This window comes from Mobula hypostoma, chromosome 17, assembly GCF_963921235.1.
Source record: "Mobula hypostoma chromosome 17, sMobHyp1.1, whole genome shotgun sequence".
NCBI classification, from domain to species: domain Eukaryota; kingdom Metazoa; phylum Chordata; class Chondrichthyes; order Myliobatiformes; family Myliobatidae; genus Mobula; species Mobula hypostoma.
In genome coordinates, this window is record NC_086113.1 from 4,424,953 (window position 1) to 4,713,310 (window position 288,358).

A 288,358-nucleotide genomic window follows, 5' to 3' on the forward strand; every position below is an offset into this window, starting at 1 on the left:
TTGTGGGGAAATAAGAATGTGGAGAAGCATAACTTTGGGCCGTGATGCAGACTATCCGCGGGCTGTGAGGGAAGTGGAGCTGCCGTGACCTGAGAGAGTTTTCCTCGCTAGCGGGAGCGCAGCTCGCCGTGAACTCCGTGTTGGGGAAGTGTGTCACTGGGGCAGAGGGAGGGAGGGAGGAGCCGGCATTAAACAACTGGGTCACATGCAAAACCCGAGCAGCCATCGCTTCCCCGAGAGAGAGAGGGAGCGGGAGCGGGCACGGCGGCGCCGGAGCTGCCCGTACGAGGGGGAGGCGTCTGCAAGGTGGGGGGAACCCCTTCCCGACGAGCGGCCGTCCTGCAATAATATCCTTCATGTGGAAGGAAGCGTTTCTGAAGGATTTCCCCTCGATGCTCACACACGCACAACAAAAGGATATCCTCTGCACTCGTGAGAATGGATTGCAGCAGGAACGTAGGTAATGTGATTTGTGTTTGTTTGCATTTATTTGTAAAACAAAAAAAAGGAGAAAGGTTCCATCTCCTGCGTTTGTCGACTCGATTCTGAATTTCCATTAGCATCTTTATTTTACAAAATCGCATCTAAAAACATTTGCTGCGGTGTAAAGGCAGACTGGAGGCGCACCGGAATCTCCTGATTTCTCAACCCTTTGAGCATTTCGTCGTCGTTGCTTCCTTTTACATTATTCTTTTATTTTGCAATTTATTGATTTTTAAAATATCTTTGTACTGTACTGGCTGCTGCAAAACATTTCACGATATGTAAATTAGCGATAGTAAACCCGGTCCTGATAAATTGTTAGCTGTTAATCTGGACCCTGTATGATTTAAAAAAAATATTTGCAATTATTTAAGGAGCCGGTTCGTGAAAAGAGTGTTTATTTCGCCGCGCAGTAGCGGGGGTGGGTTTGCATAGCGCTCCCGCCCCTCGCTCGGCTGCAGCGGCTCCTCACGCGGACCTGCCCCCGTAGCCCACGTGCGCCCTTGTGTTTACGCGGCGACGGCGCGAGCTGCCATTGGCCGAGCGGGGGGCGGTGGGGGCGGGGCGGGGCAGCTCGTGGCGCCGCGCCGGCGAGTGGGTGGTTGGGGAATGGAAGGTCCCCCGGAGCTCGCGGCTGCCGCACGTGACCGGCGAGGTTGGCGCGGAGGCCGGGTGACCCAGTTCTGGGCTCGGAGCGGGGAGGGGGAGGGGGAGGGTGAGGGTGAGGCTGCGGCTTGCAGTAGCAGCGCGCTCCGCCTTCAGTGCCAGCAGAGCCAAAACAAAAACAGAAAAAAAGGGCATCCGCACTGTGCGATGAATGCATTGCAGCAAAAATACAATGCATTGCAGACTTTAAACTATGCATTGTAGCTCTGACTTTGAAACATGCATTACTGCAAAACGCGGTGCAGACTTTGAAATATGCATTGCAGCAAAATATGCATTGCAGTTTGCAATATGCATTGCGGCAGAAATAAAACGCACGGGCGACTGAAATATGATGCATTCCTGCAAAATATGAGGCATCCCCGTAAAAAACACATATATTGCGGAAAAAATGTTGTCCCAGCCATCAAAGAATTGTCTGAAGTTACTTGTTGCCCGTTTCATGTACTGATGTGACCTCGAGCATTGAAGGTGCCGCAGTTTGCGGCAATGTGCAATGGTAAAATAATGTGGAGACACAAGGGAGACTGCGGATGCTGGAGAAGTGGGGCAACGCAAGGTGGTGGAGAAACTCGGCGGGAATGGGCAACCAATATTTGGAGACCCTTCATCAGAACTGTTGTCCGTTTCCCTTCACAGATGCCGAGTTCCTCCAGCATTTTTGTGTGCTGCTCTAGTTAAATAATATCAAACTTCTACGTATTTTGGTTGAACTCTGCTCGCCGGTTTAATCCAGCGGCCATTTACCACGGACTGGAACAGCAGCATTCTGAATAATTTCCACGCCCTACTTGTCTAAATTTCAGCAAAATCATATCAGAGAGTTTTTATTTTAATAGGGTAATATCATGAACTGAATTTTCAAGATGTCATTCCTGTATTTAACATAGAACATGGAAGAGTTCAGCACTGGACAGACCATTCCATCTACAATGTTGGCCAATCTTAATACCACTTTATGTGAAATTCCCCTGTCTTGTGTATCCATATCCCTCTATTTTGGTTTTCATGTGCCTGTCTTGAAAACCTTTTAAACTGCACCAAACTGCCTGCTTCCAAAATTACCCTGGTAACTCATTCCTGGTATCAGTCACCGTGTAAAAAAAGTCTTGGTGGCAGGGTAGAGTTAGAGGTTAGCACAATGCTTTACAGTACTGGCAACCTGGGTTCAGTTCCCATGCTGTCTGTAAGGAGTTTGTACTTTCTCCCTGTGACCATGTGTGTTTCCTCCGGGTGCTCCCGTTTCCTCCTGCAGTACGGGTTAGTAGGTTAATTGGTCATTGTAAGTTGTCCTGTGATTAAACGGGGTTTAAAATGGGGGGAATGGTGTTGCTGGAAGGGCCTATTCCACACTGTATCTCAATAAATAAACATTCTCTCTCTAACCTCAAAAACGTGTCCTCTGCTGTTTGACATCTGGAGCAAGATCTGACTGTCTGCCCTTGTGCCTTTAGTGATTTTGAAACCCCCAGCCTCTGATGCTGTAAGCCAGTGCTTTGTTCCCAACCATTTTGATGCCCTGGACCAGTAGCATTAAGCAAGGGGTCTGTGGACCCAGGTTGGGAACCCCTGAAATGGTAACAACCCGATTTTGTCCTATCCTTATAGCTGATGTGCTCTAATCCAAGCAGTGTCCTCTTCTACCCCGTAGTCTCCACACCCATCCTGTAGTGAGGGGACCAGAAGGCATTTCATGTACTTTTGCATATGACAATAAACTCAACTTAGACTTTGCCTATTCATCAATTAATCTGAAAGCCTTTTAAACTCTGCCAAACTGTTTCTACAACCATCACTAGTAGCCCATTCCTGGCACCTACCTCTGTTTTTTTTTAAAAAAAATCTTGCCCTCACTTTGCCTTCCAGCTCCCTGCCCCAACCTTAAAAGCATGTCCTCTGGGTGTTTGACATTTCTACTCTGGGGGAAAGATTCTGACTGTTTACACAAAGTGTTGGATGAATTCAGAAGGTCAGGCAACATCTATGGAATGATCAACCATTCTAGTTAGCTATACCACCCCGCGCTACTACCCTTGTCACTGCACATTAAACACTTTAAACCACTTTTTATAATGCTGTCTACATTGTATTTATGTAATTATGCACATTTTATTCTATTTCTATTTAAAAAAGCAATTATTAAATGTTTTTTGTTGCATGTTGCGCCAACACAGCACCGCAGATTCCTGAAAATGTAATTAAGTGGTGAATAAAGTTGATCCTTGATTATACTTTGTTTGAATGCAGGTGGTGTTATTACCTACATCAGTTCGAGCTCTAGCTGCAGCCCCGTCTCCTATCAGAGTGATGGTTCTGAGAACAGTTTGCAGCCAACCTCGGCTCCAGTTCCCTCACCACCTAGCAGCTTTGTTTCTGATAATCGTGTTCACCTCAGTGACGTGCTTTCTGAAAGCTGCCCGCTGAAACTAGGAAGCTCCAACAGTGCTCAGCTTCTGTGTTCCGCCAAAGGGGATGGATCAACCTCGGGTCCCATGAACAAAAGTACCAGTAACATCACCAGTAAGTTCATACAAGTTAGATCATAAGACATAGCAGAATTAGGCCATTCTGCCCATCATGTCTGCCCTGCTATTCCATCATAGCTGGTTTATTATCCCTCTCAACCCCATTCCCCTGCCTTGTGACTTCTGACACCCTGACTAATCAAGAACCTTTCGACCTCCACTTTAAATATTTTCAGTGACTTGCACTCCACATCCATCCATGGTAATGAGTTCCACAAGTAAGACACACAAAACGCTGGAGAAACTCAGCAGGTCAGGCAGCATCTATGGAAAAGAGTACAGTTGACATTTTGGGCCCAGACCCTTCATCAGTACTGGAGGGAAATAAAAGCGATGTCAGAGTAAGAAGGTGGGGGGATGGGAGGAAGAAACACAAGGTGATAGGTGAAACTGCCTATAGTTTCAATAAAAAGCCTCACTGACCACATTGAAAGCTCTCGAATGTTGAAAGGCCTGGATGGAGTGGATGTGGAGAGGATGTTTCCTATGGTGGGAGGGGACAGCTTCCGAGTAGAAGGACGTCCATTTAGAGCAGAGATGGAGAGTGGTGAATCTGTGGAATTTGTTGCCTCAGGCAGCTGTGGAGGTGGAATCTTTAGGTAAGTTTAAGGTGGAGGTCAATAGATTCTGGGTTAGTCAGGGCGTGAAGGGATATGGTGAGAAGGCAGGAGATCGGGGCTGAGAGGGAAAATGGATCAGCCATGGTGAAATGGCAGAGCAGACGCGATGGGCCAAATGGCCTAATTCTGTTCCTATATCTTATGGTCTTATGGAGTTTTACCAGAATACTGCGTGGATTGGAAAGTGTGTCTTCTGAGGAAAGACTGAGCAAGTTTGGGCTTTTCTGTTTGGAGCAAAGGAGGATGAGAGGCATAGATGGAGTAAAGAGCCAGCACCTTCATCCCAGGGCAGCAGTGCTATTAGGAGGGGGCATTGGAGGGATGTCAGAGGTCATTTTTATTTTACACTTAGGGTGGTAGTTGAGTGGAACACGCTGCCAGGGATGGTGGGGTAGAGGCACATACATTTGAGGTAGGCACATGGGGAAAGAAAAAATGGAGGGTTATGGGGGAGGGAATGGTTTGCTTGATCTTAAGAGTAGTTGAAAAGGTTGGCATACACTGTGGGCCGAAGGGCCTGTACTGTGCTTGAATGTTCTATGTATCTCTCGGAAACCAAGATTCCCTAAACCAGTTATCTTTTATTTGTGACAGGAACAGACCAGCTCTGTACTTGCAAAATTTCACTTTTTAAGGCCTCCCACTTACCAAGTACACCTTTGCCGTAAAACAGCCTGCCCCAATCCACACCTGCCAGATCCTTTTCGATACCATCAAAATTGGGCTTTCTCCAATTTAGAATCTCAACCCGAGGACCAGAACTATTCCTTTTCCATAATTACCTTGAAACAAATAGCATTATAAGACCATGAGATACAGGAGCAGAATTTGGCCCATGGAGTCTGCTCTGCCATTTCTTCTCAACCCAATCTCCTGCCTTCTCTCCGTATCCCTTCATGCCCTGACCAATCAAGAAACTTATCAACCTCTGCCTTAAATATACAGACTTAACCTCCACAGTTGCCTGTAGCAACGAATTCCATAAATTCACCACTCTATGGATAAAGAAATTCCTTCTTATCTCCATTCTAAAAGGACACCCCTCTATTCTGAGGCTGTGTCCCTTAGTCTTGGACTCCCCCACCATAGGGAACATCCTCTCGACATCCACTCTATCAAGGTCTTTCACCATTTAATAGGTTCCAATGAGGTCACTCCCCATTCTTCTGAATTCCAATGAATACAGGCCCAGAGCCATCAAACGCTCTTCATATAACAAGCTGTTCAAACCCCCGGAATCATTCTCGTGAGCCTCCTTTGAACCATCTCCAGTTTCAGTACATTCTTCCTAAGATAAGGGACCCAAAACCACTCTCAGTACTTTAAGGTGAGGTTCACCAGTGCTTTAGAAAGTTTCAACATTACATCCCTGCTCTTATACTCTAGTTCTTATGAAATGAATGCTAACATTGCATTTGCTTTTCTCACCATAGACTTAATCTGTAAATTAACCTTTAGGGAATCCTGCACAAGGACTCCCCAAGTCCCTTTGTACCTCAGTTTTTGTTTGTATTTTCTCTCCATTTAGAAAATACTCAACCCTTTCATCTACCAAAGTGCATGACCATACACCTAGCAACACTATATTCCATCTGCCACTTCTTTCCCTATTCTTCTAATCTAAGTCCTTCTGTAGCCTCTCTACTTCCTGAAAACTACCTGCTCCTCCAGCTATCTTTGTATTGTCTGCAAAGCCATTAATTCCATCATCCACATCACTTACATATAAATTAACCAATTGATCACTAGATGGAGTGTTCCCCCAGACAAACTTACGTCACCTGCCCTGTCTCATTCCCTAACAGGAGATCTGGTCTCACACTCTGTCTAGTTGGTACTTCTATGTACTGATTAAGGAAATTTTCCTGAACATGGATGACAAACTCTTGCTCATCCAGGCCTTTTAGAGTATGGGAGTCCCAGTCAATAAGTGGAAAGTTAAAATCACCTACAATCACAACCTTATGTTTCTTGGAACAATCTGCAACCTCTCTACAAGTTTGCTCCTCTAAATCCTGTGGATTGTTGGGAGGTCTGTAATATCCTTTTGATGTGGTCATACCTTCCTTATTCCTCAGTTCTACCCACAATGCCTCACTAGAGGAGTTCTCCATGTCTATCCTGACATTTTCCCTGACAAGTAATTCCACCCTTTTTTAATCCCTTCTACTCTGTTTTGTCTGAAACAATGGAATCCTGGAATATTGAGCTGCCAGTCCTGCCTCTCCTGCAACCAAGTTTCACTAATGGCTGCAATGTCATAATTCCAATTGCTGATCCATGCCCTAAACTGATCTGTCTTTCCTATAATATTCCTTGTATTGAAATGTGTGCAGCTCAGAACATTTAGTCCCACCATGTTTGACCTTTCGATTCCTGACTTTGTATGTAGGGTTAACGCCTTTCTCTACAACCAATCTATTATCTGTTCTGGCACTCTCGTTCCCGTTCCCCCTACAACTCTAGTTTAAATCTCACTGTGCAACACTAGCAAATCTCCAGTTCAGGTGCGAAATATGCCTTCTATACAGGTTCCACCTTCCCTGGAAGAAAGTCCAATGATCCAAAAATCTGAAGCCCTTCCTCCTGCAACAGCTCCTTAGCCAAGTGTTAAACTGTATGATCGTTCCATTTCTGGCCTGGCAAGATTTGTCAGGCAAAATTTCCCCTTATAGAAATCATGCTGACTTTGGCCAACTTTTATCATGTGCCTCCAGGTACCCCAAAATTTCATCCTTAAAAATGGACTCCCACTACTGAGGTCAGGCTAACTGGTTTATAATTTCCTTTTTTCTTCCTCCCTCCCTTCTTGAAGAGTAGAGTGGCATTTGTAATTTTCTAGTCTTCTAGAACTGTTCCAGAATCTAGTGATTCTTGGAAGATCATTACTAATGCCTCCACAGTCTCTTCAGCCATCTCTTTCAGAACCCTGGTGTGTATTTCATCTGGCCAAGGAGACTTACCTACCTTCAGATCTTTCAACTTCCCAAGCATCTTCTTAGTAATCCATCTATACTTACCACTCCACTGTAAAGACTGATTCAAAATGCTTATTTAAGTTTGTCTGCCATTTCGTCTCCCATTACTACCTCTCCAGTATCATTTTCCAGCAGTCTCGTATCCACACTCGCTCCTCTTTCATTCTCGGAAAAAATGTTGTATTTTTTTTAACGTTATTGGACAGCTTACCTTCATAATTCATCTTTTCTCTCCTTACGGCTTTTTTTGGTGGCCTTCTGTTGGTTTTTAAAATCTTCCTAATCGTCAAACTTTTCCCTATTTTTGCTAAATTATGCGGTCTCTCTTTTGCCTTTTCATTGTCCTTAACAGTGTTGTGGAGCAGAGAGATCTTGGGATCCAAGTTTATAAGTCCAGGAAGGTGGCTACACAGGTGGTTAAGAAAGCTTGGGGAATGCGTGCTTTTATTAGTCGAGGCATTAAGTTCAAAAATCAGGAGGTTATGTTGCAGCTTCTATAAAACTCTGGTTAGGCCCCGTCTGCAGTATTGTGTGCAGTTCTGGTCTCCCCACTACAGGGAGGATGTTGAGGCTTTGGAGAGGGCGCAGAAGAGGTTTACCAGGATGCTGTCTGGTTTAGAGGGCATGTGCTATCAGGAGAAGCTGGATAAACTTGGGTTGTTCGCTGTGCAGCGCCGGAGGCTGAGGGGAGATGTGATAGAGGTGTACAAGATTACGAGAGGCACAGACGGAGAATATCTGTTTCCTTGGGTTGAAGTGTCTAAAACCAGAGGGCATGCATTGAAGGTGAGAGGGGGTAGGTTCAAGGGGGATGTGAAGGGTAAGTTTCTTTTACTCAGTGGTGGATGCTTGGAATGCGCTGCCTGCTATGGTGACAAATAAATTGGAGACTTAAGAAACGCTTGGATAGTCAGATGGAGGGATACGGACATGGTGTAGGTAGGAGGGATTAGGGTTTGGGTTTTAGCTGGTTTGGCACAACATTGTGGGTGGAATGACTTGTTCCTGTCTTGTACTCTTCTATGTTCTAAAAATTGCTCACAATAATCTAAATGCTGTCTGATCAATTCCTTGAGCATTATATCCTTGCTTTTAAATTGCCTGCACTTTTGGTGTAGTCTTCCATTGATTCTATTATGGTTATTGAATTTATTGAATATGCCCACAAGAAAATGAATCTCAGGATTGTACATGTATGTACTTTGATAATAAATTTACTTTGAACTTTGAAATTCTGGTCCTCTTGAAATGAATGTTTTTGTTTTCCTTACTGTGAATTCAACATGCAAATTAACCTTCATGTTATTTGATTTGAGAGTTACTCTTTCCACCTTAATCGTTGTACAGTATGGAGGCAATCCACCATCATCTGGAGTGGTAGGTGGTAGAACACACACAAACACTGGCCCTGCCAGTGCAGCATGTCCTGTGGATGAATGGAAATTGGCCAAAGTAGTAGATTCATTTCAGATAAATAACTACAAACTTGGCTTAATTTTTGACAAGTTGCAACTCCTATTTTTGTTTGTAGTTTTTTGTGAGGGGGCGATACAGTAGAGTGACAGCTAGCACAATGCTTTAGAGTGCCACCTGTAAGATTGGGGTTTGATTCCTGCCACTGTCTGTACGGTGTTTGAACATTCTCACCGTGACCACCTGGGTTTTCTCTGGGTGCTCTGGTTTCCTCCTACGTTCCAAAGACGTACTGGTTGGGCTGACTGAGTTGTGAGCATGCTCTTGGCTCTGGAAACATGACGATACTTGTGGGTTGCCCTCCAGCGCATCCCCGGACTGTCTTGGTCATTGACACAAACAACACATCTCACTGTAAATTTTGAAGTATGTGACAAATAAAGCTGAACTTTATTCTTAATTAATCTTAATTTAGAAATTAATGGGATGGTCCTGCTGTGTCGAGTCTGTGGAGATATGGCATCGGGATTCCACTATGGTGTCCATGCGTGTGAAGGTTGCAAGGTAAGCCAAAGCCAATCGCTGTGAATTTGAGGTGTTCTGGGTAATATCCAGATCCTTACTGGGCCAGTAGTGAATCTGCAAAATTAAATAAAGTACTAATCTGAAGGTTTTGATCCCATGTTATTACATCTGTACCTAATAAAGTGGTCACTGAGTGAATGTTTGTGGTCTTGTGCTGGTGTAGCCCAACCACCTCAAGTTTCGACCTGCTGTGCATTCAGAGATGCTCTTCTGCACTCCATTGTAACGTGTGTTTATTCGAGTTACTGTTGCCTTCCTGCCAACCGGACCATTCTTTTCTGATCTCTTTTCATTAACAAGGTGTTTTTGTCCACAGAACTAACGCTCACTGGATGTTTTTTGTTTTCAACACCGTTCTCTGAAAACCCTAGACACTGTTGTTTATGAAAATCCCAGGAGATCAGCAGTTTCTGAGATGCTCAAACCACCCCATCTGGCACCAACAATCATTCCATAGTCACAGTCACTTAGATCACATTTCTTCCCCATTCTGATGTTTGGTCTGAACAAGAGCTGAACCTCTTGACCATGTCTGTATGCTTTGATGCATTGAACTGGCAGATTAGATACTTGCATTATGTAATGCTCGTTATTTATTTAAATGTGCATTTGCACTGTTTGTTTACAGTTAATAACTCAAAGTTACTGTTCTATAGATTTGCTAAGTGTGCCTGCAGAAAAAAGAATCTCAGGGTTGTATGTGGTGACATGCATGTTTCCTGATAATAAATTTTACTTTGAAGTTTGAGCTTTTTGTGTACAGCTATACTTAATAGTGTGGCCATTGAGTGTATAAAGGTAATGTGTTCATATTTCAACCTCCTGAGTGGCTATGACTTACTATGAAAAGCTTGTAAAATTACCTTAAGACGTAAGAGCAGATTTAGGCCATTTGAAGCACCAAGTCTGCACTGCTATTTCATCATGGCTGATTTACTGTCCCCCCCCCCACCAGTCCCATTCTCCTGCCTTCTCATAATCTTTTGACACCCTAATTAATCTAGAACCTGTCAAGCACTCCTTTAAACATACCCAAAGACTTGGTCTCTGCAGCTGTCTGCGGCAATGAATTCCAGGGACTTCTCTGCTCTCTAGATAAAGAAATTCTTTTCTGGAGAATCCAGGAAGAGGAGGTAATGACTTTAAAATTTGCTGATTAGCTATTTACAACTAAGACGGATGCAGTGTTTTCTGAGCGAAGAGTCTTGGAACTATCTTCCTGAAGGTGGTGGAATTAGAGTTTACCATTCCACTATACTTAGCTTTAGGGGGGGGGAATGTTGTATTGCGTCCATTACAATGCTTTATTAACACAAATTATGCAGCTAGTCTTGTGTAGTTTCAGGTAACTGTCCCTCCATGTTGTGACACAAGCAACAGTTTTAAAGAAACCTGTTGATTGGAAGTCTGAAATAGAATGTTTGGACCCATGTAGCACAGACTGCACAATGTAAATACATTCCATGATTTATCAGATTGACATCACAAATGTCACTTTATGTACGTACAGTACCACCAGTCTGTGCATATAAACTCGTCTTTGTATATACGGCCAAACTCAGTTACTTGTAGATTGTGTTTTTCATTGGTGTAGTCTTCTGTTGATTCTGTACAGCTGTTGGATTAATTGAGTATGCCTGCAGGAAAATAAATCTCAAGGTTGTATATGGTGATATATATGCACTTTGATAATTTAACTTTGAACTTTGAATAATGCTGTTTTGTATCCAGAGTAACAATAATTTTGTTCTCCTTTTCACTGGTGTACTGAAGTATTTAATAACATTGTTTACTAAAGGATGACAATAAACAATCTTGAATCTTTGCCTTTATCATTGCAGGGGTTCTTCAGGAGGAGCATCCAACAGAATATTCAGTACAAGAAATGCTTGAAAAATGAGAACTGTGCCATCATGAGGATGAACAGGAACCGGTGTCAACAGTGTCGCTTCAAGAAGTGTCTGGCTGTAGGCATGTCCCGAGATGGTATTGTTACAGTTCAGAAGAACCTTATATAATCAGATCTTATCATATTCCTATCTTGTTGAAAAATGTAACGATTGAGGCCAAAGCATTGTAGTCTCACTTTGAAAGCCATTGTGTACTGTTTTACAGCTGTTCGGTTTGGGCGCATTCCGAAGCGCGAGAAGCAGCGAATGTTGATTGAAATGCAAAGTGCGATGAAGAACGCAGCAAATGACCGTCTGAGTGGCTGCGTGCAGACTGATGCATTGTGTGAGGACATGTCCTCTCCAGCTCAGACTGGGCTGCCTCAGAACACAGAGGCTGAAGTGATCGGTTCAGTGTCAAGAGCCCTCGAGGAGACTTTTTCGAATACCCAGGAGAAACCGGACATAATGCTGGAAGTTCGGAACACGGAAAACCCTCGCAGAACTGGAAATGACGAGTGGCTGGTTGGACATGCAATAAGTGGGGTTGATGAAATGCATTGTTTCACGAATGGAAATCATGGTACAGTCTGCATCGCAAATAAGATGAATAAGCATGTGGTTTGTCCAAATGGAGGTGCAGAGAGAGTGAGTAGGCAGTGTCATTCTGTCTCCAGCGGGTTTACGCAAAAAGTAGTTACAGAAGATGGGTTTGCTCGAACCACTGATCTAAAGAAACACTCGTGGACTGCAGGGAGGAGAACCCATCTGGTAAATGCCCTTTTGTTACTGAACAAATGGTTGTACGTTCAGTGTAGATTGATTGTTAAATATCAACTTATTTCAGAGCTCTGTACATTACTGTGCAAAAGTCTTGGGCACAAATAGATAACTAGGGTGCCTAAGACTTCTTCACAGTACAGAAGTAATTTGATGGTGCAAAAAACCCCCAAATTTCATGACATATGTGAGTGATTTTCCCCGATTCTGATATGGGTCTCTATTGTGGACTGAGAGTGGGAATGGGGTAGGGAGAGGGGAATCATGTTTGGGAAAAGGGGAAGCAAGAGGGGAGGGAGCAGGAAGCACCAGAGAGACATTCTGTAATAATCAATAAACCAATTGCTTGGAATCAAATAACCTTGCCTGCTGTCTTAGGGGCTGGGTGTATCTGCACCCGTGCCACTCCCCACCCCCAACCCTGACATCTACTTGTTCTCTGCCACCTGTCCCACGCTCCTCCCGTGGCGCTGCACTCCCGCCATTCCCAACATCCTTTGCTCTCGCCAGATTTACAAACTCGCTTTCTGCTTCAAATTGACAAATACAGTACTGTACAAAAGTGTTGGGCACCCCAGATATATGTATATGTGTATATATAATTGTTGTACAGTTCTGTATAGGGCACCTTGTAGTGTAGTGGTTAATGCAATGCTATTGGAGTTCGGAGTTCACTTAAAAAAACTACCAAGGATGTGCAGTGCAGGTTGACAATGAAATGCTGCCTTTCGTCCGTTCCTCCCGTGTCTGTGTGGGTTTCCTTTTGGTGCTCCCGTGTCCTCCCACAGTCCAAAGATGTATGTAGGGCTTAGTGGGTTAATTGGGCATTGTAAGTTAACAGGTGGTTCACTGGATGACATGGCTTATTGGGCTGGAGGGGCCTGTTCAGAACTGTATCTCTCTCTAAATAAAAATAAAGCTGTCAATACTGTTACATTTCATAATTAAAGCTTAAATGCACCATTACTGTCGACGTGGAATGGATCTGTTATCTAATTCAGAGACAGGGCATGGTAACAGATCTTACTGGCCCAGTGCCCAATTTCACCCGTGTGACCAATTAACCTACTAACCCGTACATGTTTGGTCTGTGGGAAGAAACCGGAGCACCTGGAGAATGGACAGCACTTTTTACTGAGAGCGGCGGAACTGAACCAGGGTCGCTGGCTCTGTAAGAGTATTACGTTAACTGCTACACTACCATGTTGTCCAATTAAAATAAGTTTAAGCGTCCTAATTTAAGTTAAAATTCATTTCTGACCTCACAATCTATCTCATAATGATTTGCACTTCATTGTCTATTGCACTGCATGTTCTTGGTAGTTTTTACACTCTATTCTACATTGTTACTGTTTTACTTCAATACTCTGTAATGATCTGATCTGTATGACCAGTGTGTGTGTAAGACAAGGTTTTTACTGTATCAGAATCAGGTTTATTACCACTGACATACATTGTAAAATGTGTTGTTTGTGACAGCAGTACAGTGCAATACATAAAATATACAATAAATTGCAAGAAATATTTATGAGAAGAATTTAAAAAGTAGCAAAAAGGGAGCTAGCATTCTTGGTACGTGTGTAAATAATACACCAGTACCAGACAATCAGGTTAATTCTTGGTGTGATTGTTTGAACAGGTGTGCCCAATGAGCATGTCACCTTATGTGGATCCTGATAAATCGGAACAGGAGATTTGGGAAGAATTTTCCAGGAGCTTTACACCTGCAGTCAGGGAGGTGGTAGAATTTGCAAAACGTATTCCAGGATTCCAAGATCTGTCACAGCATGACCAAGTTAGTTTGCTGAAGGCTGGAACATTTGAGGTATGTACACCAGATTGCACTCTCTTTAAATATTGTGGGTCAGCATTTCCGAGTAGGATTGAGAATTACAGTGATCCAAGTATCATAATCATAGTGATACGAGAATGAAAGGGTTAATGTATGAGGAGTATTTGATGGCTTTGTGCCTGTACTTGCTGGAGTTTAGTAGAATGAGGGGGCAATCCATTAAAACTTAACAAATATTGAAAGGCTTGCTTAGAGTGGTCGTAAAGAGGATGTATCCTATGGTGGGGGGGTCTAGGACCAGAGGGCACAGCCTCAGAATAGAAGGATGTCCCTTTAGAACAGATGACAAAGAATTTCTTTAACCGGATGGGGATGAATCTATGAAATTCATTGCCAAGGCAGCTGTGGAGGCCAAGTGATTTGGTATATTTAAAGTGAAGTTTGATAGGTTCTTGATTAATAAAGGGCATCAAAGATTATAGAAACATAGAAACATAGAAAATAGGTGCAGGAGTAGGCCATTCGGCCCTTCGAGCCTGCACCGCCATTTATTATGATCATGACTGATCATCCAACTCAGAACCCAGCCTTCCCTCCATACCCCCTGACCCCTGTAGCCACAAGGGCCATATCTAACTTCCTTTTAAACATAGCTAATGAACTGGCCTCAACAGTTTGCTGTGGCAGAGAATTCCACAGATTCACCACTCTCTGTGTGAAGAAGTTTTTCCTAACCTCGGTCCTAAAAGGCTTCCCCTCTATCCTCAAACTGTGACCCCTCGTTCTAGACCTCCCCAACATCGGGAACAATCTTCCTGCATCTAGCCTGTCCAATCCCTTTAGGATCTTATACGTTTCAATCAGATCCCCCCTCAATCTTCTAAATTCCAACGAGTACAAGCCCAGTTCATCCAGTCTTTCTTCATATGAAAGACCTGCCATCCCAGGAATCAATCTGGTGAACCTTCTTTGTACTCCCTCTATGAAGTATGGGGAGAATGCAGGAAAATGGGATTGAGAGGGATAATAAATCAGCTGTGATAGAATGGCAGAGGAGACTTGATGGGCCAAATGGTCTAATTCTCCCATGTTTTATGGTCTTATGTGTTTGTCTGCCTGTGTGTAGTATTTGTCTTTTGCACATTGGTTGTTAGTCTTTCTGTATGTTTTTCATAAATTCCATTGTATTTATTTTCCTGTAAATGCCTGCAAGACACTGTATCTCAAGGTAGTATCTCGTGACATTTACATATTTTGGTAATGTATTACAACTTTGGGTGCATTAGTGCTTCTGATACTCAAGAAATGGTGCCAAACTTGGGAAAATCTAGTTTTTCTTGGTTTTCTCTTGATACGAATGATTTATTTATCCTGATGTTGCACTGCTTTTGGCTGGCGGAAGATGACCTCAATGTAACTGGCTGTAAGTTCTATCCAGAATCATTCGGAACAATGTTCTGACGAATGCCTATGGCTATCATTGGCAGGTGTTAATGGTGCGCTTTGCAGCTCTGTTTGATGTACATGACCGGACAGTCACATTTCTGAGTGGGAAGAGTTACGGGATGGAGGAGCTACAGTTAATGGGGGCAGGCGATCTGCTGTTGTCCATGTTTGAGTTCAGTGAAAAACTGAGTGCCCTGCATCTTGGTGAGGAGGAGATGAGCTTGTTCACAGCAGTTGTCCTGGTGTCTGCTGGTAAGAAGAGTTTTTAAATTCTGTTTATCAACAGTCACTATTACCACCTTCATTTGATTGTGTAAATTAAAATATCATAATATGCATCCAGTTCAAGGAGTGCAGTGAATTAGACCATAAGACATAGGAGCAGAATTAGGCCATTCAACCCATCAAATTTGCTGTGCTTTTCCATCATGGCTGATTTATTTTCCTTCTCAATCCCTTACTTCTGCTTTCTCTCTATTACCTCTAACACCCTGACTAATCAAGAACTTATCCTCTGCTTTAAATATACCCAGTGACCTGACCTCCACAGCCATTTGTGGCAATGAATTCCACAGATCTGCCACACTCTGGCTAAAGAAATACCTCCTTATTCTCTGTTTTAAATAGATGCCCCTCTATTCTTAGGCTGTGCTCACTGATCCTAGACTCTCATTTCCTCTCCACATCCCCTCTTTCTAGGCCTTTCAATATTTGGTAGGTTTCAATAAAATTCCACCTCATCTTTCTGAACTCCAGTGAGTACAGTCCCAGGGCCAACTAGTGCTCCTCATATGTTAACTCTTTTGTTTCTGGGATCATTCTCATTTTCATTCTCCGGACACCCTCCAATGTCAGCACATCTTTTAGATAAGCGGTCCAAAACTGCTCCCAATACTCCATGTGCGGTCTGATCAGTGCTGTAGAAATCCTCACAGCACGACATCATTGCTTTTGTATTCTAGTGCTGTTGAACTGAAATTGGTGAATGGTTTACTGTTGTTACAGTGAGAAACTTGCCATGCATACTGATCATACCAAACAATTGATTACAACAGTGCATTGAGGTAAAGCAATAACAGTGCAGAATTAAGTGTTACAGAAAAAGTGCAGTGCAGGTAGACAAGGTGCAAGGTCACAGTGAGGTCAGGAGCCCATTTGATCATGCTGGGGATCCATACAAAAGTTATCGAAGCTGTCCTTGACCCTGGTGGTACATGCTTTCAGGTTTTTGTATCTCCTGCGCAGTGGGACAGGAGAGAAGAGAAAATGTCTGTGTAGGTGAGGCTCTTGATTATGCTGGCTGTTTTACTGAGGTAGTGAGAAGTGTAGACAGCCCATGTAGGGGAGGCTGATTTCCTCTGCAACACCCACAAAATGCTGGTGGGGCAGGTCAGGCAGCATCTATGGAGGGAAATGGTCGCTGCTGCAGGTTGAGACCCTTCGTCAGGACTGGAATGGAGGGGGAAGTAGTCAGGATAAGCAGGTGTGGGAGGGGAAGGTGTACGAGTTAGAAGGTGATATAGGTGAAGCCAGGTGAGTGGGGGGGTGGAGGAATGAAGTGAAAAGCTGGGAGATGATGGATGGAACAGGTCTTAACCTGTTGGCTGAAGAAGTAATCTGATAGGAAAGGAAAGTGGACTATGGGGGGAAAAAGGGAAGGAGGAAGGGAACCAGAGGGAGGTAATGGGCAGATGAGAAACGAAGGGAAAGGAGGGCAACCAGCACAGATAATGGATAGAGAGAGAGCGAGAGAGGAGGGGGCAGAAATTACCGGAAGTTGGAGAAATGGATGCTCGTGCCATCAGGGTGGAGACTACCCAGATGCAGTATGAGGTGTTGCTCTTCGAGTCTGAGTGTGGACTGACTTGTCCACCACTGCAGACTTCCCTAAATTGGTTCCTGTGATATGCTGAACTGTGTCCACAACTCTCTGCAGTTTCTTGCAAGCAGAAGCAGAGGGGATGATGTTTAGATGGCTTCTTGCATGGTGTGGTAATTCATTCTGCATTAAGGCCGTTTTTAGTATCTTGTTTTAGTCATTTACAAACTAAAGTGTACTCAAACTAACCTTTATGTAGGGAATAGCTGTGAATTTAGCATTACTTATTTGTTTCAAAGATAAAATAACTTTATTGGCCATATACAGTACATCAAATGTCTCAAATAAATGGCTGCCTCGATTAACTGATGGCTCAAGTAGTTGGAATCCAGAGGTTAAAGTAAGGATGTGGAATGAAATGTGCATACATACATCAATGCCAGCATGTATTTACAGTGTAAACAGCATTATAAAAAGTGGTTTAAAGTGTTTGCAATGCAGTTAAGGGGGTAATAGAGGGGGTGGGAGGGAGCCTATGTCTAGAATAGTTGATTAGATTAACTGCCTAAGAGAGGAAACTTTGAGATTTACTTTTTGTAATTTTAATTTCTCTCCAGATCGATCAGGAATTAAAAATGCTAACTCAGTGGAGCAGTTGCAGGAAACTCTAATTCGTGCGCTCCGAACTTTAATTATGAAAAATCACCCTACTGAATGTTCAGTCTTTACCAAGCTCCTGCTGAAATTATCTGATCTGCGTTCTCTAAACAATATGCATTCGGAGGAATTGTTGGCCTTCAAGATCCACCCTTGAATTTATGAATTGTTTTCTGCATTTGTTTCATATATTTTGTGGATGAGTATACAGTACATTATTTATGTATATAGAAATTTGCATTTTCTCCTGCATTATTTTTCAGCTACTGAAGGAGTAATATAATGAAATAATAAAAGATAGTTATACAAATATTAAAGTATATTTTAAGATTTTAACATGGATGCAATGTGAAAGCATTGAAAATGTATAGATATAATTCTGTGCTTTAAAATTTACTGATCATGATCACCTAGTTTTTTTTGCCTCCTTTGTAAATTGATGCTTGGTAATAATGCAAAAATATTTTTTTTCTTCTCTAAATTTTAAAGCTTTACAAGTTCCTCGGTGCGGTGCGGTGCCTTTATCGGTAGTGTCACAGCTAGGTACACCTGTACGACTTCCTTAATCTAACATTGATTTTTAAATCAATCTTTTTTTTTAAAACAGCCTGTAAGTAACTTGTGGAGTTAGATTAGCTATTTATTAGATTAGCTTTATTTGGCACATGTACATTGAAGCATACAGTAAAAGGCAATGTTCTGTGTCAAATCAAATCAGCAAGGATTGTCCTGGGCAGCCTGCAAGTGTCGCCACGCTTCCAGCACCAGCATAGCATGCCAACAACTTATTAACCCTAACCGGTACCCCTCTGGAACCTGGGAGGAAACTGGAGCACCCAGAGGAAACCCAGGCCGTCACGGGGAGAACGTACAAACTTCTTGAGGACGGCAGTGGGAATCGAACTCCCTCCTTTTACTGCTGGCGCTGTTGAGCGTTGCGCTAACCGAACCACGCGGGGTTTGTGGTCAGTATCCACCTTCCGTACCGATGTTTAATTTTCTTTAAAAGTCGACTTGAAACATGAGGAAAATATTGCAACCAGCATGTTTGTGTGTCCTGTCCTTGATTGATGCATCTCTGTTAGCTAATGTCGTTAGAATGCAATTGTTACTGTACCTGAGTAATGTTTTAATATTGTCCTCCGACTCCTGTGAAATGTGCATTTTGTCAAATGATTTCTGAATGTGAATCAGTGCAATAAAGTCAATGCTTGAAAGGTGTTGGTTTTTAAATTCATTTAGAGTGCAGAAGCAAGCCCTTTGGTCCATCCAGGCCTTGCCAAACTGTTAATTTCCTAGACCCATCAACCTGTACCCAGGCCATATTCCTCCATTCCCCTTCTGTCCATGTCATTATCCAAACTTCTCATAAACGTTGAAATCGAACCCAAATCACCACTTCGGCTGCCAGCTCGTTCCACGCTCACCTCCCTCGAGTGAAGAAGTTCCCCTTAAACATCTCACCTTTAGACTATGACCTCTAGTTCTAGTGGAAAAAGTCTGCTTGAGTTGACCGTATGTATTTGTTTGCAGGATTTGGGGAGTGCTGGCTGGTCTGAAGTTTAGTGACCACTCTATTGTCTTTGGAAGTGGCGGTGAGTTGCCTGCCTGAAGATGTTGGGATCTTCCTTTTGAGGGTATGTCCACAGCAGAACATAGAGTAGTGCAGCACAGTACAGGCCCTTCAGCCCACAATGTTGTGCCGACCCTCAAACCCTGCCTCCCATATAACCCCCCACCTTAAATTTCTTCCATATACCTGTCTAGTAGTCTCTTAAACTTCACTAGTGTATCTGACTATGGAAAGGCTACGCCAGGATTTGGGTCAAGTCATATACCCAGGTCAGAATGGTGTTTGACTTCGAAGTTCAAAGTAAATTTATTTTTCAAAGTACTTGTATGTCACCGTATACTACCTTGAGATTCATTTTCTTGCAGGGTTTCACAGTAGAACAAAGACAATAGAATCAATGTAAACCTACACAGAAGCGAGCACTGGCAAGCAGGCAATGTGTAAATGAAGGCATTCTGTGCAAATGCAAAAGAAAAATAATACTGTTCCAAGGAGAAAAATCCGAATTGCTCAACCTCTCCTCATCGGATATGCTGTAGTTTGTGGTTGTATGTGTTGAGGACACATGTCTGGATGGGACAGGAGGAGTAATGCAATAAACCTAACTCATAAAGGCCTAGATGATAGTGTAATTGCATTTTACACTTGAATGGGGCTTTGGCCAGTAACTTTTAATTAAAAACTTATTTAGAAAACTTCACAGACTGCTTTCTCTGGTGTACTGCAAGTCTGGGCCAGGGACTGGAGGTTGGAAGTCTGATGTATGAGCATCCGGGGCCAAGGCCTGGAGGTGCTTCTCCTGGGGTTGGAGTCCTGTGTGTATGTGTTTGTGTCCCTCTTTGTAACAAATATTGAAGGATCCCTGGGCAGAGTGTGTGTTCTGTGAGTGGCAGATAGGGTAGGCTGATTGCAATGGTGACTAAAATAGTTAGCAGGTACACGAACTGCTGGTCTGGCAGCTTTGCCCTGGCTGGTACTAAGTTTGAGAGCTGCTGAAGGTGCAGTTATAGAAGCGAATGTTGGATTATTTCACCAAGCCCCTGTGCTGTTGGAAAGGCTTTCAGATGGCAGGAGATGAGATGCTCCCTGAAAGATGCTGGCCACCTCCTTGTATCAGACTCTTCATTAGGCCTCATGTACGGTAAGATGCATTCTTGGTCTCACAATCTACTTACATGTACTCTAGAATATAGAATAGTACAGCAGAGCATAGGTCATTTGGACCACAATGTGCTGATCTTTTAACACATCTAACACCACTCTAACCCTTCCCTCCCATATAGCCCTATATTTTTCTATTGTCCACATGCCTAGCTAAGAACATCTTGGATGTCCCAAATGTATCTTCCTCTCCCATCACCTGGGTGGGGTGTTCCATGCACCCACCACTCTTTGTGTGGGGGGGGGGAATACCTCTGACATTCTCCCACCAAACTTTCCTCAATCACCTTAAAATCAAGCCCCCAGTCCGTGATCTTGCACTTTATTGTTTTCCTGTACACTGTACTTTCTTGGTAGCCTTTTCACTTTATTCTGCACTTTTTTTTTACCTTGTTCTACCTCAGTGCACTGTGTAATGATGTAACGATCTGATCTGCATGAACAGTATGCAAGGCAAGCTTCTCACTCTATCTCAGTACATGTAACAATAATAAAATTAACCATGTGGGCTTTTGCACACATCCAATGAGGTGAGTGGAAGTGACTGTGCATTGCAAATAGTATACAGGTGAGTGATAAAATTTGCTGGAGGACTGGCTGGGAATTTGGAAGAGATGTAGGATTGATGTAAAAATGAGTCTTTAGCCAGATATATCTGACAAAATTAAAAATGAATGGGAAAGGGATCTTCAACTTTCCCTACCTACAGAGAAATGGGATAAAATTTTTCAATTAGTTAGTACTTCTTCTATATGTGCTAAACATACTTTAATACAATTTAAAGTAGTACACAGAGCTCATATGTCCAAAGATAAACTAGTTCATTTTTATTCCCATATAAACCCTACTTGTGATAGATGTCACTCTGAAGTGGCTTCTTTAACTCATATGTTTTGGTCCTGTCCTCTTTTGGAAAAATATTGGAAAGACATTTTTGATATTATTTCAACAGTTCTATGCTTCGATTTAAAACCCCATCCTATTACGGCAATCTTTGGATTGCCAATGGTAGAACATAGATCTTTGTCTTCTTCAGCCTGTCGAATGATAGCTTTTGTTACTTTAATGGTGAGAAGATCTATTTTGTTGAACTGGAAGGAAACTAATCCTCCAACTACATTCCAATGGTTTTCTCAAACCATATTAAGTTTAAATTTGGAAAAAATGAGAAGTGATATTTTTGACCCTTCGGTTAAATTTGAAGAAACTTGGAAACCTTTTATGCAATATTTTCATATGATGTAATCTGACCTTTCCGAATCTTTTTTCTAAACTTAAATTATATGAGGAGAGGAGCAGAGTTAACGACATTATTGAACATGTCTGATATAAGCTGTTGGTCTAGCCCTGTTTTGTTTTTTTTCCTTGGGTTTTTTTTTTCTTTTGGGGTTTTTTTTTGTTTATATATTTTTTTCTTTTTATTTCTTTTTTAATGTTTAATCTCATTATGAGTTTGGAAGTCTTTTATATCTATGTTACTTACAATTCATTTTATATATGTTGATGAACATTTTTCCAATCTCTGTGTACCAACTTTGTTATTGAGTTTGTAATTTTGAAAAATTAATAAAAAGATTTAAAAAGAAATGAGTCTTTAACAGTGCAGGCTAATGGGGCCAGTTCCTATGCTGCATCAAATCAGGGGAACAACACGACACAGTACTGTAGGTTTAATCTTACCTTGAGTAATTATTGCCAAGGCATTCCTGCTCCTTGTAATGAAGACCCAGTCCTTTTAGATTATGTCTAATTTATATTTGACCACAGTTACTGCTTGTAAAAATTCACTTTATTTGTCACATGTTCATTGAAATGCATCATTTGCATCAACAACCAATACAGTCCAAGGGTGTGCTGGTAACAGCCTGCTAGTGTCGCCCTGCTTCTGGCACCAACCTAGCAATCGACAACTTACTTAAATAGCCAGGGGTGGTGGTAGTGGTACAAACATTTAAAAGAACTCAAATAGGATAAGATTAATATTAGCTTCATTTGTCACATGTACATTGCAACATACAGTAGAGTGAGGCATTTGCACACATCAAATCAATCTACTCAGCTTTTTTCTTCAGTCCTGCCGAGGTGTTCCAGCCCGAAACGTTGACTGTGATTTTTTTTCATAGATGTGGCCTGGCCTACTGAGTTCCTCCAGCATTTTGTGAGTGTTGCTTGGAATTCCAGTAACTGAAGATTTCCTCTTGTTTACAATGAGGATTGTGCTGGGGGCAGCCTGCGAGTGTCACCGTGCTTCCTACACTAACAGAGCATGTCTACAACTTGCACAAACCCTACGACTTTGGAATGTGGAGGGAAACCTGAACACCTGGAGGTCAGAGGGTGCACGGACTCCTTACTGACAGAGGTGGGAATTAAAGCACAGTAAATGGTTATGCTGACCGCTATGCTACCATGCCACGCTATAGACTTTTACTGGTACCTCTTTACAAGTGCCTGAAGATTAAAGTATACACTCAGGAGCTATTTTTTGAATAACTCGTGTACCTAATAGAGTGCCACTGGATGTACTGTATGCCCATGATCTGCCGTAGCTCGGCCACTTCACGGTTCACTGTGTTGTGCTCTCTCTTCTGCACACCACCGTTGGTGTGGATATCTGAGTTACTGTCGCCTTCCTGTCAGCCTGGCCATTCCCCTCTGACCTCTCATTAACAAGGTGTTTTTACCCACAAACTGCTGCACACTGTTTTTTTTTTGTTTTTTCGCACCATGCGCTGTAAATTCTAGAAATTGTTATGAATGAAAATCCCAAGAGATGAGCAGTTTCTGAGATACTCAAACCACTCCATCTGGCACCAGCAATCATTCCATGATCAGTCACTTAGAGTGGATATTTGGTATGAACAACAACTGGACCCTTTGTCCGTGCCTGCATGTTTTTATGCATTGGGTTGCTGCCTTATGATTAGTTAATTTGATACTTGCATTAACAAGCAGGTGTATCTAATAAAGTGGCCCCAGACTGTATAGAACGTCAACAAAGATTGGGAGACTAATTTATTATACAGACAATGATTATTTTCCCCAAGTTTGTTTTATTACATAAAATATCTATGCTAAAATACAGCATCACAGTTACATAAAATATTTTCTGCACCATTTCTAAAACATTTCATACTCATTACATGATATGATTGTCAACAGTAACTACCCCGACAATATGTTAGAGCATATAACTGTTTTGTATACCTCTTTCTTCACAGTGTGCATTTATATATCCCTATCATTCACAAAACACTTCTGCACCCATTTCTGTCTAGCTTAGTTATTGACATTTTAGCTTTTTTGGGGTTCTGTATTTACACTTAAGAAAAAATACCTTAGATTATCAGCATTTACATAAAGAATTACTAAGCAGAAGCATTAATGTGCCAGTTAATAGCAAAATAACAAAAAAACACAATTGCATCAGTTATACAGTTACTTTTTAAAAAAGGATGTTAACTCCAGAGGTTAAAAGCAGTAAGTAAGATAATATTTGGATTCTAACAATTTTTTTCCTGAATAACAGCAAGTATTAGATTGTCAGTTCATACAAGATTTCTATTGATCACACAGGCTGGTGAAGGTGGGTTTTGGGTTTCTGTTATCAAAGTCGATCAGATTTATGGAACAGCTCTAGAGCAATTACATAAAGGGTTAACAGTAGGAAAACACAAACATCACAGACTTAAATATCCAAAGGCAGATGCTTGAAAATTGAAATTCAAACACAATGTTTGAAATACATTCTTCCCCCTTCCTTTCCAGTCCCGATGAAGGGTCTCGGCCCCAAACGGCAACTGTTTGATTCCCCTCCAGTAAATGCTACCTGGCCTGCTGAGTTCCTCCAGCATTTTGTGTGTGTTGCTCCATGTTTGAAATACTCAGCAGGTCAGACAGCCTCAATGGAGAGACGGTTGATGAAAGACAACACAGTTCTGATGAAAGAATGTTACCATGACGCGTTAATTCTGTTTCCCTCTCTGCAACACTGTTCGATGCCTTGAGTCTTTCCGTTCTTATAAGGAGTTGTCTAAATCCCCCTTAAACTTGCTCCACCGTTCAACTAGCTCATGTCTAAGCATCATTCTCCCACACTATCTTCATTCCCAGTGATCTTCCAGAAATCTATAACTCTGAGTCTCCACGAGGGAAAGAATTTCAAAGCCTCCACTCTGAACTAAAGAACTTCATCCTGATTTCTGTCTGAAGTAATCTGCCCCGTACTGTGAATTGGTGAGCCCCAGTACTCGAGATATCTTTTTACATGCATCTCTTCAGTTGAACTTTGCAAGAATTCTGTAACTCTCAGTGAGATGAAACTTGCTTTTACAAACTCTTGAGGATAGAGGCTTAATCTACTCATTCCCTCCTTATAGAGCAGGAGTTCCCAGCCTTTTTATGCCATTGACCTATGTAAGCAAGGGGTCCCATGGTTGGGAACCTGTTATTGAGCAAACCCACCACCCAGGGAACCTGTTAACCCCAGGCTGGGAACCCCCTGTTATAGACCAAACCCACTACCCAGGGAACCAGTTAACCCCAGGCTGGGAACCCCCTGTTACAGACCAAACCCACCAGACTGGTGAATCTTCATTGCACTTAAATTTTTAAAACATAAGGTGACCGAACTACATGTAATACTTTAGATACATTATTATTAATGCCCTGTATAATTGCGTTACACCTTCTGTACCTGAATCCTCCTCAGTGTACCACTGGCCTTCAAGAGTGCTTGCTGCATTTCACATTAGCTGTCAGGACTCTTTTCACATGAACAGTTCTCAATATGTCACTTAAAAAAATAACAGCTTGTCAGTTTTAAGGATGGAAGTGGATTCCATTTTGCACATTATAATTCCATTTTACCTGTTCATATTCTGTCCTTAAGACCCCAATGCAACATTTCATTCCCCTAAGCCAAATCGTTGGCATGGATTATGTATAACAAGATGTGCAGAGCTGCAGCGTCCCACTTCTCACCACCAGGCAACCTGAGAAAGATCTACTATTGCCACTCATAAGCATAAGAGATTCTGCAGATGCTGGAGGAACTCGGCAGGTCAGGCAGCATCTATGAACAGGAATAATCAGCCCATGTTTCGGGCTGAGCCCTTCTTCACGACTGGAATGGAGGGGGAAGAAGCTAGAACCTGTCCCCATTTCTCATGATCTTTGAGGGAAGATCAAGCTGGCTTCTTCTCTCTTCCTTCCCAATCCTGATGAAGGGTCTCATCCTGAAATGCTGCTGTTTATTCCCCTCCACTGAGGCTGCCTGACCCGCTGATTTCCTATAGCATTTTGTGTGAATTATTATTGCTACCCATTGCTTCCTTTGTTAACTAGCTCTCAGCTCGTGCCAGTATATAACCACCATTACGTTGCTGAACATTTCCCTTTGTAGGATCCTATCAAAGGATTTCCAAAAATATACTGCACATTCTCCCACCCGCCCACCTTATCCATTCCTGCAGTGACAATCTCAAAAAGATCTGATAGACCAGTTGAACATAAATAGGATATAACTCAAAAGCACATAATAATGAAATTATATGTTAAATATTCCCTCTGGCAATACAGCAGTGTGGAACAAAGGCTGAGTGATATTCTCTAAGCAGTCTAATCTGAATTGTGACAAAAACAGCCAGCATATGGTTATAAATATGCAGTTGTGCAGTACATTCTTAACTCTAACGTGGTGAGATACTGGTAGTTACAAGTCTGTTCTGTATGGTTGCAGCAGTACCTCATAGCTTGGTGCTGGTTGTAAGTGAAGACCTCACTGTATCCGACTGAAAAGTATCCCTATTGATATGATGGAGTGTTCCATCTATGATTCCAAAAACCACAAAGATTTCGAGGGTGAATCCATAGTTGTGCCGTCTTACACATTTACAAGTGGCTGTAATGGCTGTAATGTTAAAGTTTGAACACGATTTCTCACTATTTGAATGCCGCCTGATTAGCTGAGTGTTTCTAACACGTGTGGTTCTATTTACAAATTGTGAACAATTAGGCTCATTACAATTACCCTGAACTACAAGAGGGAAAATCTATTATTATCCAGTTAAGTAAGCACATTTTTGACCAAGGAATGTAATGTAGCAGCACTAAATTTGATTACGATAGCCAAAACGATCAGACATTCTGCTGACAAAGAGGGTCAAACCCCACACAGGAATAATGGGCACTTCGGTATTAAAAACTTTCCCAGGCATAAAAATGTTGACAACTTGAGTTAGAACAAATAGTAAAATGAACGCACATAGTAGCAATAAATTAAACGAGTTTGATTTTTCTGGACTAAAATTATTTGCATCTGTAAGTTATTATAATACTGAGCATTCTTGTTTTATCAAGAGTAACGTAGAATGATCTTTTAGACAGACTTTTCCTGCAGTTGTAGCTCATTCAAAATACCTTAATAGGAAAATGAACCCCAGAATCTCCCCCGGGAAATTCCTTGTTGTCAAGGATAGAAAAGGATTACTTAAGCGAAACAAAGCTTAAAACACACACACACCAAATGCTGGAGGAGAACACGCCTGTTTACCTCAAAACTGTTCTCCTTTCCTGCAAAAGAAAAGCGAATCACTGATAAGACCCTGAGGCACAGGAGCAGAAATAGGCCACTAGGCCTCTCGAGTCTGCCCCACAATTCCATCATGGTGGTTTATTGTTCATCTCAACCCCATTCTCCTGTCTTCTCCCCATAACCTTTGATGCCCTGACTAATCAAGAACCTCTGCTTTAAATGTACCCAATGACTTGCCCTCCACAGCTGCCTATGGCAATGAATTCCCCAGTCTCACTATCCTCTGGCTAAAGAAATTTTTCCTCATCTCTGTTCCAAATGGGCGTCCCTCTATTCTGAGGCCGTGCCCTCTGGACTTTAAAGTTCGTAGTTGGAGGGTCAAGCGTTTTAACTCCACTTTTTACAAAATAATTTACACATTACTTGGTAATTATTCTTGAATACAACTGATTTCAAATTTAAAATCTGTATGTTATTTTATTATTTTTGATCCCTTGTTTCCATAACCATCTGATAAAACTAATAAATGTGGCTTTTAACAATGGTAACTTTCTCTCTTTACAACTAAGACCAAGCTCAGGAAGAGATTTATAAACACAAGAGATTCTGCGGATGCTGGAAATCGAGAGCAACACATTCAAAACACTGGAGGAACTCAGCAGGTCAGGCAGCGTCTACGGAAATCAATAAACAGTTGATGCTTCAGGCTAAGACCCTTCATCGGGAAGGATCCTGATTGCATTCCTGATGAGGGGTCTCTTTCTGAAACCTCGACTGTTTATTCCCCTCCATGAATGCTGCCTGACTTGCTGAGTTCCTCCAGCATTTTGTGCATCTATGGAAGGCTCCTGACGAAGGGTCTCAGCCCAAAACGTCAACTGTTTATTCATTTCCATAGATGCTGCCTGACCTGCTGAGTTCCTCCAGCATTTTGTGTGTGTTGCCCGGGCAGAAGTTTGCTTTGTATCATATTCTGAGCTGATGTGGATCTGACATGTTTTAAGATCGGGTCCTATTTTACTCAGGTTGGTTTCCTTGCTTCAGTTTCATCGTATGCGAGAGCAGTGGAGGGGAGTTGTATATCCTGATGCAGTTTGATGGCTGATGGAGAATGTCCGCACTTTACATTTCTACTCCTGACTCCATATTTAACCTAGTGTTAATCTAAAGTTCAGTGTTCTCTGGCAGTCCACGTTAGCCTCCCAAAGGACTGCAGATCAGACAAAGGTACAAACAGGCATCCATGCTGAGCAACTTTGCTAAATTTTGGGACTTATCAACATACTTGCAGTTCCACCAACTTGCTTCATACAGGTTCCCTGGCTTGAAGTCTTCGGGTGGCTAAGAGGCAGTCATTGGACACTGGCAGCCCAGACGAACGTTCTCAGCCCAATTCCTCTCCATGGAAGCTGCCTGACCTGCTGAATTCTTCCAGTATTATAGACCATACGATTGTAAGACATTGCAGTGAAATTAAGCCATTCAGCCCATCAAGTCCGCTCTGCCATTCCATCATGGCCAATTTATTATCCCTCTTTTTGTGTGTTTTATATGTAAGCTTGTTTCTTTTTGTTTAGCAGAATGATAACTGTTTAAACAAACCTAAGAACCAACCTGAGTAATTTCAAACCGAAAACAACATTTAATGTTTTACACAAATAAACCAGGAATAACACTCTAAGAAAGGCTTGAAGCTGGTTGTCAGTATCCAAAACTGAGAACAGTTTGTTCACTGGCTCCAATGCTCAAATTTCACCAAGGTTTTTTTTTGTTAACATTCATCAGTGCATTTCATTATTTAATACAGTTCTACAGCTAGTTCTCGATTCACTTTTATTTGGAGAGGATTTTCTTTTAAATCTCAGCTTTCAAAGGCATCACACACACAAAGTGTGTGAATTTGGGTGGTCCAAAGGAGGTGCAAGGTGCTTCTTCCCTCCGCTAGCTAGCCTGCAGGTCACCCTTGGGCAAGGTGTAGCACTTGTTTAGCCCCCCAATCAGGGCCATGTGAGGCCATGGGAGCAGGTGGTGGATGGTCGTACGAGCAGCTGGTGCACATCACAAGTCCCGGTAATGTGACCACTGACCCCAGGCAGACAATCTCTGAAGAGTATTGATAATGGCTGGGGGAGCCTGTCTGGTAAAGACCTGGCCCAAAAGAAGACAATGGCAAATCACTTCAGTAGAAAAATTTGCCAAGAACAACCATGGTCATGGAAAGGCCATGATCACTTGCATCTTACGACACGGCATATAACGGTGGTGACTGTATGAACGTTCATGGTCTGCTGCTGTAGCCAATCCACTTTAAGGTTCGACATCTTGTGCATTCAGAGATGCTCTTCTGCACACCACTGTCAGTTCACTTTCAGCTTGAACCAGTCTGGCCATTTTCCCCTGATCTCTTTTGTTTTTTTACGCTATTCTTTGAAAACAGTTTGACATTATCTGTCTGTAGCTCTAAATTAGATTAATAGCCTAAGGAATATTTTCAAAATTCTTCGAATAGACACAATTATATAGGCCCTAATGTAGCAAAGTGCACCAACAACAGTATCATTGCACAAAATTTGACACAGAATCACATTAAGAGATTTTAGAAATGATACTTAATAGCCGTGTAGCTAGAGCACCTTCTCAAAGTGAAGTATGCCCAGACACTTTTGCCCGATCAGTTGTGTAAACAGGTCTTTGTACTCATATTACTGAAACGTAAAGTGCCACTGAAATTTATTCCACCAATTTCATTGCAGAGATCAAGGTGCTGATGTAACCATGCAGCGTCTGTAGTGTTGGAAACAGGAGATGAACTCCTCAGCTGTAGAGAAGGGGGAAGGCTTTGCTATGGAGTTATAGGGCTGAGATTTTTTAAAGACAAAGGCACAGCTGCCAGATGTGGAGTGATATAATTCAGGGATGCTCAGCAGGTCAGAGCTTCAGCAGTGCAGGTAGTTCAGGATTTTAGGTCTGAAGCCGAGTTTGGAGGTAGAGAAAGAGAAGGCCAGTGGGGTATTTGAAGTGAGCTAGCACTGGCCAATGTGCACTAGGGTGTACAGTGACTTGGATTTTCTGTAGGTTAGTACAAGGCACTGACCCCACATTTATGCTGGCCAAGAGTTAACAATTTGGTGTGTGTGTGAGTTATGTATTGCTCCAGAGGTAGGAACAGGCTGTCATAGCACCAGTACAGAAATGTGGCTTATAACTTAACTTGGGGTCAAATATCACACCAAGGGTGTGAACAGTCTGATCCAACCCTGGGCATGCGCTAGGGTTATGGACAGATGTGAAGGATTCTAAAGTGCTGGTAAGACCATCAGACATAGGAGAAGAATGAGGCCATTCGGCCCATCAGGTCTTCACTATTTCATCATGGCTAACTTCTTATTCCTCTCAACCCCTTTCTCCTGACTCCTTCCTGTACCGTTTGACACCATGACTAATCAAGAACCCATCAATCTCCACTTTAAATATACCCAACGACTTGGGCTCTACAAGCCGTCTGTAACAAAGAATTCCACAGATTTACCACCCTCTGAATAGAGAAATTGCTGCTCAACTCTGTCCAAAGGGGGATCCTTCTACTCTGAGGCTGTGCCCTCTGGTCGTAGGCAAGCCAAACTTCAGCATCTTGCCCTGATCAGTTTAGAAGTAATTCTGGCACGTAGTCAATTAAATGCTAACATGCAGCACTCCCTTTCCTGTTCCCTATGATATATATATATCATATGTTCATTTATTGTCACTATGTGCATTCACTAACACCCCAACAAGTACAGTTTCAACATGAAGTCATGGAAAATCACAAACATTCAAACTGGACATATGAGTCACTTTGGGATCACATGACATTGTAATATTCATATGACAAGAAAGCAAATTATTAATCAGCACATACATTACAGGCAGCATACGCAAGATGAGTTTGTTTTCACTCCTATATGAATGCTTGCTCTCCAAGCAGCAGAGACTCTTATAGGAATACACTTAGAAATACTAATTTTAAATCTATAAAGATTGAAGTTAAATTTACTCAATGGAATATTTCTGTACAAATTTAACAGCTGCTTAAGCAGAACACAAAACAACTTACATTTTCTTACAGTGCAAACTCGAAGCTTACTTGCCATATTTTGTCATCGGTATCTTCCTCACACAATGGACATTACAGCACAAACAGACCATCATATTTACATACCAATTAAATATTTCAACAAGATTGGAAAGGTGACTTTTGCTTCATTTGTTTAAATTCTAGTTTCTTCAAGTGGTCGTTCTTATTAAAAATATCAAGGAAATATCATAAATTTAATTAAGTGTGCAAACATCTGATAAGATTCTATAAAAGTGGCTTATTTTCCTTAGCTATATCATTCAATATTAATTAATGTACTTCAAATATAAAAATTAGAATTCTGGCTCGCTACACAGTTCATTTTATCCTGATTGTCTGTGCATTCGATTTTCTTAGCTCATGAATTCGGCTACGTCTTGACTAATGGGTATTAGTATGTATTAGATTACAAAATCATTGAAATTAACAACAAAGAACTGACAATGTCTGTGCAATATTCCAATCAAGCTCTGTTAGAAGGGCAAGCCTTTCTTAAACTCTTGGAGAAAATTGTTTTTCTTAAAAGTGATGCTCAATTACTTAATATCCTTTGCATTTTGCCCCTTAGAATCATCTGTCATGCATCTTTTCTTTCATCTCATTTAGACACAATTAAACTCAGTGGCCTCTTTATTACATTCAGGAGTGGAATCCGGTGTGATCTTCTGCACCTGTAGCCCATCCAGTTTAAGGTTTGGCAATTGGCGGTGCAGGCTCGAAGGGCCGAATGGCCCACTCCTGCACCTGTTTTCTATGTTGTACATTCATAGAAGCTCTTCTGCACACCACTGTTGTAACACATAGTTACTTGAGTTACTGTCGCTTTCCTGTCAGCTTGAACCAGTCTGACCTCTCTCATTGACAAGGCATTTTCACCCACAAAACTGCTGCTCGCTCACTGGATGATTTTCTTTGTTTTTTTTCACCATTCTCTGTAAATTCTAGAGACTGTTGTGAGCGGAAATCAGGAGATTAGCAGTTTCCGAGATACTCAAACCACCCTGTCTGACACCAGCAATTATTCCTCGGTCAGTCACTTAGTTCTGATGTTTGGTATGAACAACAACTGAATCTCTTGACCACGTCTGCATGCTTTTATGCATTGAGTTGCTGCCAGATGACTGGCTGATTAGATACTTGCATTAATGAGCAGGTGTACCTAATAAAGTGGCCACTAAGTGTAGATTTGTTGTATTTTTTTTGTTGTACTGTAAGATTTGTTTTGGGTAAAAGCAGTACTTCAGCATGGGAAAAAAAATCAGGAGCACAACAGGGGCGCCACGGTAGGGTAGCGGTTAGCACAACGCTATTACAGCTGGGATGCCGGAGTTTGGGGTTCAATTCGGGCGCCCTCTATGATAAAGGTTGTACGTCCTTCCCATGTGTGGGTGGGTCCTCCCACAGTGCAAAGATGTACCAGTTAGTCGGTTCACTGGTCATGGTATAACGTCCTGTGATTAAGCTAGAGTTAAATAAGTTGGTCACTGGGCAGCGTGACTTGGTGAGCTAGAGGGGCCTGTTCTGCCTGTATCTCTGTTTAAAAATAGCTTTTACTCAGTGCTGGAAACAACCTTACATTCCGTAAGTCTGGCTGTGTTTCTGTTTTGAAATTTCTGCACTGAACTTCAATTTCCCATTGATATGATACAGTCAGATAAAACAGAAAGTTAGCTGCAGTCAGCACATCGTTACTGGTAGAACACAGGAAAAAGGCCTAGAAAAAAAGACAAGGCTTTGGGGCGGTTGGTGAGATGCTGTTACAGCACGGGGCAGCGGAGTTCAGAGTTGAATTCCTGCTTCATCTGTAAGGAGCTTGTGTGTTCTCCCCATGACTGCGTGGGCTTTTTTTTTTCCGGTTGCTCCGGCTTCCTCCCACAGTCCAACGGCGTACCGGTTAGTGGGTTCACTGGTCATGGCAAAATGTCCTGTGATTAGGTGAGGGGTAAATAGGCAGGTTGCTGGGCGGACAGCGCGGCTCGTTGGGCCGCAGGGGCCTGTTCCGCGTTGTATCTCTAAACCAGGGGCCCCCAACCTATTTCATGTCTCGGACTCCTACCATTAACTGACCATTACCATTAACTGAGTGGTCCATGAACCCCCAGGTTGGAAACCCCTGCTCTAGATTAAAATAAAAATAAAATAACACGGAAAGATGGTCTAACAAAAAGTCATTCTTTCATCCTAAGCTCTCATCAGCAAGGTTAATCTAGAACTATTGTGTTTTCAAAGAGAATGCATTCCTGGTACTTTTGAACAAGGTACATGGCACAATAAGGATGTGAGTATCAAGGCATAAATATTGATATTGTAGACCCTAGTATTCATTCCCACAGTTTGCAGAGAATAAACTGCAGAAGTTAAAGCTCCATTCATGGGAGGCATTGAGAGCACCACTTGCAAACTGATTAGCACCGTAAAAATAACCTCTCTCAAGCTGTGGAAAGTGTTTATGACATCTTGAGGTGAATAATAGCTCAATAAAAAGGATTAATCTGGATGATCTATTTGGTAAGAAGTGGATCTTGCACAGGCACGTTCCCAGTAAAAAAAAGAGTTCCTGAAAGACAGCAGCTGCATTTAGTAAATACAGAGAAAATCTTCTCCACTCTTGACATCAGTGGAATACTGAGGGCAAATTAACGATGTCAGTATGAGGAGAGCTGTTTCTCCCCTGCTGATGCTCACGGCTAGGGTCCTAGAAGACGCAGCATATCTAAGGCTAGGTTTCAGCCCTTTTTTCCCCTTCCACCCGTATCTCAATTGCAACTTTGGAAAAGCAATCCTAATGACACAAAACGTGGGCACTTTCCACTTGAAAACTCTGGCTGCCTCTTCAGTTGGTCTGATGGGAACTGTCTACTTGTGGAACAGTCCGTGCAATGTCAGCTGCTGCAAACGGTAACCTGCTTTAGAAGGCAGTTGGATAACTCGGTTAGTTATTGTGTTGTTTAGACTCTATTCTTACTGAAGTGTACTGAGGTTTTGTAGATGCTAGTTTATACATGTTTGTTCATTTGCACAACACGGTATAACAGCATCTATTTTTGCTCCTTAATTTACAGTCTTGGGTATTCACATAAACAGTGAATAAGTAACACAAGTGATTCTGCAGATTCCGGAAATCTTAATTGGGGAGGGATAGGCGGAAGAATTAAGGGGCTGAAGAAGGAGGAATCTGATGAGAGGTGGCAATGGACTATGGAAGAAAGGAAAGGAGGAACACACACAAAATGCTGGAGGAACTCAGGGAGCATCTATGAAGGAGAATTGGGTCTCAGCCCAAAACATTGACTGTATATTCCCCTTCACAGACGCTGTCCGACCTGCTGAGCTCCTCCAGCATTTTGTGTGTTTCTCAATGAATAAATAACAATCGGAATATAGTATAGATGTTGGTAGAGGAGAGGCACCCTAGTAGTTATCTTCTTTATATTTGAATTTTAGCCCCAGTGAAAGAAAATGACTTAATTTTTCACCTCAGAACCATTCTAAAATTGCCCTAAAAATGTCAAATTAGTTAAGCCTTTGGCAATGGTGACTTGCCTGCAAATAGAGCATTTAGTCGATTTAATTCCATTGAAATCCACTCAGGAGAAAACTCATACTTGATTATCGTGTTGGGAGTTCCTTACCACAAACAATATTATACCATATCATCTCATCCGAAAACAAACATGTACAACATCAGTCCACACAAGTGAAAATGTGTACAAAAAAGAACGCTACGTCCTCAAAATCACTAGTACCCGCATTAATGGAATGTTTCTCCATCACTTCTGGAAAAAGGTACTCTGTGAAGTGCAATTAAACATCGCTCAGTAGTGCTAATACAGTTTATGATATTAAGTAGTGCAGCTGTTCCAAACTAAGTTCTTAATCTTCAAAGACCTCCAGGAATAATGGTGGAAAGAGCTCTGTTGGACATTCCACCTTCATGTGAAGAAAGCGACTTGCATGGCAAGCTCCAATCATTCGTAGGTCAGTCACTTTCATCAGTAGTTTAGGCCAGAAGTGGGCAACATTGTGTTTGCGATAGTTAATGTAGTGTTCGAATGCAAGGAGGAAGGACTCCTGGATTTTTTCTATCTTGTTTATGCTGGTGAGGCCGGGTCGATCTACACAAAAAAAGTGAGGAGCTACCATTAGGAACACCGATAGAAAATTCGTTAATCGCCCAGTACAGCTTGCCCCATGAATATGATGTCAACACACTTCCATCCTAGTCTGCTAGGCTCTGCAGAAAGCAGCCAGAGAAAGAAAGTGCCCCTAACCCAGTAGACTTGAGGAGCTGAGTTGAGTAGGTTAGGACTTTATTCCTTGGGGTCTAGGAGAATGAGGGGAGATTCAATAGAGGTCTACACAATTATAAGGGATATAGATAGGGTAAATGTAAGCAGACTTTTTCCACTTAGGTTGAGAGAGACTCGGATTAGAGGTCATGGGTTAAGGGTGAAAGGTGAGGAGGAACTCCTTCACTCAGAGGGTGATGAGAGTGTGGGACGAGCTACGAGTGGAAGTGGTGGATGTTGGTTTCATTGCAACATGTAAGAGAAGTTTGGATAGGGACATCGACGGTAGGGGTATGGAGGGCGATGGTCCCGGTGCGGGTCAATGGGATGAGACAGAATAACAATCTATCATGGATAAGATGGACAGAAGGGCCTGTTTCTGTGCTGAAGTGCTCTATGACTCTCTGCTTGCCTCTAACGTTGGGTGTGGTGGCACAGCTCTAGCAAACAGGGTTCAATTCTGCCGCTGACAGTAAGGAGTTTGTATGTACTCTCCGTGATCATGTTCGTTTCCTCTGGGTGCTCTGGTTTCTTCCCATGTTCCATGTTAGTAGCTGAATTGGTCAGGTGGGTGTCACTGGGTGGTACGGGCTCGTTGGTTAGTAGGGGAATTGGTCAGGTGGGTGTCACTGGGTGGTACGGGCTCGTTGGGCTGGAAGTAGGTGAATTGGTCAGGTGGGTGTCACTGGGTGGTACGGGCTCGTTGGGCTGGAAGGGCCTGGTACCGTGCTGTATCTCTAAAACAATAGAAAATACAATGTACTTTGTGTGAATGGCTTCACTGGAATACCATACCGGCTATGCTGTGGAATGTGTGCCGACATCTGTGGGCAGCCCCCCAGCACATCCTGTTAACTCAAACAACACATTTCATTGTTTCAAGATCTTGGCCTCAATATCTCCTTGTGCAATTCAATCTTCGACTTCCTCATTTGCAGACCCCAGTCAGTTCAGATCGTCAACACCTCTTCCACCATCTCCATCAGCACACGTGCACCACAGGGCTGTGTGCTCACCCCTTGCTCTACTCACTTTACACTCATGACCGTGAGGCTGAAACTCCAATGCCATATTTAAGTTTGCTGATGGCACCACTGTCATTGGCCAAATCAAAAGTGGTGACACAACAATAACCTATTAATATCAGCGACACCAAGGAGCTGATTATTGACTTCAAGATGAGGAAACTGGAGGTCCAAAAACCAGTCCTCATTGGGGTTCGGAGGTGGAGAGGGTCTGTGATGTTAAATTCCTTGGAGTTACCATTTCAGAGAACGTGTCCAGGGCCCAATATAAAAGTGCAATTATGAAACAAGTGCAGTTCCTAAGAGTTTGTGAAGATTTAGCAAGGCATCTAAAACTTCGACAAATTTCTACGGATGCATGGTGGAGATTATATTGATTGGCTGCATCACAGCCTGCCCTGGAAACACCAATACCCTTGAATGGAAAATCCTACAAAGAGTAGCAGATTTGGCCCAGTCCCTCACGGGTAAAGCCCACCCCACCACTGGGCACATCTACACCAAGCACTGTTGCAGGAAAGCAGCATCCATCATCGGGTACCCACACCACCCAGGTCATGCTCTCTTCTCACTGCTGCCATCAAGAAAAAGGTACAAGAGTCTCAGGACTCACACCACCAGGTTCAGGAACAGATACCAACAGGCTCCTGAATCAGAGGGGATAACTTCACTCGCCCCATCATTGAATAGTTCCCACAACCTATGGACACACCTTCAAGGTCTCTTCATCTCCTGATCTCGATATTTATTGCTTATTTATTTATTATTATTATTTTTCTCTGTTTTGTATTTGCACAGTTTGTTGTCTTGTGCACACTGGGTGTCTCCGCTGCTGGTGTAGTCCTTCAGTGATTCTATTATGGTTATTGGATTTATTGAGTACGCCCATAAGAAAATGAATCTCAGGGTTTGTATATGGTGACATATGTGTACCTTGAGAAGAAAATTTACTTTGAACTTTGAACCACCTCTTGTACCTAATAAAGTGGTCGCTGAGTGAATGTTCGTGATCTTCTGCTGCTGTACCCTATCCACTTCAAGGTTCGATGTGCTGTGCATTCAGAAATGCTCTTCTGCACACCATTATTGTAATGCGTGGTACAGTATTTGAATTACTGTCGCTTTCCTGTCATCTTGAACCAGTCTGACCATTCTCCTCTGAGCGCTCTCATTAACAAGCCATTTTCACCCATAGAACCACCATTCACTGGATTTTTTTTTGTTTTTCACACCATTCTCTGTAAACTCTAGAGACTGTTGTATGTGAAAATCCCAAAAGATCAGCAGTTTCTGAGATACTCAAACCACCCTATCTGGGACCAACAATCCTTCCACGGTCAAAGTCACTTAGATCATATTTCTTCCTCATTCTCATGTTTGGTCTGAACAACAACTGAACCTCTTGACCATGTCTGCACGTTTTGATGCATTGAGTTGCTGCCACATGATTGGCTGATTAGATATTTGCATTAACGAGCAGGTATACATATGTACCTAATAAAGTGGCCACTGAGTATAAGTTTCTACTGGAAATTTGACAGCAGAGACTATCAAACTATGACAGATATAATTGAGCTAAACCAGGAAAATTTTCAGAAATAAATCCCTCAAAGTTGCAGTGCAAGTTGATAGGGTGGTTAAGGAGCTGTATGGTGTGTTGGCGTTCATCGGTTGTATGGTGTGTTGGCGTTCATTAGTCGTACGGTGTGTTGGCGTTCACCGGTTGTATGGTGTGTTGGCGTTCATTGGTCGGGGGGGGGGGGTTGAGTTCCAAATCATGAGGTAAAACTCTGGTCAGACCACACTTGCAGTATAGTGTTCAATTCTGGCCATCTCATTATAAGGCGTGGAAGCTTTAGAGGGGGTGCAGAGAAGATTTACCAAGACGATGCCTGTCTTATGGGAATAGGTTGAGTGAGCTAGGGCTTTTAGGATGATGAGAGGTGATGGAGCAATAGAAGATGATAAGAGGCATAGATAGAGTGGACAACCAGAGACTTCTTCCCAGGGCTAATACAATGGGGAATAATCTTTAGACAATAAGCCTGTCTAAAGGTCTCTTAAATGTTCCTAATGTCTCTGCCTCTAACATAACTGTGTGTAAAAACCTACCTCTGACATCCCCCAATACAGGGTTCTGAGTTGGATGATCAGCCATGATCATTCTGAATGGCGGTGCAGGCTGGAAGGGCCGAATGGCCTACTCCTGAACCTATTTTCTATGTCCATGTCTATACTCTCCACCAATCACCTTAAAATTATGCTCCATCATCTTAAAAGATCTTTGATCAATAACAGAACCCTTGAAACAATATGCAGCCTATCTGGTTATTGCGACATGGGACATTACTTTATGTACCTTGTGGTCTCTAAGCCACTTATGAAAACATTAGCAGCAGGAAAACATTAGCAAACCATGAATTTTGATGGACCAAAAATCCAATGACAGCTGCACTGTCAAGTTTGAAAGCACTTTATTATTGCTAATCATTATAGCTTTAATTAGATTCCAGTACCATTCTAACTTTACATTTCATCTGGGAGCTGCCACATAATTATTCACAAACGTATAAACATTACTCTGTTGAATCATGTGCATCAACAGTGCTCTATATCATTTTGTCTTCACTGACCTCCCAACAGAGAACATTGCCTTGGGTCACAGCTGGACTCAAGTATTTGTGAGGGCTGTCTGAACACTCTGCTCCTTGCACATATCACAAGCCGTGGTGCCGAGATACTTTTAAATGGGATTGCTGTTTACTCCTTTCATTTGCTTCTTGAGGGCTTTACATAGATCACAGAGTCATAGAACACTACAGTAAAAACCAGGCCCTTCAGCCTATCTAGCCTGTGCTAGCCTGGTCTTCTAACTAATCCTGGAGCCTGAAGACACACAATGATTGTTATAGGAACAGCTCCTTCCCCTCTGCCATCAGGTTTCATGAACTCATGAACTACCTCACTATTTTTGCTCTCCTTTTGTATTACCTGTATATTTTTATACACATTTATTTATTTATTTGGCACTACAGCGCAGAGTAGGGCCTTCCAGCCCTTTCAGTCACTCCGCACAGCAACCCCCAGCAACTCCCAGCAACCCCAATTAACCCCAACCTGATCAAGGGACACTCCACCCAACAACCCCAATTAACCCGAAGAAGTGGCAGATGGAGTTCAACCCGGAGAAGTGTGAGGTGGTACACTTTGGAAGGACAAACTCCAAGGCAGAGTACAAAGTAAATGGCAGGTTACTTGGTAGTGTGGAGGAGCAGAGGGATCTGGGGGTACATGTCCACAGATCCCTGAAAGTTGCCTCACAGGTGGATAGGGTAGTTAAGAAAGCTTATGGGGTGATAGCTTTCATAAGTTGAGAGATAGTGTTTAAGAGTCACGAGGTAATGATGCAGCTCTATAAAACTCTGGTTAGGCCACACTTGGAGTACTGTGTCCAGTTCTGGTCGCCTCACTATAGGAAGGATGTGGAAGCATTGGAAAGGGTACAGAGGAGATTTACCAGGATGCTGCCTGGTTTAGGGAGTATGGATTATAATCAGAGATTAAGGGAGCTAGGGCTTTACTCTTTGGAGAAAAGGAGGATGAGAGGAGACATGATAGAGGTGTACAAAATAATAGGAATAGATAGAGTGGATAGCCAGCACCTCTTCCCCAGGGCACCACTGCTCAATACAAGAGGACATGGCTTTAAGGTAAGGGGTGGGAAGTTCAAGGGGGATATTAGAGGAAGGTTTTTTCACTCAGAGAGTGCTTGGTGTGTGGAATGCACTGCCTGAGTCAGTGGTGGAGGCAGATACACTCGTGAAGCTTAAGAGACTACTAGACAGGTATATGGAGGAATTTAAGGTGGGGGCTTATATGGGAGGCAGGGTTTGAAGGTCGGCACAACATTGTGGGCCGAAGGGCCTGTACTGTGCTGCACTTTTCTATGTTCTATGTTCTAACCTGATCATGGGACACTCCACCCAACAACCCCAATTAACCCTAAACTGATCATGGGCCAGTTAACCTACCCTACCCAATTGGTCTTTGGACTGTGGGAGGGAACCCGAGCACCTGGGGAAAAGCCACACATTCACAGGGAGGACGTACAGATTCTCACTGACATTTCCAAACCTCATTTCAAGGCTCAGTACGCTAATTTCCGGTCACTGAGCCGTCCACAATCTGGCACCACAGGCTCAGAATAAGGGGGAATGAGCAGCAACATCTTGCAACATACTACTCTACAGAAGAGTACAGGGCCTTTGGCCAAGATAAATGTACTCTAAGACCAGTCTAACCCTTCTGTCTGTATGGCCTATAACCCTCCATTTGTCTACCATCCATGTGCCTATCTGAGAGACTCCTAAATGTCCCCCTTGTGTCCTCCTCTACCCCCACCCCTGGCAGGGCGTACCATGTACCCACCACACACTGTGTAAAAAAAACCTACATTACTGTGCAGGTCTTCAGCACACATCTATAGAGCTTTGGTGCCTCAAACCTCTGCACAATACTGTATGTATTGCACTGTACTACTGCCGCAAAAAAAAAGCAAATTTCATGACATGTGTGAGTGATGATAAACCTGATTCTGATCTGGGTCTCTACTGTGGACTGAGAGTGGGAAAGGGGCAGGAAGACGGGAATCACGGCTGGGAAAAGGGGAGGGTCTGTGAAGCACCAGAGACATTCTGTAATAATCAATAAACCAATTGTTTGGAATTGAATGCCCTTGCCTGGTGTCTCAGGGCCTGGTGTGTCTGCACCTGCGTCACCCACATCCCCCCACCCCTGGCACTCCTCCTCTGCCACCTGTCCCCACACCCCTCCCGCGGTGCTCCACCCTTGTCATTCCCAACATCCTTTGTTCCCGCCAGATTTACAAACTCGCTCTCCATGCCATGTTGACAAATACAGTACTGGGCAAAAGTCTTAGGCAGCCTAACTATATACGTATATGTCCCCAAGACTTTTACACAGCACTGAAGGTTCTATGTTCTATTCAATTCTGAGGATTTACCACCTTTCAGTCCCTTTAGTGTCTCCAATATTTTTAACTTACTGATCTTAATTTACTTAAGCATCTCATTATCTCTGGAGTTTTTATATCTCTGCTTTTCCATACACCTCACTATAATTCAGTAATGATTCGTCATACAAATACAGTACTGTGCAAAAGTCTTAGGCACCATTGCTATATATATATGTGCCTAAGATGTTTACACAGTACTGTACCTCTGACATCCCCCCTATATTTTCCACCAATCACTTTAAATATATGGCATGCTCTCTATTATTAGCCATTTCCACCCCAGGGAAAAAGTGTTGGACGTCCACTCGATCTACTCCGCACATATCTTATATATCTCTATCATATCACCTCTCATCTTCCTTTGTTCCAAAAACAAAAGCTCGAGCTCACTCAAACTCCCCTCACAAGACATGCTCTCTAATCCAGGCAGCATCCTGGTAAACCTCCTCTGCACCCTCTCTAAAGCTTCCACACCTTTCCTATAATAAGTGACCAGAACTGAACACAATACATCTTGGACTGTGTTGGTCATTATCGCAAAACAAGGCTCTATTTAAAGATTAGCTTTGTCACGTGTAGATCAAAGCATACAGTGAAATGCCAAGCTTGCATTAAACCAAGTGAGCGAGGATTGTGTTGGGCGGTTCTCAAGTGTTGCCTCACTTTAGGCATAAAATAGCTTGTTCACAACTTCTAACCTGAACTCGTAAGTCTTTGGACAATGGGAGAAAACCGGGGCACCTGCAGGAAACCCATGTGGTCACAGGGAGAACATTCAAAAACTCCTTACAGCTGCTGGTGTAAACTGCTGCTCCAATCACTGTGCTACCGTGCTGTCAAATCTGTCTTTCCCTGCACACAGACTCTCTCCCTGATCTGGTGTGTGCACTTCCCAGGACTTCTCCACTTTCATACAAAGTTGAATTTGTCACAATATAACTCTCTCCAATTATATCAAATTACTTTCATTGCCAAACAACTGCAATTTACCTGGAAAATGGAACAAGTAAATTAAAACCAGGTTGATTAAAGGTCTTGTTTAACAATGAAGGTGAGATTACAGACTGCAGCAGATGGATAGCTTTATGAATAAAATGCTGAAATATTAGATGGCAATGCTTGTGAAGTTAACAACAATCTTGGACCCAATGCCAGAGAGACCAAGGAACAGATTGTGGACTTCAGCAAGGGGCAATCGTGAGAACACACGCCAGTCCAGTCCTCATTGGAGTGGAAAGGGTGAGCAGCTTCGAGTTCCTGGGTGCCAACATCTTACAGGATCTATCTGGGGCCCAACGTATCGATGCAGTTACAAAGAAGGGACATCTGCGGCTATATTTCATTAGGAGTTTGAGGAGATTAGTTATGTCACTAAAGGCTCCAGCAAATTCTTACAGACGTATTATGGAGAGTATTCTGACTGATTACATCACTGTCTGGTATGGAGGCTCCAAAACAGAGGGTTGAAAGTTTCACACTCAACATTTTAGGAATAGTTTCTTCCTCTCTGCCATCTGATTTCGCAATGGTTCATGAACACGACTTCATTATTGCTTTTCTTTAATGTTATTGTAATTTATAGAAATCTCTTATGACTTGCACTGTACTGCTGTCACAGGACAAAAAATTTCACATAGGATTTTAATTATTTAGAGATACAGCATGGAATTGGCCCTCAAGCTGCACTACCCAGCAACCCCGGCTTAAACCCTAGTCGAATGTGGTACAATTTACAATGATCAATTAACCCGCTAACCGGTGTGCTGTTGGATTGTGGGAGGAAACCGGAGCACCCGGAGGAAACCCGCGTGCTCATGGGAAAGAGTGCACCAATTGTTTACAGAGGATGCCAGAAAGGAACTCTGAATGAGCTGTAATAGTGTCGTGCTAACCACTACCGCTCCTCAGGGGATGTCAGTGAAAACAAATTTGGTTCTAATTCCTGTCATGATAGAAACTATGAAGTGCCTCGGGTCCGGGGGATGTGGTTTCGGGTGGGAGGGGAAAGGCTTAATAGCGACTTCAGGGCAAACTTTTTCTCACTGAAGGTGGCGACTATATGGAACGAGCTGCCTGAGGAAGTGGTTCAGGCAGGTATAATTGTCAAATTATATTCAGATTCATTAGTCACATGTACATCAGAGCATAGAGTGAAATGTGTTGTTTGCGTTAACAACACACACACCTGAGGATATGCTGGCCACAGATTCGGGCACCAACGTAGCATGCCCACAGGTACCATGTGATTAGGGGGTGGCACGGTAGCGTAGCGGTTAGCACAACGCTTTACAGCGCCCGCGATCCGGGCTCAGTTCCTGCCGCTGTCTGGAGGGAGCTTCTGCATTCTCCCCGTGACTGCGTGGGTCACCTCTGGGGGCTCCGGTTTCCCCCCCACAGTCCAAAGGTTATAGGAGGTTAATTGGTCACATGGATGGCACTGGGTGGCATGGACTTGTTGAGCCAGAAGGGCTGTCACTGAGCCGTGTCTCTAAATAAATAAATAATAAATCTAAGCAGCATTTGGATAGGAACATGGAGGGGGCGGAGCGCAGCAAATTGGCACTAGCTGCGTGGGCACTGTGGTTGGCATGGGCTGGTTGGGCCATAGGGCCTCGATCAGTGCTATATTGCTGTCTAACTCTACGACACATTGCCGCGTGTGTTCAATTTAGTGTTCACTCAGTGAGGAAAAGACTGAAGTGACTACGTAACAGAATCTGAATTCGGTTTATTACTAATGACGTATGTTGTGAAATCAGCAGTCCAGTGCAATACATAAATAACTATAAATTATAATCTATATATTTGGTACATATGGTAGTGTAACAGCATAGCGCTATTACAGCTCGGGGCATCAGAGCTCGGAGTGCAACTCTGACACCCTCTGTGGCGAAGTTTGTACATCCTTCCTGTGGATTTCCTCTGGGTGCTGCAGTGTTCTCCCACAGCCCAAAGATGTACCATCTAGTAGGTTAACTGGTCATTGTAAATTGTCCTGTGATTAGGCTAGGGTTAAATCAGTGCTGTGCTGGGCGGTGGGGCTCGATGGGTATTCCATGATGTGTCTCAACAAATCAGTAAAGCAATCTGACTGCCACCTAAACAACAGATGCATGAGAAATATGCAAGGCAGCTATTTGATATTATAGTCAAGGATAAAGATAATATACCTGACGACATCAAAAGGACAGCCTGGAGAAGTGCCACCTCACTGTCGTCCAAGTTGAATGCAGACAGAGATATTCCCAGATCGAAGATTGCATCCGACACAACGCCAAGGCCTCCATTTTTTAACTGTTCCCTTTTGACAGCTACCTCGCCGTTCAAAGTTAAAGTCTCACTCTCGTTGTCGTAGCGGACTGCTGCCCTCAGAGACATGATTTCCATGCAGCACCCTTTCAGAAGGATTATCTGGTCTTCACATGGCAACTGGAAGATAAAGAAGACATCTGTTTCTGCCTTTATCAATATAATAACGTATGCTAACTTCCACTCTATGTTTAGTTCACCATATAGTGTTGCTGAAACTCCAAAGCAATTGAAAGAGAATCACTTAAGCTTAAACAATTACTCAGCACAGTATAACGAAATTCATTTCAACGATTAATATGGCACGTGAGGAAGATTTATTTATATTAACGATCAGCATTACAAGATGATGCTGGTGACATACAGTGATGTTTTGCAAGCAGTTCACAGAACTGCTAGATATTCTACTAGATGTATATCTTCTGAACGATGATCATTGCTATCCACAGCCTGCAATTTCCCTTTAAGAAATTTACTTTTGAACTATCTAAATGAACCAGTGATTTTATGATCGCATTAAGGATTTGGTGAACTTGACCCCCGGGAATACTGGTGCAGCCATTGCTGGGGCCAGACTTTGCGTTGAGGCCTGAGGGCAAACAACGAATTGTATTCGGCCCCATTACACTGTGCTGTTTATAGTGTTGAGACAGACAGGTGTTCAGCACTCTCTGCCTGTGTTTATAGTGTCGAGACAGACAGTGTTCAGTGCTGTCTGCCTGTGTTTATAGTGTCGAGATAGACAGGTGTTCAGCACTCTCTGCCTGTGTTTATAGTGTCGAGACAGACAGTGTTCAGTACTGTCTGCCTGCGTTTATAGTGTTGAGACAGACAGTGTTCAGTGCTGTCTGCCTGCGTTTATAGTGTTGAGACAGACAGTGTTCAGTGCTGTCTGCCTGTGTTTATAGTGTCGAGATAGACAGTGTTCAGTACTGTCTGCCTGCGTTTATAGTGTTGAGACAGACAGTGTTCAGTGCTGTCTGCCTGCGTTTATAGTGTCGAGACAGACAGTGTTCAGTACTGTCTGCTTGTGTTTATAGTGTCGAGACAGACAGTGTTCAGTACTGTCTGCTTGTGTTTATAGTGTCGAGACAGACAGTGTTCAGTACTGTCTGCCTGCGTTTATAGTGTTGAGCCAGACAGTGTTCAGTACTGTCTGCTTGTGTTTATAGTGTCGAGACAGACAGTGTTCAGTGCTGTCTGCCTGCGTTTATAGTGTTGAGCCAGACAGGTGTTCAGCACTCTCTGCCTGTGTTTATAGTGTCGAGACAGACAGTGTTCAGTGCTGTCTGCCTGCGTTTATACTGTCGAGATAGACAGGTGTTCAGTACTGTCTGCCTGTGTTTATAGTGTTGAGACAGACAGTGTTCAGTACTGTCTGCCTGTGTTTATAGTGTCGAGACAGACAGTGTTCAGTGCTGTCTGCCTGTGTTTATAGTGTTGAGCCAGACAGGTGTTCAGCACTCTCTGCCTGTGTTTATAGTGTCGAGACAGACAGTGTTCAGTGCTGTCTGCCTGCGTTTATACTGTCGAGATAGACAGGTGTTCAGTACTGTCTGCCTGTGTTTATAGTGTTGAGACAGACAGTGTTCAGTGCTGTCTGCCTGTGTTTATAGTGTTGAGACAGACAGTGTTCAGTACTGTCTGCCTGTGTTTATAGTGTTGAGCCAGACAGGTGTTCAGCACTCTCTGCCTGTGTTTATAGTGTCGAGACAGACAGTGTTCAGTGCTGTCTGCCTGCGTTTATACTGTCGAGATAGACAGGTGTTCAGTACTGTCTGCCTGTGTTTATAGTGTCGAGACAGACAGTGTTCAGTACTGTCTGCCTGCGTTTATAGTGTCGAGACAGACAGTGTTCAGCACTGTCTGCCTGCGTTTATAGTGTCGAGACAGACAGTGTTCAGTACTGTCTGCCTGCGTTTATACTGTCGAGATAGACAGGTGTTCAGTACTGTCTGCCTGTGTTTATAGTGTCGAGACAGACAGTGTTCAGTACTGTCTGCCTGCGTTTATAGTGTCGAGACAGACAGTGTTCAGTACTGTCTGCCTGCGTTTATAGTGTTGAGACAGACAGTGTTCAGTACTGTCTGCCTGCGTTTATAGTGTCGAGACAGACAGTGTTCAGTACTGTCTGCCTGTGTTTATAGTGTCGAGATAGACAGGTGTTCAGTGCTGTCTGCCTGTGTTTATAGTGTCGAGATAGACAGGTGTTCAGCACTCTCTGCCTGTGTTTATAGTGTCGAGACAGACAGTGTTCAGTGCTGTCTGCCTGCGTTTATACTGTCGAGATAGACAGGTGTTCAGTACTGTCTGCCTGTGTTTATAGTGTCGAGACAGACAGTGTTCAGTACTGTCTGCCTGTGTTTATAGTGTTGAGACAGACAGTGTTCAGTACTGTCTGCCTGCGTTTATAGTGTTGAGACAGACAGTGTTCAGTACTGTCTGCCTGCGTTTATAGTGTCGAGACAGACAGTGTTCAGTACTGTCTGCCTGTGTTTATAGTGTCGAGACAGACAGTGTTCAGTGCTGTCTACCTGTGTTTATAGTGTCGAGATAGACAGTGTTCAGTACTGTCTGCCTGCGTTTATAGTGTCGACAGACAGTGTTCAGTACTGTCTGCCTGCGTTTATAGTGTTGAGACAGACAGTGTTCAGTGCTGTCTGCCTGTGTTTATAGTGTCGAGATAGACAGGTGTTCAGCACTCTCTGCCTGTGTTTATAGTGTCGAGACAGACAGTGTTCAGTACTGTCTGCCTGCGTTTATAGTGTTGAGACAGACAGTGTTCAGTGCTGTCTGCCTGCGTTTATAGTGTTGAGACAGACAGTGTTCAGTGCTGTCTGCCTGTGTTTATAGTGTCGAGATAGACAGTGTTCAGTACTGTCTGCCTGCGTTTATAGTGTTGAGACAGACAGTGTTCAGTGCTGTCTGCCTGCGTTTATAGTGTCGAGACAGACAGTGTTCAGTACTGTCTGCTTGTGTTTATAGTGTCGAGACAGACAGTGTTCAGTACTGTCTGCTTGTGTTTATAGTGTCGAGACAGACAGTGTTCAGTACTGTCTGCCTGCGTTTATAGTGTTGAGCCAGACAGTGTTCAGTACTGTCTGCTTGTGTTTATAGTGTCGAGACAGACAGTGTTCAGTGCTGTCTGCCTGCGTTTATAGTGTTGAGCCAGACAGGTGTTCAGCACTCTCTGCCTGTGTTTATAGTGTCGAGACAGACAGTGTTCAGTGCTGTCTGCCTGCGTTTATACTGTCGAGATAGACAGGTGTTCAGTACTGTCTGCCTGTGTTTATAGTGTTGAGACAGACAGTGTTCAGTACTGTCTGCTTGTGTTTATAGTGTTGAGACAGACAGTGTTCAGTGCTGTCTGCCTGTGTTTATAGTGTTGAGCCAGACAGGTGTTCAGCACTCTCTGCCTGTGTTTATAGTGTCGAGACAGACAGTGTTCAGTGCTGTCTGCCTGCGTTTATACTGTCGAGATAGACAGGTGTTCAGTACTGTCTGCCTGTGTTTATAGTGTTGAGACAGACAGTGTTCAGTGCTGTCTGCCTGTGTTTATAGTGTTGAGACAGACAGTGTTCAGTACTGTCTGCCTGTGTTTATAGTGTTGAGCCAGACAGGTGTTCAGCACTCTCTGCCTGTGTTTATAGTGTCGAGACAGACAGTGTTCAGTGCTGTCTGCCTGCGTTTATACTGTCGAGATAGACAGGTGTTCAGTACTGTCTGCCTGTGTTTATAGTGTCGAGACAGACAGTGTTCAGTACTGTCTGCCTGCGTTTATAGTGTCGAGACAGACAGTGTTCAGCACTGTCTGCCTGCGTTTATAGTGTCGAGACAGACAGTGTTCAGTACTGTCTGCCTGCGTTTATACTGTCGAGATAGACAGGTGTTCAGTACTGTCTGCCTGTGTTTATAGTGTCGAGACAGACAGTGTTCAGTACTGTCTGCCTGCGTTTATAGTGTCGAGACAGACAGTGTTCAGTACTGTCTGCCTGCGTTTATAGTGTTGAGACAGACAGTGTTCAGTACTGTCTGCCTGCGTTTATAGTGTCGAGACAGACAGTGTTCAGTACTGTCTGCCTGTGTTTATAGTGTCGAGATAGACAGGTGTTCAGTGCTGTCTGCCTGTGTTTATAGTGTCGAGATAGACAGGTGTTCAGCACTCTCTGCCTGTGTTTATAGTGTCGAGACAGACAGTGTTCAGTGCTGTCTGCCTGCGTTTATACTGTCGAGATAGACAGGTGTTCAGTACTGTCTGCCTGTGTTTATAGTGTCGAGACAGACAGTGTTCAGTACTGTCTGCCTGTGTTTATAGTGTTGAGACAGACAGTGTTCAGTACTGTCTGCCTGCGTTTATAGTGTTGAGACAGACAGTGTTCAGTACTGTCTGCCTGCGTTTATAGTGTCGAGACAGACAGTGTTCAGTACTGTCTGCCTGTGTTTATAGTGTCGAGACAGACAGTGTTCAGTGCTGTCTACCTGTGTTTATAGTGTCGAGATAGACAGTGTTCAGTACTGTCTGCCTGCGTTTATAGTGTCGAGACAGACAGTGTTCAGTACTGTCTGCCTGCGTTTATAGTGTTGAGACAGACAGTGTTCAGTGCTGTCTGCCTGTGTTTATAGTGTCGAGATAGACAGGTGTTCAGCACTCTCTGCCTGTGTTTATAGTGTCGAGACAGACAGTGTTCAGTACTGTCTGCCTGCGTTTATAGTGTTGAGACAGACAGTGTTCAGTGCTGTCTGCCTGCGTTTATAGTGTTGAGACAGACAGTGTTCAGTGCTGTCTGCCTGTGTTTATAGTGTCGGATAGACAGTGTTCAGTACTGTCTGCCTGCGTTTATAGTGTTGAGACAGACAGTGTTCAGTGCTGTCTGCCTGCGTTTATAGTGTCGAGACAGACAGTGTTCAGTACTGTCTGCTTGTGTTTATAGTGTCGAGACAGACAGTGTTCAGTACTGTCTGCTTGTGTTTATAGTGTCGAGACAGACAGTGTTCAGTACTGTCTGCCTGCGTTTATAGTGTTGAGCCAGACAGTGTTCAGTACTGTCTGCTTGTGTTTATAGTGTCGAGACAGACAGTGTTCAGTGCTGTCTGCCTGCGTTTATAGTGTTGAGCCAGACAGGTGTTCAGCACTCTCTGCCTGTGTTTATAGTGTCGAGACAGACAGTGTTCAGTGCTGTCTGCCTGCGTTTATACTGTCGAGATAGACAGGTGTTCAGTACTGTCTGCCTGTGTTTATAGTGTTGAGACAGACAGTGTTCAGTACTGTCTGCCTGTGTTTATAGTGTCGAGACAGACAGTGTTCAGTGCTGTCTGCCTGTGTTTATAGTGTTGAGACAGACAGGTGTTCAGCACTGTCTGCCTGTGTTTATAGTGTCGAGACAGACAGTGTTCAGTGCTGTCTGCCTGCGTTTATACTGTCGAGATAGACAGGTGTTCAGTACTGTCTGCCTGTGTTTATAGTGTTGAGACAGACAGTGTTCAGTGCTGTCTGCCTGTGTTTATAGTGTTGAGACAGACAGTGTTCAGTACTGTCTGCCTGTGTTTATAGTGTTGAGCCAGACAGGTGTTCAGCACTCTCTGCCTGTGTTTATAGTGTCGAGACAGACAGTGTTCAGTGCTGTCTGCCTGCGTTTATACTGTCGAGATAGACAGGTGTTCAGTACTGTCTGCCTGTGTTTATAGTGTCGAGACAGACAGTGTTCAGTACTGTCTGCCTGCGTTTATAGTGTCGAGACAGACAGTGTTCAGCACTGTCTGCCTGCGTTTATAGTGTCGAGACAGACAGTGTTCAGTACTGTCTGCCTGCGTTTATACTGTCGAGATAGACAGGTGTTCAGTACTGTCTGCCTGTGTTTATAGTGTCGAGACAGACAGTGTTCAGTACTGTCTGCCTGCGTTTATAGTGTCGAGACAGACAGTGTTCAGTACTGTCTGCCTGCGTTTATAGTGTTGAGACAGACAGTGTTCAGTACTGTCTGCCTGCGTTTATAGTGTCGAGACAGACAGTGTTCAGTACTGTCTGCCTGTGTTTATAGTGTCGAGATAGACAGGTGTTCAGTGCTGTCTGCCTGTGTTTATAGTGTCGAGATAGACAGGTGTTCAGCACTCTCTGCCTGTGTTTATAGTGTCGAGACAGACAGTGTTCAGTGCTGTCTGCCTGCGTTTATACTGTCGAGATAGACAGGTGTTCAGTACTGTCTGCCTGTGTTTATAGTGTCGAGACAGACAGTGTTCAGTACTGTCTGCCTGTGTTTATAGTGTTGAGACAGACAGTGTTCAGTACTGTCTGCCTGCGTTTATAGTGTCGAGACAGACAGTGTTCAGTACTGTCTGCCTGTGTTTATAGTGTCGAGACAGACAGTGTTCAGTACTGTCTGCCTGTGTTTATAGTGTTGAGATAGACAGTGTTCAGTGCTGTCTGCCTGCGTTTATAGTGTTGAGACAGACAGTGTTCAGTGCTGTCTGCCTGTGTTTATAGTGTCGAGATAGACAGTGTTCAGTACTGTCTGCCTGCGTTTATAGTGTTGAGACAGACAGTGTTCAGTACTGTCTGCCTGTGTTTATAGTGTTGAGATAGACAGTGTTCAGTGCTGTCTGCCTGCGTTTATAGTGTTGAGACAGACAGTGTTCAGTGCTGTCTGCCTGTGTTTATAGTGTCGAGATAGACAGTGTTCAGTGCTGTCTGCCTGTGTTTATAGTGTCGAGACAGACAGTGTTCAGTACTGTCTGCCTGTGTTTATAGTGTCGAGACAGACAGTGTTCAGTACTGTCTGCTGGTTTATAGTGTCGAGACAGACAGTGTTCAGTACTGTCTGCTTGTGTTTATTGTGTTTATAGTGTCGAGACAGACAGTGTTCAGTGCTGTCTGCCTGTGTTTATAGTGTCGAGACAGACAGTGTTCAGTACTGTCTGCCTGTGTTTATAGTGTCGAGACAGACAGTGTTCAGTACTGTCTGCCTGTGTTTATAGTGTTGAGACAGACAGTGTTCAGTACTGTCTGCCTGTGTTTATAGTGTCGAGACAGACAGTGTTCAGTGCTGTCTGCCTGCGTTTATACTGTCGAGATAGACAGGTGTTCAGTACTGTCTGCCTGTGTTTATAGTGTCGAGACAGACAGTGTTCAGTGCTGTCTGCCTGTGTTTATAGTGTCGAGACAGACAGTGTTCAGTACTGTCTGCCTGTGTTTATAGTGTTGAGACAGACAGTGTTCAGTACTGTCTGCCTGTGTTTATAGTGTCGAGACAGACAGTGTTCAGTGCTGTCTGCCTGCGTTTATAGTGTTGAGACAGACAGTGTTCAGTACTGTCTGCCTGTGTTTATAGTGTCGAGACAGACAGTGTTCAGTGCTGTCTGCCTGTGTTTATAGTGTCGAGACAGACAGTGTTCAGTACTGTCTGCTTGTGTTTATAGTGTCGAGACAGACAGTGTTCAGTACTGTCTGCCTGTGTTTATAGTGTCGAGACAGACAGTGTTCAGTACTGTCTGCCTGCGTTTATAGTGTTGAGACAGACAGTGTTCAGTACTGTCTGCCTGTGTTTATAGTGTCGAGACAGACAGTGTTCAGTGCTGTCTGCCTGTGTTTATAGTGTCGAGACAGACAGTGTTCAGTACTGTCTGCTTGTGTTTATAGTGTCGAGACAGACAGTGTTCAGTACTGTCTGCCTGTGTTTATAGTGTCGAGACAGACAGTGTTCAGTACTGTCTGCTTGTGTTTATAGTGTCGAGACAGACAGTGTTCAGTACTGTCTGCTTGTGTTTATAGTGTCGAGACAGACAGTGTTCAGTACTGTCTGCCTGCGTTTATAGTGTCGAGACAGACAGTGTTCAGTGCTGTCTGCTTGTGTTTATAGTGTCGAGACAGACAGTGTTCAGTACTGTCTGCTTGTGTTTATAGTGTCGAGACAGACAGTGTTCAGTACTGTCTGCCTGTGTTTATAGTGTCGAGATAGACAGTGTTCAGTGCTGTCTGCCTGTGTTTATAGTGTCGAGACAGACAGTGTTCAGTACTGTCTGCCTGTGTTTATAGTGTCGAGGCAGACAGTGTTCAGTACTGTCTGCCTGTGTTTATAGTGTCGAGACAGACAGTGTTCAGTACTGTCTGCCTGTGTTTATAGTGTTGAGACAGACAGTGTTCAGTACTGTCTGCCTGTGTTTATAGTGTCGAGACAGACAGTGTTCAGTGCTGTCTGCCTGCGTTTATACTGTCGAGATAGACAGGTGTTCAGTACTGTCTGCCTGTGTTTATAGTGTTGAGACAGACAGTGTTCAGTACTGTCTGCCTGTGTTTATAGTGTTGAGACAGACAGTGTTCAGTACTGTCTGCCTGCGTTTATAGTGTCGAGACAGACAGTGTTCAGTACTGTCTGCCTGTGTTTATAGTGTCGAGACAGACAGTGTTCAGTGCTGTCTGCCTGTGTTTATAGTGTCGAGATAGACAGTGTTCAGTACTGTCTGCCTGCGTTTATAGTGTCGAGACAGACAGTGTTCAGTACTGTCTGCCTGTGTTTATAGTGTTGAGACAGACAGTGTTCAGTACTGTCTGCCTGTGTTTATAGTGTTGAGATAGACAGTGTTCAGTGCTGTCTGCCTGCGTTTATAGTGTTGAGACAGACAGTGTTCAGTGCTGTCTGCCTGTGTTTATAGTGTCGAGATAGACAGTGTTCAGTACTGTCTGCCTGCGTTTATAGTGTTGAGACAGACAGTGTTCAGTGCTGTCTGCCTGCGTTTATAGTGTCGAGATAGACAGTGTTCAGTGCTGTCTGCCTGTGTTTATAGTGTCGAGACAGACAGTGTTCAGTACTGTCTGCTTGTGTTTATAGTGTCGAGACAGACAGTGTTCAGTACTGTCTGCCTGTGTTTATAGTGTCGAGACAGACAGTGTTCAGTACTGTCTGCTTGTGTTTATAGTGTCGAGACAGACAGTGTTCAGTACTGTCTGCTTGTGTTTATAGTGTCGAGACAGACAGTGTTCAGTACTGTCTGCCTGCGTTTATAGTGTCGAGACAGACAGTGTTCAGTGCTGTCTGCTTGTGTTTATAGTGTCGAGACAGACAGTGTTCAGTACTGTCTGCTTGTGTTTATAGTGTCGAGACAGACAGTGTTCAGTACTGTCTGCCTGTGTTTATAGTGTCGAGATAGACAGTGTTCAGTGCTGTCTGCCTGTGTTTATAGTGTCGAGACAGACAGTGTTCAGTACTGTCTGCCTGTGTTTATAGTGTCGAGGCAGACAGTGTTCAGTACTGTCTGCCTGTGTTTATAGTGTTGAGACAGACAGTGTTCAGTACTGTCTGCCTGTGTTTATAGTGTCGAGACAGACAGTGTTCAGTACTGTCTGCCTGTGTTTATAGTGTCGAGACAGACAGTGTTCAGTACTGTCTGCCTGTGTTTATAGTGTCGAGACAGACAGTGTTCAGTGCTGTCTGCCTGTGTTTATAGTGTCGAGATAGACAGTGTTCAGTGCTGTCTGCCTGCGTTTATAGTGTCGAGATAGACAGTGTTCAGTACTGTCTGCCTGCGTTTATAGTGTCGAGGCAGACAGTGTTCAGTACTGTCTGCTTGTGTTGATAGTGTCGAGATAGACAGTGTTCAGTACTGTCTGCCTGTGTTTATAGTGTCGAGACAGACAGTGTTCAGTACTGTCTGCTTGTGTTTATAGTGTCGAGACAGACAGTGTTCAGTACTGTCTGCCTGTGTTTATAGTGTCGAGACAGACAGTGTTCAGTACTGTCTGCTTGTGTTTATAGTGTCGAGATAGACAGTGTTCAGTACTGTCTGCCTGTGTTTATAGTGTTGAGACAGACAGTGTTCAGTGCTGTCTGCCTGCGTTTATAGTGTCGAGATAGACAGTGTTCAGTACTGTCTGCCTGCGTTTATAGTGTCGAGACAGACAGTGTTCAGTACTGTCTGCTTGTGTTTATAGTGTCGAGACAGACAGTGTTCAGTACTGTCTGCCTGTGTTTATAGTGTCGAGATAGACAGTGTTCAGTACTGTCTGCCTGCGTTTATAGTGTCGAGACAGACAGTGTTCAGTACTGTCTGCTTGTGTTTATAGTGTCGAGACAGACAGTGTTCAGTACTGTCTGCCTGTGTTTATAGTGTTGAGACAGACAGTGTTCAGTGCTGTCTGCCTGTGTTTATAGTGTCGAGATAGACAGTGTTCAGTACTGTCTGCCTGTGTTTATAGTGTCGAGACAGACAGTGTTCAGTGCTGTCTGCCTGCGTTTATAGTGTTGAGATAGACAGTGTTCAGTACTGTCTGCCTGCGTTTATAGTGTCGAGACAGACAGTGTTCAGTACTGTCTGCTTGTGTTTATAGTGTCGAGACAGACAGTGTTCAGTACTGTCTGCCTGTGTTTATAGTGTTGAGCCAGACAGTGTTCAGTGCTGTCTGCCTGTGTTTATAGTGTCGAGATAGACAGTGTTCAGTGCTGTCTGCTTGTGTTTATAGTGTCGAGACAGACAGTGTTCAGTACTGTCTGCCTGTGTTTATAGTGTCGAGACAGTGTTCAGTACTGTCTGCTTGTGTTTATAGTGTTGAGACAGACAGTGTTCAGTACTGTCTGCTTGTGTTTATAGTGTCGAGACAGACAGTGTTCAGTGCTGTCTGCCTGTGTTTATAGTGTCGAGACAGACAGTGTTCAGTACTGTCTGCCTGTGTTTATAGTGTCGAGATAGACAGTGTTCAGTACTGTCTGCTTGTGTTTATAGTGTCGAGACAGACAGTGTTCAGTACTGTCTGCCTGTGTTTATAGTGTTGAGACAGACAGTGTTCAGTACTGTCTGCCTGTGTTTATAGTGTCGAGACAGACAGTGTTCAGTGCTGTCTGCCTGTGTTTATAGTGTTGAGACAGACAGTGTTCAGTACTGTCTGCCTGTGTTTATAGTGTCGAGACAGACAGTGTTCAGTGCTGTCTGCTTGTGTTTATAGTGTCGAGACAGACAGTGTTCAGTACTGTCTGCTTGTGTTTATAGTGTCGAGATAGACAGTGTTCAGTACTGTCTGCCTGTGTTTATAGTGTCGAGACAGACAGTGTTCAGTACTGTCTGCTTGTGTTTATAGTGTTGAGACAGACAGTGTTCAGTAGTCTGCCTGTGTTTATAGTGTCGAGACAGACAGTGTTCAGTACTGTCTGCCTGTGTTTATAGTGTCGAGACAGACAGTGTTCAGTACTGTCTGCCTGTGTTTATAGTGTCGAGACAGACAGTGTTCAGTGCTGTCTGCCTGCGTTTATAGTGTTGAGACAGACAGTGTTCAGTACTGTCTGCTTGTGTTTATAGTGTCGAGATAGACAGTGTTCAGTACTGTCTGCCTGTGTTTATAGTGTCGAGACAGACAGTGTTCAGTACTGTCTGCCTGTGTTTATAGTGTCGAGACAGACAGTGTTCAGTGCTGTCTGCCTGCGTTTATAGTGTCGAGACAGACAGTGTTCAGTACTGTCTGCTTGTGTTTATAGTGTCGAGACAGACAGTGTTCAGTACTGTCTGCTTGTGTTTATAGTGTCGAGACAGACAGTGTTCAGTGCTGTCTGCCTGTGTTTATAGTGTCGAGACAGACAGTGTTCAGTGCTGTCTGCCTGTGTTTATAGTGTCGAGACAGACAGTGTTCAGTACTGTCTGCTTGTGTTTATAGTGTTGAGACAGACAGTGTTCAGTACTGTCTGCCTGTGTTTATAGTGTTGAGACAGACAGTGTTCAGTACTGTCTGCCTGTGTTTATAGTGTCGAGACAGACAGTGTTCAGTACTGTCTGCCTGTGTTTATAGTGTTGAGACAGACAGTGTTCAGTGCTGTCTGCCTGCGTTTATAGTGTCGAGACAGACAGTGTTCAGTGCTGTCTGCCTGCGTTTATAGTGTTGAGACAGACAGTGTTCAGTACTGTCTGCTTGTGTTTATAGTGTCGAGACAGACAGTGTTCAGTACTGTCTGCCTGTGTTTATAGTGTCGAGATAGACAGTGTTCAGTACTGTCTGCCTGCGTTTATAGTGTCGAGACAGACAGTGTTCAGTGCTGTCTGCTTGTGTTTATAGTGTCGAGATAGACAGTGTTCAGTACTGTCTGCCTGTGTTTATAGTGTCGAGACAGACAGTGTTCAGTACTGTCTGCCTGTGTTTATAGTGTCGAGACAGACAGTGTTCAGTGCTGTCTGCCTGCGTTTATAGTGTCGAGACAGACAGTGTTCAGTACTGTCTGCCTGTGTTTATAGTGTTGAGCCAGACAGTGTTCAGTGCTGTCTGCCTGTGTTTATAGTGTCGAGATAGACTGTGTTCAGTACTGTCTGCCTGTGTTTATAGTGTCGAGACAGACAGTGTTCAGTACTGTCTGCCTGTGTTTATAGTGTTGAGACAGACAGTGTTCAGTACTGTCTGCCTGTGTTTATAGTGTCGAGACAGACAGTGTTCAGTACTGTCTGCTTGTGTTTATAGTGTCGAGACAGACAGTGTTCAGTACTGTCTGCCTGTGTTTATAGTGTCGAGACAGACAGTGTTCAGTGCTGTCTGCTTGTGTTTATAGTGTCGAGACAGACAGTGTTCAGTACTGTCTGCTTGTGTTTATAGTGTCGAGACAGACAGTGTTCAGTGCTGTCTGCCTGTGTTTATAGTGTCGAGACAGACAGTGTTCAGTGCTGTCTGCCTGTGTTTATAGTGTCGAGACAGACAGTGTTCAGTGCTGTCTGCCTGCGTTTATAGTGTCGAGACAGACAGTGTTCAGTGCTGTCTGCCTGCGTTCATAGTGTCGAGACAGACAGTGTTCAGTACTGTCTGCTTGTGTTTATAGTGTCGAGACAGACAGTGTTCAGCGCTGTCTGCCTGCCTGCGCCTGACCCATCTTTCTCTCTTCTTGCTACCCTGTGACCTCACTTTCCGGGACTCTGCAGTTTATGTTCTGTGTGTTATTTGTTTGTATTTTTTATTGTTTGCATGAATTGCTCTTTTTCACACATTGGATATTCGTCGGTCTTTGTGGCGTGGGGTTTTTCATGGATTCTATTGTGTTTCTTTGTTTTGTGGCTGCCTGCAAGAAGTGGAATCTCAAGGTTGTACAGTTTGATTATCTCACATCCAACTATCAATAATCCAGTTCCACTGCTGGTTCGGACTTAATTTTCATCAGCCTAATGTCAAATTCCGTGTCGCTGCGCCAACCCATCAGCACTGTTTTGGACGCGCCATTAGCAGAATCAGCTGTTGGCACGGTCTTTAAACGAAGCAAGTCGTTCCTCTGCATTATTCTGCATTTACTTCTATAACCTGTGTTCATCGAGCCCCAAGCATGCCTCCATTGAATAAGGGATGTGCTTTTTGTGGTGTAAAGTGCAAATACCATACGTTATCTGTACAAGGCAAGGTGGAATTTCTGAAATAGCTCGAGAATGGTGTGCCTGTGAAAAGCATATGTGACTTGTATAATAAAATACATGAAACAGGTTAGCTTGCAGGCCACATTCAGAAATATAGCTAAGAAAAGTGCAAGACAGGAGGCAACACTGGAAAATTCACTGCTGTCAGCTTTGGCTCAGCCAGATGTCCTGGCACCAGCATCACCAATTCTTGAGGACGCTGCATCAATCTCAACATCGCCATCATGTCACGATGATTTAATCGTCTTTCAAGATGAAACACAGGACACTCCTGACGACCCCCACTTTGAGACATGCAACCCTGCTTAGTTGTACAATCCAACTCATTACTTTCAGAGTGGCAATAACCCAACTTCTGATGTGAGTAAGTGTGGATACCTTGTGAGGTATTTTGTCTGCAAAGTACTTCGATAAATTTCACTTGCTTTTCACTTGTTTCTTTTTCCTTCTTTATCCAAGGTGAGGTGATCATCAGGTGTTTATTTATTTAATCCTGACCTACCCACCGGTGATTCGGCAAAATCACTAATCCGGCACTGCACAGGTCCCAGTTATTCCAGTTTTGTGGTGGTCAATCTGTATAAGGTATACATACAGTATTTTGATAATAAATTTACTTTGAACTTTAAACTTCTATCCTCTTCTGAGTGTGCTCAGTTTACTGAAGGGTTACAAACAGCTTCAGACACAAGGGGTTCTGCAGATGCTGGAGATCTTGAACAACACGCATAAAGTGCTGCAGGAACTCGGCACGTCAGGCAGCGTATATGGAGGGGCAGAAACTGTCAACGTTTCAGCCCAAGATCCTTCATTGGGACATCTCAGAAAATCTTAGACTGGCACGTGGATGATAGAAAATGGAGGGCTATGTAGAAGGGAGTGGTTAGATTGTTCTTGGAGAAAGGTTAAAAATCATGGGCCAAAGGGAACTGAGCTGTAGTTTTCTATGTTTAATAAGACCATAAGACATCGGTGCAGAATTAGGCTATTTGGCCCATCAATTTTGCTCTGATATTCCATCATGTCTTATTTATTATCCCTCTCAACCCCATTTTCCTGCCTTCCCTCCATCACCTCTGACACCCTGACTAATCAAGAACCTCTGCTTTAAATATACTCAATGTCATGCCTCCGCAGCTGCCTGTGGCAATGAATTCTACGTTCTATGTCAGCCCAAAAGATCAAATTTTTCTTCCCCTCCATAGAAGCTCTCTGTATTCACCAGCCGATGAAGGCTAAAGTGGTCAGCCTCCAAGCTGAATTCCTCCAGCAGGTACTAGAGAAATCCTCACCCAAAAACAGGAGCTGTCAATCTAAACCGGAAATAGAAAAAACCTGGAAACATTCTGGAAGTCAGGTCACATCTGCAGAAAGAGAAACAAGAGCCAAGATTCAAGATTCAAGTTTATTTATCATGTACACTTTGATAACAGCACCAAAGAACAATGCCACCAAGGGTGACATCTTTCAGGCAGTTCACAAAACTGCTTCTTCTTTTTCTTTCAAATATGGTTCTGTTACTATTGGAGCCTGTGATCTACATTTTGGTGGTGTGTTTTCTGTCCAATGGAGCAATCTGGCACTTCACTGTCTCTGAGAGGGTTCGGCAAGGCTTCAAACGAAGTGTTCGGCCTCAAGGCCAAGAAGCCTGGAAGCCTGGAGATGGGGTGCGAGTCCATGATCGACTCCATTTCTTGTCGGTCCCGCTGATTAAAGCGTCGAGGAAGATTGAAATCAACGAGGGTGAGAGCAGAATGCGAGTAGGTGTTCAGCGCTGTCTGCGGATAACCACTTCCGCTGCTTCCAGAGGAAGGTGCCTATGTTCGATTGGTTTCTCTCCCTCCCTAGACTGTTTTGATGACTTGTGGTTTGATGTTTTATATTCTGTGATTTTTGCTCGTTTTCACACGATTTGATCTTTGCGCATTGTTTTCTTTGTTTCATGGCTGTCTGTGGGAAGATGAATCTCAGGGTTGTATACTGCATACATACTTTGATAATAAATGTACTTTGAATCTTGAAGCAAACAGTGTAATGCATCCATTGTGTTAAGAACCAGCTCACACTTATGGTGAAAATCCTCTGCCCAACCTCCAGAATGTAATTATTACCTTAAATTTCCATGAGTTATATGAAAGGAGACCTGGGACCCCTGAACAGCGACTAAAACTCGGCAGTAAATTGGGCAAGAAACATAAAAACAGATGGTTAAAACTGCAATACAAACACGAAAAATGAGATTAAGGTTAATGGTGGCCCCTGATTTTCTGAGAAGCAGAGAAATAAAATCTCCAGACGTGAATGAGGAGCTTAAATAAATTAAGATTAGTAAAAAAAAAAGTAGCATTGGAGACACTAAAGGGACTGAAAGATGACAAATATTGAGAATTGAAAGGAACTCAGGACATAGCGTACAGTACAAAAGCCTCAGACACACACTCACACTATTCGGGTGTCCAAGACGTTGCACAGTACTGTATTTGCCAATATGGGGTGGAGAGTAAATCTGCTGAGAGCAAAGGGTGTTGGGAATGGCGAGGGTGGAGCACCACGGGAGGGGTGTGGGACAGGTGGCAGAGGAGGCGTGCCAGGGATGGGGAAGGGTTGGTGTGGATGCAGACACACCCAGCCCTGAGACACCAGGCAAGGTGACTTGATGTCAAACAATTGGTTTATTGATCATTACAGATTGTGCCTCTGGTGCTTCCCACTCCCTCCTCTCTCCCTTCTCCTTTCCCCATCCATGATCCCCCTCTCCCTGCCCCCTTCCCACTCTCAGTTCACAATACAGACACATATCAGAATCAGGTTTATCATCATTGACATACATCATGAAATTTGCTTTTTTTTGCAGCAGCAGTACAGTGTAATACATAACATTACAACAGTACTGTGCAAAACTCTTAGGCAGCATATACTTATGTACCTAAGACTTTCGCACAGTACTGTAGAACAGCAGCGCACAGTACAGGCTCTTTGACCCATGATGTTGTGCTGGACTATCTAAGAGGCCCTTAAGTGTCCCTAATGTATCCAATTCCAGCATCATCGCAGATTGGGTGTTCTAGGTACCCACCATTCTCTGTGTAAAAAAACACTTCAACATCCCCCCCTATACTTTCCTCCAATCACCTTGAAATATTTTCCCTCATAAGGACATTAGAAATAGGAGCAGGAGTCGGCCATCTGGCCTGTGAGCCTGCTCCGCCATTCAGTAAGATCATGGCTGATCTGTCCATGGACTCATCTCCACCCACCTGCCTTTTCCCCATAACCCTTAATTCCCCTGCTATGATAAGAACATAAGGTCTCCCACACTTTCCACATCCCACACACAGTAGAAACACAGCCCTGGAACCATTCTCACTACACTGTGCCCTGATGGATGAGGAATGAACAAATATGAAGAATCCCTCTTGCTCAACACAGAGAAACTGCTGCAAAACTTTGCATTTAAAATCTTGATTGCTGTCCTCATATTAGCCATTTCTGCCCTGGGAAAAGAGACTGGCTGTCTACTCAATCTATTGCTCTTATCATCTTGTATACCTCTATCAATTAACGTGTCATTCTCTATCTCTCCAAAGAGAAACACCCTTGCTTGCACATTCTTTCCTCATAGGACATGTTCTCTAATCCAGGCAGCATCCTGGTAAACCTCTGGACCCTCTCTAAATATTCATATCCTTCTTGTAACTGGACACAATACTCCAAGTGTGACCTAACCAGAGATTTACTGAGCTGCAACATTATCTTGTGGCTCTTGAATCCGATCCTTGACTAACGAGGGGAAACACACCATTCTTAACCGCTCTACCAACTTGCATGGCAACTTTGAGGGATCTGGGGATTTGGACCCCAAGATCACTTTGTTCCTCCACACTGTTAAGAATCCTGCCAGTAAGACCATCCATAAGACACAGGAACAGAGTTAGGTTATTCAACCCATCGAGTCTGTGCCATTTCATCAAGGCTGATTTATCTCTCTCAACCCCATTCTCCTGCCTTCTCCCTGTAACCTTTGATGCCCTGACTAGCCAAAAACCTCTCAACCTCTGCTTTAAATACACTCAATGACTTGGCCTCCACAGCCTTCTGTGATAATGAATTCCACAGATTTGTCACACTCTGGCTAAGGAAGTTCCTCCTCTTCTCCATTCTAAATGGATGTCTCTATTCCGAGAATCAGCGCCCTCTGGTCCTAGACTCACCCAGTATAGGAAACATTCTCTCCACATCCACTCTGTCTAGTGCTTTCAATGGGATCCCTCCTCATTCTTCTAAACTCCAGCGAGGACAGACCCAGAGCCATCAAACGCTCCTCATATGTTAACTCTTTCTTTCCAAAAATCATTCTTGTGCATCTCCTCTGGACCTTCTCCAATGCCAGCATATTTTTTCTTAGTTAAGGGACCCAAACTGCTCACAATACTCCAAGTGTGGTCTGACCAATGCTTTATCAAGCCTCAGCATTTCATTCTTGTTTTTATATTCTTGTCCACTTGAAATGAATGCAAACACTGCATTTGCCCTCCTCACACTGACTCAACCTGCAAATTAACTTTAGGGAATACTGCCCATGAACTCCCAAGTCCCTTTGCACCTCTCATTTCTGAATTTTCCCCTCATTTAGGAAACAGTTGACAGCTTTATTCTTTCTATCTAAGTGCATGACCATACACTGCCCTACACTATATTCCATCTGCCACTTCTTGTCCATTCTCCTTCTGCAGACTCCCCACATCCTCAACACTATCTGCCCTTCCATCTATCTTTGCATCATCTGCAAACTTGACCAGAAAGTCATCAATTCTTTCATCCAAATCATTGGTATATAATTTTAAAAGAAGCGGTTCCAACACAGACCCCTGTGGAACAGCACTCCACGTTAGAAGCCAAATAGAATAGGCCACTTTTATTTCCACTCTTTACATCTTGCTAGTTAGCCAATCTTCTATCCATGCTGGTATCTTTTCAGTTATACCATCTTGTTAAGCAGCTTCAAGTGTGGCACCTTGTCAAAGATCTTCTGAAAATTCAAGTAAACAACATCCACCGACTCTCCTTCATCTTTTCTCCCTGTTATTTCCTCAAAGAATTCCAAAAGATTTGTCAGGCAAGATTTCCCCTTAAGGAAACCATGCTGACTTTGGCCTATTTTATCATGTGCCTCTGAATTTTCATCCTTAGTAATGGATTCAAACATCTTCCCAACCAATTAAGTCAAGCTAACTGACCTATAATTTCCTTTCCTCTGCCTCCTTCTCTTTTTAAAGTGTAAAGTGACATTTGCAATTTTTCTGTCCTCCAGAATCATTCCAGAATCTAGTGATTCTTGAAACTTCATTACTAATGCCTCCACAATCTCTTCAGCTACCTCTTTCAAACCCTGAGGTGTAGTCCATCTGATCGGTGACTTATCTATCCTTGTATCTTTGAGCTTCACAAGTATCTTCTCCTCAGTAATAATAACTATACTCTCTTCTGCCCTCTGACACTCACGAATTTCCGGCATACTGGTTGGGTCTTCCACAGTGAAGAATGACGCAAAATACTTGTTAAGTTCATCCGCCATTTCTTTTTTAGTCCATTACAGCGTCTCCAGCATCATTTTCCAATATCCACTCTCGCCTCTCTTTTATTCGTTTGATATCTGAAAATACTTTTGGTATCCTCTTTTATATTATTGGCTAGCTTACCTTCATATTTCATCTTATCTCTCCTTATTGATTTTTTAGTTGCCTTCCGTTGTTTTTTAAAAGCTTCATAATCCTCTAACTTCCCACTAGTTCTTGCTATATTTTTGCCCTCTCTTTGTTTTTATGCTGCCCTTGACTTCCTTTGCCAGTGATTGGCTTATGGGGGGGGGTAGAATACTTCTTTGTCTTTGGGATGTATCTATCCTGCACCTTTCAGCTTGTTCCCAGAAACTCCAGCCATTGCTGCTCTGCCATCATCCCTGCTAGTGTTCCCTTCCAATCAACTTTGGCCAGCTCCTTTCTCATATCTCTGTAATTCCATTTCCTCCACTGCAATATTGATACAGGCAACTTTATCTTCTCCCTCTCAAACTGCAGAATGAATTCTATCATATAATAATCACTGTCTTTTAAGGGATCCTTTACCTTAAGATCCCTAATCAAATCTCGTTCAAAGTTCAAAGTAGATGTATTATCAAAGTATATATGTATTATGATATACTCCCTTGAGATTATTTTTTTGCAAGTATTTACAGGAAAAAACAAGTACAATAGAGTTTATGAAAAACTATACATAAACAAAGACTGAAAAACAACATGCAAAAGAGGATTTCTGTCAAGAAGGAAGATTCCAATATTCCACCAAAAAGAGTATAAAATTAATGAAATGAGAATCCTACCTCACAGAATATTGGTAGCTTTTTGGCAAAATCAACAACCCTTGTTATTGCAGGTGTGATAATTCTTGTAAACTCACTGAAGGCTTCGAGATCCACCTTGCTCCCTTCGGTAGCATTAATTATCGGTGCATGCCCAATTTCATCCGGCTGGAAAATGAACACCATGACACAAATAAGTTTCCACAATATCATTGGTCTGTTACGAGTGTAACATCCCGATGTCATACAATAACCGAGAAAAATAATAGATCTATGCTTTATTTTAAGGTATTCCATTTACTGAGGATCCCTACCCCTCATCCCACAATCTCTTTGACCCACTACTGTCAGGAAGGAGGGACAGGAGCATCTGGACCAGGACTGTCAGACTGGGTAACAGCTTCTTCCCTCAGGCTGTGAGACTAACGAATACCCTGCCATCACCGAGACCTCGTCACGAGGAGTTGTTGGCAATATACCTGTGCTGTGCACCACATACATTTTATTAACTTGGTTTGTGGTAATATTTATTTGTGGGTGCTTTGTGGTCTGGAGGAACATTGTTTTGTTTGGCTGTATAAATGTACAGTTAGATGGTAATAAACCTGAATTTGAACTTACTGATATTGGTTTATCATTGTCACATGTACTGAGATACAGTGAGAAGCTTGTTTTACATACAGATCAAATCTTTACACAGTGCATTGAGCTAGAATAATGTAACATGATAAAAATGCAGAATAAAATCATAAAAAATAGGAGCAGAATTAGGCCATTCAGCCTACCGAGTCTGCTCTGCTAATTGATCACGGCTGATTCATTATCCCTCTCAACTGAAAAAGTGCAGTGCTGGTATATGATAAAGGGAAAGATCACAACAAGGTAGACTGTGAGGCCAAGAGTCTTATTGTGCAAGAGGTCCGTTCGTGAGTGTGATAACAGTGGGTAGAAGCTGTCTTTGAAGCTGGTGGTATGTGCTTTTGGGCTTTTGTATCTTCTGCCCGATGGAACGGGGGAGAAGAGAGAATATCCGTGGTGGGTGGGGTCTTTGACTATGCTGGCTGATTTGCCAAGGCCATGAGAAGTGTAGACAGAGTCTACGGAGGGGAGGCTGGTTTCTGTGATGTGCTGAGCTGTGTTCACAACTCTCCGCAGTTTCTTGCAGTCACGTGAAGAGCAGCTACCGTACCAAGCCATTGTGCATCCGGACAAATGCCTTCTAGTGCAATGTCAGTGCACCTTGCACACTAATTCCTCTGAACATGCTGGCCATCTTTTGCTTAAAGCTGAAAAGAGTGAGAAAGGAAAAAGCCTGGCTATCTTTCAAAGACAGACCTTGCACATCTGCATAATTCATGAATTGCTGGCCAGCAAACCAGCGCTCAGACAATTAACAGAATAGCTGTGGATCATTGAGTGACGACTTCCGACACCACTGCACTTACAGGTGAATATGCTGCTTTATTTCAAGGCTAGATTTAGTGTGGTAAACACAAATAAAACCATAAGACCCAAGAGCAGAGTTAGCTCATCGTGGCTCATTTAATATCCCTTCTACCCCATTCTCGCGCCTTCTCCCTGACTAATCAAAAACCTATCAATCTTTGATTTAAGTATACCCAATGACTTGGCCATCACAGTCACATGTTGGATGTACATGTGACAAATAATGCTAATCTTTAAATCTTTCAAGAACATAGAACAGTGTAGCACAGAAACAGGCCCTTCGGCCCACAGGTCCTCTGCTTACCATTAAACTAATCCCATCTGCCTACACATGGTCTCCTTAAAATTATGCCCCATCATATTAGACATTTCCGCTCTGGGAAAAAGTTTCTGTCTATCCACTCGATCAATGCCTCTTATAATCTTGTACATCCCTATCAAATAGCCTGTTATCCTCTTTCACTCCAAAGAAAAAAGCTTTCAACCTTTCCTGATAAGACATGCTCTCTAATCCAGGCACCGTACTGGTAAATGTCCACTGCAGCCTCTTTAAAGCTTCCACATCCTCCCTATAATTAGGTGACTAGAACTGAACACAATATTCCAAGTGTGGTCTCACCAGGATTTTATAGAGCTGCAACATTATTTTGTGGCTTTTGAGGTCAATCCCCCGACTAATGAAGGATAACACACCATACACCTTCTAAAAAACCCTATCAATGTGTGTGGCAACTTTGAGGGATCTATGGATGTGGACCCCCAAGATCCCTGTGTTCCTCCACAACGCCAAAACACCTGCTATTAATTTTCTTCATTCTTTTCCAGTTTCAACTCCATTTGTCACTTCTCAGCCCAGTTCTGCATCCTGTCAATGTCCTCTTGTAACCTTCTACCCTATCCAAAACACCACCCACCTCTGTGCCATCTGCAAACTAACCAACCAATCCTTCCACTTCATAATACGGTCACTTATGAAGAGCACAAAGAGCAGGGGCCCCAGAACAATCCCTGTGGAACACAACCTCCAGGCAGAATACACTCCATCCACTAACTCCTGTTACGTACCCCGTAACTGGGTTGCCAAACCAGCAGAAATGGAACGCTCGTTGGAGTCTGTGATTACTAGGAACTAATAAAGTTTTATTAAAGAAATAAGTAATACAGTACACTAATTGCAAGGATATAAATGTAACAGGTTAGCAATGATAATACACACATATACACAGAAATAGGGTAATAGGAATCAATCAAGCTCTGTCGCAGTCTAGGGGTAAAATGATCAGTCTTAAGTGAAGCTGAGTTCAGTTCAGTTTAGTGCAGTTCGAAGTAATCGCTGTTGTTGTACTGTTGGAGGGAGGGAGGGAGAGAGAGAGAGAGGGGGGGGGAGAGAGAGAGAGAGAGAGAGAGAGATAGAGAGAGAGAGGGAGAGAGAGAGAGAGAGAGAGAGATATGCAGTTGGTTTCAGGCAGACCTTTTGATGTCTTCGCAGTTGGTTTCGGGGAGACCTTCTGATGTCTTCTAATCCCGCTGTGGTCACTAACTGTGACCCCTCCGTTTCGGATACGATTGTTTTTCCGCAGTGAACCCAGCACCCAGGCAAGGACGGACACACACCCCAGGTTCCCACCGATCGTACCTTTACACCCTGTGAGCCTCTGATCGGTTCCCGCGAACGGGTCCTCGACACTCCCACCAACTTGTGGGGGCACACTGCTCTTTCCAGGGTCTCGTGGTGTGTCGTGCCTTAGCAAACCTGTTCTTTTTATCCTCCTGCTGGGGTATCACCTGTCCATCAAACTTCAAACAGTTCAGGTTCAAAGCAACCGGTCTGTCAATATCTGAATTGTGTTTCTTTCTCATTAATCTCTCTCTTCTCTCTTACTAGCATTTTGAATGTTTCTCCATTGTATTCCGTTATCTCTCTCATTAGCATCATCCGTCCGGTAGCTCTGCTTGGCATCACACATGACACTCCTTATATGGGCAAACTAATTCTGAATCTACACAAGTCAGATTTCCCTAAATCTTATGCTTCCTGACTGAGCCTATGATGGGGAATCTGGCCAAACACCTTACCAAAATCCCTATACACCACATCCACTGCTCTACCTTCATCAGCTTGTTTTGTCACTTCCTCGAAGAATTTAATCAGGCTCGTGAGGCATGACCTGTCCCTCACAAAGCCATGTTGACTATCCCTAATCAGCCTGTGCTTCGGCAAATGCTTGTAAATCCTGTAATTTTCTCCAATAGCTTGCCTACCACTGAAGTAACACTCATTGGTCTATAATTCCCAGGATTATCCCTACTTCCTTTCTTGAACAAAGGGATAACATTTGCAGACATCCCACCCTGCAAAAACTAATTTCAGGGAGATAGCACCACCATTTCAGGGAGGTAGCACTCCCACCACCCGCCCCACCCCCCCCGTCGACCTCCAAGGGCGCATGTATACGGGACATTTGATTATGAAAGAACACAATTTATTTGACACATATTGAAACTATTTACACACACACACACACACACACACACACACAAATATATATATATATTCCTTGTTGAGTATTTTGTTGGCAATCTCGATGCTAATGCAAATAGCTTTTCTATTTCTTTTGTAAACTTTCCTTGTACTGTGATGTGGCTCTGCTCAAAGAACTGTGAAATACTTGAGTAGCCTTCCCTGCAATTAGCCTCCCTAATATGTTGTGGTCCCTAAAAGAAATAAAAGCATAAGGTGTATCCTTATTATATTGTCTTATGTAATACTTCGTTTAGTGATTTTGTCTAATCTGTAAACCAATCTGTAATCTGTAAACTGGGTATATGCAGAAAATGTGACATTAAAATATGTACTTATATATTATCCTGGAGTTGTCTTTTAATTCTATTACAACTTTAAGCAAGTCTACAGGGAGCTTGGCCTCATCACGTAAGACATGAATAGAGTAGCTCCTTAGCAGCTGGCCAGCTAGTTTAAATAACGTTAGCTATGCTAATGAACGAATGACACCTGTTAAACTCACCTCAACACGTCTTTTACAGTCTTAACCCACCATGGGCAATAGAAAAGTCACTGTTGCAAACAGTGCAGCGAGCAGCACTGTCATTATTTTGACCCCTATTAGGCAGGGCTACACTTTAGTGTAGTCTGGGGTGAATTCTGTTTTATATTTTCTTTTTTTGAAACACTTTGCCATGGCAGTGCAGGACATGAAACTGAACTGATGGAGAGACAGAGGTCGACTGTAAAGCCCACTCACAGAGAAAACTGATAGGTCTACTTAGCACAAACAGAGATCAATCAGGATGCTCGCTCTTGCTCCCGCTCTCGATCTTGCTCCTGCTCCCGCTCTCGATCTCACTCCTGCTCCCGCTCTCGATCTTGCTCCCGCTCTCGATCTTGCTTCTGCTCCCGCTCTCGCTCCCGCTCCCGCTCTCCCTCTTCTTCTTATTTCCAACATAGTGCATATAATTTGCAGGCATCAGGGAGCTGCTATTAATATGCGGGAGACTCCCGGAACTTCCGGGAGAGGTGGGATGTCTGCATTTGCCATCTCCAAACTTCTGGTACTGCTCCTATAGCCAGTGAGGACACAAGTATTTTCTCCAAGAGTTTTCCAACCACTGCCCTACAATTTTCTGGTTTGTTTCTGTTGCCCTACTTAAACAGAACAGCAACGTAGCCATATTCTCCAATCCTCTGGGGCATCAGTAATATCATGATCAAAGCAATTGGGAGAGCCTAACACCAAGTTATCGTCTTAGTCGCTTTTCTTATGAGTGTAAGAACCTGTTTGACATTGTTAATGTGGAATGCTGCAAGTCCAATCCACTGACTATATTGGCGGATGGCAGGGGAGCTGCGTGGCCTCATTTGTAGTCAGGACTAGGCCTCAAGCCACGATGTTGCCTGTTTACAGCCACCCAGGAGAGAGGGCGCCGAAGTCCTTGTGCTCCACCGGAGCTGGTGTGCTGCACTGTCCAAGCCGGAGTTGGTGCTGCCCCCCAGTGTTCGCTCAGCAGAAAACAAGCTGTACTTGGTTCGACTACAGACCGCTACAACATTCACGGACTCAGGGTCTTGGGCTATGTATTTTTTTGTGTAACTGTATTTTACTGCTATCTTGTATGTACTATACGTGCTTGAATTGTGTGTAACTGTTAGTACTGTGTTTTACAGCTTGGCGCAGAGGAATACTATTTTGTTAGGCGACACTCATGGGTGTTTGTGTATGGTTGAATGACAATGAAACTTGAACTTGACTCTGTTTAAAGGGATGTGGACAGGATGTTTCCAATAGTGAAATGGGGGAGATCTTAAATGGGTTTTTTGCGTCTGTATTTACTAAGGAAACTGGCATGAAGTCTATGGAATGAAGGGAAACAAGTAGTGAGATCATGGAAACTGTACAGATTGAAAAGGAGGAGGCGCTTGCTGTCTTGAGGAAAATTAAAGCGGATAAATCCCCGGGACCTGACAGGGTGTTCCCTCGGACCTTGAAGGAGACTAGTGTTGAAATTGCAGGGGCCCTGGCAGAAATATTTAAAATGTCGCTGACTACAGGTGAGGTGCCGGAGGATTGGAGAGTGGCTCATGTTGTTCCGTTGTTTAAAAAAGGATCAAAAAGTAATCCGGGAAATTATAGGCCAGTAAGTTTAATGTCGGTAGTAGTTAAGTTATTGGAGGGAGTACTAAGAGACAGAATCTACAAGCATTTGGATAGACAGGGACTTATTAGGGAGAGTCAACATGGCTTTGTGTGTGGTAGGTCATGTTTGACCAATCTATTGGAGTTTTTCGAGGAGGTTACCAGGAAAGTGGATGAAGGGAAGGCAGTGGATATTGTCTACATGGACTTCAGTAAGGCCTTTGACAAGGTCCCGCATGGGAGGTTAGTTAGGAAAATTCAGTCACTAGGTATACATGGAGAGGTGGTAAATTGGATTAGACATTGGCTCAATGGAAGAAGCCAAAGAGTGGTAGTAGAGAATTGCTTCTCCGAGTGGAGGCCTGTGACTAGTGGTGTGCCACAGGGATCAGTGCTGGGTCCATTGTTATTTGTCATCTATATCAATGATCTGGATGATAATGCGGTAAATTGGATCAGCAAACTTGCTGATGATACAAAGATTGGAAGTGTAGTAGACAGTGAGGAAGGTTTTCAGAGCCTGCAGAGGGACTTGGACCAGCTGGAAAAATGGGCTGAAAAATGGCAGATGGAGTTTAATACAGACAAGTGTGAGGTATTGCATGTTGGAAGGACAAACCAAGGTAGAACGTACAGGGTTAATGGTAAGGCACTGAGGAGTGCAGTGGAACAGAGGGATCTGGGAATACAGATACAAAATTCCCTAAAAGTAGCATCACAGGTAGATAGGGTCGTAAAGAGAGCTTTTGGTACATTGGCCTTTATTAATCAAAGTATTGAGTATAAGACCTCATTATGATGAGGTTGTATAAGGCATTGGTGAGGCCGAATCTGGAGTATTGTGTTCAGTTTTGGTCACCAAATTACAGGAAGGATATAAATAAGGTTGAAAGAGTGCAGAGAAGGTTTACAAGGATGTTGCTGGGACTTGAGAAACTCAGTTACAGAGAAAGGTTGAATAGGTTAAGACTTTATTCCCTGGAGCGTAGAAGATTGAGGGGAGATTTGATAGAGGTATATAAAATCATGATGGGTATAGATAGAGTGAATGCAAGCAGGCTTTTTCCACTGAGGCAAGGGGAGAAAAAAACCAGAGGACATGGGTTAAGGGTGAGGGGGGAAAAGTTTAAAGGGAACATTAGGGGGGGCTTCTTCACACAGAGAGTGGTGGGAGTATGGAATGAGCTGCCAGACGAGGTGGTAAATGCGGGTTCTTTTTTAACATTTAAGAATAAATTGGACAGATACATGGATGGGAGGTGTATGGAGGGATATAGTCCGTGTGCAGGTCAGTGGGACTAGGCAGAAAATGGTTCGGCACAGCCAAGAAGGGCCAAAAGGCCTGTTTCTGCGCTGTAGTTTCTATGGTAATAGTGTGAGAGTCCAGGACCAGAGGGTACAACCTCAGAAGAGAAGGGCGTCCTTTTAGACAGAGAGCTGGAAGAGTCTTTTGGATCATGAGGGGAAGTTTGCTCTGGTAACTGGAGGGAGGAATCAGTAGCAGGCTAGGTGGAGATTGAAATGTCCCTGAGTTTAGCGAATAGATGTACAGAAATATGCATTGCCAAGGCTTTATAAGGCATTGATCAGACCACATTTGGAGTGTCGTGAGCGGCTTCGGGCATCTTATCAACCCCATTCTCCGGCCTTCTCCCCGTAATGATTACCGCACTCACTAACCAAGGACCCATCAACCTCCACTTTACTATACCCAATGACTTGGGTATATTAAATAGCCCAGGGTATCTGGCCACACAGTGAGTGCCATTTTGGGTAGTAACGAGGGCATTTTTTAGCATGCTGGCCTTGGTCATTCAGGGCATTGAGTTTGGGAGTTCGGACAATATATTGTAGTTATTTAAGTTGCTGGTGAGGACACACTTGGAGTATTGTGAACAGTTTTGGTCACTCTGTTATAGGCTGGTGGTGTAGTGGCATCTGCACCGTAGTTTGAGGAGAGCTGTCCCTTGATCTGTACTTATAAGCTCTTGGTAGCAAAGAATATTTGTGAATTCTCACATCATTATTATTCCATTTGGGGAGATAGTCTTTCCTCAGACCCTTGTTCTCAAAACATAGACAAAACACAGAACATCGCTTAATTCTGCAAGGAAATGCTCAAAGCCTAATTTTTCACCTACTGCCAAGGAACTTGCCAGAAATTTTCTCCTCTGCTTCCAGCGGTCTCCCTGGGCGTTGGTGGCCATGTGCGCCTCAGTTACTGTTCGTATAAGTTCCCATTCCTCGTCTGTGGGTTCCGGTTTATTAGCGAGTGTTTTTGTCAGCTCCTCTCGTCGCCTCTTCTCTCTGTTCTCTTCAATTAGTTTACGTTTTGCTAGCCGTTTGCCGTCATCCAACACCACTAATTACGCAAGAAAGGAAATAGCAAAGTTAACACCTTTTCTATGATTGCTACTACGTTAACCTGACAGCAGTAATGTTATTAATACAGTATAGTCCAAAAGTCTCAGGAACTTATATATAGCTTATATACAGTATCATCATAATTTTATTGCTGCCACAAAAAAAAACAAATTTCTTGACATATGTGAGTGATGATAAACATGATTCTGATATGGGTCTCTACTGAGGACTGAGAGAGGGAAAAGGGCAGGGAGAGGGGAATCATGGTTGGGAAAAGAGGAAGGGAGGGGGAGGGAGCGGGAAGCACCAGAGAGACATATAGATGCGTCTAAAACACAGTACTCTAGGTTCTCCCTACTAAACAGCTAGTTCACTGGGACTACACACATCTCTTCAGGATAATATCTTTCAGGCACTGCCAGGCTTTTACGGATACGTCACCGAGTCCTGGAAACTTGAAGTAGAAACCAAAAGTGCTAAATAAAGAGTTTGAGTCTCCTAATTTCCTGAAATACGCTTTATTCCTACAGGAACATCTTTCAGTTATAAACTTTATAAACACATAATATCACCTGATTTTAAGATCGGTGGGGGGGGGGGGTTATAAGGTGATGTGAGGGGCAGGCATTTCTACACAGAGTGAAAGTTGTATGGGATGGGTTACCGGGGTAGTTGTGGAAACAGGCAGTTTGGTTCAGTTTAAGAGGTCTTTAGACAGACACATGAAAATGAAGACAAAGGAGAGTTGTGGGTGATGCACAAGGGGACATTTAGTTTCAACTGGCATCAAAATTGGCCAAAATTGTGGGTCGACTGCGCAGTGATTAACCATTTTAGTCAGAGCCCCTCTATCGATCAACCTCATCACTGCCCTACACTGTAAACATTTTAAATCATTTTTCATAATGTTGTTTAGAATATAAACCCTCCAAGAGAACCACAGCCTTTGGAGGCTTGTGTGCCTCAATGACCCGGAGAGTATGCTGGCTGGTCCCGGCTTTATGCTTTGGCACTTGGGAGAGCCACAGGTCAAAGGGTAGGGGCCAGACTAAGAGTGGTCCACCGACCCTCCAGGTTCAGGGGTTCAGCTCAGGGGTAACAACCCTGACTGGTCAAACAACAGTAATGAAGTATTCTTCAACATCTGAGTGTGACGATATTCCGGAGTCTCCACCCGGGAGAATCTGGCCAAGGGCAGACAGGGATGGAGGATCTTCACTGCTCCCTAAACACCAGTAGTGTAATGGGCAGTGGGTAAGTACATGCTGGTATTTATGTATTAACACATATTTTATTCCGTATCTGTACTTTAAACACTAATTTTAATTTTTATATAATTCTTCATAATTGCTGAATATTGATTTTTTTGCATGTCACACCCTGACCAACGCACCATAGCAAATTCCCAATACATGTAAATGTACTGTTTATTCATTATGTGCTGTGTTGTACGATGTGGGCACTCATGGTCCTTCCATGACTATGATTGTTCTTGGCAAATTATTCTGTAGAAGTGGTTTGCTATTGCCTTCTTCTGGGCAGTGTCTTTACAAGACGGGTGAGCCCAGCCATTATCAATACTCTTCAGAGATTGTCTGCCTGGCATCAGCAGTCGCAAAACTAGGACTTGTGATGTGCTCCAGCTGCTCATATGACCATCACCACCTGCTCCCATAGTTTCACGTGGCCCTGATCCGGGGGGGGGGGTGCTAAGAAGGGGCTACACCTTGCCCAAGGGTGACCTGCAGGCCAGCGGAGTGAAGAAGCACCTTACACCTCCTTCGGTAGAGATGTATCTCCAACGCAACACCTCATGTCTGTACTTTAAGTTCTAACTCTATGTTTTGTATATTTCTTTATTCTTTATAATTGTTGAATGTTGCTTTTTGGTTGCACTGTCTCACTCTGACCAACACACCTAATACATGTACATAGTGAATAAAGTTGGTCCTTGATCCTTATTGACTAACTGTAAATTTGTCAGGAAAAATTCTAGAGGGAAGGCTAATTTAAAAAATAAAAAAATTGATAGAGTTGACAAGTGATATGAAGCTTGCTTACAGTCAGTTGCCATGCCGACAGCAATACACTTTTTGAACCGGCATTCTTGACACTGGTTCCTTGTAATTTTATCAATGATGCATTTTCCATTGTGCTTACAGCTGTACGTCGGATGAAGATTCTTCTGTATGGTTCTCCTAAAGAAACCCTAAAATCAGAAGACTAGAATTTATAAGAAGATATTCCTTTACTTCGTCTTAATACAAAGTGACATTACACACAGACAAAATGGAGCTCAGTAAAATCCCACAACCTTCAGTGTGTGCACTAATTTTGTAGTAGGAGATTACTTCATTCGTTGGGAGTTCGGCCTTTCTTGTGTCCTGTCGTATCCTGATACTGTGGGCATTTGGGCATGCCATGTTTGGAGCATTGTGGGCATGCTATGTTGGCGCTGGAAGTGTGGCGACACTCTCAGTTGGTGGTAAAGATAGATACATTAGGGCAGGGGTTGCCAACCTTGTTGATGCCATGGACCACATCAATTAACCAAGGGGTCCGAGGACCCCAGGTTGGGAATCCTTGCACTAGGGACATTTAAGAAACTCTTACAGTAGTGCTAGAAAGTTTGTCACCCCTGTAGAATTTTCTCTGTTTCTGCATAAATATTACCTAAAATGTGATCAGATCTTCATGTGTCCTTAAACTAGATAAAGAGAACCCAATTAAATAAATAACACCAAAAACATTATACTTGTTCATTTATTTATTGAGAAAAATGATCCAATATTACATGTAACTGTTGGAAAAGGTATGTGAACTTCTAGGGTTATACCTTCTACAAAAGCTATTTGGAGTCAGGCGTTCCAATCAATGAAATGAGATTGGGGGTGCGGGCTGTAGAGGTGTCCTGCCCTATAAAAAAGACACACAAAGTCAGGCTACTGACAGAGCCTGCTCTTCTCAAGAAAGATCTTTTTTTGAGCACCGTGCTTCGATCAAAACAACTTTCTGAGGACCTTAGGAGAAGAATTGCAGAGAGGCATGAAGCTGGAAAAGGCAACAAAAGCATTTCTAAAGACCTGAGTGTTCATCAGTCCACAGTTAGAGAAATTATCTACAAGTGGATGAAATTCAGTACTGTTACTACTCTTCCTAGGAGTGGGTCTCCTGCAAAGATCACAATGTGCAATGCTGAAGGAGCTGAAAAAGAACCCAGGTTAACAGCAAAAAACCTGCAGAAATCTCTAGAACTTGCTAAAGTCTTTGTTCACGTGTCCACTATAAGAAAAGCACTGAACAGGAATGGTGTTCTTGGGTGGATACCATGGAGGAAACCACTGCTCTCCAAAAAAACATTGCTGCATGTCTCAGGTTTGCAAAAGACCACCTGGATGTTCTACAAGGCCTCTGGGACAATGTTCTCTGGACAGATGAGACAGAAGTTGAACTTTTTGGCAGAAGTGTGGATTGCATGTTTGAAGGAAAAAGGGCACTGCACACCAACACGAAAACCTCATCCCAACCATGAAGCATGGTGGAAGGAGCATCATGGTTTCGCTGCCTCAGGGCCCGGACAGCTCGCAATCATTGAGGGAGCAATGAATTCCAAGTTGTATTAAGGCATTTTACAGGAGAATGTCAGGGCAGTAGTCCGTCACCTGAAACTTAATAGAAGTTGGATAATGCAACAATACCATGATCTGAAAGACAAGTAAATCAACAACAGAATGGTTTAAAAAGAAGAGAATTAATGTTTGGGAATGGCCGAGTCAAAGTCCTGACCTTAATCCTATAGAAATGTTGTGGAAGGACCTGAAGCAATCAGTTCATGAAAGGAAGCCCACCAGAGCTGAAGCAGTGTTGTAAGGAGGAATGGCCTGAACTTCCCCAAGCCGACATGCAGGACTGATCAACGGTTAGCAGAAACGTTTGGTTGAAATTATTGCTGTACAAGGGTGGTCACACCAGTTACTGAAAGCCAAGGTTCACATACTTTTTCCAACAAATATATGTAATATTAGAACATTTTTCTCAATAAATCATTTATTTTAGTATGTTTTCTGTGTTATTTATTTAATTGGGTTCTCTTTATTTAGTTTTAGGGCACATGAAGATCTGATCACATTTTAGGTCATACTTATGCAGAAATAGAGAAAATTCTACAGGGTTCACAAACTTTTTAGCCCTGCTGGTCATTGTAAATTGTTTTGTGATTAGGCTGGGGTTAAATCAGCGGGGTGCTGGGCAGAGTGGCTGGTTGGACTGGAAAGGCCTGTTCCATGCTGTATTTCTAAATAAAATATTACAGCATGTGGGTGAAAGAAAAATGGAGGGCTACATGGGAAAGACTGATCTTAGACTAGGTTTAAAGGTCAACACAACACTGTGGGCCAAAGGGCCTATACTGTCCTGTTTTATATTCAGTCTGCACAGCCAGCTATTTTATTGGCTGTCTTACTAACCAGTTTCACTCCAGAGTGTAGTCATATTGCTATTTAAATCTCAAAGTAAATTTGTTATCAAAATACATATATATTACCATAAACAGCCCTGAGATTCAATTTCTTGCAGGTATTTACAGGGAAAAAAATGCAATGAAATTTGTGAAAAACTCTAAGTCAATACGTCCATGATAGGAGAAAAAATTAAGCCATTTGCCCATTCAAATCTGCTCCGCCATTTCATCTTGGGTGACCCAATTTTCCTCTCAGCCCCAATCTCCTGCCCTCTCCCCATAACCTTTCATCTGCTGACTCATCAAGGATCAATCAGCCTCTGTCTTAAATATACCCAGTGGATGTGGCAATGAATTGGAGGACAATTCACCGGGTACACTTATAGCAGAAAAAGAAATACAATAGAATTTATGAAAAACTACCCATAAACTAAAACCGACAATCAATCAATATGCAAAAGCAGACAAATGGTGCAAATAAAAAATAATAGCGAGAGCACGAGCTGTGGGAGGTAGGATGATATACGTTATGACCTGCAGAACAACGTGTATGATTAGCCTTCGATTCATTCAGTGCTCCCTTCTGATGCCCAGTAACTCTCTCCCTCGATGGGCGGAACTGTGATGTTGCTCCTATAGGTTGTTTGATCAAGCTTAGTGGCTGCCAAATGTAGCTTGATTTTTGGAATTCTTTTCCAGAACTGTGTCCAACAGCAATGTGTACATTATGATGATGTAAGTCATACTGGAAGAGGCGTTAATAAGGATAATGGTAAATGGGGTTTTGGATGGATTTATGCAAGACAGGATTAAGACGACATTAGTAAGCGTATAGCACAGATTCAGCACCACCTTTTATACTGAGCAGTCATCGAATACCTTTCAGACAAAATATGAAAATGCTGCATCCATCAGGGTGGGCAGCATCTATGGGTAAAGTGTGGTGTTAGCCACTACGCTATCGTGACATGGAAGTAAAAGTTCAAAGTTGATTTATTATCAAAGTATGTACCTGTCACTATATACTACCCTGAGTTTCATTTTCTTGCGAGCATTCACAGTAGAACAAGGAAATGCAATAGAATTAATAAAAAACTTCACACAAATAAAGACAAACAACATGTGTAATAGAAGACAAACTCTGCAAATACAAAAAAACCCAAATAATAGCAGTAGTTGTTAAAAATAAAAGTAATGGATATGTTCTCCCCTCTCCCCCACCCCAAGTCCAACATGTATAAAGCCCTCCCCACCGTTGAGCACGCCTACACAGAGCACTGTCACAGGAAAGCAGCATCTGTCATCAGAGACCCCACCACCCAGGACATGCTCTCTTCTCACAGTTTATCAGGAAGAAGGTACAGGAGCCTCAGGACTCACACCACCAGGTTCAGGAACAGTTATTACCCCTCAACCATAAGGATCTTGAACCAGAGGGCATAACTTCACTCAACTTCACTTGCCCTGTCATTGAAATGCTCCCACAACCAAAGGACTCACTCTCAAGGACTTTTTATCTCATATTCTTGATATTTATTGCTTGGTTATTTTTTTTATTATTATTATTATTTCTTTCTTTTTGCATTTGCAGAGTTTGTTGTCTTCTTCACTCTGGTTGAGCGTCCAGGTTGGGTAGTCTTTCAATGATTCTGTTATGGTCATTATTCTACAGATTTGTCAAGTATGCCTACAAGAAAATGAACCTCAGGGTCGTATGTGGTGACATACATCAATAGATTTGCACACACTGTGATAATAACATTTACTTTGAACTTTAATAATAATAATAATAAGTAACTACTAAATAACATTGAGAACATGAGTGGTAGAGTCAACACTTGCACCTTATCACAATATTTTGATTTTTGGATGTTTTTAGTATTTACAGCTTTACTTAAAAGATTTACTACTTTTGGAAGCATTTGTAACTAAAATGTGGAATAATAACTACTTGTAAGTGAGAATTTCTTCTTAAAACTCCAAATAAACGATTCTGTGCCACAATAAAATTAGACCCGGGAAGGAAATATTACAAGTAACAATCAAACACTTAGTCAAAGAGGAGATGGGGATTAGAGCAGAGATTTTTGGGAGGTACAGTGGAAGATGGGGAGGCGGGGGCAGTTGATATGATGGAGATATGTCCACAAGTTCAGGTAGTGAACAACAGGGAATAAGGTAGAGAATTATCCCAGGACTGAAAGAGTTAATATATGAGGAGCGTTTGAATGAGGGGGGAACCCCATTGGAAACATCCTCTTCACATCCCACTCTGTCTCGGCCCTTCAATATTCGATAAGTTTCAATGACAACCTCCAACCTCATTCTTCTCAACTCCAGTGGGTGCAGGCCCAAAGCCATCAAATGCTCCTCATAGTCATACTTTATTGATCCCGAGGGAAATTGGTTTTTGTTACAGTTGCACCATAAATAATAAATAGTAATAAACCATAAATAATTAAATAGTAATAAAACCATAAATAGTTAAATAGTAATACGTAAATTATGCCAGGAAATAAGTCCAGGACCAGCCTATTGGCTCAGGGTGTCTGACCCTCCAAGGGAGGAGTTGTAAAGTTTGATGGCCACAGGCAGGAATGACTTCCTATGATGCTCTGTGCTGCATCTCGGTGGAATGAGTCTCTGGCTGAATGTACTCCTGTGCCCAACCAGTACATTATGTAATGGATGGGAGACATTGTCCAAGATGGCATGCAACTTAGACAGCATCCTCCTTTCAGACACCACCATGAGAGAGTCCAGTTCCATCCCCACAACATCACTGGCCTTACGAATGAGTTTCTTGATTCTGTTGGTGTCTGCTTCCCTCAGCCTGCTGCCCCAGCACACAACAGCAAACATGATCGCACTGGCCACCACAGACTCGTAGAACATCCTCAGCATCGTCCGGCAGATGGTAAAGGACCTCAGTCTCCTCAGGAAATAGAGATGTTATATTAACCCTTTCATTCCCAGGATCATTCTCGTGAATATCCTCTGGACCCTCTGCAATGCCAGAATACGCTGAGGGTTTATGCTTGAGCAGCTGGGAAGAAGAGCAGGTGGTAAGCAAGGATGCCGTCACCAAAGGTGACATCTGGGTAGCTAAGAGTGGGGTTCAGTCCTTGAAGCAGCAAGATAGCGAGTCAGGCGGTTAGCGTAATGCTACTCCAGCTTGGGGTGTCGGAGTATGGAGTTCCATCCCAGTGTCCTCTTCAAAGAATTGATATGTCCTCCCAGTGGAATGCATGTGTTTTCTCCGGGTGCTCCAGTTCCCTCCCACAGTCCAAAGACATACCGTGAAGGATAACTGGCCATTGGAAATTGTCCCATGATTAAATCGGGGTAATGGGGGTTGTTGGGCAGTGCACCTCAACGAGCCAGAAGGGCCCACTCGGCGTTGTGCCTCTCAATAAATAAATAAAAGATGTTGCATCCAAAGGCTGCAGGAGGTAGAAACAGAATGCACAAAGCCAGGTCAGAAATGATGTCTGTTTGCTAATGAAGAGTCTCGGTCTGAAACCCTGACTGCTTATTCATTTTAATAGAAGCTGTCTGACCTGCTGAGTTCCTCCAGCAATTTGTATGTGGTACAATTAGTCCTCTGATCAGGGTCGCTTTAATTTGGTGGAAGGAACAGATTTAAACTGTTCCTGTTACATCTTATTCTGCATTGCTATTGTTTTAATTTATTCTATCTCAGTGCACTGTGTAATGATTTTGATCTGTATGAGCAGTACGCAAGACAAGCTTTACAGTCGATCTTGGTACATATAACACTAATAAACCAATTCCAAAACCGAATAGCGGCAGCACTCTCTGACCATGTCCTCCGGCAATTTACACCAAGAATAAATGAATACGCTTTATTATTTTAAACACAGAGATTCTGCAGATGTTGGAAATCCAGAGTAACACACACAAAATGCTCGAGGAACTCAGCAGGTCAGGCAGCATCTATGGAGGGGAATAAACTGTCGACGTTTCAGGTTGAGACCCTTCATCAGGGCTGGAAAGGAAGGAGCAAGAAGCCAGTTCATTAGTTTAAATTTGTTTCTGCAGTCAGATCTCTAAAACTGCGGCAAAAGCAAGACATAGATCTGGGAAATGATGACGTGATTGAGGACTTCAGAGTAAAGGATGGTTGGAGTGTTACCATGGAAGAGGATTATCCATCGGTTTTAAAGCTGGGGAGAAGGATCTAAGCAGAGGGAAGTATTGACAAGGAAAGATTTGCAGCACTCATGACTGCTGGAGGGCTCACTCACCTTACACCCCTCACAGGTAATGCAACGATAATGGTAGCCTGTGGCTTTGTCCCCGCACACAACACAGAGCTCATCTTTGTCCAGATAACTCGGTATGTAACCTTCAAAGTGACACAAAAGAGAAATAATGAGGGTTACAGAAGTTTCTACAACAGTTGCAATGACTAAATGAGGTCACTCAGGAGGGCAGCATGGTAGGGCTGCGGTTAGCACAAAGCTTTACAGCACCAGTAACCTGGGTTCAATTCCCACCACTGTCTGCACCGTCCGACGCAGATAATGCATTTCACTGTTCACTCCAATGTTTCAATCCTCATGATAAATGAAACTAATCTTTTTAAATCTACCTTTTTCTTTTCAGTGACGATGGAACTGCTAAACTAGAAGGTTATTGGTGGGGGTGGCACCGAACACAAAGCATTATGGCAGGTATCAGTCGGAGATGAGGAAGGCACGGCATGTGAACACCACAAGGTTGCAGGTTCCTCCAAGGATTGAGATAAGTGTCCAGAGATGTCCATGGAATCATAGTGTCATAAGACAAGGAAACAAACAGGTCCCGTGGCCCACCAAGACTGCAAAAATGACTGATTTATACTCATCCAACACATTTATTGTCCTTCCTCTCCCATCAATTCAGAATCAGGATTATTATCACTGTATTTCATGAAATTTGTTCACAACACGCTGGAGGAACTCAGCAGGTCGGGCAGCATCCGTGGAAACGATCAGTCAACGTTTCGGGACAGAACCCTTTGTCTGGGTTCCGGCCCGAAACGTTGACTGATCATTTCCACGGATGCTGCCCGACTTGCTGAGTTCCTCCAGCGTGTTGTGAGTGTTGCTTTGACCCCAGCATCTGCAGAGTATTTTGTGTTCATGAAATTTGTTGTTTTGCGGCAGCAGTACAGTGCAATACTTAAAAAGTTACAATAAGAAAGATCAAAAAATAAATAAATAATGCAAAAACGAGCTAAATAGTGAGGTTTCATGAACCATTCGGAAACCCGATGGCAGAGGGGAATAAGCTGTTCCTAAAGCATTGAGTGTGGGTCTCCAGGCTCTTGTACCTTCTCTCTGACGGCAGCAATGAAAAGAGGACGTGTCCTGGGTGATGGATGCTGACATCCTGAAGATGCCCTCAATGCTGGGGAGGCCAGTGTTCATGGCGCTGCCTGAGTCTACCACCTTCTGCAGCCTTTTTTGACCTGCTACAGTGGTCAGATGGTGATGCCACCAGACAGAATGCTCTCCACGGTACAGCTGGAGAAATTTGTGAGTGCCTTTGATTTCCCCTGGATTCTCCTCCTCAAAGCACACTTACAATGGTCAATGAACATACAAGATGCCGGTCTTGGAGGCACGAGACATGAGGCAGTTGCCGGAAACCCATCTGGTCAAGGGTTCATGCTAACTTCATAGAGAAGGCACTGAGGACCAGGATTAAACCTGGATTGCTGGAACTCCCTCAGAGCGCAACTGTGTCAAATTAAATTTTGGTAACTACTCCATGCTGATATGTTTTGTCATTATTTTAGCTTTATGTTCTTAGAACATAGGACACTACAGCACAGTACAGGCCTTTTGGACAATGATGTTTGGCCAACCTTTTAAATACTCCAAGATCAATGTAACCCTTCCTTCCTACATCCCCCTCCATGTTTTTATCATCTACATGCCTACCAAAGTGAGGTGGCAGGATGGAGGTGTAAGGCACTCCTTCCCTCTGCTAGTCTGCAGGTCACCCTTGGGCAAGGTGATGCACCTGCTTAGCCCCCCATCAGGGTCACGTGATGCCACGGGAGCAGGTGGTGGATGGTCTTATGAGCAGCTGGTGCACATCACAAGTCCTGGTTATGCCACCACTGAAGCCAAGCAGGCCAGTCTCTGAAGAGTATTGATAGTGGCAGGGGTCACCCGTCTTGTAAAGACACTGACCAGAAGAAAGAAAAAGCAAACCACTCCTGTACCAACAACAATCATGGTCAAAGACGATGACTGCCTATGTAATACGACAGGGCACATAATTAATCAGCTAATCTGACTCTTAAATATCCCTAAGGTATGTACCTCCACCCCTGGCACGGCATTCCACACACTTTCAGCTAATTTTAAAAATAGGATACGTTCTTCCTCCATGATTCAAGATAAACATAAGCATAAACAGATAATGGAAATGCCATCATATTGTGGGTTAGAGTTGGAGACATCTTCAAAAGGCATCCATCATGAAGTGTCCTCACCATCCAGGACATCAATTTAAAAAAACAGTGATGCAAAGGAGCCACATAGAACATGACAGCACAGTTACAGGCCCTTTGGTCCAGAGTTTTGAGCCGACTCTGTATCGTCTCCAAGACCAATCTAATCCTTCACTTCCACACAGTCCTGCATTCTTCTATCATCCATGTCCCTAATGTATCTGTCTCTGCCACCAGCCCTGGCAGTGTGTTCCATGGACCCTCCGCTCTTTGTCGGACATCCCTCCAATCACCTTCAAATTATGTTCTGTCATATTACTGATTTCTGCCTTGGGAAAAAGTCTCTTATCAAAATGTACATCTCTATCAAGTCAGTTCTCATCCTCCTTCACTCCAAAGAGAAAATAATAACAATAACTGATTTATGGAGCAAGTTTCATACTGAGGATGTAGTTCAAGCTGATTTACAATAGGATAAAGTGCAAACATATGAATAAAAGAAAATAAATATGTTAGTTGTAATCCCATATTTTCTGCTAATTTTACCTTCCAGAAGCTTGTGCCCCCTTTGCATTAAATACTTCTTCTCCCCATCATGTCTCTTATTTTTCTAGACAGGCAAATCCACCCAAGACAAAATAGTCCTTGTAAATCTCAGAATGCTCTCACAGCTCCCTTATACTACTGCACAAGTCACAAAAACACGAAAATGACACTTGATATTGTAGCTGATTTCTTATTAATTCCAGATTTCAGACCATCTCTTGCTAGTACAACTTGCCTTTCATTTGACGCTATTATTGTCACTGCACATTTGATGTTTCTTCTCGGTTATGAATGGCTTTGGATTAGCTCTCCCGGAGAACAATTCATATTTTAGCATAGGCAAATCAGTCCCTTTTTGATTTACTTTCTTATATAATCTCTTTCGATATTGCGTTTCATTGTGTTTCGATGTACATGTGAAAAATAAATTTAAACCTGAATCTGAATCTTTCCAACATCACACTTGAAGTCAGATTTTTCAATTTTACAAACAATTTAAAAAGATGGGCACTGACATGTATCGAGCTAAAATCTATTTACAGTAAATTGATAAGGAATAATGTTTAATTGCCGCGGTGCAGAGTAAGATTTTCAGCTATTTTCTGCCAAATATATTGACAGGGCCATTTATTTACAGAAATAAATTTTTAGAAATATACATCTTTGCCCAGAGAGTTACACTATAATACAAAGCTCCTAATAAATTTATCGGTAATACAGTGTGGTGCAACTGAATTAAAACTATGCTCTGGCAAAATTTTGCAAAATTTTCAACCTGGAGATAAAAATTGTGAATGAAATTTTGACCTTATAGCATGTTACGGAATGGCAGGCAATTTTATAGCACACTGATACATTAAGCCTTTACATTATTTCATAACTTGAGACCACACTTTCATACTTGCATTGGAATATAAGAAAATAATTGATTCAGAATTTCACATCAAAATAGTTCACAAATCCAAGCACGAACTTGGGTATTTGTGCAACTGATAAATCCTCACGAACAGCAAAACACTCAACCAGACACTTCTATTCAGGGTTTCTGGGAATCAGACAGGACAAATCAGAAAACGAAAATTAGGTTTGAGAATGTACGGTACCTTTTCTCGGAGAGAATGATGGTGATTCTTCTTGACAAAAAACACCTTTGCCATCACTAAAATATTCAGGCTGGCCGAAGCGATTCATACTTGTATTCATGTTACAATACTCGTTCTTGAACTCGTTTCCAGGGAAACTGGAAGGCTGATTCACAATCCAGGTCTGGTCCATGCAAATGTTGCTCCCGTGAGGAGCCAGAACATTATAGCAACCATAAACCTGGTTGTCCTCTCGATATCCACAAAATTCTGGTGGCTGCACGTAGCAATCATTGTTGATTGGCAATGCTGCCTCGTATATATCTTGCACATAGTAGTTCATTTTACGTCTATATGGTGCTTCCAAAATAAACTTACAGGACTGATAATCTTGTGAAAAATATTACCATAGAATGATGCATCTCAACATCGAAGTTAGGCATTTCTTGTGCATGCGTACCACTCGAAGTGCTGAAATCCAATTTATACACAGGTGCTTGCAACACTCCCTACCGATTGCTACACAACAAAGGAAGCAGAAGGAAGACAGCCAAAGCCAAGGGCCTTAATCTGTGATGGGGTCCAATTCGGGTGACAGACAGATGCATAGTCAAGTAGACTACCGTCAGACAGCAAGCTCAATACTGAATCAATTCCATCCAATCCATAATCTTTTCTTAAAATTACTCTAATCCACCAAACCAGGGTGTATGTCTAAAGGAAATATGATTTTAAAATTTTCATGTTAATTTTGTAATGTTAATAAGGTAATAAGTAAATAAATCCATGAAATTCTACTAAATTGTGTTTATAACTATGCTATCATAACTTTAACACTATTATTAAGTCCATTGGTTGTTTTTTAAGAGTATTAAGTTGTTCTGCAATTAAGCACATTAGCAATTTGTTTTAAGGATCTGTTTGGAGTCTCAGAGTTCACCCCATCAAACAGATAATCAATCTACTGGCTAAAAACAATTAATTTATTTTTAATACAAGAAATAATGGATAAGTAGATTTAACGGCTAGGAATGAAGTAAAAAAAAAATCAATAACAGCGTGTACCACTGATTACAAACTAAGACTCGCAAAAATTCATTAGCCATATTGATCAGAGTATTAGCCTTATGCCAAGTTAGCTTGACAATGATGATTATATTAAGCAGCTCCCAGCAGGCCTTTAGCAGATAAAGATATGTGCATTTTAACAAATTAAAAACAATTAAAATATTACTGATTTCAAATAACAACCAAATTCAGTTTTAATGTTTAATCAGTTGTAAAATCCTCAGTGTGAGTGACACATTAATCAATGTGCAAAAGTGTGACATTGAATTATGTCGGAAATTTAGATTGGGTGGGTGGCAGGAATTGGAACTGGGTGCTGTGAAGGATTTATACTGAACAGGATCCAGAGAAAAGCTGAAACACTTGATAGGTAAACACTACAAGAAGTGCCAGGGCTACACTTTAAGTTATAATAATGCACATGAAAAAGTTTTACACAGATCTGATGAAAACATTTTTTCTAAAGTTAATGACTATATAACGAGAGTCAGGCAATAAGACTTTAATGCGATCAAATCTGACATCTGTTGGTTTTGAGGTACTCCAAGGTAAAGAGTGGCTAAATCTGCAGGAATCAGGCGATTATACCAGTTTAACTTTTTCATGAGGTGAAACACTTTAATCTTTCCTACGTCCGGCAAGTCTAAATCAACTTTAATTGAACGTTTGTTTGTTAGATCATTTCGAAAGAAATGAAGTTGAGTGCATTTTTAAATATTCCTTGGATCCCAAGATCAAAATTCAAAGAAAATTTATTATCAAAATACATATATGTCTTCATATACAATCCTGAGATTAATTTCTTGCAAGCATTCACAGTAAATACAAAGAAACACAATAGAATCAATGAAAGACTGCACAGCAAAACCTTCGCTACCAATCAGCTGTAGCCAGATGGTCAGAATCCAACAAGGATCAATTTTATTCACCATTTACATTTACATTAGGGATTTGCTATGCAACAAAAAACAACAACATTCAACAGTTAGGAGTGTGGTCACTCGAGCTGAGTATGATGTTCTCCTAAGGGGTTGTCTATCGGTGGGTCCTCCGCTGCCTGTAGAGGCTGATATTCTGGTGCCGTGTGGACAAGAGAAAGTGGAGGCTGTGGTTAGTGGCTGGGTCTTTCGGTTATTCAAATTCAACAATTATGAAGAATAAAGAAGTATATGAAAATAAACTTATGATTTAACGTACGGGCATTGAATAAAATCTGCATCAATACATAAATGCCAGCAAGCATTTACAATATAAACAGCATTGTAAAAATGCTTTCATGTGTGGAGTGATGGGGGTAATAGATAGAGGGGGTGGGTGGGGGTAACTAGACTGGTTGATCAGATTAATCTGCCTTTTAAGATGATGTGAAAATTTCTGATTTAATAGCCCTACAGCGCTTTCCAGAGCGAGTGTTTGGAAAAGGCACTTTGCAGGGTGTGTAGTGTCTGCTGTGACTTTTATCTGCTTGTTTCTTTGTCCTGGACACATGTAAGTCCTGTAAGTGATGGTATATTTCAACCTATTGAGAACTTGCAACCTGTTAATCTAAAAACAATTCACATTGAACACCAAAGAATGAACTAATGAGAAACTTCCTATATTAAATATTAACCTAGATTTTGATACCACTATTCTCACCATTTATCTTTGGTGGAGATATGTCTCTACCAAAGGGGGTGTAAGACGCTCCTTCCCTCCACTAGTCTACAGGACACCCTTGGGCAAGGTGTAGCATCTGCTAATCCCCACCCTTGATCAGGGTCACATGAAGCCATGGATCAGGTGGAGCAGACGTGAAGGCAGTAGCAGCTTGGTCGTACGAGCAGCTGATGCATATCATAAGTCCTGGTTATGCAACCACTGACGTCTGGTAGACAATGTCTGAAGAGTATTGATAATGACTGGGGTCACTTGTTTTGTAAAGACGCTACCCAGAAGAAGGCAATGGCAAACCACTTCTACAGAAAAATTTGCCGAGAATACTCAGACCATGATTGCCCACATCTTACGACACAGCACATAACAAACAATTCTCACCACATAAAAATGTCTATAACCTCTTAATATCGACAAAGCAACTTTTCTCCTCAACATCTTCACCTTTAAAGAACACTGCTGGTAAGGACAAGACGATTTCATTGCTATCATTTTAAAAGCCCATGCAAGAATTGTAGGAGCTGGAAACTGGAGTCAGATTGGTTTGCTTCTTTCCAAGTGTACCTTCATCCAGTTTGAAGAATTGTAGTGTAGCAGTTTGCACAACACTTCATAGTACCAGCAACCCAGGTTCAATTCCTGCTGCTGTCTTTGTGGGTTTCCTCTGGGTGCCCTGGTTTCCTTCCACATTCCAAAGACATACTGGAGGGTAGCTGAATTGGTCATTGTAAATTGTTCCATGATTAGGTTAGGATTAAATCGCGCGATTGCTGGGCGGTGCCATTTGAAGGGCCAGAAGGGCCTATTCCACTCTGTATCTCAATAAAATATATAAAAATAAAAATAAAACTGTGTTTCCCATACAATGAAGTAGAAGCAGCATTTAGAGTTACCTTATATAGAAGTGTACATGAACGAGACATCGTGTTGGGCATCGTTGCTTGCAGAGAACCATGTTCTGTGTTGCTGCTGCAAATTTTCTTACGTTTTACAATAGCAGTCATGTTTCACTTCGCAGTGATGCTCTGTCTCTGGGGGGAAGAAGTCGTTAATGCCTTCACGTTGTTCAGACACTTCTCCGCACCTCCTGCAAACAATGAATATCCAGAACTGCGACTGCTGAATTTATTGCACAGCTAAGTGATCATCTGAGGGCCTTGGGTTCAAAGCTGGCCATGAATTTTCAGGATACAAGAAAAGTGGCCTCAACCTGAACTGACATCATTCTTATCGCCTGCTGTCCTAAGGCACACCCCGCTGGCCCAACTTGACATCTTCTGGAGTCCTTTATAGAGTCCTCTGCATTCTCACCTGATCCTTAACTGTAAATAACATCCAATGTAATGATTAAATAGTTGAAGAAGAGCTGTATTATATACAAAATAATCGCGGTATTAAAATAACACAAAGTAAAAAAGACCATTGCAAATGCTGAAATTAGACCATTTCCAAAACAAAAACTGAATTCAAGGTAGATGTAAGCTGACTCTCTGCTCCACTTTCGCACTCTGTCTCCCTGTTGCTCAGTCTCTCTCTCGCCCTCAAGCTCTCTCTGCCCCACTTTCTCTCTCTACTCTCTCCCAGATAGTCTCTCTCTCTGATACTCTCTCTCTCTCCCTCATATTCACGCTCTCTCTTCACTCACTTTCTCTCCCTCATGTTCTCTCTCTATCCCACTTCCCCTCTCTCTCCCTGACACTCACACACACACACTCTCTCTCTCCTATGCTCACTCACTCTTTCTTTCCCTCTCTCCGTCTCTCACCGACAACTGCGAGTTCCCAACAGAGAGCTCACATTATCATTTACTCATACCGCTCAAGGACAAATCAGAGTTAAAATACCTTCACTACCGTAAACAAAATGGCAAAGGCTTTGTTTCGGCCCACTTCGGAGGTCAGACAGTTCTCTTCTCTGGTATAATGAAGGAGAAGCCAAGTCCCATTGGCCACTGACAAATATGAACAACAAGTGAATCTTGATTAAATGGACCCAGATCTAGACTCAGAGTCATGGTTGTTATCACTGATGCATATCACATGAAATTTATTGTTTTGCTTTGGCATTTCAGTGTGAATACATAAGACTGTAAGATATAGGAGCAGAATTAGGCTATTCAGCCCATCGAGTCTGCTGCACCATTTAATCTTGGTTGATCATTTCCCTCTCAACCTTACTCTCCTGCCTTCTCCCCATTACCTTTCCCCATGTCCTGACTAATCAAGAACCTATCAACCTCTGCCTTAAATGCACCCAGTGACATGGCCTCCAAAGCTGCCTGTGGCAAGGAATTCCACAGATGCACCAGCCTCTGGCTACAGCAATTCCTCCTCCTCTCTGTTCTAAATGGACATCTCTTTACTTTGAGGTTGTGTCCTCTGGTCTTTGACTTCCCCACCAAAGGAAACATTCTTTCCACATGCACTCTGTCAAGGCCTTTCAACATTTAATAGTTTCTATGAGTAATAAAAACTACTACAAATTACAAAATAAACTTTGCACAAAAGAGGAATAATGAGGCAGGACTATGGACTTTTCAGAAGTCTGATGGCTCGGGGAAGAAGCTGTTCCTGAATTGTTGAGGCTCCTGGACCTCCTCCTTGATGAGAAGAGGGCATGTCCTGGATGGTGAGGGTCAGTAACGATGCTGCCTGGCACAACCTCTGGAAGGAGGTGAGGGTTGTGCTTGTGATGGAGCTGGCTCAGTCTACAACCCTGGGCAACCTCTTCCAATCCTGCAGACTGGAGCCTCCACAGCAAGCGGTGATGCAACCAGTCAGAATGCTCTCCAGCGTACATTTACGGTAATTTGCGAGCGTCTTTAGTGCTATATCACACTTCCTTAATCTCCTAATGAAATGTAACTGCTGTCACGCCTTCTTCGTGATTGCATCGATATGCTGGGCCCAGGATAGACCCGCAGAGATGTTAATCCCAGGGACGAAGCTGCTCACACTTTCCCCTGCCTCAGTTCACGAGCTGTTGAAACTCATTCCCATTTCGGTGTTAGTTATGGACAATTCTAACTGGTTTCTGCCAACCTCCCAGCTTTCATCCTTGGCAGACCGGAGATCATTCAAAACTCTACAGTGCATACATGATCAATAGCAAGGCCTAACACTGTAGAGCCATATTGACTTCAGATTTAAAATTATACATAGCTACACATCCTTATTTCAGAAACCCTTCAAATCCTTACCCCTTATTAAAGTATCCCTTCTGCTTTCAGTAATCCCTTGAGTCATTCTGTCCAATTCTGTGTTTATAATACCATAAGACCATAAGACATAGGAGCAGAATCAGGCCATTCAGCCATTCAAGTCTGCTCCACCATTCCATCATGGCTGATTTATTATCCCTCTCAACCCCATTCTCCTGCCTTCTGTCTGTAACTTTTGACACCCTGACTAATCAAGAACCTATCAACCTCCGCTTTAAATACACCCATTGACTTGGCCTCCACAGTCATCCGTGGCAATGAATTTCACAGATCCACTACCTTCTGGCTAAAGAAATTTACCCTCATCTCAGTTTTAAATAGACATCCCTCTATTCTGAAGCTGTGCCTTCTGATCCTAGACTCTCCCACCATAGGAAACACCCTCTTCGCATCCACTCTGTCGAGGCCTTTCAACACTTGATAGGTTTCAATGAAATCCCCCCCCCCAATTCTTCTAAACTCCAGTGAGTACAGGCCCAAAGTCATCAAACACTCCTCATACATTAACCCTCTCATTCCCAGGATAATTCTCACAAACCTCTGGATCATCTCCAATGCCAGCTCATCTTTTTTTAGATAAGATGCCCCAAACTGCTCACAATACTCCAAATATGGTCTGATCAACCCCTTACAAAGCCTCAGTATTACATCCTTGCTTTTATATTTTAATCCTCTCAGAATGAAGGCTAATGTTGCATTTGTCCAATTTCACCTTCTCAACATGCCTGAATCTAATTGCTACATCGTTAATGGTAATTCAGCTTTAAGGAAACCTGGTTGTTCCAGGTTATCAGCACTTAAGTGTCATAACAAAGAGGGCACGACAGCGCCTCTTTTTTCTTAGAAGCTACGTAGATTCAGCGTGACACAAGCTTCTATAGATGCACAGTGAGGAGTATCCTAACTGGTTGTGTCATGGTCTGGTATGGAAACACCAATGCCCAGGAATGAAAAAGTCTACAGAAAGTTGTGGATACAGCCCAGTCCATCACAGGCAAATCCCTCCTCACCATTAAGCACATCTAGAGGGAGCACTGCCACAAGAAAGCAGCATCCATTATCAAGGACCCTCACCATCCAGGCCATGTTCTCTTCTCGTTACTAGCATCAACCAGGAGGTAGAGAGGCCTTAGGTTCCACACCACCAGGTTCAGGAACAGTTATTACCCTACAACTAACAGGCTCCTAAACCAGCACAGATAACTTCATTCACCACATGAACTGATTCTACGATCGACTGAGTCCCTTCCAAGGACTCTTTATGGCTCATGTTCTCAGTATTATCTTTATTTGCACTGTGAGTCTTCTTTTGCCCATTGACTGTTTGTCAGTCTTGGTTTATATATAGTTTTTCATAAATCTATCGTATTTCAATACTTTCCTATAAATGCCTGCTAGGAAAACGAATCTCTGGGTAGTATATGGTGACATATACAGTGAATTCTGGTTAATTGGGACACATCGGGACCAGTACATTTTGGCTCAGATAAGTGGCTGCGTCAATTAGCCAAATTTTCATGGAAATAGATGAAAACATATAAAAAAGACAGACTACCATTTAACATAGAAACATAGAAACATAGAAAATAGGTGCAGGAGTAGGCCATTCGGCCCTTCGAGCCTGCACCGCCATTTATTATGATCATGGCTGATCATCCAACTCAGAACCCAGCCTTCCCTCCATACCCCCTGACCCCTGTAGCCACAAGGGCCATATCTAACTTCCTTTTAAACATAGCTAATGAACTGGCCTCAACAGTTTGCTGTGGCAGAGAATTCCACAGATTCACCACTCTCTGTGTGAAGAAGTTTTTCCTAATCTCGGTCCTAAAAGGCTTCCCCTCTATCCTCAAACTGTGACCCCTCGTTAACTGAGTAACAAATTATGTATTTAAATGAAATACAGAACAAGTACACAAACTATATTATGATAGTACTATAAAACTGTAGTTTCTAACAGTTATCCACAGTGTACACTGCCATGTTCTTTTGATTGTCTGATGAAGGGGCTTGTCGTGTTCATTCTGGGGCAGGTCACTCACCTGTGGGCCCCACTGGACAATCAGCTCCCATCTTTACCTCCAAGTAGCTGCTTGCATGTGACAGAGGTCGCAACCCGGTACACCGCTTCGACAGGTGGGCTAAACCAGGTAAGGGTAGCCCCCGGTGAGGTAGGGACGTGCTTGTCCTAGGATGTAAAGTCTGCACTGGCAGACTGGGTGCACAAGACCAAAGTGAGATCCAACAGCCGTAGAGAGCGAAGGGAAAGACAAGAAAGGGAAAGAAGTACTTATGGTCATCTACTAAAACCAAGGAAGTCCTGAGTTTGTGACGACTACTTGTACCACTGGGCCCAGACTTCCAAGGCCAAGAGAGTGGAACTGCCCCAGTTCAGAGGTCTCGTGTCAATGGACATCCAACATCCAGTACAAAAAACAATGAGTCAAATGGAGGCTTGCTTGAGATGCTGATGCATTTTGGTTAGAGTTTATTTAAAACCACTAATCAGTAGACCACTTTCATGACTTTGTAAATGACATTTTATTTCTAAAATCCGGTCAATAATTTACACTTTGGTGAGGAACAATTACAACAAATTCAAAAACTCTACCTGCTTAATGAATATCAAATTATTTTATTTTTTGCTTTGTAGCTTGTCACATCAAAGCACTTCTCTTCTGAAGCACACCGACTATTTCCCTAACGAGGATAATTTTTATTTGATTTTAGTAAACAGCTTGTTTTTCTCAAGCATTTCTTTCCTGGAGTATTCAGCAACTACGGTTATACTTCACAAAGTCATTAAAATGTTCTCGAACATTAGTGATTTCCATAAGCTGTTCACACAGAGAGTGGTGTGTAGTGTTCGATGACATAGAGCGACGCAGACTAGATGGGCCAAGGGGGCTGTTCAGTGCTTTATGACTCCAGGGTTGAGTGGACCAATTTTGTTCCTATGTCTTATGGTCTTTCGTAGAATGTTAATATTACACAGACTATCTTTTTGGTAGTGCCTGTCATGTGACCAAAATTAAAACTACTGTATTCTAACAGTGAGTTGCTCAGAACTGGAGAGGATTAATATTTAGTGGCCACTATATTTGATACACCTGCACACCTGCTCATGTATGCAAATATCTAATCAGACAATCATATGGCAGCAATTCAATGCATAAAGGCATGCGGATTTGGCCAAGAGGTTGTTGTTCAGACCAAACATCAGAGTGTGTAAGAAATGTGATCTAAGTGACTTTAACCATGGAATGATTGTTGATGTCAGATGGGTGGTTTTCACCCGCTGAACTGCCACACATTGGATTTTTTTTTTGTTTTTTGCACCATTCTCTATAATCTTTAGAGACTGTAGAGTGTGAAAATCCCAGGAGATCAGCAGTTTCTGAGGTATTTAAACCATCCCATCTGGCACCAACAACCATAACATTCTGTGTGATTTCCAGAGTCTGTTGTGTGGGCACGTGGCCAAGTGGTTAAGGCATTGGACTAGTGACCTGAAGGTTGTGAGTTCGTTCCCCAGCCGAGGGAATGTGTTGCGTCCTTGAGCAAGGCACTTAATCACACATTGCTATGCGACGACACCGGTGCCAAGTTGTATGGGTCCTAATGCCCTTCCCTTGGACAACATTGGTGGCGTGGAGAGAGGAGACTTGCAGCATGGGCAACTGCTGGTCTTCCATACAACCTTGCCCAGGCCTGTGCCCAGAATGGTTCAAGTTGACAGGAAGGCGACAATAACTCAAATAACCATGCGTTAAAACAGTGGTGGGCAGAAGAGCATCTCTGAAAACACAATGCGCTGAACCTTGAAGTGGACGGCCTACAGCAGCAGAAGACCATGAACATACACTCAGTGCGCTTCATTAGGTACAGGAGATATGCAATGAACTAGCCACTGAGTGTAACTCATTACAACAGTGTGACTATCTTTAAAATTACAATAAATATACTAAAGGATTTAGAACAATTTTCTGCCAACTTAACAGATAACTAATTCTTCTTATGCTAAGAACTATATTCTCCTAATTTTAAGTGAACTACAATCTATGAAAACTGAAACCTTTTAATCATCACAGGAATAAATAAACTCAAAAAAGGATTAAATATGGCAATCATGGTCAATCAATAGGTGTCAAAAACACTTTTTATCCTGTGATTAAAGCTTATACATCTGCCTAAGTCTGATCGACCTACTAAACACCTGATTTTGTACTTAAAGTAGCTTTGACAACTAAGAGAGGGAATCAGCTTATCAGTCAAGTATTTTTAACATCTAAGCAGAAGCTAGTGTCCAAGTCTTTTCTGAAACACAAGAAGTTCTCCAGATGCTGGAAATCTAGTAGTGTTAAAGAAGGGTCTCGGTCCGAAACATGGGCTGTTTATTCATTTCCATAGAGGCTATCTGAACTGCTGAGTTCCTCCAGCATTTTGTGTGTGATGCTTCATTCTTTTTTTTTTGTTTATTTTTCCTCTAAGTTTGACACTGTATGCGTGGGCTTAATTTCCATCTCAGTGGATAACACTTTGACATTCACTTTGCAATAAGCATAGGTGTCTAAACAATATCAGATAAATGCAAACTGACTGCATTAAAGATTCAAAGTACATTTATTAGCCTGTAAGGAGTTTGTACCTTCTTCCCGTGACCACATGGGTTTCCTCTGGGTGCTCTGGTTTCCTCCCACTGTCCGAAGACCTGCTGGTTGGTAGGTTAATTGACCATCAAACACCCAAAGTGGAAAAAAAAAAGATCCAATTGCGCAAACAGCAAAAGGCGAGCGGACAACGCACAGAGTGTCAAACCTCAAACCAGGAGTCCAGTAGTGATTACTTCAGTTCAGTTCAGTGCCACACCACTAGTCCACTGCAGGCTAAAGCACCCCAGTCCGCTTCGATCGTCCCAATCAACAGCTCAAAAACAGCAAAAAAAAATTTAACCAGAATCCAGGATCACATGCAACATGAACCTCAAAGTGGCCCAAAATGAGTTCACAGCCTCGCTGATCAATCCTTGCAACATGGATCCTAAGACTCCTAAGCTTTCCTTTGACAGCAGCAAGCAAGAAGGTGAGGAAGACCAATCAGACACATTAGAGGCTGAAATCAAAATATTTAAGACATGTGCCTCCTAATGTGAGAATCAGAATTAATCTTAAACACACAAGGTTCCGCAGATGCTGGAAATCCAGAGCAACACACACAAAATGCTGGGGGAACTCAGCAAGCCAGGCAGCATCATGGAAATGAATAAACAGTCGACGTTTCGGGCTGAGACCCTTCATCAGGAAATCCACATCCTTTCTGACCTTGCATTGTGCACTCTGTTTTTACCCGCCCTCTGAGGCTTTGGATACAACATCCCCCAGTGTCGCTGCTGGGACTCGACTAGCCTCACTCTTAGCTGGCCAGATGTCACCTTCAGCGATGACGTGCTTTCACACTGCATACCTTCTTCCCACCTTCCCAACCCCTCAGAAATAAATTCCCTCCGCAACCCTGCTCACTAGCAAACGTACGATTTAGGCAGGAGTAAGTCAGAAGCCCCTTGAGCTTACCCTGTCACTCAGTATGACCGTAGCCAATAGAGATATAATTAGAAATAAAACCAGTCAGGAAATGTAGAACAGCGGTCCCCAACCACTGGGCCGTGGACCAGTACTGGTCCGCAAAGCATGTGCTACCGGGCTGCGTGGAAACGATATGAGTCAGCTGCACCTTTCCTCATTCCCTGTCACGCACTGTTGAACTTGAACACAGGGTTGCCAACTGTCCCGTATTTGCCAGGACATCCCATATATTGGGCTAAATTGGTTTGTCCCAAACGGGACCGCCCTTGGCCCGTATTTCCCCCGCTAAGGTACAGCGTTCCTATGAAAGCTTTCATGCCAAAATGGCGTAAAGCGAAGAAGCAATTACCATTAATTTATAAGGGAAAAATTTTCGAGCGTTCCCAGACCCCAAAAAAATCTACCAAATCATACCAAATAACACATAAAACCGAAAATAACACTGACATATAGTAAAAGCAGGAATGATATGATAAATACACAGCCTATATAAAGTAGAAATAATGTATGTACATTATAGTTGGGAAGGTTAAGCCAAAACCAATTTGTGGAAAAAAAAAATTGGCACGTACGCGCATGTCACGCACGCGCACGCAGGTGCCCGTGCAAGGCTTCATGGTCATGGTAGTCTTTCCTGGCATAAACACAAGTGTCCCGGGATTTGACTGCTAATTTTGTCCCTTATTTGGGAGAGAGAAAGTTAGTAACCCTAACTGTAAAAGACATGTTGAGGTGAGTTTAACCCTACGTGAACACCCCCCCACCCCCAGTCGGCCGGTCCACAAGAATATTGTCGATATTAAACCGGTCCGCGGTGCAAAAAGGTTGGGGACCCCTGATGTAGAGGAGGCATGACCCAGAAGCAGGGCAGTGGAGACAATTCAGCGGTGAACCATAAGTTTAATAATTGACCACAAAATAACAAATCATGAGGGGCCGCAAAACAAGAGAGAACAGAAACCACAAATAACAGGCCACAAGGTAAACTTCAGACAAGGAGAGTGAAACTGGCTGGTTTGAGGAGTGGACAAGGACTGTGACTGAGAACTGGCGTTAAATAGGCTGCAGGTGATGAGTCTGGAACGAGAGACAGGTAAGCTGGCTGGAGACAGGGAGCTGCCTGTATGCGAAGGCTAGGAAGCATCAGAGGGAGCAGGCCTGAAAATATCAAATATAAAACTATCTGTCCACATTCACCTTATTGAACCCCAGTGCACTGATATTCCTAAATTAATGTTCTGGCTAGCTCTTCATTCAGTCTGATTGGAACTGTCTACTCTTAGAACAATCTGTACAATGTGAGCTGCTCTAATTGGTAATTTGGTTTAGAAGGCTGTTGGCTAACTCAATTAGTTAGTTTTGTTCAGACACTATTCTTACTGAAGTGTTGTAGATGCTAGTTTATACACATTTGCTCGATTTGCATAGCGTGTTTTAACAGTATCTGTTTTTGCCCCTTGGCTATTTACATGAACAGTGGATAAATAACACAAGAGATTCTGAAGACACTGGAAATCGATATCAACACAGACACAAAATTAAACTTAATATATTTTGAAAACCCTTTTACCTTTTTATCATTTTGCCACTTGCAGTTGGCGTGTTGAACAAAGGTTGTGTCAACCGACAAATAAAATTTACAAATTTGACGGCGCAATTAACTAAACAAAAATTCTTTCTAAAACACCTAAAACTATATAAGAATTAGCACAAGTTAGTAATCTTGCAATCAGTAGAGATCTCTGTCCCTCAAGAGTATGTCAGCATCTATTTGAGAATACCACTGTAGTGTAGTGGTTAGCTCAACGCTTTACAGTACCCGTGAGCCGGGTTCAATTCTCTCCGCTGTCTGCAAGTAGTTTGTACGTTCTCCCTGTGACTGTGTGTGCTTTCTCCCACAGTCCAAACATGTACCGTTTAGCAGGTTAATTGGTCGTTGTAAATTGTCCTGTGATCAGGCTAGGATTAAATTGGGGGATTGCTGGGCAGCACAGCTCAAAGGGATGGAAATGCCTTTTCCACCCTATACACAAATTAATTAATTAATTAATAAAAAATCCAGGTCACATCAGAACTTTTTGCTTGTTCTGTTCTGCTGAGCATTGTGGGCGTGTTATGTTGGTGACAGAATGTGTGACGACACTTTCAGGTGTCTATTTAAACACCTCTCGAACATCTCTATTGTTTAAAGGCCAACTGCACAGAGTACAGGACAGGTATGTTCCAGTCAGAAGGAAGGACAAGGATGGCAAGGTAAGAGAACCTTGGATGCCAAGAGAGGTGATGAAGTTAGTCAAGAAGGAAAAAAACATCTAAAGCTTTGGAAGCCAGAATCAAACAGAGCCCTTAAAGAGTATAAAGAAGCCAAAAAAGAACTCAAGAAGGGAATTGGGAAAGCCTGGAGGGGCCATGAAAAGTCCTTGGCAAGTAGGATTAAGGTGAATCCCAAGGCATTCTATACATATGTAACCGGGTGACCATCGGATCTTATTCAGTATTGTTAAAAGTGTACTTAGGCATCCATCCGGGTAATGCTAGAATAGTTGTCTGTGCCTTTAAGGCAGATGGTAATGTCATTACGCACGCGCGGGATAATGGGGAAACTATTTTGCTTTCTGCTGAAGACGTGGTGGGGCGTTGGAATTGAGTTCCGCCTGAGGCTGGGCATGGTGAGGAAAGGTGAGCATTAATTGACAATATCCATATGAACTCATTTATGCTTGTTGGCGGATCGAGAATATAGGTAATTTGATGTTTTACATGTGGATGCTTTGGATTTCCACGAGTGAAGAAATCAATGCTGGGTAGCGTGGCTTATACAAGTTCCTCACCATCCAAGTAGGTCAGTCTTCCTGTAATTTAACTACCAGGCAGTACCTTGTAAAAGTTGTGCCAAAGTGTACCTTTTGTCTAACTTTATTGTATCGGGACTGATTGTGCATGTAACCGTGTAGTGTGAATGTTTAGTCTCTGTTCGGAAGTTCAGCACGTGTGTACGTCTTAGATGAGACGTATTCGCTTACATTTTTCGCTGTTATGTATAAGATGCAGGGTGGGTGGGATTCTAATGTTGTTTGTATTGTGTTCCTTCAGGATTGCCACTACCGTATTAGTACCGTATTAGTTCTGGTATTTTTATGCTGCATACGCAATTCTGTCCATACACAAAGGTGTGGATCGAAAGTTAAACTGAGATTGTAACGGCAAGAACTGGTTGTAAATTCGTTCATTTTGTTTTGCGACCCTCTTCTGGCACTTAAACATCGAAACCAGATAAAGGAATTAAACCCTGAAAAAGTCTTTGTTGTCCTGAGCATGTACTTTCTCCCCATGCTGCACATACATTAAGAGCCGTGGATAACTAGGGAGAGGGTAGGAGCACTCAATATAAAGGGAAGAACATTTGCTTGGATGCAGAAGATGTGGGTGAGGTCCTTAATAAGTACATTAGTATTCACCAAGGAGAAAGATGTGGAGGCTAGTACGATCTAGATGAGTGTATTGATATGCCAGAGCATTTCGAGGTAAAGAAGGCGGTAGCGTTGGGTCTCTTAAAGAGTGTTAAAATGGTTAAGTCCTGAGGGAAGGGGAGAGGGGAGAGGGGAGAGGGGAGAGGGGAGAGGGGAGAGGGGAGAGGGGAGAGGGGAGAGGGGAGAGGGGAGAGGGGAGAGGGGAGAGGGGAGGGATTAGATTAGATTAGATTTCTGGGGCCTTGACCAATATCTTTGTGTCCTCTTTAGCACAAGGCAAGGTCCCAGAGGACTGGAGAGTAGCTGATGTTGTTCCATTATTCAGGAAAGGAACCAGAGATAATCCTGGGACCTATAGACCAGTGAGTCTCTTTCTTTCTTTCTTTTTAAATCTTTTTATTGAATAAGTATACAAAAGGTAAGCCATATAGGCACTAATACACTGTTAGAATATAATAAAATTACAGGAGATATTAAAACAGAAAAGAAATGATACAAACAATGTAATTTAAACATAAACTAATAAGGTAAAATAATAGTATACTAATTTTTATATATATATATATATATCAATAGAAAACGGAAAGAAAACCCCCCCAAAAAAACCCACCGTGCAACTAAACTAAAAGCAAAGCAAAGCAATGGGCTAACTTGGAACCAAGTAGAGTTAAAAGACTTAAAATCACGTCCTCAAACCCGACCTCCATTAAAAACAGTAGAAAAAAAACAAGAAGGGAATATAAATATGGAGCAAAAAGGGGAAGAAAAAAAATTACATTAAATGAAAATATTGAATAAAAGATCTCCAGGTCTGTTCAAATTTAAGTGAAGAATCATAAAGATTGCTTCTAATTTTCTCCAAACTCAAGCATAATATCGTCTGAGAAAACCAAAAAAAGGTAGATGGAGCATTAAGCTCTTTCCAATGTTGTAAAATACATCTTTTCGCCATTAAAGTAAGAAATGCAATCATTCTACGGGCTGAAGGAGAAAGATTACTGGAAATTTTAGGTAATCCAAAGATAGCAGTAATAGGGTGAGGAGAGATATCTATATTCAATACCTTTGAGAAAATATTAAAAATGTCTCTCCAAAAAGTTTCCAGAGTAGGACAAGACCAAAACATATGAGTTAAAGAGGCTATCTGCCCCGGACATCTATCACAAAAAGGATTAATATGAGAATAAAAACGAGCTAATTTATCTTTGGACATATGTGCTCTATGAACAACTTTAAATTAAATTAGGGAATGTTTAGCACAGATAGAAGAAGTATTGACTAATTGTAAAATCTGCCCCCAGTCATCCACGGAAATGATAGTGCCCAATTCCTGTTCCCAATCTACCCTAATCTTATCAAATGGAGCTTTCCTAAGTTTCATAATAATATTATAAATCATAGCCGATGCACCTTTCTGACATGGATTAAGGTTAATTATAGTATCTAAAATGTATGTAGGAGGAAGCATTGGAAAGGAAGATAGTACTTAGGAAATTTCTAACTTGTAAATATCTAAAAAAATGTATTCTTGATGAATTATATTTATTAGATAATTGTTCAAAAGACATAAGGGAACCATCTAAAAATAAATCCAAAAACCGTAAAATACCCTTAGTCTTCCAAATTTGAAAAGCACGATCCATGAAAGAGGGAGGAAAAAATATGTTACCTAAAATAGGAATCGCTAGCCCAAATTGGTTAAGATCAAAAAATTTTCTGAATTGAAACCAAATACGTAAGGTATATTTAACTATCGGGTTAGAGACCTGTTTGAGGCGTTTCAAATCAAAAGGAAGAGAGGAACCTAAAATAGAGCCAAGTGTATAGCCCTGAGCAGATTGTAATTCCAATGCTACCCATTTAGGAATGGGTAGTATATCCTGATCAAGTAACCAAAATTTCATATGTCGAATATTAATTCCCCAGTAATAGAATCTAAAGTTAGGTAATGCTAAACCTCCATCTCTCTTAGCTTTCTGTAAATGTATTTTACCCAGTCTCGGGTTTTTATTTTGCCAAATAAATGAAGAAATTTTTGAGTCAACTTTATCAAAAAAAGATTTTGGAACAAAAATCGGTAATGCATGAAATATATATAAAAATTTTGGCAAAAAAACATCTTAACTGCATTAACACGACCAATCAAAGTTAAATATAATGGAAACCATTTAGATGAAAGTTGAGTAATATGGTCAATTAAGGGTAAAAAATTAATCTTAAATAAATCTTTGTGTTTACAAGTAATTTTAATCCCAAGATATGAAAAATAATTATTAATTAATTTAAACGGAAAGTTGTGATATAAGGGAAGTTGTTTATTAATCGGGAAAAGTTCACTCTTACTAAGATTTAATTTATAACCTGAAAAAAGACTAAATTGTGCTAATAAATCTAAAACAGCAGGGATGCATTTTTGAGGATTAGAAATATATAAAAGTAAGTCATCAGCATAGAGTGATATTTTATGGGACTTTAAGCCCCGAGTTATCCCAGTAATACTTGGAGATTCTCGAATGGCAATTGCAAGAGGTTCTAATGCAATATCAAATAATAAAGGACTAAGAGGACAGCCTTGTCGAGTACCTCGAAAAAGAGGGAAAAAAGGTAAGCTTAAAGAGTTAGTACGGACCGAGGCTGCAGGAGAATGATATAACAGTTTAATCCAGGATATAAATTTCGAGCTAAAATTAAACATTTCAAGCACCTTAAATAAGTAAGGCCATTCTACTCTATCAAAAGCTTTCTCAGCATCTAAAGAGATAACACATTCAGGAACATTTTGTGAGGGGGTATAAACAATATTTAACAGTGTACGTATGTTATAGCAAGAGTAACGACCTTTAATAAAACCCATTTGGTCTTCCGAAATAATAGAAGGAAGTACTTTTTCTAATCTGTTTGCTAATAATTTAGAAAAAAGTTTAGAATCAACATTTAATAAAGATATTGGTCTATAAGATGCACATTGAGCAGGATCTTTATCCTTCTTTAATATTAGAGAGATTGACGCTCTATTGAAAGATTCGGGAAGTTTACCCAGTTTTAATGAAGCCTCGAAAACCCTACAGGACCACGGGATTAATGAAGATGCAAAACATTTATAAAATTCTGCCAGGAGCTTTCCCCAGGTTCATAGAGGAAATAACATTCTTAATCTCATCAGTGGTAATGGGAGTATCTAGCATAGAAGACATATCCCGTGAAATCTCAGGGAATTCTAGGTTATCTAAAAAATCATTCATATATTTAGAGTCTCGAGAGGACTCTGATTGATAAAAGGAAGAATAACAATCAAAAAAGGTTTGATTAATCCCCGCATGATCAAGTATCAGTCGATCATTTTGATTATAAATCTGATTAATTTGAGACTTAGTATAATTAGATTTCAATTGGTTAGCCAACAGTTTGCCAATTTTATCACTGTGTACATAAAATTCACTTCTTGTTTTCTTTAATTGGTTTACAATCGAGGATGAAAGTAATAAACTGTGTTCCATTTGAAGTTCAGTTCTTTGTTTATATAACTCCTCAGAGGGAGCTGTAACATATTTCTTATCAATTTCCTTAATCTTGTCCACAATTACCAACTCCTCCTGCTTCAGCTTCTTCCTCAAAGCAGCAGAATACGAGATAATCTGACTACGAATATAAGCTTTATAAGTATCCCAAAGAATGTTCACAGAAATATCCTCTGTATAGTTGATTGTAAAAAAAAAGGTCGATCTGTTCATTCATAAAGTTAACAAAGTCCGAGTCCTGAAGCAACAGCGAATTAAAACGCCATTGTCTATTATTTTGTGTATTGGCCTGAATCTTAATAGAAAGCTTAAGTGGAGCATGATCCGAAATGGTTATAGAGTCATAATCACATTTAATAACTGAAGAAATAAGACGAGAGTCAATAAAGAAATAATCAATTCTTGAATAAGAATGGTGAACATGTGAAAAAAAAGAAAAATCTTTTTCCTGAGGATGCAAAAAACGCCAAATGTCCGTCAACCCAGAATCAGAAAGGAATGAATTAATCAAAGTTGCAGATTTATTAGGTAAGGTCCGTAGAGGAGCCGAACGGTCCAAAGCTGGAGACAAACAGGTATTAAGATCTCTGCCCCAGATCAATGAAAACTCATTCAAATTCGGGAACTGATTGAATAATGATTTATAAGATTCCAGACAGTCCATATTGGGAGCATAAACATTAACCAAAACTACCTTTTTATTAAATAGTAAACCACTAACCGGTAGAAATCTACCATTCGGATCAGAGATAATATCATGTTGTATAAAAGTAACTGAGGAGTCTATAAAAATAGAGATGCCTCGAATCTTAGCGTTAGAGTTCGAATGAAACTGTTGTCCTCTTCCAGAATTTAAAAAAACGTAGTCTGTTCCCCTCCGCACATGGGTCTCTTGTAAAAATTGAATTTGTGCTTTAAGTCTCCGGAACTCTTTAAAAACTTTTTTCCTTTTAATAGGATGGTTAAGACCATTAGTATTCCAGGAGACAAAATTAATAATAGACTCCATAAACCCTAAAGTCAACCCGCAAAAAGGAGGATTGACGATAGGCTCGACTCACGAACCCGGAAAGGGAACAGAACAAATAAGAGATACCGGGAAGGAGAACGCAACCAATACTTCAATAGTGTACATAGCCCAAGAAGAAAAAAACTAAAACGTGAAGCCCCTCCCACCACCCCCCACCCCATGACCCCAAGGCTAAATCTAAAACAGACCAGCCAGAAAGAAGCAAGCACTAAAACTACCCCCATGACTTCCGATAGACGCTCCCTAAAAAAAAGTGTAAATATAAAAAAGATTAGCAAATTATAAAACAGTAAAAGAATAAAAAAAGTAAATCAATTAAAACAAACACTTAATATAACAGAGAAAAAGCCAGAAAATATACAAAAAACGCAACAAACCCCAGACCCTATGAATAAACAAAAAAAAGAAATGAAATTATTAACATAAACTAGTTATAAAAACCTACAAAAAAAGTAGATTTAAAAACTACAAAATTTAAGGCCTCAAAGGAGATACGTAGAATGACGCTGAGGAAATAACCACCCAAAATCCCCTGGGAAAAAGAAAGGAATGATGCAGATAGAAAGAAAGTTTAGCAACCATATTAATTAATCAAAAATAAACTTTTCTGCCCATATAAGGCAAAAAAAAATTAAGGGCGACAGATTCACAACCTCCGATCAAGCGGAGATAATTAAAAATTACGATTAAGATGTTGAAGGTGAAAATTGATCCAGATAACTCTGGGCATCCAATGGAGATTCAAAAAAACGGAGGGCTCCATCCAACGCACGGATCCTTAGACGTGCTGGGTAAAGCAGCGCTGGTTTTAAATCCATCTTGTAGAGTTCCGACATCACAGATCTGTAACGAGCCCGTTGATCCCGAATTGGTTTACTGAAATCCTCCACGAAACGGAAATTAAGATCCGAAAAATCAATGTAACCTTTAGATCGAACGAATCGAAACAGTTTCTCCTTGCCTTGAAAGTAATGAAAACGTAAGATGACATGTCGAGGTTTATCTGACTTAGACGAGTATGATGGAACTCTGTGAACACGATCCAATAACGGTGGTTGGTCAGGAAATACAGTAGGAAATGCATCTTTTAAAAGTTGAGAAAAAAACTTCATAGGGTTGTCAGATTCAACAGCTTCACGCACACCAATCATTCGAAGATTCTGCCGTCGCATTCTGGATTCTAAGCCAGAGTTTTTAAAGGTCAGAAAGTCAAGTTTTTTCTTCATTATAGTAATTGTTTCTTCAATTTTCCCCATCTTGAGTTCATTTTGTTGAGTGGATTTTTGAAGATTAGATATAGCCGACTGATGTTCCGTAATAGATAATTGTATTTTATCGATTGAATCGGCAATTTTCTGGAAATTAATTGAAATTTCCGAATGAATCAGTTCCGTAATAGAGGTTGAAATTTCCCTTTGAATTAGATCCGATATAGCTTTCGAAGTCACCGGTGGTTCAGTCGGAGGAAGATCGGTACCTTTCAGTCTAACCGGAGGTTTGCCGTCTTTCCCATTTTTTCCATTCTTAGACATAGCAGACCTTAAAAACATCCGATTATCGAAGAGCCCAATTTGTTTCAAAGTATTGTAAAAGTCGATGCCTTAATGATTAGTTAAAATATAGCTGATCATAAGAAAAAAAACTCAAGAGGTAATGGAGCGAGTCAAGAACACGACTTCACTCCATGAGCTCTACCGGAAGTCCCCCAGTGAGTCTCATCTCAGTGGTACAAAAGTTACTGTACAAGAGTTCTTAGGGAAACAATTTATGAGCATTTGGAAAAACATGGTGTAATTAGGGAGAATCAGCATGGCATTTGTGGGTCAAGTTGTATCTTACTAACTTGATTGAGCTTTTTGACGAAGTGACGAGGGTGATTGATGAAGATAGAACTGTGAATGTTGTCTATATGGATTTTAGGAAGACATTTGACAAGGTCTTTCATGGGAGGCTCATCCAGAAGATTAAGATGGAACCTCTGCTCTTTGTGATGCATATAAATGACCTGGATGAAATTGTAGATGGTTGGGTTAGTAACGTTGCTGATGATACTGAGGTTGGTGGTGTTGTGGATAGCATAGAAGATGAGATATAGATCAGTTACAGATATGGGTGGGAGAAATGGCAGATGGAGTTTATGGAGAGATTGGAGAGAGGTTTATAATACTATGAGAGGCTTAAGAGAAGTAGACAGACAGTCTCTTTTTTCCAGGATTGAAATATCTAATACCAGAGAACACGCAATTCAGGTGAGAGGGGTAAGTGTAAAACAGATGTGAGGGGCATGTTTTTTTTTACAGAGAGTGGTGGCTGCCTGCAAAGTGTTGCCTGGGGTGGTGGGACAACACAAGAAATGCTGGGGAAACTCATCAGGTCACACAGCGTCTATGGAAATGAATAAACAGTCGACGTTTTGGGCTGAGACCCTTCTTCTTAAGAGACGTTTAGATAGGCACACGGATGTTAGGGAAATGGAAGCATATGGGCATTGTACAGGCAGAAGAAATTAGTTGGCCATTTGATCACTAATTTAATTGGTCCAGCACAGCATTGTGGGCCAAACGGCCTGTTCTTGTGCTGTACTATTCTACGTTCTGTCTATTTGCCTCCACCAGCACTCCAGGTAGACATGCCAGGCACCCACCCCTCTTCGTTTTAAAAAAATCTTGCCTCTCACATGTCCTTTTAACTTACCCCCTCTCATCTTAAAAACTTTAAAGTGAAGTTTGAAAGGTTCTTGATTAGTAAGGGAATCAAAGTTTACGGGACAAGACAGGAGAATCAGCTTGAGAGGGATAATAAATCAGTCATGATGGAATGTCAAGCAGACTCGATAGGCCAAATGGCCTAATTGTGTTCCATGTCTTATGGTCTATCTAATGGGCTGTGTGCCAAACACTGTGGATTTAACTGCATCTGTGGTATTTATCTCATCTATTCCATGTGACTATGATCTCACATGTCTATGACTCTCGCAGTCACGAATTGGTATAGAATTTATTAGTGACCTACTACAGAATAATCTGGAATTAGGACATCAAACTCCTGGCTCTGTGGCATCCCAGGGAGCCTGGCCTGTTAGATCCGTGCACAGGGATTCAGCATTCAAAAAGCTTTAAAGATTAAAAAAAGATTAGCTTTATTTGCCACACGGACATCCAAACATTGATACACACAGTGAAATGCGTGAGGATTGTGCTGGGCAGCCCCCCCAAGTGTCACCATGTTTCTAGCGCCAACGTCACGTGCTCACAACTTACCAACCCGTATGGAATGTGGGAGGGAATCGGAACACCCAGCGAAAGCCCAACCAGTCACAAGGAGAGTGTACACACTCCTTACCGACGGTGACAGGAATTGAACTCCTATCTTCCAATGACTGGCACTGTACACTATCTGTTGTGTTTCTGTACCACCCTGCCATGCTACCTTGCCACTCTCTGTGTCAGGAACATGGCATAGATATAAAGCTGAGTTAATTATCTGGCACTCCATAGCCGGGATTAATATTAAAGAAAACTACTGCTGATCAGACGATGGCCGCAGCTTTACAGTCCTTTCCAACGCAGCAACCTCTCAGCTTTTTGAATCAATCTACCTCTGTCTTAATAAAGATTGGAACCTCCTAAAGATGAGCTTTCCCCTCAAAACGTACAATGAAATGTACCATTTGCTTCAAATCAAATCAGTGAGGAAGGTGCTGGGCAGCCCGCAAGTGTCACTATACTTCTGGCGCCAACATAGCAAGCCCACAACTCAGTGACCCTTTGGAATAGAACATAGAATAGTACAGCACAGTACAGGCCCTTCTGCCCACAATATTGTGCCGACCCTCAAACCCTGCCTCCCATATAAGCCCCCAACTTAGATTCCTCCATATACCTGCCTAGTAGTCTCTTAAACTTCACGAGTGTATCTGCCTCCACCACTGACTCAGGCAGTGTATTCCACGCACCAACCATTCTCTGATTAAAAAACCTTCCTCTAATATCCCCCTTGAACTTCCCACCCCTTACCTTAAAGCCATGTCCTCTTGTATTGAGCAGTGGTGCCCTGGGGAAGAGGTGCTGGCTATCCACTCTATCTATTCCTGTTATTATCTTGTACACCTCTATCATGTCTCCTCTCATCCTCCTTCTCTCCAAAGAGTAAAGCCCTAGCTCCCTTAATCTCTGATCATAATGCATACTTTCTAAACCAGGCAGCATCCTGGTAAATCTCCTCTGTACCCTTTCCAATGCTTCCACATCCTTCCTATAGTGAGGTGACCAGAACTGGACACAGTACTCCAAGTGTGGCCTAACCAGAGTTTTATAGAGCCGCATCATTACATGAATGAGGGAGGAAACCAGAGCACCCAGAGGAATCCTGTGTGGTTGTGGAGAGAACGTACAAACTCTTCATAGAGGTTGGCGGATTCGAATCCTGATCTTACTGCTGCTGTTGTAAAGAGATTGTGCTGGCCGCTACACTGCAGTGCTGCTTTGATTGTCATAACCCCAAACTGCATAGGTTGATGTCACCAGCGTTCCACATATAAAATGGCAGAATTGTTCATGGCAGATTTCTGCCAACCAAAGTAAGTTAATCCTTCAATAAACACTGTGTTCTGCTCAATATTAATAGACAAAAGATAAATATTTGAAGTGGAGAAAGATCACAGGGTTATTGGGAAAGCATAGTATGGTTACCTATCAAAACAGATTGCTGGCACAATTCAAGCTTACTGTCGTCTGACTCTATATACAACAAAATGTTCCTCAGGACCACGGTGCACCCATGATACATATATCACACACAGTGCAAAAAAAAAATCAAAATACTGTATTACTGCAAATAAGTTAATAAATACAATCCAAAATGAATGTGGAGTGTGCATCACAGGTAAACAGTGAACAGTAAACACCTTGCTGTCCTAGTGACGAGACCTCGTGTATTCATCAGTTTCACAGCCTGACAGAAGAAGCTGTTACCCAGTCTGACAGTCCTGGTCCTGATGCTCCTGTACCTCCTTCCTGATGGTAATGGGCCAAAGAGATTGTGGGATGGGTGGTAGGGATCCTCAACAATGCTCTGGAGTAGGGCTGCGAGTCAATCAGTGGCAAAACTGAATTTGAATGTGGCGGATAGTTTGAATGAAATTGCCAAATGTAACAGGGTGGCAGCAAGTGGAAGCAAACAAACATGACAATTTGGATTAAGGATCAACTTTACATATGTTAGGAATTTGCTGTGGTGTGTTGGTCAGGGTGAGACATGCAACAAATAAATAACATTCAACAATGATAAAGAATAAAAATAACGTTAGAGTTTAAAGTACAGATATAGAATAAAATGAGCATAAATACATAAATCCAACCTTGTATTTACAATGTAAACAGCATTATAAAAAGTGGTTTAAAGTGTTACAGTGCAGTGCAGTGTTGGGCTACCTAAAATGGTTGATCAGATTAACTGGCTGGGGGGAAGAAGCTTTTTAGATGGGGTGAAGTTTTTGTTTTAATAGCCCTGTAGTGCCTTCCAGAAGGGAGCTTTTGGAAAATGCAGTTTGCAGGGTGGGTAGTTAGAGTCTGCTGTGATTTTTCCTGCCAGCTTCTTCATCCTGGACACACACAAGTCCTGCAGCGATGGTAGACCGCAGACAATGAACTTTTCTGTTGACCGAACAATTGACATGTCACTGAATGGAATTAAACTGAACACGACTGGACCCCTGGTTTGAGGTTTGATATTCTATGTGTTGTTCACTCGCTTTTGGTCATTTGTGCAATTTGTTCTTTTTTCGTGGCTTGATGTGTAATGTTATCTTGAACGGGTTCCAAGGCATCTCTCTGTTTCGTGGCTGCCTGCCAGAGGACGAATCTCAGAGACCTATAATAAATGTTCTTTGCATCTTTGCTGTAACTTTTGTATATAGTGTGACAATGAGCAAGGGTTGATGAGAGGAGACTCACTATGATGGTGGTGCAGGATTACACCAGTATGTTCTGGGGGAGGTGGAATTTCTCCAACTCCTGCAGAAAGTACATCCTTTGCCAAGACTTCTTTGTTAATGCAGGTGAGAATGGGGGCCAGCCAAAATCTTGGGAATCAGGTAAGTTGATTCGGAAAGTTGGGCTTTTGGAAATGGAAAGAAACGGAATGTCTAAGCTGGTATTAAACCTGAGTCTTGTTTATTTTTTGGTTCATCGGGATGGTTTTGGAGACAGAGAGGAGAATGTATGCCCCCAGCACATCTTTAGGCTGCGTTGATTGTTAAGGCAAACGATACATTTCACAGAATGTTTCAATTATATGTGATTAACAGACAACGGTAGCCTAGTGGTTAGCGCAATGTTATTAGAGCTCCAGGTGTTGGGAGTTTGGAGTTCTTTTCCAGCATCCTCAGTAAGGAGTTTATTTGTCCCCTTCGTGAACCATGTGGATTTCCTCCGGGTGCTCCGGTTTCCTCCCACAGTCCAAAGATGTACGGTTAACTGGTCATTGTAAGTTGCCCTGTGATTAGGTTAGGGTTAAGTAGGTGAATTGAAGGCCTGTTCCACCCTGTATCTCTCAATAAAATAAATAAATCAATCTCAATCTGCACCCTAGAGTAATGAAAGAAGTGGCCTTGAAAATCAGGGATGCATTCATGGTCATTTTGCAATGCACTTCACAATCTCCAGTAGTTCCCCTGGATTGTAAACCCATGGATTAAAGAAGCAGGGAGAGCTATCAGAGTTTTGGATTGTTTTGTCTGGCATCAGTAATAGAGGTATGCTTGAGTCCGTTATTAAAGAGATAACAGCGGAACAAACGGTGAAAGATCCTTCAAAGTTTGCATGGGTTTACAAAGGAGAGATCATCCTCAACAGATTTACGAAACTTTTGATGGAACAGTTAGAGTGGATGGTGGGGGAGACTGACGTAAGTTTTCAGAAAGCCTTTCAGCAAAATCCCATCTAGAGATTAGAATGGAAAACTGAAACACAGAGGGTTGGGGGTACTGTACTGCTTTTGATAGCAATCTGGTTGATGGACAAGAAGTGAAGAGTGGGAATAAATAGGTCCTTCTCTGAATGGAGCTACACACTATCTAAAAACCCTTACCATCTCCCCCTGGCCCAAAGAGCCAGGCCAACCAGCAATCCTCGATTTAATCCAGCCTAATCACAGGACAATTTACAATGACCAATTAACCTACTAACCGGTACGTCTTTGGAATGTGGGAGGAAACCAGAGCACCCGGAGGAAACATACACGCACACCGGAAAGACATACAAGCTTTTTACAGAGGACATGGAATTGAACTCTGAACTCCGAATCTGCGAGCTGTAAAACATCGTGCTAACTGCTACCCCCATTTCACTTGCATTATTTACTTATTTTGTAATTTAAAGCAATTTTATGTCTTTGCACTGTACCATTGCCGCAAAACAACAAATTCCATGCAATATCAGTCAGTGATGACAATGCTGGTTCCGGTGGGTGGAGAGCCATAGGGTACAGAAGGGTCCACTGCATGGATCCCAGCTTTTCATAATCTCTGGTATTGACTTACAAATAAATATAGAATTAGGTTTGCAGACAACACCTGCTGCATGGGAGTGTGAGATGTGAGGATGAAGAATGCCACTAAAGAAATTCAGTCTTTATTCTGTGGAGTTTACTATGCTAGTAGAAATGTCAAGATATTTCTATGTGTGGGAGTTCTTGGAAAAAGAGGGGAAGTTAGAAGATTAGAGGGTGACCATTTGAAACCGATATAGGATCATAAGGCACAGGAGTAGAACTAGGCCGCCGAGTCGGCTCTGCCATTCCATTATGGCTGATTTATTATCCCTCTCAAACACACTCTCTTGCCTTCTCCCCGTAACCTTTGTTGCCCTTACTAATAGGCATTGGAAATTCTTCCTCACACGGTGGTGAAATTTCGGTATTCTATACTCTAGGAGGAGTTGTGGTGGAGAGATGATTAGGTTTAGTTAAAGAGGGAACTGGAAAACCTTTGAAGGATCAGGAAATGGGAAGGCCTTGGGGAACTGGCTGGCATTGTAGGACTGGTACTTGTAGGGCATGAATAGCCTAAACACGAGGAATTCTGCAGATGCTGGAAATTCAAGCAACACACATCGAAGTTGCTGGTGAACGCAGCAGGCCAGGCAGCATCTATAGGAAGAGGTAAAGTCGACGTTTCGGGCTGAGACCCTTCGTCAGGACTAACTGAAGGAAGAGTGAGTAAGAGATTTGAAAGTGGGAGGGGGAGGGGGAGATCTGAAATGATAGGAGAAGACAGGAGGGGGAGGGATGGAGCCAAGAGCTGGACAGTTGATCGGCAAAAGGGATACGAGAGGATCATGGGACAGGAGGCCCAGGGAGAAAGACAAAGGGGGGGGAACCCAGAGGATGGGCAAGGGGTATAGTCAGAGGGACAGAGGGAGAAAAAGGAGAGTGAGAGAAAGAATGTGTGTATAAAAGTTAATAACAGATGGGGTACGAGGAGGAGGTGGGGCATTAGCGGAAGTTAGAGAAGTCGATGTTCATGCCATCAGGTTGGAGGCTACCCAGACAGAATATAAGGTGTTGTTCCTCCAACCTGAGTGTGGCTTCATCTTTACAGTAGAGGAGGCCGTGGATAGACATGTCAGAATGGGAATGGGATGTGGAATTAAAATGTGTGGCCACTGGGAGATCCTGCTTTCTCTGGCGGACAGAGCGTAGGTGTTCAGCAAAGCGGTCTCCCAGTCTGCGTCGGGTCTCGCCAATATATAGAAGGCCACATCGGGAGCACCGGACACAGTATATCACCCCAGCCGATCCACAGGTGAAGTGTTGCCTCACCTGGAAGGACTGTCTGGGGCCCTGAATGGTGGTAAGGGAGGAAATGTAAGGGCATGTGTAGCACTTGTTCTGCTTACACGGTTAAGTGCCAGGAGGGAGATCAGTGGGGAGGTATGGGGGGGACGAATGGACAAGGGAGTCACGTAAGGAGCAATCCCTGCGGAAAGCGGGGGGGGGAGGGAAAGATGTGCTTAGTGGTGGGATCCCGTTGGAGGTGGCGGAAGTTACGGAGAATAATATGTTGGACCCGGAGGCTGGTGGGGTAGTAGGTGAGGACCAGGGGAACCCTATTCCTAGTGGGGTGGCGGGAGGATGGAGTGAGAGCAGATGTACGTCAAATGGGGGATAAATCTTTCCCTCCCTCCCCCCTGCTTTCCGCAAGGATCGCTCCTTACACGACTCCCTTGTCCATTCATCCCCCCCATCCCTCCCCACTGATCTCCCTCCTGGCACTTATCCGTGTAAGCGGAACAAGTGCTACACATGCCCTTACACTTCCTCCCTTACCAACATTCAGGGGCCCAGACAGTCCTTCCAGGTGAGGCAACACTTCACCTGTGAGTCGGCCGGGGTGATATACTCCGTCTGGTGCTCTCGATGTGGCCTTCTATATATTGGCGAGACCTGACGCAGACTGGGAGATCGTTTTGCTGAACACCTATGCTTTGTCCGCCAGAGAAAGCAGGATCTCCCAGTGGCCACACATTTTAATTCCATGTCCCATTCCCATTCTGACATGTCTATCCACGGCCTCCTCTACTGTAAAGATGAAGCCACACTCAGGTTGGAGGAACAACACTTTATATTCCGTCTGGGTAGCCTCCAACCTGATGGCATGAACATCGACTTCTCTAACTTCCGCTAATGCCCCACCTCCCCCTCGTACCCCATCCGTTATTTATTTTTATTCACACATTCTTTCTCTTACTCTCCTTTTTCTCCCTCTGTCCCTCTGAATATACCTCTTGCCCATCCTCTGGGTCCCCCCCCTCCTTGTCTTTCTTCCCGGACCTCCTGTCCCATGATCCTCTCGTATCCCCTTTTGCCATTCACCTGTCCAGCTCTCGGCTCTATCCCTCCCCCTCCTGTCTTCTCCTATCATTTTGGATCTCCCCCTCCAGCTTTCAAATCCCTTACTCGCTCTTCCTTCAGTTAGTCCTGACGAAGGGTCTCGGCCTGAAACGTCGACTGCGCCTCTTCCTAGAGACGCTGCCTGGCCTGCTGCGTTCACCAGCAACTTTGATGTGTGTTGCTTGAATTTCCAGCATCAGCAGAATTCCTGTTGTCTAGGAGATGTCAGAGGTAAGTTTTTTACACAGGGAGTGGTGACGGTATGCAACACCCTGCCAGGGGTGGTGGTAGAGACAGATACATTAGAGACATTTAAGAAACTCTTAGATTGCCACATGGATGATTGAAAAATGGAGGGTTATGTAGAAGAGAAGGGTTATATTGATCTTACAGTAGGTTAAAAGTCAGCACAACATCGTAGGCTGAAGGGACTGTACTGTACTGTAATATTCCAAGTTCTTTGTTTTATTTTCTCAAAACCAACACCTAAAGCATTTCAGCATTGACATAACTTAACTAAAACTGCTCAATACTTTGCACTCTTCAGCATTATTTTCAAATCCATCCAAAGATCCATCTTGAATTCCCCGAGCTTTATGCTTAATTAATTAGCTCTATGTGGATTGGTGCCAAGCGCCTTCTGGAGGGACCAGATGCGATGTGCTTTAAGACTTATCACAATCTAATTAGGAAATCCGTTACTCAAAGATATTATGGAGGTTTAATTTAATGAAACCTAATTCAGATTGGTGTATAGGGTTTCCAGGGAGGGGCAGCACCTCTGGTGAAGGGGTTTGCCGTCTCTATTCTGTCCTTATGTTATTCAAATCCACCCCCCCCCCCCCACCGTATTCCCTGTGTATTTATCTGACTGTCTAAAAGCCTCTTGAACAGACCCTCTCGGGTGTGCTGGCCAGCTGACCGACACTAAGCAGGGTAGACACTTCATCGTTTTTCTCCATTTGCCTCACCCATTCCCTTCCTCTGCGGTTCCCGCTGATAGTGGGGAGGGACGGACTGTATCAGATCAATTGCAAGAATGTGGAAGTGTGCATGTGGCCGATCGATCACACGGTGAATCGACTGGGCCTTCTAACTGCGGGAGACGCTCTCCTTTAGGCAGCTGGCCAGCTTCGTCACTCCCACACTGTGAGATGCCGGCATGTACCATGTCTAACACGACTCAGTAAAACATTTTCTCCTACTGACTGCTGTTGTTGCCACGCTGCGGAAATGTAGCATTTATCTGCCTATCTGGAAACCTCTGGAACACCTCTATCGTACTGCTTCCACCCACACGCCTGGCAGTGCAGGTCAGGTACCCACCACTGTTTAAACAAACTTGCTCCGCGTATGGTTCACTAATACAATAAGACTCTTAGCCTCACAATCTACCTTGTTATGGTCTTGCACCTTATTGTCAACGGGGACTGTACTTTCTCAGTAACTGTGATGTTGGTATTCTGCATTGTTATTGTTGTGTACGTAGCTCAAACTCTCCTCCATGGACTCTGTGTACACCTCGGCAAAGTCGCCAGCACAAAGACCCCTCTCCTCCATGGACCCTGTCTACACCTCGGCAAAGTCGCCAGCACAAAGACCCCTCTCCTCCATGGACCCTGTCTACACCTCAGCAAAGTCGCCAGCACAAAGACCCCTCTCCTCCATGGACCCTGTCTACACCTCAGCAAAGTCGCCAGCACAAAGACCCCTCTCCTCCATGGACTCTGTGTACACCTCGGCAAAGTCGCCAGCACAAAGACCCCTCTCCTCCATGGACTCTGTGTACACCTCGGCAAAGTCGCCAGCACAAAGACCCCTCTCCTCCATGGACCCTGTCTACACCTCAGCAAAGTCGCCAGCACAAAGACCCCCGCCCACATCGGACTTCCTCTCTTCTTCCCTCTCCCATTGGGTAGACGATACAAAAGCCCGGAAGCATGCATCTCCAGCCAGGCTCCAGGACAGCTTCTATCTTGCTGTTACAGACCCATGGATGATGAGATGGACTCCCGGCCTCACAACCTACCTCGATATGATCTTGCACTTTATTGTTTACCTACACTGCACTTTCTCTGCAGCTGTTGCACTTTATTCTGTATTGTTATTGTTTTATCTTGACCTATCTCAATGTACAGTGTGATTATCTGATCATTCGCAAGACAAGCTTTTCAATGTATCTTGGTACGTGACAAAAATAAACCAATAACAATCCCTCTCACCTTAAACTTCGGTCAGAGGAATTAAAAGAAAGATTGTCACCTAAATGGAAAAAATGTGCAAATGAGTTATATACAGAGGAATGTAGTTTATACACATGAATCATGTTTATACATGTTTGTAAGGTAATGCAAATTGTGAGGTAACATTGCAGATCTATAAAACTCTGACTAGACCACACTGGGAATATTGTGTTCAGTTCTGGTTGCCTCATCGTAGGAAGAATACGGAGAGGGCACTGTACTGTACTGGTCAAGCTAACACTATTACAGCGCAGCGCCCGGGTTCAATCCCCCCTGTGACCACATGGGTTTCCTCCGGGTGTTTCGGTTTCCTCCCCTGTTCCGGATTAGTAGGTTAATTTGCCACATGGGAGTAACCGGATGGATTGAGCTGAGTGGGCCAGAAGGACTGTTACCGAGCAGATTCTCTAAACAAACAAACAAACAAATAAATAAATAAAGGGAGCAGAGGAAATTTACCAGAAGCACTACCTGGATTAAAGAGCATGGCCTATGAAGATATGCTGAGTGAGCTCAGAGTTTTCTATCTGGTGTGAAGGGAGATACCAGGTGATGATGGAGGTGTACAAGATGATAAGAGGCATAGATCGAGTGGTCAGATAGAGACTTTCTCCCAGAACTTAGATACCTAGCATGAGGGGCAAATTTTAAGGTGATTGTGTGTGTGTGTGTGTGTGTGTGTGTGTGTGTGTATGTGTGTGTGTGTGTGTGTGTGTGTGTGTGTGTGTGTGTGTGTGTGTGTGAGAGAGAGAGAGAATGAGTGAGTGAGAGAGAGAGAGAGAGAGAGAGAGATAGATACACAGAGAGCGCTGGGCGTGTGGAACACGCTGTCAGGGGTGGCGGTAGAGACATACATGAGAGACGTAATAAACTCTTAGATGAGTGTTGTGTATATTTCAGTAATCATGTATATATATTGGTTGATTAAACATTTTTATTTGTTTAAATGATTCATTGCAGGCTATATGTATAAATACGTGAATTGTATGCGTCATCACACTACCACGTGATGTGTGCACGCCTCATTTAAAGTGAACACAAAGTCAGATTCACATTTCGGACTCCTATGTCTTCCTTTTAACGCACTTAATGTTTTGAAGTTACAAAACATAACCATAGATACATGGATGATAGAAGAACAGAGGTTTATGTGGGAAGGAAAGGTTCGACTGATCTTAGAGGAGGTTAAAAGGTCAGCAAAACAATGTGGGCCGAAGGGCCTGTACTGTGCTGTACTGTTCTATGTTCTATGCAGTTCCTCTGCATCACTGTTTGTTTAAGACTGAGTAGCCAGTACAACAGGAAAGACCCACCGTGCGGGATACCACTGAAATGGTGTGTGACAAAAGACAAAATCAGGAGGGAGGAGAAGATGGCGGCGCGACGCAGTGCATGCGGCCGTTCCGAATGATATCATATCTGTGAAGTAGGATGCCGTGCACAATCCTGATTTGATGGAGACAGACGTGAAGAAGCATGGAGGAACATCTGGAGTAACTTCTGAAATGCCCGCTTCGCTGCCGCTGCTACTGTGCGATCGAGAATCTCCGGAGAGGAAGGTCCCAAATCCTCGGCTTTGCTTATTGCCCGTTGCCGGGGCCGGGGTCGAAGTGCTCAGCAGAGATGGTGCTCGGTGCTCGGTGCCGGAGAGGTGGTCGGAGGCTCGGAGTTTTCAGACAGACTCGGAGTCGGACTATGGTCGGATGCTTCCAGGATGCTGCATCGGCAAGTTGGCGGCGCTGGAGGTTCACTGTCTGTGTGAGATGATGGGACTTTCGAGAGACTTTGAGACTTTTACTGTGCCATTGTCTGTTCTTTATCAAATTACGGTATTGCTTTGCACTGTTCTAACTATATGTTATAATTATGTGGTTTTTGTCAGTTTTTCATTCTTGGTTTGTCATGTGTTTCTGTGATATCATTCTGGATAAACACTGTATCATTTCTTAATGCATGCATTACTAAATGACAATAAAAGAGGACTGTGTGTCCTCCTAATCCAATCTAATAATCTAATCTAAAAATCATTTAAGGAAATCTACAATGCTAATAGTGCTTTGGTCCAATGAACTGTAGTCACAGTATAACAACACATAGACATGGGCACATTGAAGCAGCGAAGGACTTCTAAAGTTTGACCCCTCCAGGAAGAATGAATTGGATTGGAAGTGTGTACCTGACATATTGCTCAGAGTTACTGCTCAGCGGTCATCCTGTTACTCGTCTTCACCACACCACCTGTAAAACAGAGTCGGAATAGTTCATTTTCACTGACTTGTGACCTATCACCCGAAAAGCAGAATCAGAGCCAGATTTATCATCACGGACTTGTATGCCAGAGAAACTTGTTTCATGTTGCAACACAGTGCAAAGACAGACAAAAAAAGCAATAAATATTTATTTATTTTTATTGAGCTACAGCGTGGAACACGCTCCTCTGGCCCTTTGAGTTGCGCCGCCCAGCAATCCCCCGATTTCATCCTGCCTGATCACAGGACAATTTACAATGACCAATGAACCTACCAACTGGTACGTCTTTGGAGGAATGTACGTGGAGGGGCATCGGGAGCCCTCAGAGGAAACCCATGCAGTCACGGGGAGAATGTACAAACTCCTTACAGACAGTGGTGGGAACTGAACCCACGCCTAAAGCATTGTGCTAACCACTGCACTATTGTGTCGCCATATAATAATGGTCTATGTTACTATATCTAATATTGACCATAAAACAGGAACAGAATCAGGCCATTCGGCCTATCGAGTCTGCTCTGCCACTCCAACATGGCTGATTTATTATCTCTCTCAACCCCATTTCTCCTGCCTTCTCCCCGTAACTTTAGATGCCAGGACTAATAAAGGACTGATCAACCTCTGTTTTAAATATACCCAATGACATGACCTCCACAGCTGTCTGTAGCAATGAATTCCATAGATTCATCACCCTATGACTAAAGAAATTCCTCCTCATTTCTGTTCTAAAGGGGCGTCCCACTAGTCCTAGGCTCCCCCACTATTGGAAACATCCTCTCCATGTTCACTCTACCTAGGCCCATTCAATATTTGATAGGTTTCAATGAGACCCCCCCACCCTTCCATTCTTCTAACTCCAGTGAGTACAGGCCCAGAGCCATCACTCTTCATATGTTAACCCTTTCATTCCCAGGATTACTCCACTGGACCTTTACCAATGCCAGCACATCCATTCCCAGATATGGGGCCCAAAATTCCTCACAATACTCCAAATGTAGTCTGACCAATGGCTTATAGTCTCAGCATTACTTTTCTATTCTAGTTCTCTGGAAATGAATGCCAAGATTGCATTTACCTTCCTTACTACCAGCTCAACTTGCAAATTAACTGCTATGGAATCCTGCACGAGGACTCCCAAGTCCTTTCGCATCTCCGATTTAGAAACATAGAAAACCTACAGCACAATACAGGCCCTTTGGCCCACAAAGCTCTGCTGAACATGCTCCTACCTTAGAACTACCTAGGCTTTACCCATAGCCCTCTATTTTTCTAAGCTCCATGTAGCCATCCAGGAGTCTCTTAAAAGACCCTATTGTTTCCACCTCCACCACCGCTGCCAGCAGCTCATTCCACGCACTCACCACTCTTTGCGTAAAAAACTTACCCCTGACATCTCCTCTGTACCTACTTGCAAGCACCTTAAAACAATGCCCTCTCACGCTAGGCATTTCAGCCCTGGGAAAAAGCCTCTGACTATCCAGACGATCAATGCCTCTCATTACTTTGAACACCTCTTTCAAGTCACCTCTCATCCTCCGTCGCTCCAAGGAGAAAAGGCCGAGTTCACTCAACCTATTCTCAGAAGGCATGCTCCCCAATCCAGGCAGCATCCTTGTAAGTCTCCTCTGCACCCTTTCTATGGTTTCCACGTCCTTCCTGTAGTGAGGCGACCAGAACTGAGCACAGTACTGTATTCCAAGTGGGGTCTGATCAGGGTCCTATATAGCTGCAACATTACCTCTCCACTCCTAAACTCAATCCCACAATTGATGAAGGCCAATGCATTGTATGCCTTCTTTACCACAGAGTCAACTTGCATAGCAGCTTTGAGTGTCCTATGGACTTGGACCCCAAGATCCCTCTGATCCTCCACACTACCAAGAGTCTTATCATTAATGCAATATTCTGCCATCATATTTGACCTACCAAAATGAACCACATCACACTTATCTGGGTTAAACTCCATCTGCCACTTCTCAGCCCATTTTTGCATCCTATCAATATCCTGTTGTAACCTCTGACAGCCCTCCACACTATCCACAACACCTGCAACCTTTGTGACATCAGCAAATATACTAACCCATCCCTCCACTTCTTCATCCAGGTCATTTATAAAAATCACGAAGAGTTGGGGTCCCAGAACAGATCCCTGAGGCACACAAACTGATTATGAGCTTAGGGGAATCAATGGTGCATAACAGCCACTCCTTCGCTTGCTTGCATCTTTGGAAACAGTTCTACTTCTCTCTTTAATATCTCTATTTTTCCCTTTCAGGGTTCTTGTGAAATCCCTGACCTGGAGTTACATGCTAACTACGGTTCTTTGTGGGAATGAGACCCGCTTTCAGGGTTTCATGACACACCGTTATGCGGCACGCCAAGGGCACAGCCTAAGAGTTTTGCTCGCTTTTGGAGGTCCGAGATTTCACGGCTCTGGAGACGGGGGATCGGAGGTCAGTGTCCAGGCAGGAGATCAGTGTATTGTGGGAGTCGGAAGATCTAAGGCTGTGTGCCCAGAGACCCGAGATCTTTGGGCACAGAGCTTGGAAAAAGCAACGCAATGGACTTTTAACATCGTAAACCAGCGAATTGTTTGTTATGTCTCCCCTCTTACTGTGAAAATGGAGACACCTCTTTCTCCCTTATTAGGGAAAGAGAGAGAGCCTGTGGTATGTCGAATACCAGGTGAATGAGTAGTCTTTGGGGTACTGCAAGTCTGCGTCTTTGCTGTTGCTTTGCTGCACGCTTGAGTGCTCAGTGGTGGGTGCCAATGCTTTTTTTTGTGTGTGGAGGGAGGGGGTTCGTTGCTTGCAGCCGCTTACATGCGGGAGGGAGGGGAGCTGGGGGGGGAATTTGGGGTTCTAACACTTAACTGTCATTCATTCTTTGGGGGAACTCCTCTGTTTTTCGTGGATGGTTGCGAAGGAAAAGCATTTCAGGATGTATATTGTATACATTTCTCTGACATTAAATGTACTTTTGAAACCTTGAAATCTTTGAAACCCTACCAGTGTCTGACACAAATTTCTCTCCGTCCAGCTTTCCACAGAACCTTCTCCTAACTCTACCCTCCTGATTGGCTGACACAACATTCCTAAGTTCAACATCACAATCCCTTATCCTTACCTGAAACTGAAGCATGCCATCATCAGGCCATATTGCTTCTACAGAAAGCTGCTCAATGAAATACCCTACAGCATTAGCAGTAACAATCTTAACCAGTAATTTATCATCATTTTTGATTTTTGGACTGTACTGCTGCTGGAGAACAGCAGATTTCATGCAATCTCATAGAAGTCAGTGAAAGCACACTTTATTCTGATTCTATGGGCTTTAAAAGGGAGCACACACACCAGAGATCAGCAGTGGAATCGGTGAGCAGTTTCAAGTTCTTGGGTGTCAACATCTCTGAGGAACTAACCTGGACCCACCACACGAAGGAAGCACGACAGTAGCTATGCTCGATTTGGAGCTTGAGGAGACTTGGTACGTCACCAAAGACTCTCACAGGTTTATACAGATGTATTGTGGAGAGCTGTATCACATTCTGGTATGGAGCAGCCACTACACAAGACTGGAAATCGTTGCAGGAAGTTGCAAACACAGCCAGCCCTATCATGGGCACTAGCCTCTCCAGCATGGAGGACACCTTCAAAAAGCGGTAACTCAAAAAGATGGCATCCATCACTAAGGACGCCCACTACCCAGGACATGTCCTCTTCTCATTGCTACCAGCAAAGAGGAGGTACAGGAGCCTGAAGAAACACACTCAACATTTCAGGAACAGTTTCTTGCTGTCTGCCATCAGATCTCCTGATAGACAATGAACCCATGTATACTACCTTACTATTTCTCTTCCTTTTAAGCTCTCTTTTTGCACAACTAATTAAAATTACTATATATATAGAGAAATAGGAGAAAGTCTGCAGATGACGGAAATCCAGAGCCACTCACACAAAATGCTGAAGGAACTCAGCAGGTTGGGTATCATCTATGGGACGCTTCGGGCTGAGACCCTGCATCAGGACTACAAAGGAAGGGTGAAGATGCCAGAATAAAAAGGTGGGAGGAGGGGAAGGGGGATAGCTAGAAGGTGTCAAGTGCTGCAAAGTGATGGTAAGGGCTGGAGACGTATATATATATATATTTTTTTCTTTTTGTAATTTGCAGTTTTTTATATTATATATTGCACTGTCCTACACAGTATCTGTCAGTGATAATAAACCTGATTCTGAATCACAAATGAAAGATTGATCAAATGATGGATGCACAGGGACACCTTGTGGTAACATTAAAAGAAGTAATTGTGAAAATCTAATCTGATTGTAAACGTCAAAATAGAAAGTGGATTGATTCATCTGGATGTCAACAATGGTGAAATAGAAATTAATATGACCATCGGTCTTGTGTCAATCAATAGTAACAGTATAAAGCCACAGACCTATGGATGGGCGATTAGTTCAATCGCTTTTCAGCACCAGTGATCACCAGCTGGGTTCGATTCCTGCTGCTGTCTACATAGAGTTTCCATGTCCTTCCTGTGACTGCTTGGCTTTCCTCCCACATTCTAATGTCTTGCGAGTTAGTGTTCAAAGGATGGCGACACTCACAGGCTGCCACTAGCTAATTTGATTTCATGCAAAAGACACATTTTGCTGCGTGTTTCAACATATATGAGACAGGTCTCTCAGTGGGAGAGCATTTTGAAGATAGGGATCACAACTCTATCTCCTTTACCATAGCACTGGAGAGGGACAGGAGCAGACAAGTTAGCAAAGCATTTAATTGGAGTAAGGGGAAATATGAGGCTATCAGGCAGGAACTTGGAAACATCTGTTCTGGGACCCCTACTCTTTGTGATTTTTATAAATGACCTGGATGAAGAAGTGGAGGGATGGGTTAGTAAATTTGCTGATGACACAAAGGTTGGGGGTGTTGTGGATAGTGTGGAGGGCAGTCGGAGGTTACAACGGGACATTGATAGGATGCAAAAATGGGCTGAGAAGTGGCAGATGGAGTTTAACCTAGCTAAGTGTGAGGTAGTTCATTTTGGTAGGTCAAATATGATGGCAGAATATTGCATTAATGGTAATACTCTTGGCAGTGTGGAGGATCAGAGGGATCTTGGGGTCTGAGTCCACAGGACATTCAAAGCTGCTGTGCAGGTTGACTCTGTGGTTAAGAAGGCATACGGTGCATTGGCCTTCATCAATCGTGGGATTGAGTTTAAGAGCCGAGAGGTAATGTTGCAGCTATATAGGACCCTGGTCAGACCCCATTTGGAATACTGTGCTCAGTTCTGGTTGCCTCACTACAGGAAGGACATGGAAACCATAGAAAGGCTGCTGAGGAGATTTACAAGGATGTTCCCTGGATTGGGGAGCATGCCTTATGAGAATAGGTTGAGTGAACTCGTGTTCACATGTTTGGCGCAGTTTTATGGGCCGAAGGGCCTGTATTGTGCTGTAGGTTTTCAATGTTTCTAAATAAAGCTATTCTTTACCTTTACAGAGTCATACAGAAGTACACCTTTACATAGAGAATTTATCTTTTGTTATAGAGTCATAGCACTGAAACAGGCCTTTCTGCCCACCTAGTCTGTGCTGAACCACTACTCTGCCTAGTCCCATCAACGTACACCCAGACCATAGCTATCCATGTACTTAGCCAAAGTGCTCTAAAATGTTGAAATTGAACCTGCGTCCACCACTTGTGCTGGCAGACGTTCCACACTCTCACCACACTCTGAGTGAAGAACTTCACCTTAAACATTTCACCTTTTGCCTTTAACCTCTGGTTTTAGTCTCACCCCAACCTCAGTAGAAAAAACCTGCCTACATTCACCTTGTCTATACCCCTTATTATTTTGTATACTTCTATCAAATTTCCCCTCATCCTCCTACACTCCAGGTAATAAAATCCTAACAATTCAACCTTTCCCTATAACTCAGGTCTTCAAATCCCAACCAAATCCTTCTAGATTTTCTCTGTACTCTTTCAAAGGAAACTTGGTTTCTTTTCGTTATTCTGAAAAAGCAGCATTCACAGATCATCTCACTTATAAAACACTGAAAGGTATTTCAGAATCAGAATGAGATTCAAGCTTATATGAGGTGAAATTTGTTATTCTGTGGTAGCAGTAAAGTGTAATGATGTAAAAATGACTATAAATTACAAAATAATTGGACAGTGAGGAAGATTATCAGTGCTGGAGAAATGGGTTGAAAAATGGCAGATGGAATTTAATGGAGACGAGTGTGAGATGTTTCACTTCAGTGGGACCAACCAGGGTAGGTCTTACACAGTGAACGGTAGGGCACTGAGGAGTGCGGAAGAACAAAGGGATCTCGGAATACAGGACCATACTTCATTGAAAATGATGTCACAGGTTGATAGGGTTATAAAGAATGCTTTTGGCACATTGGCCTTCATAAATCAAAGTACTGAGTACAGGAGATAGGATGTTATGTTGAAGTTGTATAAGACGTTGATGAGGCCTAATTTGGAGTATAGTGTGCAGTTTTGGTCACGTACCTACAGGAAAGATGTAAACAAGGTTGAAAGAGTGCAGAGAAAATTTACTAGGATGTTGTCAGGACTGGAGGACCTGAGTTACAGAGAAAGGTTGAATAGGTTAGGACTTTATTTCCTGGAGTGTAGGAGTATGAGGGGAGATTTGACAGAGGTATATAAAATTATGAGGGGTATATGAAAGCAGGCTTTGTCCACTGAGGTTATGTGAAACTAGAACTTCAAAATATTTTGTCCTGACAGCGTTGTAGGCAATGAGTAGGATACAGAATTTGCATGCCCGTTCTGGTATCGGACTAGAATGAACTGCATAAAAATACAATTACTCTCCACGGGATGAATGATACACTCAGTGGCCACTTTATTAGGTACAACTGAACACCTGCTCATTAATGCAAATATCTAATCAGCCAATCATGTGGCAGCAACTCAAACCATGAAAGCATACAGACATGGTCAAGAGGTTCAGTTGTTGTTCAGACCAAACATCAGAGTGGGGAAGAAACGTGATCTAAGTGACTTTGACCGTGGAATGATTGTTGGTGCCAGCTGGGGTGGTTTGAGTATCTCAGAAAGGGCTGACCTCCTGGGATTTTGATACACAACAGTCTCTATAGAGTTTTCAGAGATCGGTGTGAAAAGCTAAAAGCTAAGAGTGGCAGTTCTGTGGGGGAAAATGCCTTGTTGCTGAGGGAGGTCAGAGGAGAAGGGGCAGACTGGTTCGAGCTGACAGGAAGGTGACAGTGCAACAGAGCATCTCTGAATGCACAACACATTGAAATTGAAGTGGATGGCTAAGAACACACGGCCACTGGCCACTTTATTAGGTATGGGAGGTATCGAATAAAGTGTAGCTATGTAAGAAATTAAAAATTAATACTCTGGATCTGATTTCTCCAGTTAAACAACTCTAGATTCAGATGGAACTCTTGAACTTTTAAAAATTGTTTCCCAGTGTTCCAAGCAAATTAATAAGGGATTAAAAACATTGTGCTTGACCCTTGGTCAGAATCAGCAACTTCAAACTTTACACTGATTCCACATCACTAGTTGACACTATGAGGTTCAGCAGTCCACGTGCTAAATCTCCACGGGCACCGCTCCTCAACTCCATCCCTGCAGAGCAACTGCAGATGGCTGTCGGATCAGCCAGCTTCTTCATGGGCACTAGCCTCCCCAGCCTTGAGGACACCCTCGAAGGCGATGACTCAAGACACTGGCTTCCATCATTAAGGACCCTCACTATCCTTAATGATGGATGTCACCTTCTTGACCCTCTTCTCATTACTACCATCAGAGAGGAGGCACAGGAAGCTGAAGACATGCACTCGATGTTTTTGGAACTGCTTCATCCCCTCTGCCATCAGATTTCAGAAGCCATGAACAACTCCCCACTATTTTTGCACCACTATATATATATATATATATTTATTTCTCATTGTAGTTGGGTAATTTGGAATGAACACTCCCTCACTAATTTTTCTCTCTTTGTGCACTACTTAAGTAATTTAATTATTTACTACCGTAATTTATAGTTTTTTAAATTGTTATGTATTGCAATGTACTGAGGCTGCAAAGTCACAAATTTCACGACAAAATCCAGTGTTATTAAACTGATTCTGGTTAGTTTTGGTGGTAGGAACAGACACTGTGCTGAAGAGGCTGTTCCTGTTGTATACTGTTCTATGTCCTGCTGCCCTCTCCTTATCCTAATGTCGTTAGCCAAATAAGTTTCAGTGATGGGGAATATTTATGTGGAACATTTTCTGACCTTGGACAAGACAACTGGAATGTGTTGGTTGCTTCAGTGCCCTGTTTATGCATGTCAGATCAGAAAAAAATAGCCTCACCATTACTGTACTCCATCCAATATAATCCAGTCCTAAAACTCACCACAAACTGTCTACAATTAATCCAATATAATCCAGTCCAAAAACTCAACACAAACTGTTTACAATTAGTCCAATATAATCCAGTCCAAAAACTCACCACAAACTGTCTACAATTAGTCCAATATAATCCAGTCCAAAAACTCACCACAAACTGTCTACAATTAATCCAATATAATCCAGTCCAAAAACTCACCACAAACTGTCTACAATTAGTCCAATATAATCCAGTCCAAAAACTCACCACAAACTGTCTACAATTAGTCCAATATAATCCAGTCCAAAAACTCACCACAAACTGTCTACAATTAGTCCAATATAATCCAGTCCAAAAACTCACCACAAACTGTTTACAATTAGTCCAATATAATCCAGTCCAAAAACTCACCACAAACTGTCTACAATTAATCCAATATAATCCAGTCCAAAAACTCACCACAAACTGTTTACAATTAGTCCAATATAATCCAGTCCAAAAACTCACCACAAACTGTCTACAATTAATCCAATATAATCCAGTCCAAAAACTCACCACAAACTGTTTACAATTAGTCCAATATAATCCAGTCCAAAAACTCACCACAAACTGTCTACAATTAGCCCAATATAATCCAGTCCAAAAACTCACCACAAACTGTCTACAATTAGTCCAATATAATCCCGTCCAAAAACTCACCAGAAACTGTCTACAATTAGTCCAATATAATCCCGTCCAAAAACTCACCAGAAACTGTCTACGACTCGTGCCAGCATCAGGAAGAGAACAAAGAATGGTTAGAACAGAATGCAAGATGTGTCAACACAAGAGATTCTGCAGATGCTGAAGCATCAATACCCAAGAATGGAAAAGCCTATGAAAAGTGGTGGATAAAGTCCCAGTCCTTCACAGGAAAAGTCCTCCCCACCACAAAGTACATTTACAAGGAGTGCTGCCACAAGAAAGCAGCATCCATCATCAAGGACCACCCACCATCTAAGCAACACAAAAAAAATGCTGGAGAAACTCAGCAGTCCAGGCAGCATCTGTCTCAACTTTTCAGGTCAAGACCCTTCTTCAGCACAGAGAAGGAAGGGGGAAGATGCCAGAATAAAAGGTGGGGGGGAGGGTAAAGAGGCTAGCTGGAAGGTGATAGGTGAAGGCAGGTGGGTGGGAAAGATCAAGGGCATGAGAAGAAGGAATCCGATAGGAGAGGAGAGTGGAGCACAGGAGAAAGGGAAGGAGGAGGGGACCCAGTGGGAAGTGATAGGCAGGTGAGAATAGGTAAAAGGTCAAACTGGGGAAGAGAGGAAGGGGTTGCTGAGGAATTTTTTCAGCAGAAAGAGAAATTGATATTCATACCATCAGGTTGGAGGTTACCCAAACGGAATATGAGGTGTTGCTCCTCCACCCTGGGGGTGGCCTCATCTTGGCACAAGAGGTGGCCATGGACCGATATGTAGGAACGGGAATGGGAATTAAAATGTTTGACCACCTGTGGTGGATGGTGTAGGGGTACTCAACGAAGCGGTCCCCCAATTTGCGACGGGTTTCACCAACGTAGAGGAGGCCACTTTGGGAGCACCGGATGCAACAGATGACCCCAGCAGATTCACAGGTTGTTTCACCTGGAAGAGCTGTTTGGGGCCCTGAATGGAGGTGAGGGAGGAGGTGTATGGGCAGGTGTAGCACTTAGGTCACTTGCAGGGATAAGTGCCTGGAGGGAGATTAGTGGGGAGGTAGGAATAGGTGAGGGATTTTCAGCATCTGCAGACGTTCTTGTGTTTGTGATTGGCCTCCCACCATCCAGGTCATGTTCTCTTCTCGCTGCTGCCATTGGGCAGGAGGGACAGAAGCCTCAGGTCCCACATTACTGGGTTCAGAAATAAATATTACCCTTCAACCATCAGACTCCTGAACCGGTGTGGTAACTTCACTCACCTCAACACTGAACTGATTCCACAACCTACAGACTCATTTTTTAATGACTCTACAACTGTGACATTATATAATTTAGTGCTCTACGACTTTATTTATTTTTGTACTTGCACAGTTTGTTACCTTTTGCATATTGATTGTTTGTTCATCTTTGTGTGTAGGTTTTCTTTGATTCAGGTCATGCGCTCTTCTTACTATTATCATCAGAAAGGAGGTACAGGAGTCTGGGGTCCCACACCACCAGGTTCAGGAACAATTATTACCCCTCAACCATTAAGTTCCTAAACTAGTGTGGATAACTTAACTGACCACAGCTTCTGTGATGGACACTGAAGGACTCTTTACAACTCAGGTCCTCAGTATTATTTATTTTATTTGCACAGTTTGTTCTCTTGGCTGTTTGTCAGTCTTTATGTACATATACAGTAATTTTAAAAATAAATTATACTGTATTTCTTTATTTTCCTGTGAATGCCTGCAAGAAAGTTAATCTCAAGATACCTACTTCGATAATAAATTTATTTTGAACTTTGAACTTTTTAGCACATATATTTGCTTTGGTCATGTTAATTAATCTGCATAGCAAATAGAACATAGAAATAACATTACAGCACAGTACAGGCCCTTCGCTGACCTTTTAACCTATTCCAATCCCAGCCTAACTCTTCCCTTCGACACAGCCCTCCATTTCTCTTTCATCCAGGTGCCTGTCTAGAGTTTACTAAATGTCCCTGATGTATCTGCCTCTACTATCGGCTCTAGCAGGGAGCTCCATGCACCCTTCACTCTCCTTGTAAAAATCTTACCTCTGATTTCCCTCCCTATACTTTCCGCTAATCACCTTAAAATTATGCCCCCCCCCCCATAAGCCTTTTCTGCCCTAGGGTAAAGTCTCTGGCTGTTTTTATTTGGAGTTGTAGAATCATAGAACACTACAGCACAGAAACAGGCCCCTCAGCCCACCTAATCTGTGCCGAACGACTAATCTGCCCAGTTCCATCAATCTGCACCCAGACCATACCCCCCATACCCTCCCATCCATCCACCCACCTTCCAGTAGCTTTCCAACTGCTGATGTCAGGCTCACCAGTCTATAATTGCCTAGATTATTCTTAGATACTTTCTTAAAAAAACGGAACAACATCAGTTATCCTCCAATCCTCTGGCACTTCACCCATGGCCAGGATGTTTCAAGTATCTCTGCCAGGGCCCCTGCAATATCTGCATCTGCATCCCACGAGGTCGGAGGGAACACCTCATCAGACCCTGGGGATTTATCCACTCTAATTTGCCTTAAGAGAGCAAACAGCTCCTCCTCTGTAATCTATGTAGGGTCTATGAAGTTGATGCCACTTTGCCTCACTTCTATAGCCTCTGTGTCCATCTCCTGAGTAAATGCAGATGCAAAGAAATCCATTTTAAATCTCCCCCATCTCTCTTGGCTCCACACACAGATTACCATTCTGGTCTTGCAGAGGAGCAATTTTGTCCCGTGCAATCCTTTTGCTCTTAACATATCTGTAGTATCCCTTAGGATTCTCCTCCACCTTGTCTGTAAGGGCAACCTCATGACTTCTTTCAGCCCTCCTGACTTCCTTCTTAAGTGTTCTCTTGCATTTCATGTACTCCAAAAGTACTGTACCTTAATTGTTCCTACCTGCCTATACCCGCAACGCACCTTCGTTTTCTTCTTAACCAGGGCCTCAATATCTCTTGAAAACTAAGGTTCCCTAAACCTGTTCTGTTTAGCTTTCACTCTGACAGGCGCAGACAAGCCTTATCTCATATTTTCACTTTTAAAGGCCTCCCACTTACCAAGTACACCTTTGCCAGAAAACAGTGTGTCCCAATTCACATTTGCCAGACGCTTTCTGATACCGTCAGAAGTGGTCTTTCTCCAATTTAGAATCTCAACCCGAGGACCAGACCTATCCTTTTCCATAATTACCTTGAAACAAATGGCATCATGATCAATGGATGCAAAGTGTCCCCCAACACAAACTTCTGCCTTGTCTCACTCCCGAATAGGAGATCTAGTACAGTATCGCTCTTCTATGTTCTGATGGAGGAAACTTTCCTGAACACATTTGACAAACCCTTTCCCATTTCTGCCCTTTTATAGTACGGGAGTCTCAGTCAGTATGTGGAAAGTTGAAGTTACCTACTACAACAACCTTGTGCATCTTGCAACAGTCTGCGATCTCTCTATAAATTTGCTCCTCTAAATCCCATGAACTGTTGGGTGGTCTATAATTTACATGGTCATACTTTTCTTATTCCTCAGTTCTACCTGTAATGCCTCATTAGATGAACTTGAACACTGCTTAACTAGTACTATCCCTCCGCAATGATCCAAAAATCTGAAGCCTCTCCTCCTACACCAACTCCTTAGGCATCTGTTAAACTGTATAGTCTTGCTATTTCTGGCTTCACTAGCACGTGGCAGGGGTAGTAATCTTGAGATCAGAACCCTGGCATCCTGCCCTTTAACTCAGTACCTAACTCCCTGAATTCACTTTGTAGGAGCTCGTCATTCCTCCTACCCAAGCCATTGGTATCAACGTGGACCATGGCCTCTGGCTGTTAACCCTCCCATTTAGGAATGCTGTGGGCTTGAACTGAGATATCCTGGATTCTGGTACCCAGGAGGTAACAAACCATCCAGAAATCTCATTCTCGTCCACAGAATCTCCTTTCTGTTCCACTAAGTAACAAGTCCCCTGTCACTGCAACTCGTCTCTTCTTCCCCCTTCTCTTTTTGGCCACAGAGCAAAACTAAGTGGCAGAGACCTGACTGCTGTGGCTTTCCTCTGCTAAGTCATCCCCCCTCACTGCTGGTGTCCAAAGTGGTGTACCTGTAGTTGAGGGGAACAATCAGAAGGGTACTCTGCTCTGGCTGTCTATTCCTTTCATCCCCACCATGCCCCGACAGTCACCCTGTGTCCTGCACCCTGGGTGTAATTATCTCTCTGTATATCCTGTCTATGAACCCCTCAGCTACCCAAACGATCTGGAGTTCATCCACCTTCAGCTTCAACTCCTTGGCACAGAGCTGCAGCAGGATGCATTTCCTGGAGGTGTCGTCCGGAACACTGGAGGTCTCCCTGCCTTCCCTCATCCCGTAAGAGGAGCATTCCAGTACTCTGTCTGACATCCCCACTGCTCTAAATGTACAATAAGAAAGAACAAAAGACTAGATAACAAAAGGAAAATCTCCCTGTGGCCTACGACTCTCCTCGCCAAAGCATTACTGAGCCAAAGCCTCAGCTGCCCATTTTAACACGAGCCCACTCACACAATGGCTGTTCCCACAATAGCAAATCCGCTTAAAACTAACTTCTTTTTATTGTACTTTGCCAAGTGCTTAACTATGCACAATCCAATGTCTCCTCAGGAATTGTAGCACACGAAGGGACAGTGGTGTGCAAAATGTGCGACTGTCCCCGCTTGCTTCTTTTAATTCCCTCTTCCTCTATGCAATCCAGTATCTCCTCAGCACCACGGTGGACAGAATATGCTGACTGTCCTCAATCGGTTCTTTTAAACTCTCTCTCCCACTACACAACCTGGTGTCTCCTCAAGACTGGATTTACTTACTTATATTTAATTAAAAATAAACACGGGGAACATTATAGGACATCACAAACTATATATAATCAGAAGCATTCACCTCTAAATAGAAATATACATCTCATTATATAGATACGTTATAGATATTAGTGTGCATGCGCCAGTCGTGCATGCAGCCTGTTACAGCCGTTCCGATCAGTGTTCTTACTTTTTAACTTGCGTTATTTTTTGTATTTTTTTCTCACGGTAACACGTCGAAGCTGCACCCTCTCTAACATGCTGGTAGAGAGAGTTTTATTTGGGTTTTTAGCGCTGGAAATAGGTACATTCCGACACGTCTCATTAGCGGGGCAGCAGTATGGTCGCATTGTTTATTCCAGGGACCAGCTGTTTGCGCTAATGCCGGCCGGTTTAGCGAGCAGAGCAGCGGACACCCCTACTGAAATCTGGAGGAAAACACACAGAGGATGCAGAGGGGATCACAAAGTCGAGGAAAGAGGACTGGGTCAAGACAACAGAGACTTATGGAGAAGAGGAGTTCGGTGGGTAATAAAATGGACGAGTTCACAGTGCTAGCCAGGCGTCAGAGAACATTTCGGGAGTGCAGTGTGAAGTGTTTCACTGGAACGGGGCTGCACGAGGACATATCCGATCAAAACTTTTCCATGGACGGCTTCCAGACCGTTCCGGCTGACCGGAAGTGCACTGAGAGCGGTAAGCGTAAAGGAGTTGGGTGCTTACTGTTCTGGTTAACAACAGATGGTGCAATCCGGGTCATATTACGATCGAGGAACGTGTTTGTAGACTGGATATTGAACTTTTTACTGTTGGACTTCGGCCATATTCCACCGAGATACAACACTGGGCGGCACGGGAGGTCGTTCCTGCCTGTGGCCATCGAACGTGCAGCTCCTCCCGTGGAGGGTCAGACACCCTGAGCCAATAGACTGGTCCTGGACTTATTTTCCATCTGGCATAGTTTGCATTTGTTGTTTGATTGTTTGTGGTTTTTGTATTGCTAAATTTATGCTCTATTCTTGGTTGGTGCGGCTGTAACGAAACCCAATTTCCCTAGGGATCAATAAAGTATATCTATCTATCTACATTAATACACAGATGGAAAAAATGCTGGAAGTTAAAAGAGCTGGTTTGGCAGAGATTGAGGCATTCACAAAAAGGAGCATTTTGTGATGATACTGAACAGTTGAAGCTGCAGTTATGGATGAGTTTCAATTCTGTACACCATAGGTTAGATATGGTTGAAAGGACAGGAAAGTTTAAGGCAAGTTGCCAACAATGCAGCTCATGTCAAAGATGAAAGCGGACCTTGGCAGTGACGTGTACAGGACAAAACCGTCACGGCTGAGACAGGATGGGATTTCAAATAACACTTCACCAACCTAATTCAATAATCACAGGCCCCAGCCTAAGTCCAAGTCCGAGTCTGTGCACACTGGAGTCTGGAAGCCTGTCATGCAGTTAAAGGACTGTGTATGTGGGGGGGGGGGGGAGGGAGGAATGGGGCTTGTTTTGCTGTTGTTTTATTGTTTGTTGTGTTCTATGTTGTTCTGCAGAGCATTGGCACTGGAATGTGCGGCGACATATGTGGGCTGCTCCAGCTTACCCATAGGTTGTGTTGGTTCACTGTATGTTTCAATGTACATATGACAAATAAACCTGAATCTTAAATAAAGCAGAAGCAGGGAAAGATTAAATCAAATGATGTAATCAGTCTGGATCGTATTTACATACATAGTTTAATTAAAAATATTTCATTCACAGCTAACAAAATAGTTTTGGAATAGAATCATTGTCGTACCTCCTGTACCTAATGACATGGCCACTGAGAGTAGATTCGTGTCTTCTGCTGCTGTAGCCCGTCCACTTCAAATTTCAACATGTTGTGAATTCAGAGAAGTTCTTCTGCACACTACTGTTGTAAAACATGGTTACTTGAGTTACTGTCGTTTTCCTGTCAGCTTGACTCAGTCAGGCCATCCTCTTTCATTTACGAGCATTTTCACCAACAGAACTGACGCTCACTGGATTTTTTTGTTTTTGTTTTTTGCACCATTCTAGAGACTGGTGTGGGTGTGAAAATCTCAGGAGCTCAGCAGTTTCTGAGATACTCAAACCACCCCATCTGACAGCAAAAATCATTCCATGTTCCAAGTCACTTAGGTCGCATTTCTTCCCCATTCTGATGTTTGATCTGAACAACTGAACCTCTTGACCGGGACACTTTTCTGCATTGAGTTGCTGCCACATGATTGGCTGATTTGGTAACGAGGCATACAGGTACACTTAATAAAGTGGTCGTTGAGTGTAGGAAGTGTACAGATGGCTTTCTCATGTCAAGCTTTCATAAACAGCAATACGATGAACTCCAGATCTTCCTATAATGCTGAGTGAGGGGTAAATATTGGCCAGGGCGCTGGCATGGATCATTTATGTACATCAGGTACTCAGAGGCATTCAAAAGCGACTAGAAATCAAACTATTAGCAAAGGTTATCACTAATTATTTTGAAAATAATTAATAAAATTATTGAGCATCAAAGCTTTCGGGGAGAAGGCAGGAGAATGGGGTTGAGAGGGATAATAAATCACATCCTTTCTCAGATAAGGGACCGAAACCTGCTCACACCGCTCAAAGTGATGTCAGACCTATGCCTTATAAATCCTCAGCATTACACCCTTGCTTCTAATAAAGTGGCCACTGTGTGTAGTCCTCTTGAAGTGAATGCTAACATCGCATTCCTTACCATCGACTAAGCCTGCAATTTCAAATTCAAATAGAGAATTTGGCAAGTTTATAAAAAATCTTGAATGAAATAGTTTACAACAGCATTCGAACAGCTTTAATTAAATCTACAGAGCTGGTAACCCCTCTGTGAATTTCATTCTGAAACCGTTCATGTTGATATAAAGCCCAATAATTCTTTTTTAAATGTTATGTAATCAGTTCCTGTCACTGGCATATTTAATTTGGGATTTACCAAGCTGCTATCAAGAGTGGTTCCTTAAGATTGTCAGAGCCGGCTGGGGGGGGGGGTGGTAATGGGGATACCCATTAAATGCTACCAACGGCGTCTGTCTCAAATCACCTCTGACAACCAAGTTCAGCTCCTGGCCTTCACGTGTGGCTTAGCTCTAAGCCCTTCAGAACCATTCCTACTGACAGGAGCAGGGGAAAGGGAAGTTACTGGTGCCTTAAAACCAGTCGCTTTAGGCAGATGAGGCTCATCAGCCGAGGTTTGCAGCTCGTCTAGGAGAAGGAAAACTCTGATCTCAGACCTCTGCTGCCTTCTGGCTATACCCACTCATGGGGAAGGCTTTGAGAGTGAACCCCGAGGAAAAATCCTGAAATGGGGACCCTAAGATGGTCCCATGTTGAGTTCAATGCTGACTGACAACTCTTGCAATGCTGCTGGTGCCAGACTGTACCAGTCTCTGCTGTTCCTTTGGATTCATCAGCTGTGAGGAGAGGGGCAGCCCGCTCTCTGGTAACAACTCGCTCTCCATGTCGTACAGCCCGGCTTGCGTATCATGTAGACAGCTGGGAGGCAACATCCATGGTCAACTTTGACTAACGGAGGTCTCAATCAAGAGTAGAATTTTTAATCCGGCAGGTAATAATTTTCTTAGGATACATTTTAACAAAACAGAATAAAGCTTGATAATAAAACAAATTCCTTTTTCATGCGGATAGAAAACTCCTGGTGAGTTAATTAGCGACATTTATATCAGCATGTGGAGTGGTCCAACAATTATTCCAGGGGCAGCATGTTAGTGTAGTGGTTAGCACAACGCTTTACAGTACAGGAGACCCGGGTTCGATTCCCATCGCACGGTAGTGTAGTGGTTAGCACAACGCTTTACAGTACCAGTGACCCGGGTTCGATTCCCATCGCACGGTAGTGTAGTGGTTAGCACAACGCTTTACAGTACCAGTGACCCGGGTTCGATTGCCATCGCACGGTAGTGTAGTGGTTAGCACAACGTTTTACAGTACCAGTGACCCGGGTTTGATTCCCATCGCACGGTAGTGTAGTGGTTAGCACAACGCTTTACAGTACCAGTGACCCGGGTTCGATTGCCATCGCACGGTAGTGTAGTGGTTAGCACAACGTTTTACAGTACCAGTGACCCGGGTTCGATTCCCATCGCACGGTAGTGTAGTGGTTAGCACAACGCTTTACAGTACCAGTGACCCGGGTTCGATTCCCATCGCACGGTAGTGTAGTGGTTAGCACAACGCTTTACAGTACCAGTGACCCGGGTTCGATTGCCATCGCACGGTAGTGTAGTGGTTAGCACAACGTTTTACAGTACCAGTGACCCGGGTTCGATTCCCATCGCACGGTAGTGTAGTGGTTAGCACAACGTTTTACAGTACCAGCGACCCAGGTTTGATTCCCATCGCACGGTAGTGTAGTGGTTAGCACAACGCTTTACAGTACAGGTGACCTGGGTTCAATTCACATCACACAGCAGTGTAGTGGTTAGCACAATGCTTTACGGTACAGGTTTAGTTCCCACCACTGCATCTAAGGAATTTGTACGTTTTCCTCGTGACTGCGTGGGTTTCCTTTGGTGCTCCAGTTTCCTCCCACAGACTTTACTGGTTGGTAGTTCAATTGGTTATTATAAATTGTCTTGTGATTAGGCTAGGATAAAATTGTTGGGTTGCTGGGCAGCTCCAAGGCCCAGAAAGGCCTGTTCTGCATTGTATCTCAATACAATATAAAAATAATGAGATAAGAAGAATCTTAATGAAAATGTCTTGTAGTTCTTTAACAAAGCATACATATAATCCAAGTTTTGATTTAATTCAAAGTAAATTTATTCTCAAAGTATGCATATGTCTCCATATACCATAGATAGATAGATAGAGTGTAGAACAGGCCCTTTTGGGCCGATGAGCCTCACTGCCCAGCAACTCATGAACTTTTGAACCCTAGCCTAATCACAGGACAATTTACTATGACGAATGAACGTACTAACTGGTACGTCTTTGGAATGTGGGAGGAAACCCATTTGGGAGGAAACCTTAGCGGTTCTGGCTGGTGGCTAACGAAACAAGGAAAACTAAATACTTTGTTAATCACACTTTTTCTGGCAAATGATTATCACAAGAAATAGTCTGTAGCTTCCATTTGAACTTGGAGGCCATTCAATGTGGCAGTACTGAGGCAAGGTGAGGCGATGGGCTCGTTGCCAAGACCGAGGAGCTTCAATCATTTTAAGTACCATGCCAAATCCCAGAAGTCGGGTACAGCCCGAATCGAGGTGGTGCCGCCCAGGGACCCTGAGCGTATCAAGGTGACTGAACTTAAAGTTGGACGGACTCGTAGGCGCCTTGCTGAATCGGAGAGGTCAGTTACAGGCTGAGTCGAGGCAGTGGGGTCCTGGACCCAGAGCACATTCAGGCAAGTGTACTCAGTGTTTGGCTGGAAGTTCAAATCGCCGCCCCCCAGCTCGGCTCCGTGCTGAACTATGTTGAAATATGGGACTCTCTGAACTTCAGTTCAGAACGCTATTTGCTTGCGGTTACTGTTTGCGTGATGTTTTATTTTTCTCTGCCCGTTGGGTGTTCGACAGTCTTGTTTTTTAATATGGGTTATTTTGGGTTTCTTTGTTCTGTGGCTGACTGTTCAGAGTCCAATCTCAAGCTTGTATAATGTACTGTATAGATACATTGATAATATGTGCACTTTGAACTTTGAAACCCACACGGTCACAGGGAGAATGCATGAACTCCGTACAGACAATGCTGGAATTGAACTCTCAGCTCTGATGTCCCGAGCTGTAATTGCATCATGCTAACCGTACGCTACTGCAGTGTACCGAGTTGTATAGTTCTTGAAAGTAAGTCCGTAGGTTGTGGAATGAGTTCAGCGTTGAGGCCAGTGAAGTTATCCACACTGGTTGAAGAGTCATAACTGTTCCTGAACCTGGTGCTGTGTGACTTAAGGCTCCTGTACCTCCTTCCCGATAGTAGCAGTGAGAAGAGGGAAAGACATAGACGGTGGTGGTCCTTGAAAATCATTCCTTCCCCTTGTACAGATTAAAATTGTTAAATTGTGGAAGATTTTACGACAAAGTGTAGAACTTGAATACTTCTATCTCAAGAAAAAAATGAGTATCATTTCAAAAGCATCACTATTTTTAAACACATTGGAGCTATTGAAACAGCAATAACCGATCAGGCCACAGTGTTCCGGGCTTGTAGCCATCTAGGAAGCATTGGAGTCAGTGTCGGCGGCGGTGTGGTGCGGCATTTAGGCTGGCGTCGTTGCTGCCCTCCAGTGTTTGCTCGGCAGAAGACAAGCCATATTGTGCTTGACTGCAGAGTGCTGCAACATTCATGGACTTGGGGACTATATTTTTTTGTGTGTGCGACTGTATTTTACTGCTATCGTATGTGTGCTCTACGTGCCTTGTGCTGTTGGTACTGTGTTTGCACCTTGGCCCCTGTTTCATTTGGCTGTATACATGCATGGTTGAATGACAATTTAATTTAAACTTGTTTACTTTGAACAATATGTTGGAGGAATTCAGCAGGTCAGGCAGCATCTATGGAGAGGAATAAACAGTTAACATTTTGGACCAAGATCCTTCATGTTTATTGAAGCTACAATCCTCAGTTGTAAAGTGGTTATATCTGTGGGGCGGGGTTTGCAGGGAGGGTTGTAATGGGGAGGGCCTCAATCCTTCCCAGTTAAACTAATCTCAACAGGATACAGCTAATATTGAGTTTAGTATTTCCCAGAGATTTTCTTACATTGAAGTCATTAACAGCTTCCATCTCAGATCTGAATTTACATTCAAATCCTTCCAAAACAACTTTGCTTCAATTAAGATGATGGTAAACACATTAAGCGCAAGCCCTTCCGCCCAATCTCTCACCGATATGCCCATACAAGTGCATATGAGCATGGTGCATGTGGCAAGGTGTTAATTCCATAACCAATTAGAAGGCCACCCTGCGCGCCAATGACAGCAACACCTCCCTTCCGATCAGGCTAAGTGCCTTTTCTGCACAATTTGACGCATTAAACGATGTGACGTCGAGGAAGGCTTCTGGCTGCAACGAGGTGAGCTGGACCCCAGCCAGGGTTAAACCCATGCAAAGGTCGGGACTGAACAACACACCTGATCAGGTGCTGAGGCCCAGCTAACAGAGGTCTTAACAGACCTCCTTCGTATCTCTCTGAAACAGCCCACTGCTCCTGCAGGCTTCAAGACAGCCACCGCCATTCCAGTGCCCAACACAGTGACAGTAACTGCCCTAAACAATTACTGCCCAGTGGCACTGACTTCAACAATCATGAAGTGCTTTGAGCGGCTGATAATGGATCATATAAAACCCCACCTTCCTGCTACATTGGGCCCTTTCCAGTTTGCCTACTGCTCATATTGGCCCATTGATGATGCCTTAGCCTCAGCCCTCCACTCTGTCCTGTCCCACCTAGAAAATGATGCCTCGTATGCCAGGACACTGTTCATTGACTTCAGCTCAGTGTTTAACACCATCATCCCTCAGGGGCTGGCGGGTAATCTGCCCTCATTGGGACTCAACACCCCTCTCTGTAACTGGATCTTGGACTTCTTGACGGAAAGACCCTAGTCATCCGAGTTGGCAGCGACATCTCAAGCTCCATCAGTGAGCACGGGTGCCCCCCAGGACTGTGTGCTCAGCCCGCTGCTGACTCACGACTGCACTGCCAGATTCAGCTCAATCCACATCCACACGTTCACTGATGATACCACAGTGGCTGCCCTCATCAGCAACAATGATGAGTTGGTATACAGAGAACATGGGGGACAAAGAGACGATTGTGGACTTCAGGAAGGCACAGCACAACCACTCTCCATTGCACATCAATGGCTCTGCCCTGGAGACAGTGAAGAGCACAACATTCCTTGGTATGCACATAACCCACGAGACCTCCTCACTAGTCAAGAAGGCCTTTTTGAGGAGAGTGAGGCTCCCTGAGTTCACTCTAGCAACTTTCCCCAGGAGCACAACGAGAGTGTCCCGTCCAGCTGCATCATTGTGTGGGACGGAAGCTTCCGTGCATCAGACTGCAAGAGCCAACAGAGGCCAGTGAAAACCGCAAGAGGACCAGCAGGGCGTCCCTTCCTATCTCTGACGTTTACTGGAAGTGTTACAGAGAAAAGGATCCCTACCACCCATCCCTCAATCTCTCTGGCCCACTACCATCACGGGGGAGGTACAGGAGCATCAGGACCAGGACTGTCAGACTGGGTAACAGCTTCTTCCCTCAGACTGTGAGACTAATGAATACCCTGTCACCACCGAGGTCTCGTCACGAGGAGGGCAAACTGCTTACTGTTTACCTGTGCTGCACAATACATGCACTTTGAATTATATTTTATAAACATATTTATGCTAATAGAGGAGTGCTAATAGATTCAAGAAGGCAGTATCCATCATGAAGGACCCTCACCATTCAAGACAAGCTCCCTTCTCATTACTACATCAACGAGGAGGTACAGGAGCCTGAAGACCCACACTCAATGTTTCAGGAACAGCTTCTCCCTCTCTGCCATCAGATTACTCAATGGATGATGATTTTCAGTTTACAGCTGTTAAAAGGGGATTCATCTCAGCCACAGATTATGATAGTTTTCTACTTCCAATGTGATCATTTCTGCTTCCTACTGTGATGGTATTGGGTTCACTGTCTGCAAAGCCTTAAACTGAAGAGAAGCCTTTAAGTCCAATCTGATATTGACATTGGAGGAGAACTGGTATGTCACAAAAGACACTTGGAAATTTCTACAGAGGGACCATGGAGAGCATTCTAACTGGCTGCATCACCGTCTGTCTGGTATGGGGGGAGGGGGGGAGGGAGGGGCCACTGCACAATAAGCTGCAGAAAGTTGTGAACTCAGCTCCATCATGGGCATTAGCCACCCCACCACTCCCCCAGGACATCCTCAAAGAGTGATGCCTCAAAAAGGCAGCATCTATTATCAAGGATCCCCACCCTCTTCTCATTGCTATCATCAGGGTGGAGGTACAGGAGCCTGAAGGAACACATTCAGCGATTCAGGAACAGCTTCTTCCCCTCTGCTATCAGATTCCTGAATGGACATTGAGCCTGTGAACATTAGGTCACTACTTTTTTTCTCTTTTTGCATTACTTATTTAATTAAATGTTATATATACACACACACACACACACACACACACACACACACACACACCCCTATACACTTCTTATTGTAATTCACAGGTTTATTACTATGAATTGCAATATACTGCTGCCACATAACAACAAATTTCACAACATATGTCAGTGATATTAAACTTGATTCTGCTCTATGGGTATCCTCAAGATAGATTAGTTATACTGTATCCGCTGACTCTTTAAGGATTAGCTAATTTCCTTGTCTAGAAGTTTAGCTGCCAACACCCGTTGCTTGTGTGGTGGGTCACCCCTCCCCATTAACGAGGAGATACTTCCAGCTAATGAAGTAGTGTAAATGCAGTTCATTTTATTTTTAATGAAACACATTTAAGTTTAGACAAATAGTTCTTAACACACATTTAACACACACACACATGATTTCTTATTTATAAAAGATTTCCAAATTACAAAAGATTTACAAACTACAAAGGATTTCCAAACACAGTACAATTCTGATGAACTAAAAGAACACACCAAGGAGTACAGACAGATGAGTCACCTGTTTGAGAAAACAATTCAGGTTCTTCTTTCTGTAACCCTATCGTTCTGTCATTCTCCTTGTCATTCCGAACAATCCGCAAGGCTTGTGATATTTGCATGTGATGTTTTCCAGATACCTTTACTGGGACAAAGTAACTCATACAGATGGGCTGAAAAACTCCTGGTGACAGAGATCCCAAACATCCTCAGTCAATGCTGTGAGGGCTGGCCCTCTGAGTACATAAACATCCCAACTTGTAACTGTGTTTGGTGCGCTCAGTGACATCACCCCAGTGTCGTTTGGCTAATGGAGACAAGGTCTCCTGGTCACATCACGTTGCAAAGTAGACCTCTTAGCAGTCAGCCTCACACCCCTCTCCCCACCACTGTGGATCAGCAGACCGCACTTTGTAAAACCGTTACTCAAAGTTCTCTCTGATTTTTTTCACAGCTGTGCAGACCAACCATTGCTCTTTAGCAGGAAACTTTTACATGGCCTGAAAACTGCACGGCACTTCAGTAAATCATTATGTAAAAGAAAACTCCAGCTGCGTTGCAACAAAGGCTACATGCAGCTCGGAGGAAACAGTGGCACTGTTTGCTAAACGGTGCTTCCAACTTCCATCTGGTTACTGCTTGCAATTTACTTTAAGAACTGGAGACTGGTTTTATTTTCCAAAAAAAAACTGAACAAAGAAGTTTAACTTTATCAACAACTCTGACCCTCTAGAAAGGTCATGCTGCTGCACTAGAAAGCGGAGGTTAGCAATAAGCTTCTTGGGCCTTGGAAAGTGAATATCCATCACATTACTTTCATACAACAGTAGATTCTTATCTTCAATCCAAAGAAATCTTGCAGAATCCAGTGAATATTTGAAGTTTAGAGATAAATCTAATTAGCTATTTTGCTCTGTAATCTTGGGTGGTGAAGTGGAGATACGTCTCTACCCAAGGAAGTTTAAGCTGCTCCTTCCCTCCGCTAGCCTGCAGGTCTGCCTTGGACAAGGTGTAGCACCTGCTTAGCCCTCACCCCTCCCCACCAACACCCCCACCCCCCCCGATTCACATGAAGCCACGGATGGTCGTATGAGCAGCTGGTACACATCATAAGTCCTGGTTATGTGACCACTGACTCCAGGCTGACAACTTCTGAAGAGTATTGATAAATACTCTTGTAAAAGGCTTCTGAAGAAAAATTTTCCAAGAACAATCATGGTCATGGAAAGACCAAGATCGTCTACAACATACGAGACAGTACATAGCGAGCAGATGCTCTGTAATCAGAAACACAGGAAAAGTGTTGTGAATCTAGAAAGATTATAAACAAACACCAGGATGTCACCTGGACTTGAGGGGTTGAATTACAAGGATGGGTTGCATGGACTAGGATTGTATTCTCTGGAACATAGATTTTGGTCTGATTTCATAAAGTCATAGTCATAGTCATACTTCATTGATCCTGGGGGAAATCGGTTTTCGTTACAGTTGCACCATAAATAATAAATAGTAATAGAACCATAAATAGTTAAATAATAGTATGTAAATTATGCCAGTAAATTATGAAATAAGTCCAGGACCAGCCTATTGGCTCAGGGTGTCTGACCCTCCAAGGGAAGAGTTGTAAAGTTTGATGGCCACAGGCAGGAATGACTTCCTATGACGCTCTGTGCTGCATCTCGGTGGAATGAGTCTCTGGCTGAATGTACTCCTGTGCCCACCCAGTACATTATGTAGTGGATGGGAGACATTGTCCAAGATGGCATGCAACTTAGACGGCATCCTCTTTTCAGACACCACCGTGAGAGAGTCCAGTTCCATCCCCAAAACATCACTGGCCTTATGAATGAGTTGTTGATTCTGTTGGTGTCTGCTACCCTCAGCCTGTTTTCCCAGCACACAACAGCAAACATGATAGCACTGGCCACCACAGACTCGCAGAACATCCTCAGCATCGTCCAGCAGATGTTAAAGGACCTCAGTCTCCTCAGGAAATAGAGACGGCTCTGACCCTTCTAGTAGGCAGCCTCAGTGTTCTTTGACCAGTCCAGGTACCTAAGATCGATCATCAGGGTCACTGGTATGGTGAAAGCGCACATTCCTTTTCCCAGAGAGGGGTGACAAAATCAAGAGGTCATCAATTTAAGATCAGAGCTTTAAAAGAGACATCAGTGCAGCTTCTTCACACAAAGGGTGGTGCGTATTTGTAATGAACTGTTAGAAGTAGTGGTTGTAACAGGCATATCAGCAATATTTAAAAGACATTGAATTACATACATGGATAGGAGAGGTTTCGAGGGCTATGGGCCAAACGCGGCCAAACTGGACCAGCTCGCTGAGAAACAAGGGTAGCATTCACCAGTTGGACCAAATGGCCTGTTTCCAGGCACCATCACTCGAAGCTGTAATATTTATTGATGGTGTTCCTCACTGTAAAATTAGTCAGCTCTATCGCGGGTTTCAGCCCCCACAATATCCAATATATCTTCAAGAAGTGGTGCCTTAGGAAGGCGGGGTCCATCATTAAGGACCCCCACCACCCAGGGCATGCCCTTTTCTCACTGTTATCACCAGGAAGGAGATACAGAAGCCTGAAGGCACACACTCAGCGATTCAGGAACAGCTTCTTCCCCTCTGCCATCTGATTCCTAAATGGACATTGAACCCGTGAACACTACCTCACTACTTTTTTATTTCTGTTATTTTGACTACTTATTTTAATTTAACTATTTAATAGACATACATACTTAATGTAACTCAGTTTTTTCCCTATATTTATCGTGCATTTCATTATACTGCTACCATAAAGTTAACACATTTCACGACATATGCTGATTATATTAAACCTGATTCTGATACTGACTGTAGTTTCCTATCAAGAAAACTATATTAATCCCCTTAATACCCAGGTTTTATTTAGAGATACAGTATGACAACAGGCCCTTCTACCCCAACAAGACCACACCCTGCAATTACACCCATGTGACTAATTAACCTACTAACCGGTGTGCCTTTGGACTGTGGGAGGAAACTGGAGCACCCAGAGGAAACCCATGTGGTCACAGGCAGGGGTGCAGCGGTAGCCGGAGCGCATCTGGCACCTCTAAGAGAAAAGCCGAAATAAACATAGAAACATAGAAAATAAGTGCATGAGTAGGCCATTCGGCCCTTCGAGCCTGCACTGCCATTCAGTACGATCATGGCTGATCATCCAACTCAGAACCCTGTAACTGCCTTCTCGCCATTCCCCCTGATCCCTTTAGCCACGAGGGCCATATCTAACTCCCTCTTAAATATAGCCAGTGAACTGGCCTCAACTGTTTCCTGTGGCAGAGAATTCCACAGATTCACCACTCTCTGTGTGAAGAAGTTTTCCCTCATCTCGGTCCTGAAAGGCTTCCCCTTTATCCTCAAACTGTGACCCCTCGTTCTGGACTTCCCCAACATCGGGAACAATCTTCCTGCATCTAGCCTGTCCAATCCCTTTAGAATTTTATACGTTTCAATCAGATCCCCCCTCAATCTTCTAAATTCCAGAGAGTACAAGCCTAGTTGATCCAGTCTTTCATCATATGAAAGTCCTGCCATCCCAGGAATCAATCTGGTGAACCTTCTTTGTACTCCCTCTATGGCAAGAATGTCTTTCCTCAGATTAGGGGACCAAAACTGCACACAATACTCCAGGTATGGTCTCACCAAGGCCTTGTACAACTGCCGTAGTACCTCCCTGCTCCTGTACTCGAATCCTCTTGCTATGAATGCCAGCATACCATTCGCCTTTTTCACCGCCTGCTGTACCTGCATGCCCACTTTCAATGACTGGTGTATAATGACACCCAGGTCTCGTTGCACCTCCCCTTTTCCTAATCCGGTACCATTCAGATAATAATCTGTTTTCCTGTTCTTGCCACCAAAGTGGGTAACCTCACATTTATCCACATTAAATTGCATCTGCCATGAATTTGCCCACTCACCTATCCAAATCACCCTGCATCCTCTTAGCATCCTCCTCACAGCTAACACTGCCGCCCAGCTTCGTGTCATCTGCAAACTTGGAGATGCTGTATTTAATTCCCTCGTCTAAGTCATTAATATATATTGTAAACAACTGGAGTCCCAGCACTGAGACTTACGGTACCCCACTAGTCACTGCCTGCCATTCTGAAAAGGTCCCGTTTATTCCCACTCTTTGCTTCCTGTCTGCCAACCAATTCTCTATCCACATCAATACCATACCCCCAATACCGTGTGCTTTAAGTTTGCACACTAATCTCCTGTGTGGGACCTTGTCAAAAGCCTTTTGAAAATCCAAATATACCACATCCACTGGTTCTCCCCTATCCACTCTACTAGTTACATCCTCAAGAAATTCTATGAGATTCATCAGACAGGATTTTCCTTTCACAAATCCATGCTGACTTTGTCCGATGATTTCACCACTTTCCAAATGTGCTGTTATCACATCTTTGATAACTGACTCTAGCATTTTCCCCACCACCGATGTCAGGCTAACCGGTCTATAATTCCCTGGTTTCTCTCTCCCTCCTTTTTTAAAAAGTGGGGTTACATTAGCCACCCTCCAATCCTCAGGAACTAATCCAGAATCTAAAGAGTTTTGAAAAATTATCACTTATGCGTCCACTATTTCTTGGGCCACTTCCTTAAGCACTCTGGGATGCAGACCATCTGGCCCTGGGGATTTATCTGCCCTTAATCACTTCAATTTACCTAACACCACTTCCCTACTAACATGTATTTCCCTCAGTTCTTCCATCTCACTAGACCCTCAGTCCCCTACTATTTCCGAAAGACTATTTATGTCCTAATTAATTTGGTGCTGCCCAGGGTGATTTGAGTATCTCAGAAACTGCTGATCTCCTGGGATTTTTATGTACAACAGACTCTGGAGTTTACAAAGAATGGTGCCAAAAACAAAAACAAAACATCCAGCGAGTGGATTTAACAAGAAGTTTTTGCTCACAGAACAGCCACTCACTGAATGTTTTTTTTTTGTTTTTGGCACCATTCTTTGTAAACTCCAGAGTCTGCTGTGTGTAAAAATCCCAGGAGATCAGCAGTTTCTGAGATACTCAAATCACCCTGGGTGGCACCTAATTAATTAGCTTGTTTATTTCGGCTTTTTTCTTAAAGATGTACCGGATGCGCTCCGGCTAGCACTGCACCCCTGATCACAGGGAGAAAGTACAAACTCCTTACAGACAATGGTAGGAATTGAACCTGGGTCTCGAGTGCTGTAAAGCATTGTGCTAATTGCTTGTGTTCCACAGCACTTGGAGAATGATAGAGTCCCAAACTGTTTGCTTCGAGGATATTGGTAATTTTGTGGTGGAAACGTTGAAAGAAATAGGGAGAGCTGACAATAGTCACAGTTTACCACTCATCTGATCACTCTTGTTATCTGTAGGTGTGAGAGCTTGCTGACTGCAAACCCGTGACTGACTCTGTAACTAAAACCTTTAGAGCTATTCAGTGCAGAAGAATAAACAGTCAACATTTCAGGCCAGGACCCTTCATCAGGACTGGAACGGAAGGGAAAAGAAGCCAGAATAAGGTGGTGAGGAGAACTGCCCGGTTATAGGTGAGACCAGGTAAGGGAGAAGGTAGCTGGGTGGGGGAGGGGGGATGGGGGATGATGTAAGAAGCAGGGTGGTGATAAGTGGAAAAGGTAAAGGGCTGAAGAAGAAATAATCTGATAGGACAGGAGAGTGGACCAAGGCAGAAACGGAAGGAGGAGGGTCACGAGAGGACGTTGCTGGCCAGGTGAGAAGAGAGTAGGAGGTAGGGGGGAGAAATTACTGGAAGTTAAAAAACTCAATGCTTATGCCACCAGGTTGGAGACTACCAAGACGGAATATGAGGCGTTACGACTCCAACCTGTGTGGCCTCATCGTGGCAGTAGAGGAGGCCACAGACTGACATGTTGGAATGGGAATTGGAAGTAGAATTACAATGAGTGGCCACTGTTCCGGCTTCTCCCTGCTTCCTTTCCGGTCCCGATGAAGGGTTTCAGCCTGAAACATCAACTGCTTATTCATTTCCATAGATGCTGCCTGGCCTGCTGAGCTCCTTCAGCATTTTGTGTGCATTGCTTTGGATTTCCAGCATCGGCAGAATCTCTCCTGTTTACAGCAATTCAATAATTCGATAAAAGAGAAAAATGCTATGAATGCAGGAAATGAAAAAAAAAGCACCAGAGAAATGCTTCAAACGCCACAGGTCAGTCTGTACTGGTGTCAAAATCAAATTTAAGATCATGAATTTACTTTCTCTTTCAGTGACTTGGAAAAGGAATCTTACAGAACAAGTGTGTCTAAGTGGCTCAGTCACTATCACTAAAATCCAATGTTCAAGTAATTCACAAGTACTGCAAAACAATTTATAAACCTCACTTGCAAAAATATTGTAAAGCTAAAATGACCTATTTTCAAAGTCAAAGTAAATTTATTATCAAAATATATACATGTCACCATATACAACCCTGAGATTCACCTTCTTGCCGGCATTCACAGGAAAATAAAGAAATACAATAGAATTTACAAAAAAATGACACACAAATGAGAACTATAAATAAATAAATAACCAATGCAGAAAAGAAAACACTTACGCAAATGATAAAAAAATAAACCTATGGTACTGAATTTCAGAGTCCTTGAAGATGAGTCCGTAGTTTGTAGAATCGCCTCAGAGTTGGGATAGAACTTAGATAAGAAGTCTAATGGCAAGAATGTGCCCAAGTGAGGTCTGTGATTGATAGGTTTACCTTGCATTTTCTAGGAAGGTGGAGACTTTCTATTTAACAGTGGGAAGATAAACTGGGATCTGCAGGCTGTAACCTTCTTGACTCTAAGCTCCAGATCCCTGAGAACAGACAGGAATCCAGTCTTCCCCTCAGTCACAGTAGCCCTGGATACATGTTCTGGGACTCTAGGGTGGTTATTATTTTTATTTAAGGATACGGCTCTTCCGGCCCAAAAGAGTCCGCACTGCCCAATTACACCCATGTGACCAATTAACCCCCCCCCCGATGCGCCAAGTTCAAAGTTAAAGTCAGAAATAAATGTATTAACAAAGTACGTATACAGTATGTCAGAGGCATTTACAGAAATACAATAGAATTTATGAAAAACTATACATAGAGACCGACAAACAACCAATGTGCAAAAGAAGACAAACTGTGCAAATAAAATAACGAATAAATAATTAAATAAATAATATCAAGAGCGTGATTTGTAGAGTCCTTGAAAGCCAGTCTGTAAGTTGTGGAATCAGTTCAGCGTTGTGGTGAGTGAAGTTATGCACACTGGTGATGGCTATAAAGGTATTAACTGTTCCTGAACCAGATGGTGTGGGGAGTAAGGCTCCTCGAAGGTCGTAGTGAGAAGAGAGCATGGACTGGGGAGGTGAGGCTCCAGTACCTCTCTCCCAAAGATAGTAGCGAGAAGAGAGCATGGTGTGGCTATGAATGCGGTTTCCTTCCACATTCCAAAAGCATATGGATGAGGGTTAGTAAGATGTGGGCATGCTACACTGACTCCAGAACCATCGGGACACTTACGGGCTGCCCCCACTACATCCTCGGACTGTGTTGGTCGCTGACACAAATGACTCATTTCACTGCATGTTTTGATGTACATGTTTGACAAATGTGAATCTTATTTCATCCCCCTCCCCCAAGTGTGATGGATCTGGCACACAAAGAGGAAATCTAGAACCAAAAACATAAAGAACGAAAAGAGGGAGGAGGAGGAATAATAAACATAGGTTAACATTTCAACAGCAGTTAATCATGACGGAAAAACTCTGCGTTCTTTAAATCGGATTAAGACTAGAAATAGTTATGGCGCAACCAACGAGGCCAAACTACTGCGATCAAAAAAACAGCCTGCAATTGATAATCAGTTCTGCATGTTCTCTATCGCATGTGCAGAAAATCAACATATTTTAAAAATGACTCACTTCATTCAGCCATAAAGGATTAAAATGTTATAAATTTATCTTGTCCTTGCATTACACTTCGCAGACATCCAAACACATTAGTATTAGCATCTTGCCAGCTAGTGTTTCCTGAGAGAATTCACCTTTTACTGAAAATCTGTGTTGGCAGGTTAGAGAGACCAGAAGCAAACAAAGGTGACACAAGTCAGCATTCACAGTAGGTCAGGTTTAACACAGCAAGCTCCAGAGCATGTCCTCGATCACAAGCCAAGTGTTTATGACGAAGTATTTGAGCATGCACAACAGGCAACTTATGAAATTAATAGGCTCAGTAAATTTGTAAATATCAATTAAACTAAAGCTACAACTAAACTACAATTTTCTGAAACACAAATTATGCAGTACGTCAAATATCACGGTTCAACACCACAATATACATAGACGTTGCATGCTCATTGAATTGATTTGAAAAGGCGCAAATGAAAACTCAGAATGACATCCGATGAGGTAAATGGAATAAGAAAAGACAAAATAAATACCAATACTACTGTCACGTATTTACGTAATAAATATCAAATGATGCATTTGACCGGGTAGAAGAAGCAGTGCGAATTGACAGCATGTAGGAAAGCTCTAAACCGGTACTGTAGTCAAAATTGCCCAACGCATCACCAGCACCACCTTCAAGGACAGAAGTACAGAAAGGTGCCAGAAACGTCATAAAGGATTCCACACACCCTGCTCACGGACTGGTCCGTCCCTCTCCTGCCAGGGCTCAGGGACTGGTCCGTACCGCTCCCAACAGGGCTCACGGACTGGTCCGTACCACTCCCATCAGGGCTCACGGACTGGTCCGTCCCTCTCCTGCCAGGGCTCAGGGACTAGTCCGTCCCTCTCCCGCCAGGGCTCACGGACTGGTCTGTACTGCTCCCAAAAGGGCTCAGGGACTGGTCCGTCCCTCTCCCGCCAGTGCTCACGGACTGGTCCGTCCCACTCCCATCAGGGCTCACGGACTGGTCCGTCCCTCTCCCGCCAGGGCTCAGGGACTGGTCCGTCCCTCTCCCGTCAGGGCTCACGGACTGGTCCGTACCGCTCCCAACAGGGCTCACGGACTGGTCCGCCCTCTCCCGCCAGTGCTCACGGACTGGTCCGTCCCACTCCCATCAGGGCTCACGGACTGGTCCGTCCCTCTCCCGCCAGGGCTCAGGGACTGGTCCGTCCCTCTCCCGTCAGGGCTCACGGACTGGTCTGTCCCACTCCCGTCAGGGCTCACGGACTGGTCCGTCCCTCTACCGTCAGTGCTCACGGACTGGTCCGTCCCTCTCCCGCCGGGGCTCAGGGACTGGTCCGTCCCTCTCCCGTCAGGGCTCATGGACTGGTCCGTCCGTCTCCCGTCAGTGCTCACGGACTGGTCCGTCCCTCTCCCACCAGGGCTCACGGACTGGTCCGTCCCTCTCCCGCCAGGGCTCACGGACTGGTCCGTCCCTCTCCAGTCAGGGCTCGTGGACTGGTCCATCCCACTCCCAGCAGGGCTCATGGACAGGTCCGTCCCTCTCCCGTCAGGGCTCACGGACAGGTCCGTCCCTCTCCCAACAGGGCTCACGGACTGGTCCGTCCCTCTCCCGTCAGGGCTCACGGACTGGTCCGTCCCTCTCCCGTCAGGGCTCACGGACTGGTCCGTCCCTCTCCCGTCAGGGCTCACGGACTGGTCCGTCCCACTCCCACCAGGGCTCACGGACTGGTCCGTCCCACTCCCAGCAAGGCTCACGGACTGGTCCGTCCCACTCCCGTCAGGGCTCACGGACTGGTCCGTCCCTCTCCCGTCAGGGCTCACGGACAGGTCCGTCCCTCTCCCGTCAGGGCTCACGGACTGGTCTGTCCCACTCCCGTCAGGGCTCACGGACTGGTCTGTCCCTCTCCCGTCAGGGCTCACGGACTGGTCCGTCCCACTCCCGTCAGGGCTCACTGACTGGTCCGTCCCACTCCCAACAGGGCTCACGGACTGGTCCGTCCCTCTCCCGTCAGGGCTCACGGACTGGTCCGTCCCACTCCCAACAGGGCTCACGGACTGGTCCGTCCCTCTGCCGTCACGGCTCACGGACTGGTCCGTCCCTCTCCCGTCAGGGCTCACGGACTGGTCCGTCCCTCTCCCGTCAGGGCTCACGGACTGGTCCGTCCCACTCCCGTCAGGGCTCACGGACTGGTCCGTCCCACTCCCGTCAGGGCTCACGGACTGGTCCGTCCCTCTGCCGCCAGGGCTCACGGACTGGTCCGTCCCTCTTCCGCCAGGGCTCACGGACTGGTCCGTCCCATTCCCGTCAGGGCTCACGGACTGGTCCGTCCCTCTCCCGTCAGGGCTCACGGACTGGTCCGTCCCACTCCCAACAGGGCTCACGGACTGGTCCGTCCCTCTGCCGTCAGGGCTCACGGACTGGTCCGTCCCTCTCCCGCCAGGGCTCACGGACTGGTCCGTCCCACTCCCGTCAGGGCTCATGGACTGGTCCGTCCCTCTGCCGTCAGGGCTCACGGACTGGTCCGTCCCTCTGCCGTCAGGGCTCACGGACTGGTCCGTCCCACTCCCGTCAGGGCTCACGGACTGGTCCGTCCCACTCCCGTTAGGGCTCACGGACTGGTCTGTCCCTCTCCCGTCAGGGCTCACTGACTGGTCCGTCCCTCTGCCGTCAGGGCTCACGGACTGGTCCGTCCCTCTCCCGTCAGGGCTCACGGACTGGTCCATCCCACTCCCAACAGGGCTCACGGTCAGGTCCGTCCCACTCCCGCCGGGGCTCACGGACTGGTCCGTCCCACTCCCGTCAGGGCTCACGGACTGGTCCGTCCCACTCCCAAAAGGGCTCACGGACTGGTCCGTCCCTCTCCCGCCAGGGCTCACGGACTGGTCCGTCCCTCTCCTGTGAGGGCTCACGGACTGGTCCGTCCCACTCCCAACAGGGCTCACGGACTGGTCCGTCCCACTCCCAACAGGGCTCACGGACTGGTCCGTCCCACCCCCACCAGGGCTCACGGACTGGTCCGTCCCACTCCCAAAAGGGGTCAAGGACTGGTCCGTTCCTCTCCCGCCAGGGCTCACGGACTGGTCCGTCCCTCTTTCATCAGGGAGGAGGTGACATCAGACTCAAAAATAGTGACTTTTCCCAAGGTGGAATGCTGATCAAAACCTTCACCCACCAACCCACACAACCAGCACTACTTTATCATTTCCTGTGAGATACCCTTATGCCTATGTCACTTCATGGACATAATCAATCTATAAAAATATAAGTATTTATACTTATCGTATTTTATTATTATTGTGTTTTTTTATGGACAAGATATTGGATATGTTTAAAGTAAAGGTTGACAGGGTCTTGATTAGTAAGAGTATCAAAGGTTACGTGGAGAAGGCAGGAGAGTGGGGTTGAGAGGGATAATAAATCAATCAGCCATGATGGGCAGAGCAGACTCAATGGGCCAAATGGCCTAATTCTGCTCCTAACAAACAAGAGAAACTCTGCAGGTGCTGGAAATCCAAGCAACACACACAAAATGCTGGAGGAACTCGGCAAGCCAGGTATCATCTATGGAAAAAAATACAGTGGACTTTTCGGGCTGAAACCCTTCGGCAGGACGGTTTCGGCCCAAAATGTTGACTGTACCTTTTCCCCCCATTGGTGCTGCCCGGACTGCTGAGCTCCTCCAGCATTTTGTGTACAATTCTGCTCCTATGTCTTATGGTCTAAAAGATTCCCATGAGTTTTGATGGAAATGCATCTTCCTTGACACTGATAAAACATTTTTAGCATGAACCTCAACTGTTTATTTCTCTCCATCGGATATGGAGCAACAATTATTTTTCTCCTTTAAACTTGTGTACAGGAAATGACATTAAACAACCTTGAATCTTGAATCAGTGACATTTGGAAAATAAAGATGTTGACGTGTTTGAGGCCTTAGAAAGGGACAATGGAAAAACTTTCCTAAAGGGCTGTAGAGAACAACATTTTTTGAAGTCCCAATCTGAGTAAATAATAATAGGGAAAAAAATCAAACATTTCTCACAAAGATATACCCATGAACTGAAATGTGATGAGTGGGTATCCTGAGTAGTTTCCAGGAAATCATAAACTCAAGTGATTCTGCAGATGCTGGAAATCCAGAGCAACACACACAAAATGCTGAAGGAACTCAGCAGGTCAGGCAGCACCTATGGAGAGAAATAAATAGTCCTTGTGCACGATTCCCTGAAGGTTAAGTCGGTAGTAAGGAAAGCAAATACAATGTGAGCATTCATTTCAAGAAAACTAGAAAATAAGTGCAAGGATGGATTAATAAAATAATAGTAAAGGCATTCGTCAGTCTTGTGAGACCATGGATCTGCGCCTGGAAAGTCTTCACTCTCCAGGGCGCAGGCCAGGGCAAGGTTGTATGGAAGACCGGCAGTTGCCCATGCTGCAAGTCTCCCCTCTCCATGACACCAATGTTGTCCAAGGGAAGGGCATTAGGACCCATACAACTTGGCACCAGTGTGGTCGCAGAGCACTGTGTGATTAAGTGCCTTGCTCAAGGACACAACACGTTGCCTCGGCTGGGGCTTGAACTCACGACCTTCAGGTCGCTAGTCCAATGCCTTAACCACTTGGCCACGGATGGAATGCTTAGGCTTTAATAGGTATTGGTCAGACAGCACCAAGGGGATATTATGAGCGAGTTTGGGCCCCTTATCTAAGAAAAGATGGGCTGGGATTGGGAGAGGTCCGTGAGAATGATTCCAGGAATGAAAGGGTTCACCTATGAGGAGCGTTTGACAGCTGTGGGCCTGTACTTGCTGAAGTTTACATGAACTGGGGCAGGGGGGGGGTGGTGGATCTAATTGAAACATCATATATTAAAAGCCTAGGCAGAGTGGATGTGGAGAGCATGTTTCCAATAGTGGGGGCGTCAAGGATCGAAGGGTACAGCCTCAGGATAACAGACATCCATTTACAACAGAGATGAGGAGGAACTTATTTAGCCAAAGGATGGCGAATCTGCAGAATTCATTGTCACAGACAGCTGTGGAGGCCAAGTAATTGAATGTATTTAAAATGGAGTTTGATAGGTTCCTTGTTAGTCATAACTTCAAAGGTTATGGGGAGAAGGCAGAATAGGGTTCAGAGCAATCATAAACCAACTATGATGGAATGACAGAGCAGACTGGATGGGCCTAATTCTGCTTCTATGTCTTATGATCTTAAGGCTGACAAAGCTCAGGGGCTTTTCTTCTCCAGAGCGGAGCAAGATGAGAGGTGACTTGATAGAGGTATACAAGATGATAAGAGGCACTGATGTTTGATAAAATCTGGAACTTCCTATGACTAGAGCAAAAATATATTTTTTTGTTGTTAGACATTTTGAAATTAAATATTCTGATTTTAACACCTATTTAGTTGATAGTGTTGGAGCAACAGAAGGTGGATTGCTGGCTCTGGTCTCCTACAAAATGAGGAGTTGGCAGGTTCTGCAGATTTAGCAGACGCAGACAAAGGACACATTATGCAATCAGTTACTATAAGGACTTTTCATTGGTTACCTAATGCATAGCTGTGGCAGAGAACTGAAATCAGGAGCCATTCAGCGTGGAGAATGGAGAAGAAGAGTTAATAAGAAATGATTGCCAAGATAGCTGCTGTAATCTTGTGTTTCTCCGAAAAAAAGCCTTGATAGGTAAATAAAAAGATATCCTTGAGTGAGCACTTACCAGCAGTGACAGTGTCCATTATACACTGTGTTCCAGTTTCTCTCGCTCTGGGGCTTCCCAGTAGCTGTCTCAGCGTTGTACGTTTCTAGTTCCATTGTGGCAATCTACTCACTGGCCAATTGTACAAAACTAACTGCACTTTCTTGAATGAGCTATACAATGAGCTATTTTAAGTTGCTTTTGAAAAAGGTAACTATGTTCTGTCTAAAACACAAGATGCTGGAAATCCAGAGTAACACACACAAAATGCTGAAGGAACTCAGCAGGTCAGGCAGCATCTATGGAAATGAATGAACAGTCGATGTCTCGGGACGAGACCCTTCATTAGGACTGGAAAGGAAGGGAGCAGAATCTATATAAGGAGAGGGTAAAAATGACAAGCGGGCGATAGGTGAGATTAGGTGAGGGGGAAGGTTGGTAGGTGGGGAGGGGGATGAAGTGAGAAGCTGGAAGATGATAGGTGGAAAAGGTAAAGGGCTGAAGAAGAAGGACTGAGGTGTAATCAATAAACGGGAGCCTGACATACATAGGTATTGCTGTTCTCCAGGTGATCCAAGGCCGAGTGGAGAGCCAGTGAGATTGTGGTGATGGGCAAATCGCAGTGGGTCCAGGTCCTTGCTGAGGCAGGAGTTGATTCTAACCATGACCAGCCTCTCAAAGCACTTCATCACCGTAGATGTGAGTGAAATGGGCGATTGTTGTTCAGGCAGATCATCCTGCTCTTCTTGGGCCTTGGTCTGATTGTCGTCCTTTTGAAGCAGGTGGGAACCTCGAAGTGCAGCAGTGATTTATTTTAAGTTGAGTGCTCCATCTGCAGTATATGGGAAGTCAGGGCGAGCACAATCGTCCCTGATGACTACAACTGTAAAAGGTGCATCCAGCTGCAGCTCCTGACAAACCGAGTTAGTGAACTGGAGCTGGAGCTGGATGAACTTTGGATCATTCGGGAGGCAGAGGCAGAAATAGACAGGAGTTACAGGGAGATAGACACCCCTAAGAGTCAGGAGACAGGTATCTGAGTGACTGTCAGGAAAGGGAAGGGGAATAGACAGAAAGAGCAGAGCACCTCTGTGGCCGTTCCCATCAATAATAAGTATACCGTTTTGGATACTGTTAGTGGGGATGACTTACCAGGGACAAGTTGCAGTGGTTGCGTCTCTGGCACTGAGACTGGACTCTCAGCTCAGAAGGGAAGGAGGGAAAAGAGGAGAGCAGTAGTGATAGGGGATTCGATAGTTAGGGGGACAGATAAGAGGTTCTGTGGGAGAAATCGAGAATCCCGGATGGTCTGTTGCCTCCCACGTGCCAGGGTCCGCGATATCTCGGATCGATTTCTCAGTATTCTCAAGAGGGAGGGTGAGCAGCCAGATGTCGAGGTCCATGTAGGGACCAATGACATGGATAGGAAGAAGGAGGAGGTCCTGCAAAGAGAGTTTAGGGAGTTAGATGCAAAGTTGAGGGACAGGACCTCCAGGGTTGCAATCTCAGGATTGCTACCCGTGCCACGTGCTAGTGAGGCTAGAAATAGGAAGATAATGCAGCTAAATACGTGGCTAAGGAGTTGATGTAGGAGGGAGGGCTTCATGTTTCTGGACAATTGGGCCTTGTTCCAGGGAAGGTGGGACCTGTTCCGATGGGACAGATTGCACCTGAACTGGAGGGGACTAACATCCTTGCGGGCAGGTTTGCTATTGCTGCTTCGGGGGTGGGGAGGGGGAACTAGATTGGCAAGGAGAGGGGAACCAGAGTGTTACAGCAGATAGTGATGTGGAGGAGGATGAAGGTCATGCGAGAACTGCAAGTATAGTGCATGGAGTAAAGCCAGATCCAGCATATAAAGAGGCTCTCAGGAAAGAGAAGCAGAATAAACGGTGTAAAGGCAGTAAGGTAGAAGGGCTGAAATGTGTGTACCTCAATGCAAGAAGCATCAGGAACAAAGGTGATGAACTGAGAGCCTGGATACATACATGGAATTATGATGTAGTGGCCACTACAGAGACTTGGCTGGCACCAGGGCAGGAATGGATTCTCAATATTCCTGGATTTCAGTGCTTTAAAAGGGATGGGGGTGGGGGGAAGGGGAGGAGGGGTGACATTACTGGTCAGGGATACTATTACAGCTACAGCAAGGGTGGGTAATGTAGCAGGATCCTCTTTTGAGTCAGTATGGGTGGAAGTCAGGAACAGGAAGGGAGCAGTTACTCTATTGGGAGTATTCTATAGGCCCCCTGGTAGCAGCAGAGATACCGAAGAGCAGGTTGGGAGGCAGATTTTGGAAAGGTGCAAAAATAACAGGGTTGTTATCATGGGTGACTTTAACTTCCCTAATATTGATTGGTACCTGATTAGTTCCAAGGGTTTAGATGGGGCAGAGTTTGTTAAATGTGTCCAGGACGGACGCCTGTCACAGTATGTTGACAGGCTGACTAGGGGGAATGCCATACCAGATCTAGTATTAGGTAATGAACCGGGTCAGGTCACAGATCTCTCAGTGGGTGAGCATCTGGGGGACAGTGACCACTGCTCCCTGGCCTTTAGCATTATCATGGAAAAAGATAGAATCAGAGAGGACAGGAACATTTTTAATTGGGGAAGGGCAAATTATGAGGCTGTAAGGCTAGAACTTGCGGGTGTCAATTGGGATGATGTTTATGCAGGGAAATGTACTATGGATGTGTGGTCGATGTTTAGGGATCTCTTGCAGGATGTTAGGGATAAATTTGTCCCGGTGAGGAAGATAAAGAATGGTAGGGTGAAGGAACCATGGGTGACAAGTGAGGTGGAAAATCCAGTCAGGTTGAAGAAGGCAGCATACATGAGGTTTCGGAAGCAAGGATCAGATGGGTCTATTGAGGAATATAGGGTAGCAAGAAAGGAGCTTAAGAAGGGGCTGAGGAGAGCAAGAAGGGGGCATGAGAAGGCCTTGGCGAGTAAGGTAAAGAAAAACCCCAAGGCATTCTTCAATTATGTGAAGAACAAAAGGATGACAGGAGTGACTATAGGACCGATTAGAGATGAAGGTGGGAAGATGTGCCTGGAGGCTGAGGAAGTGAGCAAGGTCCTCAATGAATACTTCTCTTCGGTATTCACCAATGAGAGGGAACTTGATGATGGTGAGGACAATATGAGTGAGGTTGATGTTCTGGAGCATGTTGATATTAAAGGAGAGGAGGTGTTGGAGTTGTTAAAATACATTAGGATGGATAAGTCCCTGGGGCCTGATGGAATATTCCCCAGGCTGTTCCACGAGGCGAGGGAAGAGATTGCTGAGCCTCTGGCTAGGACCTTTATGTCCTCGTTGTCCGTGGGAATGGTACTGGAGGATTGGAGGGAGACGAATGTTGTCCCCTTGTTCAAAAAAGGTAGTTGGGATAGTCCGGGTAATTATAGACCAGTGAGCCTTACGTCTGTGGTGGGAAAGCTGTTGGAAAAGATTCTTAGAGATAGGATCTATGGGCATTTAGAGAATCATGGTCTGATCAGGAACAGTCAGCATGGCTTTGTGAAGAGCAGATCATGTCCAACAAGCCTGATAGAGTTCTTTGAGGAGGTGACCAGACATATAGATGAGGGTAGTGCGGTGGATATGCTCTACATGGATTTTAGTAAGACATTTGACAAGGTTCCACATGGTAGGCTTATTCAGAAAGTCAGAAGACATGGGATCCAGGGAAGTTTGGCCAGGTGGATTCAGAATTGGCTTGCCTGCAGAAAGCAGAGGATCGTGGCGGAGGGAGTACATTTGGATTGGAGGGTTGTGACTAGTGGTGTTCCACAAGGATTGGTTCTGGAACCTCTACTTTCGTAAGATCACAAGACAAAGGAGTAGAAGTAGGGCATTCAGCCCATCGAGTCTGCTCCGCAGCTCCACCATGAGCTAAACTATTCTTCCATCTAGTTCCAATTTCTGGCTTTTTCCCCGTACCCCTTGATACCCTGACTAATTAGATACCTATCAATCTCCTCCTTAAACACCCTCAATGATCGGGCCTCCACAGCTGTATGTGGCAATGAATTCCATAGATCCATAGCTAAAAAAATTTCTCCTCATCTCTGTTTTAAATAGTTACCCTCTAATTCTAAGACTGTGGCCTCTTGTCCTGGACTCACCCACCAAGGGAAACAGCCTTTCCACATCTACTCTGTCCAAACCTTTCAACATTCAAAATATTTCTATGAGATCCCCTCTCATTCTTCTATATTCTAATGAATACAGTCCAAGAGCCAACAAACGTTCCTCATATGTTAGCCCCTGCATTCCAGGAATCATCCTCGTAAATCTTCTCTGAACTCTCTCCAACATCAGTACATCCCTTCTAAGATAGGGGGCCCAAAACTGCCACAGTATTCCAAATGAGGTCTCACCAGTGCCCCAGAGAGCCTTATCAACACCTCCTTACTCTTATACACTATTCCTCTTGAAATGAATGCCAACATAGCATTCGCTTTCCTTACTGCCGATCCAACCTGGTGGTTAACCTTTAGGGTATCCTGATATACTCTTCGTGATTTTTATTAACGACCTGGATGTGGGGTAGAAGGGTGGGTTGACAAGTTTGCAGATGACACAAAGGTTGGTGGTGCTGTGGATAGTGTAGAGGATTGTTGAAGATTGCAGGGAGTCATTGATAGGATGCAGAAAGTGGGCTGAGAAGTGGCAGATGGAGTTCAACCCGGTGAAGTGTGAGGTGGTACACTTTGGAAGGAGAAACTCCAAGGCAGAGTACAAAGTAAATAAAAGTAAATGGCAGGATACTTGGTAGTGTGGAGGAGCAGAGGGATCTGGGGGTACAGATCCCTGAAAGTTGCCTCACAGGTAGATAGGGTAGTTAAGAAAGCTTATGGGGTGTTAGCTTTCATAAGTTGAGGGATAGAGTTTAAGAGTCGCGATGTAATGATGCAGCTCTATAAAACTCTGGTTAGGCCACACTTGGAGTACTGTGTCCAGTTCTGGCTGCCTCACTATAGGAAGGATGTGGGAGTACTGGAAAGGGTACAGAGGAGATTTACCAGGATGCTGCCTGGTTTAAGAGTATGCATTATGATCAGAGATTAAGGGAGCTAGGGATTTACTCTTTGGAAAGAAGGCGGATGAGAGGAGACATGATAGAGGTATACAAGATATTAAGAGGAATAGATCGAGTGGACAGCCAGCACCTCTTCCCCAGGGCACCACTGCTCAATACAAGAGGACATGGCTTTAAGGTAAGGGGTGGGAAGTTCAAGAGGGATATTAGAGGAAGGTTTTTTACTCAGAGAGTGGTTGGTGTGTGGAATGCACTGCCTGATTCAGTGGTGGAGGCAGATACACTAGTGAAGTTTAAGAGACTACTAGACAGGTATATGGAAGAATTTAAGGTGGGGGGTTATATGGGAGTCAGGGTTTGAAGGTCAGCATAACATTGTGGGCCAAAGGTCCTGTACTGTGCTGCACTGTTCTATGCTCTATGTCTTGCACTGTCCTGTCCTGCTGCCACAGAACAACAAATTTGACCACATATTTCGGTGATAATGAACCTGCTTCTGGAAATGTTACTGAATGTTACCATAGAAACTACAGCACAGAAACAAGCCCTTTGGCCCTTCTTGGCTGTGCCAAACCATTTTCTGCCTAGTCCCACTGACCTGCACACGGACCATATCCCTCCATACACCCCCCATCCATGTATCTGTCCAATTTATTCTTAAATGTTAAAAAAGAACCCGCATTTACCACCTCGTCTGGCAGCTCATTCCATACTCCCACCACTCTTTGTGTGAAGAAGCCCCCCCTAATGTTCCCTTTAAACTTTTCCCCCCTCACCCTTAACCCATGTCCTCTGGTTTTTTTTCTCCCCTTGCCTCAGTGGAAAAAGCCTGCTTGCATTCACTCTATCTGTGACAGTTTGACAGATCAGGTTCACAATTCAAAGGTCAAAGTTTAAAGAAAATCTATTATTAATGTTCATACTACATGTTACCATATACTATCTTGACATTCATTTTATTGCACGTATTTATCGGAAAACTAAGAAATACAATCATGAAAAACTATTAAAAGAAGTCTGACAAACAACCAATGTGCAAAAGAAGACAAATTGTGCAAAAAAAATACTGAGAATAAGAGTTGTAAAGAATCCTTGAAAGTGAGTTCATGTGTTGTGGGATCAGTTCAGAGTTGAGGTGAGTGAGGTTATCCACGCTGGTTCAGGAGCCTGATGGTTGAAGGGTGACTGTTCCTGAACCTGGTGCTGTGGGGTGCAAGGTTCCTGTACCTCTTGTCTGATGGCAGCAGTAAGAATACAGCATGGCCTGGATGTTTGGGGCGGGGGGGTCTTTGGTGATGGACCCTGCTCTCTTGTGCAAACAAGTAAGTAAATAAATAGCACTAAAAACATGAGCTGTAGAGTTCTTAAAAGTGAGTCTGTAGGTGGTGGAATCAGTTTAGCGTTGAGGTGAGTGAAGTTAACCACACTGGTTCAGGAGCCTGACGTTTGTAGGATTCTAACTGTCCCAGACCCTGCTGGTGAGGGATGCAAGGTCCCTGAACCAGATTTCAAAGAGGTTTATTCAAGGTGCAATTTGCTCTGGACTCCCATACCTGCAATCTCATTACATTTTATGACCGTATGAACTGTGTATTACACTTTGGCTCCAGAGGAACGCTGTTTCAAAGCTTCAGCTATTTGGACTGCATCTGCTCTTCGTTTAAAAGTTAGCAGCTAGCAACGATCACAAATTCCCATCCATCATTATACTTTTTTCTCATCAGATCAGCACAGTCCAGTAAGTTTTCATAAACTGAGTTAAGAATATTGTGTGCCTTTTCCTCTTTATTTATTAGATAATAAATCGGCTTCCAGATCTTCTCTGTTCAGGTAAGTAATCACCATGATACTTTCCAAATTTCTGTGCATCATCTAACCAGAGACCTAATGATTACATATCAAGTTCAAGGTTATTGACATTCAACCTTATACATGCATACAGCTAAACAAAACATTGTTCCTCTGGGGCCAAGGTTCAAAACACAGTGCATATAGTCAGACCCAGCTCATCTAGTTACAATCCTTCACATACAGTCACAAACACAGTGCATATAGTCAGACCCAGCACACCTAGTTACAATCCATCACATACAGTCACAAACACAGTGCATATAGTCAGACCCAGCACACCTAGTTACAATCCATCACATACAGTCACAAACACAGTGCATATAGTCAAACTCAGCACACCTAGTTACAATCCATCACATACAGTCACAAACACAGTGCATATAGTCAGACCCAGCACACCTAATTACAATCCATCACATACAGTCACAAACACAGTGCATATAGTCAGACTCAGCACACCTAGTTACAATCCATCACATACAGTCACAAACACAGTGCATATAGTCAGACCCAGAACACCTAATTACAATCCATCACATACAGTCACAAACACAGTGCATATAGTCAGACCCAGCACACCTAGTTACAATCCATCACATACAGTCACAAACACAGCGCATACAGTCACAAACACAGTGCATATAGTCAGACCCAGCACACCTAGTTACAATCCATCACACACAGTCACAAACACAGTGCATATAGTCAGACCCAGCACACCTAGTTACAATCCATCACACACAGTCACAAACACAGTGCATATAGTCAGACCCAGCACACCTAGTTACAATCCATCACATACAGTCACAAACACAGTGCATATAGTCAGACCCAGCACACCTAGTTACAATCCATCACACACAGTCACAAACACAGTGCATATAGTCAGACCCAGCACACCTAGTTACAATCCATCACATACAGTCACAAACACAGTGCATATAGTCAGACCCAGCACACCTAGTTACAATCCATCACATACAGTCACAAAACATTATCAGCACAAGTCCCCGAGAGACACGGCCAGGTGATTGACAGGCTGACATTAAGTGCGAGGTGCATGTTTATGCAGACAGTGTAATGTCACTGACACTATTATAATAAAATGAACAGTTGTATAAATATGTAATCCATAATTAATATCACCTCATATCTTGTATTCCATCCCCTCCCCCCACCATCTTATTCTGGCATCTTCCCCCTTCCTTTCCAGTCCTGATGAAGGGTCTTGGCCTGAAACTGTTTACTCCTCTCCATAGATACTGCCTGACCTGCTGAATTCCTCCAGCATTTTGCGTGCATTACTTTGAATAAATATGCAAAACAGCAGCAAAAAAAAGACGAAAATGGCCAGTGCGGGATGAAAGCGTGTCTGTGAGTTGGGGAGCTGGGGCTGGCAGGCAGGGCATTAAATTGTGTTTAAATCTTTCATACCACATTTGATTTAAAACAAGATTTATTATAAAATGAGTATTATTTGGCATCTTCCCCTTTCCTTTCCAGTCCTGAAGAAGGTTCTCAGCTTGAAATGTCAACTGTTTATTCATTTCCATAGATGCTGCCTGACCCGCTGAGTTCCTCCAGCATTGAGTGTATGTTACTCTGGATTTCCAGCATCTGCAGAACCTTATCTTTAAGAGCTCAAAGATCAAAGCAAATTTATTATCAAAGTGTGTGTGTGTGTGTGTGTTGTATCACCATATATAACCATAAGATTTACTTTCTTGCAGGGATACTCAGTAAATCCAAGAAACACAATCGAATCAATGAAAGACTGTACACAATAGGTCAAACAAACAACCAACGTGCAAAAGACAACAAACTATTCAAATACAAAAGAAAAAAAGAAATACTACTAATAATAAATAAATAAGTAACAAATATTGAGAACGTGAGATGAAGAGTCCTTGAATGTGAGCTTGCAGGTTGTGGGAACATTTTAATGATGGGGCAAGTGAAGTTATTGGTGCTGGTTCGAGAGCCTGATGGTTGAGGGGTCATAACTGTTCAGGAACCTCATGGTTGAGGGGTAATAGCTGTTCCTGAACCCAATGGTTGAGGGGAAATAACTGTTCCTGAACCTGTTGGTGTGAGTCCTGAGGCTCCTGTACCTCCTTCCTGATGGCAGCAGTGAGAAGAGAGCACAGCCTGGATAGTGGGGGTCCTTGATGATGGATATTGTTTTTCTGCATTAACAATACTTTTTTGAAAAAAGAATCTTCTAGCATCTATTCAATATTAATTATGACAAACCCAATGGAGTGCACAATGCCCAGCATAATGCAATATCCACCATTAAGGACCCCCACCATCCAGGACATGCCTTCTTCTCATTGCTACCATCAGGGAGGAGGTACAAGAGCCTGAAGACTCATTTTAGGAACAGCTTCTTCCCCTCCGCCAACAGATTTCTAAATAAACAATGAACCCGTGTACATGACCTCAATAAATTTTGCTCACTTTTTGCACTACTTGTTTAAATTAATAGTTAAAATATATTTCTTATTGTAATTTATAGTTTTTTATTATATATTGTACTGTACTGCTGCTGCAAAACAACAAATTTCACAACATATGCCGGTGATATTAAACCTGATTCTGATTCTGATATTGCAGCAATACTCTGAGTTTTGGCCATCACACTGTCTGGTACTGTGGCCAAGAAACTGCCTGCCAAGTAAACAACTGGTAAGCACATGCTTGCACATTAACAGAGTGCAGAACATTACAGCACAGAACTGGCTCGCCGGCCCACTGTTCCCACCCTGTAACCTACTCCAAGATTGATCTGTCCCTTCCCCCTCACATATCCCTCCAGTTTTCCATCACCCACGTGCCTATCTAAGAGTTTTCTAAATGTCCCTAATGTGTCTGCTTCTACCACCGCCTCTGGCAGCGTGTTCCACACACCCACAACTCTCCATGTAAAAGTCTTACCTCTGACATCCTCCGATACTTTCCGAAGCTAATATGATTGGAGGGAAGTACAGAGGAGATGTCAGAGCAAGTATTTTTACACAGAGAGCGGTGGGTGTGTGAGTGGAACACCCTGCTGGGGTGGTGGTAGAGGCAGAGACATTAGGGATGTTTAAGAGACTTTCAGATAGACAGACATATGGAGGGCTATGTGGGGAGGAAGGGTAAGATTCAACTTTATTTTATTTATTTGGCAATACAGTGCTAAGTAGGCCCTTCTGGCCCTCGGAGCCTTGCTGCTCAAGCAACCCCAATAAACCCAATTCACCCGAACATAATCACGGGCCTTTAAACTTTGAGCCAGTTTACAATGACCTATCAATCTACCCAGTATGTCTGTGGACTGTGGGAGGAAACGAGAGGACCCGGGGAAAATTCATGCCTCCCATGGGGAGGACGTACAGACAGCACCAGAACTGAACTCCAAACCCTGGAACACCCTGAGCTGCAACAGCATCCTGCTGACCGCTACACTACTGTAGCACCCCACGGCTTAGAACAGGTTAAAGGCTTAGCAAAACATCATGGGCCAAAGGGCATGTACTGTTCTACGTTCTATGAAGTGATCGTTATGGGACAGTATGTAGATTTTTCACCAAACCTCCGTGTACATGCCAATAATAAACCAATTTACTATTTTATTGGATTGCAGGAGATTTAGGATTGATTGGCTGAAGTCATATTACGTTTGTACTGAAGTTATAGACCTGGTTAATTAAAGCACTGGTGTTATGTTTACTTTCTGAAGTATCACTAAATAGACACATGAATGGAGATGCACATGGATGCCGTTAACTTCGAAAGGTATTGACTGATAAACAAGGTTCAGACATTAGTGGTTAATGGTTATTTGTTCTACCTGGAGTGAAATACACAATGGTATTCATGCGGGCCCGTGCTGAGTCAATTAGTTTTCTTGTTACGTGAACATTTCCTCATTACGTGTACACACTCAGTCTAATAAAGTGGCTATTCTATGTACGTTCATGGTCTTCTGCTGCTGTAGCCCATCCACTTCCAGCTTGAACATGATGTGCATTCAGAGATGTTCTGTTCTAAACTCAAAAGAATACCTTAAGCCCTATCTGATATAAATAGCCATGGGTGCTCTCACTAAAAGAAGGTTATACTGTAACTACCCAATCTTCAAAGGCTAGTTTTAATCCCCTGTTTATTCTCCATGGTGAATTTAGCTGCCAATACCCACTATTCGAGGAGTGGGTCCCCTCTCCATACCAAGGAACAGATACTTCCAGCTAACAAAGTAGTTTAAATCACAGTTCACTATTTACAGAGCTTCACGCTTAAATCCACTGAGAATTCCACAGATTCACAACTCTCTGGGAAAAGCAGTTCCTCCTCATCTCCATCCTGAATCTACTTCCCAGAATCTTGAGGCTATGTCCCCTAGTTGTTGTCTCACCTACCAGTGGAAACAACTTTCCTGCCTCTATCTTATCTATCCCTTCATAATTTTATATGTTTCTTTAAGCTCTCCTCTCATCCTTCTGAATTCCAGTGAGTACAGTCCCAGGTGACACAATCTCTCTTCAAGGTCTAACCCTCTCATTTCTGGAATCAACCTGGTGAACCTCCTCTGCACCGCCTCCAAAGCCAGTATTTCCTTCCTTAAGTAAGGAGACCAGAATTGGACGCAATACTCCAGGTGTGGTCTCACCAGTACCCTGTATAGTTGCAGCATAACCTTCTGCTCTTAAATTCAATCCCTCTTGCAATTTAGGCCAACATTCCATTTGCCTTTTTGATAGCCTGCTGCACCTGCAAACCAACCTTTTGTGATTCATGCACAAACATTCCCAAGTCCCTCTGCACAGAAGCACACTGCAATTTATTTTAACCATTTAAGTAATAATCTGCTCTTTCATTTTTCCTTCCAAAGTGGATGACCTTGTATTTATTAACATTGTACTCCATCTGCCAGACCCTTGCTCACTCACTTAACCTATCTACATCTCTCTGGAGACTCTCTGTATCTTCTGCACAACTTGTTTTTCCATGCAATTTAGAAACACCATACTTGGTCCCCTCTTCCAGATTGTAAATGTATATCGTGTACAGTTATGGGCCCAGCACCGATCCCTGTGGCACACCAAACACCAGAGTAACACCCATGTATCCGAACTCTCTGCTTTCTATTAGTTAACCAATCCTCTGTCTGTGCTAATACATCACCCCAACTCTATGCATCCTTATCTTATGGATAAGTCTTTTACGCGGCACCTTATCGAACATCTTCTGGAAATCCAAGTAAATAACGTCCATCTATTCCCCTCTATCCACTACGCTTGTTATATCCTCAAAGAACTCCAGTTTGTCAAACAGGACCTGCCTTTGCTGAATCCATGCTGCATCTGCCTGATGGATCCATTTCTTTCCAGATGCTTCACTATTTCTTCTTTAATGAGAACTTCAAGCATTTTCCCAACTACAGATGTTAAACTAACTGGCCTATAGTTACCTGCCTTTTGCCTACATCCTTTTCTGAATTTTGTGTTAGTTTATTTTCATAATCTAGCGTCCCTTTCTTTAAATCCAAGGGGAATAGAATACAAAAGCAAGGAGATAATGCTGACACTAGTCAGGCTGCACTTGGAGTATTGTCAACTGTTTTGGGCTCCATTTCTCAGAAAGGATGTGTTGTCATTGGAGACAGCGCAGATGAGGTTCAAGAGGATGATTCCGGGAATGAAGGAGTTAACATATGAGGAGCATTTAGCAGCTTTGGGCCTGTACCCACCAGAATTTAGAAGAATGCAGGGGGCGGATCTCATTGAAACCTATGGAATGTTGAAAGGACACTGTGGTTAAGAAGGCATACGGTGCATTGGCCTTCATCAATTGTGGGGTTGAGTTTAGGAGCCAAGAGGTAATGTTGCAGCTATATAGGACCCTGGTCAGACCCCACTTGGAGTACCGTGCTCAGTTCTGGTCGCCTCACTACAGGAAGGATGTGGAAACTATAGAAAGGGTGCAGAGGAGATTTACAAGGATGTTGCCTGGATTGGGGAACATGCCTTATGAGAATAGGTTGAGTGAACTCGGCCTTTTCTCCTTGGAGCAACGGAGGATGAGAGGTGACCTGATAGAGGTGTACAAGATGATGAGAGGCACTGATCTATGGATAGTCAGAGACTTTTTCCCAGGGCTGAAATGGCTAACACGAAAGAGCACAGTTTTAAGGTGCTTGGAAGTAGGTACAGAGGAGATGTCAGGGGTAATTTTTTTTTTTTTTTTAAAACGCAGAGAGTGGTGAGTGTGTGGAATGGGCTGCCAGCGATGGTGGTGGAGGTGGATACGATAGGGTCTTTTGAGAGAGTCTTGGACAGGTACATGGAGCTTAGAAAAATAGAGGGCTATAGGTAACCCAAGGTAATTTCTAAAGTAAGTACATGTTTGGCACAGCATTGTGGGCCGAAGGGCCTATACGGTGCTGTAGGTTTTCTATGTTTCCATGTATTTCTATGTTTTTTTGACTAGATAAGGTGGATGTGGAGAGGATGTTTCCTATGGTGGGGGTACCCAGAACTAGAGGGCACAGCCTCAAAATTAATGGGCAACCTTTTAGAACAGAGGTAAGGAGGAATTTTTTTTAGCCAGGGAAAGGTGAATTTGTGGAATGCTCTGACACAGACGACCGTGGAAGCCATATCCGGGGGTATATTTAAGGCGGAAATTGATCGTTTTCTGATCGGTCAGGGCATCAAAGGGTATGGTGAGAAGGCAGGTGTACGGGGCTGAGTGGGATCCGGGATGGAATGGTGGAGCAGACTCGATGGGTTGAATGGCCTAATTCTGCTCCTATGTCTTAAGGTCTTTTGGCTGACAAACCTGACTGGTAAAACAACAAAATTGTTACAGGAACATCAATGAAGAATCCTTCTACATCTGAGTGTGATGGTATTCCTGAGTCTCCACCCAGAACTTGCATGACTGACGGTAGTGAAAACCCGAGAGGAAGCTACGGACACGAAGATGGAAGCCCTGAACACCACCAGAAGTGAAGGATCTTCATTGCTGCCCTAAACACAAGGTGTGCAACAGGCAGCAGGTAAGTTAAATGATTATATAGCTAGTGGATTTTTGTGGATGATGTAGAGTTGGGAATACAGAAGTATATGTGGACAAAGAGTGAAGATGGTTAGGACGTCATTCCCTGGAGCGTAGAATGAGGGGAAAATTGACAGAGGTATACAGAATTATGAAGGGTATCGATAGGGTAAATGCAGGCAGGGTTTTTCCACTGAGGTTGGGTGAGACTAGAACTAGGGTAAAAGGTGAAATAGTTTAGGGGAGCCTGAAAGGGATCTTTTTCATTCAAAGGGTGGTGGAGCATGTGGAGCAAGCTGCCAGCCAGGGAAAGTGGTGAGTGTGGGTTCAATTTCAACATTAAGAGAAGTTTGGGTAAGTACATGGATGGGAGGGGTATGGAGAGCTATGCTCCTGGTGTGGGTCAATGTCTCTGGGCAGAATAACATTTCTGCATGGACTAGATGGGCTGAAGGGCCCATTTCTGTGCTCTATGACTCTGTGAGGGGTAGGGTAGGCAAGAACTGATCAGACCCTCCAGCAACGTAATGCTCGACTGTGTTGTTGCTTTTTTGTGGGTTGCTCTGAATTTCATTAGTCCAGGGGTTCCTAACTTTTTTTTTAATGCTATGAACCCCTACCATTAATTGAGGGGTTGGTGGATCCCAGGTTGGGAACACCTCCTTTAGCTAGATGGCGGTGAATCTGTGGAATTCATTGCCACAGGTGGCTGTGGAGGCCAAGTTATTGGGTACAATTAAAGCAGAGGGTGATAGTTTCTTCATTAGTCAGGGCATCACAAGTTACTGGGAGAAGGCAGGAGAATCAGATTGAGAGGGATAATAAATCAGCCATGATAGAATGGTGGAGCAGATTTGAAGAGCTGAAAGACCTAATTTTTCACCGAAGTCTTGTAGTCTTATGGATTTGCATCATCTGCTGAATCTCACGTATCTTTGTTATGGATACGGGCCTCAACAAGAAACTGAAGAGAGAAGGCCTCAGACGTTCAAAACTTACCTTAATGGGGTCCCAATCCCGTTCTAATAATGAAAATAAAGTTGTCCCAACAAAGCTCCAGGGTCTGCCTCCCTACATCGCTCCAATGGAAGGGTTGTAAAGAGAGTGACACAGTTCAAAATGGCAGATGCATGCACTGGAGACTGACATGGGAAGCAGAGGTGATGCAAACTGAGAGAAGCAACAGAACCTCGAAAAGATCTGATTTGTGAGGGAAACATTGAGTCACAGTTCCATTACTTGCTTGAACTTGCTTACAAATCATTACAGACCTAGAAGCAGCCTCATTTTATCTTTCCTGGTGAATACAGCAAGGCCATATGTTACATCGTACAAAGGCTATTCACAGTGATTTGCCTGAATACTGAAGGAATATTTCCTACTGCTCTAGATAGCCTGTGTTTAAATCTGAATTAAAGGATTAGTCTTTTTTTGCCAGTCCTAATCCTAACTCTGGTTTTAAAACATTTGTGATCCAAATATTCTTTATACAAATCCTTCATCCCATTAATAAGGCCCACTGAATTGTTTTTCTCAGTGTGCCAATTATTATGCAGTGATTGCGAAGATCCATCGTTTATTGTTTAAGTAACAGGGTGCTTGTGTGAGGCCATTATTGTTCAGCTTTTCAATCACACAAGTAATGAATACAACAAAAAGGATTTCCCACACAAACGGGATAAAAAGACTCATTTAATAGACTGGTGACAAAGGGACATAAAGTAGAATTCCACTCGCACAGATCCCAAGGTCTCCATCAACATACAGGTGTTCGACTGAAACTGAACAAAGAAAGAGAAATGATGCCTGGTGAATGAGTAACTGTAATGTTGTGCTTCATTGCATTTTGAATCTATATAATTTACAGTATATGTCACAGATTTTGATTTTTTTTTAAGTTAAGGGAGATCAAAATGATTGCCAGAGGTACTTGCGAGGTAGCTGAGATCTTGCTATGGTGCTGAGAAACAAAGTATTCAAATGTGAAAAGGGCTTGGTGAGGACAGAACAAAATAGAGTCACAGTGTCATAGAACATTACAGCACAGAAACAGGCCCTTTGGCCCATCTAGTCCATGCTGAACTCTTATTCTGCCTCGTCCTATCAAACTGCATCTGGACCATACCCCTTTCGTGCACGGATCTATACAAAATTCTCTTAAATATTGAAACTCACTCTGTATCCATCACTTCCACTGGCAGCTTGTTCCTCACTCTCACTACCCTCCGAGTGAAGCTGCGCCCCAGGTTCCTCTTAAACATTTCACCTTTTACCCTTACCTTATGACCTCTAGTTGTAGTTACACCCAACAACAGTGGGGGAAAACCCGACTTGCACTTACCCTATCTATACCCCTCATAATTTTGTGCATCTCTATCAAATCTCCCCTCATTCTCCTACAGTCTAGGGGATAAAGTCCTAACGTATTCACCCTTTCCCTGTAACTCAGATCCTCAAGTCCTAGCAACATCCTTGTCAATTTTCTCTGTAAACTTTCAATCTTTTTGATATCCTTCCTGTAAGTAGGTGACCAAAACTGCACACAATATTCCAAATTAGGTTCAGCAACGACTTGTACAACTTCAGCATAACATCTGAACTCCTGTGCTCAATGCTCTGATTTATGAAGGAAATGTGGAAAGGGTTTGGTGAGAAGACAATGAAATAGCAAAAACATTGTTTTTTATTTGTCCTAACTTTAAGAGGAATTTAAAACCCTTCAAAATTAAAGAGCCTCTTAGGCACATGGATGAAAAAAAATCAAAAATCAAAGTAAAATTAAATATCATAGTGAGTCCTAGACTGAGATTCTTTTCCTAGTAATAACTGTCCCTGAACCTGGTGTCAGGTCTGCTATATTGATTCAAATATGTAGGAATATACGAAGCTTGGATCAAATTGTTATATCACTCTCCTATGGCTTCAGTCCGTACTAACTCTTTAAGCTCACCTTTTCCCCCTCTTTTTCGAGGTACCAGACAAGGTTGTCCTCTTAGTCCTTTATTATTTGATATTGCATTAGAACCTCTTGCAATTGCCATTCGAGAATCTCCAAATATTATTGGGATAACTCGGGGTTTAAAGTCCCATAAAGTATCACTCTATGCTGATGACTTACTTTTATATATTTCTAATCCTCAAAAATCCATCCCTGCTGTTTTAGATTTATTAGCACAATTTAGTCTTTTTTCAGGTTATAAGTTAAATCTTGTTAAGAGTGAACTTTTCCCGATTAATAAGCAAGTTCCTTTATATCAGAATCTTCCGTTTAAATTGGTTAATAATCATTTTTCATATCTTGGGATTAAAGTTACCTGTAAACATAAAGATTTATTTAAGACTAATTTCCTACCCTTAATCGATCACATTACTCAACTCTCATTTAAATGGTCTCCTTTTTATTTAACTTTGATTGGTCGTATTAATGCTGTTAAGATGTTTATTCTTCCAAAATTTTTATATGTATTTCAGGCACTACCGATTTTTGTTCCCAAATCCTTTTTTGATAAAGTTGACTCTAAAATTTCTTAATTTATTTGGCAAAATAAAAACCCGAGATTGGGTAAAATACATCTACAGAAAGCTAAGCGAGATGGAGGTTTCGCATTACCTAACTTTAGATTCTGTTATTGGGCAATTAATATTCGACATATGAAATTTTGGTTACTTGATCAAGATACACTATCCATTCCTCAATGGGTAGTATTGGAATTACAATCCGCTCAAGGTTATGCACTTGGCTTCATTTTAGTTTCTTCTTTTCCTTTTGATTTGAAATGCTGTAAACTGGTTTGTAACCCGATAGTTAAATATACCTTACGTATTTGGTTTCAATTCCGAAAATTTTTCGATCTTAATCAATTTGGGCTTGCGATTCCTATTTTAGGTAACATATTCTTCCCTCACTCTTCCACTGACCGTGCCTTTCAAATTCGGAAGACTTAATGGTATTTCACGGTTTTTGAATTTATTTTTAGATGGTTCCCTTATGTCCTTTGAGCAATTATCTAACAAATATAACTTACCAAGAATACATTTTTTTAGATATGTCCAAGTTAGAAATTTCCTAAGTACTATACTCTCTTCCTTTCCGACGCTACCTCCTACATATATTTTAGACACTATAATTAACCTTAATCCATGTCAGAAAGGTGTAACGGCTATTATTTATAATACTATTATGAAACTTAGGAAAGCTCCATTTGATAAGATTAGGTCAGATTGGGAAAAGGAATTGGGTCTTATTATTCCGGTGGATGACTGGGTGCATATTTTACAACTAGTTAATACTTCCTCTATCTGTTCTAAACACTCCCTAATTCAATTTAAAATTGTCCATAGAGCACATATGTCTAAAGATAAATTAGTTCATTTTTATTCTCATATTAACTCTTTATGTGACAGATGTCATGGGGAGATAGCTTCCTTAACTCATATGTTTTGGTCTTGTCCTACTCTGGAAACTTTTTGGAAAGATATCTTTAATATTATTTCAAAGGTATTGAATATAGATATTTCTCCCCATCCTATTACTGCTATCTTTGGATTATCTAAAACTTCCAGTAATCTTTCCCCTGCAGCCCGTAGATTGATTGCATTTCCTACTTTAATGGCGAAAAGATGTATTTTACAACATTGGAAGGAGATTAATGCTCCAACTACATTCTTTTGGCTTTCCCAGATGATACTATGTTTAAATCTGGAGAAAATTAGAAGTAATCTTTATGATTCTTCAGTTAAATTTGAACAGACTTGGAGATCTTTTATTCAACGTTTTCATTTAATGTAACTTTTTTTTCCTTTCTCTGGCCATATTTACATTGCCTTCTTGCTTTTTAACTGTTTTTAATGGAGCTCGGGTTTGAGGACGTGATTGTTTTAAGTTGTCTAACTCTACTTGATACCTAGTTAGCCCATTGCTTTGCTTTGCTTTTTAGTTTAGTTGCACGGTGGGGGTTTTTTTGGATTTTTTTTCCTTATTGACATATTTGAAAATTAGTATACTATTATATTACCTGGTTATTTTATATCTAAACTGCACTGTTTGTACTAACTTGTTTTTGTGTATTAATATCTCTTGTAAAGTTATATTGCAACTGTGTATCAGTGCCTATATGGTTTACCTTTTGGTGTACTAATTCAATAAAAAGATTTAAAAAGAAAGGAATATACAAAGCTGCAGAGAATACTGAACTCTACCCCATACATCAGGGACACATCCCTCCCCACCATCGGTACTGAACTCTACCCAATACATCAGGGACACATCCCTCCCCACCATCGGTACTGAACTCTGACCAATACATCAGGGACATATCCCTCCCCACCATCGGTACTGAACTCTACCCAATACATCAGGGACACATCCCTCCCCACCATCGGTACTGAACTCTACCCAATACATCAGGGACACATCCCTCCCCACCATCGGTACTGAACTCTGACCAATACATCAGGGACTCGTCCCTCCCCACCATCGGTACTGAACTCTGCCCAATACATCAGGGACACATCCCTCCCCACCATCGGTACTGAACTCTACCCAATACATCAGGGACACATCCCTCCCCACCATCGGTACTGAACTCTACCCAATACATCAGGGACACATCCCTCCCCACCATCGGTACTGAACACTGACCAATACATCAGGGACACATCCCTCCCCACCATCGGTACTGAACTCTACCCAATACATCAGGGACACATCCCTCCCCACCATCGGTACTGAACTCTGACCAATACATCAGGGACTCGTCCCTCCCCACCATCGGTGGTATCTACAGGAGCCGTTGGGTTCGAGTCGCAGGTCTCAGAGGGACTTCTGGATTAAGTCGCTGCCCTCGGAGGGGCTGCTGGGTTTGAGTCGCAGTGGAGGGGCCACTGGGTTCGAGACCCGGGTCTCAGAAGGGTCGCTGGGTTCCAGTCGCTGCCCTCGGAGGGGCCGTTGGTTCGAGTCACTGCCCTCGGAAGGGCCGTTGGGTTTGAGTTGCTGTGGAGGGGCCACTGGGTTCGAGACCCTGGTCTCAGATGGGCTGCTGGGTTTGAGTCGCTGCCCTCGGAGGGGTCGCTGGGTTCGAGTCGTTGCCCTCGGAGGTGTCGCTGGGTTCCAGTCGTTGCCCTCGGAGGGGTCGCTGGGTTCCAGTCGTTGCCCTCAGAGGGGCCGCTGGGTTCCAGTCGCTGCCCTTGGAGGGGCCGCTGGGTTCCAGTCGTTGCCCTCGGAGGGGTCGCTGGGTTCCAGTCGTTGCCCTCGGAGGGGTCACTGGGTTCGAGTCGTTGCCCTCGGAGGGGCCGCTGGGTTCCAGTCGCTGCCCTCGGAGGGGTCGCTGGGTTCGAGGCGCTGCCCTCGGAGGGGTCGCTGGGTTCGAGGCGCTGCCCTCGGAGGGGTCGCTGGGTTCGAGGCGCTGCCCTCCGAGGGGTCGCTGGGTTCGAGGCGCTGCCCTCGGAGGGGTCGCTGGGTTCGAGACGCTGCCCTCAGAGGGGTCGCTGGGTTCGAGGCGCTGCCCTCGGAGGGGTCGCTGGGTTTGAGGCGCTGCCCTCGGAGGGGTCATTGGTTCATCTTGCTTTGCACAGAGGGAGCACCGGTTCGAATTGCTTTTCTCAGAGTTTGTGTTGATGATCTTGGAGATGTTACGGAAATCCTGAGATTTATGGATTGGACCATGTGTTCTTTCCCGTTCCCACCCATGCGTTTTGTTGCTGACTGGCGGCCTGTGGGTTTGAGGTTTGCCGTTCTTGTTGCTGTTTCTACACGTGTGTGACCTGTTAGTTTTTGTGCCAGGGAGGGGTTGTGGGTGCTTGGGGTTTGCCAGGTTTTGTTTCTTTTCTCTTTGTGAGGGGGGATTGATGTCTTTCTTTAAACTACTTCTACGGTTTTCTGTCTTCAATGGCTATCTGGAGAAGACAAATCTGAGTTGTATTCTGCATAAACACATAGAAAACCCTGCAGCACAATACAGGCCCTTCGGCCCACAAAGAATATAATTGCATAGCAGGTGTCTGATTCAGATACTTTATTTGACGTTAATGACCGACCCGAGTTTGAAATTGATTTGCTCAGCTGACGTGACCTTTAGTTGTTTGATGGCTTGGCCCATTCCACATTCAGGATTAAATGACCATAACCAAATCCAGACACGCCAGCAATGGCTCTGGTAGCATCTTCATGCCGATGGAAATGGATGAAGGCAAAACCCTTGGATTGACCAGTGTTCTTATCCTTAGCCAGGTAGATCCTACAAATGGAACCAAAAGGTCTGAAGAGTTCCTGCAGGTTAGTCTCTCGTGTGTCCTCTGAGAGGTTGGTGACACGGATTGTGGCATTGTCCTCTGCTCTGCGATTTGTCTGCATGGACTCTCCCCGTTGATTGGCTCCATCTCGTAGACTGGGTGCCTCAATAAAAATAACCTTTGAACCTTTGAGGATGTGTGTCAAGAACCTATCAACCACTGCTTTAAATATACCCAATGACTTGGCCAGTAGTAATGAATTCCACAGATTCACCACACTCTGGCTAAAGAAATTCCTTCTCACCTTTGTTCTGAAGGGACATCCCTCTATTCCGAGGCTGTGCCCTCTGGTCCTAGACTCCCCTACCATAGGAAACATCCTCTCCACGTCCATTCTGTCTAGGCCTTTCAATATTTGATAGACTTCAGTGAAATTCCCCTCACATTCTTCTGAGTTCCAGTGAGTACAGGCCCAGAGTCGTCAAGGACTCTCAAGTCCAGTCACTACAGTCATTACCCTCTCAGTACAGGAATTGGCTGGTACACAACAATAGAGAGGCAGTAAAAGCAAGTTGAAATTGGCTGGCTCAACTATGAATAGAACTTTCTATAGCTCGGCTGAACACCCCGCACCTGTGCCAAAAGGATCAGCAACATCAATAAAAATGGCACCACACTGAAAGTGAGTTGTCTTGCGCACTTAAACCAGTGCCTTACAAATAAGTCTGACAGGCTACTTATTGACGCGCTGACTGCTGGAGGAAGAATTAAAACAGATGCTTAAAGCCAGAATGTAAACAAGTTATTAACAAGATTACTTGTGAAGTACAGTAAGAGAAACTTGTAGCTGAACTTGCAGGCCTACGTTACGGCATGGTAGATTAGAGGTTAGCGTAATGCTTTACGCTCCAGTGACCTGGGCTCAATTCTCTCCACTGTCCGTAGGAGTTTGTACGTTCTCTCGGTGACCACGTGGGTTTACTCGAGTGCTCTGGTTTCTTCCCACATTCCAAAGACACAGTGTACTGTGCAAAACTGTCAGGCACATATACATAGCAAGGGTGCCTAAAATGCTTGCACAGTACTGTAGAAATTTTATGAATTGCACTGTACTGCTGCCCCAACAAAAAACAAATTTCATGACATATGTGAGTGATGATAAACCTGATTCTGATACGGGTTTCTACTGTGGGCTGAGAGAGGGAAAGGGGCAGGAAAGGGGGAGGGAGCAGAAAGCACAAGAGAGACATTCTGTAATGATCAATAAACCAATTGTTTGCAATCAAATAACCTTGCTTGGCATCTCTGCACCCACACCACCCCCTGCCCCAGCACTCCTCTGAAACCTGTACCACATCACGCCCGCCACAGTGTTCCACCCTCGCCATTCTCAACATCCTTTATTCCCACCAGATTTACATTCTCACTCTGCATTGACAAATACGGTACAGAAGTCTTAGACACTTAAACCTTTTGCACAGTGCTGTACCGGTTAGGGTCAGTGAGTTGTGGGCATGCTATGTTGGTGCCCGGAAGCACGGCCACGCCGGTGGGCTGCCCCCAGCACATCCTCGGACTGTATTGGGTGTTGATGCAAATGATGCATTTCACTTTTAGACCATAACACACAGGAGCAGAATTAGGCCATTTGGCCCATCGAGTCTGCTCCACCTTTCATCATGGCTGATCCATTTCCCTCTCAGACCCAATCTCTTGCCTTTTCCCCACATATCTTCATTCCCTGACCAATCATGAAGTTTTGCCTTGTTTCGACGTAGATACGGCAAATAAAACAAATCTTACACAAACTTCTCCCAGTAAAAATTCAGAATGATGCTGCTGGGAAGCAGCAGGAAGAGGGACCAAATCAATTTGATAATGACTGTGGAATTACTCAGGACTGGATAGTGGTACCACCAGATCCAAATGGTTACATTCCTAGGGAATGGGAGGAAAGATCACACAAAGCACAGCAAGTATGGAGTGTTAGATTTCCAACCTGCTCTGTCTCAGTTAGATTAATCTCAGTTGGCGCACTCCCGGAGGACCTCAGCAGGTCATACAGCATCTACTGAGGGAAAAAGATAGCTTGAGACCCTTCATCAGGAATGAAAACTCCTTTCCAGTCCTGATGAAGGGTCTCAGCCTGAAACGTCAGCTGCTTATTTCCCTCCATAGATGCTGCCTGACCTGCTGAGTTCTTCTAGCATTTTGTGTGTATCGTGCAAGATTTCCAGCATCTACAGAAACTTCTGTGTCTCCTGAAGCAGTTTTGGAAAACAATACTATCCCTAATTGCTCCCTCCTCTCTTTTTCCATTCCCCTTCTGGTTTCCCTCGCACCCCTTCTCTTTTCCTCACTTGCCTATCACCTCCCTGTGGTTCAATTCCTCATTCCCTTTCCCCCATGGTCCACTCTCCTCTCCTATCAGATTCCATCTTCTTTAATCCTTTAGCTTTTCCATTTATCACCTCCCAGCTTCTCAGTTCTTCCCCCCCTCTCCCACCCACCTTCTCCCTCACCTGGCTTCACCTATCACCTTCTCGCTAACCTCCTTCTCCTCCCCCCCCTTTATAATTCTGTTGCCTTCCCCCTTCCTTTCGAGTACTGATACATTCATTGCTACAGGTGCCGCCTGACCTGCTGAGTTCCTCCAGCATTTTGTGTGTGCAGCTCCGGATTTCCAGCATCTGCAGAATCTCGTGTCTCCCGGAGCAGCGTTGGGACACATTAATAGCCCGTAAGTGCCCCAAGGCTGTGGGAATTGAGCAGAAAGAGAAAGTCAGCCAATGCCACCTTCTCCAAATGTGCTATGTGCATGCAAGGATAGCTTCTCTCTCCCTCCCTTCAACTGCCAATGCACCAGTCTCAAGAGTTTTCCAGGATTATCTCTGTTTATGTAAGAACTGAAGCTCTCTCTGTTGGGAGAGGCTGTTTATATTTACACAGCTTTCTGACCCTCACTGTTTAATTTCACGCAAGAGCAAGGTTCAAGGGCAGTACAAAGCTGCCTTCTAGAAGAAAAAAAGACTACCACATCGGAAAAAAATATAAAAATTATAAAAAGGTCTAATCCTCATGGTGAACCAATTTGGAATCAGGTTTATCATCACTGACAAATGTGAAATTTGTTGTTTTGTGGCAATACATAAAAATTCACTATAGATTACTGAGAAATATATAAAAAATAAGTAAGTGCAAGAGGAGAGCAAGATAGCGAGGTAATGTTCATAGATTCATGCACATTCAGAAATCTGAGAGAGTAACTCCAGAATATACTCAAAGACTTGGCCTCCATAGCCGTTTGTGGCAATGAATTCAAAGATTTACCACAGTCTGGCTAAAGAAATTTCTCCTCATCCCTGTTTTAAGGGGACACCTTTCTATTCTGTGGTTGTTCCCTCTGATCCTAGACTCCCCTATTATAAGACACATTCTCTCCATATCCGCTCTATATAGGCCCTATAATATTGGATAGATTTCAATGAGTTTCCCCCTCATTCTTCTAAACTCCAGCGAGTCTAGTCCCACAGCCTCAAGCTCTCTTCACACTTCCATTCCCCGGATTTTTCTTGTCAACATCCTCAGCATCGTCTCCAATACCAGCACATCCTTTCTTCGATAAGGGGCCCAAAACTGCTTGTAATACTACAAGTGTGGACTGACCAAACTTCGTTCACTTTCATCTTTTAATATGCCACAGAGACCGATACAAGCTTTGAAAAAAGAACCCAGTCCCACATCACAAGGATAAGAAACCCTCTAAGGATTTCAGGAAGACACTCATAGTTAGATCTCATTTCCCCTTCTGTGAAGCAGACAGTGCATTAATGATTAATTGGAAATATTAATATAATTGTGCCCTGCGTTTGGACTTTACTATCATAAAGCCAGTTCTGGAAGTTTCTCTTTGACTTTGTTTCCAATTAGGTGTGTGACCTGTACAAAAGGGATGGGTTGCACTTGATTCCGAGGGGGGCCAACGTAGTTGCGGGCAGCTTTGCTACAGCTGTTAGGAGAGGTTTAAACTCACATTGCCGGGGTATGGGAACCAGTATGATAGAGCTGAGGATGACCCAGCTGGTTTACAAGTAGATGGTGTAATATGTAATATGAATGTAAGGAAGGACAAGCCAGTGATTGGGTACAACTGCAGACGGAGCACAGAGTTAAGTTGTGCCACAGAGGCAAAATTCAAAAGGGTGAAGAATGCAGGACTGAAGGTGCTGTATTTAAACGCGCGTAGCATTCGGAAAAAGATGGATGAACTTGTTGCGCAATCAGAGATTGGTCGGTGTGGGCATCACTGAGTCATGGCTGAAAGGAGGTCATAGTTGGGAATTTAACTTGAAAGGATAACACAAAATAATCTGCAGATGCTGGGGTTAAAGCAACACTCACAACACGCTGGAGGACCTCAGCAGGTCGGGCAGCATCCGTGGAAACGATCAGTCAATGTTTCGGGCCAGAACCCTTCGTCAGGACTATAGGGCCTCTGCCCCTTCCCCCTTCAGTCCTGACGAAGGGTTCCGGCCCGAAACATTGACTGATCGTTTCCACGGATGCTGCCCGACCTGCTGAGTTCCTCCAGCGTGTTGTGAGTGTTAACTTGAAAGGATATACTTTGTATCAAAAGGACAGACAGGAGGGCATAGGCAGTGGTGTGGCTCTGTGGGTAAGAGATGGAATTACATCTTTAGAAAGAGGTGACATAGGGTCAGAGAATGTTGAATCATTGTGGATGGAGTTAAAAAACTGCAAGGGTAAAAGAAAACATTATGGGAATCATATATAGGCCTCCAAACAGTAACTGAGATGGGGACTGAGATCGCAAAGGCAGCTGGAAAAGACATATAATAAGGGTAATGACACAATTGTACGGGGGACTTCAATATGCCAGGGGATTGGGAAAATCAGGTTGGTGTCCGATCGCAAGAGAGGGAATTTGTTTAATGTCTACAAGATGGCTTTTCAGAGCGGCTTGCGCCTGAGCCTACTAGAGGAAAGGCTATCTTAGATTGGGTGTTGTGTAACAACCCAAATTATATTAGTCGGCTTAATGTAAAGGAACCATAAGCAGGCAGTGATCATTATATGATTGAATTCACACTGCAATTTGAGAGGGAGAAACAAAGTCACACGTATCAGTTTCACAATGGAATAAAGGGAATTACAGAGGCATGAGAGAGGAGCTTGCCCAGGTGGACTGGAGGGGGATACTGGTGGGGATGACGGCAGAACAGAGAGGATTGCAGTTTCTAGGAATACTTCACAAGGTGCAGAATAGGTATGTCCCACCAAAGAAGTTGTTCTCAAATGGCAGGGGTAGCAACCATGGGCGGCAAAGGAAATCAAACACTGCATAAAAGCCAAGGAAAGGGCATACATGGTAACAAAAGTGAGTGGGAAGTTGGATGACTTGGAAGCTTTTAAAATCCAACAAAAGACAACTAAAAAAGCTATTAAGAAGGGAAAAGATGAAATATCAGGGCAAACTAGCTGATAATATAAGGTTTTTCATATATATATAGAATAGGAGGGAGGTGAGTTGATATTGGACTAGTGGAAAATGATGCTGGTGAGATAGTAATGGGGGACACAAAATGGTAGATGAACTTCAGTCTTTACTGTGGAAGACACTAGCTGAACGCCAGAGGTCCGTGAGTGTTAGAGAGAAGGAGTGAGTGCCGTTTCTATTACAAAGGAAAGAGTGCTAGAGCAAACTCAAAGGTCTTAAGGTGAAGCAGAGGGACCATATCTCAGAGTCTTGAGAGAAGTTGCTAAAGAGATGATGGATACATTGGTCATGATATTTTAAGACTCACTTGATCCTGGCATGGTCTTGGAGGACTGGAAAATTGCAAATGTCTCTCCACTCTTTAAGAAGGGAGGAAGGCAAGAGAGAGGAAGTTATAGGCTAGTCAGCCTAACCTCAGTGGTTGGGAAAGTGCTGCGGTCCATTATTAAAGACAAGATTTCCGGGTCCTTGGAGACTAATGATGAAATAAGTCAAAGTCAGCATGGTTTACGTAACGGGAAATCAAACCTGACAAATCTGTTAGAATTCTTTGAGGAAATGAAAGCAGGGTGGACAAAGGAGAGGCAGTGGATGTCATTTACTTGATAAAGTGTCACACATGAGGCTGCTTAACACCATAGGTAAAATCCTATGTTGTTACAGGAAATATACTGACATGGATAGAGGAATGGCTGACAGGCAGGAGGTAGTGAGTGGGAATAACGGGGGCCTTTTCTGGTTGGCTGCCAATGACTAGTGTTCCTCAGCGGTCAGTATTGGGACCGTTACTTTTCACATTGTCTGTCAATGATTTAGATAATGGAATTGATGGCTTTGTGGCAAAGGTTGAAGATGACACAAAGATAGGTGGAGGGGTAGGTAGTGCTGAGGAAGCAATGCAATTGCAGCAGGACTGAGACAAATTGGAAAAATGGGTAAAAAAAGTGGTAGATGGAAAACAGTGTTGGGAAATGTATGATAATACGTTTTGGTAAAAGGAACAAAAGTGTGGACTATTATCTAAATGGGGAGAAAATTCAAACATCCGAACTGCAAAGGGACTTACGAGTCCTCGTGCAAGACTCCCAGAGGGTTAATTTGCAAGTTGAGTCTGTGGAAAAGAAGGCAAATGCAATGTTGGCATTTATTTCAAAGGCAATAGAATATAAAAACAAGGAGATAATGCTGAAGTTTTACAAGAACGTCAGGCCGCACTTGGAGTATTGTCAATAGTTTTGGGCCCCATATCTCAGGAAGGATGTGTTGTCATTGGAGAGACTCCAGAGGAGGTTCATGAGGATGATTCCAGGAATGACGAGGTTAACATATGAGGAGCGTTTGGCAGCTTTGGGCCTGTACTCACTGGAATTTAGTAAATGCAGGAGGATCTCACTGAAACCTGCTGAATGTTGAAAGGACTAGATGAGGTGGATGTGGAGAGGACGTTCCCTCTGGTGGGGGTATCCAGGATTAGAGGGTACAGCCTCAAAACTGAGGGGCAAGCTTTCAGAACAGAAGTAAGGAGGAATTTTTCTCACCAAAGAGTGGTGAAGATGTGGAACGCTCTGCCGCAGACTGCGGTGGAGGCCAAGTCTGTTGGTATATTTAAAGTGGAAGTTGATGGATTCCTGATTGGTTGTGGCATCAAGGGATATAGTGAGAGGGCAGGAGTATGGGATCCGGGATCAGCCATGATGAAGTGGCAGAGCAGACTCGATGGTCTGAATGGCCTAATTCTGCTGCCGTGTCTAATGGTCTTACAGATCAGTGGATGTTCTAATAAAAATGTAAAATCCATATTGCAGGATAGCAGCATCCATCATCAACAACCCCACCACCCAGGCTATGCTCTCTTCTCGCTGCTGCCACCAGGAAGAAAGTACAGGAGCCTCAAGTCCCACACCATTAGGTTCAGGAACAGTTATTAACTCTCAGCCATCAGGCTCTTGATCCAGAGGGGAAAACTTCAGTCACCCCAACACTGAACTGATTGCACAGACTATAGACTCACTTCTGAGGACTCTACAACTCATGTTCTCAATATTTATTGCTTATTTATTATTATCTTCCTTTTCTTTTTGTATTTGTACAGTTTGTTGTCTTTTGCACGTTGATTGATTGTCTTTGTCATGTGCAAATTTTCATCAATTCTATTGTGTTTCTTTCTGGCCTGCAAGTAAATGTATTTCAGGATAGTAAATTTAATTTGAACTTTGAATACGGATTTGGCTGACAATAATGGAGGCGACTTAGAAGAATTAACAAAGGCAACCCAAATAACATAGATATAAGGAGAAACAAAAAGAACATGCTAGATACCTAACATTCCAGATACATAACATTCCAGATCATGATGTGTATATATCTGATCCATTAAATAGGATGCAGTAATTTCATTCAGTACCTTATGACAACCATGTATCATCCCACTACACTGTTAAATCTCCTCATTGCATGTGTATGGGACTTTACAAAGAACATAGTGTAGCAGAGTACAGGGCCTTTGTACCACAATGTTGTGTCAATTGTTTAATCCATTTGCAGATCAATCTGACCCTTCCCTCCCTATAGCACTCCATTTTTCTATCATTCCTGTATCTATCTAAGAGCCTCTTCCATATCCCTAATGTATCAGTATCTAGCACCGCCCCTGCAGTGTGTCCCACACACCCGCCACTCTCTGGGTAAAAAACACTTACCTCTGACACGCTCCTTTACTTAGTCCCTTTTTCTTTTTTTTCTTTATTAATCTTTTTATTGATTTAAAAGGAGCATGAATACAATCAAGAGGAGAATTATTTCAAATATATATATATATCAGTAACAATATAAACCGAGATTAAGATAAACATTGTCAAAATCATAGATATTGTTAAACTAGTATAAAATAGACAATAAAAAATGAAAATGGCAATTCGCCTCTTATAAGTTTGTGAAGAGAAAAGAAAAAACATTGAGTTTTAAATGAAGAGAACCCCCCCCGCCACTACACTATATAAAAAAAAACAAAAAAAAACAAAGGACTGGGCAGTCCATTTTGAGGATACAACAAAAAAAAGAAAGACTTTCTGATCAAATCTAAAACTTCGGAAAAAAACGATTGAAAGCGTAATAAATCAAATTAAATGAAAATATTGGATAAAAGGTCGCCAGATTTGCTCAAATTTAAAGGAGGTAGCAGATGTCTGACTTCTTATTTTCTCTAAACTTAAACAGGACATAATGGAGGAGAGCCAATAAAAGACTGGAGGTGGATTAGAATCCTTCCACTTCAATAAAATGGCTCTCCTAGCCAGTAAGTATTTCCAACCAACTTAAAATTATGCTCGCTGGTATTATCCATTTCCATTCTGGGAAAAAGTCTCCGGCTGTCTACTCGATCAATGCTTCTCCTCACCTCTATCAAGTCACCTCTCATCTCCCTTCGCTCATAAGACAATTTAAGCAGTTAAAAATAATAAGCCTAATTATTACTATTAAATAATAGATCAAATATTTTATTTAGAAATACAGCGTGGAACAGGGATTTCCACCCAAGCAGCCACTCTGCCTAGCACCCCACCGATTTAACCCCAGCCTAATCACAGAACAATTTACAATGACCGACTAACCAACCATGGAAGGAAACTGGAGCACCAGAGGAAAGTCATGGGCCCATGGAAAGAACGTACAAACTTACTTACGGAGGATGCCAGAGTTGAAATCCGATATCCGATGCCCAGAGCTTTTCTTGGTTCTTGGTTCTTGATCCTCCAAAATATTCCGCATGGAATTTAAACTGGAGGTGGCGGAGGGTGGGCTTAAGAAGGAGATTTTTGAAGAAGAAAAGCTGCCTTAAATAGCATTGTGCAAACTGCTACGTTGCCGTTGTGTCCCTTCCTCATAGTCGTTGTAATAAGATTAACAATCCCACTCTGTGTGTTTCTCTTTGCTTCTATTTGCTGTTACCATCGGACAGAAAGTACAGAAGCCTGAAGTCCCACAAAACCAGGATCAAGAACTGCTACTTCCCCTCAGCCACGCGGTTCTTGAACCAACCAGCAAAACCCTAATCACACTAATTCAGCAACACTGTGACCACGGTGCTCTAAAATATGTGTTTTTTGAGCTAATTATGTTTTTTAATGTTCAAATTGTGCATAATCCAAGATTAATTTATATTTATCTTGTGAATGCTACTTATATGATGCTATGGGCCTGTGGTACTGCTGCTAATGTTTTAAATTAAACCAAGGCATTTATGGAATTATGAATATGATAATACACTTGACTTTGACATCTAGGCATTACAGGGTACTGCTCTCACCTGCTAAAACTATTTACTGTTCCAGGATTTTACCTGAAAGGAGATGTAACCCTAAACTTCTTTATTCTTATGCAAAATATGTTCTTTAACCACTCACAAGAGATTCTGCAGATGCTGGAAACCCAAAGCAACACACAGAAAATGCTGGAGGAACTTAGCAGATCACGTATAGCTTGCTTGCCCTTCTTTCACGTGGTACTCTGATACGTGGTACGTGGGAACACAGATTGGACGACAGTTTACCCTCTCATCCAAAGGACAACTCTGCCACTGGGGGAGTTCCCTCCCAATCTCATACAGATCCTTGTGCCCAAGTTTCTGGTCTGGAACTGAATCGAATATGCAGAAATGGAGAGGAATAAACAGTTGACGTTTCTGTCAAGACCTGTCATCAGGGCTCTTAAACTGCTCTCTTTGTTTCCTCTACACCAGAGGTTTCCAATCTGGGATTCATGAACCTCTTGCTTAATGTAATAGGCCCAAGGCATAAAAAAAGGTTGCAAATCTCTTCCCTACACTTACCTTCAAGAATAAAGGGTTATTACGCACATTTCTGTCACCAAAACTACCCAGCCATGTTTGTTTTTGATTGTAAACAAAGTGAGAGAGTGGAAACCTGATTGGATGAGGACTAACCAATCAGGAGGAATGGACAATGAGGGTATAAATACCACTGGACTAGACATACCCAGGCATCATCCCTGATGAAAATGACAAAGTTTGTCATTGAAATGTTGGTTATAAGTAATTCCTGTACACCGCTGGAAGGCTGAGAAGAATTTATTCGACTATAGTCCATTTACGGTTGCCAACTGTCCCGTATTTGCCAGGACATCCTGTATATTGGGCTAAATTGGTTTGTCCTATACAGCAGTGGTCCCCAACCACTGGGCTGCGGACCGGTATCGGGCCGTAAGGAAACGATATGATTTGGCGATATGGGTCAGCTGCACCTTCCCTCATTCCCTGTCACGCGCACTGTTGAGCTTGAACGCACGCGAGGTCATTACCCACGCGTCATCCATGTCAGCGCGGGAAGGAGATCAACTCCTCGAGCTTGCAAATGACGGCGGGCTGAAAAGTATGTTTGATATAACATCTCTGCCGGCATTCTGGATCAAAGTCAAGGCTAAATATCCTGAGATAGCCTCGAAAGAACTGAAAATGTTGCTTCTATTTCCAACATACCTCCGCGAAGCGGGGTTTTCTGCAACGAAAACTAAACTGTGGAATAGACTGGACATAAGGAACCCCGTTCGAGTATCGCTGTCTCCCATCACCCCTCGATAGGACCGTCTTGCTGCAGAGAAACAAGCCCAGGGCTCCCACTGATTCAGCAATACTGGTGTGTTGCAATGATTTTATATGTTCATACGGGGAAAATATGTGCTGTGTGTTTAATATCCAAACGTTACTTAAAATGTTATGATGCTATTGACTGATAAGTGACTCATATAACCATATAACAATTACAGCACGGAAATAGGCGATCTCGGCCCTTCTAGTCTATGCCGAACGCTACTCTCACCTAGTCCCACCGACCTGCACTCAGCCCATACCCCTCCATTCCTTTCCTGTCCATATACCCATCCAATTTTTCTTTAAATAATATCGAACCTGCCTCTACCACTTCTACTGGAAGTTCTTTCAACACTTCAAGCTCCCCGTCCTCCCCTGATGATTGACTTATCACTATATTCATGCGAGGAAAATATGCGCTGTGTGTTTAATATTAAATTCGTTAGATAAACCCTTTTAGAAACGAAATTGAGTGTATTACCAATATTCCGGTTGTGATGAACACCCCCGCCCCCGAACAGAATCGCCAAAAACGCTTTGTAGAGAATAATATCGGCAGGTACACGCATGGGCAGGTCACGCATGCGCACTGGTGCTCGCGCAAGGCTTCATGGTCATTGCAGTCTTTCTTTGACTGCTACTCTTGTCCGTTGGCAACCCCCGGGTCGGCCGGTCCGCAAGAATATTGTCAATATTAAACCGTCTGCAGCGCAAAAAAGTTGGGGACCCTTGCTATACAGGACCGCCCTTGTCCCGTATTTCCCCCGCTAAGGTAGAGTGCTCTTATGAAACCGTTTGTAAGCCGAAATGGCGTAAAGCGAAGAAGCAATTACCATTAATTTATATGGGAAAATTTTTGAGCGTTCCCATTCCCAAAAAATAACCTAACAAATCATACCAAATAACACATACAACCGAAAATAACACTAACATATAGTAAAAGCAGAATTGGGAAGATTAAGCCAAAACCGATTTGTAGGAAAAAATTGGCACGTACACGCATGCGCACACAGGTGCCCACGCAAGGCTTCATGGTCATGGTAGTCTTTCTCGGGGTAAACACAAGTGTCCCATCCCTCCCCACTGATCTCCCTCCTGGCACTTATCCATGTAAGCGGAACAAGTGCTACACATGCCCTTACACTTCCTCCCTTACCACCATTCAGGGCCCCAAACAGTCCTTCCAGGTGAGGCATCACTTCACCTGTGAGTCGACTGGGGTGATATACTGCGTCCGGTGCTCCCGATGTGGCCTTTTATATATTGGTGAGACCCGACGCAGACCGGGAGACCGCTTTGCTGAACATCTACGCTCTGTCCGCCAGAGAAAGCAGGATCTCCCAGTGGCCACACATTTTAATTCCACATCCCATTCCCATTCTGACATGTCTATCCACGGCCTTCTCTACTGTAAAGATGAAGCCACACTCAGGTTGGAGGAACAACACCTTATATTCCGTCTGGGTAGCCTCCAACCTGATGGCATGAACATCGACTTCTCTAACTTCTGCTAAGGCCCCACCTCCCCCTCGTACCCCATCTGTTACTCATTTTTATGCACACATTCTTTCTCTCACTCTCCTTTTTCTCCCTCTGTCCCTCTGAATATACCTCTTGCCCATCCTCTGGGTCAACCCCCCCCCGTCTTTCTTCCCGGACCTCCTGTCCCATGATCCTCTCGTATCCCCTTTTGCCTATCACCTGTCCAGCTCTTGGCTCCATCCCTCCCCCTCCTGTCTTCTCCTATCATTTTGGATCTCCCCCTCCCCCTCCAACTTTCAAATCCCTTACTCACTCTTCCTTCAGTTAGTCCTGACGAAGGGTCTCGGCCTGAAACGTCGACTGCGCCTCTTCCTATAGATGCTGCTTGGCCTGCTGCGTTCACCAGCAACTTTGATGTGTGTTGCAGTGTCCCGTATTTGACTGCTACTCTTGTCCCTTATTTGGGAGTGAGAAAGTTGGCAACCCTAAGTCCATCGTTTGCAGGGCTGTTCGCTGAACCTGAAGGTTAGGCCGCAAATGTCCAGGAGACTTCACCAGTGTGCAATTAAGCACCTCAACTGGTGTCAAAACGTTTGCGATCTAACGCCCAGGCTTGGTGAACAAAGAAGCTGCCAGTTTTCTCTTTCATTTCACTGTATTGCATTTTCTCAGGCCATCAGCCCAGCTTCGGCATTCTTTCACTGTCTTGCTTCGGAAATCATTTCCCTATGAATTACTGTAAAATACTTTGAAAGGAACAGGACCTGATAATTGATGTTGCCCTGCAACAACCAACGCAAAATCAGGTCAATTCCACAAGTAAAACTTTGCAAAGCACTGTAAGGAATATTTCTGCGTTTTCCCATATTATTCCAGAAATTCAGACCGACAGGTTGTGGCATGAGTCACACTGCAAGTGTTGACAAAAAAAAAACAAGTATAGCTTGCTTGCCCTTCTTTCACGTGGTGCTCTGAGAGCTGGGAACACAGATTGGACTACAGTTTACCCTCTCATCCAAAAGACAACTCTACAATGGGGGGGGGATTCCCTCCCAATCTTATACAGACCCTTGTGCCCAGGTCTCTGGCCTGGAGCTGAATCGAATATGCAGAAATTATCGGTAGTCCATAAGTGCTTTCAATGGCATCGTGGCTGATAATATTTAACGTTGCAAACTAATCCAAAATGTTTCCCAGGACGGTTAGAGAAAAACTGGCAAAGGAGGAGACGGGAAGATTGATCACTGCAAACTTGATCACAGAGTACTAGAACAAAACACAGAACAGTACAGGCCCTTAAGCCCATGATGCTGTACTGGCCGATACAAATGTTATGATCAATCTAACCCTTCAAGTTCAAGTTCGTTTAATTATCATTCAAGCATACATGAATACCCATGAATCCAGACAAATGAAACATCATTCCTCCGGGGCCAAAGTGTAAAACACAGTCACACACAGCACAAGGCACATATAGCACATATGACAGCAGGCACATATAAGGTATCAGTAAGCATACAGCCACACAAAAAAAAAACAGCCCAAGTCCCTGAGTGATACTCTGTAAATCGATGGCGCATGAGTGTTATCGGGAAGAACAAGCAGCTCTCAGCAGTTTGCAGGCAAATGTATGCTCACATACAACCCAGGTTGTCATTACACTGATTGAACACTGGATGGCAGCACCAACAAGAGGGGCCAGCCTCCAAGACAGTATGGACGCCGTGTTACACCATTCCTAGCGTCTCCTCTTATATCCCCTTCCCTTCTATAGAGCCCATAATTTACAAACTCCAAATCGTACGTCTTTGGAATCAGGAAGGAAACCGGAGCAGGTGGAGGAAATCCATGCGATCACAGGGAGAACGTACAAGCTCCTTACAGACAGCAGTGGGCATTGAGCCCCAATTGCTGGTGCTACAAAGTGTTGCATTAACCACTATCCTACTGTGCTGCCAATTTCACATCCTCCCTGAACTCCCTCTGTTGTCGCTGTGTGGAAAGTAATAATGTGAAAAGACAAGCCTATTTATTGAAGTTGCTCTCTGATAAACAGGGATCAAGGGCTTTCCAAACACACACACACACACACACACTCGGATTACCTGCTGACAACTGCCATGCATTCAGACAGAACCACTCAGTTTTCTGCATTCGATTTAAAACAAGTTTGTGCAGGAAAATCAAGCGAGCAATATAAAAGACCAAATCGCAGCATTTTCTTAAAAAAAAAAGACAATATTAAAATTCCACGACATTTAAACATTGACGCATAATTATTCTCCGGACACAAGCTTGGGGGGAAATAAATATTGAGTGTGACCAGGGTTCACTGATACTTAATCATTTGCTAGTTCCTGACATACCAGGAAAGAACGTCACTGAATTCTATAGAAATTTATTTTACTTTGTTTAGAAGTACAGCACAGTAACAGGTTCTTCCAGCCCAACAAGCCCGTGCTGCCCAATTACACGCATCTGACCAATTAACCTTCTAACCCCAATGTGCTTGGAATGTGGGAGGAAACCAGAGCCTGCAGAGGAAATCCACGTGGCAATGGGGAGAACGTACAAACTCCTTACAGACAGCAGCGGGAATTGAATCCAGGTGACCGACGCTTGAATATCATTATGCCAACCCCTGTGTTACTGTGCAGTCCTTGGCTCAAAGGTCACAGATCAATTTCATTCACTGTATACAGTTACATGTGTTTGGAATTTGCTGTGATGTGTTGGTCACGGTGAGACATGCAACACAAAACAACACTCAACAATTATAAAGAATAAGGAATTACATAAAGATAAAGTTAGAAGTTAAAGTATGGACATGGAATAAAATGTGCATCAATACCAGCATGTATTTACAATGTAAACAGCTTTATAAAAAGTGGTTTAAAGTGTTTGCAGTGCAGTGACAGGGGTAAGAGATAGAGGGAGTGGGGGGTGGTGTCAACTAGAATGGTTGATCACAACACTGCCTCGGGGAAGAAACTTTCAAGATGGTGTGAAGGTATTGTTTTGAACTAAATTGAATTGACTTTATTACTTACATCCTTCATATACATGAGGGGTAAAAATCTTTACATTACATCTCCATCTAAATGTGCAATGTACAATTTATAGTAACAGGATAGTGAGTATGGATGTGGATGTGGAAACCATACAGAAGGTGCAGAGGAAGATGTGGAAACCATAGAGAGGGTGCAGAGGAGATTTACAAGGATGTTGCCTGGATTGGGGGGCATGCCTCACAAAGACAGGTTGAGTGAACACAGCTTTTTCTCCTTGGAGTGATGGAGGATGAGAGGTGACCTGATAGAGGTGTATAAGATGATGAGAGGCATTGATTGTGTGGATAGTCAGAGGCTTTTTCCCAGGGCTGAAATGGCTGCCACAAGAGGGCACAGGTTTAAGGTGCTGGGGAGTAGGTACAGAGGAGATGTCAGGGGTAAGTTTTTTTACGCAGAGAGTGGTGAATGCGTGGAATGGGCTGCCAGCAACAATGGTGGAGGCGGATATGATAGGGTCTTTTAAGAGACTTTTGGATAGGTACGTGGAGCTTAGAAAAATAGAGGGCTATGGGTAAGCCTAGTAACTTCTAAGGAAGGGACACGTTCAGCACAAGTTTGTGGGCCAAAGGGCCTGTATTATGCTGTAGGTTTTCTATGTTTCTTATATAACATAGAGATACAGTTGCATCAGCATGAATTAATCAGTCTGATGGCCTGGTGGAAGAAGCTGTCCCGGAGCCTGTTGGTCCTGGCTTTTATGCTGCTGTACCCGTTTCCTTGATGTAGCAGCTGAAACAATTTGTGGTTGGGGTGACTCAGGTCTCCAATGATCCTTCGGGCCCTTTTTTACACACCTGTCTTTGTGAATGTCCTAAATAGCGGGAAGTTCACAACTACAGATGTGCTGGGCTGTCCGCACCACTCTCTGCAGAGTCCTGTGACTGAGGGAGGTACAGTTCCCATATCAGGCAGTGATGCAGCCAGTCAGGATGCTCTCAGTTGTGCCCTTATAGAAAGTTTTTGGGGCCCATACCAAACTTCTTCAACCGCCTTGAGGTGAAAGAGGCGCTATTGTGCCTTTTTCACCACTCAGCCGGTATGTATAGACCACATGAGATCGTTTATGCCGAGGAACTTAAAGCTGTTCACCCTCTCAACTCCAGATCCATTGTTGTCAATAGGGGTTAGCCTGTCTCCATTCCCCCTGCAGTCCAGAAGAAGCTTCTTTGTTTTTGCGACATTGAGAGAGAGGTTGTTTCCTTGACACCACTGTGTCAGGGTGATGACTTCTTCCCTGTAGCCCTATAGCGATTTCTAGAAAGGAGCTTTTGCAAAGGGCAGTTTGCAGGCTGGGGTGTGTCCACAATGTCCCGGACAAAGAGGACTTAGCATTGCTCCAAATTATTGTAGGAAATCAAGATTAGGTTGATCTGGTCTTTACCCTCTTCCTATTGCCACCTTCAGGGAGGAGGTACAGGAGGCTGAAGACCCCCACTCAACATATTAGAAACAGCTTGTTCCCTTCCACCATCAGATTCCTGAGTGGCCTATGAACCCATGAACTTGACTTCACTATTCCACTTCCGCACCATTTATTTAATTGTTTACTGTAACCTAAAGCAAGTTTACGTTTTGCACTGCACTGCCGCCACAAAACAACAACTTTCATATACATGTCTGTGATAGTAAACCTGATTCTGATCCTGACGGCTTTAAACTACATTGTGCTAAAAGTACAAGTTTCAGCAGAAATCAAAATATAGACAGTTATTACACAAACCGAAAATTCCAGACAGAAACCACGACATGGGCGTTTAATATTTATCTTAAAACCTATCGAGCAGAATGTTATTGCAGGATGTACTGAAATTTAAAAAACTGCAATTGTATCCCATACTGAATTATACACTCAGTTGTCATTTTATTAGGTACACCTGTATGTTAATGCCAATTTCCTAATCAGCAAATCATGTTGAGGTAATTCAATGCATAAAAGCATGCAAACATGACCAAGAAGTTCAGTTCTTGTTCAGATAAAACATCAGAATGCAGAAAAAATGTGAACTAAATGACTGTGACTGTGGACTGATTGTTGGTGCCAGACAGGGTGGTTTGAGTATCTCAGAAACCGCAGATGTCCTGGGATTTTCACTCGTAACTGTCTAGATACAGAGAATAGTGCATAAAACAAAATAAAATCCAGTGAGTGGTCATTCTATGGGTGAAACACCTTGCTAATGAGAAAGGTCAGAGAATGGCCAGACTGGTTCAAATCTGACAGGAAGGCGACAGTAACTCAAATAACCACACGTTACAACAGTGGTGTGTAGCAGGGCATTTCTGAATGCATAACACATCGAACCTTTAAGTGGATGGGCTACAGCAGCAGAAGATAATGAACATACACTCAGAGGCCACTTTATTAGGTACAGGAGGCGAATAGTAAAGAAAGCTACTGTATGCATATTATTTAAACTCTTCAAAGACCTCTGCGGATAGCGATTATTTGAATCTCAAAAAATACGGACTCCATTCAGCTTAAATTTTACTCTCCCCTATCCCATTAACATGACTCATTCCTACTCGTATTCTTTAACAGAAGCCAGTTGACAACAAAATCAGACGTTTCTAAAGTTCTCGATGTAGGCAGCACTGGCAAAAAAAAAAATCAGAATTTTTGTTATTGCCCATCCTTCAAGTGACAACGAGCGGTTTCTGTGACAGCCTGGTCAAGTGGTTCACTTGACTATCAAATGCTGTCAGACTGGACTTGTACTAGCTGGACTGCTGAAGGAGATGGGTTTCTTTCTAAGTGATTGAAGAAATAAAGTTAGTTGAACTGATTTTTGGGTGTTAGTTCTCCTTTATTTCCAGCTTTTAAAACTGAATTAAAATGTTAAAACTATAAGACCATAAGATATAGGAGTCTGCTCCGCCGTTTCATCACGGCTGATCCAATTTTCCTCCCAGCCCCAATCTCCTGCTTTCTCTCCGTATCCCATCATGCCCTGACCAATCAAGAATCTATCAACCTCTGCCTTAAATATACCCCATGACTTGGCCTCCACAGCTGCCTGTGGTAAAAAAAATAATCCACAGATTCACCACTCTCTGGTGCAAGAAATTTCTCCACATCTCTGTTCTACAAAGACGCCCCTCTATTCTGAGACTGTGTCCTCTGGTCTTAGACCCTCCCACCATGGGACACATCCTCTCCTCACTGTATCAAGGTCTTTTACCATTCAATAGATTTCAATGAGGCCACTCCTCATTCTTATGAATTCCTGCGAATACAGGCCCAGAGCCATCAAACACTTTTCATATGACAAGCCATTCAATCCTGGAATCATTTTCATGAACCTCCTTTGAACCCTCTCAGGTTTGAGCACATGCTTTTTAAGATGAGGGGCCCAAAGCTGCTCACAATACTCAAAGTGAGGCCTCACCAGTGCTTTATAAATTCTCAACATTACATCCTTGCTTTTATATTCTAGTCCTCTTGAAATGAATGCTAACATTGCATTTGCCTTCCCCACCACAGACTCAACCTGCAAACTAACCTTTAGGGAATCCGGCACAAAGACTTCCAAGAACCTTTGCACCGAGTTTTTTTTGGACTTTCTCTCCATTTAGAAAACAATCAACCCTTTCATTTCTTCTACCAAAGTGCATGACCATACATTTCCTGACACTGTACTCCATCTGCCATTTGTTTGCCCATTCTTCTAATCTGTCTAAATCCTTCTGCAGCCTCTCTGCTTCCTCAAAACTACCTGCCCCTCCACCTATCTTCATATTATTTGCACACTTTGCAACAAAGTCACCAATTCCATCAACCAAATCATTGACATATAATGTAAAAAAAATTGGTCCCAACATAGACCTTTGTGGAATACCACTAGTCACTGGCAGCCAAGCAGAAAAGGCTCCCTTTTTTCCACACTCTTTTCCTCTTGCCAATCAGCCACTGCTTTATCCATGCTAGAATCTTTACTGTAATACTGTTGGCTCATAGCTTGTTAAGCTGCCTCATCTGTGGCACCTTGTCAAACTAACTACCCTATCTTCTGCCTCTCTCCCTTCTTGAAGAGTGAAGTGACAGTTGTGATTTTCTACTCTTCCAGAACCATTCCAGAATCTAGTGATTTTTGAACATCATTATTAATGGTTCCATAATCTCTTCACTCTTCTCTTTCAGAACTCTGGGGTGTACACCATCTGGTCCAATTGACTTATCCACCTTCAGACCTTTCGGTTTCCCAAGAACCTTCTCTCTAGTTATGGTAACTTCACACACTTCATGGCTCCTGACACCTGGAACTTCCACCATACTGCTAGTGTCTTCCACAGTGAAGACCGATGCACAATACTCACTCAGTTCATCTGCCATTTCCTTGTCCCCCATTACTAACTCCCCAGCATTGTTTTCCAGTGGTACAATTTCCACTCACACCTCTCTTTAACACATTATGTATCTGAAGAAATGTTTGGCACCCGCTTTAATATCACTGGCTGGCTTACTTTCGTATTCCATCTTTACCTTCTTAATTACTTTTTTTAGTTGCCTTCTGTTGGTTTTAAAAAACTTCCCAATCCTCTAACTTCATGATGATTTTTGCTCTATCATATGCCTTCTTTTTGGCTTTTATGTTGGCTTTGATTTCTCGTCAGTCACAGTTGTGTCATCACTCCCTGAGAATACTTCTTCCTCTTTGGGATGTTAAGTCCTGTGCCTTCTGAATTGGTTCCAGAAATTCCAGCCATTGCTGCTCTGCCGTCATCCCTGCCAGTGTTCTTTTCCAATCAATTCTGGCCAACTCCTCTCTCATGCCTCTGTAACCCTATTTACTCCACTGTAATACTGAGATATGTGACTTTAGTTTCTCCTTGAACTTCAGGGTGATTCGATCATATTATGATCGCTTTCCCCTAAGGGTTCTTTTACCTTAAGCTCTCTAATCAATTCTGGTTCATTGCACAACACTGAATCCAGAATAACTGATCCTCTTTGTGGGCTCAACTATGAACTGCTCTGATGAGTCATTTTGTAGGCACTCTAGAAATTCCCTCTCTTGGAATCCAGCTACAACCTGATTTTCCCCATCTACTTGCATATTAGTATGTAGGGGTGATGTTTTATGTGGATTGTTGACTCTCATTTACAGGGGTTCTCACATAGTGAGTGGCTAACTGAATGAGGCAGAAGCAGATTACTGCACTGTAATGTGTGACTGAGCCACAGAAAACTCTGATTTTTCTTTACAATTTGAAAATATTTTAACAGCATTATGTCATATGACTTTAAACCATCTCTCTCGCAGTATTTAGGAATATTAATGTCAACAAAATAAATGATACTGCATAAATTACTTTCAAAAGATTAAAACATAGAAAAGTACAGCCCACAATACTATGCTGACCTTTTAACCTACTCCAAGGTCAACTGAACACTTCCCTCCTCCGTAGCACAGAGGGGACAAGTGGAGTGGCTATTGTTGAGAGTGGGCCAGTGCTGAGAATGGGAGTGACAGTCTTGGCTCAAAGGAGGCTTTGGTTTAGAAGAGCTGTTGGCTCTGGGTAAGTTTCTGTTAAGTTTTCCTTTTAACTTACAGAGTCAGGGGTGCTTAGTGTAGTTCTTATGGCCATCGTGTAGTTCCTCATGCCGGATGTCAGAGTCCAGGGAAACCCAAAGTCTCCCAACAAACTACGTTTGCGTGAAGTGCATCCGACTGCAGCTTCTTGAAGACTGTGTCAGGGATCTGGAGCAGCAGTTGGTTGCCCTTCAGCTTTTATGGAAGAGTGGGAAGAACATTGATTGGAATTACAGGGAAGTAGTCACTTTTAAGTTACAGGAGGTGGGTAGCTGGGTGACTGTCAGGAGAAGGAATGGGAAGGTGAACAGGCAGTTAGCGCAGAGCACCCCTGCGGCCATTCCCCTCAATAATAAGTATGCCGTTTTGAATACTGTTGTGGGGGATGACCTCCCAAGGGAATTCCATGGAGACCAGATTCTGGGTCCGTGGTGCAGAAGGGAAAGAGAGAGAAGAGGGGAGTGGTAGTGATAGGGGACTCAGTAGTCAGAGGAACAGACAAGAGATTCTGTGGATGTGAACAGGACACCTGAATGGCCTGTTGCCTCCCACATGCCAGGGTCAGGGACACCTTGGATCGCGCCCACAGCATTTTGGAGGGGGAAGGAGAGCAGCCAGATGTCTTGGTACATATTGGTACCAATGACTTAGGAAGGAAAAGCAATGAGGTCCTGAAGAGAGAATTTAGAGAGCCAGGCAGAAAACTGAGGAGCAGAAGCTCCAGGGCTAGTAATTTCCCTGCCACCAGTGCCATGTGCCAGTGAGGGTAGAAACAGGATGATCTGGCAGATAAATGTGTGGCCGAGAAGTTGGTGAAGGAGGCAGGGCTTCAGGTTCTTGGACCATCAGGATCTCTTCTGGGGGAGGTATGACCTGTTCAAAAGGGATGGGTTGTACCTGAACCTGAGGAGGGGCCGATATTCTCACAGGCAGGTTTGTTAGAGCTGATGGGGAGAGTTTAAACTAATTTGGCAGTGGGATGGGAACTGGAGTGAAGGGACTCAGGATAGGACAGTTGGTAAAAAAGCAAAGATAGCGTGTTGTCAGACTTTCGGGAAGGGCAGGCAGATGAAAGGACAAAATTGCAGCCAGCAGGGTGAGTATCAGTGCATTAGGGATGCAGAATCAAAAAGGGTAGCAAATACTGTACTCAATGTATTGTATCTCAGTGCACAGAGTATAAGAAATAAGGTGGATGATCCTGTTGCACTTTTACAGATGTGGTCATCACTGAGTCATGGCTGAAGGATGGTTGTAGCTGGGAGCTGAATGTCCAAGGTTACACACTGTATCAGAGGGATAGGAAGGTAGGTAGAGAGAATGTCGTAGCTCTGTTGGTAAAGAAAGGCATCAAAGTATTTGAAAAATCAGAAGATGTTGAATCCTTGTAGGTTGAGTTAAGAAACTGCAAGAAGTTCTGATGGCAGTTATATACTGGACTCCAAATAGTAGCTGGGATGTGGACTAAAGATTACAATGGGAAATAAAAAAGGCACATCAAAAGGTCAATGTTATGGTAGTCATGGGAGATTTCAACATGGAGGTCCATTGGAAAAATCAATTTGGTAATGGATCCCAAGAGAGTTGAGTTTGTTGAATGCGTATGAGATGGCTTTTTAGAGCAGTTTGTCACTGAGACTGGTAGGGGATCAGCGATGCTAGATTGGGTGTTATGTTATGAACCGGAGGTGATAAGGGAGTTTAAGATAAAATAACCCTTAGGAGGCAGTGATCAAAATATGATTGAGTTTATCTTGAAATTTGATAGGGAGAAAGTAAAGTCTGACATAGCAGTATTTCAATGGAGTAAGGGAAATTACAATGGTACGAGAGAGAAGTTGGCCAAAGTAAATTGAAAGGAACTGCTGGCAGGAATGACAGTACAGCAGCAAAGATTTGAGTTTCTGAGAAAAACGAGGAAGAGGCAGGACAGACGTATTCCGAAAATGAAGAAATACTCAAATGGCAAAGTAGTACAACTGCGGCTGACAAGGGAAGTCAAAGCTAACGTAAAAAAAAGAGGGCATACAACAAAGCAAAAATTAGCAGGAAGGTAGAGGATCAGAAAGCTTTTAAAAACCTACAGAAAGCAACTAAAAGAGTAGTCATAGTTATAGTCATAGTCATACTTTATTGATCCCGGGGGAAATTGGTTTTCGTTATTAGGAGGGAACAGATTAAATATGAAAGCAAGCTAGCAAACAATATCAAAGTGGATAGTAAAGCCTTTTCAAGCATATAAAAAATAAAAGAGAAATGACACTGGATATAGGCCCACTACAAAATGAGGCCAGAGAAATAATAACGGGGAACAAGGAAATGGCAGATGAACTAAATGAGTATTTTGCATCAGTCTTCACTGTGGAAGACACTTGCAGTGTGCCAGATGCTGAAGGGTGTGAGGGAAGAGAAGTGAGTGAAGTTACTCTAACAAGAGAGAAGCTAACAAGGGGACATAAGTCACCCAGACCAGCTGATCGGCACCCTATGGATCAGAAGGAGGCAGCAGTAGACATTGTGGAGGCACTAATAACGGCCTTTCAAGAATCATTGGATTCTTGCACGGTGCCAGAGGACTGGAAATTTGCAAATATCACTCCACTCTTAACAAAGGAGGAAGGCAACAGAAAAGAAATTATAGACTGGTTAGCCTGACCCCAGTGGTTGGGAAGATGTTGGAGACAATTGTTAAGGATGAAGTTACGGAGTACTTAGTGACACAGGACAAGACAGGACAAAGTCAGCATGGTTTCTTTCAGGAAAAATCTTGCCTGACAAACCTGTTGGAATTCTTTGAGGAGATTACAAGTAGGATAGATAAAGTGGATGTTGTATATTTGCATTTTTGGAAGACCTTTGACAAGGTGCCACACGTGGCTGCTTACCAAGTTAAGAGCCCATGGTATGACAGGAAAGTTACTGGTATGGTTAGAGCATTGGCTGATTGGTATGAGGCAGTGAGAGGGAATAAAAGGATTCTTTTCTGGTTGGCTGCCAGTGATCAGTGGTGTTCTGCAGGGGTCGGTGCTGGGACCACTTCTTTTTATGCCGTATATGAATGATTTAGATGATGGAATAGGTGGCTTTGTTGCCAAGTTTGAAGATGATACGAAGATTGGTGGAGGGCCAGGTAGAACAGGAAACAGGTAGGCTGCAGAGGGACTTAGACAGATTAGGAGAATGGACAAGTGGCAAATGAAATACAATGTTGGAAAATGCATGGTCATGCACTTTGGTAGTAGAAATAAACGTGAGGACTATTTTCTAAATGGAGAAAAAAATCCAAAAATCTGAGATGCAAAGGGACTTGGGAGTCCTTGTGCAGAACACCCTGAAGGTTAACTTGCAGGTTGAGTCGGTGGTGAGGAAGGCAAATGTAATGTTAGCATTCATTTCAAGAGGTCACAGGATTAAATGTTGCTGGGAGAAGGTCAGGGAATGGGAATGGGGCTGAGGAGGGGAAAAAAAGATCAGCCATGATTGAATGGTGGAGCAGACTCGATGGGCCAAATGGCCTAAATCTGCTCGATACCATAAGATACTGCTTTGCCATTTCATCATGGCTGATCCATTTCCCTCTCAGCCGCTATCTCCTGCCTTCTCCACATAACCCTTCACACCCTGGCCAATCAAAAATCTATCAGCCTCTACCTTAAATATACCTGACTGTGGCAACAAACCATCAAACATTCCTCATATGATATGACCTTCAATCCCAGAATCATTTTCATGAACCTCCTTTGAACCCTCTCCAAAGTTAGCACATCCTTTCTGAGACAATAGTGCTTTGACCAGTGGCCAATCCGGACATCAGAAGTTTGGAGAGGAGGGGACTTCAATCAGGTCCACAGACTGAGAATAAAAGGCACCAGCAGGAGGTCATGACAACATAATAGGGATTTGACCAGTGACCATTCAACATTTGGGATTGATTAGCAAGAGCAAATTAAAGGAAGGCAGGGGCAAACGCAGCTGCTGTCATCTGAGTGGACATAGTCAGAGCGGTGATCCTGAGGCTTTAGCTCTTCAAGGTTTCACCGAAGAGAGACTTTACTCAGAGAAAGCAAAGGAAAGGAAAGCTCAAGTTCTGTCATTCTCCTTACATATGTTCATCTAGGGACAGTAGGGATAAAGGCAGGGTAGTGAAATGCTCCTCCTGCAGGATGCGGGAAGGCAGGGAGACCTCCAGTATCCCTGACAACTACAACTGTGAGAAGTGCATCCAGCAGCAATTTCTAACAAACTACATTGAGGAGCTGGAGCTAGAACAACATCATACCTGCCAATCTGCAACTGGGCTGCAAGTTCATCTTTTAAAGAGGAAACTAAAAGTTTCTTCAGCTACATAAAGTGTAAAAGAGAGCTGAGAGTGGATATCGGACCGCTGGAAAATGATGCTGGAGAGGTTGTAATGGGGAACAATGAAATAGCAGTCTTCACAGTGTAAGACACTAGCAGTATGGTGTAAGTTCTAGGTGTTGGGGGCATGAAGTGTGTGAAGTTACCATTACTGGAGAGAAGTTTCTTGGGAAACTGAAAGATCTGAAGGTGGATAAGTCACTTGGACCAGATGGTGTACACCCCAGAGTTCTGAAAGTGGTGGCTAAGAGATCGTGGGGGCATTAGTAATGATCGTTCAAGAATCAATAGATTCTGGAATGGTTTGGAAGACTGGAAAATCACAAATGTAACTCCACTCTTCCAGAAGAGAAAGAGGCAGAAGAAAGGAAACTATAGGCCAGGTAGTCTGACCTCAGTGGTCGTGAAGATGTTGGAGTCGATTATTAATGATGTGCCTCCAAGTACACCTTAGAGTACTTGGAGGCACATGATAAAATAGTGCAGATTTAGCACGGTTTTCTCAAGGGAAAATTTTGGCTGACAGATCTGATGGAATTCTTTGAAACATAACAAGTGGGATAGACAAAGGAGAATCAGCCAATGTTGTGTACTTGAATGTTCAGTCGGCCTTTGACAAGGTGCCACACATGAGGCTCACCAGTGCTTCATAAAGTTTCAACATTACATCCTTGCTTTTATATTCTAGTCCTCTTGAAATAAATGCTAACACTACATTTGCCTTTCTCACCACAGACTCAACCCGCTACTTAATCTTTAGGGAATCCTGCATGAGGGCTCCCGAGTCCTTTTGCACATCATATTTTAACATTTTCTCACCATTTAGAAAATAATCTACACTTTCATAGTCATACTATACTGATCCCAGGGGAAATTGATTTTCATTACAGTTGCACCATAAATAATAAATAGTAATAGAACCATAAATAGTTAAATAGTAATATGCAAATTATGCCAGTAAATTATGAGATAAGTCCAGGACCAGCCTATTGGCTCAGGGTGTCTGACCCTCCAAGGGAGGAGTTGTAAAGTTTGATGGCCACAGGCAGGAATGACTTCCTATGACGCTCTGTGCTGCATCTTGGAGGAATGAGTCTCTGGCTGAATGTACTCCTGTGCCCACCCAGTGCATTATGTAGTGGATGGGAGACATTGTCCAAGATGGCATGCAACTTGGACAGCATCCTCTTTTCAGACACCACCGTCAGAGAGTCCAGTTTCATCCCCACAACATCACTGGCCTTACAAATGAGTTTGTTGGTTCTGTTGGTGTCTGCTACCCTCAGCCTGCTGCCCCAGCACACAACAGCAAACATGATGGCACTGGCCACCACAGACTCGTAGAACATCCTCAGCATCGTCCAGCAGATGTTAAAGGACCTCACTCTCCTCAGGAAATAGAGACGGCGCTGACCCTTCTTGTAGACAGCCTCAGTGTTCTTAGATCAGTCCAGTTTATTGTCAATTCGTAGCCCCAGGTATTTGTAATCCTCCACCATGTCCACACTGACCCCCTGGATGGAAACAGGGGTCACCGGTACCTTAGCTCTCCTCAGGTCTACCACCAGCTCCTTAGTCTTTTCCACATTAAGCTGCAGATAATTCTACTCACACCATGTGACAAAGTTTCCTACCGTAGCCCTGTACTCAACCTCATCTCCCTTGCTGATGCATCCAACTATGGCAGAGTCATCCGAAAACTTCTGAAGATGACAAGACTCTGTGCAGTAGTTGAAGTCCGAGGTGTAAATGGTGAAGAGAAAGGGAGACAAGACAGTCCCCTGTGGAGCCCCAGTGCTGCTGATCACTCTGTCGGACACACAGTGTTGCAAGCACATGTACTGTGGTCTGCCAGTCAGGTAATCAAGAATCCATGATACCAGGAAAGCATCCACCTGCATTGCTGTCAGCTTATCCCCCAGCAGAGCAGGGTGGATGGTGTTGAACGCACTGGAGAAGTCAAAAAACATGACCCTCACAGTGCTCGCTGGCTTTCATTTTTTCTACCATACACTTCCTGACATAGTATTCTATCTGCCACTTATTTGTCCATTCTCCTAATCTGTCTGTCCTTCTGTAGCCTCTCTGCTTCCTCAACACTACCTGACCCTCCACCTATCTTCATATCATCCACAAACTTGGCGACATAGCTATCAATTCCATCATCCAAATCATTGACATATAATGTGAAAAGAATCGGTCCCAACACAGGCCCATGTGGAACACCACTAGTCACTAACAGCCAACCAGAAAAAGTTTAATTCCACACTTTTCCTCTTGCCAATCAGCCAATGCTCTATCCATGCTAGTATCTTTCCTGTCATACCATGGGCTCTTAACTGTTAAGGATCCTCGTGTGTGGCATCTTGTCAAACGCCTTCTGAAAATCCAAGTACACAACATCAACCGATTCTCCTTTGTTATCCTGCTTGTTATTTCTTTTAAAGAATTTCAACAGATTTGTCAGACAATATTTTCCCTTGAGGAAACCATGCTGACTGTGGCCTATTTGATCATTGCCAAGTACTCCAAAACCACATTCTTAATAATTGACTTCAATATCTTCCAAACCACTGGGGTCAGACTTATTGGCCTTTAACTTCCTTTCTTCTGTCTCTCCCTTCTTGAAGAGTGGAGTGACATTGGCAATTTTCCAGTCTTCCAGAAGCATGCCGGAATTGATTGATTCTTGAAATGGATTAATGGATTCTCACTGTACTGGACTTTTCTTCTGATGTTCCCAATATTTATTGTTTATTTAATTATTTATTATTATTTTATTATTTTTTCTTTTTTTGTATTTGCACAGCTTGTTGAATTTTTCTGCATATTGGTTGTTGTCTGTCTTTTTGGGAGTTGACTTTCATTGATTCTATTGTGTTTGGTGTATTTACTGTGATTGCCTACAAAAAAAATGAATCTGAAGGGTGAATATGTTGAGAGAAATGTATATACAAACACACATGGATAATATATTTATTTTGAACTTTGAAGATCTTCAGAGACGTTGACGGTCAGGAACTTTTAAGTGTTCACCCTTTCCACTGGTTTGGACTGGTTATTGAAAATTATGCAGTTTTAAATGGAGCAAATACCAGCGGTAGGTGAGTTGGTAACTAGGAACATGCAGTTTAGAATCAGAATTGTTTCTTTATTATCGACTTATATACGTGGTGTGGTGGAGATACTTTTCTACCAAAGGAGGTGCAAGGCACTCCAACCCTCTGCGAGCTTCCAGGCCACTCTCGGGCAAGGTGTAGCACCCGATTAGTCCCCCAGTCAGGATCACGTGAAGCCACGGGAGCAGGCGCTGGATAGTCGTATGAGCAGCTGGTGCACATCACAAGTCCTGGTTATGCCAGGCAGACAACCTCTGAAGAATATTGATAATGGTTGGAATCACCTGTCTTGTAAAGACACTGCCCAGAAGAAGGGAATGGCAAACCACTTTTGTAGAAAAATTTGCCAAGAACAATCATGGTCATGGAAAGATGATGATTGCCACATCATTCGACACGGCACAAAATGGATGAATGATATGTCATGAAATTTGTTGTTTTGCAGCAGTAGTACAATGTAAAAACATTAACAATTACAACAGATTTCAAAATAAGTAAATAGTATAAAAGTAAAAAGAATAACAAAACAATGCTCATGGACAGTTCAGAAAGATGATGGCGGAGAGGAAAAATCTATTCCTAAATCGTTAAGTGTGCATATTCATTAGTCCTGATGAAGAGTCTCAGCCTAAAATGTCGACTATTCATTGCTATCCATAGATGCTGATTGACCTGCTGAGTTTCTCCAGTATTTTGTGTGTGTTGTGTATGATTTCTAGCATCGTAGAACTTGTGTTTATGAATATGAATTGAATTGTTGGATTATATCACTAAGATGTAGCATGGGAGTTGCAGTTAGGCAAGTGTTAAAGACAATGTCCAGGCAAGAACAATTGTCGTGTGTAGTCAACCCAGACTTTGACGTGAGATTGCTGAATCACCCCAGCTTACTGCCAACAAGACAGGTGAGGATGATTGCAGCAGTGTGTAATCAACCTGGACAAGTTGGGCCTCTGAAGTGAGACCTTTACTAGAAAGGTCTTTGCAGAACATTGCTTCTCTTAACACAATAATGGATGCCAGACAGATGAGGTAGGAACATAGTAGAAGGATGTGGACTCCCCAACAACTAAGGAACAATTGCTTTACCAACTTCAAAGTATCATCGGTTGCCAGCTCATAGTTTCTATTGACTTTTAGCACCTGTATTGTGAATGGCGACTGATATTGCAGTAAGCAATTCAAAACGCACAGTTTACTAAACAGTCAATAGCTGTAACTGATTAACCAATTCTGTATAAAAATAGCATTTACCTGTCTTGGCTATGAACCGTGTGGTGACAGGGGCCATGCTGTTCTCCTTGTGCACAGGTAAAATAAAGTATGACTGAAGGCATAAAGTGTGCCTGTGTTCTGATTCGTTATCGGCGTTGACGGTTATACTGAACTTCCCTCTTTACAATTGACATTTTCCCTCTCAATTTACTTTGACTGCTTATAATAATTGTGTTTTCAGGATCCAAAATAATTGTTTTACACTATGAGATGAACAATAGCAGTATTATTCAACCTTGCAATCTATTCCAGAGTATTTCCTTTCCCAGAGAAACTCTGTATTGCTCAGTAACACATCTTAAAAATGCTGGAGGAACTCCGCAGGTCAGGCAGCTTCTACGAAAAAGAATTAACAGTCGGTTTTTCGAGCTGAGACCCTTCACTCCATTCAGAACTTCTTAAGTCAGAGGGTGGTGCATTTGTGGAATTTTTTGCCACAGGCGGCTGTGGAGGCCAAGTAACTGAGTGCATTTACGACGCAGGGAGAAAGGCTCTTGATTCATCAGGGCATGAAACGTTATAGGGAGAAGGCTGGAGAATGGGGTCGAGAGGGAAATAGATCAGCCTTGGTGAAATAATGGAGCAGACTCAATGGGCTGAATGGCCTAACCAGCTCCTGTGTCTTAATGTCTTCATCAGGACCTAAAGGGTCCAGGCTCAAAATGTCAATGGTCTATTCCCCTCCACAGATGCGGCCTGACCTGCTGAGTTCCTCCAGCACTTTGTATGTGTTACCCTGGATTTCCAGCATCTGTAGCATCTCTTGCGTTTCTGAATTGCTGAGCAATGGTCTTTACCAGTTGATACCCTGCCAAAGTAAAGGATTAAACCTAAAGCTGGCTGCACTGACCATTAACACGTGTGAAGAGAATATTCTGTCACAAAATAAAGTGCTGGAGGAACTCAGAAGCTCATTTTCTTTCCAGTGGAAGAAAATGTACAGTTGATGCTTTGGGTCCACAAGAAATAAGACTCAGGAGTTAGGAGCAGGATTAAGCCACTCGCTCCATTGAGTTTGCATGTCTTATGAAGATAAGCTGGGTGAGCCAGGGCTTTTATCTTTGGACAGGAGGAGGATGAGCGGTGATAACAGAGGTGTACAAGATGACGAGAGGCATAGAGTGGACAGAGAATTTTCCCCATAATTTTAAGGTGATTGGAGAAATTATAGGGGAGATTGACAGAAGTAGGTTTTTATACAGAGAGTGATGTGTACATGGAATGTCCTGCCAGAGGTGGTGGTGAAGGCAGATACTTTGGGGCATTTAAGAAAATCTTAGATAGCCACATAGATGATAGAAAAATGAAGGGCAATGTAGGAGGGCAGGGTTAGATTGATCTTAGAATAGGTTAAAAGTTTGGCCCAACATTCTTGGCCAACGTGCCTGTACTGTGCTATAGTGTTCTATGTTCTATGACGTTCTCTGCCATTCCATCATGGCTGATTTATTATCCCTCTCAACCCCATTCCCTGTCCTTCTCTCTGCAACCTTTGACACCATTACTAATCAAGAGCCTATCTACCTCTGCTTTAAGTACTGTACACCTAATAACTTGGCCTCACATCTGCCTGTGGCAATGAATTCCAGAGTTTCACCACCCATGGGCACCCTTTCAATATTCAGTGGGTTTCAATAAGAATCTACACTCCATCTATAGAGCCAGAGCCTTTAAACACTCCTCATACGTTAACCTTTTCATCTCCAGGATATTTCTCATTAACCTCCACTGAACACTCTCCAATGCCAGCATATCCTTTTTAGATCAGGGGCCAAGAACTGCTCACAATACTCATGTGCATTGAACGAGTAGAAGGGGGATGCACCTATGCTCGTCTATTCCTTCAGTCCAGATGAGGTGCCTTGACCTGAGTTGTTAACTGCCCATTTCTCCCCACAGATGTTGCTTGATCTGCAGGTCTAGATTTCAGCATCTTGTGTCTCTGTATTTTCTGGAAGCTACCTCAGGAGCAGAAACTCCAGTGATTTTCAGTTTATATGTAACAATTTCTTTGCAAATAGACCCTAACCTAGAACATAGAACAGTACAGCACAGCACAGACCCTTCAATCCACAATGTTGTGCCAAACTTTTAACCTACAGTAAGATCAAGCTAACCCTTCCCTCCCAGATAGCCCCCCCCATTTTTTGATCATCCATGTGTCCATCCAAGAATCTTTTAAATGTCCCTAATATATCTGCTTCTACCACCACCTCTGGCCCACCACCCTCTGTGTAAAAAAAACTTACCTTTGATATCCATCCTACCTATACTTTCCTCCAACCATCTTGAAAATTAGCCATTTCCAGCAGAGGAAATTAACCCTAATCCTGATGTTCATAGATAGCCTTAGGAATAAAAAAAACACATCAAAATATTCCTCAGTTGGAACTTCCTTCATGTTTGAAACGAAGTCCTGAACTCAGTGTGAAAGAAATTGAAAACAACATTTCTCGACAGAATGACTGAGACCACCACATGACCTGCTCTTCTGCCCACCCACATACGAGACCAAAGCACTGATTCGCTGATCTCACACCTTTTTGTTTATCTGCACTGCACTTTCTCTGTAGCTGTTACACACTTTATTCTCTTATTGTTTTACCGCGTTCAACCTGAATACACTGTGTGATGACCTGATCCATATGGACAAGTTTTTCTCTGTATCTTTGTACAAGTGACAACATACTGTGATACTTCATTACCTTGTTCTAGCTCAATGCACTGTGTAATGATCTGATCTGTATGAACAGTATGCAAGACAAACTTTTCATTATGTCTTGGTACACGAGACAACAATAAACCAATTGCAATTGTATGGTGAGTTAGGATACTGAATGCCATTTGAAACTCAGACATTTCAGCCTAGGTTATTGAATAATGAGTACTGTGACTATAACTGCAAGGTTATAAAGTTAGCAAACGATGGGTTGGATATTGCATAATTTCAGCATCTGTAGCAAACTGATTAAAGAAGAGGACTTTGGTCCTGACACCATGCAAGAGAACTGAGTTGACCACGTCACAGTTTCCACTCACTGCTGCTACAATGGACTTTTTTTCCTGTTAACAAAAAGGGATACATTTCACAAACCAACAAAACATAGTTGGTTGAGTTTGACCAACTACACTACAGCACAGCAAAGGTACGAGCCCAGTTATCTTTTGATTAAATGACACCAACAAAAATTGCTGTAAGCAAAACTCTCTGCATGTGCCAACAAAGCAGAGTTGGAAAGGGAAGTGGAGGAGAAGAGGTGAGCTGTAGTGCCCTGTTCCCTCTAAGCTTCAATGGTGCACGGCTACACAGTAACTAAAATGCTTCCACGAGCATAGCCTTTGCTGCTGCATAGCTAGAATTTTCTTTTATACAATTTTTAAATAATTTTGAAATTATACTAATATAATCTTGAAACCTATGTTAATTGTGAAATACCCTAAAATTGATTATGTGTTAATGAATATAATCCATAAATTTTCTAAATAATAAACTTACCACAACCTTTACATCGAAACATTTTAGAGCTTCAACTTATTGTCAGTGTTTCAAGTTACAACACTGCTACAAGTTGTAACAATAAACACAGAATGGAAGTTGGTAGCTCGTTGTTAATAAACCACCAGCCTGCCGAAGCCGCCTAGTCAACTAAAGTTTTGCCATTGTGTCCGTCAGTTGTTTTGACTTCCTAACATCGTTTACTTAGACCATAAGACATAGGAGTAGAATTAGGCCATTTGGCCCATCGAGCCTGCTCTGCCTCTCAATCATGGCTGATCCTTTTTCCCCTCCTCAGCCCCACTCAGTACAGGAACAGGTATTTCAGTTGACCAATGTTGTGCTGAACTAATTAAATTAGCAATCAAATGGCAAACTAAACTAATTTCTTCTGCCTACACAATGTCTATCCATATCCTTCCATTTTCCTCACATGCAAGCACCTCCCTAAATGTCTCTGAAAAGTTCCTGATGAATCAGCCTCTATCACCATCCCAGGCAGCGTAATCCAGGCACCTACCACTTCCTGTGTAAGATACTTGTCCCTTACCTTAAATACATGCACTCAGGTACAGTATTAGACATTTCAACGCTAGGAAAAAGATATTGTCTGTCTACTCTTATCTATAAACCTGTATCAGTTTTCCCCTCAGCCTTCGCAGTGCCAAAGAAAACAACCCGAGGTTGTCCAACCGATTGTTATAGCGCATTCTCTCCAATCCAGACAGCTCCTGGTAAACCTCTTTTGCATTCTCTCCAAAGCTTCAATGTCCTTCCTTGGTAAACATTGATATAAAGTATTCATCAAGGACCTCACCCGTGCCCTCCACATCCAAGTAAATGTCCTCCCATTATGCTTGAGTAGTTCTACCTAGGTATCCTCTTGCTCTTGATGTACGTACAGAACACCTTCAGATTCTCCTTAATCCTACCTGCCAAGCACTTTTCTTGGCCTCTCCTGGCTTTCCTAATTCCCTTCTTAAGGGCAAATGCATCCAGTATTTCAGAGGTCTGGGTTGCAATTCCAGGGTTCTGCAAGGACGAATTTCCAGTACCCAAGCGGCCATAACACAGAAGTCGCCTGTAGATCAAAGGTTTCCAACTGATGCTGAATAATCCTTATCTGTGTCTACTTCTACTACGAGCATTCCATGCAAGGTCATCAAAGGTCAGTGACGTTTAAGAAGAGATGATAAATCATATCTAACACACTCCCACAAAATGTTAATGCCAACTCAATATTAGCAAAGGAGGCCACAGTTAAAACAAAATCTTCCTTGTAACATGTAGCATCGAGGCACAGAACAATCCAGTGCAGATACAGACCTTCCAATCCAACCAGTCCACGGCAAACATGGAGCCCATCCAGCTAGACCCAATTTCTGTGTTTGACAAAGAGTGCATACGGTCAGGGACAAGTCTGCTTGCAAGGCTGATGTTATTAAGCTCAATAATTCCATTCCCTTGTTTGCTTGATCAAGACTGGTGCCACAACTGACAGCAAAGATGCTGGATGACCCTGGCAGGTTGGCCATCAGAGTTGGAAAGAGAAATGTTTAACGTTTCATGTCTGAGTTCCTACATTGGACTACAAAGGAAACAAGTTCAGCCTGGCCCCTGCATCTACCTATTCAAGTGCATCTTAACTGATACTAACGTACCAGTCTCAATCACTCCCTCTGGCAGCTCGTTCCATATACTCACCACCATCTGTGAGAAACAATTGTCTCTCAGCTACCTTTTAACTCTTTCCCTTCTCACCCTAAACCTATGCCCCCTCATTTTGGACTCGCCCACCCTGGGGAAATGGCTGTTCCCGCTCATCTTCTCATAATTGTAAAAAAGTCACTCCACTTTCTTCTGTAGTCCATTGAAAAAAGACTGAGCCTGGCCAAGCTCTCCACATAACTCAGGCTAATATCTGTTCTGCATTCTTTCCAGTTTGACCATGTAAAAGGGTGACCAAACCGGTACACAATACTCTGTGTGCCTTACCAATGACTTCTACAACTGCAGCGTAATGCCCCAACTACTGAACTCTATCCGAATCAGACTCAGACTCAGGAACGGCTTCTTCCCCTCTGCCATCCAATTCCTAAATGGACATTGAACCCTTGGACACTACCTCACTTATTTAAAATATATCATTTATGTTTTTTGCAAGATTTTTAATTTATTCAATATATGTACACTAGAATCGATTTACTTATTATTATTATTTCACTTTTTTTTCTTCTATATTATGTATTGCATTGAACTGCTGCTGCTAAGTTACCAAATTTCACGACACAATAAAACCTGATTCTGATCAGGCTTATTATCACTGGCACATGTCATGAAATTAGTTGTTTTGTATCAGCAATACAGCACAAAACATAAACAACTACAATCAGAGATGTTTAAAAAGTGCAAAAGCAGAGCAAAATAGTGAGGTAGGGTTCACGAACCAGTCGTAAAGCTGATGGCAGAGGAGACGCGGCTGTTCCTAAGATATTCAACCCGCGTCTTCAAGTTCCTCCTCCGTGATGGTAGCAATAGGAAGAGGGAATGTCCTTTATGGTGAGGATCCTTAGTGATGGATGCTGCCTTCGAGAGCCACCACATTTTGAAGATGTCCTCGATGCTGGGGAGGGTTATGCCCATGATAGAGGAGGTTGAGTTTGCAGCTCTCTGCGGTTTTTACCCATCCTGTGCAGTGCCAGATGGCGATGCAACCAGTCCACGTTACATCTGTAGACATTTGCTGGAGTCCTTGATGACACACCAAATCTCCTATTGAAGTATATGCCCTGACAAATGAAGGCCCGCGTTCTGTCACCACCTCTCTACTCGCGACACCGTTTTCACTGAAGGACTTTTATGTAAGTATCGCACATCTTATGACTGGCTCATGGCGTTTTTACGTGCAAATTACCATATTCTGAAGCTTACAAACCAATGTTCATTGCAGATAACCTCTTAGCAAACAAAGTAAACAATCTCACTCACCTGCGTCTGGGAGATTGAATGAGAAATCACCATGGTATCCCAGTTTGTCAGTCTGGATACAGGGAGTCCATTTACCAAGTTATTAGCACCTAACTGTGTGGGGCCACCCTGGAATAAAAGATAAATGGTCTGTTAGACAAAGCACAGAAAAGACCCTAGACCATAAGACACAAGAGCAGAATTTAGTGATTCAGCCCATCGAGTATACACCAACATTCCATCATGACTGATTTATTATCCTTTTCCTGCCTTCTCCTTGTAACCTTTGACGTCCTCACTAATCAAGAATGCATTAGCCTCTACATTATATATACCCAATGACTTGGCCTCCACAGCTGACTGCTCCAATGAATTCCACAGATTCACCACTTCCTGGATAAAGAAATTCCTCCTCAACTCTGTTCTAAATGGATGTCTCTCTATTCTGAGGCTGTGATCTCTGGTCCAAGACTCACCCCACGATAGGAAACATCCCTTCCAAATGCATTCTAAGTCTCTCAATATTCGATGTTTCAATGAGATCCCCCCTCATTCTTCTTTTATTCCAGCAAGTACAAGCCCTCAGCCATTTGCCTTGAGCCTATTTTATCATGTGCCTCCAAGGACCCTGAAACCTCATTAACAATGGACTCCAATGTTCTCCCAACCACTGAAATCAGGCTAACTGGCTTATAATATCCTTTCTTCTGTCTCACTCCCTTCTTAAAGAGAGGAGTGATATTCCAGTCTGGGTGGTGTGGTGGAGATATGTCTCCACCAAAGGAGGTGTAAGGTGCTCCTTCCCTCCGCTGGCCTGCAGGTCACCCTTGGGCAAGGTGTAGTACCTGCTTAGCACCCCCCCCCCCCGGCCGATCAGGGTCACATGCAGCCATGGGAGCAGGTGGTGGATGGTCGTATGAGCAGCTGGAGCACATCACAAGTCCTGGTTATGCGACCACTGATTCCAGGCAGACAATCTCTGGAGAGTATTGATAATAGCTGGGGTCACCTGTCCTGTAAAGACACTGCCCAGAAGAAGGCAATGGCAAACTATTTCTGTAGAAAAATTTGCCAAGAGCGATCATGGTCACAGAAGGCATGGCACAGAATAACGACGATGATGGCACTTCAAAAACTAGTAATTCTTGAAAGACTGCTACTAAATGCCTCCAGCAAGACTAAAAACTTATTGGCCTAGAAATTCTCTCTGCATAATGTTCAGATTCAGATTTAATTATTTATCATGTGTGCGTGGAAACACACAGCAAAAAGTGTCATTTGCATTAACAATCAACTCTCTAAGGATGTGTTGGGGGTGGTCCACATGTATCGCACATATACTAGTACCAACGTAGCATGCCCACAACGCTCGGCAGAATAACACAAAACACAACTAGCTCAAAACAGTGACAGCAAAACAAATTCCTTTCCTCCTTCACACACACACACACACACACACACACACACACACACACACACACACACACACACACACAGTCCTCCAACACCAGGACATGCCTCCCGTGTCCAGTCTCAGGCTTTGTCCAGCAGGCTCCCATCTTCAGTATCGACCCCCTGGACGTGCCAATGACAGGACGCATAAGCTCCAAGCATGCTGAATGACCTGATCTCATGCCTTCTGCTCACATGGCCTTTGAGTTCGGAGCAGAGGCCTGGACTGCGGATGTCCGTGGTCACCCGTCCAAGTCACGGAGCTTCAAATGTGGAGTGGAAGCCTGAGCATATGACTATCACTAAAAGCTTGAGCATGTAGATATTAAGGGAGAGGATGTGCTGGAGCTTTTGGAAAGCATCAAGTTGGATAAGTCACCGGGACCAGATGAGATGTACCCCAGGCTACTGTGGGAGGCGAGGGAGGAAATTGCTGAGCCTCTGGCGATGATCTTTGCATCATCAATGAGGACGAGGGAGCTTCTGGAGGATTGGAGGGTTGCAGATGTTGTTCCTTTATTCAATAAAAGGGAGTACAAATAGCCCAGGAAATTATAAACCAGTGAGTCTTACTTCAGTGGTTGGTAAATTGATGGAGAAGATCCTGAGAGTCAGGATTTATGAACATTTGGAGAGGCATAATATGATTATGAATAGTTAGCATGGCTTTGTCAATAACAGGTAGTGCCTTACGAGCCTGATTGAATTTTTTTGAGGATGTGACTAAACACATTGATAAAGGTAGAGCAGTAGATGTAGTGTGTATGGATTTCAACAAGGCATTTGATAAGGTACCCCATGCAAGGCTTATTGAGAAAGTAAGGAGGCATGGGATCCAAGGGGAAATTACTTTGTGGATCCAGAACTGGCTTGCCCACAGAAGGCAAAGAGTGGTTGTAGACGGATCATATTCTGCATGGAGGTCGGTCACCAGTGGTGTGCCTCAGAGATCTGTTCTGGGACCCCTTCTCTTCGTGATTTTTATAAATGACCTGGATGAGGAAGTGGAAGGATGGGTTAGTAAACTTACTGATGACACAAAGGTTGGGGGTGTTGTACATATAGTGTGGAGGGGTGTCAGAGGTTACAGCGGGACATCAATAGGATGCAAAACTGGGCTGAGAAGTGGCAAATGGTGTTCAACTGAGATAAGTGTGAGGCGGTTCATTTCGGTAGGTCAAATATGATGGCAGAATATAGTAGTAATGGTAAGATTCTTGGCAGTGTGGAGAATCAGAGGGATCTTGGGGTCCGAGTCCACAGGACACTCAAAGCAGCTGCGCAGGTTGACTCTGTGGTTAAGAAGGCATACGGTGCATTGGCCTTCATCAATCGTGGGATTGAGTTTAGGAGCCAAGAGGTAATGTTGCAGCTATATAGGACCCTGGTCAGACCCCACTTGGAGTACCGTGCTCAGTTCCAGTCACCTCACTACAGGAAGGATGTGGAAACTACAGAGAGGGTGAAGAGGAGATTTACAAGGATGTTGCCTGGATTGGGGAGCATGCCTTATGAGAATAGGATGAGTGAACTCAGCCCTTTCTCCTTGGAGTGACAGAGGATGAGAGGTGACCTGATAGAGGTTTATAAGATAATGAGAGGCATTGATCATGTGGATAGTCAGGGGTTTTTCCCAGGGCTGAAATGGCTAACTCGAGAGGGCGCAATTTTAAGGTGCTTGGAAGTATGTACAGAGGAGATGTCAGGTGGAGGCAGATACAATAGGGTCTTTTAAGAGACTTCTGGACAGGTACATGGAGCTTAGAAAAACAGAGGGCTGTGGATAACCCTAGGTAATTTCTAAAGTAGGTACAAGTTCGGCACAGCATTGTGGGCTGAAAGGCCTGTACTGTGCTGTAGGTTTTCTATGTTTCTAAATCCTAATTTGACTTCTAACTTCCCCACATCACTGCCCCTAAACCCCACCCTGACCTCTAAAACCAGAAGGCCAACATGAACAGCATCTCTGCCACAATAATGCAATAGCCCCTCTGATGAATGGGTCATGTCATTCAGATGCCTAGCTCATATTGCCTCAAAAAGATCCTTCACTCCCAGTTGAAGGAAGGTCAGTGAGCCCCTTGGTGGGCAGAAGAAATGATTCAAGGAAATTCAACATTATATCTAAAAACTGTGAAGACATTGCACTCAATGGATAGACCTGGAGGAAATCTGCTCAAGAGGGAGCTGTGCTAGATGAGAACGATCTCCGCTTTGCCACAGAGAACAAGCGGCAGCTGCGAAAGAAGAGACCGTACAACCAAACGACCCAACCACTGATCACAGTCACCATTTACTCTTGCCCACATGGCACCAGAATAGGTGGATCCAGATCGGCCTCTACAGGCACCTGAGGACCCACCAATAGACGACGCCTTGGAGATCAGCACATTCGATTCATGCGATCACACCCCTAACCCAACCTCTAACTCCTCTCTCTGTCCCCAAAACCATCCCCATGAACACGTGAAGAATGAGACTGCAAACCTCTCGTCCACAATTCCTGCCACTTCAGAACTTACTTCTGCACTTCTACTGAGATTCTGTGCCCTCTCTGAGAAGCATTAAGAAAAACCCTGCAGATCCTGGAAATCAGAAATACAAAACAGAAAATGCCAGTGGATCAGTCAGCACCCGCAGAGAAATGGTTAACATTTCACGTCAGTGACTTCATCAGAACTGGAATGACAGGGTGGAAAGCTCCTTTCAAGATATTATCTGAGGATTTTATTTTGATATAGCATTCCTTTCGAGAGGATTAGAACATAAAAGCAAGGATGCAATGCGGACTGTTTATAAAGCATTTGTCAGATCACACTTGGAGCATTGTGAGGAGCCCATTATCTAAGAAGAGGATGTGCAGGCATTGGAGAGGGTCCACAGCAGGTTCATGAGAATGAACCTAGGAATGAAAGGATTAAGGTATCAGTAGCAGTTGACGCCTCTGGGCCTGCACTTACTGGAGTTTAGAAGAATGATGGGGGATCTCTTTGAAACCTATCAAGTACTGAAAAGCTAGATAGAGCAGACTTGGAGAAGATATTTCCTTTAGTGGGGGAGAGCACAGGCTCATAATAGAAGAACGGCCTTTAGAACAGAGATGAGGAAGAATTTCTTTAGCCAGAGGGTGATGCATCTGTGAAATTCATTGTCATAGACGGCTGTGGAGACCAAATGATTGGGTATATTTAAAGTGGAGGTTGATAGGTTCTTGATTAGTCAAGGCATCAAAGGTTGTGGGGATAAGGCAGGAGAATGGGGTTGAGAGGGATAATAAATCAGCCAAGATAGAATGGCAGAGCAAACGATGGGCTAAGTGGCCTAATTCTGTTCTTATGCCTAATGGTCAAAAATTGCAAATGAGGCAACCACAGTAGAGGAATTGGATGACATATGAGTCACGGATCAATAGAGCATGGATACCGGCCCTTTGGCCCAACCAGTCCCTGTTGACCATGGTGCCCACCCACCTGGTCCAATTTCCTGCATTTATCCCATATCTGTCCCAACTCTACCTCTCCATGTACCAATCAAAGAGCTTCTTAAATGACACAACTATCACAGTGCAAACGATCTGCGTTCAATTCCTCCGCTCTCTGTGGGGAGCTTGTATAATCTCCCAGTGATCATGTGGGTCTCCTTTCGGTGCTCTGCTTTCCCCCCACATTCCAAAGACATACAGGTTGGTAGGGTAATTGGTGACATGGATGTAACTGGGCATTGCAGGCTCATTGGGCCAGAAGGGCCTGTTACCATGTTGAATCTCTAAATAAATCAATTACATATACCAAATTTAGGAGGTTAGGTGGAAATATGTCTCTACCAAAGGAGGTGTAAGGTGCTCCTTCCCTTTGCTGGCCTGCAGGTCACCCTTGGGCTAGGTATAGCATCTGCTCAGCCCCCGATCAGGGTCACGTGAAGCCATGGGAGCAGGTGGTGGATGGTCGTAGGAGCAGCTGGTGCACACCACAAGTCCTGGTTATGTGACCACTGACACCAGGCAGACAATCTCTGAAGAGTATTGATAATGGCTGTGGTCACCCGTCCTGTAAAGTCACTGCCCAGAAGAAGGCAATAGCAAACCACTTCTGCAGAAAAAAATTGCCAAGAACAATCATGCTCACGGAAAGACGATGATCGCCTACGTCATACAACACAGTACATAATGATGATGATGATACCCAGTTACTGAACATTTTAAAGTAAAACTATTCTTTACAAGGTAAAATACATGCTTGATTTGTATGTTCACGTATATGTTGCACACGGGGCAGACATGTTATGAAATATTTCATGAAAACCATCATCGTCATCTGGAACCACCACTGTCAAATTAATTGCTAACTAAATTGTAAAATATTTGTGAATTAAGCTGCAGCTGTATCGTCGTCTGGTACAGGAATTGCGAGGCATCTGACCGCAAGACTCAACAAAGGATTGTGAGGACTGCTAAGAGGATCATCTGTTCTACCTATTAGAGATATCTATCAGGCTAGCTGTGTACACAGGGCCCTTGGCATTGTCAATGATCTATCCCATCCGTCTCTCAATCTTTTTGACCCCCTACCAGCAGGCAGGAGGCACCATAGCATCAGGTCAAGAACTGTTAGGATGGAAAACAGCTGCATTTCACCCAGGCTGTGAGACTTCTGTACTCCCTGTCTCCACCCAGGACTCATCACTTAGAAGCATCAATAGCATTACACTGTTTACTTTTTGACTTGTGTTGTAAATGAATCTTATGTTTTATTATATTTGTTAACTTATTAACAACACTTTTTGTGTTGTGTGAGAGTTATATGTACTGTGTTGTGCACCTTGGTCCACAGAAACATTGTTTCATTTGGCAGTACCCATGTGTACAGTTGAACGACAATAAACTTGAACTTAAACTAATACAAACTGTGGTTTAGACAAGTTATGTACTGCAAGTAGTTCAATTCTGTGAACAGTGGTGCATTGGCCTTACTGTGCTGTTAATTTGTAATGTGGAATGTTGTCAGCATTTTCTGTTTGTATTTCAGACTGAGGACATAGAACAGTACAGCTCAAGGAGAGGCCCTTTGGCCCTCTGTGTCTGTTCTGACTGGGATGCCAAATGAATCTATCTCATCTATCTGCACTTAGTCGACATCCCTCCAGTTCTTGCCTGTTAATGTACCCGTTCTAGAGGTTCTTAAACATTGTTATTGCATCTTAAAAGAGAACAGTGCAGAACCTCCTGCGCATGATATTGTGTTGACCTTCTAACCTACTCTAAGATCAATATAACCCTTCCCTCCCACATAGCCCTCCATTTTTCTTTCATGCATGTCCCACACACTCACCACTTTCAGTGTAAATAACATCCTCCTCCCATACTTTCTGGCAATCACCTTAAAATTATGCCCCCTCGTATTAGCCATTCCCACCCTGGGGGAAAAAATCTCTGGCTATCCACTCTTACCATCTTGTACACCTCTATCAAGTCACTTCGCATTCTCTCTTGCTCCAAAGAGAAAAACCCTAGCTCGCTCAACCTATCCTCATAAGACTTGCTCTCTATTCCAGGCAGGATCCTGGTAAATCTCTGCACCCTCTCTAAAGCTTCCACATCCTCCCTGTAATGAAGTGACCAAAATGTATTTTCATTGCTTCCCCTGGCAATGCAGCCCGGCACCCTACATATTCTGTCTTGCTTTCTTATTGTACCCGTTCAAACTGTGTTAAACCAGAATCAATAATTCTATTTCTAACTCCACTTATACTGACTGACTGCTGATTTTCCAGTTTTAAATGCAATACTATAGTTAAGGGCACTCCAATTATGTGTGCAGCCCCAATAATTACTGCTCAAATGAAATTCTCCAAGTAAGGCAAACTGTTGAAAGCATTTACAAAACCACTGAGTGTTAACATTTGCAATAAAACATGAGGCATTTAACCTTCTAAATTTAAAGACCAAAAGGGATACGAGTTAATGAGCACAAGCTGAACTTCACTACTGGAAGTGACAACGAATTGTAAAATAAAAACAAATTCCTTTTCCAGCTCACAGAATATCTTATAGAGTCACTAAACCACAATATTCACTCAGTGGCTACTTCATTAGGTACAAAATTAGGTATAGATGAGGGCAGTGCAGTGGATGTGATCTACATGGATTTTAGTAAGGCATTTGACAAGGTTCCACATGGTAGGCTTATTCAGAAAGTCAGAAGGCATGGGATCCAGGGAAGTTTGGCCAGGTAGATTCAGAATTAGCTTGCCTGCAGAAGGCAGAGGGTGGTGGTGGAGGGAGTACATTCAGATTGGAGGATTGTGACTAGTGGTGTCCCACAAGGATCTGTTCTGGGACTTCTACTTTTCGTGATTTTTATTAACGACCTGGATGTGGGGGTAGAAGGGTGGGTTGGCAAGTTTGCAGACGACACAAAGGTTGATGGTGTTGTAGATAGTGTTGTAGATAGTGTAGAGGATTGTCAAAGATTGCAGAGAGACATTGATAGGATGCAGGAGTGGGCTGAGAAGTGGCAGATGGAGTTCAACCTGGAGAAGTGTGAGGTGGTACACTTTGGAAGGACAAACTCCAAGGCAGAGTACAAAGTAAATGGCAGGATACTTGGTAGTGTGGAGGAGCAGAGGGATCTCGGGGTACATGTCCACAGATCCCTGAAAGTTGCCTCACAGGTGGATAGGGTAGTTAAGAAAGCTTATGGGGTGTTAGCTTTCATAAGTCGAGGGATGGAGTTTAAGAGTCGCGATGTAATGATGCGGCTCTATAGAACTCTGGTTAGGCCACACTTGGAGTACTGTGTCCAGTTCTGGTCACCTCACTATAGGAAGGATGTGGAAGCATTGGAAAGGGTACAGAGGAGATTTACCAGGATGCTGCCTGGTTTAGAAAGTATGCATTATGATCAGAGATTAAGGGAGCTAGGGCTTTACTCTTTGGAGAGAAGGAGGATGAGAGGAGACATGATAGAGGTGTACAAAATAATAAGAGGAATAGATAGAGTGGATAGCCAGCGCCTCTTCCCCAGGGCACCACTGCTCAATACAAGAGGACATGGCTTTAAGGTAAGGGGTGGGAAGTTCAAGGGGGATATTAGAGGAAGGTTTTCTACTCAGAGAGTGGTTGGTGAGTGGAATGCACTGCCTGAGTCAGTGGTGGAGGCAGATACACTAGTGAAGTTTAAGAGACCACTAGACATGGACATAGATATGGAGGAATTTATGGTGGGGGCTTATATGGGAGGCAGGGTTTGAGGGTCGGCACAACATTGTGGGCCGAAGGGCCTGTACTGCGCTGTACTATTCTATGCTCTAAAAGATATCTAATAAAGTTACCATTGTCTTCTACTGCTGTATCCCATCCACTTCAAGATTCAGCATGCTGTGTATTCAGAGATGCCCTTCTGCACACCACTGTTGTAATGTGTGGTTATTTGAGTTACTGGCACCTTCCTGTCAGCTTGAACCAGTCTGGCCATTCTCCTCAACCTCCCTCATTAACAAGGTGTTTTCACCCACAGAACTGCCGCTCATTAGATTTTTTTTTTTTGCTTTTCACGCCATTCTCTTTAAACTCAAAAGACTGAAAATCCCAAGAGATCAGCAGATTCTGAGATACTCAAACCACCCCATGTGGCATCAACAATCAATCCATGGCCAAAATCACTTAGGTCACATTTCTTCCCATCCTTGATGTTTGGTTTGACCTCTTGACCATGTCTGCATGCTTTTATGCATTGAGCTGCTGCCAGATGATTGGTGGATTAGATATTTGCATTAACGAGTAGGTGTACAGGTGTACCTCAAAGTAGTCACAGGGTGCAAAAGAGAACCCTATTACAACTGTAATCTAAAATCTAACTGAATTATACCAGCACTGTCAATCTCGTGTCTCCTCAGAGCTATGCCTGGCGCAAGGGAAATTGTACATAGTTAAAGTCCTCTGCCACAGGAAACAGTTGAGGCCAGTTCATTGGCTATATTTAAGAGGGAGTTAGTTATGGCCCTTGTGGCTAAAAGGATCAGAGGGTATGGAGAGAAGGCAGGTACAGGGTTCTGAGTTGGATGATCAGCCATGATCGTACTGAATGGCAGTGCAGGCTCGAAGGGCCAAATGGCCTACTCATGCACCTATTTTCTATGTTTCTAAAGCAGAAACAAACCTCTCGTACAGAAAAGATGACAAATGGAGGGCTAGGGAGGAAGGAAGGGTTAGATTGATCTTGGAGTGAGTTAAAAGGTCAGCACAGCATCATGGGCTGAGGGGCCTGTGCTCTGCTGTAATGTTCTGACCTTGACTCTAGTTCATCAGCTGTATTGAAATTCATACTCTGGACAGGATAAACATGTATCCAATTCTCTCACACAAGGGGATGGTACAACAGGCTGCGTTGCCACCCCTCAGCATCAGTGATCCACATTTTGATCCTGGATTTCCATGTGCACAATCTCCTACAACCACATGGATGCTCCAGGTCGTTTAGAGTGGAGAGCGCCAGTTCGCCCCAGTGCAGGTGGGCGGGTGGGAAGACCTGAGAGAATAGGTCACAGGAAAGTAAGTGGGAGAATGAGACTGAAACTGAGGATGGCCATCACCTGAGATACTTTCTTAGGCCTTTCTACATGCTTCTACTTTCTCAGAAGTTAGTGAAGATTCGGCACGTTATCTAAAACTTTGACAGAATACTCTAGGTGGAGAGTATGCTGACTACATCATGGCCTGGTGTGGAAACACTTGAACAGAAAAACCTACAGCCCAGTCCATCACAGGTAAAGCCCTCCCCCCCCCCACCAATGAGAACATCTACAAGGAGCACTGTCGAGGGATAGCAGCTTCGATCATCAAGGAGCCCCACCATCCAGACCATGCTCTCTTTTCACCACCGTTGGGCAGGAGGTACCGAAGCCTTAGGTCCCTTACCACCAAGTTCAGGTACAGTATTACTCCTCGACCGTCAGGCTCCTGAACCAGTGTGGTTAACTTCACTCAGCACAACTCTGAACCAATTCCTCAACCTATGGACTCACTTTCAAGAGCTCTACCACTCATGTTCTCAATATTATTAATTAATTTACTTATTATTATTTTGTTTTCCTTTTTGTATTTGCACAATTTGTTGTTTTTTGCACATTGGTTATTTGTCCTTCTTTGTGTCTAGCTTTTCATTGATTCTGTTGTATTCCTTCGTTCTATTGTAAATGCCTGCAAGGTAATGAATCTCAGGGTGGTATATGGTGACATCTGTACTTTGATAATAAATTTACTTTGAGCTGCGGCTTGTTTCCAACATTTTCTCTTTTACTATTTAGGTTCCAAATGCTTTCAATTGGACCATGGAAAAAGAGAGACCTTTAAAGCTCCTTTGCAGGGCAACCAACTTATAAATATGTTCAGTTCTAGACATCGTACCCTGATTATTTCAAACATATTTATCTAGAGCAAATATTTGAGAATAAACTGGTCTGAACTAAAGGGGCAGGAAAATTGCAATTAATCAAATACTTCAAGTTTTTTGACCAACATCAAATGAAAGCATTGCAAAAAAAAGTATTGCTTGCAAGTACCAAGTAATAACTAGCATGATCATAGCCTTTAGATAAGCATCTATCCTCTTAGGCTTCACCGTTACACCATAGTGAAAGGCCAGTACACTAAACATCACCATCACCATTCTGTCTACCTGTGCCAACACCTCCAGAGAACTGCTTACTTTTACACTTGTTTCATCATGGACTAGATAGATCGAAGGTCCTGTTTCCGTGCTCTAGTACTCTATGACTCTATCCTGATAGGTCTTTCTGTTCTACAATGCTCCCCAGGGCTCTGCCTTTTTACTAGGCAAGTCCTGTTCTGGTTTAATAGGCCAGAATGCTGAACATCCATCAGAGTTTAAATTCAATCCGCCATTCCTTAGTCCACTTTCCGTGATGACCGAGACCTTATTGTAATAAGACCATAACATACAAAGATGCCACGACCAAAAAATCTCATGAACCCCTCTACATCCTCAGGAAGCCAAAAAAAATTGGCACATCCCCTTTGACCCTTGCCAATTTCTACTGATGCACCTTAAAAAGCATTCTACCCAGATGCATCACAGCTTGGTACGGCAACTGTTCTGCCCGTGACTGCAAGAAACCACAGAGTGTTGTGGACAGGGCTCAGCACATCACAGAACTCAGCCGCCCCTTCACGGACTCTATCTACACCTGTCGCTGCCTCGGTAGATGACATAATCAAAGACCCCACCCACTCTGCATTTTCTCTCCCCTCTCCCTTTGGATAGAAGATACAAAAGCCTGAAAGCACATCCCATCAGGATAAAGCAGAGTTTTACCGTTATCAGACCCTTAAACGGAACTCTTATTCAATAAGATGGACCCTTGGCCTTGCAATCTCTTGTTATGATCTTGCACTTTATCATTTACCTGCACTCATGGCAGTTGGGGGGGGGGGTGGTGAGATATGTCTCGACCAAAGGAGGTGTAAGGTGCTCCTTCCCTCTGCAAGCCTGCACGTCACACTTGGAGAAGGTGTAGCACCTGCTCAGCCCCCCGATCAGGGTCATGTGAAGCCATGGGAACAGACGGTGGATGGTCGTATGTGCACCAGGTCCATATCACAAATCCAATCCAGGTTTGTGACCACTGACGTCAGGCAGACAATCTCTGAAGAGTATTGGTAATGGCTGGGCTCACCTGTCTTGTAAAGACACTGCCCAGAAGGCGGCAATGGCAAACCACTTCTGTAGAAAAATTTGCCAAGAACAATCATGGTCATGGAAAGTCCTTGATCACCCACATCATATGACGCGGCACGTAATTATGATGTCATATGACATCGCACATAATGATAATGCCATATGATACGGCAGAAAATGATGATGATGCTCCACATTTTTTTCAGTAGCTATTACTCTTCATTCTGCGCTCTGCTGCTGTTTACCTTTTTCCAGCTCAATGCACTGTGTAATGATTTTGTTCTGTATTTAATATTCTAGTAGTATTTGAGTAATATTGTGCATATATATTGGTCAATTAAGCATTCTTGTTCTTTTAAATAATTCATTACGGGTCATATGTATAAACACATGACTTGTATACGTCATCACAGTACCATGTGATATGTGCCAACCTCCCTTAAAGTGAACACAAAGTTAGACTCTCCATTCAGACTCCTGTGTCTTCCTCTGAGTTAGTTCAAAGTTTTGAAGTTACAAAACATAACAGATTTGATCTGTATGAAGACAAGACATAATTGTATGGAGTCAATTATAAAAAATGAAATTATGACACATCTGGTTAGCAGTAACAGGGTCGGTCCGAGCCAGCATGGATTTATGAAGGGGAAATCGTGCTTGACTAATCTTCTGGAATCTTTGAAGATGTAACTATAAAAATGGACAAGGGAGACCCAGTGGATGTAGTGTACCTGGACTTCCAGAAAGCCTTTGATAAAGTCCCACATAGGAGATTATTGGGCAAAATTAGGGCACATGGTATTGGGGGCAGAGTACTGACATGGATTAAAAATTGGCTGGCTGACAGGAAACAAAGAGTAGTGATTAACGGCTCCCTTTCGGAATGGCAGGCGGTGACCAGTGGGGTACCGCAGGTTTCAGTGCTGGGACCGCAGCTGTTTACAATATACATTAATGATTTAGATGAAGGGATTAAAAGTAACATTAGCAAATTTGCAGATGACACAAAGCTGGGTGGCAGTGTGAAATGTGAGGAGGATGTTATGAGAATGCAGGGTGACTTGGACAGGCTGGGTGAGTGGGCAGATGCAGTTTAACGTGGATAAATGTGAGGTTATCCACTTTGGTGGTAAGAACGGGAAGGCAGATTATTATCTAAATGGAATCAAGTTAGGAAAAGGGGAAGTACAACGAGATTTAGGTGTTCTTGTACATCAGTCACTGAAAGCAAGCATGCAGGTACAGCAGGCAGTGAAGAAAGCTAATGGCATGTTGGCCTTCATAACAAGGGGAATTGAGTATAGGAGCAAAGAGGTCCTTCTGCAGCTGTACAGGGCCCTGGTGAGACCACACCTGGAGTATTGTGTGAGTTTTGGTCTCCAAATTTGAGGAAGGACATTCTTGCTATTGAGGGAGTGCAGCGTAGGTTCACAAGATTAAATCCTGGGATGGCGGGACTGTCATATGTTGAAATATTGGAGCGACTGGGCTTGTATACACTGGAATTTAGAAGGATGAGAGAGGATCTGATTGAAACATATAAGATTATTAAGGGACTGGACACACTGGAGGCAGGAAGCATGTTCCCGCTGATGGGTGAGTCCAGAACCAGAGGCCACAGTTTAAGAGTAAGGGGCAGGCCATTTAGAACGGAGTTGAGGAAAAACTTTTTCACCCAGAGAGTGGTGGATATGTGGAATGCTCTGCCTCAGAAGGCAGTGGAGGCCAATTCTCTGGATGCTTTCAAGAAAGAGATGGATAGAGCTCTTAAAGATAGCGGAATCAAAGGTTATGGGGATAAGGCAGGAACTGAATACTGATTGTGGATGATCAGCCATGATCACAGTGAATGGCAGTGCTGGCTCGAAGGGCCGAATGGCCTACTCCAGCACCTATTGTCTAAGACAAACTTTTCAAAGTATCTTGGTATATGAGACAATAATCAACCAAAAAGACCAGGCTCAAGGACAGCTTCGATCAGACTATTGGACAGTCCCCGAGTGGATAGGTGGGTGAATGATAGGCAGATAGGGTCAGAGAAGAGGGTAATGAGTCATGCCAATGTGGGGTGGAGGGGCAAGGGTTAACAGCGAAAGATTAATCCCAAAGTGAGCAGGAACAAACAGTCAGATATAGTCCAGCAGCCGAGGCCCAGTGGCTGGACCTCCAAGTCTGCAGATCTCAGAGGGACTGCTCGGGAGGTCAAGGCCCAGTGTCTGCGAATCCATGAGTCCACTGGAGGCCGAAGCCGAAGGCGGCCTGTCCTGGGGTTAAATGACAGCGTAGGTGCCGCGGGGGGGGGGGGAATGAGGGGGGCTTGTTTTACTGTTGTCGTTTTGTTGCTTGTTGTGTTTTGTGTTGTTCTGCCAAGCACTGTGGGCACAGTATGTTGGCACTGGAACGTGTGATGACACTTGTGGGTTGTCCCCAGCATATCCTGATGTGTGTTGGTTGTTAACACAAACAGTACATTTCACTAATGTACAGGTGATAAATAAATCTGAATCTAATACACAACAGTATTGGATTGATTAGTGGCTTACAGTTCTTTTATGTGAATATTTTCAACACAAAACAGCACTTGTTTATAACAGAATGACCATGTAATCAGTGGATTTACCCTCCAATAACACTAGCCCCCAGACAAACGGATTCAAAACCACCCAGTCCCGTCAAATGCTGTAACAGTGACTTTCAAATTCAGATTCAGATTTATTTTCAATGATGTAAGCTTTAAAAGTTCTGACCATATAATACCTTGAGATTAATTTTCCTGCAGGCATTTACAGGATAATAAACAAACAGAATAGAATTTATGAAAAACTATAAATAACAAAGACTGACAAACAACCAATGTGCAAAGAAAGACAAATTGTGCAAATTACAAAATAAATAATACTCAGAACATGAGGTGTGGAGTCCTTGAAGGTGACTGTGTGGTTTGCAGAATCAGTTCAGTGTGTGGGTGAGTGAAGTTCAGGAGCCTGATGGTTGTTGGGTAACAACTGTCCTTGTACCTGGCATATACAGTATAACACTGAGAACACGAGACCTAGAGTCCTTGAAAGCCAGTCAGTAGGTTATGGAATCAGTTCAGAGATGTGCTGAGTGAAGTTATTCTCACCAGTTCAGGAACCTGATGGCTGTAAGGTAATAACTGTCACTGAACTTGGTGGTGTGGGATCTAAGGTTCCTGCCCCTCTACTGGCAATAGTGAGAAGACAGCATGGTCTGCGTGTGGGTAGGTGGCTGATGGTTGTTTTATTTGGGAAAAAGTAAGGCTATTTGGACCAGGGACTGGATATTTAGAACACACTAAAAGATGCAGCGATACAAATTGTGTCTTCAGTTAAATAGTTTTCCCCACAACTTCACTTCAGTGTTGTCACTCTTGTAAATACAAACAAGACATTTGCAGACTATTTGTTGTGAAGTGCACAGATTATACAAGTAAATATATTATATTGTAGGCCAAATGCACACTAGGTCTTGATGTTGATCAAAACGTTTTGTCATTCCCATTACTGACAACTTTCCTATGTAAATTAAACCTTTACATTCTGGTCACCTCATTATGGGAAGGATGTGGAAGCTTTACAGAGGGTGCAGAGGAGATTTATCAGGAGGCTGCAAAGTCATCTATTGCAGCTTCTAAATCATTTATAAAAAAGCATTAAAAACAGTCCCAACATCAAATCCTGCGGAACACCACTAGTCACTGGCAGCCAACCAGAAAAAGATCCTTTTATTCCTACTCACTGCCTCCTACCAATCAGCCAATGCTTTAACCATGTCAGTAATTTTCCTGTAATACCATGGGCTCTTAACTTGGTAAGCAGCCTCATATGTGGCACCTTGTCAAAGGCCTTCTGAAAGTCCAAATATACAAAGTCTACTGCATCCCTTTATCTATCCTACGTGTAATCTCCTCAGGTTCGTCAGTCAAGGTATTCCCTTAAGGAAGACGTGCTGACTTTGTCCCACCTTGTCCTGTGTCACCAAGTACTCCATAACCTCATCCTTAACAACTCACTCCAACATCTTCCCAACCGCTGAAGTCAGGCTAACTGGTCTATAATTTCCTTTCTGCTGCCTTCCTCCTTTCTTAAAGAGTGGAGTGACATATGCAATTTTTCAGTCCTCTGGCACTATGCCAGAATCCAATGATTTTTGATCATTATCAATGCCTCCACAATCTCCACCACTACCTCTTTCAGAACCCTAGGGTGCGGTTTATCTGGTCCGGATGACTTATGTCCCCTTAAGTCTTTCATCTTTTTCAGCACCTTCTCCCTTGTTAGAGTAACTGGACTCACATGTCTTCCCTCACATTCTTCAACATCTGATACACTGCTAATGTCTTCCACAGTGAAGACTGATGCAAAATATGCATTTAGTTCATCTGCTCTGCTGTCATCCCTGCCAGCATCTCCTTCCAATTTAGTTTACCCAACTCTATTCTCCTACCACTGTAATTTCCTTTACTCCACTGAAATACCGCTACATCAGATTTTACTTTCTCCCTATCAAATTTCAAGTTGAACACAACCATATTGTGATCACTGGCTCCTAAGAGCTCTTTTACCTCAAGCTCCCTGATCACCTCCAGTTCATTACATAACACCCAATCTGGTATAGCTGATCCTCTAGCAGGCTCAATGACAAACTGCTCTAAAAACCATCTCGTAGGCATTCAACAACCTCACTCTCCTGAGATCCATTACCAACCTGATTTTCCCCAATTGACCTGCATGTTAAAATCTTCCATGACTATCATAACATTGCCCTTTTGACAAGGCTTTTCAATATCCATTGTAATCTGTAGTCCACATCTCAGCTTTTGTTGGAAGACCTGTATATAACTGCCATCACAGTCCTTTTACCCTTGCAGTTTCTTAACTCAACCCACAAGGATTCAACATCTTTCGATCCTATATAACATCTTTCTACTGATTTGATGCTGTTTTTTTTTTACCAACAAAGCTATGCCATCCACTCTGCCTACCTTCCTATCCCTCCGATACAATGTGTAACCTTGGACATCTAGCTTCCAACTACAACTATCCTTCAGCCACAATGTCATACCTGACAATCTGTCATAGTGCAACAAGATCATCCACCTTATTTCTTCTACTTCATGCATTGAGATATAAAATGAGTACTGTATTTGATTCTGCATCCCTAATACATCGATAGTCATCCTGCTGGCTGCATTTTTGTCCTATCATCTGCCTGCCCCTGTTGACAGTTTGATTGCATAGTATCTTTGCTTTTTTACCATCCGTCCTATCCTGAGTCCCTTCACTCCAGTTCCCACTGCCTTACCAAATTAGTTTAAGCTTGCCCCAACAACTCGAACAAACCTGCCCACGAGAATATTGGTCCCCCTCGGGTTCAGGTGCAACCCATCACTTTTGAATAGGTCATACCTCCCCCAAAAGAGATCCTAATGATCCAAGAACCTAAAGCCCTGACCCCTGCACCAGCTTCTCAGCCATGAATTTACCTGCCAAATCATCCTGTTTCTACCTTCACTGGAGCTTAGCACAGGCAGCAATCCAGCTTTCTGCCTTGCTCTCTAAAATCTCTTTTCAGGACTTCTTTGCTTTCTCTTCCTATGTCATTGATACCAATGTGTACCAAGACATGCAGCTGCTCCCCCTGCCCCTCCAAAATACTATGGATGCAACCCAGGCCGTCCCTGACCCTGGCACCTGGGAGGCAACATTTGGTGGTCCCATTCATGTTTGCAGAATCTCCTGTCTATTAAGTCCCCAATCACTACCGCTCCCCTCTTCTCCCTCTTTCCCTTCTGCACCATGGATCCACGGTCCAAGATCCAGCTCTGGGTCTAGCTAAGAAAACAGGCAGCTGTATTGTCTTGCGCAATGAGTACATAACATGTGGCAAGATTAACTCATCACATTCTTTCAGCTTTCAAAAACACTTGAAGCCAACCAGGTATAATAAATTATTTGGTTGCAATAATTTGACTAGACTCGATTTATTTATTGCTCAGATAAAAAAGAAACATGCAGCGAAATGTGTCATTTGCATTAACAACCAACACAATCTTTGGATGTGTTGGGAGCAGCCTGCAAGTGTCACACTTTCCAACGCCAACATAGCTTACCCACAAAGCTCGTCAGAACACACCGCCAACATACAACAGCAAAACAAATGCTCTCTTACCCCCACCCACACATTCGTCACAGAATGCACTCAGTCTCTTCCCCAGAGCTGGGGAATCAAGATTTAGAGAGCATAGGTTTAAGGTGAAGAGGTGGCAGGTTTAATAGGAACTTGAGGGGCAACTTTCATTTTTACACAAAATGAGGTATCTATGTGGAGTGGACAGAAAAAATGGTTGAGGCAGGTACAATAACAATTAAAAGACTGTTAGATAGGTACAGGTACTGTTGGAAAGATTTAAAACAGGGGTTCACAACCTTTTTTATGCCATGGACCCCTACCATTAACTGAGGGTCCTGTGGACCCTAAGTTAGGAACCCTAGTTTAGAAGGTTATGGACCAAACACAGGCAAATGGGATTAGCTTGGACCAGAAGGACTGAAAGACCTGTTTCCATGCTGTGTGACTCTGTGACTGGTCCTGATGAAAGGTCTCCACCAGAAATGTTGACTCTATTCCTTTACATAGATGCTGCCTGACCTGCTGAGTTCCTTCAGCAGTTCTTTTGTGTTATTCTAGATTGTCATCATCTGTAGAAGGTTCAAAGGTTCCTTTATTATCAAAGTATACAACTCTGAAATTCTTCATTTCTCTAGGTAGCCATGAAACCAAGAAAGAAAAGAAAGGGAGCACAATCATCAACTCCCAAATCCCCCCTCCCACACAAAAACCAAGCAAAACAGATCAGGCACTCGAACCCCCAAATCTCCCTCTGCCTTAAAATAAACACAAAATATTAGAACTATAAGACTGAAAAATAGAGTCTATAGTCCAAAGTCCAACTCCAAATCGCAGAGAAAACCTGGGCAAGACTCTCTGGGCCCGGACTCAGCAGCGGGCTTACCCTCTCCGGTGCAGATGATCAAAAGACAGGAGGCCAGAGCTCACCCTCTCCTCTCGCTTCGATGCTTCAATCTCCCTCGCCACTTTAATCGGCGAACTGGAGCAAACATCGGCCTGCGCCCCATCCTGCAACCTGCCTCTTATGAGGTTCGCACACCTTGCCTGCAGGAATCCTCCCGGAGACTGCAGAGCGCTGGGGCACCCAAACCATCTCCAAACTTCCGCACTCGCCTTGATGTTTCAATCGCCCTCGCTGCTTTAACTGGTGAACAGTGGAATCTCTAATCAGTGAAATGGGGTCAAAGGTTGGTTTGCACACCATCCTGCAGCTGTCTCACCACGAGGTTTGCTCACCCTGCCTCTGCTCTCTGGAATCTCAGAGACTGCAGAGCGCTGACGCACCCAAACAATCTCCAAACAGCAAAATATGGGCTCCGAAAGTTCCAGAATCACATTCAAGACGAGAAACAAATGTAAAAGACTTAAAAGAAGTGGAAAAAAAATGGTTTAATAATCTATCCAGAAGATGTCGATCAAAGGAACTTGTACATACCTTGACTGGAATCTCCTGTGTTCAAGATAAAAGTATCACAAAGTGCACTCAAACACCAATCAAAATTAAAATCAGATGATATCATACTTCCTCTTCAGATACAGTTAATAGTTTTAATTGCTACTGAACTGCTGGTAAAAATTCGCTTACTGTAGACTTGTTTAAAAAAGCCACAACTTTATTACTGTCTTCTTCAGTGTCCATTTAAATCGGGGTTCACAAACTTTCCAAAGCCACTGACCCCTACCATTAACCGAGGGGATCTGTGGATTCTGGGTTGGGGACCCTGGAGAATAGTCACTGTACAATTCCCAGCCATGGATAAAGTAGCGCATCCTCGCTTAAAGATGAGCTTTATGTGTCACAAGTTCATCGAAAGATACAGTGAAATGTGTTTCCCCATACTGTGCTGGGGAAAGTCCACAGGTGTGGTCATACTTCCAGAGCCATCGTATGCTCACACCTCACTAACCCTAACATGTAGTCTTTGCAACGTGGGAGGAAACCACAGCAGCAACAGTGAACCCAGGTAGTCACGGGGAGAACGTACAAACTCCTTACAGACATTAAACCGGGTCACTGGTGCTGCAAAAGACATTGCACTGTTACACCCACTTCCTTCGTGACCTCCCATAATCTGGCGCCGGGTTCATCCACCATTACTCCCCTTGGTGATAGTCAGCTTGTGTTGAGACATATAAAAATCCTGGCCAGGGGCCGTGGAGGAACCGACTGCCTGAAAGACTTGGCCTCGGGTCAGATAAGTCCCCCCACACTGAGCAACAGCATCCGACCATCACCCCAGGCTGTGCGTTGAATTTCGGCTCCGGAACGTCTCCCCCATCCACCTCCCCGAAACTGCGCAGCTGAGGCGCACGGGCCAGGCCGCATTCACCCACACAGCTCCAGGAAAGCAGTTCCTCTCCACAGACGCTGCCCGACCCGCCGAGTTCCTCCAGCATTTTGCGTGCGTTGCTCTGGATTTCCAGTACCTGCAGAACCCCGTGTTTGTCATCAACGCACACACAAATGCTGGAGGAACTCAACGGATCACGCAGAGTCTGCGGAGAGAAATCCCCAATGCCAAGACTCCTCACAAAATTAAACAAGATTTCCACGAACAGGGTGCAAATACATGATTACAGTCAGTCAACCACGTCTTGTATTAAACGTCTGTAAAATATGCAGGTTTTTTCCGTGTGTGTGTGTGTGTGTGTGGGGGGGGGAGAAGAGAGGGGGGAGAGAGAAAGACACGCAGACGGATAACTGATTCGTTTCCCTGCTTTTCGGTATTCTGGACACTGACCCGAAAGAGGATTGTTCGCCAAGTAGGCATCGATTGTCACAGCGGCAGCGTGACCACGTTGGACTGAAAGAAGGCGCTGGGAACAGCAGCGTTGTACTTTGTACGGTCACACACATACACACCCAGAAAGCAGAAACGCAAGGCGAACCCCGACGGAGGCCAAACACCACCAGCGTACAACCCACAGGATCGGCGGGACGGAACATCCGAGCGCGGCCAGCTGCCGTTGCGATAAATTACAGCGATGGCATTTTAAATAACAGTCACTTTCCCCTCTAGTGCTGCGGGAAGGCACTGTTCATGTGCCTCACCTCCACTCACAGCTGTAGGAAACTGACCCCAAAACGGAGGCAGTCAGCGGCCGACGTGTCATTTCTCTCTGTCTTTCCCCTCCCCACCACCGCCTCACCACGCCAGCAAATGGAGAGGAAATAGACTCGATACCGCCGGTGGGTGTGGGTGTAAGACTGAGTTAGTTGTGTGTGTGTGTGTGAGAATGAGAACGTGTGCGTGAGAGTGTGTGAAAGTGTGTTTGAGGGAGTGTGCGTGAGAGAGCGTGTGTTACAGAGTGTGTGAGAGAGAGAGCGCATGAGAGAGAAAGTGTGTGAAAGTGTGGGAGTGTATATGAGAGTGAGCGTGTGTGTGAGAGAATGTGTGAGAAAGTGTGTGAGAGTGTATGTATATGAGTGAGAGTCTGAGAGAGCACGAGCGAGTGAGAGAGAATGTGTGAGAGAGTATGAGAGTGTATGAGAGAGTGAGAGAGTGTGTGAGTGAGGGGTTGAGAGAGACAGAAAGAGCGCGTGTATGAGGGAGTGTGAGTGGGAGAGTGAGTGTGAGAGAGAATGTGTGAGTGAGAGACTATTTGAATGAAAGAGCGTTGTCGAGTGAGAGTGAGTGTGCGTATGAGAGAATGTGTGTGAGAGAATGTGAGAGTGTGAGAAACTGAGAGTATGTGAGTGAGAGAGTGTGTGAGAGAGTGTGTTTGTCTACCTATATGTCTACGCATGTGTCTGTGAATGTGTGTCGTGTAGATTTATGAGTGAGAGAGAGAATGTGGTTGTGTGAGTGTGTTCCTCTGTGTAGTGCCTGTGATAATGTGTGTCTGTGGAGGGGAGAGGTTTGCGAGTGTCTGAGTGTGTCTGTCAGAGCGTGTGCTTCTGTGAGAGTGCGCGTGATCGCGAATCTGCGCCTGAATGTGTCAGTGCGTGAACGTGAGTGTCTACCAATGTGAAGTGTCTGTATCTGTCAGCGTGTGTATGTGTGTGTGTGTGTGTGTGATCTGCCTATGGAAGGAGGCAGATCTGTTGACAACCTGGAGAGGAAGGGCTGACCAACATTGAACAAACAAAATTTACATTTCATGTTATTTTTCAAATAAAATAAATTTAAAAAAATTCGTTGCTTGTGAGAACAGGCTGCTGGCGCAGCGCATCTGTGCTCCTCGGTAACCCTAATGCGACGGTAAGAAACCAATGCAACTACGGCAGCCGGCAGCAGCCATAATCCCCCCACCCCACCACCACCACCACCACCACCCCCTCGGTACGCCGGCGCTGTAACGCTGGCATCGGGAGCCCCGGGGCGCCCATAGACGCTCCGCGCTCCGCCTTCCCTCTCCCACCGCCACCCACCCGCCGTCCTGAACTTCACTCCCTCTCCCTCTCCCCTCTCCCCGAGCCCAGGCGCAGGTTCACCTCCCGACATGAGGTTAAAAGTTTCTGTTTGAAGTCTCTCTCGCTCCCTCCTCCCCTCCTACCCCTCTCCCTCCTCCCCTCCCCCTCCCCCTCCTACCCCTCTCCCCCCTCCCCTCCCCCTCCCCCTCCTACCCCTCTCCCTCCTCCCCTCCTACCCCTCTCCCTCCTCCCCCCACCCCTCTCCCTCCTCCCCTACCCCTCTCCCTCCGCCATCCCTCAGCCGCACCGACACTCACACAGACACTTTCCACGATGACACGACACGACACGCCACGCCTCGCCGTTTTCTCCCAGTTTCCCCCTGCTGCCCCGGCGGAACGCTGGCGTGTCCTGTTCGGCTGGGCGACTCGCTGTTCCTTCCCCGCCGCTGGCCCGAATCAGCGGGCTGCCGTGAGCTGCTGTGCCGCTGTCCTGAGCTGACCCACCGAGAGAGAGAGAGAGAGAGAGAGAGAGAGAGACAGCGGCGACCTTGAGCCGATGGGAGGGACGGTGGGGGGAAGAAAGTGAGCGAGAGGCCGGCGGAGGCGCGGCCAGCAGGGGGAGGCGGCGAGCGCCGCCGGCCTGAGCCGAATCCGGCGGCCGCAGCGCCGAGGCAGGGCAGGCCGGGCTCCGACACCCGCTGCATTGTCTTAAACCGTGAGGCGCCTCCTTACAGCCGTGCGGGACCGGGCTCCGCGTCATTGCTAGTTTAAAATAGTCTCTCTCTCTCTCTCTCTCTCTCTCTCTCTCTCTCTCTCTCATCCCTATGCATGCCAAACAAAACATGTCAATACAAATCAAGGATCAACTTTATTCGCTAAGTGCATTTAACACACACGCCATCCTTTTTATAAGGATGTTGCCGGTACTTGAGGACCTGATTTATAGAGGAAGGCTGAATAGTTGTAGGACTGTATACCCCGGAGCGTAAGAAGTTGAGGGGGAGGTTTTATAGAGGGAGACAAAATTCTTAGCGGTACAGATAGGGTAAATGCAAGCAGGCTTTTCCCACAAGAGTTGGATTAGACTGCAACTAGAGTTCATGGGTTAAGCGTGAAAGGTGAAATATTTAAAGGGAACCTGAGGGGGAACTTCTTCACTCAGAGAGTGGTGGCGAGAGTTTGGAATGAGCTGACAGCAGAAGTCGGGGATGTGGGGTAGATTTCAACATTTAAGAGAAATTTTATGGGAGGGGTATGGTCCAGCGGCAGGCCGATAGGAGTAGGCAGATTAATTGTTCAGCTTGGACTAGATGGGCCGAAGGGTCTGTTTCTATGCTGTAGTGTTCTGTATGACCATGACTACAGAAAATGCTGGAGGAACTCAGCAGGTGGGACAGCACCGATCGGAGGGAAGCAATTGGAATTGGTTTATTATTGTCACATGTAGTGAGATACACTGAAAAGCTTGTCTGATATACAGTTCATTCAGATCAAATCATTACACAGTGCACTGAGATAGACAAGGTAAAACAATAACAGTGCAGAATAAAATGTAGCAGCTACAGAGAACGTGAATACAGGTACAGGGAGCGCTGCCACAGAAAAGCAGCATCCATCATCAACGACACACTCACCTCAACCTAGGTCATACTCCCTTCTTGCTACTAACATCGTGTAGCTGATACAGGAGCCTTAGGTTCCACACCACCAGGTTCAGAGGTAGTTATTACCCTGCAACCATCAGACTCCTAAATCGGTGTGTGAGTAACTTCATTCTGCTCAACACTGAACTGACTCTATGACTGACAGGCTCACTTTCAAAGACTCTGCATTTTGTGTTTTTATTTACGCAGTGTGTCCTCCGCACATTGGTTGTTAGTCATTGTCTGTCTTCATATACTTTCTCAAATAGTTAAATGTTTTGTTTTTTTTCCCGGTGAATGCCTGCAAGAAAATGAATCCCAACTAATACACAGTGACATATATGTACGTTCATAATAAATTTCATTTGATTTTGACTTTGACATTTTGGTACAAGGTCATGACTCTATCTTATACTAGGGAACGACTCAATCGTCTTATAACAGTGGGGTAGAAACTGTTCCTGAGCCCGGTGGGACATGAACATTACTATAAATTATAATAATATATGAAAATAAATAGAACACACAAGAGAGCAAAACAGTGAGGAAGAGTTCATGGACATTCGGAAATCTGCCGGTGGAGGAGAAGATCCTGGCAACAGGGACTGTTCTCTGCAGCCGCAGGGCAGGTGAAAACACAGTAGCACAGTGTCTGTGTCAGTGTCGGTGTGAGGTGTGGAGTGTCAGTGTACAGTGACAGTGAATGAGGGTGAAGGGGGTGGTGAGGGACTGTGGAGAGGTGTGTGTAAGTGTCGGTATGAGGTGTGGAGTGTCAGTGTAAAGTGACAGTGAATGGGAGGATGAAGGGGGTGGTGAAGGACTATGGAGAGGAGTGTGTCAGTGTGGGTATGAGGTGTGGAGTGTCAGTGTACAGTGACAGTGAATGAGGGTGAAGGGGGTGGTGGGACTGTGGAGAGGAGTGTGTCAGTGTGGGTATGAGGTGTGGAGTGTCAGTGTGAAGTGACAGTGAATGGGGGGATGAAGGGGGTGGTGAGGGACAGTGGAGAGGAGTGTGTCAGTGTGGGTATGAGGTGTGGAGTGTCAGTGTAAAGTGACAGTGAATGGGGGATGAAGTGGGTGGTGAGGGACTGTGGAGAGGAGTGTGTCAGTGTGGGTATGAGGTGTGGAGTGTCAGTGTAAAGTGACAGTGAATGGGGGATGAAGGGGGTGGTGAGTGATTGTCGGGAGGAGTGTGTCTGTGTGGGTATGAGGTGTGGAGTGTCAGTGTGAAGTGACAGTGAATGGGGAATGAAGGAGGTGGTGAGAGACTGTGGAGAGGAGTGTGTCAGTGTGGGTATGAGGTGTGGAGTGTCAGTGTGGGTATGAGGTGTGGAGTGTCAGTGTGAAGTGACAGTGAATGGGGGATGAAGTGGGTGGTGAGGGACTGTGGAGAGGAGTGTGTCAGTGTGGGTATGAGGTGAGGAGTGTCCGTGTGAAGTGACAGTGAATGGGGAGATGAAAGGGGTGGTGAGGGACTGTGGAGAGGAGTATGTCAGTGTGGGTATGAGGAGTGGAGTGTCAGTGTAAAGTGACAGTGAATGGGGATGAAGGGGGTGGTGAGTGATTGTCGGGCGGAGTGTGTCTGTGTGGGTATGAGGTGTGGAGTGTCAGTGTGAAGTGACAGTGAATGGGGAATGAAGGAGGTGGTGAGAGACTGTGGAGAGGAGTGTGTCAGTGTCGGTATGAGGTGTGGAGTGTCAGTGTACAGTGACAGTGAATGGGGGTGAAGGGTGTGGTGAGGGACTGTGGAGAGGAGTGTGTCAGTGTGGGTGTGAGGTGTGGAGTGTCAGTGTGAAGTGACAGTGAATGGGGGGATGAGGGGGTTGGTGAGGGTCTGTAGAGAGGAGTGTGTCAGTGTGGGTATGAGGTGTGGAGTGTCAGTGTGAAGTGACAGTGAATGGGGGATGAAGCGGGTGGTGAGGGACTGTGGAGAGGAGAGTGTCGGTGTAGGTATGAGGTGTGGAGTGTCAGTGTGAAGTGACAGTGAATGTGGGATGAAGGGGGTGGTGAGGGACTGTGGAGAGGAGTGTGTCAGTCTGGGTATGAGGTGTGGAGTGTCAGTGTACAGTGACAGTGAATGGGGGATGAAGGGGGTGGTGAGGGACTGTGGAGAGTCGTGTGTCAGTGTGGGTATGAGGTGTGGAGTGTCAGTGTGAAGTGACAGTGAATGTGGGATGTAGGGGTGGTGAGGGACTGTGGAGAGGAGTGTGTCAGTCTGGGTATGAGGTGTGGAGTGTCAGTGTACAGTGACAGTGATTGGGGATGAAGGGGGTGGTGAGGGACTGTGGAGAGGGGTGTGTCAGTGTGGGTATGAGGTGTGGAGTGTCAGTGTAAAGTGACAGTGAATGGGGGGATGAAGGGGGTGGTGAGGGACTGTGGAGAGGAGTGTGTCAGTGTGGGTATGAGGTGTGGAGTGTCGGTGTGATGTGACAGTGAATGGGGATGAAGTGGGTGGTGAAGGGATTGTGGAGAGGAGTGTGTCAGTGTGGGTATGAGGTGTGGAGTGTCAGTGTAAAGTGACAGTGAATGGGGGGATGAAGGGGGTGGTGAGGGACTGTGGAGAGGAGTGTGTCAGTGTGGGTACGAGGTGTGGAGTGTCAGTGTGGGTATGAGGTGTGGAGTGTCAGTGTACTGTGACAGTGATTGGGGATGAAGAGGGTGGTGAGGGACTGTGGAGAGGGGTGTGTCAGTGTGGGTATGAGGTGTGGAGTGTCAGGGTAAAGTGACAGTGAATGGGGGGATGAAGGGGGTGGTGAGGGACTGTGGAGAGGGGTGTGTCAGTGTGGGTGTGAGGTGTGGAGTGTCAGTGTAAAGTGACAGTGAATGGGGGGAGGAAGGGGGTGGTGAGGGACTGTGGAGAGGTGTGTGTCAGTGTCGGTATGAGGTGTGGAGTGTCAGTGTAAAGTGACAGTGAATGGGAGGATGGAGGGGGTGGTGAGGGACTGTGAAGAGGAGTGTGTCAGTGTGGGTGTGAGGTGTGGAGTGTCAGTGTGAAGTGACAGTGAATGGGGAATGAAGTGGGTGGTGAGGGACTGTGGACAGGAGTGTGTCAGTGTGGGTATGAGGTGTGGAGTGTCAGTGTAAACTGACAGTGAATGGGGGATGAAATGGGGTGGTGAGTGATTGTCGGGAGGAGTGTGTCTGTGTGGGTATGAGGTGTGGAGTGTCAGTGTGAAGTGACAGTGAATGGGGAATGAAGGAGGTGGTGAGAGACTGTGGAGAGGAGTGTGTCAGTGTCGGTATGAGGTGTGGAGTGTCAGTGTACAGTGACAGTGAATGGGGGATGAAGGGGGTGGTGAGGGACTGTGGAGAGGAGTGTGTCAGTGTGGGTATGAGGTGTGGAGTGTCAGTGTGAAGTGACAGTGAATGTGGGATGACGGGGTGGTGAGGGACTGTGGAGAGGAGTGTGTCAGTCTGGGTATGAGGTGTGGAGTGTCAGTGTACAGTGACAGTGATTGGGGATGAAGGGGGTGGTGTGGGACTGTGGAGAGGGGTGTGTCAGTGTGGGTATGAGGTGTGGAGTGTCAGTGTGATGTGACAGTGAATGGGGATGAAGGGGGTGGTGAGGGACTGTGGAGAGGAGTGTGTCAGTGTGGGTATGAGGTGTGGAGTGTCAGTGTGAAGTGACAGTGAATGGGGGATGAAGGGGGTGGTGAGTGACTGTGGAGAGGAGTGTGTCAGTGTGGGTATGAGGTGTGGAGTGTCAGTGTGAAGTGACAGTGAATGGGGGATGAAGGGGGTGGTGAGGGACTGTGGAGAGGAGTATGTCAGTGTGGGTATGAGGTGTGGAGTGTCAGTGTAAAGTGACAGTGAATGGGGGATGAAGGGGGTGGTGAGTGATTGTCGGGAGGAGTGTGTCTGTGTGGGTATGAGGTGTGGAGTGTCAGTGTGAAGTGACAGTGAATGGGGGATGAAGGGGGTGGTGAGGGACTGTGGAGAGGAGTGTGTCAGTGTGGGTATGAGGTGTGGAGTGTCAGTGTGTAGTGACAGTGAATGGGGGGATGAAGGGGGTGGTGAGGGACTGTGGAGAGGAGTGTGTCAGTGTGGGTATGAGGTGTGGAGTGTCAGTGTGAAGTGACAGTGAATGTGGGATGAAGGGGTGGTGAGGGACTGTGGAGAGGAGTGTGTCAGTGTGGGTATGAGGTATGGAGTGTCAGTGTGAAGTGACAGTGAATGGGGGATGAAGGGGGTGGTGAGGGACTGTGGAGAGGGGTGTGTCAGTGTGGGTATGAGGTGTGGAGTGTCAGTGTGATGTGACAGTGAATGGGGATGAAGTGGGTGGTGAGGGACTGTGGAGAGGAGTGTGTCAGTGTGGGTATGAGGTGTGGAGTGTCAGTGTGAAGTGACAGTGAATGGGGGGATGAAGGGGGTGGTGAGAGACTGTGGAGAGGAGTGTGTCAGTGTGGGTATGAGGTGTGGAGTGTCAGTGTGGGTATGAGGTGTGGAGTGTCAGTGTGAAGTGACAGTGAATGGGGGATGAAGTGGGTGGTGAGGGACTGTCGGGAGGAGTGTGTCTGTGTGGGTATGAGGTGTGGAGTGTCAGTGTGAAGTGACACTGAATGGGGGATGAAGGGGGTGGTGAGTGATTGTCGGGAGGAGTGTGTCTGTGTGGGTATGAGGTGTGGAGTGTCAGTGTGAAGTGACAGTGAATGGGGAATGAAGGAGGTGGTGAGAGACTGTGGAGAGGAGTGTGTCAGTGTGGGTATGAGGTGTGGAGTGTCAGTGTACAGTGACAGTGAATGGGGGTGAAGGGTGTGGTGAGGGACTGTGGAGAGGAGTGTGTCAGTGTGAGTGTGAGGTGTGGAGTGTCAGTGTGAAGTGACAGTGAATGGGGGGATGAGGGGGTTGGTGAGGGTCTGTAGAGTGGAGTGTGTCAGTGTGGGTATGAGGTGTGGAGTGTCAGTGTGAAGTGACAGTGAATGGGGGGATGAAGGGGGTGGTGAGAGACTGTGGAGAGGAGTGTGTCAGTGTGGGTATGAGGTGTGGAGTGTCAGTGTACAGTGACAGTGAATGGGGGGATGAAGGGGGTGGTGAGAGACTGTGGAGAGGAGTGTGTCAGTGTGGGTATGAGGTGTGGAGTGTCAGTGTACAGTGACAGTGAATGGGGGATGAAGGGGTTTGTGAGGGACTGTGGAGAGGAGTGTGTCAGTGTCGGTATGAGGTGTGGAGTGTCAGTGTACAGTGACAGTGAATGGGGGGATGAAGGGGGTGGTGAGGGACTGTGGAGAGGAGTGTGTCAGTGTGGGTATGAGGTGTGGAGTGTCAGTGTGAAGTGACAGTGAATGTGGGATGAAGGGGTGGTGAGGGACTGTGGAGAGGAGTGTGTCAGTGTGGGTATGAGGTGTGGAGTGTCAGTGTACAGTGACAGTGAATGGGGATGAAGTGGGTGGTGAAGGGATTGTGGAGAGGAGTGTGTCAGTGTGGGTATGAGGTGTGGAGTGTCAGTGTACAGTGACAGTGAATGGGGGGATGAAGGGGGTGGTGAGGGACTGTGGAGAGGAGTGTGTCAGTGTGGGTATGAGGTGTGGAGTGTCAGTGTGAAGTGACAGTGAATGTGGGATGAAGGGGTGGTGAGGGACTGTGGAGAGGAGTGTGTCAGTGTGGGTATGAGGTGTGGAGTGTCAGTGTACAGTGACAGTGAATGGGGATGAAGTGGGTGGTGAAGGGATTGTGGAGAGGAGTGTGTCAGTGTGGGTATGAGGTGTGGAGTGTCAGTGTGAAGTGACAGTGAATGGGGATCAAGGGGGTGGTGAGGGACTGTGGAGAGGAGTGTGTCAGTGTGGGTATGAGGTGTGGAGTGTCAGTGTGAAGTGACAGTGAATGGGGATGAAGGGGGTGGTGAGGGACTGTGGAGAGGAGTGTGTCAGTGTGGGTATGAGGTGTGGAGTGTCAGTGTAAAGTGACAGTGAATGGGGGGATGAAGGGGGTGATGAGAGACTGTGGAGAGGAGTGTGTCAGTGTGGGTATGAGGTGTGGAGTGTCAGTGTACTGTGACAGTGATTGGGGATGAAGAGGGTGGTGAAGGGATTGTGGAGAGGAGTGTGTCAGTGTGGGTATGAGGTGTGGAGTGTCAGTGTAAAGTGACAGTGAATGGGGGGATGAAGGGGGTGGTGAGAGACTGTGGAGAGGGGTGTGTCAGTGTGGGTGTGAGGTGTGGAGTGTCAGTGTAAAGTGACAGTGAATGGGGGGAGGAAGGGGGTGGAGAGGTGTGTGTCAGTGTCGGTATGAGGTGTGGAGTGTCAGTGTAAAGTGACAGTGAATGGGAGGATGGAGGGGGTGGTGAGGGACTGTGAAGAGGAGTGTGTCAGTGTGGGTGTGAGGTGTGGAGTGTCAGTGTGAAGTGACAGTGAATGGGGAATGAAGTGGGTGGTGAGGGACTGTGGACAGGAGTGTGTCAGTGTGGGTATGAGGTGTGGAGTGTCAGTGTAAACTGACAGTGAATGGGGGATGAAATGGGGTGGTGAGTGATTGTCGGGAGGAGTGTGTCTGTGTGGGTATGAGGTGTGGAGTGTCAGTGTGAAGTGACAGTGAATGGGGAATGAAGGAGGTGGTGAGAGACTGTGGAGAGGAGTGTGTCAGTGTCGGTATGAGGTGTGGAGTGTCAGTGTACAGTGACAGTGAATGGGGGATGAAGGGGTTTGTGAGGGACTGTGGAGAGGAGTGTGTCAGTGTCGGTATGAGGTGTGGAGTGTCAGTGTACAGTGACAGTGAATGGGGGGATGAAGGGGGTGGTGAGGGACTGTGGAGAGGAGTGTGTCAGTGTGGGTATGAGGTGTGGAGTGTCAGTGTGAAGTGACAGTGAATGTGGGATGAAGGGGTGGTGAGGGACTGTGGAGAGGAGTGTGTCAGTGTGGGTATGAGGTGTGGAGTGTCAGTGTAAAGTGACAGTGAATGGGGATGAAGTGGGTGGTGAGGGACTGTGGAGAGGAGTGTGTCAGTGTGGGTATGAGGTGTGGAGTGTCAGTGTACAGTGACAGTGAATGGGGATGAAGTGGGTGGTGAAGGGATTGTGGAGAGGAGTGTGTCAGTGTGGGTATGAGGTGTGGAGTGTCAGTGTACAGTGACAGTGAATGGGGGGATGAAGGGGGTGGTGAGGGACTGTGGAGAGGAGTGTGTCAGTGTGGGTATGAGGTGTGGAGTGTCAGTGTGAAGTGACAGTGAATGTGGGATGAAGGGGTGGTGAGGGACTGTGGAGAGGAGTGTGTCAGTGTGGGTATGAGGTGTGGAGTGTCAGTGTACAGTGACAGTGAATGGGGATGAAGTGGGTGGTGAAGGGATTGTGGAGAGGAGTGTGTCAGTGTGGGTATGAGGTGTGGAGTGTCAGTGTGAAGTGACAGTGAATGGGGATCAAGGGGGTGGTGAGGGACTGTGGAGAGGAGTGTGTCAGTGTGGGTATGAGGTGTGGAGTGTCAGTGTGTAGTGACAGTGAATGGGGGGATGAAGGGGGTGGTGAGGGACTGTGGAGAGGAGTGTGTCAGTGTGGGTATGAGGTGTGGAGTGTCAGTGTGAAGTGACAGTGAATGTGGGATGAAGGGGTGGTGAGGGACTGTGGAGAGGAGTGTGTCAGTGTGGGTATGAGGTATGGAGTGTCAGTGTGAAGTGACAGTGAATGGGGGATGAAGGGGGTGGTGAGGGACTGTGGAGAGGGGTGTGTCAGTGTGGGTATGAGGTGTGGAGTGTCAGTGTGATGTGACAGTGAATGGGGATGAAGGGGGTGGTGAGGGACTGTGGAGAGGAGTGTGTCAGTGTGGGTATGAGGTGTGGAGTGTCAGTGTGAAGTGACAGTGAATGGGGGGATGAAGGGCGTGGTGAGAGACTGTGGAGAGGAGTGTGTCAGTGTGGGTATGAGGTGTGGAGTGTCAGTGTGGGTATGAGGTGTGGAGTGTCAGTGTGAAGTGACAGTGAATGGGGGATGAAGTGGGTGGTGAGGGACTGTCGGGAGGAGTGTGTCTGTGTGGGTATGAGGTGTGGAGTGTCAGTGTGAAGTGACACTGAATGGGGGATGAAGGGGGTGGTGAGTGATTGTCGGGAGGAGTGTGTCTGTGTGGGTATGAGGTGTGGAGTGTCAGTGTGAAGTGACAGTGAATGGGGAATGAAGGAGGTGGTGAGAGACTGTGGAGAGGAGTGTGTCAGTGTGGGTATGAGGTGTGGAGTGTCAGTGTACAGTGACAGTGAATGGGGGTGAAGGGTGTGGTGAGGGACTGTGGAGAGGAGTGTGTCAGTGTGAGTGTGAGGTGTGGAGTGTCAGTGTGAAGTGACAGTGAATGGGGGGATGAGGGGGTTGGTGAGGGTCTGTAGAGAGGAGTGTGTCAGTGTGGGTATGAGGTGTGGAGTGTCAGTGTGAAGTGACAGTGAATGGGGGGATGAAGGGGGTGGTGAGAGACTGTGGAGAGGAGTGTGTCAGTGTGGGTATGAGGTGTGGAGTGTCAGTGTACAGTGACAGTGAATGGGGAATGAAGGAGGTGGTGAGAGACTGTGGAGAGGAGTGTGTCAGTGTCGGTATGAGGTGTGGAGTGTCAGTGTACAGTGACAGTGAATGGGGGTGAAGGGTGTGGTGAGGGACTGTGGAGAGGAGTGTGTCAGTGTGGGTGTGAGGTGTGGAGTGTCAGTGTGAAGTGACAGTGAATGGGGGGATGAGGGGGTTGGTGAGGGTCTGTAGAGAGGAGTGTGTCAGTGTGGGTATGAGGTGTGGAGTGTCAGTGTGAAGTGACAGTGAATGGGGGATGAAGCGGGTGGTGAGGGACTGTGGAGAGGAGAGTGTCGGTGTAGGTATGAGGTGTGGAGTGTCAGTGTGAAGTGACAGTGAATGTGGGATGAAGGGGGTGGTGAGGGACTGTGGAGAGGAGTGTGTCTGTCTGGGTATGAGGTGTGGAGTGTCAGTGTACAGTGACAGTGAATGGGGGATGAAGGGGGTGGTGAGGGACTGTGGAGAGTCGTGTGTCAGTGTGGGTATGAGGTGTGGAGTGTCAGTGTGAAGTGACAGTGAATGTGGGATGTAGGGGTGGTGAGGGACTGTGGAGAGGAGTGTGTCAGTCTGGGTATGAGGTGTGGAGTGTCAGTGTAAAGTGACAGTGAATGGGAGGATGGAGGGGGTGGTGAGGGACTGTGAAGAGGAGTGTGTCAGTGTGGGTGTGAGGTGTGGAGTGTCAGTGTGAAGTGACAGTGAATGGGGAATGAAGTGGGTGGTGAGGGACTGTGGACAGGAGTGTGTCAGTGTGGGTATGAGGTGTGGAGTGTCAGTGTAAACTGACAGTGAATGGGGGATGAAATGGGGTGGTGAGTGATTGTCGGGAGGAGTGTGTCTGTGTGGGTATGAGGTGTGGAGTGTCAGTGTGAAGTGACAGTGAATGGGGAATGAAGGAGGTGGTGAGAGACTGTGGAGAGGAGTGTGTCAGTGTCGGTATGAGGTGTGGAGTGTCAGTGTACAGTGACAGTGAATGGGGGATGAAGGGGGTGGTGAGGGACTGTGGAGAGGAGTGTGTCAGTGTGGGTATGAGGTGTGGAGTGTCAGTGTGAAGTGACAGTGAATGTGGGATGACGGGGTGGTGAGGGACTGTGGAGAGGAGTGTGTCAGTCTGGGTATGAGGTGTGGAGTGTCAGTGTACAGTGACAGTGATTGGGGATGAAGCGGGTGGTGAGGGACTGTGGAGAGGAGTGTGTCAGTGTGGGTATGAGGTGTGGAGTGTCAGTGTGAAGTGACAGTGAATGGGGGATGAAGGGGGTGGTGAGGGACTGTGGAGAGGAGTGTGTCAGTGTGGGTATGAGGTGTGGAGTGTCAGTGTGAAGTGACAGTGAATGGGGGATGAAGGGGGTGGTGAGGGACTGTGGAGAGGAGTATGTCAGTGTGGGTATGAGGTGTGGAGTGTCAGTGTAAAGTGACAGTGAATGGGGGATGAAGGGGGTGGTGAGTGATTGTCGGGAGGAGTGTGTCTGTGTGGGTATGAGGTGTGGAGTGTCAGTGTGAAGTGACAGTGAATGGGGGATGAAGGGGGTGGTGAGGGACTGTGGAGAGGAGTGTGTCAGTGTGGGTATGAGGTGTGGAGTGTCAGTGTGTAGTGACAGTGAATGGGGGATGAAGGGGGTGGTGAGGGACTGTGGAGAGGAGTGTGTCAGTGTGGGTATGAGGTGTGGAGTGTCAGTGTGAAGTGAGAGGGAATGTGGGATGAAGGGGTGGTGAGGGACTGTGGAGAGGAGTGTGTCAGTGTGGGTATGAGGTATGGAGTGTCAGTGTGAAGTGACAGTGAATGGGGGATGAAGGGGGTGGTGAGGGACTGTGGAGAGGGGTGTGTCAGTGTGGGTATGAGGTGTGGAGTGTCAGTGTGATGTGACAGTGAATGGGGATGAAGGGGGTGGTGAGGGACTGTGGAGAGGAGTGTGTCAGTGTGGGTATGAGGTGTGGAGTGTCAGTGTGAAGTGACAGTGAATGGGGGGATGAAGGGGGTGGTGAGAGACTGTGGAGAGGAGTGTGTCAGTGTGGGTATGAGGTGTGGAGTGTCAGTGTGGGTATGAGGTGTGGAGTGTCAGTGTGAAGTGACAGTGAATGGGGGATGAAGTGGGTGGTGAGGGACTGTCGGGAGGAGTGTGTCTGTGTGGGTATGAGGTGTGGAGTGTCAGTGTGAAGTGACACTGAATGGGGGATGAAGGGGGTGGTGAGTGATTGTCGGGAGGAGTGTGTCTGTGTGGGTATGAGGTGTGGAGTGTCAGTGTGAAGTGACAGTGAATGGGGAATGAAGGAGGTGGTGAGAGACTGTGGAGAGGAGTGTGTCAGTGTGGGTATGAGGTGTGGAGTGTCAGTGTACAGTGACAGTGAATGGGGGTGAAGGGTGTGGTGAGGGACTGTGGAGAGGAGTGTGTCAGTGTGAGTGTGAGGTGTGGAGTGTCAGTGTGAAGTGACAGTGAATGGGGGGATGAGGGGGTTGGTGAGGGTCTGTAGAGAGGAGTGTGTCAGTGTGGGTATGAGGTGTGGAGTGTCAGTGTGAAGTGACAGTGAATGGGGGGATGAAGGGGGTGGTGAGAGACTGTGGAGAGGAGTGTGTCAGTGTGGGTATGAGGTGTGGAGTGTCAGTGTACAGTGACAGTGAATGGGGGGATGAAGGGGGTGGTGAGAGACTGTGGAGAGGAGTGTGTCAGTGTGGGTATGAGGTGTGGAGTGTCAGTGTACAGTGACAGTGAATGGGGGATGAAGGGGTTTGTGAGGGACTGTGGAGAGGAGTGTGTCAGTGTCGGTATGAGGTGTGGAGTGTCAGTGTACAGTGACAGTGAATGGGGGGATGAAGGGGGTGGTGAGGGACTGTGGAGAGGAGTGTGTCAGTGTGGGTATGAGGTGTGGAGTGTCAGTGTGAAGTGACAGTGAATGTGGGATGAAGGGGTGGTGAGGGACTGTGGAGAGGAGTGTGTCAGTGTGGGTATGAGGTGTGGAGTGTCAGTGTACAGTGACAGTGAATGGGGATGAAGTGGGTGGTGAAGGGATTGTGGAGAGGAGTGTGTCAGTGTGGGTATGAGGTGTGGAGTGTCAGTGTGAAGTGACAGTGAATGGGGATCAAGGGGGTGGTGAGGGACTGTGGAGAGGAGTGTGTCAGTGTGGGTATGAGGTGTGGAGTGTCAGTGTGAAGTGACAGTGAATGGGGATGAAGGGGGTGGTGAGGGACTGTGGAGAGGAGTGTGTCAGTGTGGGTATGAGGTGTGGAGTGTCAGTGTAAAGTGACAGTGAATGGGGGGATGAAGGGGGTGATGAGACACTGTGGAGAGGAGTGTGTCAGTGTGGGTATGAGGTGTGGAGTGTCAGTGTACTGTGACAGTGATTGGGGATGAAGAGGGTGGTGAAGGGATTGTGGAGAGGAGTGTGTCAGTGTGGGTATGAGGTGTGGAGTGTCAGTGTAAAGTGACAGTGAATGGGGGGATGAAGGGGGTGGTGAGAGACTGTGGAGAGGGGTGTGTCAGTGTGGGTGTGAGGTGTGGAGTGTCAGTGTGAAGTGACAGTGAATGGGGAATGAAGTGGGTGGTGAGGGACTGTGGACAGGAGTGTGTCAGTGTGGGTATGAGGTGTGGAGTGTCAGTGTAAACTGACAGTGAATGGGGGATGAAATGGGGTGGTGAGTGATTGTCGGGAGGAGTGTGTCTGTGTGGGTATGAGGTGTGGAGTGTCAGTGTGAAGTGACAGTGAATGGGGAATGAAGGAGGTGGTGAGAGACTGTGGAGAGGAGTGTGTCAGTGTCGGTATGAGGTGTGGAGTGTCAGTGTACAGTGACAGTGAATGGGGGATGAAGGGGGTGGTGAGGGACTGTGGAGAGGAGTGTGTCAGTGTGGGTATGAGGTGTGGAGTGTCAGTGTGAAGTGACAGTGAATGTGGGATGACGGGGTGGTGAGGGACTGTGGAGAGGAGTGTGTCAGTCTGGGTATGAGGTGTGGAGTGTCAGTGTACAGTGACAGTGATTGGGGATGAAGGGGGTGGTGTGGGACTGTGGAGAGGGGTGTGTCAGTGTGGGTATGAGGTGTGGAGTGTCAGTGTGATGTGACAGTGAATGGGGATGAAGGGGGTGGTGAGGGACTGTGGAGAGGAGTGTGTCAGTGTGGGTATGAGGTGTGGAGTGTCAGTGTGAAGTGACAGTGAATGGGGGATGAAGGGGGTGGTGAGGGACTGTGGAGAGGAGTGTGTCAGTGTGGGTATGAGGTGTGGAGTGTCAGTGTGAAGTGACAGTGAATGGGGGATGAAGCGGGTGGTGAGGGATGTGGAGAGGAGTATGTCAGTGTGGGTATGAGGTGTGGAGTGTCAGTGTAAAGTGACAGTGAATGGGGGATGAAGGGGGTGGTGAGTGATTGTCGGGAGGAGTGTGTCTGTGTGGGTATGAGGTGTGGAGTGTCAGTGTGAAGTGACAGTGAATGGGGGATGAAGGGGGTGGTGAGGGACTGTGGAGAGGAGTGTGTCAGTGTGGGTATGAGGTGTGGAGTGTCAGTGTGTAGTGACAGTGAATGGGGGGATGAAGGGGGTGGTGAGGGACTGTGGAGAGGAGTGTGTCAGTGTGGGTATGAGGTATGGAGTGTCAGTGTGAAGTGACAGTGAATGGGGGATGAAGGGGGTGGTGAGGGACTGTGGAGAGGGGTGTGTCAGTGTGGGTATGAGGTGTGGAGTGTCAGTGTGATGTGACAGTGAATGGGGATGAAGTGGGTGGTGAGGGACTGTGGAGAGGAGTGTGTCAGTGTGGGTATGAGGTGTGGAGTGTCAGTGTGAAGTGACAGTGAATGGGGGGATGAAGGGGGTGGTGAGAGACTGTGGAGAGGAGTGTGTCAGTGTGGGTATGAGGTGTGGAGTGTCAGTGTGAAGTGACAGTGAATGGGGGATGAAGTGGGTGGTGAGGGACTGTCGGGAGGAGTGTGTCTGTGTGGGTATGAGGTGTGGAGTGTCAGTGTGAAGTGACACTGAATGGGGGATGAAGGGGGTGGTGAGTGATTGTCGGGAGGAGTGTGTCTGTGTGGGTATGAGGTGTGGAGTGTCAGTGTGAAGTGACAGTGAATGGGGAATGAAGGAGGTGGTGAGAGACTGTGGAGAGGAGTGTGTCAGTGTGGGTATGAGGTGTGGAGTGTCAGTGTACAGTGACAGTGAATGGGGGTGAAGGGTGTGGTGAGGGACTGTGGAGAGGAGTGTGTCAGTGTGAGTGTGAGGTGTGGAGTGTCAGTGTGAAGTGACAGTGAATGGGGGGATGAGGGGGTTGGTGAGGGTCTGTAGAGAGGAGTGTGTCAGTGTGGGTATGAGGTGTGGAGTGTCAGTGTGAAGTGACAGTGAATGGGGGGATGAAGGGGGTGGTGAGAGACTGTGGAGAGGAGTGTGTCAGTGTGGGTATGAGGTGTGGAGTGTCAGTGTACAGTGACAGTGAATGGGGGGATGAAGGGGGTGGTGAGAGACTGTGGAGAGGAGTGTGTCAGTGTGGGTATGAGGTGTGGAGTGTCAGTGTACAGTGACAGTGAATGGGGGATGAAGGGGTTTGTGAGGGACTGTGGAGAGGAGTGTGCCAGTGTCGGTATGAGGTGTGGAGTGTCAGTGTACAGTGACAGTGAATGGGGGGATGAAGGGGGTGGTGAGGGACTGTGGAGAGGAGTGTGTCAGTGTGGGTATGAGGTGTGGAGTGTCAGTGTGAAGTGACAGTGAATGTGGGATGAAGGGGTGGTGAGGGACTGTGGAGAGGAGTGTGTCAGTGTGGGTATGAGGTGTGGAGTGTCAGTGTACAGTGACAGTGAATGGGGATGAAGTGGGTGGTGAAGGGATTGTGGAGAGGAGTGTGTCAGTGTGGGTATGAGGTGTGGAGTGTCAGTGTGAAGTGACAGTGAATGGGGATCAAGGGGGTGGTGAGGGACTGTGGAGAGGAGTGTGTCAGTGTGGGTATGAGGTGTGGAGTGTCAGTGTGAAGTGACAGTGAATGGGGATGAAGGGGGTGGTGAGGGACTGTGGAGAGGAGTGTGTCAGTGTGGGTATGAGGTGTGGAGTGTCAGTGTAAAGTGACAGTGAATGGGGGGATGAAGGGGGTGATGAGAGACTGTGGAGAGGAGTGTGTCAGTGTGGGTATGAGGTGTGGAGTGTCAGTGTACTGTGACAGTGATTGGGGATGAAGAGGGTGGTGAAGGGATTGTGGAGAGGAGTGTGTCAGTGTGGGTATGAGGTGTGGAGTGTCAGTGTAAAGTGACAGTGAATGGGGGGATGAAGGGGGTGGTGAGAGACTGTGGAGAGGAGTGTGTCAGTGTGGGTATGAGGTGTGGAGTGTTAGTGTGGGTATGAGGTGTAGAGTGTCAGTGTGAAGTGACAGTGAATGGGGAATGAAGGAGGTGATGAGATACTGTGGAAAGGAGTGTGTCAGTGTGGGTATGAGGTGTGGAGTGTCAGTGTACAGTGACAGTGAATGGGGGATGAAGGGGGTGGTGAGGGACTGTGGAGAGGAGTGTGTCAGTGTGGGTATGAGGTGTGGAGTGTCAGTGTGAAGTGACAGTGAATGGGGGGATGAAGGGGTGGTGAGTGCCTGTGGAGAGGAGAGTGTCAGTCTGGGTATGAGGTGTGGAGTGTCAGTGTACAGTGACAGTGATTGGGGATGAAGTGGGTGGTGAGGGACTGTGGAGAGGAGTGTGTCAGTGTGGGTATGAGGTGTGGAGTGTCAGTGTGATGTGACAGTGAATGGGGATGAAGTGGGTGGTGAAGGGATTGTGGAGAGGAGTGTGTCAGTGTGGGTATGAGGTGTGGAGTGTCAGTGTGAAGTGACAGTGAATGGGGATGAAGGGGGTGGTGAGGGACTGTGGAGAGGAGTGTGTCAGTGTGGGTATGAGGTGTGGAGTGTCAGTGTAAAGTGACAGTGAATGGGGGGATGAAGGGGGTGGTGAGAGACTGTGGAGAGGAGTGTGTCAGTGTGGGTATGAGGTGTGGAGTGTTAGTGTGGGTATGAGGTGTAGAGTGTCAGTGTGAAGTGACAGTGAATGGGGAATGAAGGAGGTGATGAGATACTGTGGAAAGGAGTGTGTCAGTGTGGGTATGAGGTGTGGAGTGTCAGTGTAAAGTGACAGTGAATGGGGGATGAAGGGGGTGGTGCAGGGACTGTGGAGAGGAGTGTGTCAGTGTGGGTATGAGGTGTGGAGTGTCAGTGTGAAGTGACAGTGAATGGGGGGATGAAGGGGTGGTGAGTGCCTGTGGAGAGGAGAGTGTCAGTCTGGGTATGAGGTGTGGAGTGTCAGTGTACAGTGACAGTGATTGGGGATGAAGTGGGTGGTGAGGGACTGTGGAGAGGAGTGTGTCAGTGTGGGTATGAGGTGTGGAGTGTCAGTGTGATGTGACAGTGAATGGGGATGAAGTGGGTGGTGAAGGGATTGTGGAGAGGAGTGTGTCAGTGTGGGTATGAGGTGTGGAGTGTCAGTGTGAAGTGACAGTGAATGGGGATGAAGGGGGTGGTGAGGGACTGTGGAGAGGAGTGTGTCAGTGTGGGTATGAGGTGTGGAGTGTCAGTGTAAAGTGACAGTGAATGGGGGGATGAAGGGGGTGGTGAGAGACTGTGGAGAGGAGTGTGTCAGTGTGGGTATGAGGTGTGGAGTGTCAGTGTGGGTATGAGGTGTGGAGTGTCAGTGTGAAGTGACAGTGAATGTGGGATGAAGTGGGTGGTGAGGGACTGTGGAGAGGAGTGTGTCGGTGTAGGTATGAGGTGTGGAGTGTCAGTGTAAAGTGACAGTGAATGGGGGATGAAGGGGGTGGTGAGGGACTGTGGAGAGGGGTGTGTCAGTGTGGGTATGAGGTTTGGAGTGTCAGTGTGATGTGACAGTGAATGGGGATGAAGGGGGTGGTGAGGGACTGTGGAGAGGAGTGTGTCAGTGTGGGTATGAGGTGTGGAGTGTCATTGTAAAGTGACAATGAATGGGGGGATGAAGGGGGTGGTGAGAGACTGTGGAGAGGAGTGTGTCAGTGTGGGTATGAGGTGTGGAGTGTCAGTGTGGGTATGAGGTGTGGAGTGTCAGTGTGAAGTGACAGTGAATGGGGATGAAGGGGGTGGTGAGGGACTGTGGAGAGGAGAGTGTCGGTGTAGGTATGAGGTGTGGAGTGTCGGTGTGATGTGACAGTGAATGGGGATGAAGTGGGTGGTGAGGGACTGTGGAGAGGAGTGTGTCAGTGTGGGTATGAGGTGTGGAGTGTCAGTGTACAGTGACAGTGAATGGGGATGAAGTGGGTGGTGAAGGGATTGTGGAGAGGAGTGTGTCAGTGTGGGTATGAGGTGTGGAGTTTCAGTGTGATGTGACAGTGAATGGGGATGAAGTGGGTGGTGAAGGGATTGTGGAGAGGAGTGTGTCAGTGTGGGTATGAGGTGTGGAGTGTCAGTGTAAAGTGACAGTGAATGGGGGGATGAAGGGGGTGGTGAGGGACTGTGGAGAGGACTGTGTCAGTGTGGGTATGAGGTGTGGAGTGTCAGTGTAAAGTGACAGTGAATGGGGGGATGAAGGGGGTGGTGAGGGACTGTGGAGAGAGTGTGTCAGTGTGGGTATGAGGTGTGGAGTGTCAGTGTGAAGTGACAGTGAATGGGGATGAAGGGGGTGGTGAGGGACTGTGGAGAGGAGTGTGTCAGTGTGGGTATGAGGTGTGGAGTGTCAGTGTAAAGTGACAGTGAATGGGGGGATGAAGGGGGTGATGAGAGACTGTGGAGAGGAGTGTGTCAGTGTGGGTATGAGGTGTGGAGTGTCAGTGAACTGTGACAGTGATTGGGGATGAAGAGGGTGGTGAAGGGATTGTGGAGAGGAGTGTGTCAGTGTGGGTATGAGGTGTGGAGTGTCAGTGTAAAGTGACAGTGAATGGGGGGATGAAGGGGGTGGTGAGAGACTGTGGAGAGGAGTGTGTCAGTGTGGGTATGAGGTGTGGAGTGTCAGTGTGGGTATGAGGTGTAGAGTGTCAGTGTGAAGTGACAGTGAATGGGGAATGAAGGAGGTGCTGAGAGACTGTGGAGAGGAGTGTGTCAGTGTGGGTATGAGGTGTGGAGTGTCAGTGTACAGTGACAGTGAATGGGGGATGAAGGGGGTGGTCAGGGACTGTGGAGAGGAGTGTGTCAGTGTGGGTATGAGGTGTGGAGTGTCAGTGTGAAGTGACAGTGAATGGGGGGATGAAGGGGTGGTGCGTGCCTGTGGAGAGGAGAGTGTCAGTCTGGGTATGAGGTGTGGAGTGTCAGTGTACAGTGACAGTGATTGGGGATGAAGTGGGTGGTGAGGGACTGTGGAGAGGAGTGTGTCAGTGTGGGTATGAGGTGTGGAGTTTCAGTGTGATGTGACAGTGAATGGGGATGAAGTGGGTGGTGAAGGGATTGTGGAGAGGAGTGTGTCAGTGTGGGTATGAGGTGTGGAGTGTCAGTGTAAAGTGACAGTGAATGGGGGGATGAAGGGGGTGGTGAGGGACTGTGGAGAGAGTGTGTCAGTGTGGGTATGAGGTGTGGAGTGTCAGTGTGAAGTGACAGTGAATGGGGATGAAGGGGGTGGTGAGGGACTGTGGAGAGGAGTGTGTCAGTGTGGGTATGAGGTGTGGAGTGTCAGTGTAAAGTGACAGTGAATGGGGGGATGAAGGGGGTGATGAGAGACTGTGGAGAGGAGTGTGTCAGTGTGGGTATGAGGTGTGGAGTGTCAGTGAACTGTGACAGTGATTGGGGATGAAGAGGGTGGTGAAGGGATTGTGGAGAGGAGTGTGTCAGTGTGGGTATGAGGTGTGGAGTGTCAGTGTAAAGTGACAGTGAATGGGGGGATGAAGGGGGTGGTGAGAGACTGTGGAGAGGAGTGTGTCAGTGTGGGTATGAGGTGTGGAGTGTCAGTGTGGGTATGAGGTGTAGAGTGTCAGTGTGAAGTGACAGTGAATGGGGAATGAAGGAGGTGCTGAGAGACTGTGGAGAGGAGTGTGTCAGTGTGGGTATGAGGTGTGGAGTGTCAGTGTACAGTGACAGTGAATGGGGGATGAAGGGGGTGGTGAGGGACTGTGGAGAGGAGTGTGTCAGTGTGGGTATGAGGTGTGGAGTGTCAGTGTGAAGTGACAGTGAATGGGGGGATGAAGGGGTGGTGCGTGCCTGTGGAGAGGAGAGTGTCAGTCTGGGTATGAGGTGTGGAGTGTCAGTGTGATGTGACAGTGAATGGGGATGAAGTGGGTGGTGAAGGGACTGTGGAGAGGAGTGTGTCAGTGTCGGTATGAGGTGTGGAGTGTCAGTGTACAGTGACAGTGATTGGGGATGAAGTGGGTGGTGAGGGACTGTGGAGAGGAGTGTGTCAGTGTGGGTATGAGGTGTGGAGTGTCAGTGTGATGTGACAGTGAATGGGGATGAAGTGGGTGGTGAAGGGATTGTGGAGAGGAGTGTGTCAGTGTGGGTATGAGGTGTGGAGTGTCAGTGTGAAGTGACAGTGAATGGGGATGAAGGGGGTGGTGAGGGACTGTGGAGAGGAGTGTGTCAGTGTGGGTATGAGGTGTGGAGTGTCAGTGTAAAGTGACAGTGAATGGGGGGATGAAGGGGGTGGTGAGAGACTGTGGAGAGGAGTGTGTCAGTGTGGGTATGAGGTGTGGAGTGTCAGTGTGGGTATGAGGTGTGGAGTGTCAGTGTGAAGTGACAGTGAATGTGGGATGAAGTGGGTGGTGAGGGACTGTGGAGAGGAGTGTGTCGGTGTAGGTATGAGGTGTGGAGTGTCAGTGTAAAGTGACAGTGAATGGGGGATGAAGGGGGTGGTGAGGGACTGTGGAGAGGGGTGTGTCAGTGTGGGTATGAGGTTTGGAGTGTCAGTGTGATGTGACAGTGAATGGGGATGAAGGGGGTGGTGAGGGACTGTGGAGAGGAGTGTGTCAGTGTGGGTATGAGGTGTGGAGTGTCATTGTAAAGTGACAATGAATGGGGGGATGAAGGGGGTGGTGAGAGACTGTGGAGAGGAGTGTGTCAGTGTGGGTATGAGGTGTGGAGTGTCAGTGTGGGTATGAGGTGTGGAGTGTCAGTGTGAAGTGACAGTGAATGGGGATGAAGGGGGTGGTGAGGGACTGTGGAGAGGAGAGTGTCGGTGTAGGTATGAGGTGTGGAGTGTCGGTGTGATGTGACAGTGAATGGGGATGAAGTGGGTGGTGAGGGACTGTGGAGAGGAGTGTGTCAGTGTGGGTATGAGGTGTGGAGTGTCAGTGTGAAGTGACAGTGAATGTGGGATGAAGGGGTGGTGAGGGACTGTGGAGAGGAGTGTGTCAGTGTGGGTATGAGGTGTGGAGTGTCAGTGTACAGTGACAGTGAATGGGGATGAAGTGGGTGGTGAAGGGATTGTGGAGAGGAGTGTGTCAGTGTGGGTATGAGGTGTGGAGTTTCAGTGTGATGTGACGGTGAATGGGGATGAAGTGGGTGGTGAAGGGATTGTGGAGAGGAGTGTGTCAGTGTGGGTATGAGGTGTGGAGTGTCAGTGTAAAGTGACAGTGAATGGGGGGATGAAGGGGGTGGTGAGGGACTGTGGAGAGAGTGTGTCAGTGTGGGTATGAGGTGTGGAGTGTCAGTGTGAAGTGACAGTGAATGGGGATGAAGGGGGTGGTGAGGGACTGTGGAGAGGAGTGTGTCAGTGTGGGTATGAGGTGTGGAGTGTCAGTGTAAAGTGACAGTGAATGGGGGGATGAAGGGGGTGATGAGAGACTGTGGAGAGGAGTGTGTCAGTGTGGGTATGAGGTGTGGAGTGTCAGTGAACTGTGACAGTGATTGGGGATGAAGAGGGTGGTGAAGGGATTGTGGAGAGGAGTGTGTCAGTGTGGGTATGAGGTGTGGAGTGTCAGTGTAAAGTGACAGTGAATGGGGGGATGAAGGGGGTGGTGAGAGACTGTGGAGAGGAGCGTGTCAGTGTGGGTATGAGGTGTGGAGTGTCAGTGTGGGTATGAGGTGTAGAGTGTCAGTGTGAAGTGACAGTGAATGGGGAATGAAGGAGGTGCTGAGAGACTGCGGAGAGGAGTGTGTCAGTGTGGGTATGAGGTGTGGAGTGTCAGTGTACAGTGACAGTGAATGGGGGATGAAGGGGGTGGTGAGGGACTGTGGAGAGGAGTGTGTCAGTGTGGGTATGAGGTGTGGAGTGTCAGTGTGAAGTGACAGTGAATGGGGGGATGAAGGGGTGGTGAGTGCCTGTGGAGAGGAGAGTGTCAGTCTGGGTATGAGGTGTGGAGTGTCAGTGTACAGTGACAGTGATTGGGGATGAAGTGGGTGGTGAGGGACTGTGGAGAGGAGTGTGTCAGTGTGGGTATGAGGTGTGGAGTGTCAGTGTGATGTGACAGTGAATGGGGATGAAGTGGGTGGTGAAGGGATTGTGGAGAGGAGTGTGTCAGTGTGGGTATGAGGTGTGGAGTGTCAGTGTGAAGTGACAGTGAATGGGGATGAAGGGGGTGGTGAGGGACTGTGGAGAGGAGTGTGTCAGTGTGGGTATGAGGTGTGGAGTGTCAGTGTAAAGTGACAGTGAATGGGGGGATGAAGGGGGTGGTGAGAGACTGTGGAGAGGAGTGTATCAGTGTGGGTATGAGGTGTGGAGTGTCAGTGTGGGTATGAGGTGTGGAGTGTCAGTGTGAAGTGACAGTGAATGTGGGATGAAGTGGGTGGTGAGGGACTGTGGAGAGGAGTGTGTCAGTGTGGGTATGAGGTGAGGAGTGTCCGTGTGAAGTGACAGTGAATGGGGAGATGAAAGGGGTGGTGAGGGACTGTGGAGAGGAGTATGTCAGTGTGGGTATGAGGTGTGGAGTGTCAGTGTAAAGTGACAGTGAATGGGGGATGAAGGGGGTGGTGAGGGTCTGCAGAGACGATTGTGTCAGTCTGGGTATGAGGTGTGGAGTGTCAGTGTGAAGTGACAGTGAATGGGGGATGAAGCGGGTTGTGAGGGACTGTGGAGAGGAGAGTGTCGGTGTAGGTATGAGGTGTGGAGTGTCAGTGTGAAGTGACAGTGAATGTGGGATGAAGGGGTGGTGAGGGACTGTGGAGAGGAGTGTGTCAGTGTGGGTATGAGGTGTGGAGTGTCAGTGTAAAGTGACAGTGAATGGGGGATGAAGTGGGTGGTGAGGGACTGTGGAGAGGAGTGTGTCAGTGTGGGTATGAGGTGTGGATTGTCAGTGTACAGTGACAGTGAATGGGGGATGAAGGGGGTGGTGAGGGACTGTGGAGAGTCGTGTGTCAGTGTGGGTATGAGGTGTGGAGTGTCAGTGTACAGTGACAGTGATTGGGGATGAAGGGGGTGGTGAGGGACTGTGGAGAGGGGTGTGTCAGTGTGGGTATGAGGTTTGGAGTGTCAGTGTGATGTGACAGTGAATGGGGATGAAGTGGGTGGTGAAGGGATTGTGGAGAGGAGTGTGTCAGTGTGGGTATGAGGTGTGGAGTGTCATTGTAAAGTGACAGTGAATGGGGGGATGAAGGGGGTGGTGAGAGACTGTGGAGAGGAGTGTGTCAGTGTGGGTATGAGGTGTGGAGTGTCAGTGTGGGTATGAGGTGTGGAGTGTCAGTGTGAAGTGACAGTGAATGGGGGATGAAGTGGGTGGTGACGGACTGTGGAGAGGAGTGTGTCAGTGTGGGTATGAGCTGTGGAGTGTCAGTGTACAGTGAGAGTGAATGTGGGTGAAGCGGGTGGTGAGGGACTGTGGAGAGGAGTGTGTCAGTGTGAGTGTGAGGTGTGGAGTGTCAGTGTGAACTGACAGTGAATGGGGGGATGAGGGAGTTGGTGAGGGTCTGTAGAGAGGAGTGTGTCAGTGTGGGTATGAGGTGTGGAGTGTCAGTGTGAAGTGACAGTGAATGGGGGGATGAAGGGGGTGGTGAGGGACTGTGGAGAGGAGAGTGTCGGTGCAGGTATGAGGTGTGGAGTGTCGGTGTGATGTGACAGTGAATGGGGATGAAGTGGGTGGTGAAGGGATTGTGGAGAGGAGTGTGTCAGTGTGGGTATGAGGTGTGGAGTGTCAGTGTGAAGTGACAGTGAATGGGGATGAAGGGAGTGGTGAGGGACTGTGGAGAGGAGTGTGTCAGTGTGGGTATGAGGTGTGGAGTGTCAGTGTGGGTATGAGGTGTAGAGTGTCAGTGTGAAGTGACAGTGAATGGGGAATGAAGGAGGTGCTGAGAGACTGTGGAGAGGAGTGTGTCAGTGTGGGTATGAGGTGTGGAGTGTCAGTGTACAGTGACAGTGAATGGGGGATGAAGGGGGTGGTGAGGGACTGTGGAGAGGAGTGTGTCAGTGTGGGTATGAGGTGTGGAGTGTCAGTGTGAAGTGACAGTGAATGGGGGGATGAAGGGGTGGTGAGTGCCTGTGGAGAGGAGAGTGTCAGTCTGGGTATGAGGTGTGGAGTGTCAGTGTACAGTGACAGTGATTGGGGATGAAGTGGGTGGTGAGGGACTGTGGAGAGGAGTGTGTCAGTGTGGGTATGAGGTGTGGAGTGTCAGTGTGATGTGACAGTGAATGGGGATGAAGTGGGTGGTGAAGGGATTGTGGAGAGGAGTGTGTCAGTGTGGGTATGAGGTGTGGAGTGTCAGTGTAAAGTGACAGTGAATGGGGGGATGAAGGGGGTGGTGAGAGACTGTGGAGAGGAGTGTATCAGTGTGGGTATGAGGTGTGGAGTGTCAGTGTGGGTATGAGGTGTGGAGTGTCAGTGTGAAGTGACAGTGAATGTGGGATGAAGTGGGTGGTGAGGGACTGTGGAGAGGAGTGTGTCAGTGTGGGTATGAGGTGAGGAGTGTCCGTGTGAAGTGACAGTGAATGGGGAGATGAAAGGGGTGGTGAGGGACTGTGGAGAGGAGTATGTCAGTGTGGGTATGAGGTGTGGAGTGTCAGTGTAAAGTGACAGTGAATGGGGGATGAAGGGGGTGGTGAGGGTCTGCAGAGACGATTGTGTCAGTCTGGGTATGAGGTGTGGAGTGTCAGTGTGAAGTGACAGTGAATGGGGGATGAAGCGGGTGGTGAGGGACTGTGGAGAGGAGAGTGTCGGTGTAGGTATGAGGTGTGGAGTGTCAGTGTGAAGTGACAGTGAATGTGGGATGAAGGGGTGGTGAGGGAGTGTGGAGAGGAGTGTGTCAGTCTGGGTATGAGGTGTGGATTGTCAGTGTACAGTGACAGTGAATGGGGGATGAAGGGGGTGGTGAGGGACTGTGGAGAGTCGTGTGTCAGTGTGGGTATGAGGTGTGGAGTGTCAGTGTACAGTGACAGTGATTGGGGATGAAGGGGGTGGTGAGGGACTGTGGAGAGGGGTGTGTCAGTGTGGGTATGAGGTTTGGAGTGTCAGTGTGATGTGACAGTGAATGGGGATGAAGTGGGTGGTGAAGGGATTGTGGAGAGGAGTGTGTCAGTGTGGGTATGAGGTGTGGAGTGTCATTGTAAAGTGACAGTGAATGGGGGGATGAAGGGGGTGGTGAGAGACTGTGGAGAGGAGTGTGTCAGTGTGGGTATGAGGTGTGGAGTGTCAGTGTGGGTATGAGGTGTGGAGTGTCAGTGTGAAGTGACAGTGAATGGGGGATGAAGTGGGTGGTGACGGACTGTGGAGAGGAGTGTGTCAGTGTGGGTATGAGGTGTGGAGTGTCAGTGTACAGTGAGAGTGAATGGGGGTGAAGCGGGTGGTGAGGGACTGTGGAGAGGAGTGTGTCAGTGTGAGTGTGAGGTGTGGAGTGTCAGTGTGAACTGACAGTGAATGGGGGGATGAGGGAGTTGGTGAGGGTCTGTAGAGAGGAGTGTGTCAGTGTGGGTATGAGGTGTGGAGTGTCAGTGTGAAGTGACAGTGAATGGGGATGAAGGGGGTGGTGATGGACTGTGGAGAGGAGAGTGTCGGTGCTGGTATGAGGTGTGGAGTGTCGGTGTGATGTGACAGTGAATGGGGATGAAGTGGGTGGTGAAGGGATTGTGGAGAGGAGTGTGTCAGTGTGGGTATGAGGTGTGGAGTGTCAGTGTGAAGTGACAGTTAATGGGGATGAAGGGAGTGGTGAGGGACTGTGGAGAGGAGTGTGTCAGTGTGGGTATGAGGTGTGGAGTGTCTGTGTAAAGTGACAGTGAATGGGGGGATGAAGGGGGTGGTGAGAGACTGTGGAGAGGAGTGTGTCAGTGTGGGTATGAGGTGTGGAGTGTCAGAGTGAAGTGACAGTGAATGGGGGATGAAGTGGGTGGTGAGGGACTGTGGAGAGGAGTGTGTCAGTGTGGGTATGAGGTGAGGAGTGTCCGTGTGAAGTGACAGTGAATGGGGGGATGAGGGGGTTGGTGAGGGTCTGTAGAGAGGAGTGTGTCAGTGTGGGTATGAGGTGTGGAGTGTCAGTGTGAAGTGACAGTGAATGGGGGTTGAAGGGGTGGTGATGGACTGTGGAGAGGAGTGTGTCAGTCTGGGTATGAGGTGTGGATTGTCAGTGTACAGTGACAGTGAATGGGGGATGAAGGGGGTGGTGAGGGACTGTGGAGAGTCGTGTGTCAGTGTGGGTATGAGGTTTGGAGTGTCAGTGTGATGTGACAGTGAATGGGGATGAAGTGGGTGGTGAAGGGATTGTGGAGAGGAGTGTGTCAGTGTGGGTATGAGGTGTGGAGTGTCATTGTAAAGTGACAGTGAATGGGGGGATGAAGGGGTTGGTGAGAGACCGTGGAGAGGAGTGTGTCAGTGTGGGTATGAGGTGTGGAGTGTCAGTGTGGGTATGAGGTGTGGAGTGTCAGTGTGAAGTGACAGTGAATGGGGGATGAAGTGGGTGGTGAGGGACTGTGGAGAGGAGTGTGTCAGTGTGGATATGAGGTGTGGAGTGTCAGTGTACAGTGACAGTGAATGGGGGTGAAGCGGGTTGTGAGGGACTGTGGAGAGGAGTGTGTCAGTGTGGGTGTGAGGTGTGGAGTGTCAGTGTGAAGTGACAGTGAATGGGGGGATGAGGGGGTTGGTGAGGGTCTGTAGAGAGGAGTGTGTCAGTGTGGGTATGAGGTGTGGAGTGTCAGTGTAAAGTGACAGTGAATGGGGGGATGAAGGGGGTGGTGAGAGACTGTGGAGAGGAGTGTATCAGTGTGGGTATGAGGTGTGGAGTGTCAGTGTGGGTATGAGGTGTGGAGTGTCAGTGTGAAGTGACAGTGAATGTGGGATGAAGTGGGTGGTGAGGGACTGTGGAGAGGAGTGTGTCAGTGTGGGTATGAGGTGAGGAGTGTCCGTGTGAAGTGACAGTGAATGGGGAGATGAAAGGGGTGGTGAGGGACTGTGGAGAGGAGTATGTCAGTGTGGGTATGAGGTGTGGAGTGTCAGTGTGAAGTGACAGTGAATGGGGGATGAAGCGGGTGGTGAGGGACTGTGGAGAGGAGAGTGTCGGTGTAGGTATGAGGTGTGGAGTGTCAGTGTGAAGTGACAGTGAATGTGGGATGAAGGGGTGGTGAGGGAGTGTGGAGAGGAGTGTGTCAGTCTGGGTATGAGGTGTGGATTGTCAGTGTACAGTGACAGTGAATGGGGGATGAAGGGGGTGGTGAGGGACTGTGGAGAGGAGTGTGTCAGTCTGGGTATGAGGTGTGGAGTGTCAGTGTACAGTGACAGTGAATGGGGGATGAAGGGGGTGGTGAGGGACTGTGGAGAGGAGTGTGTCAGTGTGGGTATGAGGTGTGGAGTGTCAGTGTACTGTGACAGTGAATGGGGAATGAAAGAGGTGGTGAGAGACTGTGGAGAGGAGTGTGTCAGTGTCGGTATGATGTGTGGAGTGTCAGTGTAAAGTGACAGTGAATGGGGGGATGAAGGGGGTGGTGAGAGACTGTGGAGAGGAGTGTGTCAGTGTGGGTATGAGGTGTGGAGTGTCAGTGTGGGTATGAGGTGTGGAGTGTCAGTGTAAAGTGACAGTGAATGGGGCGTGAAGCGGGTGGTGAGGGACTGTGGAGAGGAGTGTGTCAGTGTGGGTATGAGGTGTGGAGTGTCAGTGTGAAGTGACAGTGAATGGGGGGATGAGGGGGTTGGTCAGGGACTGTAGAGAGGAGTGTGTCAGTGTGGGTATGAGGTGTGGAGTGTCAGTGTACAGTGACAGTGAATGGGGGTTGAAGAGGGTGGTGAGGGACTGTGGAGAGGAGTGTGTCTGTGTGGGTGTGAGGTGTGGAGTGTCAGTGTAAAGTGACAGTGAATGGGGGATGAAGCGGGTGGAGAGGAGTGTGTCAGTGTGGGTATGAGGTGTGGAGTGTCAGTGTACAGTGACAGTGAATGGGGGATGAAGGGGGTGGTGAGGGACTGTGGAGAGTAGTGTGTCAGTGTGGGTATGAGGTGTGGAGTGTCAGTGTGAAGTGACAGTGAATGGGGGATGAAGGGGGTGGTGAGAGGCTGTGGAGAGGAGTGTGTCAGTGTGGGTATGAGGTGTGGAGTGTCAGTGTAAAGTGACAGTGAATGGGGGATGAAGGGTGTGGTGAGGGACTGTGGAGAGGAGTGTGTCAGTGTGGGTATGAGGTGTGGTGTGTCAGTGTACAGTGACACTGAATGGGGGATGAAGGGGTGGTGAGGGAATGTGGAGAGGTGTGTGTCAGTGTCGGTATGAGGTGTGGAGTGTCAGTGTAAAGTGACAGTGAATGGGGGGATGAAGGGGGTGGTGAGGGACTGTGGAGAGGAGTGTGTCAGTGTGTGTATGAGGTGTGGAGTGTCAGTGTGAAGTGACAGGGAATGGGAGATGAAGGGGTGGTCAGGGACTGGAGAGGTGTGTGTCAGTGTGGGTGTGTGGTGTGTAGTGTCAGTGTGAAGTGACAGTGAATGGGGGTGAAGAGGGTGTTGAGGGACTGTGGAGAGGAGTGTGTCACTGTGTATATGAGGTGTGGAGTGTCAGTGTGAAGTGACAGTGAATGGGGGGACGAAGGAGGTGGTGAGGGACTGTTGAGAGGAGTTTGTCAGTGTGGCTATGAGGTGTGGAGTGTCAGTGTAAAGTGACAGTGAATGGGGGGATGAAGGGGATGGTGAGGGACTGTGGAGAGGAGTGTGTTAGTGTGGGTATGAGGTGTGGAGTGTCAGTGTAAAGTGATAGTGAATAGGGGTTGAACAGGGTGGTGAGGGACTGTGGAGAGGAGTGTGTCAGTGTGCGTGTGAGGTGTGGAGTGTCAGTGTAAAGTGACAGTGAATGGGGGGATGAAGGGGGTGGTGAGGGACTGTGGAGAGGAGTGTGTCAGTGTGGGTATGAGGTGTGGAGTGTCAGTGTACAGTGACAGTGAATGGGGGGATGAAGGGGGTGGTGAGGGACTGTGGAGAGGAGTGTGTCAGTGTGGGTATGAGGTATGGAGTGTCAGTGTAAAGTGACAGTGAATGGGGGATGAAGTGGGTGGTGAGGGACTGTGGAGAGGTGTGTGTCAGTGTGGGTATGAGGTGTGGAGTGTCAGTGTGAAGTGACAGTGAATGGGGGGATGAAGGGGGTGGTGAGGGACTGTGGAGAGGTGTGTTTCAGTGTGGGTATGAGGTGTGGAGTGTCAGTGTGAAGTGACAGTGAATGGGTGTGAAGGGGGTGGTCAGGGACTGTGGAGAGGAGTGTGTCACTGTGGATATGAGGTGTGGAGTGTCAGTGTGAAGTGACAGTGAATGGGGGGACGAAGGAGGTGGTGAGGGACTGTTGAGAGGAGTGTGTTAGTGTGGGTATGAGGTGTGGCGTGTCAGTGGAAAGTGACAGTGAATGGGGAATGAAGCGGGTGGTGAGGTACTGTGGAGAGGAGTGTGTCAGTGTGGGTGTGAGGTGTGGAGTGTCACTGTAAAGTGACAGTGAATGGGGGGATGAAGCGGGTTTGTGAGGGACTGTGGAGAGGAGTGTGTCAGTGTGGGTATGAGGTGTGGAGTGTCTCTGTAAAGTGACAGTGAATGGGGGATGAAGCGGGTGGTGAAGGACTGTGGAGAGGAGTGTGTCAGTGTGGGTATGAGGTGTGGAGTGTCAGTGTGAAGTGACAGTGAATGGGAGATGAAGGGGGTGGTGAGGGACTGTGGAGAGGAGTGTGTCAGTGTGGGTATGAGGTGTGGAGTGCCAGTGTGAAGTGACAGTGAATGCGGGGATGAAGGGGGTGGTGAGGGACTGTGGAGAGGAGTGTGTCAGTGTGGGTATGAGGTGTGGAGTGTCAGTGTGAAGTGACAGTGAATGGGGGGATGAAGCGCGTGGTGAGGTACTGTGGATAGGAGTGTGTCAGTGCGGGTATGAGGTGTGGAGTGTCAGTGTGAAGTGACCGTGAATGGGGGGGGATGAAGCGTGTGGTGAGGGACTGTGGAGGGGCATGTGTCAGCTCCTGCGTGGCTGTAGTGGTGGAGGGTTGGATTAATGGGTGGTGGTGTTGATCAGTGTGAGGCCAAGTCATTGGGTACATTTCAAGCTGATCTTGATAGGTTCTTGATTAGTTAAGGTGTCAAAGGTTATGGGAAAAGACATGAGCTTGAGCGGGATAATAAATCAGCCATGACAGAATGGTGGAGCAGACTTGATGGGCTTAACGGTCTAATTCTGCTCTGACGTTGTGGTGATTTCATCATGGCTGGTGTATTATCCCTTTCAACCCATCTCCTGCCTTCTCCCCATAATTTTTAAAATCCCTGACTAATCTAGATCTGATCGACCTCTACTTTAAATATACCCAATGACTTAGAGAATGTTTCTCAGGTATTGCTAATTTTGCCTACCTCCAGTACCTAATAAAGTGGCCAGTGAATGTACGTTAATGGTCTTCTGCTGCTGTGGCCCGTCCACTTCAAGGTTCGACATGTTTTGTCTTCGTAAATGCTCTTCTGCACTTCACTGTTGTAACATCTGGTTATTTGAGTTACTGTCACCTTTCTGTCAGCTTGAACCAGTCTGGCCATTCTCCTCTGACCTCTCTCATTAACAAGCCATTTTTGACCACAGAACAGCCACTCTCTAGATTTTTTTTTGATTTCGCACCATTCTCTGTACTCCGTTTCAAGGGTCTGGTGTAAGACTTTTCAACCATTCTCTCACTGAAAATTTCAAGCAGATTGATAGATTTAGAGATAACGATGAAATGGTGGAGCAGACTCGATGGGCCAAGTGGCCTAATTCTGTCCTATATTTTATGGTCTTATAATTGGGTCAAGGTTTGCTGAAATAATATGTTAATGACATCATTAAGGTATGAATCAGATGTAAATAGGAAGGATTAAGAGATTCAAACAACAGGAATTCTGCAGATGCTGGAAATTCAAGCAACACACATCAAAGTTGCTGGTGAACGCAGCAGGCCAGGCAGCATCTATAGGAAGAGGCGCAGTCGACGTTTCAGGCCGAGACCCTTCGTCAGGATTAAGAGATTCCCTGATCTGTGAATTTTCAGTGTCCATTAGTGCCTCAGAAGGACAGATTTCATAACATATGCCAGTGATATTAAACCTGATTCTGATTTCCACTGCTTCGTTCTTTGCTGTGCATGAATGGTACGCTACCCGAGCCTCTCAGTTATTTAAAACAACTCATTGAATGTTGCCTATCAAACTCAGCATGTAAAGTTAAATCTGGTAATTATCAACAGGCACTTTTAAAAACAATTTTGTAATTGTTAATGTAATTAATTAATCCCCATGGGCCGGGAACTGAATAATTGCTTCAGAGTAAGTGGCTCTTTGAAGCATATCAAATATATGGGGGAGGGCGGAGGAAGGGGGAGAGAGGGCTTTAGGGTTCTAATGATATTCTGCTGTTCATTCTTTTCGAGTTTCTCTGTTTTTCGTGCATGTCTGCCAAGAATTAGTATTTCAGGTTGTGTACTGTATCCATTCTCTGATAATAAACAGAACATTTCCTTTTCCTTTTTGACAGAACTGTTCTCTCTTTTAATCCAATTTCCTTATTTATTTTAGTTTATTTCACGACACTTTGTGGAACAGACCCTTACGATTCCATGAGCCAGGCCACCCACAACCCTATTGACCAATTAACCTACTAACTGGATACCTTTGGAACATGGGAGGAAACCGGAGCACCCGGAGAAAGCCCACGCGGTCATGGGGGAGAATGTACAAACGCCTCACAGACGGTGGTGGAATCGAACTCCCAACTCAGATGCCCCAAGCTGTATTAATGTCGTGCTAACCGCTACACAACCATAGTGTCCAGTGTTCTTTCACACTCTGTATCTCTGAGTAGTTAGATGTTTTCCTCCAAGTCCAAATACTTCAGTCATATAACCATATAACAATTACAGCACGGAAACAGGCCATCTCGGTCCTTCTAGTCTATGCTGAAGGCTTACTCTTACCTAGTCCCACCGACCTGCACTCAGCCCATAACCCTCCATTCCTTTCCTGTCCATATATCTATCCAATTTAACTTTAAACGATAACATTGAACTTGCCTCAACCACTTCTGCTGGAAGCTCCTTCCACACAGCTACCACTCTCTGAGTAAAGAAGTTCCCCCTCGTGTTACCCCTAAACTTTTGCCCTTTAACTCTCAACTCATGTCCTCTTGTTTGAATCTCCCCCACTCTCAATGGAAAAAGCCTATCCACGTCAACTCTATCAATCCCCCTCATAATTTTAAACACCTCTATCAAGTCCCCCCCCCAACCTTCTACGTTCCAAAGAATAAAGACCTAACTTGTTCAACCTTTCTCTGTAACTTAGGAGATGAAACCCAGGCAACATTTTAGTAAACCTCCTCTATACTCTCTCAATTTTATTGACATGGTTAAGAAGTGCAAGTATCTTGTTGCATGATTTCCCTCTTACCAGCCTGCACTTTCTAAACATTTTGCTGACCGTAAAAGAAAATAATTAACAAGAGAGCAGATCGTTGAGAAATACTTACGACATTTCTGGGAAGTGTAAAACTCGAGGATGACACAAGGACATGGATAATATTTAACAATGAGTTCAACTTACACTGAAGTGAAATTTTGTATCTTGGAAATAATTTCAGATGCAATATGTAAGATTCCAGTTTGTTTAATGTCATTTCCAGTACACAAGTGTAAAGGAGAATGCAGCGCTAAAAAAAACAATAAAATAAAGACACAATAAATATAAATATATAAGAGAGCTTATGTACACAGACTGAATGTACGTCCATAAAGTTTTGCTAGGCACAGGAGTGTCTGTACATAAGGTGACTGACAGGAAATAATAAAGTCGTGGTGTTTGTGGGTGTGGAGGGGTGGGTTGGAGGTGGAGGTGTTGATCAGCCTTACTGCTTGGGGAAAGTAACTGTTTTTGATTCTGAGGGCCTTGGCATGGATACAAAGTAACCTCCTCCCTGACAGTCCGTAAGCAGGGTGGATGGGATACTTTGTGATATTGCTCACCTTTTCCTGGCACCTTTCTGCGTATGTGTATCTGTAAGGAGAGCTAAGGTAATAATCTGTGAGCAGAGATATGAAAGACTGGTGGGCTTGTATGTACAATCCTTTAAAGCCACCAGGTGTGCTGTTTGGAACAAATACTTATCAAATTAGTGAAGTTATGTCAAATCTTTATGAACCTTTTGACAACAAAGCCAACCAGTTCTCTCCACTTCTTTCTTGACAACAGACCCAACCATTTCCCCTCCATCACAACTCTCCTCCATCTGGCAGAACTGGTCCTAACAATCAATGATTTTTCTTTTGCATTCTCCCACTTTCTCCAAACGCGAGGTGTAGCCAGGGGCACCCATATGGGCCTTATCTATGCCTGCCTTTTTATTGGCTATGTGGAACAATCCATGTTCCAAGCCATCCCTGGTAACTCGTCCTCTGCTACACTGACGACTGCATTGGTGCTTCTTTACGCACTCATGCTGAGATTGTCAATTTTGTCAATTTTGCCTCCAACCTCCACCCTGTCCTTAAATACGTTTAGTTCATTTCTGACACCTCTCTCCCCTTTCTTTATCTCTCTGTCTCTATCTCAGGGGAAAAACTGTCTACCAAGAATCAATATTCATTTATTATCAAAGAATGAACCTTGTGAATTGCTTGCTCACAGCTGGCCACAAAGGAAGAGACCCAAAGGAACCCAATTAAAGAAAAATTTTTTTTAAAGAAGACCAAAACTGCGCAAAAGAAAGAAAAGTAAAATGACGATCATGCAAGTGATTGAAGCAAACAACAACATCATTCCGAACGAAAATGGAGTCCTCAGATCCAAACCCTGGAGCAGCCCAGAGTAGGCCCAAAGTAGGGTTGCCAACTGTCCCGTATTAGCCGGGACATCCTGTATATTGGGCTTAATTGGTTTGTCTCATACGGGACCACCCTTGTCCCGTATTTCCCCCACTGAGGTAGAGTGTTCCTATGAAACCGTTCGTAAGCCAAAATGGCAAAAGGCGCAGAAGCAATTACCATTAATTTACACAGGAAAAATTTGTGAGCGTTCCCAGACCCAAAAAATAACCTACCAAATCATACCAATAACACATAAAATCTAAAATAACACTAACATACAGTAAAAGCAGGAATGATATGATAAATACACAGCCTATATAAAGTAGAAATAATGTATGTACAGTGCATCAGAATCGGGAAGATTAAGCCAAAATTGATTTGTAGAAAAAAAATCGGCACGTACACGCTTGAACACATCACGTATGCACACACAGGGGCCCGCACAAGGCTTCATGGTCATGGTAGTCTTTCTTGGGGTAAACACAAGTGTTCTGTATTTGACTGCTACTTTTGTCCCTTATTTAAGATGAAGGAGCTGGTGGTAGACCTGAGGAGAGCTAAGGTACCGGTGACCCCTGTTTCCATCCAGGGGGCCAGGGTGGGCATGGTGGAGGATTACAAATACCTGGGGATACGAATTGACAATAAACTGGACTGGTCAAAGAACACTGAGGCTGTCTACAAGAAGGGTCAGAGCCATCTCTATTTCCTGAGGAGACTGAGGTCCTTTAACATCTGCCGGACGATGCTGAGGATGTTCTACGAGTCTGTGGTGGCCAGTGCTATCATGTTTGCTGTTGTGTGCTGGGGCAGCAGGCTGAGGGTAGCAGACACCAACAGAATCAACAAACTCATTTGTAAGGCCGGTGATGTTGTGGGGATGGAACTGGACTCTCTGACGGTGGTGTCTGAAAAGAGGATGCTGTCCAAGTTGCATGCCATCTTGGACAATGTCTCCCATCCACTACATAATGGACTGGTTGGGCACAGGAGTACATTCAGCCAGAGACTCATTCCACCGAGGTGCAACACAGAGCGTCATAGGAAGTCATTCCTGCCTGTGGCCATCAAACTTTACAACTCCTCCCTTGGAGGGTCAGACACCCTGAGCCAATAGGCTGGTCCTGGACTTATTTCCTGCCATAATTTACATATTATTATTTAATATGATAATATATTATATTATCACACTGCAGGGTGACTTGGACAGGCTGGGTGAGTGGGCAGATGCATGGCAGATGCAGTTTAACGTGGATAAATGTGAGGTTATCCACTTTGGTGGTAAGAACGGGAAGGCAGATTATTATCTAAATGGAGTCAAGTTAGGAAAAGGGGAAGTACAATGAGATCTAGGTGTTCTTGTACATCAGTCACTGAAAGCAAGCATGCAAGTACAGCAGGCAGTGAAGAAAGCTAATGGCATGCTGGCCTTCATAACAAGGGGAATTGAGTATAATAGCAAAGAGGTCCTTCTGCAGCTGTACAGGGCCCTGGTGAGACCACACCTGGAGTACTGTGTGCAGTTTTGGTCTCCAAATTTGATGAAGAACATTCTTGCTATAGGGAGTGCAGCGTAGGTTCACAAGGTTAATTCCCGGGATGACGGGACTGTCATATGTCGAAAGATTGGAGCGACTGGGCTTGTATACTCTGGAATTTAGAAGGCTGAGAGGGGATCTTAATGAAACATATAAGATTATTAAGGGACTGGACACACTGGAGGCAGGAAGCATGTTCCCGCTGATGGGTGAGTCCAGAACCAGAGGCCACAGTTTAAGAGTAAGGGGCAGGCCATTTAGAACGGAGTTGAGGAAAAACTTTTTCACCCAGAGAGTGGTGGATATATGGAATGCTCTGCCACAGAAGGCTGTGGAGGCCAAGTCTCTGGATGCTTTCAAGAAAGAGATGGATAGAGCTCTTAAAGATAGCGGAATCAAAGGTTATGGGGATAAGGCAGGAACTGGATACTGATTGTGGATGATCAGCCATGATCACAGTGAATGGCGGTGCTGGCTCGAAGGGCCGAATGGCCTACTCCTGCACCTATTGTCTATTGTCTATTAATTATTTATGGTTTTATATTGCTATATTTATACTCTGTTCTTGGTTGGTGCAACTGTAACGAAACCAAATTTCCCTCAGGATCAATAAAGTATGACTATGACTATTTGGGAGTGAGAAAGTTGGCAACCCTAGCCCAAAGCCACACTTATCAGTTCATCATATTAGCAGCCGGGGCAGTCTTCATAGCCTCAGTGCCCTGGAGAGAGGAGTGACCATTGCAGAGTGAGTGAAATCAGCTCTTGTCCCGACCGACACCCTGTCTTTTCAGTCTATCTGGGCTGCATTTCAAATGATCCAATGACGGAACAGCAAGCAGCTCCAGTGCCCTGAACCAATACATTTTATAAACATACTGATTTCCACAGCTATCTTGACTATACTGCTTCCCACCCTGTGACCTGTAAAAATGTCATTCTCTCTTCTCAGTTTCTTCCGCTCCACCGCATCTTTTCTTAGAATGAGGCTGTCCTTTGTAGAACACCAGAGATGTCCTCCTTCTTCAAAGAGCAGGGTTTCCCTTCCTCCACCATTGATGTTGCCCTCACCAGCCTCTGCTCCATTTCCCGGTTTTCTACCCTCACTCATCTTCCCACCACTTTAACAGTGATAGAGTTCCTCTTGTCCTTACGTACCACCCTACGAGCCTTCACATCCAACACTTCATTCTCCACAACTTCCGCCATTTTCAATGTGATCCTAGCACTGAACACATCTTTACCTCCTCCACTCTCACCTTTCCTTAGGGATCTCTCGCTCCATGATTCTCTTGTTCATCTGTCCCTCCCCACTAATCTCCTTCCTGGCACTTACCCTTGCAAATGGAGGAAATGCTGGACCTGCCCATTCACCTCCTACCTCACCTCGATTCAGGGCCCCAAACAGTCCTCGAGGTGAGGCAACGATCCACCTGTGAATCTGGTGGGGTCGTCGACTGTATCCAGTGCTCCCAATGTGGCCTCCTCTATATTAGTGTGTTCTAACAGAGCACATGGGACCGCTTGGTAGAGTACCTTCGCTCCACATGCAAAGCAGGATTTCTGGTGGCCAACCATTTTAATTCCAATCCCCATTCCTATTTTGATACGTCTACTTCCATGGTGAGGCCACTGTGAGCTTGGAGGTACAAACCTCATATTTGGTTGGGGTAACCTCCGACCTGATGGCATGGACACCAATTTCTCTAACTTTCTGTCATTTCCCCTCCTCTCCCTTCCCTCTTCTTCCATTCCCCACTCCGGCTCTTCTTCTCTCCTCTTACCCATTCTCTTCTCCTCATTGCCCCTCACCTCCCCCCCCCCAGTGTGCCTCCACCTCCCCTTTCTCCCATGATCCACTTTCCTCTTCTATCAGATTCCTTCTTCTCCAGTCCTTTTCCTTTTCTACCTATTGTTTCCCAGCTTCTCACTTCAGCCCCCCCCCCCCACACCCATCTGGCTTCACCTAGCACCTCTAACTCAAACTCCTCCCCCTCACCCTCCCTTCTTATTCTGGCTTCTTCCTTTCCAGTGCAACGAAGGGTCTCGGCCCGAAATGTTGGCTGTTTGTTCCGCTCCGTAGATGCTGCCTAACCACCTGGGTTCCTGCAGTGTTTTGTGTGGGTTGGTTTATGAACCAATGTTTAGGTCTCTCGGAGGGCTACAATCACACATGAGAGAGAACAGCCACAGAGAAGGCGAAGGTGATAGGAGATTTAGCCAAAGGAAGTTTTCTCAGTACGTGGAGAGACTGTGCATTAAACAAACCTTGTTTTATTTGAGTTTTTTTAATTGTAAAATTATGTACAATTAAGGTTCAGATTTATAGTCATAGAGTTTATAGCAGAGAATCAGGCCCCTTGGCACATCTTATCCACGCCAATCTATTAATCTGTCCTAGACTCACTGACCGGCACCCAGTCTATATCCCTCCATACCCCTCCCATCCATGTACCTATCCAAATTCCTCTTAAATGTTAAGATTGAACCTGCATCCATCACTTCCTCTAGCAGCTCATTCCCTCATGTTCCCCTTAAACATATCACCTTTCACCCTTAACCTTGACTTCCAGTTCCAGACTCACCCAACCCCTGTGGAAAAAGCTTGCTTTCATTTGCAGTACCCTTACCCCACATAACCTTATCAAATCTCTATCAAATCTACTCCTATGCTTCTACGCTCTAGGGCATAAAATCCTAACCTGTTAAATCTTTCCCTATAACTCAGGCCCCAAGTTCTGGAAACATCCTTGTAAATTTTCTCTGCACTCTTTCAATCTGAATGACATCTTTTCTATAGGTAGATGACCAAAATTGTACACAATACTCTGAACATCCACGTCTTATACAACTCCGACATAACATCCCATTTCCTGTATTCAATACCTTGATTTATGATGGCTAAATTAATTTAGATTTTATTATTATTAAAAAATGTATTAGTTTAATTGATTTTTTTGTGAATGCTGCTTCTCTCATGCTAGGTGGCTGTGATGTTGCTGTAAGTAAGTTTTTCATTACACCTGTGTATATCTGTATTTGTGCAAATGACAACAGATATTGACTGATACCTCTCTTGGATCAGAATAATTTGACATTATTGTTTATTGGTTTCTTATTTTCCCATGTACTGAGATACATGGGTCTTGGTGGTTGTGTGGAGATTCTTCTCGACCAAAGGAGGTGTAAGGTGCTCCTTCCCTAATCACATGATTTCAATATATACCGTCGTCGTCGTCGTCGTCGTCGTGGTTATCCCTCGAGGCTGAGGATGATGGTCTTTGTTCTGTTGATCTATTTATGAGCTCTCAAGTGGCTTATGAGTCCAATCTCGGCTTTGAAAGTTCAAACATATTCCAAGAGGAAGCAGATGACTTTCTGCACGGAGTTGGTTGCAAGTGTAGAAATGTGAGATTAATAGTTACTTTAGAAAGTTGGCACAGGCTTTCTAGTTTAAGTGGCTTCTCAAGTGTAGGGTTCTATGAATACCAAGTAATGTATTTTTTATATAATTAGACAGCCCGTTTTTGACTGTGCCTTCACTAAAAATAAATTAATTACTTCAAGATACAGCACATTAATGGGCCGCACTGGCCCAATCAGAATCAGAATCGGGTTTAATGTTACCGGTGTATGTCGTGACATTTTTGTCTTTGCAGCAGCAGTACATAATAATAGAGAAAAAATAGTGAATTACAGTAAGTTAAATTAAAACAAAAACAAAAATAAAGCAGTAGTGAGGTGGTGTTCATGGGTTCAATGACCATTCAGAAATCTGATGCAGAGAGGAAGAAGCTGCTCCTGGATCACTGAGTGTGTGCCTTTAGGCCCCTGTACCTCCTTCCTGATGGTAGCAATGAGAAGAGGGCACGTCCTGGGTGGTGGGGGTCCTTAATGATGGACACCACCTTTTTGAGGCATCGCTCCTTGAATATGGCCTGGATACTGCAACAGTGAGCCCACATTGCCCGATTACACCTGTAATGTATGGATTTATTTTGTTTAGCACTGTATATGATCTTCTGTCTACGCATGCATATTGTGCTCTCTCTCTCACTGCAATGTGGATACACCAGTTAAAGCCACTTCCCGCAGGCATGCTTTCATTTTAATTGATATGTAGTTGTACAAACACAACAAATCGGCGACAAGTACGAACTTGAATGTCTGAAAATGTCACGAACTGCACTGACAGTTACGAGGCGAGACAGTGAGAAGGAAGAGTTAGACCGTACAGAGAAAGCCATCATGGACACTAACAAAGGGATGCATGAGTAACAGTGAAAGACAAAACTAGCAAAGTTAAAGTGAAAATACCATGGCAATTGCTGCAGTCGAGAAAGCTGATGAATTTAATAGTGCTAATGAAGGCTGGGAGTCGTATATCAAGAGGGTTGAACTGTATTGTAAGGCAAACGATGTGCAGGAGCAAAAGAAAGCCCCTACATTTCTTAGCTTAATGGGTGCAAGAACCTATGTTCTCTTACACAACTTAGTAAGCCCTGAAAAGCCACCAAGTCGGACGTTCAATGAAATCGTTACAATTTTACAAAATAAATTGTGCCCTAAACCACTGGTAATAGCCGAGAGATTTAAATTTTACAAAAGGAACCAATCAAAGGATGAAAGCATTTCTGAATTCATTGCAGAACTGCGTAAACCTTCCCAGTACTGTGACTTTAGGGATGGACTTCCTGTTGCATTAAGGGACAGGCTTGTATGTAGCATGCATAGTCAAAGCAATCAAAGGAGGCTACTGTCATAAAGGCACCTAACCTTAGAACAGGTATTGATCATTGCAATATCATTAGAGACTGGAGCAAAGAATGCAGTAGAACTACAGAAAAAGAGCTTAGAATGTGAAATGCACACAATGTCCCTGAATGGTGCAAAAAAACAAAAACGTTATCAATGTGCCAAATCCTCCCATGTTGCAAATGACTATTAGTTCAAGGAAAAAGTTTGCAGAAAGTGTCACAGATAAGGTCACATCAAGTTAGCATGCAAGGCAGACAAAAAGCACAACCGAAGAGAAAAACCACACTGAGCGAAAAGTTTCAAACATAAAACTACGCAAATGTGTAAAGTGACTGAATGTGGAACAGAATCAGACAACACAGAGTCTGACAAAGTTGAGCTGTAATGCTTAGTACTGTATAGTATTACTGAAGAAGATCACAAAATAATATGGATCACAATAGATGTGTCTGGTGTAAAACTGAAAATGGAGCTGGATATAGGGTCAGCTTTGTCTATAATTTCAGAGGCTGACTACAACACTGTTTTCTAAGATAACATTAGACAATACCTTAGTGATGCTAAAGACCCACACAGGTGAAAAGTGTCTCCCAAAGGCAAATTGAAAGTGAAAGTGATGTATGGAGGCCAAACACAGCAGGTAGAATTTCATGTATTGACAAGTGGAAGGCCAGCACTTTTTGGATGTGAATGGTTGAGAAAAATCCAACTAGATGGCACTCAATCAAAGCTCTCAGTGTGGCATCAACAGGCAACTGCAGCCCAAATGGTAGCATTAACCAGACTCTCACAGTTGCTTAATGCTAATGAGAAGGTGCTTGAGAAGCAGATTGGTAAACTCAAAGGCATGAAGGTCAGAATTGAACTGGATGAAGCAGCAACACCAAGATTCCATAAAGCACGTCCATTGTCCCAGTGATCAAGAAATGGAAGGCCAGAGCCATTGGCATATGAGGGGATTTCAAAGTGAGCATCAACTGGGGGTGCTGGGTACTGTGCATATCCTCTGCCATGAATAGAAGGTATTTTTGCATCTTTGGCTGGCAGGGAGAGGTTTTCAAAGATGGACTTGTCACAAGCCTATCTGCAAATGGAGACTGAGGAGTCAAGCAGGAAGTCCCTCACAATCAACATTCACTGGAGACTGTTCCAGTACAATCGTCTCATCTTTGGTGTCGCATCAGCTCCGGCAACTTGGCAAAGAGCAATGGACCAAGTGCTCCAAGATATCCCAGGAACACAATGTTACATTTATGACACCATTGTGACCAGCACGAATGATGAAGAGCACCTCCAGAACCTTGGAAAAGTGCTGACCAGTCTGAGTGAGTATGATCTCATATTGTGGACATAGCATTAACAAGCATGGCTTACATAAGTCACAAAAGAAGACTGAAGTAGTGTTACAGGCACCCAAACTGGAAAATGTGTCACAACTCATGTCATACTTGGGCCCACTACTCTTCCGATGACGGAGATCATGTGTTTCAGAATGCAGAAGTCAAGCTGCAAACTGCATCCAGCTAAAGGACTGGTTCCATTTTCACAAACATCCTTCAGTCTGTTTTGTCCATAAGCATGATGATACCTTGGGCCACCGGTTTCTCCCAAACATTGCTACAATGCTGCACCCATTGAATGCACTGTTGCAGACAGGAGCAAGGTGGGAATGGTCAGAAAGCGCATTCAAGGAAACAAAGAGACTAATAACATCTGATACCCTGCACACCCATTATGACCCATCGCTGCCCATCAGACTGGCGTGTGATGCATCCCCTTATGGCATTGGAGCCGTTTTGTCACACACTGTGAAAGATGGATCCGAACGCCTGATTGGATTTGCGTCAAGATCACTGACAAGCGCAGAAAATAACTACACTCAAATCAACTGAGAGGCCCTTTGTCTAGTATTGGGAATAAAGAAGTTCCACCATTACCTCTACAGACGAAAGTTTATGTTAGTGACAGATCACCAGCTCCTTGTGTCCGTTTTCAACCCCAGGAAGGGAATTCCAGTGATGACTGCTACCCAGTTACAACATTGGGCACGTTCCAAGGAGCCCACTCTTATGACATAGAGCTCAAGGGTCTCAAACAACACAGCAATACTGGTGGCTTGTCACGTCTTCCACTGTTGGCAACTAAAGAAGAAAAGTCTTCATGCTGTGACCCAGCAGAAGAGTTCCTCACGGCATTGGTGGACCAGTTGCTGGTAATAAATGCCGAAATACAACGAGAAACAAGGAATGACCCGACATTGTCAAACGTCAATGACATCACCATGCAAGGATGGCCAGCTCACGGTATCCCTATGTTTCCAGAGTTCTCAGTGAGACGAGACCAACTGTCGGTCAAAGAACGCTGATGTGTGGATCTGCTGTTGTGATTCACTCTAAACTTCAGAGTGTTGCAGAATCTGCAAGAAGGAGACCTGCATACAGTCAAGAATGAAGATCTCACCTGGAGCTACGTGTGGTGGCTGGGAATAGATAGACAGATTGAAGACTCAGCCAAAAGCTGTTTGAGATGTCATAAAGTTCAAAATGCACTCCCAGCAGGCATTGTTACACCCGTGGGAGTGGCTGTCATCAACATCGCAGAGTACACATTGACTTTGCCGGACCATCCATGGACTCCATGTTTCTGATTGCTGTGCATGCTCATTAAAAGTGGCCAGAGGTTATACCAATGAAGTCAACCATCTCAGCAAAGACAGTCTTCATCCTGAGGACTATATTCACCAGAGATGGCTTACCAGAACAAATTGCTAGTGACAACGGACCACAATACACGTCAGAAGAATTCAGACTATTCATGACAGAAAATGGCATCAGACATTTCAAGTCAGCTTCTCACCATCCAGCAACGAATGGGTTAGCTAAAAGGTTTATCCAAACCTTCAAGGAATCTATTAAAGTGATGGACAAGGAGGACATATCTCTACAACACCAGGTGGTCAACTTCCTTTTCGTGTATTAGAGCTCTGTTCATGCGATGACAAATCAAACACCTGTAATGCTGTTCATGAATAGGAATTAGATCTTGCATAGACCTCCTGAAGGAAGGAAGAGCAGAATAAACTGTTCAGCCAGTTGCCAAGTGAATCAGCAAGGAGCTTTGAGATTGGACAGGAAGTCCTGGCACGTGATTACCAAGAAGGCAACAGACACCTGGGAGGATAGCAACAAGAATTGGACCACTGATGTACACAGTGGATGTTGGAGATCAAACACAGAGACGTCACGTGGACCAGATCTTGGATGCACAACAGAAGAACACACCTGAGTCGATTGCATCCGACAAGATGGACACATTACAGTCACCGGCTTTACCTCTCAGTGATGATCATGTCACTGACAGCAACGTGACATCGTGACCTGGAGGCTAGCGGTGGGAAGGAGTGCCTTACGCATCCTTTGGTGGAGACGTTTCCAGCCCAGCACCTGCTAGTTAGAGATGCATCATGGTAATGGGCCCTTCTGGCCCAATGCCCAATTGTGCCAATGTGACCATTTTACCCACACTGGAGGAAACCCATGTGGTCTCGGGGGGAACTGGAAAGCAAGAGGGTAGAAGCTAGAATGAGAAGCTGGGGCAAGTCGAGGAGTACAAGCTGACAGCTGATTGGTGAACCAGGTGAGGGGGAAGCTGGGTGGGTGAGTGGGGTAAGGGGGAATGAAGTGAGAAGCTGTGACGTTTAAAGGCCAGCACAACATGATGGGCTGAAGGGCCTGTATAATGCTGTACTGTTGTATGTTCTAAAGGATTTAGAAGAATGTTGCCAGGTCTTGAGGGATTAGTTTATAGGGCGAGGTTGGACAGGCTAGGAATCTCTTATCTCTAATTGTTGGAGACTGATGTATGATCTTACGGAGGTGCATTAAATTGTAAGGGGACAGAGAGGTTTCTTATAGCCGGGGGTGATAGTGAGAATGAGCTCCCACTACCTATTAAATGTTCCTAATGGCATATGTCTCAAATAGCATCCGGAATTTGCAGAGAGCCAGATCAGAGGCATTCAAGTCTGGGGATCAAGAACGCAACCAGAGATGCAGCTATGATCTCCAGAAAGCCACCTCTTGGGCAAAGTGGAGATATCGGACTAGACTGGAGTCAACGAGGGATGCTGGACAGCTGTGGCAGGGGTTGAATGCCATAACCACCTACAAAGTTAAATTTAACCACATGGGGACAGCAGAGCTTTGCTTTCAGATGTGCTCAATGCTTGCTTTGACCACCAGAACATGGAGGAACCATCGGGTCTCTCTTCCTACTATTACAGACATCTACACCACATGCTGCACCTGCAAAGCTAACAGTATTGTGAAGGACCCCATGCACCCCTCACACAAACTCTTCTCCCTCCTGCCATCTGGCACAAGGCACTGAAGTATTCGGGCTCTCACAACCAGACTATGCAACGGTTTCTTCCCCCAAGCCATCAGACTCCTCAATACCCAGAGTCTAGACTGACATCTACATCATTTATTATTATATTGTAATTTGTCCTCTACTGTGCCTATTGTCTTGTTTATTAATTATTGTACTGCCCTGCACTGTTTTGTGCACTTTATGTTGTCCTCTGCAGGCCTGTAGTCTAGTGCAATTTTTATGTTGTTTTACGTAATCTAGTGTAGCCTTGTGCTGTCTCACATAGTCTGGTGTAGTTTTGTGTTGTTTCATGTAGCACGAGAGTCCTGGAGGAACGTTGTTTCGTTTTTACTGTGTACTGTACCAGCAGCTTATGGTCAAAATGACAATAAACTTGACTTGAGTTGATGCACCCCCACATCTCCCAATGATCCTTTGTTCTCAGTATCTGAAGATGACGTGTAGGCTGCCTTCAAGAGGGTGAATCAAAGGAAAGCACCCGGTCTGGACGTGCTACCTGGCTGAGTACTGAAGACCTGTGCCAACCAACTTGCTGTTGTGTTCATGGACATCCTCAACCTCTCACTTTGGCAGTGTGTGGTACCCACTCGCTTCAAGCAGGCTTCAATCATACCAGTGCCCAAGAAGAATGTGGTAACTGTATCAATGACTATCACCCAGTGGCACTTCCAGCCACAGTGATGAAGTGTTTTGAGAGGCTGGTGTTGAAGCAAATCAGCTCCTGTCTGAGAAGTGACTTGGATCTATTCCAGTTTGCCTACCGGCACAGCAGATGGCAGCTCATTGGCTCTTCACTCAACCCTGGAACATCTGAAAGCAAGGATGCATACATCAGGATGCTTCATTTCGATTGTAGCTTGGCATTCAATACCATCATCCCCTCGAAACTAATCAGTAAACTCCATGACCTGGGCCTCAATACCAGCTTGTGCCATTGAATTTTGGATTTCCTCACCTGCAGACTCCAGTCAGTTCAGATTGGCTGAAACATCTCCTCCACAATCTCCATCAGCACAGGAGCACCACAGAGATGTGTGCCTAGCCCCCTGCTCTACCTATGACCATGTGGCTAAGCACAGATCCAATGCCGTATTCAAATTTACTGACAACACTATTGTCGTAGGCGGAATCAAAGGTGGTGGCAAATCAGCAGGTAGGAGGGAGATTGAAGATCTGACTCAATCCCAATGTCAGCAAGACCAAGGAGCTGATAATTGACTTCAGGAGAAGGAAACCGGAAGTCCATGAGCCAGTTCTCATCAGAGGGTCAGCAACTTTATATGCCTCAGCGTTATTATTTCGGAGGACCTTTCCTGGGCCCGGTGTGTATGTGCAATTATGAAGAAAGCTCGGCAGTGACTGCACTTCCTTAGCAGTTTGTGAAGATTCAGCAAGACAACTAAAACTTTGACAAACTTCTATCGATATGTACCACAGGGCTGTCTGCTCAGCCCCCTGCTCTACTCGCTTTACACCTATGACTGCATGGCTAAGTACAGCTCAAATGCCATATTCAAGTTTGCTGATGACACCACTGTTGTGAGCTGAATCAAAGATGGCGATGAATCCGCATACAGGAGGGAGACTGAAAATCTAGCTGAGTGGTGTCACAACAACCTCTTACTCAACGTCAGCAAGGCCAAGGAACTGATTGTAGACTTCAGGAGAGGGAAACCAGAGGTCCATGAGAGTTCTCATCAGAGGGTAGGAGGTGGATGGAGAGCGTCAGTAACATTACATTTCTCAGTGATATTATTTCAGAGGATCTTTTCTTAGCCCAGTACATAAGAGCAATTGTGAAGAAAGTAACTTTAAATTCCTGGGTGTCTCTATCTCAGAGGACCTGCTTTGGGCCCATCATATTAATGTAATTGCAAACAAAGCACAACAGCGCCTTTACTTTCTTAGGAGTCTGTAGAGATTTGGCATGACATCAAAAATGAAGGCAATCAGGACAACACAAGCAACAACAAGAACAAAATCCGCCCCTTTCCTCCTTTCCCCCCAATCATTCACACACTGACAGTCTTCCAACCCCAAGAGAGGTTGCCTCTGCACCCCCAGCTTCCAGACTCATGGACATAGGACCTTCGACTTCCCCAGTGGACTCACAGACACAGAGCTTTGGCCATTAGGCCTTGACTACTGGGCTTCTGATTGATCTTTTGTATTGATCATAGGACTCACCGATGACAGAACTCAGAACTCAAGGCCTCGAACTCCGGACTCACTGATGACCTCAGTAAATGTGACAATAATCGTTTCAATTTGAAGTTCAAATTTATCGTCATCTGATAGTACATATATACAACCAAATGAAACAACGTTCCTATGGACCATGGTGCACCCACAATACATATATCAAATACAGCTCATAAATCAAAATATTATAATATATAAATAAGGTAAAAAGAATGTGAGGTACACAGCACAGGTAAACAATAAACAGCATACTATCCAAGTGATGAGACCTCAGTGGTGGCAGGGTATTCATTAGTTTCACTGCCTAAGGGAAGAAGCTGTTACCCAGTCTGACAGTCCTAGCCCTGATGCTCCTGTACCTCCTTCCTGATGGTAGTAGGTCAGAGAGATTGTGGGATGGGTGGTAGGGATCCTCAACAATGCTTCGGGCCCTTCATCTGCATTTTCCTGGTAAATGTCACATATGGGGGAGGGAGACCTCAATGGTCCTCTCAGTGGTTTTTACTGTCCTCTGTAGGGTCTGGTCTATGCTGAACCATTAATATGCCAAGTCCCAGAACAATCAGTGATCCTAGTCAGCCGGAATGATCTGGCAAGGAAGTGTAAGATCCAGGCCTTCAGTTGAAAAGATTTCGAGTTTGATAGTTTTTTAAAAGGAGTACCCATTTTAAGATTGCAGACCATAATCCCAGCCTCCATTACTGCTGCAGCATCTATGGAACTTGCTGTTTGGTGAACCAGTCCTGCAGACTTTCAATTTCTAGAGAATTTGATGTTGGATTAGATTGTATAATTGTTATTTTCTGTGCAGTTTAACTATTATTTGCCTACTTGTATTTTATATAACTACCCATATGCATGTAGGGTGATGGAGTGAAGATACGTCTCTGCCATATGAGGTGTAAGGAGCTCTTTTCCCCCTCTAGTTTGAAGGTCATCCTTGGGCAACATGTAGCACCTGCTTAGCCCCCCACCCCTCACCGATCAGGGTCACATGAAGCCACGGGAGCAGGTGGTGGATGGTCGTACGAGCAGCTGGTGCATATCACAAGTCCTTGTTATGTGATCACTGACGCCAGGTAGACAATTTCTGAAAAATATTGATAATGGCCTAGGGTCACCCATCTTGTAAAGACACTGCCCAGAAGAAGGCAATGGCAAACCACTTCTGTAGGAACATTTGCCAATGAAGATGATGATATATATGTAAATATTTAGTAAGTTCCCTAGTGGTCACAGTATGTATATGCAATTGTTCAGTGTGTTCCCTAGTGGTTGCAGTTCTGTGCAGTTCTGGAAATTTCTCTGGTATTGTATTATTTGAACAGGGTCTGTCTGGTTACCCTTTATCTACGTATTTATTTGGAATGTTTCTTAACTATGGGGTGTAAAAAGAGCAGAATATGTTGACTCTCCATCTTTAGTTATTTTCATGCTCCTTGTTCTTTGCTACTTGACTTTTGCAGCTCTACATTTCCAATTCTCTATGTTCTATTAGCGCTTAGTTAAATGATCGCTAAGTTATCTGCCTCTATTTGACTTCTGAATGAACCTCTGATTCCAACTGTAGCAACTCACTAAAATTCCCTGAGGCTAAGTGAGAAGAATTGTGCTGTATGACACGCTTCCAACTAAACAAATTCCAAGTTGAAAAAGCGAGATTTGATCCCTTATTAGAAACCAACACTAAAATCATTCAACTCTTCCGTAACTCATATAAAACAAAAATGGATGTAATTGGATCAAATTCAAACAAGATCGAGTGGCCAATGAAAGGTGTGCACTCCCTACTCACCCTCTTTATCCCTGCCACCAAGCCGGTGAACAGGTGACCATATTAATTTTATTTTAACATTCACCCAATGCCATGTAATGCCCAACCACACGTGACAAATTATGTTAACCCAGAGTGAGGATGCACAATGCAAACACAATACACACAGGCAATAAATGGAAATATGACAAAGTCTACAGATGCTGGAAATCCAGAGCAACATACACAAAATGCTGGAGGAACTCAGCAGGTCAGGCAGCGTCTATGGAGAGGAATAAACAGTTGACATTTCAGGCCAAGACCTTTCATCAGGACATGTATCAAATAGATAAATGGCTCCTACACCAACAATGATGAATGATCAATAATCTGATCACCACTGTTTCTCTCAACTCAGCTGTGGACTATACTAGCACTTTCTGATCTTACTCGAAATTTCCAGCATGTTGTCGAGGAAAGAATAGTGAAGGTGAATCACTACGACACATGAGAGCAGTGGAGGAAGAGTTGAGGAGTGGTGCCAGTTTAAGTTTGGAACAACAGTGGTTTTTTGCGAACATCTGCTTTTGGTTAATGCAGCTTTCAAAATTATTTTTAACTGCACAAATGAAGGCTACCTCATCGGTCTTGAAACTTGTGTTTCCAAGGGTGGGTGGCTCAGAATGAATCCTTCTGAGAACACAGAGTCTATGCCAGTTCTCGGAACAATCAAAACAACCCACTTATCACTCTGCAACCTATTCTCTCTGACGTGTCCATTGACTCTCTGGCCAACTGCACAGGGACAAACATACGGTGGCCAATTAGCCTGAAAATAAACATAATAGCTGTTGCTGGAAACTTTAACTAAAAACAGAGATGCTAGAAACCTTGAGCATCTGCAGAAAGGAAAATGGTTAATATTCTCTGTGTGCTCAGGTTCTGCTCTAACTCCATCTACTAGCTTTGCAGATGATGGTAGCTTAGCGGGCTGCATCTCAAATAACGATGAGTCAGAGTACAGGAAGGTGATAGAGAGCCTAGTTACATGTTGTCATGACAACACCTTTCTCTCTATGTCAACAAAAGAGCTGGTCATTGACTTCAGAAAGGGGGTAGTGCACATCCTCCTGTCTACATCAACAGTGTTGTGGTAGAGACGGTTGAGAGTTTCACAGTCCCAGGTGTGCACGTCATTAATATTCTGTCCTGTTCCGTACACATTGATGTTACGACCAAGAAAGCTCACCAACACCTCTACCTCCTCAGGGGGCTAATGAAATTTGGCATGTCCCTGTCAACCCTTACCATTTTTTATCAATGCACCACAGAAAGACTTCTATCTGGATGCATAAAGGGTTGGTATGTGACTACAAGGAAGTACAGAGACAAAAGCCTGAAAGCGTGTACTACCAGGCTTGAGAGCAGCTTCTATTCCACTGTTATCAGATCCCTGAGCGGACAAGAAGGACTCCTGGTCTCACAATCTACCTCGTTATGATCTTGCACTTTACTGTTTATTCACACTGCACTTTCTCTGTAGCTGCTTCACTTTATTCTGCATTGTTATTGTTTTAACTTACTCTCCCTCAATGCACTGTGTAACGATCTGATCTGTATGAACAGTATACAATAGTGGTCGCCAACCCGTCGATCTTTGAGACTTCCCCAGTAGATCCCGAAAAAAATCAAAAATAAATACACAAATACTGTTGTAATGTGAACATTACAAAAATATGTAATACTAATCAGGATAATGGTAATATAGCAATACTTTCACTACTGAAAACTGTTTGTAAAGAGAATTGTTTCCGGGTTGAGGGGTTTTAGTTCCGTTCTCTCTGCCCAGTGCGCGTGTGTGTAGCCCCCCCGTCATGCACCGCGTTTTCAGCGTAGCCTCTGCTGCATCGAAGTGACCAATTAGATTAGATAAGAGTAGAGACTGTCGCAAACAACAATACATGACAATCGCTGGTGATATCCTGATTGCATGGCGGAGGCTCCACGAAAGAAGGCGTAAACATACAAATCCCATCCAGAATGGGAAAAGGAATTTCGATTTACCTTGGTGAAAGACAAGTGTGTATGTATGTTGTGCCACCAAACACAAGCACTGACTAAAAGAGGGAATCTGGAGCGGCACCACAACACCAACCACCAGAAATTTAAAGACACCTACCCCCCCCGCCCCCAAAGAGCGCAATTCGTGCCAGGAAAGTTGAGGAGCTGAAATCAGGGTTGAAGGCCCAGCAATTGTTTTTCACAAAACATGCTGCTCAAAATAAGCCTGCTATTACTGACACATTGCCACGAAGAATGCAGCGGTGCAGCGGTAGTTGGAACGCACCCAGCACATCTTTAAGAAAAAAAGCCAAAATAAACAAGCTAATTAATTAGGTGTAAATGTCGATCCAGATTATCTTCATTTCGGCTTTCTTCTTAAAGATGTGCTGGGTGCGTTCCGGCTACTGCTGCATCACTGCATTCTTCGCGGCAATGTATTGGTCCACGGCCCGGAGGTTGGGGACCACTAACTCAAGAAGCCTTTTACAGATGGTGATTTATTCAAGGAAGCAATGGCCATTACTGCAGAGACTGTTTTTAATGACTTTAAAAACAAAAACGACACCACAACCGCAATACGTAATATACCACTTGGCC

General features: G+C 44.6%; 2 protein-coding genes across 6 annotated transcripts; one reads left to right on the top strand and one right to left on the bottom strand.

Annotated features, from left to right (window-relative positions):
• The first annotated feature begins 214 nt into the window (after nt 1–214).
• On the top strand, nt 215–18,905 carry nr1d2b (nuclear receptor subfamily 1, group D, member 2b). 2 transcript variants are annotated; one of them, XM_063069455.1, is made up of 8 exons: nt 215–460; nt 3,397–3,669; nt 9,161–9,249; nt 11,112–11,256; nt 11,386–11,930; nt 13,579–13,764; nt 15,219–15,429; nt 17,614–18,905. In XM_063069455.1, exons 1-8 carry the CDS (start codon nt 439–441, stop codon nt 17,808–17,810), a joined length of 1,668 nt encoding a protein of 555 aa, XP_062925525.1. In that variant the 5' UTR covers nt 215–438; the 3' UTR covers nt 17,811–18,905. The 2 variants fall into 2 exon arrangements, with proteins under 2 accessions (XP_062925525.1, XP_062925526.1); XM_063069456.1 differs by lacking the exon at nt 3,397–3,669.
• Nucleotides 18,906–22,952: 4,047 nt separating this feature from the next.
• thrb (thyroid hormone receptor beta) lies at nt 22,953–237,434 on the bottom strand. Of its 4 annotated transcripts, none has more exons than XM_063069459.1 (9): nt 237,198–237,434; nt 214,249–214,356; nt 119,284–119,345; nt 81,601–81,701; nt 74,935–75,082; nt 72,666–72,871; nt 64,433–64,579; nt 44,556–44,814; nt 22,954–35,151 (listed from the first exon to the last, which is right to left on the bottom strand). In XM_063069459.1, exons 3-9 carry the CDS (start codon nt 119,288–119,290, stop codon nt 34,910–34,912), a joined length of 1,110 nt encoding a protein of 369 aa, XP_062925529.1. In that variant the 5' UTR covers nt 119,291–119,345; nt 214,249–214,356; nt 237,198–237,434; the 3' UTR covers nt 22,954–34,909. The 4 variants fall into 4 exon arrangements, with proteins under 4 accessions (XP_062925530.1, XP_062925529.1, XP_062925527.1 ...); XM_063069457.1 differs by having other exon boundaries at nt 72,651–72,871; XM_063069458.1 differs by lacking the exon at nt 237,198–237,434 and adding an exon at nt 219,503–219,743 and having other exon boundaries at nt 72,651–72,871.
• Between the last annotated feature and the right edge of the window lie 50,924 nt (nt 237,435–288,358).

Coding starts and splice junctions, on each gene's coding strand:
- thrb (XM_063069460.1), bottom strand. CDS start 85,772: ATGAACTACTATGTGCAAGATATATACGAGGCAGCATTGCCAATCAAC. Junction 75,083..81,600: donor TTACCTGTGAGGGGTGTAAG/GTGAGTGAGCCC, acceptor TTCTGATTTTAG/GGTTTCTTTAGGAGAACCAT. Junction 35,152..44,555: donor TGTCCTTTTGATGTCGTCAG/GTATATTATCTT, acceptor TTTTTTGTGTAG/ATCGACCCGGCCTCACCAGC.
- nr1d2b (XM_063069455.1), top strand. CDS start 439: ATGGATTGCAGCAGGAACGTAG. Junction 3,670..9,160: donor AAGTACCAGTAACATCACCA/GTAAGTTCATAC, acceptor ATCTTAATTTAG/AAATTAATGGGATGGTCCTG. Junction 9,250..11,111: donor ATGCGTGTGAAGGTTGCAAG/GTAAGCCAAAGC, acceptor TTATCATTGCAG/GGGTTCTTCAGGAGGAGCAT.